The following is a 267,049-nucleotide window of genomic DNA, read 5'->3' as shown; positions in this document are numbered from 1 at the left end:
TTGCTGGGTCCTGGTTCTGATGTCAGCAAAGTGGGGCTCACCTGCCACCCAACCTGTGTATGGTTCCCTCCTGCCCCTCTGCTTCATCCAGGGCTGCCCCCAGGTGGACAGAGGGGCCACTGCAGTAGACAGAGCTCGTCCCAGATCTGCCTGGGAGCCCCTGGGCCTGGGCTGATGGTTCCACCGCACAAGTGGTTTCCTGGGCTGGACCAGGCCAGGCGGGGCACTCTGCTCAAATGTCCCTTGGAAGCAGATCCTGCAGCCGCTATTTGAGTCTCACCTCAGGCCCTGGAACACGGCTTCCTGCACTTGATGACCCCTCTTCCCCAGTACCTGTGCAGAGTCTGTGTGTCCTGCAGTCCTTCAGAGGTCTTCACAGGGGCCGCTCTGCCACCTGAGAGGTGCTTCCTAGCACCTGCTTTGCTGGAGGGAGGTGAGTGGTGGGTGTGTTTGCTCAGCTACCTACTGGGGCTCAGTGAGGGCATGTAGATTTGCTCTGTGGCCAGTCCCCAGTGGCTTCCAAGCTCCCCAGTAGCAGGTACAGCTGAGGCCCAGGGAGGATTGTGAGGCAGTTCTTGGCTAGAACCAGGAGTCCTGTGGCTCTGGGATGGCTGCCCAGCCCAGCCTAGCTCCTTCCAGGTGCTGGTCTTCCCTGGGTTTGTAAGAAGGAGGGAGCTACCTGGCATGGTAGTCACACCTATAATCCCAGCAGCTCCAGAGGCTGAGGCAGAAGGATCCCAAGTTCAAAGCCAGCCTCAGCAACTTAGTGAGGCCTTAAGCAACTCAATATGACCTTGTTTCTAAATTAAATGCAAAAAGGGCTGGGGACGTGGCTCAGTGGTTAAGCATCTTTGGGTTCAATCTCTGGCACCAAGAGAAGTGGGGAGCTGGGCAGCTGCTGGGCAGTTGCTGCTAGGCTTCTGCCCTCAGCCTCCACCCTGCTCCTGGCCTGTGCCCTGGGAGCCTCTGACAGAAACTGGCTGAGCATTGGAGGCTCCGCTTCACAGCAGCAGCCCCTGGGGTTGAGCCCCAGCTGCCCTCCCGAATCCTTTGTCCTGCCTACAGGGAGAGGAGTGCCACGTCAGCGGGACACACTGGCTTTGTCCCCAGCCCTTTGTGCTCCAGCACAAATGGTCAGGAGCCCATGGGGGGAGAGGAGCCCTGTGCAAGGGTGAGCAAAGGGTGCTCGGGACTGTGCTGACCTCCTCGTGCAGCTCCTCGGATTTCCAGGAAAGGCAGCTGCTTCCCTGGCAGGCGCAGCGGTGGCCGGCCTGCCAGCTGGGTGGAGCAGATGCATGCTGTGCTGGGAGGCAGAGCTTGACCGGTGGCCTAGGGCCACTCAGGTGTGTGGCTCTATCCTGTCTACCAGGTAAGGACAGAACCCACCTGGGGATGAGCCAGCCATGTTTCCACGTGGTTTCCTTGTGATTGGAAGGTTCCCAAATGTGTCCCCCTCAGCAGCAGGCCTGGCCCCGGGAGCTCCAGGCTGTCCCGCCCTGGCACCCACACTGACCCAACTTGCGTCCAGCCTGCAGCCCCCCACCTCCCTCAGCCTGCCTCCTGCAGTGCAAGCAGCGCTCGCAAGCCCCTCTCTAGGAAGCAGCCACAGACCCCAACTGGGAAGGGAGGTTGCAAGGCAGGGCCAAGAGGCCCTGTCTCTGGGCCTCTGACCTGAGCCTGCCCTCCCTTCCTCCACCTTGGAGACCTGAGTGACAGAGGCCCTGCCGCGTATGCAGCTTTCTCCGCAGACTGGGATCCCTGTGCCTTGATGGTGCCATTTTTCATCAGTAGAGCAGGCCCTCCCCTGGAGGCCCCTGTGACTCCCACCTGCGGGGCTGAGGGGCTGGACCTCCCTGGAGTTCAAGTCTGACTTGGTGCCTCTGAGCCGGTGAGAGGGACACGCGTCTCTCCACATGATTCCTGGCCCAGGGTGGCTCAGGGACTGGGACCCCAGCCTGGGATTGGTGTGTCCCTCTGGCAACAGCCAACACTTCAGGGGCTTCACATCCATTCCTCTTACTGGCCAAACCAGAGTGTGAAAGGCCACACCCCACCCTCACTACATGGGACTTCCCCCGTCCTCCCGCAAGACAGGAAGAACAAATGTCCTTGGGGAAACAGGGCACACAGAAGAGGCTCTTGGAGAATGGGGGCAGTGGTGGTGACATGAGCCAGTGCATCAGTCAGTCCCACCTCGGACACCCAGAAGACAGGTACCCGGAAGGCACCTGTCCCAGGCACCTGGAGCAGAAGCAGGCAGCCAGCCCCGCCCAGCCCGCTCCCTGAGCAGCCCCTGTACGAGGGGCCAGGTGCCGGCAGGGAGGGTCCTTGCCAGGGCTCTTCAGCAAACTGGCTCTGACCAGGCAGGTGGAGTTTTGCAGGATCAGGATCCCTTGAAAGCAGCTCAGGTGTGGCCCAGAAGAGCCGGAATGACAACGGCCAAGGGTGGCCCAGCCCCTGTGACCAGGGATGGCGGGTAAGCAGTGTGTGGCCCAGCCACCATGGGATTGGCCTGGAGCATCTGCTGCAGGGTGGCTGGGCCTGGAGGACATCATCACAGAGGACAGGTACCGAGAGATCCACCGCCACAGAGACAGGAAGTGGAAAGGAGGGTGCCGGGGCTGGGGAGGGGCTGGCAGTCAGTTTATGGGGACAGAGTTTCAGTTGGGGGGATGAGAGCACCTAATGCTGCTGAACTTGAAGAGGGTTAAAATTGAACACGTTATGTCCTGAATATTTGAGCAAAAACACGCAGCCACGAGTTGCTGAAAGACGGGGTGCGTTCTGAGAATGCGTCGCTGGCTGGTTCTGCCTGGTGGGAGCTCCAGAGTGCACTCAGCCCAGGTGACCTGCCTGTCACCAGGGGTGCCATCTCATGGGGCCTCGGGGCACAGGCATGTGGGCTAAGATGTGACTGCAGCATGACCACGTGGACACACCTGTAAAGACAGGGAGAGGGTGGACACCAACGCAGACCTGCTGCTGGAGTGGGCCAGGCCTTAGCCCCCAGGTGCCGTGGGCCAGCGTCCAGCCTCCAGCCTTGAGGTCTGTCCTGGGAGTGAGCCAAGCTCCTCTGACCTCGGAGAGGGGCTCCCCCAGCGTGTTCTGCGCTTCCCAGCAGTCCTCTGGCTTCACCCAGGGTCTGCACAGACAAAGAAGGACTCAACAGCCCAGGCCGCCCCACACCAGGGCGGGGAGTGTCCATCCAAGTTGGCCTGGTCCATGGGCCCGGAACGCCGGTTAGGAAGCAGAAGGAGCTCCCTGCTGGGGAGCAAGGGGCAGATGACCAGCGCAGTGGGCTCCTTGCTGAGCTCAGGAGAGCAAGGAGGCCTGAGCCCCTGCCCGGAGGCCTGTGTGTTGTGGGCACCCCCAAGCAGCCTGGGCGTGGAGCACACTGACCTTATGCCCCTGGATGGTGAGCCCCACATCCCTCCCAGCGCAGGCCCATGTTCTGTCTCCTGCTCTCCTGCCTGGCTGACACCCTTGGCATCCTGCCCCTCCCCCATGGAGCTTCACAGGTGCCCCTCCCTCAGGCTTTGCTCACCAAGAAGTCCAGTGCAGTGGGGGCATGCCCCAACACCGGAGCGTGCATCTCCATGCCCCAGTCTCCCCAAGTTCAGAAAGTCATGGACAGTACCCCTCATCTGCACCCCTACTGTGGACAGTACCCCTCATCTGCACCCCTTCTGTGGACAGTACCCCTCATCTGCACCCCTACTGTGGACAGTTCCCCTTATCTGCACCCCTACTGTGAACAGTACCTCTCATCTGCACCCCTACTGTGGACAGTACCCCTCATCTGCACCCTTACTGTGGACAGTACCCCTCATCTGCACCCCTACTGTGGACAGGCTCCTGCCCATTTTGTTAAAATGCAGATCTGGTTCTAGATGTGGCAAAGGACTTGTCACTGAAGTGGGTCCCAGAGGATACAGAGCTGGCCTGGGGGGTCACACTTTGCATACCACTGTAAGGGCTGTCCCTCTGTCCCAGAGAGGATGACCCACGTCCCCTGGTGGCTGGGCCTGTCTTTTTCCTTGCAGAGTGTAGGCTGTGGATAGCATCATCCACAAAGTGCATGTTCGCAGGTTGCTGGGCACCGGTGCCAGCCCCTCTGTGAGCTGTCTGTTTCTGGCCACCTGCCATCACGTCCACACTGTTGGCTCCTGAGCCCTGGCTTCCACTCGTATGACCACCATCTCTGCTTAGTTCTTTCTGCTGGGCTCCTAGGAGCTCCTGGGGGAAGGCTCTCCCTGCCCCCTGGAGTGGTGTCCACGGCCACCAGGCAGCCCAGGCTGTGCCTGTGGGGCAGAGGCCCAATGGCAGTGTCCCTGACCAGAGCCAGTGTCCTTGCTCGCTCTGACGGGGGCGCACAGGCTCCTGGAGCTGGAGGGACGCCCCAAGGACCACCCCTGTCCAGTCCCACAGAGCTCTGCCCGGTTCCCAAGGACTTCCCACTCTCCTGCTGCGCCCAGCTCGGGCCCCAGGGGTGCCGCAGGCAGGGTCCAAGGTTGGGGTGAGTGCAGGGGTGCCTGGCGGGGCCCCCCCTTCCCACCTAGAGGGTGGTGAGAGGCAAGCCCCTGTCAGCTTCAGCCCTGGTGGGCCCAGGCCAGGGAGCTAGACCTGGGGGCAGAAGCAAAGAATAATGCAGGACCTCCTGGGGAGGCCAAGGAGGGCCCTTGGGCTTGTGAAGTGGCCAAAGGGGTGCTAGTCCTGAGCAAAGGTGTCGGGGGGCCTTGCTCTCTGCATGCTCCAGGGGCTCGGGTGCTGGGTGATCAGCCCCAGGACCATCACTGAGCCTCAGGACCCATGGATTAGACAGACCCAGGACCAGCCCGGCCAGGGCCCAGGCTTAGGGCTTGCTGAGTGGGGACTCGAGGAGGGTCCCAGGCCCGGCCACAGGGGGGAGGATGGACAGATGGGCTAGGCCTCAGAAGAGGGGACACCTGGACACAGGTGTGGAAGGTAGCAACAGGCGGACGGCCTTGCAGGACAGGGCCAGGAAGTTATATCCCCTTGCCCCTCTGCAGAGGGTGCAGGGAGCCGGTGCGTGGCCCTCCCCAGGGGAATACATAAAGTATTCAGCCTAAAAGCTCAGGCCATTTAGCTTTTATTTGATTGGCAGAGGCCCACGGTGCCCTCTGCGTTTTGCCGTTTGATTATACGTCTGTACTGAGCACTGACTTCTCGAAATACCCTTCCTGGAACAGAGGCGGACAGCAGGACTCGTCGGAATGAAGACCGATTTGATTAGAGAGCAGGCAATTACCGCCAAGACCGGGGCTGTGATCTGGGCAGAAAACCAACTCCGCCAAATAGGTGAGACTTTCCGAAGAAGTGCTGACCCCAGAGGGGCCTGGGTGAGGGCGCCAGGCCTGTGGCCAGATTGTCCCCAGCCCTAACTCAAGGCCCTGCCTCATCAGGAGGCATGCAGGGGACCAGCCACTGTCCCTACTTGGCCTTGGCCGCTCTTCTCTGCCAAATGGGACCGCGTGATGCCCACCCCACAGGTCTGGGCTCCGAGTGGCAGTTTACCACGTGCACTCAGTAAAGTCCCAGGCTGAATTTCAGCTACCCCAACCCAGGTGCCCAGGGCCCCGGGGACTTCAGGGAGATTCCGTGCCCAGAGACAAGTGATGGCTGAGATGCCCGAGAGGCAGACGGAGGGGAGGGATCCTGGGCTTAGAGCTGTGCATGGGGGCCTGGCCACCCTGACCCCAGTCTCCTCCTCTGTGGAGCCATCACACAGGTGCTGGGGGGAGGGACACCGCCATGGACTGGTCCCGGGGCTTTCCTTCAGTCACTCCTATGCCAACAGCGGGGATGGAGGGCCTCTGGACAGTCAGCCCTCACTCTCCAGGGCTGACACCATCGCGGGCTGCGTCCCCTCCCCAGACTCCACCCTCGCCAGCCACAAAGACAAGTGGTGCCCTCGTTACAGCTGCGTGAGGTGGTGACAGCCCCACAGCTCCCGGGTGGGCCTGGCACAGTGTGGGCCTCACAAGCCCATTTGTGGCCTCTATAGGGGTCACAACAGGGTGCCCCTGGGCACAGCCAGAGGTGGGCACAGGATGGTGGGGCCCAGTGAGAATAGGTGCTGGATGTTTCTCCTTTTCTGCTCTTAAGCTTGGCTTGAGCAGTGAGCAACCTGCACACATGTGCACTGCAGCCTTGCACTCGGAAGCCAAATGGCCTGTGTTGGGGTCCCAACTCCATCTTCTGACTTGGGGGACTTTTGGGGTCACCTAAGCTATCTGAGATTTTGTGAATGAGGGGTAAACAGATGCTACCTTGCCAGTTGTCACGGACATAGGAATCATAGGTCAATCTAGCATTTGCCGACCACCTGCCGTGATGCCCCAGGCAGGAGCTTGGCCCCAAAGAACGAGTCACCAGGAGCATCAGACCAGAGGGTGCTACAGGAATGGTGGGGCTCAGGGCCAGAGGTCCTGCCCAGGGCTGTCCACACCTCGGGTGGCTCCAGGGCACCTCAGCCAGCCCTCCTGGCCCAGCGGGAACCCCCTTCCCTACCAGTTCCACAGCCACCTTCCTGGCATGCTCAGACCTAGGAATGGGCTTGGCCTCTCACGGTCTCTGAAGTCCCACGGCCAGGCGCAGGTGCCCTCTGCATGTGGGCACCACCCCTCCTGGCTCCTCCCTCACATTTCCCACCTGCCAGGGGGCTCTGTAACGGACAGGAAGTCATTCCCATTTAGCTGGTGGGAAAACAAACTTCATGAGCCTTGCTCAAGATCTCCAGGCCGGTCGGTCAGAAGGGAATCCGGCGAGGCTCGGAAGTCGGCCTGGGCATCCTGGAGGTGTGGAGTCACCCGGGGTGAGCAGTGACAGCCGATGGATGCCCATGCACCAGTGTTCACAGCAGCTCTGTCCACAAGCGTCTAGTGTCCATCAGTGGAGGGGGGACGCGCTGGCCACAGCCACACGTGGACATGAACCCCAGGGAGCAGGAGGAAGCACCACAGTCAGCATCACGCGCTCCGGGGGACCTCGGCGGACAAGAAGCCAGACACGGAGCTCGCGTCCATCTACAGGGAGTCCCAGGAGGGGCAGCTGCCCGGGGCTGGAGGAGAGAAGGGGGGTGGCTGCTGCGTGACTGTGGGAGAAAGTTCTGGAATGATGTGTGAGTTTCACACCATCCTTGGGAATATGCTTGAGGTCACCGAGTGTACCACTGACACTGGCTAAAATGGTAAATATTATGTTTTGAGTATTTTACTGCAAAAATTTTACACACACACACACACACACACACACACACACACACACACAGATAACAGAAACCGAGGCACTTCATGGCTAGTGAGTGGTGGGGCTGTGATAAGAACTGAGTCTGCCCCACCCAGCACGATCGGGGGGCCATGCTGGGCACCTGCAGGCCGGCCCCTCCCTAGGGCTGGCTGCTCTGCGCTGCACACTGGGATCCTGGCCTCCCCGCGCATCGACGGGCTGCAGCTCTGAGCTGGCCACGTTAGCCCTTCCCTGCCGGGGCTTCCACGTGGTAATGGGTGTGTTTAAGGGATGGCCCTGGGTGGCGGACAGCAACTAGGCTCACAATGAGGAGCTGAGGGGGGCCACCCACTCACTCCCACCATTTCAGTCATAAGGGGCCTCCCAGGGGAGGGGCAAGGCCACAGAGGTGGAGGGCAGGAGGAAGGGGCATGCAGCAGCAGGTACCCGCCGCCACCCGGCTCAGCACCCCTCCCAAGCTGGGAAATGGGGGCACTCTGTGGACCCCTCCTGCCCTTCCAGCCCCAGAGGTATCTTGTCCCCTTCCCAGGGAGGGAAGATGAGCTGGCCCAGGACACACAGGTGCTCAGAAGCCAATGCCTGACCAGGGCAGGTCTAGGTGACACCAGCTGAGGCAGCTGGATCCATAGGTGCCCAATATGAGCTCATGAGGAAGGGACTTCTGGGGTCACCCTGACATGCGTCCAAGCAGGGAGACATCAGAGGGCAATGTCCAGGGTCAGCTTCCCCTGGGTCTTCCAGACAGGCCCTGAGGGCTGTGGGGGCAGAGGGAGATGCGGGCAGGACTGGCAGAGGACACAGAACCAAGGTGGGACACAAGTAGCCTCACCCAGAGGTTCCTGGACAGGGCTGGGCGGCTCTGCTGCCTCAACGCAAACACCAGGCGCGGCAGGCGCCCCTCTCCTGCCGCCTCCCAGGCATCTGGGGCACTGCCAGCAGCCCCAGGTCAGGAGTGACCTTGGCATGCCGATCTGGGCGCCGTGGCTGAAGGAGCTGCTCCGAGTGGCACTCACGCGCTGCTTTTGTATTTAGAGAGCAGAGCTGCCGAGCAGATGGTGGGTGCAGGAGCACTTTAAATTAAGGATTCCAAATGCACATTAAATTTAGATTTAATAAGACAGTTACTGTATGGAAATCAAGGGCCCATCGATTATTCCTGAATACCGAGGTCCAGCAGCACCAAGCCCCGTGCCTCTGCATCAGCAGCGCAGGTTCGGGGTCCGCAGGAGCCGGGGTGCGCCTCCAGCTGTCCTCAGGGTGCCCCCTCCCCTCCTCCACCCTGTGGCGCACTCAGGGCCCAGGCAGGATGAGAAGGGCCCAGAGCAGCCGCCCTTGGCTGACCCAGGGGACAGGCTGCCTGCTGGGTGCAGGAGTCCCCAAGACAGTTCCTTCCTGGCCTATTTTGCAGGAAAGAAAACTGAGGCTCAGAGATAAGAAGGCCCTCGGCCTGGGTGTGGTGGGGCTCAGTGGGGAGCCCAGTCGGAGGGACTTGACTGCAAGAGAGGACGAGGACGCCCATCAGCAGGGAGCAGCCAGCCTGGGAAGGAAGCCTGGTGGGGAGGCCAGGGCTGGGCGGGCCCGGGAGCCTCAGAGACAATCTGTGGCCCTGTTAGTGCCCGCCCAGGAGAGAAGCTCGGCTGAGCAGGGACAGGGGGAGGGCACTTCCCGGCCTCTTCCCTCCCGCTGCCCGCTGTGGGGGAAGGGAAGGATTCCGGGAGCCCCTGCAGCTCTCCGGCAGGCCAGCCCACCTCAGCCCCCACCACCGCCCACTTCCCCTCATACCAGGCCGGGGAGCTGCTAAGTGCACTGATGATCTCTTGTGCCAGCCGTAAATCTGATCATGTTGTCCCTCCAGAAAAAGGAGGGGCCTCCAGTCTGCAGACTGCACCAAACTGCAGCCCCCGCAGAGGGCCAGCGCCGGCTCCAGTTCCTGTAACCAGCAGTTGTGTTCTTCTTCGTCCATCTGTGTGGGGGACACTTATCACCTGCTTCTGGGGGAGCTGAGTGGCCTCCACAGGCAGGCGGTAGCAGGGCACATCTGCACGGCCCGGAGCCCCAGACTGGATGGTCTCTGTGCATGGCCAGCAGGTGCAGCAGGGAGCCCCGCCCCGGCCTGGGTGTGTGGTGACCTGGGAGACACTGCAGGACAGGCCACCTCTACATGGGAGTCAGGCTGACGGAGGATGGGCCTCGGCTCCATGCTCCACAGAAAGCCTCTGCCCGGGGCTGGCTCAGCTCCTATCCACTCCTCGTTGTCATCCCCATGAAGGACACGGGACAAAGGCTGGAAAACCAGAAGAACTACCTTGGTGAGAGCACCCTGCCCACCAGGGCAGCAGTAGGTATGGACAGGGTCCAGCCTGCAGCCAGGGGGATGTCCTCAAGCATGTATCCCCACCACAGGCTGCGAGACCTAGCAAAGGAACTGCCGATCACGATACATGATACACATTTGAATTTCATCCTAACAAGAAGTGATTTTCAGAGTATAAGTATGGCCCATGCAATTTGGGGATATACTTCAGACTAATTTTTTTTTACGAGCTGGGCATGCCTACTGTCCAGCTACTTGGGAGGCTGAGGGGAAGGATCTCTTCAGAGCAGAATTTGAGGCCAGCCTGGGAAGCACAGTGAGACCCCATATCCAGGGGGAAAAAAAAATATTGCTTATTTGAAACTCAAGCTTAACTGGATGTGGAACTTCTCTGGCGCCCTCTCTCCTCTCTGGCCTCCTCACCGTCCCTGCCTCAGGACCTTGGCCTGTGCTGGTCCCTCTGCCAGAAACACCTTCCTTTGGCTCTGGCCACCCCAAGCGGCCTGCAGGGAAGTCGCAGCTGTCCCCGGGGCAGACTGTCTGGCTGGCCAGGCAGGGCACATCCTCACCCTGGCATCCAGACTGGTCGGAACTTGGACTTTCTCCTTGGCCTTTTGCACCTGTTCCAAGCTCATGAGCTCAGGACCTCACCCACCCCTGTCGTCCCCGGGGCTGGGCACAGAGCTCCTCCTGAGGTCCCCTGTGTACCACGACCCAGGATTGGACACCGCCAGCCTCTCTGAGCCCAAGTTTCCTTGTTTGTAAGGGGAGGACAGCGCTAGCCAGCAAGGCCAGAGCTGGGCTCAGCGGCAGAGGCTCCCTTTGCCTGCTCTCCTCAGGGGCCAGTGCAGGACCAGAGCCACAGGGAGGTTGAGAAGGGCCCGGAGAGTCCAGGTGGAGGGACCTGCCCCTCGAAGAACTGCCAGACACCTGCACAGGCCACCTACCTCTACCCCCAGGTGGAACTGGGCCTTTGGAGTTGAGAGCAACAGGCAGCCGTTCACGGGGTGGGGACCGGGGGTCCCAGGAGAGGGACCTGCCCTGCAGGTGCCTGCAGAGCCTAAGCCAGGGCAGGGCCCAGGACCCCTCCCTTCCTGTCCTCCTGGCCTCTCTGCCCCACCCACAGCAGAGCCACCCACCCTGCCTTCTCCATGGCCCTCCACAGGGTGCTGCCTGTGACTGCCCCAGTTCCGCAGGGCTCTGCCCAGGCCTGGCTCCCTGGCCCTGTGAGCCGGGGACAGCAAGCGCTCCGCAGCTGGGGGCAGCAGAGCGGGTGCACGCATCAGCTCCCCACGTGGGGTTGAGTCCCAGGCCCCCCCTTCTCAGGGTGGCACCCACCCACCTTGTGATGAAGGCTGGGGCTTCCTTAGAGGGTACCAGGTAGAGATGAGCAGGCGGAACCCGAGTCTACCCTAAAGGACCCAAAGCAGACCACAGGGGCCTTCCCCAGCCCTGGCAGCCCCCAGGGCTTGACAGGCTCAGAGGGTCTGCCCGTCCAGGGATCCCAGCCCTGTCCCCAAGACCCCTCTGCAGTCTCACCACAGCTGAGGGTGGTGAGGCCCAGAGCCAGAGGCGGGAGGCAGGATGCCCACTTGACACGGGAGACCCAGAGGGCCCAGTCACCCCCGAACACGGCTCCCTGCCTCCCGCCCTCCCGGCCGCTGTGGGCACCGCACACTGCTGTGTTTAACCGGGGCGGTTTCGGCTGCGAAGCTGTCGGCGGCAGTCTGCAAACACCCTCCCGCCACCGCCTGCCAAGCGCCGACAGCGCCAGCTTGCCTGGCAGGCGGTTCACACAAGCTGCCTGGCCTGGCACCCGGCCGCCGCCGGCCCCCTCAGAGCTGGCAACCTCCCCAGGGCTCCTGTCCCCACACGTCCTGTTCTGTCAAGAGCTGTGTCCCCCTAGCCACTTCTGCAGCCCCTGGGTCCCCCTAAAACCTAGGAGGAGACCGGCCCCTGGACTCACAGACACCTCCGGGGGGTCTAGGGAGGGAGGCCCTGGGGAACCTCGGGGAGGTGGCGAATCTGGACAAGCTGAGGACCCTGGAGGGCACATGAGGACCCCAGAGCCTGAGGCACGCCTCCCTGGGAGTGCAGACCGCCAGAGCCCAGCACCTGGTGAGCAGCCGGGCAAAAGCTGAAGGACTTGGAGTCTGCCCTGTGGATCCCCTGACTGCCCTGGGGTCCCCGCCACTGCTCCTGCAGCCAGGGCCACAAGGAACTCCCCTGGAATGTCCCCTCCTTGCCCAGCAGACACTGACACCTGTTCTTGGTAGAGGAGTGGCCACAGGCTGGGACCTTCTCAGGCTGAGCTCCCCAGGGCTGCCTCCCATGGGGGATGGGCTGGGAGGGCCCACCTGGGAAGCTCTTGGCACAGCAGGGACTCCTTCCAGTGGGTTCCGCTGACCCCCTCTCATGCACGGAAGGGGCTGGCCTAGACACACCCCCGGTCAGCCCCGTAGCAGACAGTCTCTGGGGGCACCAGGGCCCCGCCCCCCTGCCTCCCTGCCACCCACTGGCAGGTCCCCCTGGGGCCTCCAGAATCCCCCAAGCCTGGTCTCTGAGCGTGGCCACACTCTCCTGCCAGATTCCCTGGGGCTGAAGCTACCACTCCCCGTCCCAGTGAGCCCCAGGATGCCGCCAAGCACAGCCTCCAGCACAGCCTTCAGGACCGGGTCGGGTCGCAGCATTCAAGATTGATGGCCGTGCTGTCTTGTGGCTCGTAATGAAGCGTCTCTTCATCCCTGTTGCTGTCAGAAAGATTTGTTGTCCTCTGGGCAACAGAATCAACCTGTCCACAGCAGGGGCTGCCGGCGGCTGGGACCATGGGGAAGTGGGCAGCCCCTCTGCAGCACTGTCAGCTCCCCGCCCAGCTAGGAGATGCCCAACATCTCGCGACTTGTAGGTGGCCTCAGGGCTTCCTTGTTGCATTTGGGGGCTGCCAGAAAAGCAGGAGAGGGGAGAGCTGCAGAAGGCCTGGCCCCAGAGCTCTTGTCCAGCAGAATGGCAGGCTGCCTTGGACTCAGAGGCTCACGGGAGAATGTGGATAGATCTGAGGGTGCTGTGCCCCACTTGTCCCCTACAGGCATGCGCGCGTGCACACACACACACACACACACACACACACACACACACTCACACAGGAACACCTGGGCACAGCTCATTAAGACCCAGAGCTGCTGCTCTCCAGGGCTGGGTCTCTGGGCCTGGTCCCCACTCTTCCCTCTCGTGCCTCAGTTTCTCAAGGACCCCATGCCTTCTGCACATCCGAAGAGCAAGGGTCCACCGAGCTGGCGCTGGAATGGGTAGCCTGTCCCCAGCCTACCCACTGGACCTGTGGCATTCCCAGCCTCCAGGCCAGGCTCCAGGCCAGAGCTGCCTCTCCAATCCTGTGGCCCTGCCCACTCCCGGCAAGTATCCCATGGCATGGCCTCTTAGGATGCCCAGTCTGAGCCAGGTTCACAGGGAGCAGCCCCTGAGGCTCCAGATCTTAGAGGACAAGGGACACCACCTGTCTGCGGCCAAGGCCCTGTGCTCCACCTGGCCTGCAGACCAGAGGACAGGTGAGCAAGTGGGCAGGCAGCTGCCGCTTCAGTCCAGGGCCAAGGGAGAGGACTGATGGCTGCAGAGTTCACCCATGGTCATACCTCGCTATCCCCAGAGGCTCCAAGGGAGACCCAAACAGTAGGAGCATGTCTGTTGGACAGTACCAACGTTGGGAAGAGGGCACCCAGCTTCTACACCTGGGACCAGGGACAGTGCTGCCCACCTGCCACTCACAGAGTCCTGAGGTTATGGGGCCATCTTAGAACTCAGCTGGGCCCAGAAAACCCCCATGACACAGGGTGGTCCAAGGTCACCCCTGCGACCACATTGGCACGTGCAGACATAGTAACACAGGGTGAGCGAAGGACTGATTTACATTCCTCTGGGCATTTTTAAAATTATGACTAAAACATACATAAAGAGATTTTTTTCCAGAGGAGAAGAAAATGTGAAATCATGAACTAACAAAAGAAATTTGGTCAAACACAACCTCCTAACAAGAATTGACGTTAAAATTATGGTTATTAGCCATATTCCTTCCAGAAGTAGTAAAAGATGCTTTGGAAGGTGAGACAATTAATTTTTAAGTTTATATTACACATTATAACACAGTGGGCCATTAGCAAGATGGCGACATTAACCTTAATGTACTTGGCAACAGCAGCTGTGGACACTCTCTGGAAGGGCTCCCAGGCTGCGTGGGTGTGGCCCCGATGGCCAGGAGGGCCTGCACCCCAGCACCCCCAGCCAGGGGGCCAACAGGTGCCCAAGGTCACCAGGGGCTGGTGGTGGAGGTTGGTGACCACCCCAAGGGACAGAGCCGAGGTGGGCCCTGGGCCAGGCCCTTGGCAGGGATGGGCTGACAAGCCCTCCCATGACCTGGGGGCAGCTTGAGGGACCAGTGGAATGTGAGGCTCTGTGTGAGCTGAGGTCAGAGGCCTGGGCTCGGCCTGGAGCGGGGTCAGAGGTCAGGGACAAGGCTCTGGCCTTTGTCGAGCTGGGCCGATGGTAGGGCCCTCTAGCGAGCCCCTGGCTACTCTGGGGCAGGTGCTGGCTGCTAGAGGTTGATGACTGGCCCTGTCTGATGGCTCTACCGTTGGTCAAGGTCTGCTCTTCCCTGGCCACCCACTGTGTGACCCCCATGAGCTGGCCCTGTGTGCTTCCTTCTAGAAGCCCTCAGAGTGGGGGCTGCAGACACCCCCACCTCACAGGGGAACACGGCTCACCTGGGCAGGTCTGCATTCCTGCCCGCTCTCTGACCCTGAAGCCAGCCAGCTGGAGCTGTGGGTTGGGCGGGAGTTTCTAGAACCCTTCCCAGCCTCCCTGGCTCCTGCTGCTGGCTGGGACCCCCGCTCTCTGAGCTGCTGCAGCCACCGCTGAGGGCCCTGGGGCAGGAGGGGGGCCACATGGGGCTTCCTTGCCCCCGACATTCCCTCTACACCCAGCTGTACCCTCGAGACCCTTCCTGCAGGATCTGCAGGTCAGGGAGAAGGGGCACAGGGACTGTTGTGGCCAACTTTAAGTGCTCTGGAGCCTTACATGGTAACTTCCAGTTAGTAGGGAGCCCAAGATGGGCCAGGGTCACAAGTTCAAGGCCAGCCTGGGCAGCACGGTGAGAACCACGTCACAAAAAGAGAAGCACCGCACCCCAGAGGGAGTCAGCTGGGCTGGAGGGCAGGAGGAGGCCCTCGGGCTGCGTCCAGGCCACGCGGGATGGGGACCACCAGGGCTCATGGGCTGTCAGGGACGGGCATGCGCTGCTCCAGCCAGGCCTGGCAGGCTTCCAGACCACTCTATGGACTGGGAGGTAGAGAGGCCCTGTGTTCAGCGCCCGAGGTGAGCTGGGAGCCTTGGTGAGGGATGTGAGGCTCAGATCAGCTCTGGAGTAATGGGTGCAGACTGGGCAGGTGCCAAGGCAAGGGGCAGGCAGGAGGGAAGGCCTGTCCTGCAGGGCGGCTTGGGAGATGGTGACCGCCCTGTGAGTGCTCTCTCGCCCAGGTCCCAGTGAAGATGTACCAAGCCCCCCAGGGATCAGGAAGCATGGACAACCCCACCTGTGTCCAGCAGCCTGGGAGGGGACAGTGGTAGCAAAGCTTGGAAGACCTGAGACCCTGCAGGTTGAAGGCTTGAGGTCTGGTGGAGTGTGGACCAGAGGGACTGGGTAGGCTGGACACCACGGGCCAGTGACCAGCAGCTGGGAGAGGGGCTGAATGCCACCCCCAGTAAGCTCCCTACCTGGCCATCCCAAGGCCTGCCCAGGCCCTGGGGACAGAGGGAGCAGGAGGTGCCACTTATGGTACACCCACAGGGGAGGGCTGGTCCTGTCCTGGGATCAGGGCTGGGATTCACCCGGGTCTGGGAAGGCCTCATGACAGTATAGGGACCTCCTGCAACTCTAGAGACAGCAGCAGGGCCACAGCCCAGGACCCTACCTGGAGCAGCTCCCCAGACCTGAGGGCAGAACTCACTCCCTGCTCAGCCACCTGTGGGCTGGGCAGGCCCGGGCTCCTGGGGACCCTGGAGTAGAGGATAGAAGGAGCCCTCCCACACTCACACATCCACTTACTCACACACACACACTTACCACTCACACACTCACCCACTCATTCACTCACTCCTCATCCACCACTCATCTACTCACTAACCTATTCACTCACTCACTTGTCCACTCACACACTCACACACACACACTTACCACTCACACACTCACCCACTCGCACATCCACTCACACACACACTTACCACTCACACACTCACCCATTCATTCACTCACTCCTCATCCACCACTCATCTACTCACTAACCTATTCACTCACTCACTTGTCCACTCACACACTCACCCACTCACTCGTCCACTCACTCACTAACCTATCCACTCACACTCTCACCCACACACTCACACACACACACACTCACTCACCCATACACTTACTCACCCATACACTCACTCACCCATACACTCACCCACATACTCACATACTCACTCACTCACTCACGCACACACTCACACTCCCCCCCACACTCACACACCCACTCACCCACACACCCACACTCACACACTCACTCACACACTCACCCATACACTCAACCACACACTCACACACTCACCCATATTCACACACTCACACCCCCCACACTCACACACTCACTCACACACTCACCCATACACTCAACCACACACTCACACACTCACACACTCACTCACCCACACCCACTCACTCACACACTCACCCACACACTCAACCACACACTCACACATTCACTCACACACACACCCACTCACTCACACACTCACTCACCCACAACACTCACCCACATACTCACTCACTCACAAACTCACTCACACACTCACACACAGTCACCCACACACTCATTCACACACCCACACACACTCACACACACTCACCCACTCACTCACACAATCACTCACTCACCCACAACATTCACCCACATACTCACTCACCCACATACTCACACTCACACACTCACACACACTCACCCACATACTCACACACTCACACACACTCACTCACCCACACACACACTCACACACTCACTCACTCACACACTCACTGACTCTCTCACCCATCCATGTACTCACTCAGTCACTCACTCGACAACCGCGGCTTTCAATGGACTCCATGCCCAGAGGTGAGGTGTCCAGGAGGAGGGGCTCATGGTCCCGTCAAGGGCCCTTCCCGTGACCCTGCATTTTGCCTGGTGCTGCTGCCCCCAAGCACCACACACTGGGCTGTTCTCTCACTTTCAGAGGCCTGGAGGCCAAACATGTGGTGGCATCTGCTGCCCCTGCAGACCCCTTGCCTCTCAGGGTGGGCGCTGGAGCCTGGAGCCCACTCTGCCTGCCCTGTCGTCAGGCATTTCCCCTGCAGGGAGCTGGGGCCCCTCCTGCCCTAGCAGGGAGCCTGTCTTCCACCCTCTCCCCAGGTGGTGTCCAGCCCCCCGCCCTGTGGGGGATTCAGCACAGAGAATATCTGATTTGGCTCTGTCTCCACCACATCCTCTCTCAGGCAGGTGGGCAGGCTGCAGCAATGCAGGGGGTAGGGGTCCTGGGACAGCCGCCCCACTCCCCAGCCCCTGCCCAGGGCTGTAGGTCGGGGTGGTCTGCCAGGGGCCTCTGGCAGGGGCCTCTGCCAACGAGACTCAGATGGATCTGAGACAAGCCTGCACGCTCTCATACCTATAACTTTAAATTAAAAAAGCCATGTGCTGCTTATGGTCTCTCCCGGCAGCTCGCACAGCAGCCCCATAAAGATCATGTCGTAGCGCAAGCCATTACGCGCGGAGTTTACTGTATGTACATTTCTAAATGGTTCAGCAAACGGCAGCCTGCGTACGGGCAGGGAAGGAGAGCGGCTTCATTTGGGGGTAACAAATGATCCTTGATTTGATTTTAAATGCAATGACAGCCGAATTTATTTCTTATTTAATCACCTCCCCGCGCTGCAGAGAGCAGGGGGATATTAACTCCACAACGCAGAGCAGCTCTGGAGTCAGCCGAGAGGCAGGCGGATAGATTATGTTTATAGGGCAGAGAGAGATGGCGGAGCGAAGCACATAACCAGAATGGGTATTTTTGTCATTTATACAGTAGCTTATATCATTATTTCTTCCTGCTTCCAATTTTTCAGTAATAAAAATATAGGCAATGTGATTCTCTTTGCATTACAGATAAACCATCTTGATTCTTTATTAAATATTTTTATTAATCTGAAGTACTACAAAGCATCTGAGCAGATAAATCAGACAGGGCCAGTCATTTTCCCTCTGTTAGCGCTCCACGAACCGGCTTCATTTATGATTGTGCGACTCCAGGAAAGGCGGCTTCCAGATTCATCTCCAGGCTCCCTTCTGTCGGGCTTCACGGCCATGTGTACTCGGCAGAAGGGTGCTAACAGGGTATTTGTTCTTCAAGATCCAATCCGTGTGGGTAATCGCTCCACAATCCCCTGTTCTATTTAATTAGGAATTACTACTCGGGTGTCACTCTTGGTGCCAGCTGGGAAACGTGAGCCCTGTCACTGGGCTGGGCAGGGAGGGGTCCCTTGGGCCCTAGAGAGGCAGCAGCCCAAGCAATTCCCTGATGTATTTGGGGGGCCACGCCGAGCGTCAGCCTGTAGCGGGGGCCCTGGTCCTGGCCAAAGTAGGGGGGATGGTGACAGGGTGTCAGTTCTGGCTAGTTCCTTGTCCCTTGGTGGCCTGCCTTCCTCCTTCTCCTAGGGACACATGGTGGGGCACCTCAATGGGCACAGCTTCTATGGGAAAGGTCTCTCCAGCCCATGCTGTGGACGCACGTCAGAACTGCCACTCCCCGCCCCTGCCCAGGCTGTAGGGTGGTCTGCTTCTTCAGTAGCTGTGTCCCGCAGGGTCCTCCCCTCCAGCCGGCCGACTTGCTCCTTCCCTAGGGAGCTGGGAGCTGCTTCACTCTGAGATGAGAGCACTGTGGGCTGACCCCAGCCCGAGGGCCCGGGGCGTTTGCTCTTGGGCAAGGTGCAGAAGCCCCAGAGGGAGTCCACCACGGGTGGGAGGCTGCCCAGAACCCAGGAACATGGCTGGGCATGGGGCTGAGGGGGCCCCAGGCGTGGCCTGGACTCCAAGGGGGTCCGAGGCTCTGGAGGCATTGCAAGGCTGCCGATCCGGTGCCTAAGGGGGAAGGGCTCAGGCGTGGGCCCAGGCTGTTGAAGACGCCAGGGAAAAGCAGCTCCCCTTTGCCCAGGGCCGGGCAGCTCCAGCGCCAACCACCTGGCCTGCCTCAGTGGCCCGGCTCCTCCTCCCCCTTTCAGGATCTCTCCCCTGCTTCCTGAATCCTCCCTGCTGAGGGCAGGACACTGACCCCGTGGTCAGGCACTGTCAAGATGCTCTGGCTCTACCATTCTGGGTCTGTGGACCCCGGACAAGCCCTGGCCAGGTCCAATGCCCAGTGTCCTCCTTCAAAGAGCAGGGGCTCCATGCCCACCTTGCTGGCCTCGTGCCCTCAGGCTGGGCACTGCCTGGTATTGACCCTGCCCTGAAGACCAACTAGGTGCACCTCCCCAGGTGGTGCTGGGGGTGAGGGCTAGTGCCCTGGAGAAGAGTGTGTCCACCAGGGACCCATGAAGGACAGGCCAGGGAGGGACGGGCCAGGGTGGGTGGGGAGGACTATGCAGAGAGAGGAGGATGGGAAGGCCAGCCTGCAGCCCCACGGAGGAAGGGGCCTGCCTGCTGGCCCTGTGATGGGAGGAGTGGCCAGGAAACACCTCCAGAGGCTCCTGGGCGGGGCTACGTGCCCAGGCTCTGTGCTGGGTACTCAGGGTTGTGCGTCCCCATGACAACCTGGGGGATCATGTCCTGATTTTCCACTGCTAGGGCCAGGGGTCAGAGGTGGCCCTGCTCCACAGTGGGGCTCCTTCCCTCTTCAAGTCCATTTCCTGCATTGTTGGCCCTGCGGGGGTGTCCTTGGGGTGGTCCATGCCTGGGCCTCAGACCCTGCCCCTCCTGGACAGTTCTGCTGGAGAGTGGGAATGATTAATTTTCAGGAACCACCCCTGCAGGGATGGACTTGGTGAGGGGCACTGGGAGGGTCTCTGCTCCCTGCTTGGGGCTACCCCACTGTCCTGTGTCCAGGGCTCAGCTCATAGGCACCCCCTGGCTCCATGTTCCCTCTGGTAACTGGTGGCTGGATCTGCACCCTCGACCTGCCTGCTCTGATGGCCCAGCCTGGGATGGTCCTCACGTTTCACGCTGCCTGTGGAGCCCTGCCTACACGGGGTGTGTACGTCCTGACCCTCCAGAGGCCAAGCTGGCTTCCTGTAGGACCAGTAGGCTTGCCACCCCAGGACCCAAGGTGGGAGGGTTTCAGGGGCCCCTGCCATATATGGACTGGCCTTGTCCTCTCATACCTGCCAAGTTGCTGAGGGGCCCCCTCACATTTGGTGAGAGCACCTCATCATGCCCCTGGGCCTGCTGGCCAGGACATGTCTGGACACAGGACAGGTGGGGGTGGCACCAAGCAGGGAGCAAATTTGCTCTTACATCACCCACCCCATGTTCTCCTGAAGAAATGGATGGGCATCTTCCTCCCCAGGAGACCTGTCCATGCCCCTGGGAGGCAAGGCAAAGCCATTATTCCAAGTTTAAGGAAGGAAGAATCAGAGGAGCAGGCTGGCCCCGGGAGCTCAGTGATAGGAAGGAGAGCTGACTCCTGGCCAGGCTCAGGCCTGTGGCTCCTGCTCTACCCCTGCAGATGGGCCGCTGTCTGCACCACTCCAAGTGCATGCTGGACACCTGGAGATGCAGCATGGAGACTAGCTCCCAGGCCCTCACTTGGGTCCCAGAGTTCCTGGGAGGCAGAGGAGCTGGGCCCCTAACAGTGCTGAGAATTGTGTGTGCATCTGCACAGGTGTGTCTGGGATGGGAGGGTCAGAGACTGCACCAGACCCCAGGACAAAGGGTCACAGGTGATATGGGCTAAAAATGTCTTCTCAGGCGTGACCAGGCACATGCTTAGGGGCAACTGGATTCTTGGGACAAGTAAATCAGACACACAAGGGTGATGGCCACAGGGGTCTCAGCAGCCCTGCCAGGCTGTGGGTGAGTTCCAGGTATGCTGGGTCCTGGGCCCTCAGAAGCAATGTTCTGCACTAAGCCCTGGGGTCCCTGAACCTTGGGTCCTCCTCTGTCTGTGCCACCCTAGGTACATGCTTAGACCTGGCTCGAAGACTGGGATTTCTTCTCAACATCAGCAGAGACAGGCCTGCAGAGGTCAGGCAGGCCTTCCGGGTCTCAGCTGCTGAGGGTGGGCCTCGGCCAGGGTGTCACGGGAGAAGGGCCAGCCAGAGAACTCCTTCTGGAAGGTGCCCTTCATTCTGCACAAGAGATTTGCCTGCTGTAGTTCAAATCTCTCCAAAGGCACTTTTGCTCCATGCCTCTAAGCAGCTCTAGGCAGTTCTGGTCTCTGACTTTACAATCCACGTTATGGAATATCCCAGGTGTTCCAAGGCACCGTGGGGGCTGGGAGCCAACCTGGCAGAGTGAGGGTCCCAAGGCTGGGTGGAGCCCCAAGCCTGTGGACCAGGTAGAGGCTGCAGGATTCTCCCCTGGGCCCGTTCCCTTCCCCAGGCCCTGGCCTCAGCTCAGGAACCTGCACTGAACCCATGTCAGCTGTGTGTGAAGAACGCCCAGCCACAGAGGACCTCACTCACTTGGCCTTACTGGTGGCTGAGCAGAGCTGAGGATGGTGGCCAGGACAGCCCTCTGCTGGAGCCCCTCTAATGACACCTTCCTGGGAACCGGCCCGTGCTGGGGCGATTGGCAGGGTTGTTGGGAGTTCTCCCAGTGCCACACTCCTGCCTGCAATGTGCCTTTCCCAGCCCGCCTCCCGTCCTCCGTGGACGCCAGCTGGTGCTCAGCAGTTTGACTTAGTCCTGACACTAACTAGCAGGACTGATGCGGCCACAGGTGGAGGCTCAGTCTACATGACACCCCACTGCACACACTGTCACAGCTGGGGCCTCCTACACTCCTGGCCGGCCGGCCCGTACAAGACCCAGCTCATCAGACGGCGCACAGTGTGGGCTCCTGCCTCTGCTCCACGCTCCACCTCCCAGCCGCTGGCGAAGCCTACCAGACCTCCTCCTGCGGGTTTCCTACAGAGGTCCAGTTCGTCAGCTTGCTGGCCACTGGCCATGGCCTCCGTCTGCAGCCCTGTCCCCCTCTGAAGTCTGGGTGGCAGAGTCAAGTTTGAAGCAGCCCCTTTAACCCGTGGCTGGCCTTTCTGGAACTCTCCCTGAAGTTGTGGAGGCTCCGTGGTGGCTCCCCTCATCAGCCTCCCAAGGGCACGCCTGTCACTGAAGCACTTTAAAGCTTTAGGACTCTGCCGGGAACCAGGAACTAGACATTCCTCGCTCTCCCAGGATTTAAAAATCCCTGGGGTCATGCAACCTCAGGCTGTCACAGGAGGGGTCCTGAGGACGCCCTGTGGAGCCAAGGGGCCTGGCACAGGAGGCAGTGCCCTGCAACAGAGGCCCAGAGTCCTCGGGTCAGAGACACAGCAGAAAGGGAGGCCAGGCGTGGGGACAGAGTTAGGGTAGGAGGTGCACGCTCTGTGCATAGAAGGCCCAGACGCTGCACAGCAGCAGGGACGGTGCATACCCTTGCAAGCCTTGAAAACGCAAGATGGGAAGTTTAGTTCATGTCTTCTTTGCCACAGTTTAAAATTTAAATATGTATCTGGAAAATTCCTGGGGGAAACAGAGAGGGATATAAGATAGGTCGAAGGCCCATGGAGCCACCCGAAGGGCTAGCAGCAGCCAGGGCTGGAGCCAGCTGAGCCACAGAAGAGCTGTGTCGGTCACAGGGGACAGCAGCCTCCTGGTCCACACCGCCACAAAGGAGTGATTGAGAAGGGGGAGACAATGGGCCAGGTTCGCTCGCAGGAGGGACTTCCACGTAACTGAGCACACCCCTCTCCTCACTTGAGGGCCATGTGGTGGCCCCCCTCCAGGGAGGATGGGCTGGGAGTAGCTCAGAGCCCCCACGCCCTGGCATGGGCAGGGTCCCCACGGGCTGCACCTGACAGGACCCGACCTGGGGCTTCCCACTGTGGCCACCGCCCAGGCTAGCTGTGAGGAGCTAGCACACACCGCCCGGGGGGACCTCTGCAAACACCTGACCTGCCTGCCCAGCACAAGGCCACAGGCTACAGAGTCTCGGGAGCTTCACAGCCCCAAGGAGCCCAAGGGACACGGTGACACACAGTGGGGGGCCCTGGGATGGAAAAGGGACATCAGGCCCAGGTGGGGAGATGGGAGTGAGACATGAACTTCCGCTAATTAAAACCCACACTCCTGGGGGGTGTCAGGCGGTTCTCAGGTGAGGTGTGACCTGTGCAGGTCAGTCACAGCCTGGGTGCCTGGGCTAGGTCCCAGAAGGGTCCCTCCAGTCTTGGGTCCCAGGCCACCTCATGTGCTGGCTGATAAGGCAGCTCCTTGGCCCTAGCCCCCCCCCACTGCCTCTGTGAACAGACCCCCACAGCACAGACACGATGCCATCCCTGGGGAGGGAGCCTCAGGAAGATCCCAGCAGAGGGACAAGGGGGACAGGCACCCGGGAGAGGAGTACCATGGTGAGAGTGACCGGAACAACCACATTTTAACCCACCATAAGGTGGACAGTTTTGTTATGAAAAACACCAGAAAGCCATTAATGTAAATCATGAAATATTCAGCAAGGAAGTCACTTAGATGTCTGTTCCCAGCAGTGGTGCCGGGCGCTTCCTGCATCAGGGCGCCAAACGCCAGCACTCATCGGGTGAGCTGCGCCCTCCGGGCCCTTGGCGCTCAGGAAGGAAGCCTCAGCTCCCTGCCACAGACACAGCCCTGCTGTGGCCTTGCTGGCCGAGGGGAGAGAGCACTGCTGGGCCGTATCCACCACCTGCTCTCTCACACACACCCAGGAGGGTCAGTACCCATGCCAGCCAGTCCCTGCCTCGGTCCTGAGGTGGAGGTCCTGCCTTCCACAGTGATGACAAGAAAAGCAGCTGGCAACATCAACTCTGCTTTGCTTGGCTCCTGATGGACATTCCTTGACCACAGTCTGGGGTCATGTGGCCAGTGAGCCATGAGGCCAGGATTTGGGTGCAGGTCTCGTTCCAGAATCCCATTCTGAGCCACTGTCCTCTGCCCTAAATAACTCCCCACTGCAAAAGCACCAAGTGGAGAAAGACAAACAGCACAGAGAGGTGGGGACGCGCCTGTCACATGCAGTCAACACCCAGAAAACCACAGGGGCAGGTGAGACAGGGCGACGCCTCCCGGGGCAGGTGTTGTGTGAGCAGGTGCAGCCGGAGTGGAGACACTGCAGGCAGAACCACCATGTGACCCACACGTGGCCCAGCAGTCCCACCTCTGGGACACACCCAGAAGCAGTGACAGCAGTGACGTGAAGAGGTGCCTGCCAACCCAGGTTCCCAGCAGCACGACTTCATTGCCAAGAGGAGGAAGAAGCAACCTGCACGTCCACCAGCAGATACACCTGCAGTGGCCACCCCTACAGGGGACACCATGGACCTTAGGAAAGGGGAAACTCTGCACCTGCTAGGGCCCGGGGAACTTGAGGACATCGCGCTCGGCTAGTTTCAGCCAGACACAGAGGACTGGATGGCTGGGAGGGGCAGCGTCTGGGGGACCGAGTGTCAGGCTGGGAAGGTGCGAGAGCCGTGGGTGGACAGTGGTGAACGCTGCTGGACGGCGGGAAGGTGCTGCCACCTCTGAGTTCCACACTCAGAAAAGGTTGAAATGATAACTTTAGTGTCGTTCATATGGTGCTACGATTTAAAAAGGACAAGAGGAGGACGGTGGAGTGTTGGTGAGGGGTCTGTGCGTGTCTGGGGGCGTTGGAGAGGCAGGAGTCCACCACAGCCTGTGGTCAGGACAGCTCTGCCAGGAGGTGGCTGGGCCAGGGGGCTTTCAGCACCTTGGAGAGAGACACGGACAGCCTGGGTGCTGGGGAGGGACCTCTGGACTCAGGTCGGGAGCTTGAGGTCCTGGGTCTTTCAGGCCCCACCTGCTCCTGCCCCTCAGCTGAAGCAGGGAAGATGTTTGGTGAGACTTCTTATGATTTTGTTCCTCCCTGGACTTGCAGGTCACCCTGCTGAGGGGGCATGTTCCTGAGGCTGTACACAGAGGCGGGAGGGTTCTGGAAAGCCCTGGCAGGACAGGTAGAACCTACAGGAGCTGCTGGAGGCCGGGACCCTGCTCTGTACCTGCAGGACCTTGAGAGGACTCCTGCCCCTCTCTGAGCCTCTTGTCCCATCCATGTTCTGAAGGGCTTCCTGGATCCCGGCTTGCCCAGCTGGCCCAGGGAGGAGGGAGCGCTGCCTCCTCCTTCTGTGTGCACCTGGCCCAAGCCCTCCCGGCTGGGCACCCTCACCTGGGAGAGCGTGTTGCTCTTGTCACAGGGCAGGGGGTGCCATCACACCCAGTGCTGGGAGCCAGGGTGCTGGAGTTGATGCACGTGCGGGACAGCCCTGCCCCTCGGGACCTCCACCCACAAAGCCCTGTGACACGTGGTGCCAAGTTCCGCAAACACCATTTCAGAGAAGACGGAACAGCCGTCCAGGAGCCCAGCCTCAGGAGGCCTGGCCACTCAGACTCTCTGCCACATTCCCAGGGGTGGGCAGTCAGACTCGGGTCGGCTCCAGTAGTTCTCGTTCAGGGGACTGATGCCTCGTGCACAGCCTATCCACCATCCTGCTGAGGTTGACCACATCCCAGGGGTGCTGTGGGTCCCTGGGGTCCAAATCACATCTCTTTACTATTATGAAGATGAGGTGCGATGGCACAGTTCACCGTGGGCAATTCTCCACCCACAAAGCCCTGTGACACGTGGTGCCAGTGTCACCACCTCCCATGAGCGCCTGCCATTCTTCCAAACAACCAAGTACCGAAGCAGCTGGCCACCCCCTGCACAGGAGCCCACTGTGGGGCTGGGGCCTGGACACAAGACCTGGACAGGGGCAGGAGCAAACAGGACCCAGGGGGTCCAGGTGAGTCCAGAGGACCTGAGTCTGAGGGCAGAGAGGGACGCCCACGGGCCTCACTGGGGAGGCTGCGCGCAGTCTCGGGGGAAGAGCAAGGCGAGAAGCTCAGGGGTGCCAAGGGAGGGGGAGCAGCCAGTGTTCCAGGAGACAGAGCCGCCCAGAGCCTGCAGGGCCTGCAGGAGGAGACAGTGCCAGGTCTGGAGAGGAGGGACAGGGTCTGAGGACAGCCTTCCTCCTCTCCAGTGGCCCTCTCTGAAAGGAGGGTCTGAGGAAGAGCTCCTTCTTTGGGAATGCTCGTGACAGGCGTCGTAAAATCTTATTTTCCACTTGCATATGTATTGGGTGAGTTGCTCTCATGGGTCCTTGGACCAACCTATAACAGCTGGTGGAAATGGCCCTGGGAAGATGTCCCGGGAAGCCGTTGGAAGGTCTGTTCCTCGGTCCAGTCCTGGGGTGCGATGATTTCTGCCACATCAAAGTAGATGGCCTCAACATCAGGCCAGGCCCGGCCCCTCCCTTTCCAGGTCAGAGGCAGCAGAGGGGAGCACAGAGCACCAGCTCGGCCCTGGGTGGGCCTGGGTGCAGCCCGGTTCGCACTTCCAGGAACTGGGGGCCCACGGAGGCTCAGCATTTTGCCAAAAGCCTTGTCAGGTTTAAGCTCCGTGTCTGTCAGGCTCCACGGCCACACTTCCCGGCTCCTCGCCCCAATCACAGATAGCAAGGCTGTTGCTGCAGCCACCACACAGAAGGCTGCAAAGAAGCAGGGACCAGAGATGGACAGGAGGTGGATGGGAGTGGATCGAGGTGGACAGCTCAGTGTGGGGGGGGCGGGGACCCTGCTCTTGGATCCTCCAATGGCTGTTCCATAGTGGACTGCTTGTCAGGCTGGGGTGCAGGACAACCTGGCATCCCTGTCCCCACATGGCAAGGACAGGTCCTGCTATGTGCTCGAGGGCCTGGCTCCTGGCTGGCCAGAACGGCCATTGCCACTTCGTCATTTTAGGAGCTTGGAAATTACTATGCACGACAGCAACTTTAAAATGAAATAATAAGTCTGTCCTTTTAAAAAGCAAATTGCGATGCCAGAATATTCATGAGCTGTGACTTCATGGGACATGGCAGCAGCCGGGGGATTATCATTCGGTTAAGTCAGCAGCGGAGGAATTTAGGGAAATGTGCTTGTCAGTCTGAGGAAACGAGTGATTAATACTTTCCTGTTTGCGGGGCCCCTCAAAGGGTGCATTTTAATGTAATAATTAATTAACCTTGGGAGCGCTCGCAGTTCACAGCTCCTGGTGCCTTGGCAGCGGTGTGGGGGTGGGGCAGGGCCCTCTGCCTCCCACTCCCCATCGCAGGCCTCTGACCTCCCCCACCAGCTGAGGGGACGATGGGGCTGAGCCCGCACCTCAGGGGAGGCTTGTCTGGGGAGGATGCCGAGGGCCAGCTCTGGACACAGCAGGGACACGCTGCACTAAGAACCGCCCGCCCGTGACACCTAGGTTGGTGTGATGCGGAGAGGAGAGTCCCCCCAAACTCATGTTCACTTGAGACTCAGAGTGTAGCTTTGTTTGGAGACAGGGTCTTTGCAGATGTGATTGGTTACCGATCTTGAGGGCCCTGAATCCATGACTGTTGTCCTGTGTGGAGAGGACACAGAAACGGGGGAGGAGGCCCACAGAGATGGAGGCAGAGGCTGGAGACTGAGAAAAACTCCAAATCCTGAGAGCTGGGAGCAGCCTGGGCGGGTTCCCTCGGCCTCGCAGGGGCCTGCCTGCGGGACCCTGAGGGTGGAAGCTGCCCTCCTGGACCTCAGGGAGGACATTACGTTGTGTAAGCAACAGAGTCACTCGCCAAACCCCTCAGAGGATGGCCTTTGCAGGAGGTGCTGAGGCCAGCTGGGGAAGGCCCTGGGGACAGAATGTGGTCCCTCCCAGGACTGCAGTGGGTTGGACTAGAGATACGCTGCTCAAACAGGGACCCCAGAGGAATCTGGGGGTCAAAGAGTCTTGGTCCCCCCACTTCTTCCTTCTTGCCACCTAGAGAACTTGTCACTCCTGGGGCCCATCACCCACCTCTTGACGGGTGCTGGCTGGCACCAGCTCTCCCTCGGGTCTCTGCACCCAGCCTGAGGGCTACAGCTCTGGGCCCTGCAGTGTTCATGGCAATGCCAACCCTCAAGGTCTATGTGTGCACACACACACAACATGCAGCACTCACATGCACCCCACACCTACACAGACACACAAACATGCACACCTGCACCTTCTTACACATGCACACTGCTCGCACCCCTATCCGTAGGACGATGGCTCGCCTGCCCCCTCTAGCGGCTGAATCTTGGCACCGCAGCTGGCTCTCTCCAAAGGTTTCCAGCTTGGTTGAGGCCTCCTGGGTCCGTGGAGGTGGTGGTGCCCGGGAAACGGGCTGTAGAGACGTAGTCAGCAGCACTGGAGAGGAGCCCCCTTCCTCCTGTGTGATCAGCCCAGCAATGTGTCCAGTCTCCCTTGAAACCAACCCCAGAGTCTTTGTGGGGAACAGGCCGCCTATTCCTTTTCTTAGCCTTTCCGTACACTAGACATACAATCGTGTCAAGTGGGACATCTGATTTGAGTAGGACAGATAACAGAAATTAAGATCGGAATAAAGAACCCGTGATTGTCCAGCTCACGGTTACCAAGTGACCCGGGCGTCCTTGTGGAGTTGCAGCTGCTGGAAGGGGTGCAGCTTGTGAGCTTCTATCCCCATGTTCTGTCGTGTGGGCAGACAAGTGCTATGTTACAGTACCTCTTGCCCATGAACCTGTGGCAGGGCCCTGGTGCTCTCCTCAGCCACTTCCCAGAGAGGCCCAACTTCCTCACCAACCTCTGAGCTGGACAAAGAGGTGCTCTCCCGGCCCATCAGAGGCTTCCCCATGTCCCTGCCCTCAGCCCCTTCACGGTGACTTCACACCCAGCTGTGTGACATGGTCAAAAGGATGCCAATTGGAGGAGCACAAGCAGACACTCCAGGGAACAGGCCTCAGGAAGCTGGAGACGGGAGACCACGTGGCAATCCATCTGAGAGCCCCAGGGCCGCCCTTCCGCCAGCCTGAAGGCAGGTGACCAAGGAGCCCTGCTGGAATCAGAGCAGCTGCCCAGGTTGGCAGAACCGCTGGTCAGCTCCGGGCTCATGAGGGTCATGGACTTGTTCTGAGCCCTGAGCTTGAAGATGGTTTTGTCACACAGCATCACTGGGTTGTGGGTGACGTCTGTGGCCAGGCAGGATTGTGCCCTGACAGGCCCCTGAGGACACCCAGGTGGCAGGTGACATTTGGGGTTCTCCTGTGGGTTCTGTTCTCTCCTCCCCCTTTGTGTGTCACCGGCCGGGCGAGTAGAACCTTCCCAGGCTCCCTACTGCAGCCGGGTCATCCCCTCAGTGGCTCTCACGATGACATCATGTGCCCTGGAGAAGCTCCCCCAAGCTGACTCCACGTGCCCCCAGCCTCCCTGGCCCTGCTCACCATCTTTAAATGCCAGAAGTGCGGAGCGATTTGTCATTTTCTTCCCACCCCCTAACTCATGCCTGCCTTTGCTCATCCCTCTGTTCCAGCCTCTGTCTCCTCCCTCCATCTGCATCTTTCTCCTCCTGCCCTCGCCTGCCCTGACCCCAGGGTCTCGCATGGTCAGCACCGCTCCTTCCCAGGAGAGAACCCGGTTCTTGTCTTCATCCTGGCTGAATTTCAGGGACTAACAGGCTCCAGGTCCTGGAGGGCAGAAGGTAAGCTAGACTACACCACAGGGATTTGGACATGACTGGAACTGGTTCCCAGGGAAAGATGAGGACATGTGTGTAAAGTGGTTCAGAGAGGAATGGCCTGAACAGGGAGACCCTGGGCCTCTCCCCACAAAGAGCACCCACCTTGGAACCACAGCTCATCCTCCTGTGTCCACCAAGGCTTCTGAGTGAATCCTATGAGTGTGTGCGTGTCAGTCAAGGGCCTAGGTCTAGCCCAGACTGCGCCTCTTGTAGTGGCCACCCGTTAAACAAACGTTACTCAGAGACACCCATTAAGCATGAGAAAGACTTTATTCAGGAGACTGACAGGTACAAGGACCAGGACAACAGAGTCTAGTAGAGGAGGAGAGAGATCGGGCTCACCTCCAAACACGGCACAGCACAGCATGGAATTTATAGCCAAGGAGCAAATCAGGGGCAGCTGATGCAACATTAAGAGGACACTTCTGCCTGGGTGCAGTGGCCCACACCTGTAATTCCAGACTTGGGAGGCTGAGGCAGGAGGATCACAAGTTCGAAGCCAGACTGGCAACTTGGAGACTCTGTTTCAAAATTTAAAAAGGGCTGGGGGGTGTAGCTCAGCTGGGGATGTAGCTCAGCACTTGCCTAACATGTATGAGGCTTGGGTTGGACACCCGGTACCCAAGGGAGAAAGAAAAAGAGAAAACATCTGTGGTAAGAGAGGTTCTAGGGTTCTGGCTAAACTGTCCTAATAGGCCAGGGTGACCATGCTACAGAGCTGAGGCCTTTTGGGAAACTGAGACAGCATGAAGACCCTCTATTCAACCCCAATTCTTGCCATCAAGTCAGAAAGATTTCAGACTTATCACTCAGAGCAAGTGGGTGTGTTTATTGAAGGGACAGGGAAAGGGAAAAGGGACATTCTCAAGAGAGAGAGTGGTCCTCTCAGAGAGGAGAGGGACTGTGTGCTTCCTGTACTCCAGCTTTATTGCAGATCCCAGAGAAGTTTCCAGAGAGTCCAACCTAGGCCCACTTCTTGACTTTTGACTGACAGCAGGGTGACATCAGATTTTCAAGTCCACATGGCCATGACAAATCTAGGTCACCTTGGCCCATGTTGACCAGTTCTAATTGGATTCTTTTTTTTTTTTTTTTTAAAGATGGACACAATATCTTTATTTATTTATTTTTTATGTGGTGCTGAGGATCAAACCTGGTACATCACAAGGGTGAGGCAAGCCTTCTACTTCTGAGCATAACTCCAGCCCCTCTAATTGGATTATTATTTTTTTTTTACAATATCTTTATTTTATTTATTTATTTTTAGTGGTGTTGAGGATCAAACCCAGGGCCTCACACCTGCTAGGCAAGTTCTCTATCACTGAGCTACAATCCCAGCCCCTCTAATTGGATTCTTAACCATAAATTCTTACAGATTTTATGGTTAGGAAGAATTATCCTTATCTACTTGAGTTTCAGAATCTGGTTTGTGAAAAAGGTCACAAAAGTGTCTCCCTTCAGTGTAACTTGGGTCCTCATAGCAACGTTATTCCAGGCCTGCATTTTTCCTGCAGATAATAGATAGTTTGCCAAGAAATGTGACATGTCCTGTCCACTTAGGCCAGGCAGGGCTGCAGGTCAATTGCTCCTGGGAAAAGAAAGCATGTGGGGATCAGCACATTGGTGCAGTTTATAGAATTATTCTCAACCTCCTGTTCCCACCATTTGCACCTGTCTATCCTTTAACAATCAGAGGGCGCCTGGGGGAGGGGTATAAATTGACTCCGCAGGGTCCTTTAATCTGGATGGGCCTAAGAGAAGGTTCAGGAGCTGGATAAAGTTTGGCCAAGCACGGAATCTTTGTCACACCCCACAGAAGAGTCCCCAGGCTGCTGGTCTGGGGGTCCCATGCTGAGAACTCTGCTCTAGGGCCTTGCTGTCCCAAAGAAACATCACAGCAGCATATACAGGTTCGACTTCCTAGTCGCCATGGTATAAGGTAGGAGCTCGGGGCGCCCAGACGGTGGGGCAGGGTATAGAAGATGCTGCGGAGGGAGGCAGGGGGCAGTCATGTCCCTGTTTAGCATAAGTCCCATCACCAAGAAAACTCCTGCATAGGTTCAGTATTTTAAAATAACCAATGGGTCTCCTTCCCTCTTCTGTGCAATTCCCCCTCTCTCTCCCATTCCCTCCCACCTATCGTCCCTGTTTGATAATTTTCTTCTCATTCTCTTCCTCCTTGCTCTGTTTTGAGTTGCCCCCCCCTTATATCAAAGAAGACATTAGGCATTTGTTTTTAAGGGATTGGCTGACTTCACTTATCATAATCTGCTCTAATGCCATCCATTTCCTGCAAATGCCATGATTTTGTTGTTTTTTATTGCTGAGTAATATTCCAAGGGGAGGAAAAAAATAAATTAAAAAATTAGAGTGAGTGAGAGAAATGAGTTATGGTAGATGGGGTAGAGGGAGGGGAGGGGGGATAGGAAGGGGATAGGAAGGGCAGCAGAATACAACAGACACTTGTTTGGCAGTATGTATAAACGTGGCTGTATAATCAATGTGATTCTGCAATCTGTACACGGGGGAATAATAAGAATTCATACCGCATTTGAAACAAATGTATGGTTTGTGATATGTCAAGATCAATGTAAAGTTTTGAGCAACCAATAAATTTCTGATGCTTAAAAAAAAAATGACCAATGGGGGTAAAGTGGGCAGTATTTTAATTAGGTTTTCTAAAGTAACCAAAGGGGGACAGAAGTCAGTCAAGTATCATAAGGTGGCCAATGGGGACACATGGGGTAAGGTCGTCCGTCAGTCAGATCAGGCTAGAAAAGACCCGGCTGGCGGCTGGGCATGCAGGACACTGTGCAGACGGCCGGCGCCTCCCTCGGCCCTCTCTGCTCTGCCTGACAGAGGGCCACTCGCGCGGCCGCTTCAGGAAATCTGCACCTTGCCTGTTACTTGTGTGTCTTGCTCAGTTCCCTGCTCCGGACACCAAGGATCTGGACCCCAGCTGGACACAATACCTCCAAAACAGGTGATTTCATCAATATATTTTACTTAGCCCATGGATCCACATATCACTTCGACGCGCAACCTACAAACATGACCGAGGAGCTTCGTGTCCCTTCTAACTGCTGGAGACCCCGTGTAGGCTCACCTCCTGGCGCCCCAGCGAGGCTCCGCCCCCGAGGACCACGACTCCCGGCATGCACGTGGCGCTCCAGACACGCATTTCCGGAGCGCCTGCGGGAGGGGGCGCCAGCGGAGAACCACATCTCCCGGCAGGCCCCTGGGCGCCCGAACGCACTTCCGGCGCGGCGGCGACGGCGCGCCCCCGGCGGCTGCGGCGGCGGCAACCAGGCGACCGCTCGGGCGGCGGCGAGTGACGGGCGGCCGGGCCGACGGGAGCCGGGGCGGGGCGGCGGCGCGGCCCAGCGGAGGAGAGCCCGGCGGCTCGCCCCGCCCCCGCCCCGCCCGTGCGCCCCGGTGACCTTCACGGGCTCGGGCGGCGGGTGCAGGCCCGGGCGGCGGCGCGATGTTCGTGCAGGAGGAGAAGATCTTCGCGGGCAAGGTGCTGCGGCTGCACATCTGTGCCGCGGACGGCGCCGAGTGGCTGGAGGAGGCGACCGAGGACACCTCGGTGGAGAAGCTCAAGGAGCGCTGCCTCAAGCACGTAAGGCCCGGCCCCGCGGACCCCCGCCCCGGCCCGGACCCCGACCTCGGCGCCCGCGCTCCTGCCGTATCCGCCCGCGGCGGAGGCAGCGCCTCCAGTTCCTTAGCTCGGTACCCTCCTTCCCGACTCGGAAATCTCTGGGCGCTATTTCTGAGCCCAGCCTCCAGGCCTAGCACTTTACATGCCTCCTGCATTTAATTTCCACAGCTACTTGGGGAGGTAGGGCAGATGGGAAAACGGAGGCCGGCGAGGACAGCCTGACCCGAGCAGAGCTCGTGGTTTTCTGGCGTCCGTGCTTGCTTCCTTGCTGTTGGGTAAGGCTTTTGTTCTTCAGTGGCTCCCGCAAGAGCTGGGAGTTAGTGTGCGTTCCTTAATTAAGAGGACCCTTTCCTGTCCCTGCAGAGCCAGCTGCTTGGAGCGATTTCCTGTGGCCCGCCAGCCTGCCTGGGGTTGGCTCCTAGCTGGAGTCACTTAAAATAGTGCCACAGTGGGACAAGTCTCCGGGCTCTTGGTTTTCTGCCCGGTAAAATTGATTTAGTGGAAAGTTCCAGGACAAAGGGTTTCCTCACTGGGAGTACCACTTGCTGAAGTTTATTCACAGGGAATACTTCTTCAGTTGTTAGACCCTCTGGGTTGCTAATTTCTGGAACTAGTTCTTGAGGCCTTTGCCTCTCACTAAGTTCAGGTGAGACATCTAGCCACCTCTCAGGCCCTGGTGGCCTGTACTTTGTGATGTAGTTTTGCTTGGCAGAATTTAGCCACAGCTTTTTAGTGGGGACTCTAGGTGAAAAGTTACATAGTCTTCAGGTTGCTTGCATTAAAATATGGTTTGGCATTGTCTGTTAAGGTAAACTTTCAGTTATTATTGTGTTACTGCTTGCAAATAGTACTTTTTCACCCCTCCAGTGAGTATGATTTTGTGGAGCTGATCTGTAACTGCAGAGGTAGGAATGGTGAAACCCAGCCTTCAGCCCCCTCTGGAGCACAGTGGTTGTTGCCTGGAGGGATTTCTAAATCAAAGGCTGGGGATCCCAAAGGCCTCTAGGGTGTTAGTGTCAGGTTTGTTGCTTGTCTAGGCTTGTGTCTTTACTACCTCGCCCCCCTTGGTGCTATGTCCTCCCACCGAGGTTGGGCTCCTCAGGCCTAAGTTTGTATCCACAAGCCCAGGGCTAGTGCCACAAAACAAAGGTCAGGATTCATGAAACAAATGTAAACTTACTCTGAACTGCTTAGACATAGGTGTGGCATTTAGTCTAACTCAATAGTGGTATGGATTTGCATAACCATCATAGTAGTATTTTATGAAGGGAAATGGCAAATGATCCCTAGATACAGGAGCACTTGGGGTTAATTAGGCAAGTATTTTCAATATGCTGATTATTCATGATATTTCTTGTTCTAGTTGGTATTGCGATTATATCATTTGGGATTTTTTTTTTTTTCCATTCTTAACCTCCTTTCAGTTGAGATTTCATTCCACTCTGCAGTCTCCCCGGTAGTGGAGGATCTAAGCATCAGGGAATTCCACACCATGAGGATCCACATTGGCTACAGGACTGGTGGTCTGTGTTCTCAGAAAGTGTCCTCCCTTCATCCCACCATCCTGCAGGCAAAGTCAATGCGATAGTCAGAAAAGAGAATTCCCGAGTTTTGCACTTGAATATCACCTAGAAAACAGCTGCAGCTGTTGTATTGCTGGAGGCAATGAGATCTGGATGTCTTGGCTTTGCCTTCCTGCGCCTACTTTGCCTGTACACGCTTATGCTGGTGGAGATTTTCCTTCCTTTTTCCCCCCTTTGCCTTAAGAGGGATGATGTGGGCATAGCTCTCGCCTAGTACTTTTGCCAGATTTCTACTGTGTTAGAGAGGGATTGTCATAACTTTTTTTGGAGGGGAGGTACTGGGGAATGAACCCAGGGGCTACATCCCCTAACCCTTTTTATTTTGTAACAGTCTTGCTAAGTTGCTGAAGCTGTTCTGAAACTTGCAGTCCTCCTGCATCAGTCTCCTGCGTTGTTGGAATTACAGGCATGTGCCATTGTGCCCAGTTTGTCAGCTGTTAAGGAGATGGATAGCTATTGTTACCTTTCCCTTTTTTGTTTTATCCAAAGTGAGTTCACCCAGGCAATCTCTGGTTTCCATTGTGCATTACTGGGAGAAGGGGGACAGTAAGCTCTTGTCTAATAGGGGGTTAAAAGTGTTTAAAAAATGTTATATATGTGGCATGGTGGAGTTTTTCTGTGATAAGGTGTCAGAAAAGAGCACCATTCTTGCTAGTATAGCTGCTAAAACTTCCTAGGTCCTGTCCTTTTCACATGGCAGCATCAGGTATGAGAGAAGCCGAGAGGTGGCTCCTCTGGGGAGGCCATGGGATGCAGAGGGGATACAGACCTCTCTGCCCCAGTGGTGGCCTCCTTTGGGGCTTCGCTGCTGCATCCTGGCATGTGCAGCAGAGATGGAAGGAGATTGTCATGCCAGGCAGGGGTGATCCATGCTTATGTTTTGACCCCAGTGTGCTATTGACAACTGCAGAGTACAGTTTTTGTGGAACCAGGGTGAGGATTTTTTTTTAAACTCTGTTTCATAAACTGAACTTGACCAATTAACTAGAATTAGTTGTGAATTTTAGTACTACCCAGAGGCACATGCAATATTCTGGGAACAGAACCCTTGCCAAGTTCAAGGGAGTTGCGGCTTCTGACCTACGTCATCAGAGGAGAGAATGCAGACTGCTATGGCTGGGCTTCTCCTCCTCCACTCTCAGGCCAGTCTGAATCTGCATCGACCTCTTAAGCTTTCATGATGCTTTTTTTAAAGCTGTTTTCAGTCTTGGAGACTAACAGACGTTTTGGCTACTCTTACAATGCTGATGTTGAGTGAAGAATGTGCTTCTGTTTCTTCTTTTCTGGTTAACAGTTGTCTGTGTGGGGTATTTTGAATGTCTGATAGCTAGGGAGGTGGCAAGCAGGCCTCCAGTGGAGTCTGCCCGTGGCTTCCTGACGCGTCCTGGAAGACCTGGAGGACCCTGGTGCCCTGAGTGTTCTGGGGTGGGCATGTCTTGGAATGGCACACAGCCCCCTTGGAGGGCAGGCCACACCTGCAGCTCGATGCTGGGTGTTCAGAGGCAGCCATTGAGCTGTCTCACCTGGCTTCTTCCTTTCCTGTTCTTTAGATACTAATTCTGTCATCTAAGCCCAGAGGATCCATAGCAGTAGGAATATAGTTGGGGCCCCTGGCTCCATTCTGAATTTTGGGGGCCGCCAAACTGGGCTCTGGAAGCATTTGTGTGTTTTTTCCAAAATATAAGTGCCACCCCAGTTCCCTAGCCCAAAGCTCTGGCTCATGGGTGGGGCACACCTGAGAGGTGGGCACTGTGTGATGCGTGATGCTGATGAACAGGGAAGGGGTTGGGATGTTGGGTACAGACCCTGGTGAGCATGAGTGCCCCACCAACAGGCACCAAGAGCTCACATGGTCTTCCTGCGTGGTGCTGTCCGCATTGCAGGACCTACTGTGCATGGTGGCCAGGTGGGCGGGACTTCTGTGATCCAGTAGGTGTGTGGATCTGGAGGGTGGCCCACGGCTGTGCACAGAGAGAAGCCTCGTTCAATAAAGAAAATGTCTGCCTGGCCCCTGCCAGCTGTTTGTTGTGAAATATTTAGATGATATTTCAGGATTAGGAGAATCTGCTTGGGCTCCCTCCTGGCCTGTGGAGTCTGACCATGGAGGTGGTATTTGGAGGCACCCTGGAGTGTGGGTGGGGTAGCTGTGTGGTGTGCATGAGGACCATGCTCTTGTGCATGTGGCTGCCTTCCCTGGGTGGGTGAAGATATCAGGCCCTTTCTTCTGCTGCCCCATGCATGTAACTGGGTTTCTAGATGTCGTAGACATGACTGTGTGCTTGTTGATCCCCTGTGAGCTGCTCCAGGAGGGCCGGAAGCTGCGTGCACAGTGTGGCTGTCACTAGTGGGCTGGAGGCCAGTCTGAGGCCATTGTGCTCAGCGCTGTCCTGAGGACTTTGTGGGCTCTCTGGGCAGGTCCTGGTCCTTGCCTCTGGGAACAGTTCTTTTTCTTTGTGGTCCTCCACTCCCTTTTATAGAGGACGGTACCATGGAAGAAAGAAAAACAAGTGCATAGAGTGTACCTGGATCTCTAGGTTATCAGGAAACAACAGACTATTTTCACTCAAAATTTACTTTCCAAGGCTGGGGTTGTGGCTCAGTGGTAGAGTGCTTGCTTAGCACGTATGAGGCACTGGGTTCAATCCTCAGCACTACAAAAAATAAATAAATAAAAAATTACTTTCCAGACTAAGGAGTCGGTCTGGGTTGCACCACTTATCAGGAGGGTGCTGCGTGTCCAAGCTCAGGAGTCTGTGGTAGGTGGGTGCTGAGGTCAGAGGCTGGGATCATGGGTCCTGGCATTGCATCTGGCTTCTGTTGGTGATGGGATTCTTTGATTTCTTCTCAGCTTTAATGGCTTAGCTAGTAAGAAGCCAGTTGATTTCTGTGTGACCTCGGACATCAGGTCCTGTGTTATTGGCATTGTGACATATTTTCTGTTTAGATATGTGTCATTTGCTTCTCCCCTGCAGTGTGCTCATGGGAGCTTAGAGGATCCCAAAAGTGTGACCCATCATAAGTTAATCCACGCTGCTTCAGAGAGGGTGCTGAATGACACCAGGACAATCTTAGAGGAGAATGTCCAAGACAAAGGTAAGTGGCCTCCAGTGAGGTGGTGCCCAGAGGCTGCGGGGCATGGGACCTGGGAGCCATAAGCCCTTGCCAGCATGATGTCCAGTTCTGAGCTGGATATGAGTGGGGAAACTGGGCCTGCTCTGGTTTTATTTTCTTTTTACTGAAAAAAAAAGAAAAAGCATGTGTTATGATGGTGTATTTGTGAAAAATAGCAGAAACTGCTGGGCACGGTGGTGCACGCCTGTAATCCCAGTGGCTCAGGAGGCTGAGGCAGGAGGTTCTCGAGTTCAAAGCCAGCCTCAGCAAGGCCTTAAGTAACTCAGCAAGACCCTATCTCTAAAGAAAATATAAAAAAAGGGCTGGGGATGTGGCTCAGAGATTATGCACCCCTGAGGTTCACCTTTGAGGTTAAGCACCCTTGGGTTCAATCCAGAGTACCAAAAAAAAAAAAAAAAAAAAAAAAAAAGAAAAAAAAGCAGAACCCAGAGTTGAGCAAGCAACAGATACCTGAGAACCTAACATGGACTTTATTTTTAATTCTGTTTCAAAGCAAAATTGACTCTGGAGTGTCTGCAGGTTTTATTGATGGGCTGGAAGCCACCTTCATGGGGCTTCAGGCACCCGGGCCTGTGCTCATGCACAGATTCTCTGCATCACTTGGCTGTGCCTGGGGCATGTGGGGAGGAGACCCCAGCTTTCTGTGTGCCACTTCAAATAGTGACTTTAATTCTGGAAATACTGAATTATCAGCTCTGAGCTGCAAGAGTGAACTTTGCAGTCTCACAGAATTTTTGAAACTGAGTCCATGAAAATGAGAACATTTGAGAGAGTCCTATGAGTTCTTTGTGTGGTTGCCAGTGCTGCACTGTGCCTGTTTCCTGGGCCAATGGTCACCTGTGACCACCCTTCGTCTGCTGCTCTTCAGGCCCAGGAACTGCATGCCAGCCAGGGTTGTACACACATCATGGACACCGAGGGAGGATGAGCTTGCTGGGTTTAGGATGGGCCCAGGGGGAACCACGGCTGTTCTGTCCTTTCTGCCACTTACACTGCGAAATGTTCTTTCTCTCTAGATGTCCTATTATTGATAAAAAAGCGTGCTCCAGAGCCACTTCCCAAGATGGCTGATGTCTCCGTAGAAGAAAAGGTACATGCCATGGTGTGCAGCCAGAGTGCTCTTGGTGGGAGTCTCCTGTGCCTGAGATTGTTAGGAAACATTCTCTGTACTGATTATTCACCAGTTGGGCATAATCCCCAGTCACGGACCATGTGGCTACTAGGGATTCTCAGTCATGGCTGAGCCTGTTTAGCTGATCTTGGTCTGTCCCTCATGGGTGACAAGCCCCAGAAAAGCTGGCTATGTGGTTTTTGAGATGCAGAGGGGAGTAAGGGCAAGTTCTTCAGTTACAGCCCAAGCCTGTGCTGCTGTTCAGCTTAATCTCTGTCCTTTCCTTTTTCTCAAGCAGCCAGATTGGTCTCAATAGAACAGTGTAGCACAGTTGTTAATAGACCCCCCCAAGAGACAGCACAGGAACAGAGAGGGGGTGGAAGCTGTTCTGAGAAGCTGCATTTTGTCTGTCTTGCCTATTCATGTTCATAGAGTGGATTTATGATCTGCATCTTCCCCTTAACATAGGTGCCTTAGGAAAGCTATAGGTTATTATGGGCTAGTGGCTGTCCCAGAGTGTGACCCTTGGGAAGCTCCTGATGAGAGCTGTTCTGCAGATGGGTCTTTTTTTGCTCTTAACCCAGACTTCTCACCCATGTGCTAGCGCAAAGCAGTCCTATCTTAAAGGGCACCACCTTTGTTTAACAGCTCTTATCTCATGGGGGTAGAGCTTCTTACTCCTTCCTGGGACACCCAGAAACAGTGTTCGGCCCAGAGGATGAGCAGGCCAAACTCCTGGGGTTGGGCCCGTGACCTGATAGCAGATGAGCTATTTTGGGGTCTCCTCTGGGACCAGGGATGTAAGAGGAGTGTACCAGGCCTTGGGCCCTCCTTATCTTTAGCTGCTCCTGGCCAGGGTGTGGGCACAGGCGGGCACCCTTCTCCAGTGGATAGACCTGGGCCTGCCCCAGCTTGTCCTGAACTAGGCCTGCTTCCAAGAACTGCTCCAGGCCTGTTGTTCTCAGATTACAGGTTTGACTGTTGGTGTTTATAAATGGTGGTGGGGTTCTGACCTGCCCTACAGTCCTCTGGGCAGCTGGCTTGCAGGATGCAGTGGAGCTCCTGGACCTGCTCCTCCTCCTCCATATTTTGGCAGAATGACACACTGTAAGATGCCAACTTATAGTTTGTGGATTAATTTAAAAAAATTATTTTAGTTGTTAATAGATCTTTATTTTATTCATTTACTTATATGCAGTGCTGAGAATTGAACCCAGTGCCTCACACGTATGAGGCAAGCACTCTACCACTGAGCCACAACCCCAGCCCATGGGTTAATTTTTCTAAGACAAAATAACACATGTAGCTAAAAAGTCATATAGTTCTACTGGTCTTTTAATAAAAACCAGTAGCTGGCTGTCACACCAGAGTCATATTCCCCCAAGGTGACCACTCATGGTGCTTACAGCTGTTGTCTTTAGTAGTCCTCTTTCTTATTTCTGAGTAGCATACATGTGTTGCTGTTTCTTGAATTGCCAGTTTAGACTGCTGGCTCCTTAACAGCAGAATGGAGCCCCTGGGCTTCACCACTCTCCCGCCAGGTGTCAGAGCGGAGTGTTGATGGGGAGAGGGTGTCCGTGGCTCCATTACTGTTGTTACTGATGTGTAGTTCTCTGCCACATGCAAGGCACATGAAAATTATCTGTCTGGGGGTAGGGCGTTAGCCTAGCATGTGCAAGGCCCTGGGTGTATCCCCTGTACTCACCCCACGAGATTATCTTTTTACACAGTTGCTTGTCCTGGAGGTAATAATTGCCTTGTCATTTTGCTTTCTTGCTTAGCTTTTTATCATCACTTCATTTTCTTCAACAGAATTGGTAAACCCTCTGAAAACGTGCTTGTGTATATTAATTAGGTCATCAGCCAATTGCCTTTTCTTAGAAATTTCCCTCTAAGCGCCTGTGGCCTTCATCTGTCTGAATCGTCCACTCCTGCCTCCTGTGCTTCTTTCTCTCATTTTAGAGTTGAATGCAGGTTTCCTATTGCCACCTAACAAATGGCCACAGACTTACCTTCTTAAAACAACACTCATTTCTTGCTTGTGGTTCGTTTGGTCAGAAGGCTCTGCTGATTTCTGCACTCAAAGTCTTTGGAGTTGGAATCAAGGTGTCCAAGTGCTGGTTCCTTTCTAGGGGCCCTGGGGAGTGCATTGCTCTCAGGCTCTTATGGTCCCTGCAGTCATAGGGCTGAGGCCCCATTTTCTCACTGGCATGGGAGGGGCAGCCTTCAGCTCCTGGAGGCAGACTTCATTCCTTGGGTGGTGGCCCTCCATCTTCACAACCTGCAACAGGGTTTTTTAGGGGTTGAATCCCTCTTACCAGAGGAACCCTGTGCTTCGTAAGGGCCCTTCTGTTTAGACCAGGGTCACCTTAGATCATGTGCTTTTCCTGAAGTTGGCTATTCTTGGGCTGAAACCCAAACCCACAGTGGGATCTTCCATGCCAGTGCCCTGCAGCCATGCAGAGGCGACCCGGGAGGGAGCTTAGGGCCGGTGCACTTCTGCCTGCTGTGGAGTGGAGTGGAGTGGAGTGTGTCACTTGGTTCCCTGGTCTGCTGGAGCCTGGCTTCCTCTGGTGTCTGGGAAGGGAGGTCATTCTTTAGGCTTTGTGTTCCCATGTCCTGGCATAGATTTAGCACCAGCAAGGCACATTCCACCCTGTGTGATCTGGCTTCTCCCTGCTCCATGTGGCACCCCTTGGGCCCTCTGAGTGCTGCTGGTGTTGGGGCGTCACAGGTGCTCTGAGGTAGCTCTGTCCTTCACTGTGCCTGATGTTTGAGTTCCAGGCATCAAGTGCTGGGTCCCTTTTGCTGATTTTTGTCCTCGCTTTGTCTGCTGCTCTGGCTTGTTGGCTGGTGGGCCTGCTTCCTGCATGATCCCCTTCCCTTGTCTTCCACCCCCCGGCCTTCTGTCTGGCTGTGCAGCTCCTGTTGGGGTGCCCTGGTGCCCACAGAGGAGCGTGACTACTGGCCGCTGGTGCCCACATTCCCTCTTTGCTGCTCTTGTACCTTTCCTATTCTTATTTTGGCTTTTGTGATTTATCTTGGATGCTCTCCCTGCACCTGCCCACCTATTCTTGCCTGTCTCTTGCCTCTGAGAGGCCCTGGAAGCCTGTTGGTGTCTGTGCCCATGAGGCTGACTGTGGGGTACGAACGAGCCCAGCCATCTTGCCTGCTTCAGCCCACAGCTCTGCCTGTCCTGCTGGGTCACTGATGGGAGTAGTGCCAGGGCTGGGTCTCCTGACGGGGCGCAGGTGGGTGCTGCTCCCTCCCTTCTGGGTTGCTGTCCTTGAGTCCTGTCGCAGCTCTCAGGGTAGCTTTCTTCAGGGAGCAGCTTGCTGAGCAGAGTGCTGGAGGAGCGCCCCCTGTGGCTCCAGAGCTGGTGCCCTCTGTCACCTGCCTGGGGGATTGGGGGAGGGTGGCGTGGCCTTGCTCCCAGGGTTCTGCCTTGGGTCTCTCTGTTGCTGTCTCTCCCAGGCTTGTTGGCTTCACCCTGTGTTCTGTTTCTGCCTCTACGTTCTTCACGCTTACCAGGGAGGCTCTGGGAGGCTGCTCTGTTCTTCAGGCTCCTCTGAAGTTCTTGTGCCCTGCCTGCTGCAGCTGGGGGGTGGCTGCTCTGTGGCACTGCTGCGCCATAGAGGCCTGGTGTTCCTGAGTCCCACCTGCAGTCCGTCCTTGGGTTGCGCACAGGACTCCAGAACCTCAGCTTGCCAAGGTGTATGGCTGTGGCTTGGGCAGACAGGCCTGCTGTTGAGCTTGATGCCTTTATGCTCCTGTGCCCACCTGTGACTCGCCTCACTTTCTGTACAGAAGAAACAAGAACAAAAGGCTCCAGACAGAGACGCCATACTTCGGGCCACAGCCAACCTGCCTGCCTGTAGCACGGACCGGGCCGCAGTCCAGACCACCATGAGGGATGTGAGTGCTGTCCCACAGTGGGTGGGGGTCTGTACTGCACACCTGGGGTCTGTGAGAAGTTCTCCAGAAGTGCCTAGGGCTGGCGCTGTGTGCAGTCCCAGTATTTCTGGAGGCTGAGGCAGTAGGATTGCAAGGTCTGGGTCAATCTAGGAAAGCCCTGTCTCAATAGAGAAAAAAAACAAATGTTTGGGGAAGCCAGGAAGGGAATTTGGGAAATCTTTATTACTTTTGTAGCTTTCCCATCGTTTCAGATTATTTCAAAACCAGAAGTTTAAAGACACCTGGGGGCGGGGCTGAAAAGGTGTAAACCCTGGGGAGCGTCACGTCTTTTTTGAGAGTGGTGAACTGTTAGGATGGAGCCCGAATGCTTAAGTTACTTTGGACAGGAAAGTTCTAAGTTAAAAGACAATGTGTTTGCCATGCTAGAGTGGATGGTGCAGGCTGAGGGCATGCTCACATGTCAGCAGGGGGGACGGTGGCCAGCCTTTGACCTCATGCCATCAGCTCTGACCTGGGTACTTTGAGAACTTGTCTGCTTTGTTTTAGGAACACCTCTCCTGGGGTCTCTTCTGGAGAGTTCTGTGTTGCCCAGAACCCTTCCACAGCAGCGGGTGGGTGTCCTACCCCTGCCTCTGTGTGTCCAGCCTGGGACTCTCAAAGGCCTGGGCTTGTGTGGGAGGAGCTGTTGATCTGACCCCCAGGCCTGCCCTGACTAGAGCTGGTGTGCAGAGTCTCTGAGGGCACTGTGCCAGCCCCCTTGTTGTTAGGCTGTGGCCAGCCAGTCGGACAGGTGGAGCCATCAGAATATTCTCTCCTCAGCATAGCTGCTAACCCTGGCCAACAAGTGCTTTCTTCACTGGCCATAGGCTGAGCGGCACACTTTGCTCTCGGGGTTTGGCACCAATGTATGTGTGCTGGCCTTGAGCCCTGCCCTGTCCATGTACACAAAGCCCTTCCTTCCTGAGGGGGCCTCCTGAGGAGGTGCGGCTCCAAGCCCAACCCTCCTCTCTCAGGCAGCCTGGTTTGGACTCGGAATTGGCATATTAGAACAGGTGGGGCTGTAGGTGACATAGGCTTGTTGATGTCAGAGAAGTGATTTTTTTTCCCCACTGCAGTTCCAGACAGAGCTCCGGAAAATCTTGGTGTCTCTCATCGAGGTGGCACAGAAGTTGTTAGCACTGAACCCTGATGCAGTTGAATTGTTTAAGAAGGCAAATGGTATGAGCAGAACCCAGACTGATTGCATGACTCTCGTTCCCACCCGTCTACCCTCTGTCTCAGAGTACGTGCCGCAGTCCTTGGCATGAAGCTGGAGAGGTCAGCAGCTGTGCCTGCCTTCGCTGGTGTGGGCCGGCAGCCTGCTGATACTCTGTTCCTTGCACATAGGGCGAGAGCTGGTGCTAGAGCTTGGGTTCCCTGAGGTTTCAGAACGTGCTAGAATCGCTTGGTGTTGCAGATGTGCCTGACAAACTTGGGGGCCCTGATAATGCCCCCTGACATGGCTGGTCTCCTCTTTTCCCACAGCCATGTTGGACGAGGATGAGGACGAGCGAGTGGATGAGGCCGCCCTGCGGCAGCTCACAGAGATGGGCTTTCCTGAGAGCAGGGCTGCAAAGGCCCTTCGGCTGAACCAGTACGTCAGGCGCTCTCCTTCCTGAGATGCTGGGGCATGGTCTCGTGGGCCTGCTGGGGTCCCATCCTCTCTGCCAGTCAGGCACATGCTTCGCTCATTGGGTCATTCCCAATACATGTGTGTTTTTAAAGGGGACCCTATATGTGTGCCCCACAGGTAGCTTAATTCATCACCTCAAAGTGTATTTTGTTTTGTTTTTTTAAGTAGTGGGGATTCAACTCAGGAGTACTCTATACTGAGCTCCATCCGCAGCCCTTTTTTAAGAAAAATATTTTTAGTTGTAGTTGGACATAATAACTTTATTTTTTATTTATTTTTCTGTGTGGTGCTGAGATGGAACCCAAGGCCTCACACGTGCTAGGCAAGTGCCACACCACTGGGCCCCAGCCCCAGTCCTTTTTATCCCTTCATGAGTCAGGTTCCTACATTGCCCAGGCTGGCCTTGACTAGCAGTCCTCCTGCCTCACCTCATAAATACTTGGGGTTACAGGTGTGCACCATTGTGCTTAGCTCAAAGTGGTGTTGTGTTGTTCTGAGCCTCGGTCTTGCTGCGTTGCCCAGGCTGTCCTTGAACTCCTGGGCTCTAGCGTTTTCCTTCCTCAGCCTCCTGAGTAGCTGGGACTGCAGGTCTGTGCACCACTGCACATGGCTATCATGAGTTTTAAATTCTCTCCTCCTTTGGGGGAAATGTAAGCCAACTGGTGGACCTGTTGGTGCTCACCGTGCCCTTGTTATGAGAGCTCAGCGTCGAGCCTTCTCCCAGCAGGGACCGGGGCTCTATTTAGTACTTCTTGAGATTCGTGCTTTTAGTTGCTTGACACAAAGTCTTCATAGTCAGAGGCCGTGTCCCGTATTATGCACCTGGACTCATACACCCTGGGTGTTTGGTGCTCTTGGCTTAGAAAACGGGGTCTGCACGGGCAAGAACCTTGGTGATTGAGGCAAGGGCTGTGTGAAGGGTTCCAGTCCCAAGGGGCCACCTGATGCTACTGGTGAAGTTGCCTGAACAGTAGTGTCCCTTCTTTGGTGCACGTGGGACGGGAGCCCTGTTACTGGCTGGGAGAGTTTGAATAGAGTGTCTTGTCCCCTCTCAGCATGTCGGTGCCTCAAGCCATGGAGTGGCTGATAGAGCACGCCGAGGACCCGGCCATCGATGCGCCTCTTCCAGGCCAGTCCTCACCAGCAGCAGCAGGTGCTGCGGCCGCCACTCCAGAAGCTGCTGCTGGGACTAGCGAGGGAGACGAGGAGGTACGGGACGAGCTCACGGATATCTTCAAGAAGATTCGCAGGAAAAGGGAATTCCGGGCCGATGCTCGGGTACGTTTTGTGAGTGCTGGATGATTTGGCCTCTTGCTACAGCTGTGAGGAGGCTGTGGAAATCTGGAGGGCCTCCTGAAGGCCACTCTATGTTGTCTTCTTGGGGTCCAGGTGACCTCTTTCCTCTCAGTGGCCAGTTGACATGGGGTCTCTCCTGAGAAGGTGATGTGGAAGTTCCTGTCCAGTCACAGGTGTCAGCCAGCCTCTCCTGTTGCTGTGGCAACATGACAGGGCTGGGTGGTAGTGGCCAGAGAACTGGGGCATCATGTGGGCTGGCAGGCCTCTGAGCAGGGACTGAGGGTCTGGGACACCCGGCCCTGCATGGCCATGGGTACAGTGTGTGGACTGGCTCCCTGGTGCCTTGTGCTTGATGCCTCCCTATTCTGTGCCCCCTGCCCTCCTCTTTGATTAGGATCTTGATTCTTCCTTGGCCCTGTGCTTCTTGTCAGATCGTAGGCTTGTGTATCTGCGTTCTCATTCTGTTTTTGAGGTTGTTATTAATGGTACTGGGAATAGAACCCAGAGATGCTCTAACACTGTGCTGTGTTTCCTGTACTTTTTGTCTCCTATTTTTTATTTTAGGTAGGGTCTTGTTAAATTTTGAGGCTGGCCTCAAGTTTGCAACCCTCCTGCCTCCCAAGCTGTTGGGCTCACAGGCAAAACCACCGCACCTGGCTCCATGTTTTTGCATGTGGTGTATAGATTGTTCCTTCAGGATCTCACCAGTGGGGTTGTTTGTTCCATTGGAACCATATGTGGCCAGGTCTCAGATGTCCAGGCAGGATGATTCTGAGCAGGACCCCAACTAGGAGCCAACCCTTAGATCTTCAGTCCTGGTGGGACCATGGCCACATACTGACTTCTCAATGTAGTCCTGCAGAGACCAGGATGTCCGCCTCTCCTTCCTGGCTGAGCCAGGGTCTCAGTGCCCACTCCACCTGCGGTGGGCCCAGGTCTATCTGCTTTCTGCCTGATGGTGCATCCTGTTCCCCAGGGCAGCCCTGCCTCACGTGCCCTCTCACTGTTAGGCTTTCTGTTCTGTCTCTGTCTCTTGGGGATTCCCTGTCTTGAGACTTTGTGCATTTAACTCTTTTGTTTCTTTTTTTTTTTAATATATTTTTTTTAGACCTTTATTGTGTTTATTGATTTTTATGTGGTGCTGAGGATTGAACCCAGGGCCTTGCATGTGCTAGACGAGCGCTCTACTGCTGAGCCACAACCTCAGCCCCTTCTTTTGTTTCTTGATAGCATTCCTCATATTAGCAGAGCGTTTGTCTCCTGATTGTAGGCCTCCAGGGAGTCAGGTCCATTTCCCATGCTGGGACCCTTTGGGGACACAGTGTAGCTCTTGGGCTGGTCCTTGGCCTCTGTGGGCAGTGGGTGTGTGCTTCCCCTTGTCTGGGTCCTGCCTGGTCCTTGTGTGGTTACTGCTGGTCAGTGCACGTTCCTTCTTGTCTCAGCCTTTTCTAAGATGCAGGTCTCCGTAGTTGAGGGTGCTCATTTGCTCAGATGCTCTTCTCCTGCCATTCCTGCCCTTCACCTCTTATGCTGAAACCCTTCTCAGAAGGCCTTCTTGTGTGGCACTGTGAAGGCTGCAGCTCCAGTGCAGCTTGCCAGCCTGTCTCCTGCCCTCTGGTTCCTGCCCCAGGAGTCCGACAGGGCTCAGGTTTTGGTCACACACAGTGGCCTGTGCTGCTTGCTTCCCTCCCAGCTGGGCTGAGACAACCACTGCAGGAGGTGCAGGGTCCTCAGAGGCGTGAGCATGAGGACTCTGTCCTGCTGCTGCCATGGGAAAGTCCTTCCTTTTGGACTGGGCTGAAGGGCAGAAAGCTACCAAGTGTCATTTGGAAGTACTGGGGCATCATTTCATGGGCTAAGATAGACGTGAAGAGGGAAAATGGATTTTATTGACACTAAAAGAAAAGGTCCATCCTGTGCTTGAATTCAGCTCTAGACTGCAGGCCATCTGCTGGAGATGTGTGGCATGTTCTTGGCCCCTGAGCCACCTCAGCCCCATGTCTTGTGACTTTGACATCCAAATGCTGTTCAGTGAGTGCTTCTCCCAGCATTTGCTTTTAGACCTCGGAGTCAGGAAGGGTCCAGGAAAGCACTCGAGGTAGACCGTGAACAGAACGGGGGAGCTTCTGAGCCAACCACACACCACCTGGCTCCATCCAGCATCCTTCATGCTTCTCCTCTCCTCTGAAGTCCTCTTCTGTTGGTCCCCTTGAAACTCTGTGCAAACTGGACTGTGTGTGGACAGCACTTCCCTGGGGCAGCGTGTCATGGCTGTGGGGGCTGCTTAACACCGTGAGAACCTGAGCAAGAGGGGCCCGGGGCTGTGAGACTTGGGACTTGACCTTCAGAGGATCAAGAGAGACCCTTGAAAACTCAGTGCAACCTTTTTGTCTTTTGCAAAATTGACCCTTCAAACACTGCATTTCATAGAGTATAAAGGACATGATTATTATCTTGTCACACGGATATTGTGTGGAAAATCACCCTCCCCAAACACTGAAGATTAAGTCCTTGTTCACACCAAGAATGTTTACACTTAAGAGCCTGAGTTTGTATTAGGTGTAAGATTAATTTTTAGTTTCTTTTTTCCCTAAGATAATCTGAATAGAGCCCTCCCTCCCTTTTTGGTTTTGGTAGTGGAGATTGAACTCAGGAGTGCTCAACCACAGAGCCATATCCCCAGCCCTTTTTATTTTTTATTTTGAGACAGGCTCTTGCCAAGTTGCTGAGGCAGGCTTTGAATTTGTGAACCTCCTGACTCAGCCTCCTGAGTACCTGAAATCACAGGTGTGCACCACCGTACCTGGCTAAGGCCCCCTTTGTAACAAAATACTATGACCCTTCTGTCTCCATTAAGTTGGATTTATGAACTTGACCTTTTTCTGAGGCTACTTGTGGGATAGCAAAGCCTCTGGCGTGAGCTCCCTGAAGGTTGCTGAGAATGGCCTGAGCCACACACTCACAGGGACAAACCTAAAACATTTGATGCTGGCTGGCCTGCCTTGGGTCCATGTGAGTGCCCTCTGGAGGCCTGGCCACTTCTCCTCACCCCAGCTGGCTTCCCTCAATACCTCCTGGGCCCTGCTCACTGCATCACGCCTGGCAGCTCTTGGGCGAAGCTGCCCAGAGCCCGCGTGTTCTCCAGTAAAGCTGTGCATAGGAGCATTGGGCAGAAGGTCCTGGTGTGTTCAGGAGGCCCTGCTGAGGGGCTGGCTCCCTCATGGGTTGCTTAGCCTGGGCGGGGCGTGACCGGCTGTGTGGTTCCCTGCAGGCTGTCGTTTCCCTGATGGAGATGGGCTTTGATGAGAAGGAGGTGGTGGACGCCCTCAGAGTGAGCAACAACCAGCAGAATGCCGCCGTGAGTACCTGCAGGCGCCTGTGCCATGCCTGCACCGCAGTGCCCTTTGCCCATCGGCCCTGTGCTGTGCACTATGGCTCCCACGCGTGGTCAGTTACGCAGCTTTTTACGTGAAACGTTAGCGGGGACGGTTCAGGTGTTACACGTTTTTAAAATACTGAGAACATTCTGGGCCTTGGCTTTCTGAGAACGGTGCTTTTGTGAGCGTGCTCTGTGGAGGAGCGTGCAGCTTGTTAGTTTATCTGTTAAACAGACTCTTAACATTGATTTCCCCTCGTGGACTGCTGAGGGGAGCTCTGCCCCAGGTGGCCTAAGTGGTGACTTGGGGACAGAGTTGAGGCAAAGACCGCCAAGACAGAGGTGAGGAGTCTGTGTGTCCACACTCGCAGGCTTATTGGCTATGGAGAAGTGCAGGCAGGCTGGTCCTTCCCTAGAACAAAGTAGGTTGTTGGGGGCTCTGTTGGCACCCACGTTCAGTGGCCAGGGGCCTGGGGTGGGTGGTCAGACCACTAAGAAAGCCAGGCTGGGTCCTTCCTTCTCTTTCTGAGTTGCCTGGTGTGCAAACCCTGCATGTGTGCTGGGTTCATTGGCTCTAGGGCTCCTTGTGGCCAGAACAGCTGCAGGAGTCAGCAGGCACGCACAGAAGGGCAGGGCCGCCAGCCCCTTCACTCCATGTTGAAGGTATTTGAGGAGCTAACGGCTACTTTGCTGTTTTGGGTTTGCAGTGCGAGTGGCTGCTGGGGGACCGCAAGCCATCCCCTGAGGAGCTGGACCAGGGCATCGACCCCAACAGCCCTCTCTTTCAGGCTATTCTGGACAACCCGGTGGTGCAGCTGGGGCTTACCAACCCCAAAACGTTGCTCGGTACGTGTGTCTCCCACACTCGGCGCCTGTGCGCCCGCTGCCCAGTCCTGCATCCTGCAGGCACTGCTGTCTAGTCACTGGAGAGCTGGGAGTTAGGCTCTTAGGGGTGGGACCGGCTCCTGCAAGGGTGAGCCTGGGTGGGCAGTGGCTTCAGTAGGGACAGACATGAGGAGAAAGTGTGGTTTTGACTTTTGCTTTTTATTTACAAGGGACAACTTTGTAATTTGTTTCTTTTGTGATATGTAGATATGTGCGAAAGTGTATGTGTTTATAATTTTTTTGGGGGGGTGATACTGGGGATTGAACTCAGGGGCACTCACTACTGAGCCACATCCCCAGCCTTATTTTGCATTTTATTTAGAGACAAGGTCTAACTGAGTTGTTTAGTGCCTTGCTTTTGCTGAGGCTGACTTTGAACTTGGGATCTTCCTGTCTCAGCCTCCTGAGCTGCTGGGATTTTAGGTATGCGCCACCATACCCAGCAGTGGATTTATAATTTTAAAGAATAATAAATCCAGCTGGGCACAGTGTCATACACCTGTAATCCTAGGGACTCAGGAGGCTGAGATAGGAGAACTGCAAGTTTGAGGCCAGTCTCAGCAACTTAGCAAGACCCAGTCTCAAAAAATAAAAAGGACTGGGAATGTAGCTCAGTGGTTAAGTGCCCGGCTTCAATCCCCAGTGCCAAATAAAAATAAGTCTGATAGCCACATATCTGCCCTTCAGCTTAAAAACAGTGCAGGCCTCCCTGGGGATTAGTCCCAGACCCTCACAGACTGCAAAGTCCACAGGTGCTCAAATTCCTTACACACAATGGCACGTGACCTGTGGATATCTTCCCACACAGTTTGGTCTCTGGCTTACATGCAAGCCCTTGTGAGATGCCATGGTACGTAAACAGTTGTGTTTAGGGAATAAAGACGAGGAAGAAAGCCTGGGCATTTTAATACGCAGTTCTTTTTCCTCAAGTATTTTTGACCCTCATCTGGTTGATCCATGGATGCTGGACCCCTGGATTGGAGACCTAGCCATTGCAGTCCCCCTGAGCCGCTGGACACCATGCCTCACTGTCCTGTGCTGCAGAGTCTTGCCAGGCATGTCTCCAGCAGTCCAGCAGCTCTTCCTGCTTTCTGTGGTGAGCTTGTTGAGGTGCCTGGGTGACCTGCTGCTGCATCCTCTTGTGGCCAGGTGTGTCGCCCAGTGGCGGTTCTCTCTTCTACCATCTCTGCCACTGTTAAAAACAGAGATGTACTGGGTTGCTTTCTGTACACCATGCTGCTCTGAGCCCTCTTGTCCCTGTGCCTGAGGGCCCTGGGGCTCCCTGGAGGCCGAAGCCTGGCCTGCCGCTCCCTGGCCTGAGGTGGAGCTCCTCCAGCAGGGTTCGGCTGCAGGACCTCGGCTTGTTTGGCCCCTTTTCCTGTGGGATTGTTTTCTCCCCACACTGGTGTAGAAAGACCAGGTCGGCATGCTGGCCCTGTACCAGTTACTTGCTTCTTGGATTTTTTTTTTTTTTTTTTGGTACCAGGAATTGAGTCCAGAGGCATTTTAACCACTGAGCCACATCCCATCCCTTTTTTATTTTTTTAGGCAGTTCAGGCCTGAGTTGCTGAGGTTGGTTTGAACCTGCGATCCTCTTGCCTCAGCCTCCCTGGAATTAGAGGCATGGCCACTGTGCCTGGCCCAGTTTCCTGTGTTGGTTTTGGCTTCTTCCCACCAGCTGGCAAGTGCAGAGCTCATGTTGTGACAAACCAGAACCTGTTTTGTTTCTGTCAAAACCCTCTGAGAGAAAAGTTGAGAAAGGCACTCTCCAGCCCCTGCTGCATCCCAGAGCTCTGTGCTCCCCCTCTCTGGGCCAGTCCTGTGAGTGATGTGCCAGTGTGCGGCTATCTTCAGTGAGTGCGTTTCACCCTCAGTGCCCTTTCACACTGAACCTGGCTCACCACCTCTCCTGCTGTTTGTGACCCTTAGGAAACTGGGGGACTGCCCAGAGGCTTTTCCTTTTTCTCCATCACGTCCAGTGTCCTTTCAGTTGGGCGCTCATCTCGGAGTGCAAGTGCACCCTTCCTTCCCCTCACCTGGAGTGGGTGAGGCTTGCAGGGCCTTCAGGAGTCCTCAGGTGAACCCTGTCAGTTGGCTTCTCCTGTGTGACTACCCTTCTGCTCAGTACCTTGGTTCTTCTGGAGCTTGTTTTTCTGTTGTGGGGAGGCAGGGGGAAGTGGGGTTCCTTATTCTGTAGCGGGGAGGCAGAGGGAAGTGGGGTTCCTTATTCTGTAGCGGGGAGGCAGGGGGAAGTGGGGTTCCCTATTCTATAGCGGGGAGGCAGGGGGTAGTGGGGTTCCCTATTTTTCTGAAGCAGGGGGCTGGGAAGTGGGGTTCCCAGTCCTTGCTTCCTTTGTCAGATGCCACGCTCGCCTCGCCCTGTGTTCTCACAGCCCCACGTGCCTTTCTGCAGCCTGAGGTTTTCCCTGGTTTGCAGAGGTGTTAGGTACATCAGCAGGTGGCTGGGGCTGGGAGGTGGTTGTGTCATTCTTAGAACAGTCAGATCCACTCTGTGCTCTGAGCCTGGCCAGGGTCCTACTTGATGCAGATTTTGGAGCATTAAGGATGATTGTCTGGTGAAATCTCTGCAGATATTCCAAACCCAAGCCAGGTATGGTGGTATCCATGCCTGTAATCCCAGCAAAGGAGACTGAGGCAGGAGGATCTCAAGTTCAAGGCCAGTTTAGGACTTAAGGGTATGGCTTAGTGGCAAAGCTCCCCTGGGTTCAATTTGTACTATCCAAAAAAAAAAAAAAAAGTGTATATAAATAGATTATTAAATAAAGCTGACAACCTTGAATCTGAACCACTTCTGGTCTGAGTGCTCCAGACTCCTGCTTGGTGCTTTCGCTGGAACCTTGGACATGGGCGTGGGTCATCCTTGCTGAGGTGGCTAGGCCTGGCATAGGCCGTCTGGTGCTGGCGGAGTTGGGATTGCTGTCCTGCAGTATGGCTGGGTCATTGAGCTTTTTGCCATAAAGCGGACCTGGTTTTGGGAACGATTTTATAAAACTGTTGAGAAAGTCAAGAGTTTTGATTTTGAAGAAGTGCTGCGTTACAATTTGTCCTTATCTATTTGGGCTGCACTCGAGGTCTTCCACATGCTGTGTGAGTGCTCACCACCCCCCGCAGCCCAGCTCTTCCATTACCTTTTTGATGTGCTGTTTTTTGTTTTTTTTTTTTAAATGTGTGTGTGTGTTTTATCTGTTTATTTTTATGTGGTGCCAAGGATAGAACCCAGTGCCTCACACTACTAGGCAAGCACTATACCTGTAAGCTACAGCCCCAGCCCTGATGTGCTGTTTTTTCCTAAGATTGAAAGTTAGACTTTTAAACTCAGTGATATTAAATTTGCAGCAGGCCCTTTGTGTGTTGGTTGTGCCTGCATTATTTTCTCAGTGTGGGATTGCAGGTTGAGGTGAGTTTTGGGGTCCTGGTAGTTGCTGCCAGGTGGCTGTCCAGAGTCAGGTGCTTGAACACAGAGGCGAGCTGCACCCTGCCAGATAGAATAGCAGCCTCTGTTCTCAGATCTGCTATTTGGGGCACTGTTGGGTATTGTCTGGGGGATTTTAGGCTGGGACTTAGCATCAGCAGTGAAGTGTTGTTTTTTTTTTTGTTTGTTTGGTTTTGGTTCTGGGGATTGAACTCAGGGGCCCTTAACCACTGAAGCACATCCCCAGCCTTAATTTTTTTGAGACAGGGTCTCCCTAAGTTGTTGCTAAGTTGCTCAGGGTGGCCTTGAACTTGGGATTCTCCTGTCTCAGCCTCCGGAGCCACTGGGATTACAGGTGTGCACCACCCCTCCTGGCTTTTGGCAGAAGTTTTGAGTGACCCTTTCCTCTTTTATGAATCGAGAGGAGAGTCGCCCCTGGGCTTGTTGGTTTCTGCATGCTGGTACTCAGCCTCACTCATTGTATGTCCACAGCATTTGAAGACATGCTGGAGAACCCACTGAACAGCACCCAGTGGATGAATGACCCAGAAACCGGCCCAGTCATGCTGCAGATTTCTAGAATCTTCCAGACGCTGAACCGCACGTAGGTGGCGTTGCACCTCTTGGCTGTCTGGCTGTAGCAGCCTCCCCAGGCATGGAGCAGGAGGGCAGGGGCCCTTGCCCAGAAGCCGCCTTCAGCACCAGGCCTGGATTGCTTGGGCCACAGCTGCTTTTCCTCCCTGACCTTACTGCCTATGGACTCCTGGACGGTAAGCTGCGTTCTTAGCTCCTGACAGGTGTTCGCAGGAAGTGGAAGCGGAGCGATCGCCTTCTCTCCAGAGTGCTGCAGTGGCTCTGAAAGGCGCCCCCTGGCGAGTGTTGTGGGGTCCGCAGGTCATCTGAAAGAAGGCATGCTGCAGTCCAGTGCTTTCCCGTGGTCTGATCCTCCAGAGTGACTCTCAGATGGCTCCTTTAATAAATAAAGCTCTTTCCTATTTTCTGCCCTGGCTCCTGCAGTGCCCTCAGTGGCGCTGCATGTTGTCTGGATGTCCGCCTTCTCACACTCAGTGTGGGTACTGCCTGCACCTGAGGCAGTTGTCGGTGCCTGGGGTTCTCTGGGGCCCTTGTAGACACATTTTCTTGGCAGATCTGGGGACTGTGACATGGTGGGCTAGTTGGTGGAACCAGGGACCATGGCCACCTGTGTTGCCAGCTGTCTGTCATTCCTTCTTTTTCTTAAATACCATCTGTGTTTTAAAACAAGAACCCGAGTTTCCCTTTCTCTAAACTTGGCTCGTTGCTGCTCACAGCTGCTCATTCTCAGCTGGGTTTCAAACTTCCCTCCACAATTGTTCTGCCAAGGCCTGGGTAGGCACCGGGTAGGAGCCTCACCTGAGCTCCTGCTCCAATGCAGCTGAGTCAGGATGCTTTAAGAACCTGTTCCTATTCGCTGATCTGAAATCATCTCTTCCTTACCCTGCCACCAGCCCCGTGCCAACGGGGTTTGGCCCACCTCAAGTCCTCCCATGCCAGTCACACCCTTTAGTGGATATTTGGGCTGGAAGAGAATGTTCTCCTGTGGGTTAGTTGTGATTGAGAAGTCTGTGGGACCCAGTGTGGGGGATGTCTGCTGTGTGTTTTCCCCAGGATCTGTGTTGGGGCCATTTTCCTGCAAGAACATAACGCCATGAGATAGACATGTGGCTGAGCTGATGCCCACCCATGTGGTGACTTGCCCTGAGAACTTGTTGTGGCATCCTCTGGGGTGCTGGTCCCGACTGGTCTTGTGTGGCTTCTTACTTGGTTGGTGCATTCCCAGCCTACTCTTTGGGCCCCTTCAGAGGCCTGGGGCCATGGGACATGTATTTTTTCCCTTATCCCAACCTCTGGGGATTGTGGATCTGTGTTTTAATCTGGGTGGGGCTTTAATACACTGTGGAATTCTGGGAAGAGTCACCGTGGCAGCTAGTGGCTACCAGTGGCTTGGGCTTAGGGATATAATCCTGCTGTCCTCATGTGTGAGTCTACATGCCTGCCTTAGTTGCTAGGGGTATGCAGGGCGTCATCCTGGTGCCTGCACGTGGTACAGCCTCTGCCTAGCCTGGTATGGACATCTGTGTCCTGCAGGCCTTGTTGAGGGCCAGGGTGCATTTCAGGAGGCTAATGTGGGGGTGGGCAGACTGTGAAGGGCAGCATTTTGCACTTTGACTTGAACCGGGAGTTGAGTTCAGTGACCAGTGATGATGCTGTTTGATCCTGCTTATTGGGGTCATGGTGGCGCAGAGAGGAAGAACACGTAGCCAGGTGACCTCTCAACCAGTTGGGACAGGATGACTGGCTCTTGAGGTGTGGCTGTTGATGGTGAGTGTGGGCGTGGGCCTGGGGACCCAGATGCCTGTGCCTGCACAGATGATCTGGCATACACTTACCATTAAATAATATCCACCTGTGTCATTTGGAGCTCCTCCTCTGCCTTTGTCCTTTGGGGCTTGTGAAATGGGTGGTTCTTGCCTATGTAGGCCCAGGGCTCTGTCTCAGCTGCTGGGGGCATTCAGGAGCTCCAGGGAGGACTCCCCAGTTCTGGGACTGGCAGCCATGGTGGCAGTGGAAGCGCTCACAGAGCCGGTGGATAGAGGCAGGAAGGGCCAGGACACCTGGGTGCCACAGACTGCAGGGACCTGGCCTGTTGCCACTGTGGCCCATTTGGCTCCCCCAAGCCTGGTTATGGGTTTTTCTCCCATAGTTCACTTTCCCAGCTTCCACACTGGGCCCATAGTACGGTTACAGTGTGGTGGCTCATTTAAGAAACTGTGTGTTTCATTACGAAGTACTTACGTCTACAGAGACACATTTCTGATGGTGGTATTCTCAGAACATGAGGCAGGCACATCTGGTTTGGGTTCTGCACATTTAGACTTAGAAGAAGTTAGAGGCTGAGAGATGTTTATCATGGGGCAGAATAAGAGGGGCTAGGGTTGCAGGATCCCACACTGGCTCCAAGGGGTCTGTCGAAAATCAGTTATGCAGTTTGCTCCTGCAGGAGTGGGCAGCTGGCCACCATGTCCTCCACATCAGACTTCTGCCCCTAGGCCACGAGACCCTTAAGAAGCAGGGATTCCTATAGAATTCTGAAGTGCTGGGTGTGGTGGCACAGGCCTCTAATCCCAGTGGCTCAGGAGGCTGAGGCTAAGGGATCACAAGTTGCCAGCCTGGGCAACTTAGCAAGATCCTACTTCAAAATAAGAAAGAGAAGAGAAGAGTTAGGAGTGTAGCTCTGGTAGAACACCTCTAGTTTAATCCCCGTCACCCCTAAAAGGAAAGTCTAAAGGAGCCCAGATCCCTGGGAAGCATCCCCTGCTACATGGTGTCATTCTGATGTCCTGCTTCAGTTCATTAAGAAGCACAATGTCTTAAGATTGCCTTTTTCCATGGAGTGGCTGAGCCTCACCTATCTTTCCCAAAGGACCTGTTATTCATCTGCAGACTTGAGGACCAAGCACAGCCCTGGGTGTCCTGCATGGGAATGGTGTAGATGGGGAGAAGTCTCGGGCAGATTCAGTGCTCAGCACTCTTAGAGGGTGCAAGGCCTGATTTGGAGGGTCCAGTGGAAGGTTGGATGGTGGGACTAGTACTGAGGCTTGGTGTGACTTTTGCAGGAAGGGTCTGAGGATCCTTGGTGCCTAGTGTCCATACATACCTCTCCATGGGCTGGGTGTATAGACAGGTGGTGCCCCAACAGCTGCAGAGCCACCCAGAGGGAGGGAGGTGGCTCAAGAGACTCCTGCAGAGTCGTGAGGGGCAAAGTTGAGGTGGAGAGCGAAGTGGGAGGTGGAGGGCAGGAAGGTTGGAAGGGCAGGGGGAGCACCAAGAGTTTGTGCCTGAGATGGGGGGCCTGAGGGCCTCCAACAGCAGATCTGGGCCAGAGATGAGGTAAAACCATTCTCTGGCTGGGGTTCCTGAGCAAGGGACTGGCCTTGGGAGCAGTGTAGGCCGTCCCTACTCTGCACACTTTCTGGGCACAGTTGTCAGTGTGGCATTGCATGCGAGCACTAACTGTGGGCTTGCCTAGGATTCAGAGCCAGATGTGGAAGTGGAGTTGCAAAGGGACGTTTGTACACAGTGGTCACAGCAGGAGTGTTTGGTAACTCAGAGTTCTGTGGCACAGCCCACATGACCAGGGAGGATGATGGGTAAGCAGTGTGTGGCCAGCCACATGGATCCCTCAGCCTCAAGCACCTACTGCAGGATGGCTGAGCCTCAAGGACATCATCACATTACCATGGGATCCACTTATGTGAGGTTCCCCAGAGTCACCAAGCCACAGGAAATGGAAGGGGAGGGTACCAGGGGCTGGGGAGGGGCTGGGCAGCCAGTTGAGGGGAACAGAGCTTCTGTTTGGGAGGATGAAAGTTGACAAGCACGGTGGAGATAACTGTATGACAATGTGAATGGACACTTGAAAAGTCAATACTAGCTGGGAGTGATGGCGCACACCTGTAATCCCAGCGACTTGAGAGGCTGAGACAGAAGGATTGCAAGTTCAAGTCCAGCCTCAGCAATTTAGCAAGGCCCTAAGCAACTTAGTGAAACCTTGTCTCAAAAAAATAAAAATGGCTGGTGATATGGCTCAGTAGTTGACGGCCCCTGGGTTCAATCCCCAGTGCAAAAAAAAAAAAAGTCAACATCATACATTTTGTGTCATGTATATTCAGCCTCAGTAAGAGGCAGCACTGCTGTCTCCTCCATCCCTAAAGCTCCCTAAAGCTGGGCGCAGGAGGCATCTCCCTGTGTGTCCTTCGGTGACACTTGGCAGAGGAGCTGTGGAGGCCTGGCCTGCAGCAGGTGGACTAGAGAGGCCGGTCTGGGCTGTGGGTTCTGGGCTGGCTGCAAGGGAGAGCGCCACTGGCCACTGGCCTGTTCCTCTTGCCAGCTTCCTTCTGGCCAGGCTGGGTGACCCAGCAGTCTTCAGGCTGGCAGTGCTCCTAGGTGGCACAGGTGGTAGAGGCTTAGGTGAGGCTGGATGAGCTGACCACTGTGAGACATCTGGGCACAGCATGCAGCAGGGGAGGGGGTGCCCACCCTTGAGAGAGGTACCCACAAGGAAGTTCTACCTCTGTCTGTGTGGAGGGCTGAGCAAGTGCAGCTCAGGACAGAGGTGAGTGGAAGCTTCTCTGGGGCCGGGGAAGGAGCCTCTTCGGCCCCCATGGGCCTCTGGAAGGGTTAGTTTGGACCCTAGAGGCCCCTTCTGGCTGAGAGGCCGCTACCCCTGGTACTGACTTTCCTCTTGGCTTGCCAGGAGTATTCATGTTCCTTGTCCCTGGTGGCTAGTCTCTGACCAGATCCTGAGATGCAGGCCAGAGAGGCCAAGGCCAGGGAAGGTGTGCCTTCTGGAGGCCAGTCATAAGCAGCGTCCTGGCTGGGACCAGTGTCTCAGCTCTTTCTGGGTTCTGTGATGAGTACCTCTTTATGGCTGAGCTCTACCAAGTGGCTGTGTGCATGTGGTGCCTCAGCGTCAGTGGCTCTGCAGAGCCTGGCTTGCCCTGGCCTGGTCCCCGAGGTGCAGCTCTGTCTGGCATGTCCCAAACAGTATCCTAGGCCTGCAGGCTGACAACCACCTGCTGCTCTCTGTCCCTGGGGTAATTTTTCCCGATGGGATATGGGTAGGTGGATGCGATGACCCCCATGGTAAGCACTAGAGACCAAAGATGCCAGTTTCCTCCTGGGGCACAGGAAGCCTCAGGTGAAGAGCTGAGGGGGTGTTTCATGGTGGAGTCAGGTCTCCTAGGGGTCTTGCCAACTGCTCTTCTCAGGAAGGGGCTGCTGGACTGCATGAACTGGGCTCTGTGGCCTCATGTTGCCCACCTTTTGTAGTGATCACCATGTACTGAGCAAGGACTGTGCCCCAGGTAGCTGTGAGGGCTTTGTGTCCACTCTGGTGCATGCCACATGCCCTCCTGGGACCAGGAGACAGGCTCTGTGCAGAGAACTAAGTAGAGGTCCACCTAGGCAAACTGAGATCTGATGAGTCACTTATTAAAGTTTGAAAATTTAAAAACTGGTTCTGCACATCTAAGCCAAGAACACCTTAGTTCTTCCTGAATTTTCAGTTCAGCATATGCATTTTTAAAGTTGTGGTAAAACTGTCATAAAATTTATCACCTCTGCTGGCCCTAAGCTCCTGAGCCTCCTGCCTCAGCCTGCCGAGTGCTGGGACCGCAGGTGAGCAACACTGCTCAGCTCATCCTCATCCTGAAGTGTGTTCACATGGGCATGCAGGTGTCACCACCGTCCTTCTGTCCACAGGAACTTCATCTGACTCTGTCTTCACGAACTGGGGCTCAGCTTATGCACCAGAGCCAGTGCACCTGGCCTCCAGGATCCACTTGAAGGCTCTGTGAGGCCCTTTTGCAGCTGGGACCAAGGCAGGGGCATCAACTGGCCTGTCTTAGCTTCCCTGGCTCCCTCAGCTCTGCCTGGGAGGCCTGGGACCCATGCAGAGCATTTGGGAAGTATATGCTCTTTAAACTGCAATGGCTATGCACTGTACACAGTGCCACGCACATGGTGCTGCCTGGTGCACCTCTGGGGTGCCATCCTGGGGGCGTCCTTGGGGCCCAACATACACCTTCCACCCAGCACAGAGCACAGGAACAAGACGGGGGCGCTGCCTCCCTACTGGTGCTCCTGGTTCTCGCGTGCTTTGTTTAGGGAGAGATCATGTTTTGGGGTCTGTGTGTGAGTCTAGGGGAACCCTTTTCTCCCTGCTGCTCAGCTCTGGCCAGTTTGGGTGGAACTGAGCCCTGATTAGCCACCTTCAGGGGACCATGGGGCCTCCCCCAGGGGAAGTTCCCGTCTCACTCCAAAGCATGGGTGCTGCCAGAATCCTGAGAGAGCAGAGAGGACTCCAGAGAACACCCAGCTATGTGGGGGCAGGGTGCAAGCATGCTCAGCTGACACTGCACCCATGAGGGGCCTCAGTGCCGCAGGAGCGCCTGTCCTGTTTCCACACTTTGCAGCTGGGCTGACCCTTCTCAGCCACAGAACGGAGAGGAGCCCTGGCCTCAGGCCATCTGGAGGGGCACGCTGGGTTTGATGGCTAAGTGTCCACTGTAGGGATATCAGTCACACCTACCCCCTGCCACAGGCTCGGGTTTAGCGCTCCTGCTGCCCAATTCCTCCGGAGGTTGCTGCCATATCGCTAGGCCTGCACATCCCACAGCGCAGCCTCTGCTCTGATGGCGCCCCCACAGGCTCACATGTCATTTATTTTTCAGAAAGGATGAGGGGATGGTGTCATGCTCGTTATGGGATGACAGCTCTTTTTTCTCTTTTCTTCTGTGGTGCTGGGGATTGAACCCAAGGCCTTGTGCATGTGAGGCAAGCGCTCTGCCAGCTGAGCTGTATTTCCAGCCCGAGGGATGACAGCTCTTTAACAGAAGCTGTGGGGTCCTTGCCATCTTGAACCTCCTGTGAGCTGGTGCAGGTCTGGCGGGAGCTGCTTCCACTCCTGGTTCACGGAGAATGAGGGCAATAAGGAAGGTGTGGCCCAGTCTCTCTCGCTGGAGGCTGCTGTTTGCCAGCCTCACGTGGAGAGAGTCTCCATTCTGGTGGGGAAACTGGCTCCCTTATAGCTGAGGGAACCAGCATGTCAGCTCTCACAGCTGGTACCAGGCGGTAGGTCCTCCCCCCATCCTCTCTGATTCCCTTATTCAACTTCTCACATAAACATGCCAAGAGTGGCCCGAAATCTCTTCAGGGCCACAGCTAAGCAAAGGAAGCCGGTACTGACAGGTGCATGAGCACACAGGTGCACATATGCCCACACATTTCACAGCCCACCTTGAGGTCTGACTCCCACCACAGTGCCAGTCTGCAGGCCAGTTCTCTGCACGCAGGAGCATCTGGGTGTGAGGAACCTCTCCAGGTCACTCCCATGAGCAGCAGCATCCTGTCCCAGCCCTCTGCCTCTCCACATGCCAATGAGAGTCAAGGCCTTTCCTCTCCTCTCCTGAATCACTGACTAATGAAAAGCTCAAAGGAATTCAAAGTTGTGCCTGTTCCTCCAGGTCCCCCACCCCCCATGCCTTTCAGGTAAGGGTTTTTTGGGTGAAAATCATCCCATACCACCCTCCTACATGACCTTTCTGTGCCCACAAGGGACCAACTGGCATTTCCAGTTGGACAGATGGCTCTAACACTGGCCACACCAGGCTTTGGGGGCAGCCCTGTCTACCTCGAGGAACAGACTGCCCTGGTTATAAGGAAGGTGAAGTACACAGAAGGGCGCTCTCACATAATGCTGGATTTCAGTTAAGACCAAAATACATACCTCTCAAATCAGAACCAAAAATACAAATATGACACTTCTACTTTTGCAAATGAAAGACAGCTGCCAGGCTGATGCAGAGGTACATTAGAGTCTCCTGCAAGCTGTGTCTCTGGGGACAGGGTGCATCTCCACTGCAGGTGCTGGCCTGTGCCCTGGCCCTGGGCTAGAATTCCCCTGAGCTTGCTTGGCATCCTGGGTCAAGTGGGTGCCCAGAGGATCCTATAAATAAGGAAACTCCAAGGCAGCCTGAAGCTGGCCAGAGCATGAGGCAAGGGGCATGAATATTGGCAGAGGCTTGGAAGCTGGACCTCCTCCAGGTGCTTCTCTTCTCTGAGGGGCTGGAACAGGATTTGGGTCTCTTGAAATTTGATGTGATGGAAGGTGGAGCCTAGAACCAGAACTTTATAGGAAAGGGAACGTCAGGAGAGCCAGCCAAGCTCACCTATGCTGGAGAGAATGCTCTCTGCTGGGATATTTGAGTGGTGCAGGGGCTCCTCCTGCTCGGAGTTGCAGACTGGTGGGCTGGGACATCACTCTCCTGCTGGGCTGATGGCTTTGGTTCCATCCTGAAGATGTTTGGGGTTGCAGGCAGGGGCATTTCCTTGCATCCTCTCCGAGTCTTCATGGCACCTTTGGCAAACTGCCCCTTTGCTGCAGATAAACAAAACCAGTCCTGGGTTCTAGTAGCAAGTTTGTTTTGGATCATAGAGATAAATGCTGCTCCTATATTCAAAATTGAGCATGGTACAGAGGCCTGGCTGACAGCTTCCTAAAGGGTAACTCCTAAAACACACATGAGCCAGAACTGGCATCTAGAAAAAACGCTTGTCTTTCCAGTGCCAGAACAGGTGGAAACATGCAATTCTAGCAGCCCAGATGATTCCTCTGACCCAGAGCCCTCTGTTCCCACTCTTTGCAGTTCCTTAAGCCCACGGGATCTCTGGGCTGCCAGGTTCTCCACCTGCTCCCTGCCCCATGTGGCCCAGTGTCACGATTGACCCCTGCATATCCCTCCACATCCCTCGAGGGTTCTGCCCTGGCCAAGCCCTGTGACTCAGCCCTTCTCTGGTGGTCTCAGGGCACATGCCACATCAGCCTCCCTTCCATGTATGTCCACCTATGAGATGTCTCCTGGGAAGACAAAGAATGATGACGGCATCATAGTCTATCTCTGCAGCTTAGACAACTAACTGTCCCAGGCCTTCTCCTGTCCCCTGCCACCCATGGTACCCTGCTGTGCCCTTAAGCCAGTCTTGGGGCCACTAGGGCAGAATCAGCCAGGCTTCCCGCCCCAGCCCATCCTCCTGTCCCAGTGCCTTCTCTCATGCTGCTACTAGATGAAAAAGAGGGGCCTCCTCCCAGTTTCGTGTCTAGTCTTATGGCGCCAGCAACTCTCCGCCTCTGTCATCAGGTTTCCACTGGCATCTGGAATGTCCAGTTTGCACACACACCCCTCTCTCTGCACCCTGTCCTCCCCTTGGTTCAGCTCAGCTTCTCTGCTCTCCTCTACAGTGAAACTCCTGGAAGGAAGCTACACACTCATTGTGGAGATTCTATCCTCCTCTGTCCCCACCCTCCCACAGAATTGCTTTCCAGGGATGCTAGGTCATCCCCAAATCCAAAATCATGCTAAAAACTCTTGATTCTGCCCCACTTCCCTGCTCTGGCCTTTCCTATTTCAGTTAAGGATTACTCAGGTATCAGAATTGTTTAGGCCCAAAACCTGGGAACTAGATAAATTGGACACATTCCTAGAAAGACTTAACCACTGAAACTAACTCAAGGTGAAACAATCTGAACAGACCTATAGTGAATAATAATCAGTTACCCATTAACCCCTATTTCCATATGGCTGTGATGCTGAATTCTACCAAAGAATTAATGCCAGTTCTTCAAGAACTCTAACAGAAATATTTGAGAAACACTCTGAATCTGATTTATGAGGCCAGTAGTAACTGATATACCAAGACCAGATGAAGACTTCACAAGAACTTATAAACCGGTATTATTTTGAACATGGATGCAAAACAAAAAACAAAAACAAAAAAAAAACCTAACAAAATAGTACTAAACCAAACCTAGGAACATATCAAGAGGAATCTATGTCGTGACCAAGGGGAGTTTGTCCAGGAATGCAAGGGAGGGTCAATAACTGAAAATCAGGATGGTGGTGGGGAAATAGATACAAAAAGAATATTTTGGATTTTCTGGAGAAAATCCAACCATGTTTCAAGATAAAAGACATAACCTGGAGGTGCTGGGGATATAGCTCAGTTGGTAGAGTGCTTGCCTCGCACAAGGCCCTGGATTTGATCCCCAGCAACACACATACACATACACACACACTCCCCCCCCCCAAAAAAAAAACCAAACAAAACAACAACCTGGGAATAGAGAGGAACTTTTGTCTGATAAAGGGCATCCATCCATGAAAAACCTACAGCCAGCATCATAGTGATAAGTGGGATTCCTCCTCCAGATCAGGAATGGGATAAGGACATATGCTGTCACGCTCTCACTTGACCCTGAGCTGGAGCTTCTTTCAAGCCAGGTCTTAAGGCAAGAAGAAATAAAACACCCCCCTCCCTCGGTTGGGAAAAAGAGGTAAGCTCCCTTCACAGAAGACAAGCTCTGTGTTCAGAAAATGCTGGGAAATCCACTGAGAAACAATATGAACTATTCAATTGGTTCCCAACACTGAGCAAGCACCGCAGGTTCTCCTTGACCTCTTTCCTTCTCACCCTTTGTCCCACTATCAGTGATGCCTGCTTCACCCTTCAGAATCCTTCCTCCCTCTGCTCAAAATCCCTTGATGCACTCCACCTCACCTAGAGGAGGACAAGGTTCTGACCCTGTAGGATCTGCCGTTCCCCCTACTCCTCACCTCCTCCGCTGACTGAGAGTAAATGTCCCCTTGTAGGGCTTTCCTCGGTGGACGGGTTCTATCTAACTCTTGATGTGACATAGTGCCCATCACCGCCCAGTGTACTGCAGGTCACTCCTGCCTGGACTCTCAGCTCCTGAGCCCTACGTCATCTAGACAGCATCTGAAAGACGGGGTCCACTTCAGCACAGCCTTCTTTCTGATACAGGAGGGCTCTACCAAGTCCACAGAAGTTAAGAACCTCAGATCCAGGGAGGCAGGGGGCCAAGTGGCCACTCCAAGGCGTTGCGTGTCCTCTGATCTCCTGGGGCTGGTGCCCGTGGGCCAGCTCTTGTTCGAGATCAGCACTCATTTTACAAGGATACTGACTCCCGGATAATCCAGACCCTGCCTGGCTGAGAATGAAGCCACGCCCGCTGGGGAGGGAGACGCATGCCGTCTTCGCCTCTGGACCTGGAGATTACGTGGGATGCCACACAACTGCCCACCTGGGGGTAGGCTCACCCGGATTGTCCAGTTGGGGGGCTCGAAGTCTCCCCAAGCTTCAAGCACCGTTGGGGTCCCCACCCAGCTACGTCGGAGAATGGGCAGTGGAAGGCGCTGTCCAAGAGAGTTGGTGTCCGGCGAATTGGAGGAGCCGAGCCGGCCGTGGTGGAGGGTACCGAGCCTCAGGCCGTCCCACTGTACCTGGGGGCGGGGACGAATGTCCGGGCTTAGGGCCTTCCCATTGCGCCTGGGGGCGGGACTGTAGGCGGGGCCTCAGGCGTGCGCAATGTACTTGGGGCGGGGTGGAAGGGCGGGGCTTCAGGCGCGTGCCACGCGCTGGCGGACGGGGGCGGGGACATACGCGCTCCCACATCGGCTGGGGGCGGGGCTTCAGGTGTTTCCCTTGTGCTTGACGACGGGGGCGGGGCCTCAGGCGCGTCCTGTGCCCTTGCGGACGGGGGTGGGGCCGGGGCAGGCTTTCGGGCTGTCTACTGCGCCTGCGGACGCCAGGGGTGTCAGGGTTAGGCCGGGGGCGGGGCCGCGGGCGGCGCGCTCTGCGCCTGCGGAAAGGGGCGGGGCTGCTGCGGCTTTCAGTGCGCCTGCACCAGGCAGCGGCGGTGCGCTCGCTCCCGCCGGTTGGCCGCCGCCTCAGCCGCCGCCTCCCGGGGCCGCGCACGCGCCGCCGCCGCCCCCGGCCCGCGCCCGCCCCCGGCCCGCGCCCGCCCGCCGCATCCTCGCCGGCCCGCTCCGCGCCTCTTCGGCCTGGGCTCGGCGCCCGCATCATGCAACAACAGCTCGGGCGGCGGCGGCGGCGGCGGCCGTGAGGCGAGGGCCGTGCGCCCGGCGGGCCGGCGCGGGAGGGCGGCGGCGCCTTTGTTGCGGCCGGGCCGCCGCGGCCTTTGTCTGCAGATGGTGGACGCGGGAGGCCGCCCCGCCGCCGAGGGCTGGCGTAGGATGGAGGCCCCGCCGGACGGCGCTGACCTGGTGCCGCTGGACCGCTACGACGCTGCGCGGGCCAAGATCGCCGCCAACCTGCAGTGGATCTGCGCCAAGGCCTACGGGCTAGGTGCGCGGCGGGCGGCGGGGGGCGCGGGCGGAGGGCGCCTGGCGCGGGGGGCGCCGGCCGCCCGCTGGCCGCGGTCCCGAGCGGTGGCCGGAGCGCCTTCGGCGAGGGACGCCCTGGACGCCCAGGCGACCCGTTCGCCACCGGTTTTGGTGGTTGCAGATCATGGGCCGCTGACTCCCAGGCCTGCAGCTGGGCCTTGCACGGATTGCATGGATCTCAGCGATCCCTCCGGTAATTCTGGTCGCGGAGCTGGGTGACCCTGTGACGGAGTTCTTGGTGAGGCCTAAGGTGCTTAGTGGATTAAGGCGGTCTGGTTCCTGCTCCGGGAACTTTGCAGACCAGGTGGTGCGGCAGTGCCTTGATTCCTGGCTTCCTCTATTAACCTTAGGTGCTTTGTTTCAATCCAAAGTTAGGGGTTAATACTGGTGTAAGCCTCTTAATTTGAAGCACGAATTAATTGATTTTATTCTGGTGATAAATGACTGATTCTAGAGCAAGATTGAAGGGCAGAGGTAGCCCTTGGAGAAAAGGGTTAGTTGACCAGTTTTGAGAACTTGCTGAGCAGGCGTTCGGTGTGACAGTGGCCTGTGCCTCAGCCCGCCTCGGGTTAGTCATAAGCACAAACACGTTTTGTGAGTCTCAGATTAAATACACCGCTTTATTATTTTTTAAAAATATTGTTTAGTGTCAATGAACCTTTTTTTGTTTATTTATATGCGGTGCTTATAACCCAGTGCCTCACACATTAGGCAAGCTCTGTCCCACTGAGCCAGCCCACAGCTTTATTTTAAACTCGTTTTTGTGCTGTGTAAGTAGCAGTTGGAAAATAATTCTTTCCTTTCTTTTAGAATTTTCAGTTTTACGATCATTGTTCCCTGGTTGTGTTGAATTTCTCTCAGGTTCTGTATGGTGGTGGAAAAATGCTGCCACATACCTGACTTTAAGTGGAATTGATAAAATGTACATGGAACACCTTAGAAAATGACATTGGAGTGACGCTGGGTGTTGGGCACCATCCACACAGTGGCTGCAGGCACCCCTGCTGGCTGGCCCCTCCTGTGCCTTCCACAGTGATGTCTTCTGAGGCATCTGTATTCCACGATGTGTGCTTAGGTTCCTCCTTCATCCAGGCTCACTGAATTTTTTCCATGTTGTGTACTATTTCACCAAGGCTTGTCCACCATGTGCCACTCTGACGATTATGGGTGCTGCTTAGTTCCAGATTTTGTTGTTAAACCTGGTCAGTTCTTGGGCATGACTTACAGGCCTGTGTGCAGGGTTCACCTCTATGGTTTTGAGGTTGTGCCTGCTTAGGCTCTGCTGATATTTAACACAAATATTTAACAAAAGGGGCTTCCGTCATTTGCACTCTCAATTTGTTGGTAAGGCCAGTGTCTGTTTTATTGCGATCAGCCTTGGCATTCATCTTGGATCTTGTTAGCTATCCAGAGGTAAGTGTTGTCTCTGAAGGTTGTATCTGGTCGGTCTAGCTTATCAGTACCAGTTGCTCTTGGGTATTCTACCTCATTGGAGAGAGAATCAAAACCTGACACTGGGGGGCTGGGGATGTGGCTCAAGCAGTAGCGCACTTGCCTGGCATCTGTGCGGCCCGGGTTTGATCCTCAGCACCACATACAAACAAAGATGTTGTGTCTGCCGAAAACTGAAAAATAAATATTAAAAAAAATTCTCTCTTCCTCTCTTTCTCCTCTTGCTAAAAAAAAAAAAAAAAAAAAGTGAGATATTACCAACTCTTAACATTGACAATGATACAGAAAACCAAGATGTTAAAAAAAAAAAAAAAGAAAACCTGACACTGGGCTGTAAGTTGGAATTATTGGGAGGTGGGCATGTGAAGACTAGAGACACTGGTAGTAACTGAAGATCAGGTACTTTCTGTCCTGTGATCGAGCTGGGATGGCTGTGCCAGTTGGAGACAGGACTTTAGCTAACAGTGCATATCACTCTGGCTTTAGGAGATACGTATTCCATCCATTTTTGCTCAATGAGAAATTTTCTGTTCTGAAGGGGAGTAGACATACTTTAAAAAAAAATGGAAACTCTCTTTAAATTTACAAATTTGAAAGGTCCCAATTCAGATGACCAAGGAAACTCACCGTGGCTCAGTTGAAGGGATTTTATGTATGCTGTAGTCAAGGGGGTCCCAGCTGGGGTGTCATTTCGCTATAGCTGGTGTGGGGTTGTGTCTTCCATCAACCGGGTGGGGAGGTGATTTTAGCAGGATGTGTAGATTGTTTCCCCTCAAACTTTGATCCTAATACAGGGGTGAATCTTTGTTATCCTCCACTACCTCTGCAGCTTACGTGCTTTTCACTGGAAGCGACACTTCCAGTCAGGGCGCTTCAGTGGTTAGTCAGTGTGGGCAGGCTTGCTGGGAGAAGTGGCTTAGGTGTTTTATAGGTATACAGTTGTTTCTTAGGCTGTGAAGTGAAACCAGCTTTCCTTTTGTGTAGGAATTGAAAGCATGCCAAACTCTAGGGCTGGTTGTGAAGGCCACCTTCTTGGTTTGCCTCTGGGGTTCTGTGTCCCTGGGCATCCGGCTGCCATCTGTATAGTCAGTGGCAGGCTCCTGGTGCTCACCCTGCCAGGCCTCAGGCATTGGATTATGCCGAAATATTTCCTCCGGCTTAATCTGGCTCTGGTGCCACAGCCAAGACTCGTGGGCTGTCCTGTCCTGTGCTTTTATTTGTAGATCCACCTCCCTCTTTTTTGGTAACTCTCATGTTTCATTGTCAGTCTTTTAATATTTTTTAGAAGTAACTTATTGGATATGTTGAAAATTCTTCACTTAAACAAGTCTAAGAGGAGTCTGGTAACATTTAGGGTGAAAATTGTAATAAGTTAGTAACAAGTTTAAAGGGTGACTCCAAATGCTATTTACTTTACAGAATCAAGTGCTGGACTGGGGTTGTAGAATTCCAGTTCACTGTGCATTTCACATGTGCCCTACAGTGGGGGACATCAGATCTTGTTATCCCAAGGACAGTTCTGTATCTGATCTGACTCTCAGTCATTGCAAGGTTTCTGTGTAGCTCCTTGGAAACCCATGTGCTTTTGCCCTGGAGCTGAACTGCTGACACCTGGTACTGGGCAGCAGCTCAGCCTTCTGTCCTACCAACACCCACTGGGCTAGATAGTGGCTGCTACCTGCCCAGGGTCCCTGTGGTGGGGAATGCTGCACCCCGCTCCCTCCATCTTGCTCTCCCACTCTGGCTAGAGTCATTTAAACAGCTGATTTGACAGGCACGTGTGAAGTGAGAGATCACAGTCGCTTGTGTGTTTGTGGCTTGTGAAACTGGGCCCAGCTCATACGTATGTGGAGAGTGCTGGAGCCTGCTTCATCTTATAGGCATTAAGAGTAGCTTTGACCCTGGTTTGTTTAGTTGCAATTAGGGGCAGAACCCCTCCGTTATCAATTCCAGGCGGTTGCTTGCTGTTTTGTTGTAGTGGTATTGGTCAAAAGGAGCTCAGTGCCGGGAGCCCCTTTCTAGCTCCAGAGCTGATGTGGAATCTCTCTTGCTTGGTCCCTGGACTGGGGCGTGTCTTCCTGGGAGCAGCCTTCTCCTGACAGTTTCAGAAGCATATTGCCAAATTCTTCCAGGTGATTATTTGTTTAGGTTATGGGTTTATTACTTTAGATTGTGTTTTTAAATAGCCTTTGTTGTTCTTGGAAAGGAATTGAGTACTTCTGGGCTGGGTTTAAATGAGCGCTGTTAGGTGGAACTGAGGCTGCAGGGCCAGCGGCTGGTCCTCTGAGTGGCATCTGAGAACTGCCTGTCTGGTTATGTGTGCAGCTGTGCATGGCTGGAGTCCTGGTCTTGCCTGGAGCTCTGTGTCCACCTTGCTGAGTGCTTAGGTGCTTCTTGAATGGGGGAAGGGGAAGATGTGTTTTGTAGTTCTGTCCTGGTGGCCAGAAGTGGGTGGATTCATATTTTCAAAGTCAGTTTGTACATGGTCTCTTTCCTAGCCTGATGCCTAAGTGAAGTATTAGCCCAAGAACGTAAATCCATCTTTGAGTTTGGTCAGTTAACTCTTTAAGTTCAAGTGACTCTCTAGAGGGCTGGCCTCATGGTGCTTCAGGGTATAAGCTTTGGGCAGATGTCTCTGAAGGGCTGGCCTTTAGTTCTTATTGCTCATGGCCTTCTGCCATGGACTGTTCGTGTGGCCTAGTAGTGCTGTGTGCCAGCGCTCTTCCCCATCACCTGGCTGTACTGTGGAAAAGCATGGATTGCTGTCATTTTCATCGTTAGGGTGGCCAGAATCGAGCCAGTGTCAAGTCATAACCAATGACAAATGAATGGCCACCCTGTGCATTGTTTTTTATTATAGGAAATGCTTTGTTGATTAAAGTCCCCACAAAATATGGACAGACAGAGAGGAAACAGGAATAATGCAGGGGTTAGAAGATGACTGCATGATGAGACTGGGGGCTGCAAAAGAGGAGCCTCCAGGTGCATGGGATGGGAGGGTGCTGGGACAACAGGCTTTGAAGGATAGAGAAGGCTTGGGTAGCCCCCAGGGACACAGGGGAGGGTATCTGGTTGCATCCTTGCAGCGGCAGAGTGTTTTGGGGGCACTGAGTGGATTAATCTTGTTGAGGCAGACAAGTCCACAAAACTGGTGGATTGAAAGAGTAGGCGATTGGTTGGAAACAGTCTGGGGCCAGGTTGTTTATGGCATTCAGGCTGTCTGGGGATTGTTTGCTGTGTGCCTGGGAAGATGTTTTTAGCAGGTCATAGTGGGAGGAGGCCATGGACAGGTGGATCATCTGGGAACTAAGTCTCTGAGGCTGAAAAAGCCACAGCGAATTAGGGGGGTGGATTGAGCCAGGAGACACTATGAAAGCAGAGTCCAGGAGACTGGATTGTGACAGTTGTGTGGGAGATTGCGTTAGGGCCACTGGAACGGCAGTGTTGGCTGAACATGGGGACCATCATACCCTTGGCGGGAATGGTTACAGGCTTGCTCTTGGTTCGTTCATTCGTTCGTTCCTTCCTTCCCACTTCCCTTCCCTTCCATTCCATTTTATTTATTTTTGGTGCTGGAGGTCGACCCCAGGGCCTTCCTTGCATGTTAGCCAGCACTATACCACCTAGGTATACCCCCAGTACTAGTTAGAGTCTTTGTGTCATGGAGTTTTCTACTCTTATGGTTTCTCTTGACCTATACAGAAAGATGATGTTTGAGTTTTTATTACTGAGCTCCCACCTAGCCCCCCCCCTTTTTTTTAAAAGAGCTTAACCTTTATTTTAATTTGTTTTTTTTTGAGACATAAAAGCCAAATTTTATTTATTTATTTATTTATTTATTTTGATTTTATTTAAAAAAATTTTTTTTTATTGTTGGTTGTTCAAAACATTACATAATTCTTGATATATCATATTTCACCTTTTGATTCAAGTGGGTTATGAACTCCCATTTTACCCCGTATACAGCTTGCAGAATCACATCAGTTACACTTCCATTGATTTACATATTGACATACTCATGTCTGTTGTATTCTGCTGCCTTTCCTATCCTCTACTATCCCCCCTCCCCTCCCCTCCCCTCCCCTCCCCTCCCCTCCCCTCTTCTCTCTCTACCCCCTCTACTGTAATTCATTCCTCCCCCTTGTATTATTTTTCCCTTTCCCCTCACTTCCTCTTGTATGTAATTTTGTATAACCCTGAGGGTCTCCTTCCATTTCCATGCAATTTCCCTTCTCTCTCTCTTTCCCTCCCACCTCTCATTCTTGTTTAATGTTGGTCTTCTTCTAGTGCTCTTCTTCCCTAGTCTGTTCTTAGTTACTCTCCTTATATCAAAGAAGACATTTGGCATTTGTTTTTTAGGGCTTGGCTAGCTTCACTTAGCATAATCTGCTGTAATGCCATCCATTTCCCTCCAAATTCTATGATTTTGTCATTTTTTAATGCAGAGTAATACTCCATTGTGTATAAATGTTACCGCTGTTGACCAGTGACGAGTTCTTGCTTCCCCGAAGACTTCTCCCGGAGGAAGAAGGGGACCCAGGAGGTGGAATCCGTGGAAGTGCGGTTGTTTTCCCTTTTTATAGGTTTGGTGATGGAATGTAGGTTGGAAGGCCTGAGGGGTGGGACACCGGTGGGCCAAAAGGGCAGGAAGGACTTTTGGGATGGGCTTATCACTTCTCTGGGATGGGCTATCTCCTAATCTGTTGGGGGCTGTTCATTAACACTTCTTTGAGGTGGACTTTGGCCTAGGGCCTTTTCGGGACTTCACTAACATTCCATGAATTGTCCTGAGTTTTCCCTGAATCATTCCCAGCATGGCCTCCATTTTAGATTTCACTCGATATTAGACCCGATTTACCTAACTACACTGACTACCTAACTTTAAATCTGGCTTCATTAATGCCACATTTTTTTTTATCCATTCGTCTATTGAAGGGCATCTAGGTTGGTTCCACAGTCTTGCTATTGTGAATTGTGCGGCTATGAACATCGATGTAGCAGTGTACCTGTAGCATGCTCTTTTTAGGTCTTTAGGGAATAGACTGAGAAGGGCAATAGCTGGGTCAAATGGTGGTTCCATTCCCAGCTTTCCAAGAAATCTCCATACTGCTTTCCAAATTGGCTGCACCAATTTGCAGTCCCACCAGCAATGTACAAGTGTACCCTTTTCCCCACATCCTCTCCAGCACTTGTTGTTTGACTTCATAATGGCTGCCAATCTTACTGGAATGAGATGGTATCTTAGGGTGGTTTTGATTTGCATTTCTCTGACTGCTAGAGATGGTGAACATTTTTCCATGTACTTGTTGATTGATTGTATGTCCTCCTCTGAGAAGTGTCTGTTCAGGTCCTTGACCCATTTGTTGATTGGGTTATTTGTTATCTTATTGTCTAATTTTTTGAGTTCTTTATATACTCTGGATATTAGGGCTCTATCTGAGGTGTGAGGAGTAAAGATTTGTTCCCATGATGTAGGCTCCCTATTTACCTCTCTTATTGTTTCTTTTGCTGAGAAAAAACGTTTTAGTTTGAGTAAGTCCCATTTGTTGATTCTAGATGTTAACTCTTGTGCTATGGGTGTCCCATTGAGGAATTTGGAGCCCGACCCCACAGTATTTTAATTTGTATTTGGTGCTGAGGATCGAACCCACTGCCTCACCATGCCAGGCAAGTGCTCTGCTACTGCTGCACAACCCCAGCCCTGGCCCTCTTTTTAAAATGATGCTGGGGATGGAATGCAAGGCCTAGAGCATGCTAGGCCTCTTTTTCATGTACTTCTCACCTGTGGTGGTTTCGATCCACATGAAGCCCATCATAAATCAAAAATATCACGATGTCAGAAACACATTTAATACACCTAATCTCCTGATTGTCATAGTCTGCAACATAGCACACTGGAGTAGTGATTTCTGGTCCTTGTGGTCCCGAATCATGAGGGAATATGATTTGTCATTTTGCTAAGCCCCCAAAGAGATCAGAATTCAGAGTTCAGAGTGCAATTTCTGCTGAATGTATGCTGCTTTGTACCATCAGGAGGTTGAAAACAGTGGTTAACCTTGAACCATCACCAGTCAGACCATTAAGCTAGTGTGCTTGAGTATTCCCTGGGTGCTGCAGACTTGACCAGTCAAAATTAGACTTGGGTCTGTTCAGATGAGAAGCGTGTGCTGTGCTTCTCAGGCCTCAGGTAATGCTGGGCTAGCCATGTATGCAAAGACTTATAAGGAAAGTTCTGTGGTTCCCTGTCTAGTGAGGGGCAGATGCCACTGGGAGGGTATATGAAGAGTGAGAAGACCTCCCTGGAGGGCATCTGCAGTGTTCCCTTAAAGAAAGTGGAACCCAGTGAGTGGCCCGGTGGGTAAGAACCAGGGCACGGGCAGGGAAGGGGAATGGCGGTGGCTGTGGTGTTTTACTAAGGGAAAGGCTCGTGGCAGTTGGAGCGCACAATTAGACTGGATAAGATCTGGGCCAGACCTTGGAATGGCTCCAGTGGCTGATTGATCAATTGATGAGTCCTTGCCTGGGCCTTCCTGTGTGTGAAGTGGAGCCGTGGAAGTTTCTGAGGAGGGAACAGATGTCTCACTGTTTAGTCTTTGCTAGGGTACCGTGGATACTGCCCACTGTAGGTATAAGATGCAGATTTATTTTGTACCTTTGAGAAGACCACTTTTATAGAGTTGTAATTTACATGCACTAAGATTCACATTTTTGTACCTTTATCTATCTATCTATCTATTTTTATGTGGTGCTAAGGATCTAACCCAGTCCCTCACACATGCTAGATGAGTGCTCTACCACTGAACTACATCAAGCCTTAAGATGCACATTTTTGAGAATACAGTTAGATGGGTTTAAAGGAAGGCACACTGCTCTGACCCCTGCCACAATTGAGAGAAAGCATTTCTTTCTCTGCCTGAGGTTCCCCAAGAGTCCCCCAGGGCTTCCCTGACCTGCTTCCTTTTGCAGCACATCAGACCTGTTTTTCTGGAGTTTCCTGCCATCTAAGTACACAGTGAGGACCTGCTATTCCTTCACTGGGTGCAGGATATTTGAGATTCGAGCAAGCGAGCCCTAGTAGGCTTCCATCTGTGTCTTGCCCACATTGACCTCTCCGTTCACCTATAATGGTTACGTGGATGGTTTCCAGTTTAAGGCTCTGATGAGTAAAGTGGATGTGAACCTTCATTTTTGTGGACAGGTGTCTTCATTTGTCTTGCACAGGTAGACATCTCGCTCAGGCGATGAGTGTGTGTGTGAAGTCATAGGAAAGGGCCTGCTGTTTATAGAGGGGTGGCGTTGGTGCTTCCCGTTAGCAGGGCGCTGGGGCTCAGTGAGCTCCCTTCCCATCGGCGCTTGTCAGTCCTTCCCTGTCGTTGTCCAGGTGGGTAGATTGTGCTGTCTGTGCCTTTACTGTGCATTTCCCCCAAGACTAAACATAATGGTCATTTTAAAATGCGGATTTTAGGCCTTTCGAATATCTTTTCTATGAAATACCTTTTAAAATTATGGCCAGTTTTATTTTGAGATCATTGTATATTGACGTGGTTGTAAGAAACACTGCAGAGATCCTGGGTGCCCTTACCTGATTCCCTAGGGGTAACTTCTTGCAAAACTAGTGAACTATTATAACCAGCATGCTGATCTTAGAATGACCCAGGTGTGGAGCCTTCCCTTCCTCTGGCCTCTTCTCTGGCCCTTTTATGCCATACCTGCCTCTCTTCTGCTTCCTTGGTCTATTTCACTTGGTTTCTTCAGGCTTAGGGCTTAGTGTGGGTTTTTGTATGAGGGATTTAGCCAGGGATGCTCTACTCTGCCCTTTTTAAATTTTATTAATTTTTATTTTGAGACAGGGCATTGCTAATTTGCTGAGGCTGGACTTGAACTTGCAGTCCTCCTGTCTCTGTCTCCCGAGTTGCTGTAATTATAGCATGTGCCACCACACCCTGCTAGGAGCTTAGATATTGATTTGAGAGCAGGACCTTTTTCTGATGTAAGCAGTTACTGTCAGCATTACCACCTTTACTGTATCCCACATATATTGATAGATTATATTTGCATTTTCATTTGATTCTATCTATCTATCTTTAAATTTTTTCCTTTGATGCTTCCTCTTTGGCCCATTGTCTTAGTCCATTTTGGGCTGCTGTTACAAAATACCTCAGGGTAATTTGTACATGACAGAAATTTATTATTCACATTTCTGGGGGCTGGGAAGTCCAAGATCGGGCACCAGCAGACTCTGTGCCTGGCCCATTTCCTGTTCATAGACGGTGCCTTCTCTGTGTCCTCACCTGGCAGAGGGAAGACAGGTTCCTTCTCCTCTCTGCAGGATGTGCACCCCATTCATGAGGCAGGCTCATCACCTAATCACCTCTGGAGGGCCCCACCTCTTCCTACCATCATAACCACCAGGGCACAGACATTCAGACCGTAACACTTAGGAATCATTTATTAGTATAATTTCCAAAGGATTATAAAGATTTTCCTGTCTTTTTGCTTTTATTTCTAGTGTGATTTTACTTTTACAGTAAGATAACAAATTGATTTCTATTATTTTAAACTTGTTAGTGTTTGTTCCAGAATGTGCTCTGTTTTGGCAAATGATCCATTGGCATTTGGGATAAAAATGAGTATTCTGTGGTTGTTGGGTGGAGAGCTCTTTATAGCCAATGGGATGATATTTTGGTTGTGTTCATATTTATAACCTTGCAGATTTTTATGTCTAGTAATTCTGTCAGTTGCTGGCAGAGGGTATTCTTGGTCTTACTTGTGGGTTGATCTTTTTTACCATTATGTAATGACCTCTACGTCTTTAGTAGTTTTCTTTCTACTTTATCTCATAGCCGTGTTCAGTGGTCCCTACTTATCTGTGTATTTGCTTTGCAAAGTTTCAGTTACCCATGGTAAACTGTGCTCTGACACTATTAAATGAAAAATTTAGAAATAAATAATTCCTAAGTTTAAAATTGCCATTTTGAGTAACATGATGAAATCTTTCATGTCCTGCCTGGAACATGAGTCATCCTTTGTTCAGTGTGTCCATGCTGTATACACTACCCTCCCCTTAGTCACTTAGTAGTTGTCTAGGTCATTAGATCATGGTGTTGCAGTGCTTATATTTGACCCTCATTGTACATGATAATGGCTTCGAAGAGCAAGAATAACAATGATGGCAATTTCGTTATGGTAGTTATGATTTTTGTTTATTTATTTATTATTATTATTTTTTGTGCCAGAGATTGAACCCATAAGTGCTTACCCATTGAACCACATCCCCAACCCTTTTTTAATTTTTGAGACAGAGTTTTGCTAAATTGTTTAGGGCCTCACTAAGTTGCTGAGGCTGCCCTTGAACTTGTGATCCTCCTGCCTCAGTCTCCTGAGCCACTGGGATTACAGGCATGTGCCACCATACTCAGCATAATTGTTTTATTTTATTATTAGCTACTGTTGTTAACTTCTTATGGTGCTTAATTTATAAACTTGGTATCAGCCCGGTGCAGTGGTACACACCTGTAATCCCAGTGGCTTGGGAGGCTGAGACAGGAGGATCGAAAGTTTAAAGCCAGCCTTAGCAATGGTGAGGCACTAAGCAACTTGGTGAGACCCTGTCTCTAAATAAAATACAAAATAGGGGTGGGGATGTGGCTCAGTGGCCAAGTGCCCCTGAGTTCAATTCCCAGTGCCAAAACAAAACAAAACAAAAAAACCCCTTTATCGTAGGTCCATTTTTATAGGAAAAAACAGTATATATAGGGTTTGGTACTATCATGATATTATATCTCCCCTGGGGTTCTGGGACTATGTCCCTGAGGATGGGGGCGGAGGGGGGCACTGTAACTCTTTTTCTTTTCTTTTCTTTTTTTTTTGGGGGGGTGCTGGGGATCTAACCCAGGGCCTTCCTTCTGCATGCAAGGCAAGCACTCTACCAGTTGAGCTATATCCCCAGCCCCTTTTTGCTTTTTTAAAAATAATATTTGCATGGTGTATCTTTTCCTACTCTTTTACTTTAACTCACCTCATAGAATTTGTGAATAGCTTATAGTTGTGAGCTCTTTTTAAAATCCAGCCTGCCAGTTTCTATCTTTTAATTGTTGTGTTTGGATTTAATGTGATTGTTGTTATGTTAGGACTTGAGAGATGCTTTATAATTTATTATTCGTTCCATTTCCTGTTCCTCTTTGATCTGGGTTATACATTTCTGTTTAGTTTCTTTGTGGTTGCTCTGGGTGTTATGGGGGGGTATGTGTCTTAAGACAGTTAATGGTGGTGGTGTTTCACTATTATCAGTGAAACATGGAAACTTTTTTTTCCGTTTAGGTCCCTTTACCTTACCCACTTTTTTTTTGTACCCAGGATTGAACCATCCATGGTTCTTAACCACTGAGTCACATCCCCACCCCTTTTTATTTGTGATTTTGAGACTGGGTCTTACTAAGTCACTTAGGGCCTTACTGAGTTGCAGAGGCTAGCTTTGTACTTGCAGTTCTCCTGCCTTAGCTTCCTGAGTTGCTGGGATTACAGGTGTGGTAATCTCCTCCACTGCAGGGGATCAAACTCAAGGCCTCCTGCATGCCAGGCAAGTGCTGTACCCCTGAGCTACATCCCCAGCTCATTTATTTCTCAGATGTTCTCACAAGTTGCCCAGCTTGGCTTTGAACTTGAGATTCTCTTGCCTCGGCCTTCTGAGTAGCTGGAATTACAGGTGTGGCCATCATGCCTGGCTTATCTTTTAAGCTTTTTGGAGACACATTCTTTTATTTTCCTTCATATGAGAATATGTCTATTTCCCAGCTTTTCCTTAAGAATAGCTTTGCTGGATGTGGAGTTTTTGGTTGACAATTCTTTTCCTCCTGCATTTGAAAAAATGTGTGCCAGTTGCCCGTGGCTGCCATGGCTTCAGATGAGACCCTTTGCCATTGGAGTCTTTGGAGGGGGTGACCCTCTTTATGCAGTGTGCCTTCTCTGTGTGGCTGCTTCAAAATATTTGTAGTTTAGAAGTGTGAATACAATGTGTCTTGGCACATGTCTCTCTGGGTTCTTCCTACTTGGAGTTAATACTTTGTCTTGAAATTGGTGGGTTTATACCATCAGCTATGCGTGGGCAGGGCTCAGCCATCGTGCTGCCAGTGCTCTTCAGCTGTGTGCTTTCCCCTCTCCTGGGCTCAGGAAGCACACAGCTGGCCTTTGGTTGCTCCCCCCGAGGTCCCTCAGCTCTCCCCCGACTCTTCCAGTTTTCTGTCTGCTGATCAGGTGGGTGGATGCTGCTGACCTCAGGTTCAGTGATTGTGTCTTCTGTCATCACCGTCCTGCAGTTGAATCCTTCCAGTGAATTTTTGAATGTCTGTTACTATATTTTTTATTTCTATGCTTTTAAAAAATTTCTTTCTGTGTTGAAATTTTCTAATTTTGTTTCAGAATTTGTTATATCTTGTAGAATCATTATAGTTGCTTTAAAATTCTCGTCAGATAATTACTGCATTTGAATCATCTTGGGGTTTGGGTCAGTTGATCATCTTTTCTTACTAATATGGTTTTCAGTTATTTCCTGGAGACTTTGGCTGTTGTGTTAGAAGATTTTGGGTTCTTAGGTTTCTTTTATTTTAGCAGCAGTGCCCTGTTGAGGTTTGCTTGCAGCCGTGGCCTCCTTTTGTGGACTGTGGTCCAGCGTGGCACCGTCTCCAAGCCTTGTGTTATTTCAGTCTGCTCCCACTGGGCCCTTCTGGTGTGGCCAAGGGCAGGAGGAGCTTTGTGGGGCTCACTGTGGTTTTCGGTCCTGCCTCTAGTAATGGAGCATGTTTCCCAAGCATTGGTTATGGAGTGGTTTCCTTTGTGGTTCCCTTTGTGGGAGCATGGGGGGAGGCCCCTCATGACTGACAGGGAAAGAGAATATCTTCTTGACCACGTGTTTATGGTGGGACACCACTTGCCGGGTTCCCCTGGCACAGGTGACTCTGGCTTTGGGGAGGGGTGTTTTAGGCCTGATGGGGAGGAAGAGGAGGTCTGGCTGGTTTTCTATCGTGCCATCTTTTGCTAGGGTCCCCTGGCTGCTTATTTTTATAGGGGCCTTCTATTAATCCCCTGCCCCTTTGAGTCTGGGCCGGGATAAGCTGCCCGCTGCCAGGTTTGCTCTACCGGCAGTCAGCATACACCAGGACTGGCCCCTGCTGGCTGGGGGTGAGGTGTCCCTCTCTAGGCTTGGGCCCCAACCAGCATCCCCCTCTTGTCTTTGAACTATTCTGGGGTTTGTAGCTGTTCTCTCTGCAGAGGAGGAGGCAGAGATCAGCCTGCTCTCCTGGTCTGATCAGAAACCCCTTCTAGCTGCTTTAAAAAGCATCTGTCTTTGGGTCCATCAGCATCTCTGTGCTGTCTTTGATGTGTGGGTTTCTTTTTTTAGTCCTGCTGGCATTTTGTAGTGCTTCTTGAAGATGTGGTTTTGTGAATTTTACAAGTACCAGGACATTCTCATCCAGTATCTGATAAAGTGCTGCTTCTGCTCGTGACTTTCTTTTCCTGGCCTCCAGGTGCAGTTCCGCAGCACCGATGGGTCTGTCGTCCACCTCCTGGTCGTCTTTCTACTTCTTTGTCTCGTTGTTTTCCACTTACTTTATCTCAGTCTGACCTGTTCAACAATCCATTGCATAAACCCAAACCCCTGCTCTAGAATTTCTAGTTTGTCCTTTCTCTAACTTGTCAGGGTCTTTTTCCTTCTTTTTGAAAATAGCCTTTCCACTTTTCTGCTAAAATTCCTTCCTGTCTTTTCCACTCCACTGTCTTAAACACAGTACTTTAGATTTGTGGCTGATGGCTCACACTGTAGCTCCTGAGGCCCTGTTTCTTCCTTGTGAATTCTGTGTTGTTGTTGTTTTTTAAATTTTTTTAAAAGTTGTGGAATTTGAATTTGTTGCTCTTGTTTTTATTTCAATCTGCTCCCACTGGGCCCTTCTCTGCTGAGAACTTCAGTTTCCCACTGACTTTAAGAGTTTTACTTGTCGCTTCTAGAACTGGCCATGGTCTTAGATAGCCCCACCATCTGGGCCCTCTTGAAGCTGGAGCCTGTCAGTTGCCTTTTTCCTTGAGGACTTGTCATGTTTTCTCAGTTCTTTGTATGCTGGGTGGTTATGGGCTGTGTCCTGGATGTTTTGATCACCATGGGGTGAGGTTCTTTGCTGGGTACTGTTTATCTCCTGTGGTGAATGTGGATCTTCTTCCTTTGCAGCTGGGTAGTGGTAACCTGGCCACATGGGCAGACATTCAAGAATCAGTCCCCTCTCAAGGCCTTTGTGGTGCCTTTGGGTCCATCCTAGGCATACAGCTCAGGAGTCTGCCCATAATGGCCCAGCTCCTACACGTGGTTGGGACCCACCACACTCTGTGGCTCCCAGTAACCCCTGCACCTTACCCTCTGGCTAGAAAGGCAGTTTTGGCTACTGTGAGTAGGGTGACAGACACAGGGTGGGAGAGAAAAGGGAAACACCCCACTCTCCAGCTTTAGGGGTTCCTCTCCTGGGGAGGCCCAGAGGGCAAGGTTTCTCTTGGGATTCACTGGTCCCATCGCAGTCCTGTGGCTGGGCACCCTCAGGTCCACAGTGGCTGCCCTCCCCACTGTGCCTGCTGTTGCCCACTTTGCAGAGCCCTCAGAGGCTTTGGTTGTAGGCCATGGGGAGCTGCACTACTCAAGTCTGTCCACTGTGGGGCACTGCCTCTGTTGCCCCTTGATGCTGCTGCCTTTGCTCACCCTGTCTTGTCATTTTGCCCACCTGCTTATTTTTCTTTGGGCACCAAACATTGTATTTGGAAGTGTGGGAATAATCTGAGGCCCAAGGTGGCATCCTCCTGCAGGGGGCATTAAGGCCTGCTTGCAGCTGTCGCGCCCTCCTACCTCTGGAGGCTCCAGAGCTGGCCCGGGTCCTTGGCTCTGTTCCAAAGTGTGTGGTGGTTCCAACAGACAGGCCCGTGGGTCCCAGCTTTGTCCCTAGAAGCGAGCTAGGTGCTGGAAGTGTGGCTGCACTTTCCTGCCACCTCTTCTAGGAAAGAAGAGGGAAACCAGGAGAGAGCGCGAGTGTCTCAGGTGAAATGGCCTCTGCCTTGGCTCTCAGGACTCTGGTTTCCCTGGATGTGGCTGGGCTGACACAGCCTCGAGCAGGGGTTATAGTCACGCTGCTCTCTGCTTGCTGGCCAGAATCCTGCAAGTGGACCTCCCATGTGGTATAAGGGACTCCTGTGCTCGGATGCCACGGCTAGTTCTTACTTCCCTGTGTTCCGACGGGTTACTTGTCTGTGTCTCAGTCTCAGGGGTGACTGGGATACATGTAGGATGGCCCTGTCCTCCTGAAAGAGCTGTCTCTGCACTGTGGCCATGAGGCCTGATGAGGGTGGCAGGTGATTGTGCATGGTGAGCCCTCTGCTCAGGTTGGTCCCCTGTGTCGGGAGGATCTGGTGTCTGGGGATGCTGAGCTGGCCCCAAGGGGAAGCCAGGCCTTGCTGGGGAAGGTGGAAGGCTGTGCGAGTTCCTGTCCATCTTTCTGTTCCCGGCACTTGGCTTTTGGTTTCCCTCACAGGCTTCTCTGTCCCCAGAGTTTTGTGTTTTGTGTTACTGTTGTTTATCTCAGAGGTTGCCCTTACTGTGGGAAGCACATTCAGATGCTTTCTCTAAAGCCTTTGTAGGGCAGTTCCGCCGTCCGGCTTCTATTGATAGTGTTTCTTTTGGGGGCTTTGGGTTTCCCTGCTTGTTCTTTCTACCTTGCGTTATTGTGGGTGACGTGTGGATGTCTGAGAGATTCTGCTTTGCAGCTCTGGGCTTATTGGAAAGCTGGGAGAGGCTGGTCTTGCTGGCTTTAGCAGCTGGCCCACCAGGTTGTTGGCTGCAGCTCACCGTCTACCCTGTGGCCCTGCTGGGTGGTCGTGGAGTGCCAGTGTGAAACCCAGACTGTTGGTGTAGCTCTTGGAATTGCTGTATGGCTGCATTGGATTTCACTTGTGGCCACTTGGGGTGTCCAGGACCTCATATACAGATCCAAATGGTCTTTCATGCCCACTCTCTGAATGTGAGGAGTCCCCCAGGGCTCATGTGAGAGACAAAGTAAGAACATTGTGAGGTGAGATGATTGGGTTATGAGAGCCTTAACCCAGGAAGTGCATTAATACCCTGGCAGGGATTAACTGGGTGGAAACTGTAGGCAGGCAGGGGGTGTTGCTGGAGAAGGCGGGACCACAGCTGCCTCCTGGTGTCCAGCCCATCCTTCACTTTGCAGGGGGAAGACAAGCAGGTATTAAGTAACTCTTTTTCTTCCAGCTTCCCCAGCCCCTGACCCAACCTGACCTAGTCCATTCCCTTGCTGTGTGCCCTGAGTGCCTCAGCTTGCCCGTTCCCTGACAGCCCACAGAGAGGGCAGGCGTGTAGCAGGTGCTCAGTTAAGAATCTATGAACAGGGCTGGGGCTTAGCTTGGTGGGACAGCGCTCGCCTAGCACTTCTGAGGTCCTGGGCTTGATTCTCACCACCACATAGAAATAAACAAAATAAAGGCATTCAATCCAACAACAACAACAACAAAAGTCTATGAACAAGTTTGTGAAGCACTGAGTTTGAGTTCCCTAAACTTGCCAGGCAAGGGTCATTGGAACATTTTTCCTTTCGCCTGGAAGTTTGGCCACTGCACAGCTCACCGCCCCCCACCCCCCCCATTGCTGGGCTGTCTGCTGACCCCTCCCTGTGTCCTTCCTCTGCACCTGGGAAGTTGCCTGCTGACTTTGGCATCTTCTTCAGCATCAGCCCACGGCAGTGTCTCTTGCCCCCTCCTGGCTTCCTAGCATTTTTGTAGCTTCCTGGCTCACAGAGGTGCTTGCTAATTGTTGAGTGAATAAATAGTTCTGACAATCTGCATTACTGGATTGCAGAAGAAATGAAAAACAAATGAAAAATAGAAAGAGATTGAAGGCATCTATGAAGCTGTTTAAAATAGCTGCTCCCTGGTAAATGTCAAGGACATCAGGTCTGTGCACATCAGTTCTTGAGGGACCAACAGCTCAGCATGAAGGCAGTCACTGCCCCACTGGACCAGGGAGTGTGGCTCCTTACTGAGTGGGGCTGTAGTGGCCCTGTGGCACACACTGAGGAGTCCATGGGTCTGGAGCCATTATTCCAGCGTGAGCACCACTGTCCCCTGGCTCTCCCCTTGTGAACCTGAAGCATCTGGGGATGTCTTACAGTATTCATATCCATACTGGATTCGAAGAGCCGCTGGTGTGAACTCCTCCTTGCTGACTGTGGCCCAGCGAAGCTTCACTGTGGGGCCAATGGGCCAGGAGAGCCGCTGCCTTCCCGGTGGGCATCTTCACCAGGTTGGGGCTTTAGTTCAGTCTTTGCTTGCCCACCCATGCTTGCACAGGACCAGGACCCTGTAGGGTCCCCATGAGTTGTGACGGCTCCTGCCCTTCTAGAGAGAAGCCCATAGTTCAGGTCAGAGGGAGGATGGTGTTGGTCAGCTGATGGGGCTCAAGGGGCCCTAGGCCCCATGTGGAAACATCATATAGACAATCAAGGTGGTGGCCACAGCCAGAAGGTACATCTGAGGTCACCCCACAGCTGTGGCCTTTGAAGCTTTGAGGCTAAATGCGCTCTTCTTGGACATGAGGTAGGACATAGCCTTGCAGTCTTGGGCGACTGAGGCAGCAGTGAGGAAGAAGGAGAGCAGAGTGCAGGTGAGGTGACCTATAGCCTTCCCTGGCAGCATGAAATTCTGAAACTGTTGTCGAACCTGGGGCTCCTGCCTGGTGCCCTTCCCAGTTTCTGCTCTGCAGGCTGCCTGTCTCTGGGCACCACACTTTCCCCCCCGGACATATTGCTCCCATATGTGGGTGCCCCTTGCCTTCTTTTGTCCCTGCTCCCATCTCTGGGGCAGGGCTTTCCTGGACTGCTTAGTGAAGCACAGCAAGCCAAAGGCCCTCCTACGGTGCTGTGTGCTAGAGCCTGTCCTTCTGTCATTGATGTGGTCTGTTTTGTTCAGAGCTACAGGTGACTTCAAACTAGGTGGCTTTCCAGGGTAGTCGGTGAGTGTGAGGTTGGCCCTGGTGACACTCTCTGAGCTTAGCAGAACCACTGTAGCCTTCCAGAGTTGGAGCTGACTTGCCCTGTCCACCCTCAGGGCTGCTGTGGTCACTAAGCATCTCAGTGCTTTAAAACTAGAGTGCCATGTGAATGCTGGCTGGCCACATTCAGAAAGAAGAAACTGAGAGCCAGGAGTTGAGACTGGGGCTGCAATGAGGATCCATAGACCCATGTTAAGTGGCCTGGGGCTCAGAAAACAGTACCCATGGGAAACAAAAGGAGACAGGAACAGAGGGAGAGAGAGGCCTTTGAAAAAGGATCTGCTCTGCTCTGCTAAGGGGGGCCTGACTCAGGAAGCATGAGCCTCCCTGGTACATTCGTGATTTCAGCACTGGCCTTCCTCGGGAATGAATGGTGGCTCTTTCTAAACACTTGTGGAGGTGTGGACAGTTCAGAAGTGCTGCAGCCTGCACTGTCTCAGACTGAGTGGGTTAGGTTTGTGGGTCTCGGTGCTCTTAGATTGGCTGTAGAGACCTCCCTCTGTGGGACAGCTGCTGACCTCTTGCAGATGAGTCTGAGGAGCAAGCTGGGCGGTATATAGGGCAGAACTGTCGTGGCGGTGGTGCACTTACTTGGCACATGTGTGTTTGGCCCCCTGCCTCAGAGTTGGTTTTGGCCTCTGGTGACCTTGGGCATGTTGTTCCTCTCTGTGCCTGGGTTTTCTTAGCTGGATGCAGGGACAGGGCCATATTGGGTAGAGTCACAGTGGTGATTCTGTTGCGTGGTCTGCTAATCTACACATCTGAGAAGAGCCTGGCTGCCGCTGCCCCTTCGTGGCTCCAGTGGCTCAGGTGCCCCTGTGGTTGTGATGTCAGAAAGAGGACCTGCTGAACTGCCTCTCAGAGCCCTCCCTGGGCTCCAACCGGCTGATCCTGGTTTCCCCTGGCCCCACAGACACCTCCAGACGCATGCGCTGTGGTGTGCCGTGGATGCAGAGCAGCCCCATGGTGGCGGGCCATTGTGTAGGGCATGCGCTGCTGCGTTCCTCGCAGGGTGGAGCTGTGTACATGTTGACATGGAGAGGAGGAAACTGTTGAGCCTAGGTCTTGGCCTGGCTGCAGCCATCCAGAGTGCTGGCTTGGCAGCACCTCGCCCCCTGTGCACACTCGCCCTGCTGGCAGGCATGCCCTGTGTGCACCTCACTCACGGTGCTCTTTCTTTGCTCTAGACAACATCCCCGAGGACCTCAGAGACCCCTTCTACATTGACCAGTATGAGCAGGAACACATTAAGCCACCTGTTATCAAGCTGCTCCTGTCCAGTGAGCTGTACTGCCGTGTCTGCAGCCTCATCCTGAAGGGGGACCAGGCAGCCACCTTGCAAGGACACCAGTCTGTCATCCAGGCTCTGTCCCGAAAGGGCATCTATGTGATGGAGAGTGACGACACCCCTGTGACAGATGCAGACCTGGGCCACGCGCCCATAAAGATGGTGAGTGTCTGAGGTGGGCACACCCTGTCCTCTGCAGTTGGCTGCATGGGCGAGGCATAGTGCCCTGCAAACAGTCATACAAGAGGCGAGGCTGGCACATGGGCATTGGTGGCTCTTAGTGGCTTGTGTCTTTTCACATGTGTAGACTCTCTGGCAGCGAGAGGAAGCGGGCTTGTGAACAGAGGCACTGAGGCCACTGTAGTGGCCCACGTGTCCTTGTGGAGGCCTTCCTGTTAGGTGGCTATGTGTCTGTCCTGTGGGTCTTCTAGTGCCACTGAAGCTCTCCCCTGAGCAGGCCTTGTCCACGGCCCCCCGCTGCCTGTCCTGTTCCAGTGCCTTTTGGTACCCTACATTTCCCCTTTCGGGCACTTCATGGCATTCTGTATTCTGTGGTCTTTCTCGCTGGAAGGGTGCCTGTTGTAGATGAAGAGAAGGTTCTTGGTGCCCCGTGAGAAGGCGTGCTGTGTGCATGGGCTTGTGGTGGCAGCTGGAGGCATGTGTTGGCATGGGCCTGGGCAGCCTCTTCTCACAGCTTTCCCACATGGGCCTGCACTAGGTAGTACTCCACCTGCCAGGGAAGCTCATGGGCTGCTGGGGCTAAGAAGATGAGGGGCTGGAACCCACCCAGCCCAGGTGCTGGCCTTGCTTGAGAAGGGATGCTCTGCTTCCTGACCACCCTGAGGCTGGCGGGCCAGAGCCCAGGTGTGATGCAGTGAGGAGCATGTGCACTGGAGTGAGTGTCTCTTCCCACGGGGAGGGTGGAAAAGGGCTATCTGGGTGGGCTCCCATGCGGGACGTGGTGGAAGTGGAGTACTGACTGTGGCCTTTGCTCCAGAGCGCCCACATGGCCATGGTGGACGCCCTGATGATGGCCTACACCGTGGAGATGATCAGCATCGAGAAGGTGGTGGCCAGCGTCAAGCGCTTCTCTACATTCAGCGCCTCGAAAGAACTTCCCTACGACCTCGAGGATGCCATGGTGTTCTGGATCAACAAGGTGAGCGCCTGCTGGGCCCTCCTTCCCTGAGAGCACATACTGACTCTCAGGCAGGGACCTGGCTGCTGGGTCTTATCATTTGGGACTACTGGATGCTGTGACCAGCAAGTTGTCTGCAATAGTTTAAAAACAGAACAGGCCTTTCTCCTGGGCATCCAGAGTGAGCAAGATGATTGGTCTTTGAAAATGCAGTACATGGGTATGGTTGAAACAAATGAATGGATCCTCATTTTATCTTTGGCATCTGTGTGCAGCTCAGTTTTAGAAAAGATTGATTCTTAGGAGGCACATGGTGTCTTCTTGTTAAATATTGTTTTTCCCTTTTATATTTAAAAGCTTTTTTTTTTTTTTTTTGGTACCAGGGATTGAACCCAGGGGCACTTAACCACTGAGCTACATCCTCAGCCCTTTTTTGTTTTTTATTTTGAGACAGGGTCTCCCTAAGTTGCTGAGGATGGCTTTGAACTTATGATCCTTCTGCCTTAGCCTCCCAGGCCACTGGGATTACAGATGTGTGCCACCGTGTCCAGTTTACTCACATTTAGAAATTTACAGTGCAGTTTTTATACAATACACATGAAGAGCTTTCATCTTTAGTATGTGTACTTATTCATGAGTTTACCTTCCCAAAGTCTGTGGTTTGTAAGCATCCTTATTTGTAAACGGTGTTTGAGTGGGCATCAGGAGCCAAAGGAGACAAGATTGTGCAGCCCCATGTGAAGTTACCTCAGCGTGCTTAAAGATGTGACCCTGTGAGATCTTTTAAATTCTTTGCTTATAAAGTGTGTGCGTGTGCAAAAGCTGGACTAATGGCTCCCTTTGCCGGCTCCCCTCAAACTGCTATGACAAGCAGATTGGTGTCAGGAATTGGGAAAGGCTTGTGCTGGGACTTCTGCTCAGATAGTCACCTTGTTCTTGAATTGATTTGTGTTCCAGATGAGAGTTTGGGGGATCAGGTGGGTTGTCCGGCTCCCTTACACCTGTGATCTTGTGGCAGGGGAAGGTGAGTGCTGCTGTCTTTGCTGGGTCTCACTTTGGAGCCTCTGGGCCTAGTTTGGACCTGGATGCTGGTTAGCGCCATCTCTGCCTGTAAGGGCGCCTCTGGAGGTGGGCACCATGTCTCATATGAGGCCGGTGCCAGGGGGAGGTGCTGTAGGAACTTGGTTAAAAATGGGATTGGAAACTGAGCTTTAGGACATTTCTGAAACCCTAGTAGGATCTTCCTGTGGACAAATATTCAGTTTTTGACTTACTATAAAACAAATGATATGGTTTTTACAGAAAATTCAGAAACTATGAATGGGTAAAAGGTCAAACGTAACTGACTCATGATCTTACCATGTGAAAATGGTTGACATTCTGATGGTCCTTACAGTTTTTGTTTATGTGGGTTACATGTAGACTTAGAGACACAGTTGGACCTTATCTAAGCATATCCCAGGTAAGTCAAGGTTGGGTCGGTGAGGGCAGCGGGCGTCTTCCTGCTACCCGGCTGACCCCCGCTGATGGAGGCTGTCTCTCTTCTCTGCACTGCCTCTTGGACAGTCTCCAGCATTTCCTCAGACCATGTTTCAGCAAGGGAATGGTTGTGGTACAAGTGTTCATTTTTAATTGCTCTGCTTGTCTTGCCAGATCCGATCTTTGAAGGCTGTGTGTTTTTATCATGCTGTTAGCCTTTCTGGGTGCCCTGTTTCCCAATTCTTCCATAAATTGGATGTCATTAATAAATACTTGCCCCTTTGAAAGATGACTCTCCCCACATGATAAAGCCTGTGTTCCTTTGGGGAGGAGCACATTTCTCCCTCCCTGTTTGGTCAGGTTTCTCCAGTGTTTGCATGTGTTTATACACGGTTTTCTGAGGTTCCTGCCCGTTGCTCGTGGACATGGCAGATGTTTACAAGTTCATATCCATGTGTTCCAGAGGCCACATGGTCCCTGTGGGTTTTTCTGTCTTCTATATCCCATTTTTTGTTTTTTTGGTTTTGTGGTTGAACCAGGGGTGCTTAACTACTGAGCCACATCCCCAGCCCTTTTTATTTTTACTTTGCAACAGGGTCTCACCAAGTTGCTGAGGCTGGTCTTGAACTTGCCATCCTCCTACCTCAGCCTCTTGATTCACTGGGATTACAGGCATGTGCCACCACACCCAGCTTGGTTTTTTTGTTCTTAATACAGGATCTTGCCATATGGCTCAGGCTAGGTTTAAGCAGTCCTCCTGCCTCAGCTTCCTGAGTCGCTGAGGCCACTGGTGTACGCCCCATGCCTGGCTATGATGATGTATTTTTAAAAAAAATTTGCAGATGTCACACCATATGCATTTCTTATTTTCTTTGAGCTAGATTTTGGTATACTGCTCAGGCTGGGTTCAAGCAATCCTTCTGCCTCAGCCTCCTGAGCATCTGGGATCACAGGTACATACCATTGCATCTGGCTTCCCCCTGCCTTGTCCCCAGTGGACACAGCTACTGACCTGGATTGTGCTACGATGCTCGCAGCTCCTGTGGCCTCTGTCCCCGGCCCCTTCTCCTGGATCAGGCTTGAGGTTGAGTGGCGGGATGTTCCCTTCTTACCCCGAGTGCTGTTTCTTGTCTATTATCATGGCCTCTTCTTTCCCAGCCCGGTGTGGCTGGCTGCTTCCTTGGCATATCCAGAGGAGCTCAGGCTCACCTTGCCAGGCTTTGCCTGGGGTGGCTATGGTGCGCTGGGGGCCTTGTGTGCTCTCCCACTCTCGGTTCCTGGGCTTCCTGTCAACTGGGGTCCTCTGCTGCCACCAGTGTGCAGACTGCACACACCTCCCAGTGTTTTTAGGTGGGACTCCCTGGTCAGTAAGATGGAGCATCCTTCAGGCTTCCCCATGTGCACTGCCCTTCTGGGGGTCCTCTCCCAAGCGCACTTCCGAGGCCTCCCAGTCTTCAGCAGCTTCAAGGCCTGTCTAGTGAGCCGAGATCCTTTTCTTGTGGCATCCCTCTGGGACACCGTCCTGCCCCCACTGAGATGGTGGCAGCCTAGGCTGTCTGCATGTCTGCCATCTTGGACTTGCCTTTGCCTCCTCTTGGCCTGAACCTTGTCTGGGCTTTGTCTGTCCTTTGTCTGGGGCTGCAGCAGCCAAGCCGTCCTTGTGGGTTCCTGAAACATCTCTGTGGTGGTTAGGTATTTGGGTTCTCTTTTTTCCTGGGTTTTCCAAGGTTTCACCAAGGTCTGCCTTCCAGAGGTTCTTTTTAGTTTTTATTGATGGCCAGGCCATTGCTTTCTTTTTCTATTTTGAAAAAATGCCTTACTGAGATATAACTTGTATGTAACAAATGGATGTGATTCTTTGTGTTTTGACAAGTGACAGTAACCTTTTTTTTTTGATGGTGCTGGGGATAGAACTCTGCCTCACACATGCTAGACAAGCTCTACCACTGAACTAAATCCCCAGCCCTTTTAAAAAAATTTATTTTGAGACAGGGTCAGGCCAAGTTGCCCAGGCTGGCTTGAACATGTAATCCTCCTGCCTCAGCCTCCCAAGCATCTGGCATTGCAGTGTGGCCATCATGTTGGCTGACGGTTTAATAGCCACTAGGATGGAGGCTGTGTTTTGCCACCTGTGGAACCCTGCTTTGTGCTCCTGTGCAGCTGACCCCTAGGCACTGCCGATCTGCTTTGTTCATGGGGATTTGTTTTGATAAAGTGTTTTGTGCTGTGTGATCTTCCTGGGTCTAGCCTCTTTGATTGAGCATCCATCAGCAGTTTGCTGTATTTGTGCTTGGAATTCTGTTATATAAATGCACCATGATTTATCATCCCCTGCTGATGGGCACTTGGGTTGTTGCTGATGTTTATTTATTTTTTGGTACTGGGGATTGAACTCAGGGGCACTCAGCAACTGAGCCACATCCCCAGCCCTATTTTGTATTTTATTTAGAGACAGGGTCTCACTGAGCTGCTAAGCACTTCACCATTGCTGAGGCTGGCTTTGAACTTGTAATCCTCCTGTCTCAGCCTCCTGAGCTGCTGGGATTACAGACCTGCGCCACTGTGCCCAGCTGATGTTGTCTATTTTGATATAGGTTCTAGGAGTCTGTTTGGCGCACATCTCTGTGTGTTTTCATGAGTTCAAGTAAATGTTTAGATCACATGATACGTGTAAGTAACTTAAATATAGCAGTATATTTGAACCATAGTTTAGAAGCAGCTATCTGAACGCTTTCCAGAGTGGCTGTGTCCTTTAAATTCCACTGGCAAGGCAGAGTTTCAGTGGCCGTGCTGTTGAGCCCATGCTTGGTGCAGTCTTCACTTCATCTGTGGAGTGAGGTTCTCCTGAGGTGGGTTCTCCTGTGCTTTCCTGTGTGTGTACCTGGGAGAGATGTCTGTGCTTTTTTATCAGGTGCCTTTTCAGGTATTCTACCCTTATTTACTTTACCTTTACTTTATTTTTTCCAGTACTGGGGATTGGACCCAGGGCACTCTACCACTGAGCCACACCCTTACCCCTTTTTATTGTATTTTGAGACAGGGCCTCACTGTATTGCTCAGGCCAGGCTGGAACTGTGATCCTTCTGCCTTGGCCTCCTGAGTTGCTAGGATCACAGGTGTGCATCACTTGTTTTCACTCATTTTAACTGACTATTTGTCTTATTATCAAGTTGTGATAATTTGGAACACTGTATGTACTGGGAATCCAGTGCCTTCTCAGTCTGGTCTACTCCCAGTCTGGTCTCCTCCCTCCCTCCTCCCTCCCTCCTCCTGTGTGGTACTGGGGATCAAGCCTCGTCCTGCATTGCAGTATACCCCAGTCCTCCTCACCATTTTCTTAGTTGGTCTGTTGAAAAGCACAGGCTCCTGAGCCGTGGCAGCCCAATTGCAGTGCTTCTATCTTAGAAATCTCTGCCTATCCCCGCTGGCTGTGCCATGGTCTCAGTTCTTGTGCTTGCATTCCTGACCCCTTCTGAGTTCATTCACTGTGCATGAGGGTGTGAGGTTTCTGGCTCCTGTGCAGAGGCAGTTCTGAGGCCCTCTCTGGAGGGCATCCTCCATTCTCCTTTGCTTCACGATGGTGGCCGTGGGAAAACCAGCGAGTCTGTGTTGGATGCTTAACATCTTTTCCACGAATCTGTGTGACTTAATTTCCTGGGTGCGTCAGACAGTCTATGGTTGATCCAGACTGTGGTAGTACTTGTAAGTCTGTGGTGAGATAATGTAGGTCTTGAACTATGCCCTTTTGTTAAACAATAATCGTTCTAGCTGTTCTAGGTCTGCACATTCACATCAGCTTGGCATTTCCCGCTAAGGGCATTTGCTGGGATTTTGAGTGGGAATGTGTTAAATCTAGAGCAGTTATCAGTGTTGCCAGTGCTGAGGCTCACAGTCTGTCAGCATGCCCTATTTGAGCATGGCTGTAGATTTTCAGGGTGGCATCTTGTATAGAGTTTCTGAATTTGTCCCTGGACTTTTTAGTTGTGTCCTAAGCAGTGGTACACAATTTTATCTCCCTAATTTTATCTCCTAGTTAAATAGAAGAGCAAATTAAATATTTAAAGGTATTTAGGTTTTCTATTCAATTTGAATAGAAAAGGTTTAGATTTTGTTAAGAAATGTGTCAGTTTTAAGTAAGTAGTTGGATTTGTCTGCATAAAGTTCTTTTTTTCCCTCTAGTGCTGGCAACCAAAGCCAGGGCTGCAGGCATGCAGGGCACACACCCTACCTCTGAGCTTCCTTCCAGGCCCATACATTTCACTTTTTATCCTTTTAGTGTCTCTACAGTCTGTGGTGCTGTCCCCTCTTGGTTTCTTGATCCTGGTGATTTGTTCCTTCAGTTGTTCTGGTTTATCAGCATTATTAGTCTAAAATATCTGCTTGTCATTTTTATTGGGTTTCCCCTATCATTTTGTCCATTTTCTTTGTTAGTTTTTGTTTTTTCCATTTTTTCTTTAATTTGCTCTTTATTTTCCCTATTTCTTTTGTCTTAGTTTTGGGATGGCACATCAGAACAGTATGTATTTGTCGGGTGGGCTGGAGCTGTAGTCCAGGTGGCCGAGCGTGCCCCTCCTCACGTAGGCCCTCTGTGATGAGCGTGCACCTGTCTACCGGGACTTGGAAGCGGGCAGTGAAGTCCTGACGTGAGTGGTCAGCTGAAGCCAGTCATCCAGCCCTTCCTTCAAGCCCATGTGAGCGTTCAGAGCTGTTGACTCTTCCATGCAGCGCTTTTGCTGTGTCTTATGTGTTTTTATGTATTATATTATTTTTAGTTTCACTGGTGAATTCTTGTTTTATTGGTGGGTTATCTGGAAAGCTTTTGCCTAATCTTGAATATTTGGAGGGGGTTCCAGACATCTTTTTGTGTCTTTGATTTCTAGTTTAACCCTGTGGCCTGAGAATGTGCACTGTGTGTCTCACCCTGAATGGGGAGGCCTGTTCTGAGGCATGGGTGTCAGCCCCTGGATTGGTGTGAGGGTTGTGTCTGCTGCAGTCTTGGTGGCTGGCTGTTTCCTGAGCCTGTCATCTGGTCACTCAGAGAGGAGAGGAGTGTGAAGCCTCCCCCAGAGCCTGATTTGCTTTCTGCTTCAGTTCTGCCAGGTTTTGCTTTTTTTTTAGTATTTTCAGTCTGTTATTGGGTTCACGCATTTTAGTCTTTTTATTTGTATTTATTTATTTATTTTGGTACCAGGGATTGAACCCAGGGTGTTTTACCACTGAGCCACATCCCCAGCCCTTTTTTTAAATTTTGAGATAGGGCTTCACTAAGTTACTGAGCCTGGCTTTGAACATGCAATCCTCCTGCCTCAGCTTCCTGAGCTGCTGGAATTACAGGTGTGCGCCATCGTGCCCAGCTTCAAGAAATGTCCCTTTTATCACCAGTGATGTCTTTGTCCCAATAGTCTCCTTCGTGGCATGTCAGGTGGCCTTTTCCCTCTCCCTGGCTGGTCTCTTCCTGGATGTTCCTTGTATGCCCGTAGCTGGCCTTGCCCTCTCACCTGAGGATGTGCTTCCTCATGCAGTGTTCAGACCAGTCATATTGACCCTGATCAGTGCAGGCTTTCTGTCCTGTCTGGCTTCTTTGTCTCGCCTTGGGCTGAAGAGCTGTACCATCGAGCTGCTTCCCAGGGCTTGCCGGGTTGCCTCCACCTTGTGCTCCTCTGCCTCAGCCTCCTGGGAAGCTGGGATGGCAGTGGCCCATAGGGCCTGGCTGGGCTGAGTATTTTCAGCACTTCGTGACACCTCCTGTGTTTCTTCTTTGTGGCACTCTGCATTTTCAGATGGCCATGGCTGCTGCAAGCACCATCTACTTCAGGACACAGAAGGACGCTGTCCCTGGGGCTTTGGGGCTGCTGTCATCCTTCATTTCATGGCAGCCCTGATTGGTCATGCAGTTCTGCTCTAAGCGCCAGTTACCTTTTAAAGCAGTTAGCATTGAGAATAAAGGTCTTCAATGTTTGCTTATGTATTTTCCAGTTTTTGTTCTTTTTTGTACTGACCAAAATTTTCAAACTGGTGGATGGCCCCTTTACGCTCTTAATCCTTTAAGATTATTGCGGGCCTTAAAGAGCTTTTTAAGAAAAGTTTGATCTGATAGTATTTTCCATATTAGGAATTAAAAAAAGAAAAAATTTTTAAATAATTTTAAGTCCTTAATTTTTTTAAATTTATTTTTTAATTGTGGTTGGACACAATATCTTTATTTCTCTTATTTATTTTTATGTGGTGCTGAGAATCAAACCTAGGGTCTCGCATGTGCAAGGCAAGTGCTCTGCCGCTGAGCCCCAGCCTCAGCCCAGAAAATTTAAAACATTTAAAAATGGTAAACATAATTCTTTTTTTTTAAAGAGAGAGTGAGAGAGGAGAGAGAGAGAGAATTTTTTAAATATTTATATTTTTAGTTCTCGGCGGACACAACATCTTTGTTGGTATGTGGTGCTGAGGATTGAACCCGGGCCGCACACATGCCAGGCGAGCGTGCTACCGCTTGAGCCACATCCCCAGCCCACATAATTCATTTTATGTTAACATAAATGATGTTTTTTTTTAAAGTGAGAATAACTGTATTTTCCTAAGGAAAACATTTGAAAGTAGCGATATCTTATATCTTCAGTATGTGGCTTGCTAGGAGACAACTGGATTCTCCTATCCTCTTTTGCATTTAATTGATTATAATATGTTGTATTTCATTGAAGTTTATAAGGAGAACCTGGCTTCACATAGATGATGCAACAGAGAAGAGGGTATTTCTGTTATCTTCTTTGACGTGTGTGCACTTCTGCCTTCAATATCACACCAAAGATTGACAGCAGCAGCTTCCCAAAGATGAATCGTAATGGAGCCTTAGAAACCCATCAGCCAAAAGGACGCACATGCACTGAGCTCACCATTTTAGGGTGTATAGTCGAGTGTGTGGCACGTTTAGAGGTGTGGGGCCAGCCCACTGTCTCAGCAGCGGAGCACCTCACATGCCTGGAGGGAGCCCTGCCTGTCAGCATCACTGCCCAGACCTGGCAGCCCCTGGCTGCTTCTGCCTGGGCATGTGTAGAAGGAATCATGCAGTGAGTGGTCTCTTGAGTCTGCCTTCTGCCCCGTTCCTGTTTCCAAGGCTCACCTGTGCTGTGGCACGTGCCATTTCCCACTGGCCACCTCTGAAGGTTCTTGCTAGCACTTGTTATTTTCTTTTCTTTCTTTTTTTAAATTTTTTTTTGTAATTGTACCCAATAATTTTATTTTAGTTATTTATTTTTATGTGGTGCTGAGGATCAAACCCAGGGCCTTGCACATGCAAGGTGGGTGCTCTACCACTGAGCCATAACCATAGCCCCTTTTGTTTTTTAAATAGCTTTCCTAGAGGGCATGAGGCAGTCACTTTGTAATTAATGACATGGGGCCTCTTCAAGTCCTTACGGGCCTCTGATCTTCTGGTCTTTTGCGGCCTTCGGATCCTGGCCCAGTGGTGAGCTTTCTGCCCTGTTCATCCCCAGTCTTTGTCTTCCTTGCACTCTTCCTTGGTCTTGGAACCAACTCATCCGTGGTTTTGGAACACGGTGTCTGTCCTGTGGAGTGCTGTTTAACCCAAAGTAGATCTCCTAGATGTCACCTTTTGTGGGTGCCATCTAGCTTTGGGTTGTAGAAACAAATGTTCCAAAATTTTAGTTTTTGTTTGAGATTTGTTATTTTATCCAAGCAACAGACTCTGGCAAACGCTTTGATAACAGACATCCTCCATTTCACATCTAGCAGTTGGTGGCTTGACACCGTGTCTGACAGAATTGCAGGGCCTGGGTCACCAGGCACTTTGATTGCCACATAGCAGAGGAGCCGAGGGCCTGTTCCCCATGTGGTCACGTAGGATGTAAAGACATTACACTGAAGAGCGCATTGAGCTTTAGTAAACCCACCAGTGTTTGCTGCTCCCAAGAGGATTGCAGGTAAAATAGGGCAGTTAGTGGGATAGAGTCCAGTGACAGCCAGTGCCATTTCTCTGATTGTGTGGAGGGCTGGCAGTTCTCTTCCTTGGTTCTTCACCATCAGGTGCTTGGCATTTGGTGGGTGTAGTTCTGACCTTGTGCAGACCCTGGACGTGTTTGCCTCGTGTCAGCTGCCTGAGTGTCCGTGTTTCTGTGTCGCTTTCTCCCCCTATGCATAGGTCCTGTGGCACTCTTACTGGTGGTTCTCTCCTGTTCAGAGAGAACTGCTGTTGGATGTGGAATCCTAGGCCGGCATTCTTTCCCCAGGATGTGAGGTGGTTCCTGCTGCTGGAGTATACCTTGGTGTGGGTGAAACTGGGTGACCGTCCTTGCCCAGTTCTGCCTTTGGAAGGCAGTCTTCTGTTCACAGCTCCAGGCCCCAGGACAAGGATGGAGGCACTGACCTCTCATTCCCACCCTCCACCCCTCTGGCTCAGCTCCCAGGGCCCAGGTTGCCCATCACCCTTCTTTCTGAGCTTTCTTCTATCTCCTTTGCCCTGGGGGTTTCCAGCTTTTAAATTTTCCTGGTCTGTGTGGTTCAGAAATACAGGCAGATGTTTAAATTGCCAAATTTAGTCTCCTCCTTGGTGATTTTTTGTAAATAACAATTATATTTTCCTTTATATGACCATTTCTTTGGAATTTTGAAATTAATTTCCACTTTAAGTTGGAGGATATGCTTTTGTATTTGTTTCCTTTTTGCAGTACTGGGGATGTAACCCAGAGCTGTGCATGTGCTAGGCAAGTGTCTACCAAGAGCTGTGTCCCCAGCCACCCCTGCCTTTTACTTCACTTTGAGATAGGGCCTGGCTAAGCCACCCAGGCTGGCCTGGAGCCTGTGAGCTCCTGCCCCATGCCTGGCTGCTTGGTACTTTGTACAGTGGTTCTCTTTTTCAAAGATTGAGCATTTATTTCAGGTTTGTCTGTCTGGATTAGATATAATCCTGTTTATAAGACTGAGATTTGTCTTTTTTTCTGCTTTCTAATCCATGTTTTCTTTACATGTTATCGAGATTCCCTGTGTCCTTCCCTTGGCTCTCAGAGCAGCTTCTTTCTCATTGCTGTGATTTGCAGGAGTAGGGTGTGCTCCGGTCTGGGGATGACTAGCCCTGTGCCTTCTGCTTACAGCTTGGACCACACCCCTAGCGTGGATACACGATTTTCCCTTCTCATCTCATCTGTGCAGTTGGGGGAGGAGAGAGTACGCATGTCTCTAGTTTTTAATGGTGTATAGCTCAGCTTTTAGCGTGAAATTTGCTGAGAGTTGTTTCCTGGTGGTTAGGTCAAGTGGGACCTATGCCCAGTCAGGCCAGCCTGTCCTGAGCACACCTGCCGAAGGTGTTGGCTGTGTGTGCTGAAGGACAGCCTTGCGCTGGCACCAGGAGGCATGTGAGTCTCCTTGCCGAGGCTGGCTGACATTATTATCCATGGCCAGCCTTGGGTCACGTGAAACCCCTCCATCTCTGTGTCTGTGTCATGGGGCTCTCTGGGAGGGAAGATGGAGGTGCAAGTACCAGGGATGTAGAAGCCTCCTTCTTAACACATTCTTCTTCTACTTCAGGTAAATCTTAAAATGAGAGAAATAACAGAGAAGGAAGTTAAATTAAAACAGCAATTACTGGAAAGTCCAGCTCATCAAAAGGTAAAGAGCAAATTTAATTTCTCTGGAATGCACTGTTATTGTTAATCCTAGTTTTAAAGAATTTGACCTGCAGCTACTACTTGCTTATTCTTGTAACTCACCAAAAATGAAGCCTCTTGGATTCTCCCAGCAGCCTTGTTCTCAGTGCCTCGGTGAGGGCTGACCATGGGCGATTTGTCTCCCTTCCACCCATCCCTGGAAAGGGGTCGTTGTGCTTTGCCTGCAGGAGGGTGCAGGTGCACTGGGTGCGGGTGGGGGAGCTCTGAGTCAGGGGTGTAGGCTTTCCTGGGAGTTAGCTTCTGAATATCAGCAAAGGAGGAGAGACCGCCCAGTGCCAGCGGTGCCTCTGTAGATCCCCGAGGTGGCCCCTGGGGTATAGTGGGACTGGTGGCTGTCTGGGAAGCCTGGTACCAGGTATCAGGTGGCAATGTGTGTGTTGAAGAATGGTGCAGATGGGCATGTCACACGATCTGGGCATTAGTCTCTTACCCTGGCGTCATTTTCTCTTCTGCCAAGCACCTGTGTGGTGAGTCTGCCTTAGTTAGGTGTGTGCACGATGCCACCAGCCTGTGCCATCTCCCCCTGGAGAGCCAGGTCCTGCCTCCCCTCATGAGCTTTCTCTCCCCACGACCAGCATTACACACGGGCTGTGGCCAGGCGCCTCCCTGGTCTGGCTTGTGGGCACCGTGCCTCCTTGGCCCTCAGACGTGTGCATGTGTAGACACAGACCAGGTGCTCCCCATTTGGAGTGGACTTCTTGCCTTGGTGCCCAGCCCTTCCCAAGTGCCAAGGCATTCTTTGCAAAGGTAGCAGAGTGTGTCACCTTCCCCTTGAACCGCCTGGGTGATGTGGTGTGCTGAGGTCCTGTCCAGTGGAAAGCTTTGACTCACTGAGGCTGCCCCACCCCCTCTGCCGGGTGGGTGCCGTGTGAGCGCGCCTGCCGCCCATGGACCTGCTCTCCTGACGCTCCTCTCACCTTCCTTCCTGCTTCCTGAGCAGTCTCCCTCCAAGTGGTATTGGAAGTTAGTGCCCGTAAGTGCTCCAGCCTCAGCTGCCACTGAGAGCATCCTGTTGCCATCACGCGCTTCCATAGAGCTGCTCGCACCCAGAACTGTTCTGTTTTTGTTTGTTTGTTGATTTAAATGTCCACGGGGGGTGGTTCTACTCTGTAGTGAGCAGGGTGGCAGTGTGGCACTTTGGAGCCCAGCTATGCTTCTCCCAGTCTCAGTGGCTTCTGTAGGTGGACAGTGTAGTGTGACTGACACAATGTGTCCCTTCCTGATAGACACAGAGGTGGATGATGGCCCACTGGCCCTGTTGCTTTTCGTAGGTCACACGTCCTTCCCATGTTCCCTTGTCTGATGGGGCTCAAATGTGACACCTCAAGTGTGCCTGCGCTGGGTTGTCTGCTTGGGATGATGGCTCACTTGCAGGGTGCAGGTGGACAACAGAGAGGGCTTTCCCAGTATTTCTGTTTCTCTGTTGTCCTCCTTGTGGCCTTCTCCCTGGGAATACAGGCAGAGAGGTGTGCCTGTATTCCCAGGCAATGATCTGAGTTAGGTCAGCACAGATGCGGGCTCCTGGAGTTGGGTGACTTTTCATGTGAGAGGAAGAAGCCAGTCACCTTGTGGAGTAGGAGTCAGTGATCCAGCTGAGGGCCGCCTGGTGGCCTACTCTGCAGAGGAGCCAACCTGCTGCCTGCCCTTGTTGGTGCTGTGGCACTGGGTGGAGCCTGCCCCTGAACTTCTGGACACACAGCTTTCTTAGTTGGCCTCTCTGAGCCCCTTCGGCTGCCTGTGTGCTATAGCTTCATTATTTGGCCCCGATTATCTTGGGCCTCCCTAAGTGGGGGACCTTGCTGTTCTCTGGATGTGTTAAAGAGGAGGGAGAGGAAATCACCCTATGGAGGCCTGCATCTCTCTCAGCTTGATCCAGAAGTGGTTTAGGCATGGGCTCACATGGAGCTGTCCCACGAGGAGTGCCGCCTCTGATGAGTTTCATGGAAACAGAAACACATGACTAAGAGCAGTGACCCTGGAGGTTTCCCTTAGTGGAGAGCTTAGTACCATCCTCCCTGATGTTGGTGGGTGGCAGCAAGGAGAGGTTGGGTGAGGATGGGCAGGAGGAAGGTTTGCCTTAGTACGGGCAGCCTGAGGTTTGCAGAGCCGGGTCTGCACGGCTGCAGCGGGAGACAGTGCGCCGCCCGCTTTCACCCATGCCTCCATCTGTAATCGAGAATCCATCTGCTTTGCTGCATGCCGTGCCCACTGCGTGTGTGCTGCCTTGGAAGCCTGGCCTGGAGCATGCCATTGCACACTGCATGCTGGAACCCGCGGACTTTGCACGTGTGGTACAGTATGAGGCGGGTGCCTGTGGGAGCAAGTGCCGGGGGCTCCGAGAAACAAGTTAGAGTGTGTGCTGGCCGTTCCATGGACATAAAACAAGCCTTACCACTAAATTTAAAAGAATTCTTTAGCTCCCTAAAGAACATTGGGAGCTTGGGACATTTTATGCTTGGGACAAATACTGATTGATACTCTACACAATATACTTACCAAGATATCAACTCGAAATTTCTAGATTGCCGAAACAGTTCTCCAAGTTGGACTCATCTGCAGAACTCTCAGAAATCCACAGTCCTTATTGTAGACAGCTGGGTTTCTTCCTCTAGTTCTCCCTCTGGAGAAAATGTGGCCAGCTGGAAATGCTGTGCATTAACGCTGCACTGGGCTGCTGACACAGGAGACGTGAGTGCACTGCAGGCCCTTTTACTGACTGGCCATGCTCAGCAGATGGGGGCATAGAGCCGAGGGACTCGCCTGCTATGGATACCTGGCACGTGGTTCCTCTGAGTGCAGAAGTGTGGGAGCCTTGACCAAATGTTTGTTTTATGAACACCTTGCACGGATTTAGTTTCCTGATGCTTTGTTGTATTTCTTAGAGTGGTTGATGGTTGCATTATGAGAAATTTTGTCTAAACTGGTTTCTGGAATTTTTCTGACACTATAGTAATGCTGATTTTTGGTTTTAGTAATGACCACAGTTCACGCTGCTAACCTTAGGAAAGTGACGAGCTCGCTCTTCCAAGCATCAGGACATTCACCACTTAACTTGTTTCTCGTTGGTTTGTCGCTATTGGCTCCTGGTAGTGTAGACGTGCCTCCTGCCTCTGTCATGGTGTGCCTGGTGCAGCGGCAGTGTAGTTGGATTAGCCTTGGCAGCGCGAGCCTTCATCGTTGCCACCATGCACAGTCCTGGGTGGAGATGTGGACAGGTGTCTGATCGTGTGGGGTCCGGATACTGGGCTCTCACGGGGAGTACCACTGCTGTCCTGTCTCCAGTGCCCCGTGGGTCCTTGCTGCAGCAGCGTGCCTCCCGCGAAGACCCTTCTCCTTCTGTCAACTGCAGGTCCGCTATCGGCGAGAACACCTCTCGGCTCGGCAGGCGCCCTGCTTCCCGTTGCTGGAGGACTTGATGCGAGACGGCAGCGATGGGGCTGCTCTCTTGGCGGTTGTCCACTACTACTGCCCAGAACAGATGAAGCTGGACGGTGAGTGGAGCACTTCCTACAGGCCGAGGTGTGCACCTTGACACCAGCTGCTGCTCGCAGGCAGGGCTCCGGGGAGAGAGCACATGTGGACAGTGTCTGGGGACCGTTCCAGGCCTGGGTCTCACCTGAGTTGCGATGCAAGCTGGAGACCCTTCCTCTAGCTGACCTCAGACAGCTCCAACTTGGCTTGAGGACGCAGAGTTCCCTGCCAGGTTCAGCCTGTTTACCAGTCAGCTGGTGGCCTACGGCGGGTAGAGGAAGAAGCAGGTAGCGATGAGTGGCAGGGATGGTTGTCTATCAGGGTGCTCTGGGGACACAGATCCTAAACGATTGGGGTTTGCCAAGTGCCTTTCTTTCTGGAACAGACAAGCAGAAGGCCAGGGGCAAGCCCCAAGCAGCGCCCACAGGGAATATCTCAGTGTCAGCCCTGAGTGGCGTGGTGCCCTGTGGGAGTATGGGTGTGCCATGTAGTAGTCTTTTTTTTTTGATACTGGGGATTGAACCCAGGGTGCTTAGCCACTGAGTCACATCCCCAGCCCTTTATTTTTATTTTGAGAAAAGGTCTTGCTAAGTTGTTAGGAGCCTAAGTTGTTGAAGCTGACCTCACACTTAGGATCCTCTTGCCTCAGTCTCTCAAATCACTGTGCCATAGGCATGGGCATATGGCATAGCACCTGGCCATATAATATTCTTTTTACACACAGAATCACCTCATAGACACAGAGCTGCCTTTTTTTTTTTTTTTTTTTGAGATGGGGTCTTGCTGTGCTGTCCAGGCTGGTTTAGTCTCAGATTTGTAAGTTCAACTGCTCCTATTGCTATAGCCTCCTGAATAGCTGGACCACAGATGTGTGCTCTGGGCAAGATGGAGCTGCACTTGAAGGGCTGAGAGGCCCCTCTGCCTCCAGGGAGAGCCCACATGTGGGCCAGGGGGCAAGGGGGGTGCCTCAGGGAGAGGGCTAGAACAACCCTAGGATCACCCTCAAATTCCAGGAGGCTCCCCAGTGCCATCTGGGTCAGGAGGAAGTGGGTGGGAAAAAGGCTGAGGCACTTTGCTCTGTGGTGTGGGTGTCTGGGGAAAGGTGGGTGTCAGAAGTGGCCGGGACCAGGGGGAATTCTAGCATAGAGCTTCCCCTCTGAAGCCACACAAGGAGATGGTTGTCCCCAGGCTCAGCACCAAGACAGGTGGGAGAGAACAGAAGGTGTGGCTTGGTGACGGATACAAAGGGCAGAGCGGAGAGCCTAAGGAAGACACGGGGATGCTCAGCGGCCTTGCTGGGCCTCCTGTGCCTCGCCAGAGCACTTTCGCCCTCACTCTCCTACCCAGGGCAGTGCCTTCTTACCGCAGTCTAGCTGGGCACAAATCACTAAGCTGCCACAAAGCATTTGTATCTACAAACAGGAAACTTTATTACCTGAACTCCAACAGCATTCCATGCACACTCCCTGGGAACTCTCCCGAACGCCACCCACGCGGCTCCTTCAGGAACACACCACACACCAACCGGAACTCCCTCCACCGGAACTTCCCCAACCAACATGAACACTTCAGGAATCCCCATGAGAGCTCAACTGGAACTCAATGCGAACTCTGCGAGAACTCAAAAGTCATCATCTTAATGGCTCACTGGCGTCACCTCTCAACCACTACTTCTAGCAATAATGCCATGCGTCATCCCGACTTGGCTGTGGCCCTTAAAACCTTCTCAGCTCTATCTTCCAGACCGCTGACCCGGTTCTTCCTGAAGGACGTAGTGGGGATGGGGTTGTGGTTGGTGGTGAACAGCGCAGGGTGGCACAGCCGTGCTGAAGCCCAGAGCAGCTGGGAGCAGAGTGTCAAGATGGTGAAAGCAACAGCATTATAAGGAGTAGCCCACAGGTCCATTTTCGGCATGATAGACGCTGAAGAGACACCGTCAACAGCCATCGTGGAGTGCGCTTTTTAAAAATAAGCAGTTGAGGGCTGGGGCTGGGGCTCAGTGGTAGAGCACTTGCCTAGCCTGTGTGAGGCGCTGGGTTTGATTCTCGGCACCACTTACAAATAAAAATAAATGAATAAAATGAAGGTCCATCAACAACCAAAAAACAAAGCGGTTGAAGTGCATATGCAGGCACCTCTAGAAGATGACCTTGATGGAGCCCACTGAAGACATGGCTGCAGACCTAGTGACACCAGAATACCCCAGCAGAACATGGGAACCAGCCGCACAGGTGTGGCCTGCTCCCAGGCTCCTGTGATCCCAGTGGAGTGGCCAGCGTAGGCTCTCCATGGGCAGGTGTCCTCCTCTGCTGCTTTGGTCAGGCTCCAGCATTGATGTGGTGCCTGGGCAGATGGGTGTGGGGCAGATACTTGGAGTACGTCAGCACTCCACGACCTGTCAGACAGGAGGAGCTGTGCCCTCTGCTGCGCATTGTTAGAAGGAAGCAGCTGGGAATTCACGAGCTGGGTTCACCGTGGTGCACAAAACTTCCCAGAGAAAGTTGTAGAGAAAAAATGGAAGTTTTCCTAATCAAAAGTGACTTCAGAACAAGGAGAATGAGGAACTGAATCGCACCTTCCCTCTTGGATGAAGCCAGGGTGCATCCAGACTCCTAACAGCAAGTCACCGACCAAGAAGCAGAAGAGAAGGGCAAAGGAGCCCCAGCAGGGAAGAAGGGAGGTCACCAGAACCCTAGGGTGGCCAGTGAGAGCACCAGGGCTGCACAACAGAGGTGACTCTGCCGCCTCTGGCCTCTGACCCCAGTGCAGGGCAGGCACAGGTAAGGGGGGACACTGAATCAGACGTTTCTGTGACGTGCTCCCCACATCTCGCCTGCTCTGCCAAGTCTCCGTTCCTTGCCTGGCTCCACGGGACCAGTATGTGCAGTGGGGAGGAGTCTTCTCTGTAAAAGCTGGCGGGGGGTGACTACCACTAAGGACCTGCAGTTCTCTGCCAGGAGCTGGCGCCTGCCTGGCACCTGCAGCCAGGCCTTCTTCCTGATGCTCCTGATGCCTTCCTCTCCATCCTCCTGTGGCTGGTTACCACAGGTCCCCTGATGTTTGGGACAGGAGGAGATGCAGTGGCGAGGGACAGAGACCCAGGAGTGGAACAGATGCTGGAAGGAGGGTCTGAGTGTCACAGACTAAGACTAGAGCATGTCCAGAAGCAGACTCCAGAGAACTCTGGGAAGGGACATGCTTGGCTGCAGAAATGTCAGAGTTCACTAGTAAGCTGCATGACACACTTGAAAAACTCTCCCAGAAGTGGAGCCAAAGACAGCCATGAGGGCAGGGAGAGGAAGTTCACAGTAGGTGTAGGGAGAGGAGGAGAGGATACAGAGGAGCCAGCCGGGGAAAGCCCAGGGTGCACTGGCAGGGCTTAAGGACCCAGGACCTCGTGGTTATGAGGGCCACAGCACGCAGGCCGACACCCATGAGACGGGATGGGAAGACAGCAGTGGCAGTCCTAGAGTGAGACACCACAGTGCCCCAGAGCCAGAGGCTCTGATGGTTTGTTGTCAAGGGGAGGAGGGAGGTTGCAGGAGCACCAGCACAGGCTGGAGCGTCCCCCAGGGAGCGTGTAGACCCGGCCAGGCAGGACACCCCGGAGCAGTTGCAGCAGGACCCAAGCAGGTGCTGTGTAGCTAACCTGCGGGAAGGGAAGCTCCCTCTGGAGCTGACCACCACCCTGCAGGGAGCCTTAGAGATGCCCCTCCTCCTGGGCCTGGCACTCTCACCAGGACAGCACAGTGGATGTAGTCTGCTCCTCCATGCCAGGTTGGGAGGCAGAGTCACTTTTTAAGCTTAAAAAAATTCTCCGTGGTTTAAGACTTTGTGTACCATGTTAAAAGTGAAAAATTTTTAAATTAAAGCAAATTCAATAGCAAAATAATAAATTATTAAAAAAATTTTAAGTTCTAAAGAAAAATATGTAAACTAAAAGCTTGTTCTTTATTTTGATACTGGGGATTGAATTCAGGGGCACTCGGCCACTGAGCCACACCCCTTTGTGTTTTATTTAGAGACAGGGTCTCACTGAGTTGCTTAGTGCCTTGCTTTTGCTGAGGCTGGCTTTGAACTCATGATCCTCCTGCCTCAGCCTCCCAAGCTGCTGAGATTACAGGCGTGCGCCATTGCTTTTTTAAAAATGTGGTGGCAAGGATTGAACCCTGGGCCCTGTACATGAAAAGCAAGCACTCTACCAACGAAGCCATATCCCCTAAGGATTTCTTTTTTCTTTTTTTGTGCTGGGGATTGAACCCAGGGCCTTGTGCATGCAAGGCAAGCACTTTACCAACAGAGCTGTATCTCAGCACCCGCCCCCCGCCCCCCCCCCCCCCCCCCGCCATTGGCTGTTTTTAAGAGGAGCTTTTACCCTGACACTAGGGATAGAGTGGTCTCTTCTGTGTCCCTGAGGGGCATTTGAGCTGCTTTCCTGACTGACAGATGGGAAATCCTGCATAAGGTGCTAGACGGCAAGGATGCAGCAGCCAGGCGCGTTCACATGGCCTCCCGGAAGGAGCAGCTCTGGCCTGCTGGAGATGTGGCTTAACCTTCATGGTGCCTTCCCTGGGTGGCAGTGAACCCCGTCAGCATCTGCCCAGTATGAATGTCCTGTGTAAAACGCAGGGAGAACTGTTCAGAACCGGGAGTGAAGCCAACGAAAGGGATGTGAGAGAAAAGTGTGAAGTATTTTAAAAACTGGAAGAAAAAAACCACAGGCTTTTCTGTGGCGCTTGGAAGAAGACTTCGCTTTCTTGGGTGATGAGTCAAAGCCTGAAAAGTGTGATTTCTCCAGAGTGTTCTGCAGATTTATTGCCAATCCAATAAATACCTATATTTTCACAGACACTGGCAGGCAGTGGGACTTTCTGCAGTCCCTGGGGGGCCCAGGCAGAGCACTCGTTTTGTAGCACTTTGTTTTGGTGAGCTTGCTTCAGGCAGTGCTCAGGGTCTCTGTGCACTATGCTTCCAGCCTCCCCACTCATTGTGCTGTGTCACTGGGTAGCAGGGGCATTGTAGGCCTCTCCTGGCCCCCTGGGTCCTTGGTTTCCCTTGGCTCCCTTGAATCTGCAGGCTTCTGCCTTTAGCTTGTGTGACCTTGTTGTGGGGCAGGTCCCTCCAGCACAGCTGCCCCGTGGCCTTGGCAGTGCTGGCCTGGTGGGCTGCATTTCCCCACTTGACCATGTGACTTGGCTTCATAGTGACTGGCTTGTCTGTGGAAGAGGCGGGGGGGCCTTAACTCCAGTTCTTATCAGAGGTCTGGTCCAGTCTCGCCACGTGCCACTGTGTGGTGTTCACTAGCATCCCGCTCCTAGAAGCCCGCCCTTTGCCCGTAGGCTTATTTATTCATGTTTCAGAATACATCTGTATGCCCTTATAGATTTTTATTTAATTCAGTGAGTTTTAATTCATTTATTTTATTGCTTAAATTGTTCCAGATTTTAGCCAATTTTTTTTTTTTTTTTTGCAGTGCTAGGTGAAATCGAGCTCACAGTTGCTAGGCACACTCTCCCATTGAGCTGCACCTGGGCCCTAGCCAGGTTAACTTTGAAGAACAAGAACATGGGCACTTGTTCTGTGAATGCCAACTTTTGTTTAATTTTCTGTGAGCTAAGATGACATGGCCCTGCTCAGGGATAGTCACCTGTAACAAAAGACGTGCACACAGAATCCAGAAGAGAGACTGTAGGCTGCTGTTGCAGGGAGGGTCTTGCACTCTGCAGGGAGAGGGGAAGACTGATTAGTCTCATTGGTGACAGACAGCACCCATCCTTAGACTAAACACCTAGACCTCAGAAGTACCAGTTAAGGTCTTGAAAAACAATCTAATTTGTACATACTTGTAAACTTTTGAACATTTTTTTAAACTTAGAAATAAAGTTAATTTCAAATGAGTTAGCACCAGGCGTTGTGGTATATGCCTATAATCCCAGCAGGGTGGGAGGCTAAGGCAGGAAGATCTCAAGTTTGAGATCAGTCTAGGCAACCTGGCAAGTCCCTGTCTCAAGATAAAAAATAAAAAGGCTGCAGTTGTGGTTCCGTGGTAGAGTACCCCAGGATCCAATCCCCAGTACCCCACCCAGCCCCAAGGTGAGTACTCCAACTTCTTTGGGGCTTTTTTTTTTTTTAAATATTTATTTTTCACAAGTAGTTGGACACAATACCTTTATTTTGTGTATTTATTTTTATGTGGTGCTGAGGATTGAACCCAGGGCCTCACACGTCCTAGACAAGCTCTCTACTGCTGAGCCACAATCCCAGCCCCACCCTTTTTAATTGCTTTTATTTTTTATATACATGACAGAGGAATGTATCACAATTCTTATTACACATATAGAACACAGTTTTTCATATCTCTGTTTGTATCTGAAGTATGTTCACACTAATTCATGTCTTCATACATGTACTTTGGATAATGATGTCCATCACATTCCACCATCATTGCTAACTCCCTGCCCGCACCCTTCCCCTCCCACCCCTCTGCCCTATCTAGAGTTCGTCTATTCCTCCCATGTTTCCCCTTGATACCCCACTATGAGTCAATCACCTTATATCAGAGAAAACATTCGACATTTGTTTTTTGGGGATTGGCTAACTTCACTTAGCATTATTTTCTCTGACTGCATCCATGATTTTATTCTTATTTTATTCCTGCAAATGCCATGATTTTATTCTCTTTTATTGATGAGTAATATTCCATTGTGTATATATGCCACATTTTTTAATCCTTTCATCTACTGAAAGGCTTCTAGGTTGGCTCCACAGTTTAGCTATTGTGAACTGTGCTGCTATAAACATTGATGTGGCCGTGTCCCTGTAGTATGCTGTTTTTAAGTCTTTTGGATATAGTCCGAGGAGAGGGATAGCTGGGTCAAATGGTGGTTCCATTCCAAGTTTTCCAAGGAATCTCCATACTGCTTTCCATATTGGCTGCACTAATTTGCAGTTCCACCTGCAATGTATGAGTGTGCCTTTTTCCCCACATCCTTGCCCACAGTTATTGTTGTTTGTCTTCATAATAGCTGCCATTCTGACTGGAGTGGGATGGTCTCAGAGTAGTTTTGATTTGCATTTCTCTAATTGCTAGAGATGATGAACATTTTTTTCATATATTTATTTATTGATTGAATATTCTCTCTGAGAAATGTCTGTTCATGTTCTTGGCCCATTGGGTTCTTGTTTTTTTGGTGTTTAGCTTTTTCAGTTCTTTATATACCCTAGAGATTAGTGCTCTATCTGATGTATGAGGGGTATAGGAAAAGAACTTAAATTAGCACTATTTGCTGATGATATGATTCTATACCTAGAAGACCCAAAAAGCTCCACCAGAAAATTTTTAGAACTAGTAAAAGAATTCAGCAAAGTAGCAGGTTATAAAATCAACACCCTTGGGACTGGGGTTGTAGCTCAGCGGTAGAGCGCTCACCTAGTACAGGCGGGACCCAGGTTTGATCCTCAGCACCACATAAAAAAATAAATAAAGGCATTGTGTTGTGTCCATCTACACCTAAAAAATAAATATTAAAAAAATTAAAATCAACACTCATAAATCAAAGGCATTTCTGTATATCAGTGACAAATCCTCTGAGAAGGAAATGAGGAAAACTACCCCATTTACAATAGCCTAAAAAAAAAAAAATACTTGAGAATGAACTTAATCAAAGAGGTAAAAGATCTATAGAATGAAAACTATAGAACCCTAAAGAAAGAAATCAAAGAAGACCTTAGGAGATGGAAACATCTACCTTGCTGTTGGATAGGCAGAATTAATATTATCAAAATGACCATACTACCAAAATCTATACAGATTTAATGCAGTTCCAATCAAAATCTCAATGGCATTCCTCATAGAAATAGAAAAATCAATCATGAAATTCATCTGGAAAAATAAGAGACCCAGAATAGCGAAAGCAATCCTTAGCAGGAAGAGTGAAGCAGGTGGCATCAGTATACCAGGCCTTAAACTATACTTTAGAGCAATAGTAACAAAAACTGCTTGTACTGGCACCAAAACAGACTGGTGGACCAATGGTACAGAATAGAGGACACAGAGACTAACCCACATGATTACAGTTATCTCATATTAGACAAAGGCGCCAAAAACATGCATTGGAGAAAAGACAGCCTCTTCAACAAATGGTGCTGGGAAAACTGGAAATCCATATACAACAAAATTAAATTAAACTCCTATCTCTCACCATGCACAAAACTCAACTCAAAGTGGATCAAGGACCTAGGAATTAAACCAGAGACCCTATACCTAATAAAGAAAACGTAGACCCCAACTTCCTTAACAAGACTCCTGTAGCGCAAGAATTAAAACCAATTAAAATCAATAAATGGGATGGACTCAAATAAAAAGTTTCTTCTCAGCAAAAGAAACAATCTGTGAGATGAACAGAGAGCCTACATCCTAGAGCAAATTTTTACCCCCTTGGGGCTTTTTGTTTTTTGTGGTGCTGTGGATGAAGCCCAGGCCCTGGTGCACTCTGGGCATGTGCCCTGCCTCTGAGAGCCAGCCCAGCCCTTCCTCTGTTTTAACATGACTTTCATAGCAAAGCAGAGGCGGACGAGGAACAGTCTTGACAAGGGACACTGTCTCAGAGTCTCCTTTTCAGTGGCCTAGGGAATCCTTGCCTGTACTGCATTTACTGATCGAGGGCATGACATCCTGCATTGGCCTCCCCTGAGTGTGACAGCAAACATCTCTGTTTCATGGAAGAGACGTGTGCTGTGCAATCTTCTGGTCTGGGGACTCTGACCTTCCCTAATAGTTTGGATTTTCTGCTTTTCCCTGCCCACACCTTGCCATCTGGATATGACCGTGTGCACAGGGTTTCCATTGCCAAAGGAAACTGCTATTCTCTAACCACATGCAGCAAGGCTCTTTTGCAAACTCAAATACTCAAAGGGGAGAGTGCAGTGGAAGACCACCCTTGGAATCTCGGGGTTTCTGTGGGATGCGTAGGGTTAGCCATCTCATCGCTTTTCCTTGAGCATTTTCCTCCTGTATCTATTGTTGTGTATAAAGCTTACTAACAAGGTGGTTTTGTTCAGAGTCACACCTGTGTGCACCCCCTCGGGGCAGAGGCTAACACTGCCTCTCTGTGTCTGCTAGACATTTGTCTGAAGGAGGTGCCGTCGCTGGCCGACAGCCTGTACAACATCCGGCTGCTGAGGGAGTTCTCCAACCAGCACCTGAGCAAGTGCTTCTACCTCACCCTGGAAGATATGCTCTACGCGCCCCTGGTGCTCAAGGTGAGGTGGCCCCTCCCTGTCTCAAGGTCGAGAGTGCCGTGCTCACAGGGCTCTTGAGGGCTCACGGTGTGCCCCTCTTCCCTTCAGCCAAACCTCATGGTCTTCATTGCTGAGCTTTTCTGGTGGTTCGAGAATGTCAAGCCAGACTTCGTCCAGCCCAGGGATGTTCAGGAGCTGAAAGATGGTGAGTGACCACCTGCACCATCATGCCCAGGCTCAAATAGCCTACCCAGAACCCTGTGAAGGGCAGACGGGTTGGCCAGCTCCTACTTAGAGTAAGCTATTCTCCCTGAACATATAATATGTCAAAATACACTCTACTGTCATGTGTATCTAAAAAGAACAACAACAAAAAACTGCAGGTAGTTTTCTGTGCTTCTTGCTATGTTCTAAGTAACCATGAATAATATGAATATTTCTGTAAAATTGCTATTTTTGCAGCTAAAACGGCATTACAGCAGAAAAGTAGCCGGCCTCCTGTCCCCATCTCCAATGCAACCAAGCGCAGCTTCCTGGGCAGCCCTGCTGCACTGAGCCCCGCTGACCTGCCGCCACCTACTCAGCCACCAGCCGAAGGCGGACATAGGTACCACCTCCATCCCGAAGAAGCTGAGTGTCTGTAAGTCTACCTCTGTGCTTTCAGAATTAATTCACTACCTTGTTTCCCTTTTTATCGTCGCCCGAAGTTTTAATTAAAGTTATCTTTTTAATAGGTCATACATAAAGCACAGAAGAGTAGCCGTGGCAGCCTGTGCTCCTGCCCTGACCCTCTGGCTAGAGGCCAGCAATGGTGCCAGCCTCTTGTGGGCCCTGGTGCCTAGTTCTTTCAAGCCCGTGCTTCCAGTTCTGGTGCTGTCCACAGCATAGGTGTTTCTCCAGCTCTGTCCACAGTAAATCACATAGTTTAACATGGACTGAAGAGTAGAAGAATTAAATGACATTTTAAATTTGCTTTGTTGCAGAGTCTGATAGGATGTGTGTGTGTGTGTGTGTGTGTGTGTGTGTGTGTGTAGAATATATAAAGAATGAAATCCTCTTTGCATCTCAAGTACTGTGAATTGTTTTCTCAGAGATAGACCTACCCAGGAAGAATATTAGTTTGCTTTTTTAATTTCAGCAAGCAATTAACTTGGCTCTGGTGAGATAGTAAACAGAGCTGTTTCAAGTGTTTTTGGTCATCGGCACCTGACTGGACTGAGTGGATCTGGGGCAGATTGGCAGCTGCAGGGCAGGATGAGGGAGTCTGCCTGGCGTGTGAACATGTTAACACACCTGTCATTGTCTGTTATTGCTGTTACTATTACTCTGTGGTGCTGGGATGGAATCCAGGGCCTCCCTCAGGCTGAGCAAGCACTCTACCACTCAGCTACACCCCAGCCCAGAAGGTAGTTTTTAAACGTGGAGATTGAGCTAGGCTTTAAGAGTACAGCAGTACTTAGAGTGATTTTTGAGCAGAGCTTGTTGCTGAGTGATTCTGTGGGGCTGTGTGGCATGAAGACCTCTGTTGTCTTGGACTGCGGAGTTGAGTTAGGAGGAAGGAGTCCTTGGAGGCCAAGACAGTTCCCTGGTGCTCTTCAGGGCGGGGTTTGCCATGTTCTGTGTGGAGCTGTGAAGCCTGGGACGGACTCTTGGAGCATAGGTGGAGCGCTCTGGCTGACATCTGTGCTGAGGCATGGGTGTCCTTTCTCCATGCGCCTCTCCACATCCCAGTCCCACATTAGCAGTGTGTGTATGCACACAGATGTCATGGGTGCTGGGTGTCATGGGTGCACGCTGTGGGCCTGCTTTCTATCTCCCTGTGCACCCTGAGGTTTTTGCTCATTGAGATCTCTCCTGTAGCACACTCTAATAACTGTGTTTCTCTTTGCAACTGGGCTGGTGGCTAATAGCCATAGGAGCTGTGAGCAGCCCTGGGCAGGTGTTCCCCTGCCTGCCCAGTTCCTCAGGGACCCCTGCACCCCCAGCCATTCTGCTGGCAGCCACACTGCTCCTTAACTCTCTCCTACCCGATCCCGTTGTCCTCTCTCTCCCTCCCTCCTGCTCTCTCCTGCCTCTCTATCACCCCCGCCCCATTGTGTTTCTCTATTCTGACCCTGGATGACCCCCTGCCTTTGTGTCTGTAGGCTTCTTAGCTGTGGCCAGGGGACTCAGTCTGCTTTTACCTTTGTCACTTCTCCCTTGTCCAAGTTCTCCTGAGTGAAATAGCCAGAGTAGCTGCCCTGTGAGGCCAGTGTTCCGACTGCTGGGAGCCGTGCCCACTGACCAGTGCCCTTCCTGTACCTGCGGGGCTCTTCAGGGGCACACCTCACAGCACAGCTATACCCGCACCTTTCGCTGCCCCTCACCGCCCCTCGCCTTTCTGGACTGTAAGGCAGAAGTGGAAGTGCTGCGGGCAGCTCTGGAGCTCCTGGTGGACATGGCTCACACATCCTCAGCCACCAGGACTGGACAGCACCCCTGCTTCTCTGGGTGGGGGATCCCATCCCGTTCAGGTCATTCAGAGCCACCTGAGTTAGAGTTAGCTGGATATGGTGCGGTCATCTTTGTGGTCTTTCACTGAACCAAGAATGTGCAGTTTTGAAAGTCATCTTTTTCAGGCAATTGCTTTTTCTCTTTTTTGCTTGTCTTGAAAGATCACCTGGCTGTGTGCTTGAGTGTTGCTGGGGGCTTGGGAACTGGCTGTGTTACACACTGTAACCAAAAGTACCACATCCCTGTCTGTAGCTGTGGATTTTTATCTCAAGTTTGAAGTTCTTGGTATTCTTTCTTGGTTCAATTTTATAGAAATTAATTTTTGCCAGAGAACTTTTAAGTTGTTCACTCCTTAACATGAATTCATAATGGTCTGTTATTTTATGTGCATTTGATTTGGAACTTGAAGTTTGATTAACTAGTGATTTTTTTTTTTCTCAAATTCTTTTTCCATTTAGTGGGAAAGGAACTTCTGCCTTTAGCCCCTCCCATCCTTTATTGCCACTGAGGCAGAAGCAGCAGAAAGCAGTGCAGGCAGAGGACAGCCCTGGTGAGAGCACAGTCCCCTCCACAGCCCCTTCGCCACCTCTTCTTGCTACTGTTGAGTAAAATAATGTTCCTCGAAACTGAATCATCTAATTCTGGTGTAGTAATTTTAGTTAATGTTGGCAGAACAAGTTTTAATTTGTATTGATATGTCTTAGAATTTATCATCCTGTAGTTACAGTGCCAATAATCTAATAAATCCCATGTGGCACCCACGAATTGGTGTGCTGTGCCTAAGCAGGAGCTATTGACAGTCACCCAGTGTTGTCTTTGTCTGTGCTTTGGGCTGGTTGCTCCTCAGTCATACATGACTCATCAGTGGGACTGTTGAAAGTGGCACTGTTCGATGGTCTGCTTGCTTGAGCAGCTCTGGCCTGTGAGTTAGGTGTCATTTCCTGGAGAAGTGGCAACTGATTGAAAGAACTTCCACTGGTGCACAGTTAGTCACTGATGCTGAACTTGCTTGTTTCCTCCGAACGCAGACCAGCGACATCGATCTAACTCTTTAACCCGAGTCGATGGCCAGCCACGAGGTACGGCAGTAGCGTGGCCAGAAAAAAAAGCCAGGTGAATCACTTTGAAATGATACATTTCTATTTGGGGTGTTTATGGGACTGAAGCTGCAGTTCTCCAAATGCTTCCAGGCCCCTGAAGGGCCTCCAGGACTCTTGCAGAGAGCTCACAGGCCCAGACATCTCCATAGTGGTGCCAGGTGCTGACCGCCCTTTTTGTCTTGTTCTCTCATGGGGTGCATGTGGATGTTCCCGGTGGCCATGTAACGTGGTGCCACGACAGTCAGGTGTGAGGGTCCTTCCAGCCAGCAAATCTTCCAAGATCAAATCATGTCACTGATAAGATAACAGGGAATTTTCATGTCATAAGCTTGTGATAGGCTTGTCATAGTCATAGTAGTGACTGCTCATCAGCATTTGGAGCATACTGGAGTTTTAATTTCTACTATGATGAACAGAGTCATAGTGACAAGTATAATAAAAGCTCTTAGGAGTCTTCAGTAATTTTTAATGATTATTAAAGGGGTCTGGGACCAAAAGGTTTCAGAATCACTAAGCTACAGTTGTTTCTGGTTCTCCGTTCTCCGGGGAGGGGTTTACTTAGGTGCCCTATACTTGAGGTTTGTATTCTTTTCATAACTAGAGTTCTGCCCCAGACTGTCAATGGTCTCGGGGGTATGTGATGGCATGTCCAATGGGCTTCTCCTCTGCGTTTCAGGCCAGTATCCCAGCCAACACCCTTTGCTCTCCACCATGCTGCGAGCTGTGACGTGGACCTTGGCTCTGGTGACAGCGTCAGCCTGGCACGCTCTATCAGCAAGGACAGCTTGGCATCCAGCATTGTTCATCTGACCCCACAGAACCAGCCCTGCCCCATAGCTGGGAAGACCAATGGGAGGAGCCTCCTGAGCAATGTTAGTATTGAGGATGAGGATGAGGAGCTGGTGGCCATTATCAGGACAGATGTGTCTCCCCACTGTGTGGACCCGCAAGGCCCCAGGGCCTCGCCGCGGCCCCCAGGCCTGGTAGCAGGTGCCAGGTCTCCCCAAAGGCAGGTGGATGCCCTAGAGAATAAGCCTGACAGCTTTTTCTTGGAGCCCCTGCTGCCAGCAGTGCTGAGGCCGGCAAAAGAGAAGCAGACCACCACCAAGGAGGATGAGCGAGGGGAAGGGAGACCTCGGAGCATTGTGCCCAGGAGGCCCAGTGAGGGCCCTCAACCTGCTGCCCGGAAGAAGGCGACCGGCCGTCGTGACTTGAATAGCACTTTCACCCCAATTCCGTGCTCAGAGCTTGCTGCTAGCACTGACCCTGCAGAGCGGGGACTGCGGTCTGCAGAAGCTACAGAAGTGCATGGGGGCCCTCTGGCCATTGGCGGATTGGATCCGTTGTCTCAGGGACAGTCTGCCGATGGCTTTTTCCTTCACCTAGGCAGGGCTGATGGAGACACAGAGGGGAGGTTATGTGTTGGCCCAAGAAGCCCTGGCACCCCTGATGAGGAGCCCTGGGCTGTCCTGAGGCCAGATTCTGACTCTGACGTGGGTGACCTAGAGGAAGTGGAACAGGATTTCATTGGCGAGGACCCTGCCGTGGTAATTGCCAGGTATGCCGGTGAAGAGGAGTCAGCCAAGTTGCAGGAGGACATGAAGGTGAAGGAGCATGAGGACAAAGATGATGCTAGTGGCCGCTCGAGCCCATGTCTGAGCACTGCCTCTCAGCTCAGCAGCGTATCCATGGCCAGCGGAAGCGTGAAGATGACCAGCTTTGCTGAGAGGAAGCTCCAGAGACTCAACAGCTGTGAAACCAAGTCCAGTACTAGCAGCTCCCAGAAGACCACACCGGACGCATCGGAAAGCTGCCCAGCTCCTCTGACGACGTGGAGGCAGAAGAGAGAGCAGAGCCCAGGCAGGCACAGCCGGGACCCTGCCAGCCTCCTGGCGTCTGAACTGGTGCAGCTGCACATGCAGCTGGAGGAGAAGCGCAGGGCCATAGAGACCCAGAAGAAGAGGATGGAGGCCCTGTCTGCGCGGCAGCGCCTGAAGCTGGGCAAGGCCGCCTTCCTGCACGTGGTAAAGAAGGGGAAGGCTGATGGTGCCCCTCAGCCACTGAGGCCAGAGCATTTTGCAAAGGAGTACGCTCAGCACAATGGCGAGGACTTTGACAGTGGCATTTCTAAGTCAGAAGCCTTCCTCGCCAAGGAAGAGCAGAGGGAAGATCTCAGTGAGTCTCAGGACATAGACAGAGAAAGCCTGGCTTTTGTCCAGCTTCATAAGCCCAAAGACCTGACGGCTGTGCATGACGGGGAGAAGGGCAGAGCGCTTTCTGCTGCTCTCCTGGAGGACAGCATTGGCGAGGTGGGAGACCTGAGTGAATGCGACCTTTCCATCGAGAAGCTGAACGAGACCATCAGCACACTGCAACAGGCCATTCTGAAGATCTCCCAGCAGCAGGAGCAGCTCCTCATGAAGTCCCCCACGGTACCAACGCCAGGCCCTAAAAATAACTTTCAGGACCAAAAAGTAAAGACCTCAATCCACTTTGTTGAGCCGCTTTCTCCGACTGGGGTGTCTGGTCACCGCAAACCCCCCCGTCTGGGCCAGAGCCGGAGCTCCCGTTCAGGAAGACCAGCTGAGCTGAAGGTTCCAAAGGATAGGCAGCAGGGCTCTTCTCGGAGCAAGACCCCAACACCCAGCGTGGAGACCCTCCCACATCTGCGACCTTTCCCCTCTGGTGATCACCCACGGACACCTCCCGACCTGGGTGTGGATAGTGCTGCAGCCCCTGGTAGCAACCCTCCTGAGAAGTGTCTCTTGGACAGTTACAGGCTTCATGATGAAAGCAACCAGCGGACATTAGCTCTGTCCTCCTGCAAAGAGGCAAATGTTCTGTCAGAACAGATGAACTTCACAGAAGCCGTGGACATGAGCGGGAAAGAGGCAGGGCTGCGCTCCTCCGACCCCACAGGGAGCGACCACGTTCCTGGGGAAGAGCCACTGAGGAGCAAGGCCAGCCTCATCGAGGTGGACCTGTCCCACCTACAGGCCCCCGATGAGGACGGAGAGGGGGCTGGCCACACGGGCTCTGTGGACCTCCTCAGCGACAGTGACCAGAAGCCTGGGCTTGGCTTCTTCTTTAAGGTGAGTTGGTGGCCCTTGTGCTGTGTTGCAAGAATCAAGGCTCCAGGCAGGTGCATCAAGATCCCTGGGGGGAGCTTGTGGGCTCCGTGGGCTCATGGCTCTGAAAACAGCCACGGAGACGCTCGCAGATGAGCAGGGCTGCATGCAGAGACTTTCTGTGAACCTGATTTGACTCTCGTGTATCACAAAGTATGTTTTTTCAGCTATTTTTAACAGTTGGAGAAATGGTTGGCAGCCACAGGCTGGGTTGCCCACCCTGGCTGGGCAGCACCTGGGCAGCAGAGAGGCTCTGCAGCATGCCCATTACCTCCATCTGCTCTGCAGCATCTTCCCAGGGGTGAGGAGAGACACGCTGGGGCTACTTTTCCTGAGACCAGACAGTGCAGTCCTCGGGCAGCACCAGACACACACTTTATTTGGTGTTTGTGCTTTTAAAATGAAAACACAGTTAATTTGGGTGTTAGCTCAGTTTGGAAATTTACTAATAGTTTTCAAGGCTAGATGTACAAGGCATTTGGAAAGGTGGCCAATTGTGACTTCCTGTTGAACAGCATTTTTTGTTTTTAGTTGTGTCAGTAATCTATAAAGGACATTTATTTCTTAGTTCAAAAGTAAAAGTTTTATGGCAATGTTAAAATTTTTTAAGTGTATATTAAAATCTGCTGGGTTGCCAGGTGTGGCTCACGCCTGTAATCCCAGGGGCTCGGGAGGCTAAGACAGGAGGATTACAGGTTCAAGGCCAGCCTCAGCAACTCATTGAGGCCCTTAGTAAGTTAGTGAAAACCTATCTCAAAATTAAAAAAAAAAAAAACAAATGCTGCAGGATGTGGGAGCCTTGGGATGTGGCTCAGTGGTAGAGCACCTCCAGGTTAAATCTCCAGTATAAAATAAAAAACTATGTGTTGAGGTGCGCCTGGGCCAGGCAGTTCCGGGTGTTTCCTGTACTGTCACTGACCACTAGACGACGCCTATGCAGGACGAACAGAAAGCAGAAGATGAACTTGCCAAGAAGCGGGCGGCCTTCCTCTTGAAACAGCAGCGCAAGGCCGAGGAGGCTCGCGTGCGGAAACAGCAGCTGGAGGCGGAGGTGGAGCTCAAGCGGGATGAAGCCCGGTAACCTCCTCTCCTGGTGCCCCCTCCGTGCCTGGCAGGGCAGTTTGGGTCCCATGAGCCAGAGGGATGATCAGGGCTGGCAAGCCCCAGTCTTAGTAGTGCCCTGAAGCCGCCTCACTGCTCTCTGTGCTGTCCCTGCTCAAGGCACTGGCCCTGCTGCAGGTCTGTGAGGGACTGTGCCAGGCTCTCTCCCGGATGGTCTTCAGTCGTATCACAGCCCCATAGCTGTGTGCTCATCCCATTTTAATGTTGAGGCCACTAGCATGTGGTGCAGCAAATAAGTTGCCCGTGGCCCAGCGCTCTGGTGGGGCTGCGGTTTCACAACAGAGGCTTGGTCTAGGGCCCACCTTTTGACCACTGTGCCCCCTGTGGAAGCTGGCTTTCTCAGCTCCAGGGGCCCTAGAGATGCCCAGCCACAGAGCCTGGGTCCCCTGTGTGGGAGGCAGGTCCAGGAGGGGCGTGGTTTGGGACCCCTGTCACTCAGTTCTGTGGGGAACCACCTTGGCTCTCAGGCGTAAAGCTGAGGAGGACCGCATCCGGAAGGAGGAGGAGAAGGCACGGCGAGAGCTCATTAAGCAGGAGTACTTGCGGAGGAAGCAGCAGCAAATCCTAGAGGAGCAAGGGCTCGGCAAACCCAGGTCAAAGCCAAAAAAGCCGCGCCCAAAATCCGTGCACCGGGAAGAGTCTTGCAGTGACTCTGGGACCAAGTGCTCCTCCACCCGTAAGTAGCCTCTGCCATCTGCCACCTGCAACTGTGCTTGGCTTGGAGCGCATCCATCAGTGTGGAGGCAGCCAGGCATTCCCAGCCTGTGGTCGCTCCTGCACATTGCCCTGTGCTTCGTCTCTGCAGCGGATAACCTGAGCCAGACTCATTCCGGCTCCAGCCTGTCCTTGGCCTCTGCAGCGACCACGGAGCCCGAGAGCATTCACTCGGGGGGCACACCTTCGCAGCGGTAAGGAGCTGGGAGAGTGGAGCTTCTGGGTGGAAAATGGGTGAGAGTGGCTTTGTCGCTTTGATCTGGTAGAATTCCAAGTTCACAGCAAAGTGGCTGTGGTGGAGGAGCCACGCCTGCCTGGCACAGCTGTCTGCTCTGTGACTCAGCGTTGGCCTGCCTTGTCCCCAGCCCACGTGTGTGTCCACGTTCTCCAGTGTTCCAGGAGTGAGCCAGGGCGGCACCCTGTGTCTCGGCAAGCTTGACTGGTTGCCAGGACCGGATGTCTTTCTGCCACATGTAGTTGTCAAGCCAGCACTTAACTGACCCACGGGCTGCATCCAGTTGTCATCAGTGGGCCCAGTCTGCCTCTGTACCGATGCCATCGCTCTTCAGTGTCCTTTAACCTGGGACAGTTCCTTCACCTTTTCTGGCCATGATGTTCTGAGACTCTGAGCAGTTATGCTCCCATCTGCTTCCCGTGGCAGATGGGTCACAAGCGCCCACTCTGGGATGGAACAGCTCGTGTGAGGCCTTCCTCCAGCAGCAGGCCGGGCGGGTCCTGATCTCGTCAGTTTACTTGGATCATTAAAGTGGTGTCAGCTGTTTTCCCACTGGCAGTTAACATCTCCCCTTTGTGATTAGAGGGATTGTCCAGGCAACATGAGGCCCACCTAGACATCGCTGAACGTGTCTGCCCAGCCTTGGAGCCTCCCTCGCTCCCTCCCATGTGGTGCTGCTTCCTGTAGAGCCAGGGCCCTCCCTCCTCTCCTGGCGCCCCCTCCATGCCTGGCAGGGCAGCCGGGTCCCGTGAGCCACAGGGGTGACCTGTGGTGTTCCTGTGTTCATATGTGTGCCTGCTGTGTCTCCTGGCTTTGTGGAGGGTTCCTCTGATGGGCCCCAGGTCCTGCCTGGAGGTTTCTTCTGATGGTCAGCTGCCCAGCTAGACTCCACCCCAGCCCTCTCTGGTGCCCTTTGGAGAGCAGAAGCCTCATGTCTCAGAGCTCTGTCCAGCTCTGGCCTTGGCACCTGCCATGTTTGGTCGGGACACTTCTGCAAGCATAGCTCAGATCTGCCAGGAAGCAGAGTCACTGACACAGGGCTTTCAGACTGGGCCCAGTGGGCTTCCTTCCTGGGTTGCATCCCTGGCTGACAGCAGTACAGAGGGCCTGGGCCAGCAGCAGCCCTTGCACCCTGCTTCAGTGGACAGCAGCCCCAGGCTAAGCGTGAAGGCACACTTCCTCCTGCAGAGGGGCCATCCCAAGTATTTGCTGTGTCTCTTTGCCCGAGCGCGTGTGGGGTGGCAGTGTGCTTACCCACCCCCACCTTCCCCAGAAGTCCGCTGCTACAGGGTGCCCATACCCTGATGATGCGGATGGCGGTGTGGGCTGACAGGTGCAGTGGCCACATGCTGGGTGTGGGTGGGAGGAGGGAGGCCGAAGCTCTGCTGGCCTCACCCTGTGTGCTTTTCTGCCTGCAGAGTGGAGTCCTTGGAAGCCTTGCCCATTCTGAGCCGCAACCCAAGCAGGAGCACAGACCGGGACTGGGAAACGGCGTCGGCAGCTTCCTCCCTGGCCTCAGTGGCCGAGTACACAGGTGATGGTCACATACCTTGAGGTCACTGTGCATGCAGCCACATGGCTTTGGCTTGGCATTCTATAGAATACCAGTCTTCCTGTGTCTGAGGGTGTTTTCCTGTTACTGAGTAACAGCTGTGTGGCTCTCGGTGTCTTTGAAGTGCACCGTGGACTAGGGAAGCCCCTGGCCCAGCTCCCGTGGCCTGCCCTGCAGTGGCATAGTGCTGGCTCTAGCCGCCTTCAGAGTGGTGCTCAGGGCAAGTACCACACAGCCTGGCACCTGGGGCCTTAGGCCTTCAAATTACCTCCTGAGCTTGTCATTTTTATAGTAACAAACCCAAAGTTAGAAAGTGGATAGGTATTAATCATTTTAACCTTTCACCTACCATTTCAAACTCACAAATGGGACTTTTCAAATCGATTTGAAGCAGTCCTCACTGCCCGTTTTCTGAAATGCGTACATGTCCACGATGCTGCTGCTCTTTTCCGTGTTTTTGTGCCTCAGAATTTCAATTTTGCAAATCTTGGTCTGGTTTCTTAGGTCCCAAGCTCTTCAAGGAGCCCAGTAGCAAGTCCAACAAGCCCATCATCCATAACGCCATTTCCCATTGCTGTCTGGCCGGGAAGGTGAACGAGCCTCATAAGAACTCCATATTGGAGGTAAACGCCAGCCGCACGGTGGCTGTGAGCTGTTTGTGGGTTATGGGGCAGCCAGGGAGGGCGGGCATGTAGCTTTGTGAGCCCAGGTTGTGGTCGGGACCCTGAGAACTAGAGAGTTGGTTCTGGTAAAGTGCTGGTCGCTGTTGCCATGTTGACACACCTCCTAGAGTCTGCAGCTAGAGTGGGTCTGGCTTTGGTTCTTTTATTATTTATTTTTTGGTTGTAGGTATTGAGCCCAAGGATACTCTACCACTTGTGCTACTCCTCTCATCCTTTTTTATTTTGAGACGGGGTCTAAGTTGCTGAGAGTTTCACTGAGTTACTGAGGCTGGCCTCAAATTTGTAATCCTTCTGCCTCAGCCTCCTGAGTATGGCTTCCATCATCTCATAGGAGGTGATGGTGGCCTTCCCAAGTGGAAGTAGAGGTCTAGTTAGGATGTGGCTGGTGCTTCGCAGTGGGGAGCTTTCCGTTGGGGTGGAGGAAGCGGGAGGTGTGCTAGGATGGGCCGGCCCTGCCCAGTGCTGTTCTTGGCTCAGGCTGCACCCTGAGCAGTGACAGCAGTGGCCTGTGAGACAGGTGCATCAGGTGAGGTGCTGCCTGAGGAGGGGTCCTGTGGTGACTCTGGCCACACTGCCTATTCTGCAACAAACACCGTCACAGGCCATGTGTGGGCAAGTGGCTGTGCCTGGTCCCCACCAGGCTGATTGACAAAGCCAGGGCAGCCCCAGGTGGCTTGAGGGCTGTAGGTCAGAAACTGATAAGGACTTGAGGAAAAATAAGAAGCAGGCCGCCTCAGGGTGGGGTGCTGGGAGTTCCTGGGTCAGCCGCAGTGCCTGGTGGTTGAGAGAGAGGCCCTAGGTCTTAGCTGAGAGCTTGGGGCCCAGGAAGGTGGGTGCTACCTTGACTGGGCTGCCTGGAAGGCCTCCCTGCGTCCAGCTGTGTGCCCAGTGGGTGTTTGGGAACAGATCCCTGAAGCTCAGGATGAGCTCCGAATGGCTCCTCAGATGGCGGGAGTGGAATTCCAGGAAGACGCGGGTACCAAGAACCCCTGCCCCGCACCTCAGGCGCATTTGTGACGGTTGTTGGTGACTGACCTTGTGGAACAAGGGCTTCCGAAAGAAGCCTTTGCAAGCTGCCCGCCCGCCCTCAGAACTGGGCGCTTCAGTATCACGAGGGGGTGTGGGTTGGTGAGCCCAGGAGGGAGGCTCCTTTCTTAATAGCAGATCATCTGGGCTGGCGCATGCCACCCCCTGCCCCTTCAAGCCTTTCTCGTGGGAGTGGAGACAAGCGGCCTGTGACCGAGGCATTTCTCCCTGAGCCTGTTTCCATGCAAAAGAGGCACTCCAAATTCAGAGATGCTCCAGTAGGGTACTGGTGCCTCAGCTCCCGTCGCAGCCTGGGGTGGGGGAAGACACGGACAGGGTCCCAGCCTCCGAGTGCAGCTGGTGTGCCAGGCCTGCCTGCCCAGGGCACGCGGGACGCCCACCTCCTTGAAGTACAGTTGTAGTGCCTGAGGGTTGTGTGTCCGGCAGGGCAGAGAGCTTCTGTCCATAAGGACATAAGGCGCCCCCTCTGCCTTGAACACAACAGAGCCTCAGACTCCAAAAGGGAGGCAGAGCCAGCATGAAGACCTGCTGCTTAGGATTGGAAGCCCCCTCCAGCCAGTGTCAGGAGCCGCTGAGGGCTGCTGCGGGGTCTCACTGCCCTGCACAGGGCCACAGTCCCCCTCCTGGCCTGCCTTTTGGCATCCAACTCTGTTCCTGTTGAAACTCAGAGGTTGTGCAGTTGAAATCAGTTATTGTACATAGATTTAGATTTTGCTTTTTCTAAGAACATTCTAAGAACGTTTGTGAATTTATTTAGTAAACATGTTATATGTTGACTGAGACCCCATAGATTTAGAAAATACATTTCCTAAAGCAAAATAGGTAGACATAATAACAAGTCAGTGAAGCGTTGCTTTACACGTTCACCCGTATGCAGAGCAGGAATCTCAGCTCCTCTTCTCTCAAGCTGTTGCACCCGCACATGTCATGTGACGTTGGGCAGCCACCACTGTAACACACAGGAGCGAGTGGGCAGCAGGTGTACCAGGGAGCTGCCAGGAGGGCTCAGAGGCCCTGGGCCACGCCTTGGGAGCTGCTGAACAGTAGGCATGCTCGTGGCTCAGCAGGAAGAGGTCCTATTTCAAAGGTTGTCAAGCCCTGACCACTTGTCTGAACTCAGAAGGCCATAATGAGCACCCAGCAGGCCCCTGCGGTCTGTTGCGTTTGCCTTGGGATCTTTTTCTCAGTCACAGCTTCACTGAGATTCAGTTGGTGTGCACAGGGTGTGTAATCCACCTTTTAAAGTGTGTCCTCCACTGGGTGCAGCGACCACACCTGTGACTTCAGCAGCTCGGGAGGCCAAAGCGGGAGGATTGCAAATTTGAGGTCAGCTCTGGCATTGTAGCAAGATTCTGTCTCAAAATGAGGAATGTTTAAACAGGGCACGGGTGTGGCCTGGTGGTAGAGGCTGGCTCAAGGCCAGGCTCCTGCCCAGTGCAGTGGAGTATGATCCAGTGGTTTTTACTCATAGGCCAGCACAGCCGCCGATTGGCGCCCTGTCTCACAGTTTGCCTGTTCTGGAAAACTTCGGGTCTAGCTGCTTTCCCCTTGCACACTTTGGGGTGGTAGTTCATTCTTATTTAGTTATTTTTTACAGTACTGAGAATTGAACCCAGGGCCTCATGTGTGCCAGGCAAGTGCTCTGCCACTGAGCCACATCCCCATCCCTTTTTGTTTTTCATTTTGACACCAGGCCTCACTAAGTTGCCCAGGCTGGCCTTGACCTTGCTGCCCTCCTGCCTTGGCCTCCTGGGTCCCTGTGTCCAGCAGCGCGTGGGTTTGAGGTGTGCCGGTACTGTGGGCTGTTCAGAACAGTATTTCTTTCCATGACTGAGAAACACTGCATCTGTGGGGGGACCACGTTTGTCCATCGGCGTTGCAAGTTTATGTGGCTTCTGCCTCTGCTCTGGTGGACAGTGCGTGTGGACATTTACACACGGCTCTCTACATGGGCCTGTTCTTGTTCCTCTTGTGTGTGATGGGGTGGAGCACTGTCCGAGGGTGGCCTCTTCCACGGTGGCTTTGCCATGCTGTTCCTCCCAGCAGCAAGTGTGCCCTGCACGCCCCCTACCTCTCCCCCAGCCATCCTCCGTGCAAGGTGACACACTGGGTTTGGAGGGCATTTCCCTCTGGCCGCACTGCCAAGGTCATCTGGGCTGGTCGTCCCTCTGTCCTGGAAGCCCTTCTCCTTGCTCACCTGGACTTCCTCAGTGGGGTCTCCACTGGGTGGACAAGTATGACTCCACACAGGCAGCCTGGCCCCGGGTGAGGCCTCCTGGCCCCGGGTGTGGCGTGGCTGGGCTGCCCTCGCAGGGCTGAGGGCCGCCTGGGCCTGGTGCTGCAGCCAGCCGTGCTCAGTGCCTCTCCTTTCCTCTCACGGCAGGAGCTGGAGAAGTGTGACGCCAACCACTATATCATTCTGTTCCGTGACGCTGGCTGCCAGTTCAGGGCACTGTACTGCTACTACCCCGACACCGAGGAGATCTGCAAGCTCACCGGCACGGGGCCCAGGAGCATCACCAAGAAGATGATCGACAAGCTATACAAATACAGCTCGGACCGCAAACAGTTCAACCTGATCCCAGCCAAGACCATGTCCGTCAGCGTGGACGCACTTACCATCCATAACCACTTGTGGCAGCCCAAGCGGCCCGCAGTGCCAAAGAAGAACCAGACTCGTAAGTGACCCCAGTGAAGCCCGGGGTCTGAGGACGTGCCGACGGGATCCGTAGTTACTGTTCCGTCTACTGGGGTACGAAGCGTGCAGAGACACTGACCTTTTTTCAGAGGTGTTTAGACCACAACAGGAAGCCCTCTCTTGCCTCCTTGCACGCACAGGGCATGCCGGGAGGGCCAGAGGGGGGCGTATGTGCCCTGTTTTCAGTGGCAGCTGCTGTGGTCCCTGCTGACCAACGCGGCCCTCAGATGGGGACGTCGTGCGGCGAGGTCTCCAGTGTGCGTCCCCCTCACTTGCCCCTCCACACGCTGCCTGCTGCCCTCCAGTTGGCCAGCACAGGCGTGCTCTGCAGTCAGGTGTGTGAATGTCTTCCTGAGAGGAGCTCGTGTGGAGTCTTTATTTGAGAAGTTGTCTATTTATTGATTGTTCTACTGCCAACCTCTACATCCAGTCCTGAGATGTCTGAACAAGTCCTTGTTCCTTGCTGCTCAGAGAAGCTTACTGAGGTTCCCAGTCCACTAAAGGCACTGAAAGCAGCAGTCAGTCTCTGCGGCACCCCTTTACAGGCGTGGAGATGGCGACTGCGACAGGCGGCCGTGCGGATGGCCGGGTACTGCTGGCTGGTGTTGGCCTGCTGTGAGGTGGTGCTGGGCCAGCAGGGGCTGTGCCAGTGACGCTGGGTAGGGGCTGGTGGTCTGTTCACTTAATAAAAGCAGATTTTGGTACAGTTAGCCCATCTGTCCCTCTGAGCGGGTCTCTCCTGAGATGCTGCACAGGGCCGAGACTTTCTTTGTGGTGGTGTGATGTCTGTACCTGCCATCGTGCTCTGGCTTGAGGAGTAGCATGCTCTGCAGGGTGTACAGGCAGGTGAGGGTGGTAACTTTGTCTTGTTGCCTATTTAAAAGCAATTATGTGGTTATTTGCAGTTATTCCAGAACTCAAGTAAAGTGGAGTGGCTTTGGGTTCTTTCCACATGGGTCCCAGTGGCGGCTGATGCTTCTCCAGAGCAGACGTTCCTGGGGAGCAGGTGCATCCCAGCCCCAGCCACGGCTTGTGCCACGCGGCAGAGACACCTGTGTGACGGACCAGCTGCCGGAAGATCCTGGAGCCACTTACGTTAGTTTTGCACATATTTTCTTGGGAGTGTTACTTGAATCTATCTTGAACTGCAGAAAAAAATTGACGATAATAGAAGACGTTAGAGACAGGTATAACTGTCACACAGTGTTAGGTAGAAAGGTGATGGAGCCGTGTGCGGAGAAAGGAGGGGACATGGTACGGGACAAGAGAGGGAAGCCCAGGCCTCCTTCAGTTTCCTCATCCTTTGAAGAAGAACATGGCCTGCTCCGACTGTGTAAATATCGTGCCGGGCCCTGCGCTGCTGTTGAGTGACCGCAGCCCGTGCCGAGATTAAAGTCTGGACGTCTGTCAACATGCTTCTGCACGTGTGCTCTGTTCCCCACTATCCCCTTGGTTCATGTTGCTCTTTGTATTGGAAAGAGCCCTGGAATGTCATGAAGAGTGAGCCATATGCACCCTCCCCCCCCAACCCCCTCCCGGTGCAGGGTGGGCATTGGCTTCCTCTGGCCTCCTGCGGAGCTCCTGGGTGAACTGGCTTCCTGGAGGTGCTGCACCACGCACAGAGCGTCCTGTCTGCGGGCCAGCCCCGCTGCCGCGTCTGACATCTCTGGATGCCAGGGCTCAGGCCTCGTTGCTGGGGGGGGGGGGGGGACGAGTCCTTGGTACGCAGCCTCTGCGTTGTTGGGGGAGCTTCAGGCCCAAGGCGTGCCCAGTGGGTGATGCCAGGCCTTTCTGGCAGGGTGGTGATGCGCCCCTTGAATTAGCCCCAGCGGGGCTCCTGTCAAGCCTGTGCTTCCTGAGTGCCTGCGATGCTTCAGTGCCACGTGCAGGTCACCAAGAGTGTGTCCGTGTTTCAGCCTGCAGCCTAGTGGCGTGCTGGCACTGGTGGTGACAGAAGCCTGGGGACAGAGAGGCTGTAGAGTAGACAGAAGGAGCTTGACAAGGCCCATTGTCCACAGACCACATGGAAACGCCTGGGCGAGGGTGCGAGGGTGTGCAGGCACACGTAGGGGTGTGTGTGTGGGCATGGGGTGTGTGCGCGGGCATGGGTTGTGTGTGTGGGCATGGGGTGTGTGCGCATGTGTGAGGGCATGTGTGTATGTCTGTGGACATGGGGTGTGTGCAAGGGTGTATATACAGAGGTGTATGTACATGTGAGGGTGTGTGTGTGAGGACGTGCACGTGTGTGTGCATGTGTGTGTGCCGCAGACAGACCATCTCCCTTGTGTCCTCTGAGCCATTTCTGAGCGTGTTGCTGCCATGCAGCCTCAACAAGTTTCAGGCCCAACCTGAGTTCTGCACTCAGGTGGCTTTGAGAAGGGGAAGAGTACAAAAAGTCCTTCAAGATCCGACTTTCATTCCCTGAAGTGCTAGCTTGAGGGAATTAAGGGAAAGAATTCAGTAACACTGAAACACAGCTTTCTGTTCAATTCTGCTGGGTGCCCTTCACAGGCTGGCTTTTATCTACCCTGTGAAGATAGATAATGTGGTCTTGCCGCTGGCCGGGAAGCACAGGGTGACTCCATGCTGGCCTTGCCAGCTGACCAGGCGATACACACTGGTAATCTGCTGTCCTGCCCTAGAGAGAGGCACACCAGGATGAGGCGCACCTCCAGGGGCCTATCTGGTGCGAGCACCTGGGAAACACGAGCGAGGGCTCAGGGTGAATCTGTGTGTTCACTTAGGAAGATGAATCTGGAAGCCAAAGCCTGCGCCCTTCCCTCCCTCAGGCTGCACCTGGCCTGTCCCTGTGCCAAGTATTCGGCTGGCACTTCACAGCACAAAGCTTGCCTGGGGTGTCACAGCCCCCAGCCCACGTCTCCCAGCCTTGAGTCCGAGAAACTGCTGCCAGTCACACTGCCACCCTGTGGGTTCTGGAGTTCTGCTGTCGGAGATGTTGAAGTGTGGAGGGTGGGGGTGCAGCTCAAACCCCGGGAAGCACCTTGCCACCCAAGAGGCAGCAGGAGGGTGGTTGCCTGCCTGGGCTGGGCAGGGTGGCTCCAGACAGCCGTGGAAGCCCCAGCTCCTGAGCAGTGGCAGCCTGTTGGGGAGTTTTGCTGCAGGCAGAGCTGGTGACTGAAGGTTGAAGTCCCTGCCCCGGGGTATGCCAGGGCCCCCAAGACCCGAGAGCTCCAAGGTTCCTATAGATGTTGCAGGACATGAGGGTGGGTGTGCCCAGCACCGACCCATCTGAGGTTTCAAGTTCAGGCTGCCTCTGAGGCCTGGGACGCATAGGAGCTGGTCGGTGCCCCAGTCCCTTCCCTCAGGGCTCCAGACCCCCTAGAGCAAGGTGAGTGGCTCCCCCGGGCCTCAGGCTGCAGCCTCCGTCCAGCTGTTGCCCCGGGCCAGCCCCTCCTCAGTGGCCTGGCCAGTTCATCAGGAGGCACCAGTTGGTCAGGTTTTTCAGAAGATGCTAAAACTCTTCCTGGAAGACATGACCATCCGCTGCTCCGAGGGCACATCTAAAAACCCTGACCGAACTTGGTGCTTTTAGACAGGAGAAAAGCCCCTGAGGTCATGGGAAGGGCCAGGGCAGGGCTAAGATGAGGGCACAGAGTCAGGCAGAGGGGGCCTGGAGGCTCCTGAGGCCTGTGCCCGCTGCTATTTGTTGTGCCTGCCTGGCGTGAGAGGCTGGGACAAACTGAGTGGGGCTGGGCAAGGGTACCCCAGCCCGTTAGCTTTGGGGTTTGCTTTCTGTCCACTGTGGTCTATCACTGGGACACTCTGCACGTTCACTGGCTGATTGGTGTCACCGGACCAGTGGCCATCCACCCATTTTCTGTTGCTTGTCCTTGTTTGTGGTCCCTGCCTTGCCCTCCTTTGCTCTCCGGCTCAGCCGAGCCTCCCACCGTGCGCATCCTTTCCTCACAGGCCCACCTGGGTCTGCAGCGCTCCTGCTCCCCTCGGCCTTGCCGTTCCCATCATCCACCCCCAGGTGGCAGCACTCAGCTATGAGCCAAGTTTCCTGCGAGGTCAACCAGAAATAAGGAAAATAAAGGTCCTCTCCATAATTTTGTTTCAAATTTTATGCTGCAAAGCCTTTAAATTCTAGCTCATTTTGGGCAGCGGCAGCTGCTGATGTCAGTCTGGATCCCCCACTTAGCAGAATGGGTGTCTTCGGAGGGGTTCATCAGGGTTAGGACCCTGGAGTACCAGTGGTCAGTGAGGACGGAGGAGTAGGACTGACCTCCTTGGTGCCAGGACTACACAAGCCAGGAGTGTTGGCAAATGGACCCAGGACAATCAGAGACGTACCCACGTGTCCCCAGGCCTGGAGACAGATGGAGGTCGAGACAGAGTGCAGGAAGTTCTGGGTGTGCAGGCAGCTTTTATTGGTCTAGGAGCATCTCAGTACACAGACCCTCTTGACCCCACTGCTGGCCTGGTCCACAGCAGCCTCTGAACCTGGGCAGGGTGGAGCAGCCCTGGTCAAGGGCCCAGTGTCCTCAGTGGCTAGTAGAGTTCATGGATTGCCCTTCTCCTTGAATGTCTGGGGCTAGACCCAGAGTGACAGCCCTCCCTCCTGCTGTGAGATGCTTGTCACAGGATAAGTCCCAGGTACCCACTCTTTGCAGCACAAGGAGCTGCAGCCCTACCTAGTGGAAGCCAAGGTGGCTCTCCCACCCCTTGGCCCAGCAGCCGAATAGGTGACAGCAGGAAGCTGTGCCATGGCAGCAGGATAGGGGCTGGGGACACTGAGTATACATGGAGGTGGGCTCAGACCCCTTGCTGTCCACTGCGGCACCCCAGGAGCTGCTGACAGATCTAGTACAGCAGGGCTGAGCTCTGGCCACCTAGCCAACGTCAACCACCTGCCCTCCATCAAGCCCCAAGACTTCCCTGCTCCTGAGTCTGCACAGTCCCTCCCTGCCCACCTGCATCCTCTGTCCTTGTCAGCGCCTCACCCAGGCACTTTCTGAGCAGGCAGGCCCCTGGTGGTCCAGTGCGCAGGGTGGGGAGGCTGAGCCCCAGGTGTGTGGCACTCTGCCAGCCAGGCCTCCCACGCAGTTTTCTGTAGTCCCTGAGCTGCCTGCCCACCTCTGGGGAGCCATCTGTCCTGATGCTGGGGGGGGAGCTGTGCCTAGGCCCTTCCCCTTTATCTCAACCTCTGCAGTACATGGGCTCAGCTCTGGCCCCCAGTGGACGGGGTCCCCAGCAGCTATTGGTCTCAAATGAACTGTGTCCACCCCACAAGCCTGGGGTGCTCAGGGTCACTCCAGAGGCATTCTGGGATATAGGGGTGAGGCTGATGGACAGCTCACCAGGAAGCCTCCAGGACACTGGGGCTTCTACCAGCCAAACTTCCCATCTGTCCCAACCCAGCATTATGTAAGGGCATGCTGGCCAGGCTGGGGGACAGGCTTGCCTGTGAAGTCGGGGGTGGGGACCACAGCAGACATTTCTGACCCTTGTAACTAGCCCCAGGTGTCCTCCAGACCCAGACTCAGAGCCTGGAGTCTAGGGCAGGCTACCTGGTGACATGCTGCCTACAGAGTGCATCCTTGTGAGCAGTGAGGTCTAGCAGTAGGGACGGGGGCTGCCCAGATCTCTGCCCGAGGATTCCCTGGAGACCCTGGGGACAGCAGCCAGCAGCCCAGGGCTAATTGTGCTTCTCAGGTTGGGTGTTTAGAAACAAGACTTTGCTTTGAAATGTAAAATGGTCCATAGAGACACACTTGTCACAGTGTCCCCAAATGCCATGGCTGGAAAAACTCAGTGTAAAAATAGGAACTGGTGTCTTCTGACTTTCAGTTACTGGCAGTAGGTACCCCCACTTGCCAGATCTGCCAGCAAGGGCCCCCACAGCCTGGGGGCTGCACACCCCTGGCTCAGCCAAGACCCTCCTCTTTCTTTGCCCTCCTGGGGATAGCTCGGAATAGCAAATGGCAGAGAGCACCCCCGGGTTGCCCTTTATGAGGGCTGTGCCTCAGAGCCGTGCCGAAGTCAGGAGGGCCCTGAACGGGGTGGAGGCCACGAGATCACGCCGACTGTTCAGCACCGGGAGGGCTGTGTGGGACTCCCCCGCTCCAGGGTCCAGACACGAACTCCTCCCCACCCAATGCACCCCAGTCCCTCCAGCAATGCCTGAACATGGCCATGTAGAGCAGTGGGACCCAGGTGGTGTCCAGTCCCTCTGTCCCCTACTGGCCACCTGCCCTTCACCTTGACCAGGCCCCGTCACGAGTTGCGGTACATCTGTATAAGACATGGACAGTACAGGTTTGTAAAAATAGATTAAAAACGTTTCCCGCTAGCCTCTAGGGTGCCTGATATGGTTCTGCGCCTGGCCCTGGGTGAGGAGTTCTTTCTGGGGTCAAGTCCTGGAAGCCACCCTGAATGAAGTATAGCCTCCCTGGGCCAGGCCAGTAATGGTATCTGTGCTGCTCCCTCCTGAGTCCTTCCTTTGGATCCCAGGCAGGGCACAAGGTCCAAAGGATGCCCTGGTGTGGGTTCCTCAAGGTGGCTCAGAGCTGGGTCTCGTCTCGAGTCTCTGGGTTGCAGGAGGACAGCTTGTTGCTACAGCTGCTCTTCCGGCTCTGGGAGCTGCTGGCCACGTGGGCCAGAGGGTCGGAGCGAATGAGATACCTGTGAAGCATAGAGAGAGGGCCCTGAGGTACAGGACAGCCCGTTGGAGTGCTCAGGTCCCACCCACCCCACATACCCAAGAGGTCCCTGTCTGCCTGGGGAGGGGCAGGTCGCACTCACACAATGTCATTGGGCTCCAGCCTCGTGTCAGGCGGGGGGTTGATGAGGACGTAGGAGAGGGTGTTCTGCTGATCATTCATCTCGTCTGCAAAGGACAGCCAGGTGGCGTCACTGCCCTCTCCCCACCCTGGCTCTGCAGGGCTTGAAGGAGCCAGGGAGCTGAGCATCTTCTCAGCCGGGCCCAGTCCCCCTGGCACTGCTGGGCACTGGTCTCCAGCCCCTCCCTGCACTGAGCAGGGGTCAGCTAGCCGAGCAGCCAGCATCGGGTGGCATCTCAGCAATGCAGGGCCCTGAGCAGAGGCTCCAAGCGCATCTGCCACCTGCACAGACCACACACCTGGCATCTGTGCCTGATCATTCCCCCGTGTGCACCTGTACACACCTACTGTAGCTGCACGTGCCTGGACACGCCTGCACATACACACCTGCACACCCCTTGGTGTACCTCGTGGGACCACGCCCACTCCTGCACACAGATGTATACAGCACGTGCCTGACACACCTTCATACCCACCCACACCTGTACACACTTCACCCAACTCTCCCACCCTCCTTGAAGTGCCCTACAGATGCCACTGTCCCTGGGGACCCGGCAGGACCTCTCCCACTGGGGCTGTGCCATGCCCACACCAAAACCAGCATGATGTGCAGCTCACAGGGAAGCTGTGATTCCAGGAGCACCCGGTCATCTCACAGGTGTCTTGCACCAGGTCAGCAGGTGCCCTCACCAAATACAGCGACATTAAAGGCAGTGGCCCTGAATTCACTGGCTTCAGTTTACCCATCTGATGATGTTGGAAGGCACCCTGTGGCCTCCAAGGACAGAGGACAGTGACCTGGGACAGGGCACCTCTATCCAGGGCGCTTTCATTTCCTTCCTCTGCACCATCCCCTCCCCTAAAAAAAGCTGGGGGAGCTGCTGTGAGCAGCAGGCGGGGGGGGGGGGGGGCATGTCTGCTTGGAGCCTGCGGCCTCAGAGCCACAGCAGGCACTGGGGTCAGAGCCTCCCCAGCGGGGCACGAGCGGGTGAGCAGGAGGGTGCAGGCTGGAATCAGCTGGTGGGCAGCCTCAGCCAGGAGGCCAGCCATATAAGCCACACCCAGAGCCGTGTCAGCAGGAAGGATGGCCTGGTCACCCTGCACTAGCACAACATGGGGCCATCTGTCCCAGGAGCACAGCTATTTCTGCCCTTTTCCCAAAACCCATGGTTGGGTCCCCTTGGCCCTGGTTGGAGGTGCTGCCCTGACTGCTGTGGCTTGTGCTCAAGGCTGAGGGGAGGTGTGGTCTCCTGTGACCATATGCACAGCCATAGCTCTGAGGTAAGACAAGCACAGGGACAAGCTGTGTGGACAATGGGTGGAAGAGGTGGCTCTTACGGACCCTGTACTCAGACCACAGTCACTGGCAGGGCACCATGTTGTGATGTATGCCCAATTGTGACACTGGAATCAAGGGGCCACCAGTGCATTCACCCTGTAGGCCTCTGTGCCCAGCAGCTGCACCTTCAACGGTGAACCCCTGGGCCCTTCCTCTGTGAGCTTGGGCTCCTGGGCCCACTTTAGAGGGTGTTTCTGAAACTAGCAAAGCTCACGGAAGGCCAAGTCAGGCCTGGCTCAGTACTTCTTGGGGCCTGGCTCAGTACTTCTTGGCGGAGGTGGGTTATGCCAGGCTCCAGGCTGGACAGAGGGGCCCAGCTGGACAGAGGGGTCTGGCTGGACAGAGGGGCCCGACTGGCCTGAGTTCTTATTAGTTTTGTGGGAGGCAGGGAACTGGCACAGGTGTGGCTGGGCGAGGTAAGGGCCTTTGCTTCCAGCTTCCTCAGGAACAGCCAGGCACCCTGGGCCGCCTTCCATGTCAGGTCACCAAGGTGGCTCTACCTCCTTCCTCCTGTCTCCCCCAGCATGGGCGTCCACACACTCCTGCCCTCACTCCCCATGCCAGCCTGAGCTTATCCCCACCCTAGCCTCTGAATTGGGGGTTGCTTTTCTGCCTCCTTCCAAGGGAGGCTGTGGAGAGTGGGTAAGGTGAGGCTTGCTCCCTCATCTGTTCGCTGAGTGGCCTGGGGTGGATGCCCACCCTGCTGGCCAGGCTAACAGGGCCACCTTGCCTTCAACAGGAGATTCCCCTGGTTTTTCCCTGCAGCGCCCCAGCATCATCGCCCTGACCAGCACGCAGGTGGTGACACACGAACACCACAGTGGGCCTCTGACCGTGGGCAAGTCTGGGGCTGCCTGAGCCCATGCCCGCCACCTGGCCCAGGAGCCACGGCCACAGGCAGTTAGTGGTGTGGCCTGGGTCTGGGCTCACGGGGCCTGGCAGAGGCCACTCTTGTGTGGATGCTGGTGCGAGGCTGTGGGTAAGAGAAAGCACTGCCGGCAGCCTTGCAGACAGGCCCTGTGTGGAGGGGGCACCAGGGCAGGCCCAGAGGCTGCCAGATGGAGGGGTCCAGCAAGGTCACGGCCGGGACTCTGCCCTGAGCACTGAGCCCTCGGGGCCGGTGCAGGGCTGTGGGGAGTGGGGTGGCCCTCCGCACTGGAGGACCCAGACAAGAACTGAGGTGATCAACTTTGTCCCAACTAGGCGGGGGGAATTTCTCTCCTGGGGTCCCAGTAGGGGATGGAAGCCAGCTGTCCCCCTGGCTCGGGCGGTACACACTCTCACTCTCCTGTAGCTCAGAGCAGAGCAGCTCCAAAGCCCCCTGTGTACCGGGGCATTTTTCAGCCCAGGCTTCACCCAGCCTCTGTCCAGGGGGCTCAGGACCTTGGCTCAGGGGCCTCTGACATCTCATGGAACCAGCCAAAGAAGCCACCATGGCTGGGATGACCTTCCTGCCCAGTCAGGGCAAAGGCAATTGGCAGAGCTCATCCTACAGGGCAGGCCAGGGTGGAAGTCCTGGGGTGGTCCCTGAGAGCCAGGCAGGCCCAGTCCTCCTGGCCTTGAGTGGCACAGACCCACAGCTTCACCCGACCCACGAGGATGAAAGGTCCAACTGCAAGCTTGTGAGGCCCTGCCGGATATGGAGGAGCCTGGGGCCCTCTCTCATCTTTCCTGACCTCTGCCTAGCCTGGCCAGGGCAACAAAGGGTTGGCATGTCCCCTGTGTGGTGGTCAGTGTTCACTAGAGCAGAATTACCTTGCAAATATCCCAGGTTTACCCGATTCATGACATCACTGGCTGTTAGATTTGCTACGTCCTCTACAGAACACAGGGGAAAGGCACAGACAGAAACGGAGGGGAGGGGGAGAGAGAGAGAGAGAGAGAGGTCAGCAAGCAGTGGCGTGGCGGGCAGCACTGCAGGCAGCTGCACACAGGGGCCATCCACAGGGGGATGTGGTGGTCAGCACTGGCCACCTTGAAAGCGAGTTGATTGCCAAAAGGAAGCCAGCCCTTCTGTGCCAAGCTCTGGTGGGTGGCCAGGAGTATGTAGAGACCAAGGGGGACACAGGGCAGGCACCAGCTCTGGGGTTGGCCAGGCCAGGGCAGCCTGGACTCTCCACCTGCCAGTGCTTGGATGGGCCATGAGCATTGACCCCTCCATGACCCTGGTGGTCAGACCCCCAGAGGCAGTCACAGCAGGGACAGTGCATCCAGGGACGCCCTCTAGTGTCCAAAGGCTGGCCTCCGTCTCCTCGGACTCACCCCCCATGGAGTAGCTGGCAGTTGAGGCAGCTCAGTGTGCCCAGGGGTGCACAGCCAGCACCTGACCCAGCCCCAGTGGCCCTGGGCAGCCCCTCCACTGGGGGGGGCAGTGGGGCAGAGGAAGTAGATGGGCCTGGGCAACAGATGGGTCCCCGACGGAGCCTGAGGGAGGCTGCAGCAGCAGGAGCGGGGGCAGCAGTACAGCTGGAGCTGGGTCTCAGTATCCCAGGAAGAGAGGGTGCTCATGGTCAAAGTCACCAGTGTCACCCCCAAACATAGCATAGAGTAAGGGGGGTTAGCTGTGGGAACCTGCTCAGAGATGGATGCCTAGGGGTGACCTGAAGCAGCAGAAATGGCTGGCCACACCCTGGGAAGGACAGTGGGGCAGGTGGAAGGTGCCCTGGATGGGCTGTTCAGTGTCTCCCTGAAGACCACGTGCCCACGCCTCCTGCACGGAGACGGGCTTGGGGCTGGGCAGTGCGAGGTGCCCTGTGGTCTCTCTGCCTTGTTTCTTTTCCCCATGAGAATGGTCCCTGTGTTCCTGCTGCCCAGTAAGACTGGACTTAGTGTCCTGTCTGTCCCTAAAGGAGACTCTGGGGAGATCACCTGCCCCACCCTTTCCACCTCACAGCCTCCTCCTCCGGGCTACAGGCAGCCGAGTCCGGTCTCCTATTAATGGACAAACAGAGGCCCCCAGCCACTCAGTTCTTGGGGATCCTATACCCTCCCCACACCAGGAGAGCCCTGGCCACTGCATTCCCTGCTCTCTACTGAGCAGGGCTCTCATGGCCACAATGGAGCTGGAGCTGGCCCTGCAGTGAGGGACACGCAGAATGGCCAGGAAGGCAGCTGGACGGATGGATGGACAAGAGGTGCCACCACCCAACTCCGCCCGGCACCCTTACCATAGCCAGTGGTGGGCAGCCCCAGATGCTTCATGCGGTTCTTGACCAGTTCGGAGAGCTCCTGGCGCTCAGAGCGCCGGTAGAGGCTGAGCCGCTGCTGGTTGACCCACTCGGTGGCCGCGGGTACCTTCCCTGTGTGCTTGGTGCCCCTGCGGCTCAGCTTCCGGGCCCACTGTAGGCTCTTGCGCCGCAGAAGCGGGTGCTCGGCAGGATCGCCACTGCTCGTGTGGCAGCCGTGGCCACTACCAGGACCGGCCCGTGTGCCCCAGGGCCCCTTGACCTCCCGTGTGTCTTCACGGTCCTCCATGTTCACTGAGACCTGGGACTGGGGGTGGGCAGCAGGTGTGGGCTGGGGCAGGGGCCAGAGTGGAGCCGCAGGGAAGGGAGGATGGGCCCAGGCGGGGTGCCCCAGGTCCGCTCTGGGAGCTGGCACTGGACCATTGGGCTGGAACAAGGGGTGCATCCAATGTCCCAACCCATGGGCCACTCCCTCCAGCCTGCTCCCCAGGAGGAACGGTGACTGCCAAGAGCCCCTGAGCTGACCTGTGGCTGACACAGGCTCCAGCCCCACTCCCCACCATGCATTTCCCAAAGCCCCAAACCAGTGGGTCCAATAGGACCCTCTCCATGAAGCAGAGGGTTTTGAGGGTCAGCAGCACAACCAAGAGGCGCTCACCTGGGCTCTGAGGTCTTGGGGCTGCAAAGGAAACCAAGGGCCGGCTGGAGCCTCGGGTGCACCTGTCCCCCCCCATAGTGTGACTCAACCCCTCCCTGTCTGCACAGAAAGTGCTCAGTCAGGGTGGCCCACAGGGCTGCCCGCCTGTCCTGCGGCTCTCGGAGACTCCCCTGAGTTCCTGCTCCCACTCAGGCAGACGGCAGCCATGCTGCCTCGAAAGAGCAACTACATAGGCAGAGGCCACCACACCCCAGGCCCCCAGAACCAGAGATGGGACTGGGAGTCTCAGGGTGGGGGGAGGCGGGCAGGGGGGTGGCTGTGTGCACCTCGGAGGTGAAGACATGACACTCGGTCCTGTAGATGCCGATGGGGATCTCTGCGCTGGAGGAGCAGAGCTTCTGGAAGAGGCGGCCGTAGGTGCGGATCCACAGGTCGTCCTCTGTGATCTTCATCTGCAACATGCCGGAGTCCCACGCTGGGGCGGGACATGGGTGGTGCCCAGAGCCCCTTGCTGCGGGGCCCACGGGCAGGGCCTACCACTTGCTCCTAGGTGGCGCGGCAGCCCGGCCTGGCCCGGGACTTACAGCGCAGAGGTAGCCGGAGCCCGGGGTGGTGTCGAGGCCCAGCAGCAGCCTGGTGATGCTGATCATGTAGTCTTTCACGAAGGACTGTGAACCGAGCTGTGGTGAGGCAGGCGCCCGGCACAGGCCTGTGGTGCCCGTCCTCCGTGTACCTACAGGGGCCACCTCCTGGGGCCGGCAGAGAAGGCCGCCCCCAGGTTTGGTAACCCACGTGGTCAAACACGCTAAGTTGGAACAGGATCAGAACCCAAAGTGGAGCCCAGGGCAGCCCCCAGAGGAAGGGGCCTCAAGGATGCTGAGGTGAGGCCCACTGCCCTGGGGGACTGCGGGGGGTGACCTGGGAAGGCACTGAGTTCTGGCAGGGAGACGGGGCCTCTGCGGCGACCCAGCCCCCCTCCCTCCACACTGGCTGACCTGATACAGAAGCGTGTCCAACATGCTAATGCTGAAGACCCGTCCCGCAGCGAAGGGCAGGCGGAACATGAAGGCCAGGTTGGAGCCATTCTCCCGCTCCCGCTGCAGGAGAGAAGTGTCCTCAGACTGGCCACGCCCACGCCCCATGCGCAGGGGCAGCCAGGGGTCAAGATGGTGCATCTGCGTATGTGTACAGGCGCCAGTAATCACTGGCCAGTGGGCCTGGGCCCCAGTTCACACTCAGAGCCAGGGCCTGGGAGTGACCACTGGAGTCCTAAGGAGAGAGGCCCAGGGTAGGTGGACTTCCTGTACCAGCCACCCGGGACTCTTTTTGTCTGGGGATGGATCCTCGGCTTTCTTTGTACCAGGCCAGCTCTACCTCTGAGCTGCGGCCTCAGCCGAGCTTCTCAGTAATTTTCAATTGTAGACCGTATTTTGTGAATGACGGGACACTGGGGCACAGAAGCAAGGGTGCAGCGTGTACACCTGCTTGTCCCCTGGCACACAGTGTAGACGACACTTGTGGAGCATGGGGAGTTTGATGCAGCCACTGTGGGTGTCCCAGGGCTGTCAAGACAAGCCACCATGAGCTTAGTGGCTTAAAACAGCACACGTCACCTCTCCAGGTGCTACAGATCAGACTGAACCCAGCGTCAGCAAGGCCTTGCTCCCTCTGGAGGCTCCAGAGGTGCTTCCCCACCTTTACTGTGTCCTGGGGCACCACCTTCATTGGCTCGTGGACTCTCTGTCCATCTCCAAATCTGCAGTGCAACCTCCTCCACCTCTCTGACCTCCTCCCTCCTGCAAGGATCCTATGGTGACGTGGGCCAACATGGACCATCCAGGACCCTCGAACATCTCAAGGCCCTCAGTTAATCCCAGAGCTCCTTCTGCCCCAGAGGTGGACACTTGCAGGCTCTGGGGACAAGGGCGTGGACATCTTCAGAGCTGTTCTTCAGCTGGCTGCACCCCAGTGGGGGCTTAGGTGGCAGGACATCAGCAGCTGAGGATGCACTGCCCACTGCAGCCAGAAAAGCTTCAAATGCAAGACAGTGGGAAGCTTCCAGAGGTGCAGATACCCTGGCAGCCATTGCAGCCACTGGTGCCAGCCTCCTTCCCTCCAGGGAACCACAGAAGGGAGCAGAAAGCAGTGGCTACTTTCCCTTCTCACTCCTGCGACCCAGAAGAGGGGACTGTGGGCAGGAGGGCATGTGAGCCGTGAAACACAGGCGGGCGACCCCAGTGATTCATGATCTGTGTGTGCCCTTACGTCTAGGAGCAGACCGCACATGACGAAGGTGGACGGCAGGATCCCCATGATTAAAATGATCGTTTTGCTTAAATCAGAACAGAACAAAACGGAAGTTAAGAAGAACCCTGGCAGGTCCAGAGAGACAGAGAGAGGAAGGCAGCTCTGATGTGTTGGTTCCCTTCCAGAGCCTTCTCCATTGAGCCCTGCCACACTTCGCCCTAGAGGGACACCCCGTGAGCCATGAGAACAGCCAGCTGGGAAGTGGCCAGCCCAGGCCAGCAGTGTGGGGTCGGGTGTCCCTAGGTCAGCTGAGCCAGCCCAGCAAGGGCTGCAGAAGGGCAGCTGCACAGGCTAAGGCTGGGGGGACCCGAGAGCTGTGTGGGGCTGTGGGTGCAGGCGCCAGCCTCTGCTCCTCAGCCAGACCCCAAGGCCGTCCACCTGCACGGGTGCCTTCCCATCTCAACACACCAGGGAGTTCACCTGCAACCACCGCACCTCCCCGGGGCACCTCATCTCAGTGCCAGAAAGAGCTTCAATCTCTGCTTTTCTCGCGAGGGGTAAGGCGAGTTCAGGACACCGCCTCCCAGGTGCACGCCAGGGGAAGGTCGGGGGGCTGCTGAGGCCCCTCTTCTCCACACTTGCCAGCACCACTCGATGGGAACTCAGAGCAGCAGGAACATTTCTACCAAAATAGCCGTCATCGGCTTCTTTTAACCCAGGGTCTCGTGCTGCCCACGTGCCCAGCTGAAGTCTCCAGGAGCCCCGTGTCTGAGGTGGCAGAGTCCTGCCTGGGACCCAAGGCCAAACTTGTCCTGGCAGAGAAGACAGGGCCCTGGTGGACCCTGTAGACTGGCCTTCACCGGGGAGTGGGTGGGCAATGGATGGCCTCAGTGGTCTGCCCCACTCCTCCTCCTGGGCCTGAGCCCCCCAGGACCTCCATGCCTCATGGACGTCAACCTCATTCCAGCACAGAGGACCCAAGGTTGTTTCCTAAGAGCTTCACAGCCACCAAGGCCACACAGTGATGTCCTGGCCCCCAGCTGGTCCCTGCCACCCCTGTCGTCATAGAACCACAGGATGGGCCCATTCACTTTCCTGAATGAGGGGCTGACCTGGCCAGGCAGTGCTTGGGGAGGAGGAGGCACAGCACTGGTGACGTCTGCCACAGCAAGCAAGGCAGCATGATCAGCAAGACCTGACCTACTTCTGGCCTCCTTGAGGCACGGGGGAGGCACAAGGCCCAGGAGGAGCTGGGCTGAGACCGGGGAGGGTGGTGAGCAAAAGCAGCACTGAGGACTGGGCAGGCCTGCCCGACTCATACCCGGTGCTGCCCTCTGGCACTGGGTCTTCCTGGTGCTCAGAATCCTGGGCCTGGGGAAGCAGCCGGGCACCCGGATGCAGAATCCTGGGGCTCTGTGGCTTCTGAGGCAAGCCCTGACCTCCCAGTGTGGCCGCCCTCCGTGACCTCCTCCTGGGGAGAGCGTCTGAGCTGTCAGGGATGGGACTGAGGGACACAGAGACCCACCCATCAGGGTGTGGGGAAGCACTGGAGCGGGCAGAGGCCAGGGCCTGGGTGAGCCTCCTGCCGTAGGAGCTGCTCTGTTGGCCTGGGGGCCGTCCACTGCCCACCTGGTGTCCTCTCACTTCTCTGGTGCGGACAAAACCCAAGGTCTCCGTGGGCCTCCGGGTCTGTAGCTGGGTGCAGCCCACTTGCATTGTCCATCCAGGTTCAGGCAACAAAGCTGAGTCCACGTGCAACGAGCCCTTGTCCCTTCTGCCTGGTGCTGACAGCCAGGCCTGCTCCAGGGGGCTTCGGCTCACAGGTCTTTCTGAGTCGGCCACACAGCCCCTGCCGCTCTCCAGAGAGGACTCTGGCCCAGACTGAGCAGCGAGCATGCGTGGCTTTGGACATGGTGGCCGTGACCTCCAGATGCCTCCTTGCCCACTCCCTGGCCTCCAGCTGCCCACCCTAACACATGGTCAGTCCTTGTGAGGACAGGTGTGCTGCCACTAGCCTAAGCATGGTCACCAACAGTGACCATGTCTTCCCCACCCTGTGAATCTCACATTCTTGGTGGATTCCTGTGTCTTTGGTGCGTCCCCACACCCTGATGGGTGGGTCTCTGTGTCCCTCAGTCCCACACCTGACCACAGCTGATATCCTGCTTGAAGCCCCGAGGTGCAGATGGGAGGACACTGGGTCCAGCTCTGCCACCTGCTCTGTCCATCATGGGACCCGAGGCAGGTTTCCTCCTCTTTAGGTCCCCACCTGCCAGGCCCTAACCAGGGCCTGGGACCTCTATGCCACGTAGGCTCTGAACGCAGACCAGGGCAGAGAGACAGGGCTGCTTCCCGAGACTCAAGCCCTGAGGCCACACTCAGCAGTGTCCTGGCCTCCCTAACTGGACCACCAGAGGGACCCAGGCCCCATTCACTGTCCTGAGATGGGCCCATGGTCAGGTGTGGGGCTCAGGTGGTCCACCCACCTGGAGAGCTCCCTGTGGGGCTGGAGCTATACTGGCCAGCTGACCATCCCAGGACAGGCAGTCTGGATTCTGGGTGGCCAGGGCCTGCTAGTGCCCTGTGGGATCTCCCGGCTCCAGGATCAGGAGCCTTCAGCTGGGCTGTCCCTGGCCTCCTAAGCACCCACAGGAGGCTGCCAGCTCCCGTCTCTTCCTCTTGCTCTCTCCAGACTCCAGGGCTGAGTGGCTGGCACTCAGGGCGGGGGCTGCTCACCTTTTCGAGTTTGGAGAGAGCCAGAGAATAGCTGTCCTTGGCACGGAACTGCATGAACCGCATGTTGGAAGGGTGGGTGAGCTCCGTGGTGATGCTGAGGCTGGGGAAGAGCCTGGGGAGGAGGGAGGGTGGGCCCTGGTCAGCTGTGGGGCTCAGGGCGGGGCCTGGTCAGCCATGGGCTCAGGGGTTTGTGGTCAGGGCGTGGGGCTCAGAGCCTGTGGTCAGCCGTGGGGCTCAGGGGTCTGTGGTCAGCCATGAGGCTCAGGGGTCTGTGGTCAGGGTGTGGGGCTCAGGAGGCCCATGGTCAGCCATGGGGCTTGGGGCATCTGTGGTCTGCCTTGGTCAGCTGTGGGGCTCAGGAGGCCCGTGCTCAAGGCCTGGGGCGGGGCCTGAGGCCAGCCGCGGGCCTCACCGGAACATGGTCTGCACGTTGACGATGGTCTTGGCGTCGGCCATGTAGTCCTCCTCCGCGCTCATGGTGCTCTCCTTGTCCACCACCACCAGGTTGTCCGCGTAGATGATGCCGCACTGCAGCAGGCTGTCCAGGCTGGTGCGGGCAGGAGCCACATGGCCCAGGGACCCAGCCTACTTCCCCCCAGGTCCCTCTGGGGCCTCGGATGCCCTCCCCTGCCCCAGCCATCTGGGCCACCTGGCCGCGCCACCTCGGGAGAGTTCAGAGGGGACAGGGCTGCAGAGATGCCCACGCCCCATCCTCGGCTGCCCAGTGCCTTACTTGTCCACAGAGCCCTCCATGTAGTAGACCATGGGGAAGCAGCAGATGGCCTCCAGGAAGTGGTGGTCAGGCCTGAGGGGATAGCAGGGCCTACAGGTGCCATCTGCTCCATGGCCCACCCTGCCCACACCCGGGAGCAGGGGACCCGGAACTGCAGCCCATTGGACCTGGGAGTCTAGGGGAGATGGAGGCCAGTGGGGAGACCGAGGCCCAGGCAGGACCTGCTGAGGTTGGACAGCCAAGACCAACCCTGGGCCTGCCACCAGGCCCGTGGCGGAGACTGGCCCTGGGTAAAAGGAGCCACAGGGTGTGAGAGCCGCGGGCCCTACAGCGGGAGTCAGTCGTGGGGACAGGAGGGAAATGGACACAGACGGTGAGGGAGGAGACTAGGAAGGAGGGCGGGGGAGGAGGGGAGGCCCTCAGGGCTCACTTGTTGTCCAGTAGCAGCACGATGGGGTTGAGCTCTTTGCGTGAGCGGTAGTAGGCCCGCAGGGGCACGATGAAGTTGTAGAGCCCGTTGCCGGCGGTCTCGGCCGAGACGATGATGAGCTTGTTCTTGAACCCATAGGCCTTGGCGTCCTCGTAGCTGTTGTGCTTGCAGCCCTGGGGAGGGCCAGAGCCTGTCACCTCCCCACACCCACCGAGGTCAGCAGGAGCCCCCAGAGGCCACAGCTGTGCCCACTGGCGTGCCTCCAAGGGCAGCGCTGGGGCTCGGGCGAAGCCAGTCCCCGTGAGCGTGGGTTTAGCTACAGCTGCCGACGGGCACACCCACATCCTGGCCAAGGGCCAGAAGCCAGTGGCCTGGCCTGGGCACCCGGTGCTGTTCCCACCACACCCTTCCCTTAAGAGCCTTCAGGCCCTGGGCAGGACCGGCTGGGGCATCTCCCGGGAAAGCATAGCTCGCCGGGGGACGGTGGCATGGGGAGTTCCCAGTCATCTCATGCGTGAGGACAGATGGCCCATGAGGACTGCCTGGTGTCCCATGGGTGTCAGCCCTGGGAAAAAAGGAGTGCACACGCCTCAGACCCGTGGGCGAGTGGAACCCATGGTGGAGGGCGCCATCTTCTCTGCAGAACAACGGAAGCCGCGAGGCGTCTGGGGCCTGGAGAGCAGCAGTGGGGCCAGGAGCAGCGCAGGAGCCCACGGTCCTCCCGACGCTCCCCGCGGGGCTTCGACAGCCTCCCCAGAGCACTGTGGCCAGGGACACCCGGGGAAGGCTGAAGGCCTGAGTGCCAGGCTCCCCAGGGAGCCCTGCTCAGAGGTGACCTGGGCTCCAGGACCATGAGACCTCAGAACAGACACCGCGCCAGGCCAAGGTGCTGCCCAGCTCTGGCCACAGGCTACACCAGGAGAGACGGCCCTGGCGCTGCAGGAGCAGGGGTGGATGGGGAGGCGCCCACCCACCCTCAAGCAGTCCAGGAAAAGTGCCTCTTAGGAATCCAGAGGCCAAGAGCCAGGACGTGGGGGTGAAGGCCAGCACAGCCGGGAGCACTCTGTTCTCACCCTCGGGGCACCCCCCAAGTCGGCAGCTGCGTCCGGATGTGAAGGGGAGTGGGAGGCGGGGCTGCGCTGGCGTCTGGCCTGGCTGGCGGGTGGCCTTACCTTGTCAAGACGAAGACAGCAGAAGGGCGCTTTCACCGGCAGGAGGTGGCACAGGGTGGGGGAGCTGCCGATGTAGGGCGAGTTAGGGGGGTAGCCCTTCACGTACCTGGGTGGAGACGAGCCCTCAGCACGGCTCTGTGGCAGCCATCCCAAGGCCACCACTACCAGGGGACTCAAGGGTATCCACTCCATCCCCGGTCACCCTCTGCTGGCCAGGGGGCTGGCTCTGCTCTAGATCATCAGCATCTGGGACGCAGTCCTGGAGCCTGGCCTCTGGCCACCAGCAGGACCCAGCCAGCCCAGGCAGCCACATGGGGGACGAGACCTCAAAGACGAGCCATAAGGCCAGGGCCTCCACCAATGTCCTAGGGTGGCTCAAGGCAAAGGTGTGTGTGCAGGGGCCCTCACCGATGTGCCCTCTCCCAGGGTGCCAGCAGGCCTGTGGGAAGGGTCACTTCTTCAGGCAGCCCCAGGGCGCCCCAGTGGTCAGACCTCCAGGGTGGGGCAGGAGGTGGCCTCTGCCCTGAGACCCCTCTCTCCTCAATGCACACATTCACAGAGGAGCCTGGGCAAGACCCTGAAGCCAGGGTAGACCCAAGGGATCTGACCACCCTGTCGAGCTCCCTGACACCCCAGCACCCTGGCCAGCGGGCAGACATTGCGGCCTTGAGTCCTGCCTCAGTGGCTTCCCCTGGGCCAGGCTGGTCTCCCCTGCAGGCCACCGACCCCTCATCCCTGTCCAATAGCTCCCAGCCCACACCACACTGTGCCCTGGCTGCCCACCACATTCCCCTCAATCCACCTCCAGGGGCCTCCAGATGGCAGCCTCAGGGGCAGCCTGCCATGCCCTGCCCTGCGGGGCCTCGAAGTGGCTCACTGACAGCCACAGGCCATGGCCCTGGTGGTGGGCACCACCTGTCTCCTGACCCCCAGCAGGAGGCCCTGCCTTCCAGGGCAGTGAGGGCTGACCAGTTGCAAGGTGCACCTGGTGCTGTGGACGCTGCCTGAGTGCGCACCAGCTGGTGGGCAGGCGGGGGGCAGAGACTTCTGTGGCAGAGCTGCTGTGGGGCTGGTGCCTCGGGCAAGGACGGGTCTCATGCTGGGGTGGCCTTGCCCCAGTACTGGCCCCACTCCTGTGAGCCCCCCAGGAGGGGACCCACCCCACTCAGTGCTGACCTCCAACCCTGACTGAGGAGAAGGGGCACAGACCTGCAGACCCCTCAGCATGCCTCTGCTCAAAGAGCTGCCGGGACCAGGGCCTCAGGCACAGGAGAGAGGTCAGGCACCTGCTCTGCCGTTGGCCGAGCCAGAACTCCCAGGGAGCCAAGCGCCCCCCAGGGCCTTTAGCCCCCCAGCACACCCACCCACTGAAAGCTCAACCCCTGCAGCAGCACTCACTCGACCACGGAGAGCCCCTCGTCATCTGAGGGCGTCACCTCGTCCTCAGACTGGTCACTCAGCAGGTCACAGGGCAGCAGGGTCGAGCTGTCTGCCAGCTCCAGGACCGGGGCTATGCTGGGCCGACGGCTGCCTGAGCCGTTCTCCGTGGGCACCATCAGCTTGTTGCCCCCGCCGCCCCCACCACTCTGCGAGGGACGGCACTCTGTGTTCTGTAAGTCCATGGCCACTGTCCCTGGAGAGAGTGACTGAGCTAGGCTGGTGGCCCCTTCCCACCCTGCTGTTAAGGCTGAGGACATAGCCAGCCTCAGAGACCCCGGCTCATGTCCTGGCCCCTGTCCTACAGCTGCGTGGCCTTGGGATCTCAGCACCCTCTAACCCTGGGTTTCCCCCTTTGGACAAGCAGGACAGGGCCTCTGGGTATGGTAGCCCCAGAGCCCCCCACCTCTCAGTGGCACCACCCAGTCAGTTGCTGTAGTCTCGTTACTGATGGCCTGAGGGTGGGGGCTCTTGGGAGCTCAGGAGCCCGGCAGCTGGCCATTCTGCTCTGAGGACCAGCCCAGGTGGGGATGGCCATGCTGAGGATCAGAGGGGAGCTGCAGGACCACTTTGTACCTGCGGACTCTGCCTTCCCACTATAGCCAGGGACTGCCAGGTGGGGGTGGAGGATGCGGCCCAGGGTGCAGGGCTGCACAAGTCACCACGGCTTCCTGGGAGCCACCAGGGAATGACACACACACTCCAGGGGAGGTGAGGCTGGGCAGCAGCAGACCCGTCTCCCCTGCCCTTCAGCAGGCCTGGCCTCAAGGGCACACTGCCACCATCAGGAAGTATAACCTCCAGGTCTGGCTGCCAGCCCATGACATGTCATGAAGGATGTGTGCCACACTGACCCAAAGCACAAAGTTGGGACCATATGCCAACACTCCAGTAGGCACATACCAGTAGGGTATGCAGCAGGCACTCAACAATGTCAGCGTGTCGCCCGAGTCATTCTCAGGCCATCCTGTAGGAGAATGCAGTGCCCTGGCCGAGTCTAGGGGGCTGTGGCCTGGGTGGCTCCCTGGCCTATCCCTGCTCCCCAGTCTCCTGGGTGGGCCTGGCTGCCGAGGGCCTACACCCACCTCAGATACTCAAGCCCTGGGCCCACACCTGCGGGAGACAGCTGGACCTGGCCCCAGGCTCATGGAAGTTCCAGGGTACCTGAAGGCCAAAGGCCTTGCTAGTTTCACACTGTCCAGCTGGCTCCCAGCCCCAGAGGACACTGGGGCCTTGGTCTATTCAAGGGCCACGTGTGAAGGAAACCTTCTGGACTGATGGGACTGCCAGGGACCAGGATGGCCGGCTGGCTTGCACCCCAGAGACCCCTGACCAAGGCGGCCCACAAGGTGGGCGCTCAGACACCCTGCTCATGGCTGACAGGCCCTCACAGGTGGGGACACCTCCATTTGACAAATTCAAACACTGAAACCCAGACAGACTCACCTTGCCCAAGGTCAGTGCAGGCCAAGGAAGAGCGGGCCTGGGGGCTTACCCATGGAGGCGATGATGCTGTGCACCGGCAGGCGGGAGGGCCCCTCGTAGAGCCCCTGCCCCTTCTTCTGCTTCTCCTCCTGCTTGAAGATGAAGGCCGAGTTCTCCTCCTTGGTGATGTTGATGTAGAAGCAGGTGTCGGAGGCGGCCAGGATGTGCCGTGGCCCCGGGTTCAGCAGGATGCTCTTGTCGTCCTCTCGCTTCAGCCCCATGAGGCACACGCCGTACCTGGGCACAGGGGCTGCAGCTCCACGGGCTGCCCCGCACCTGCCGGCGCCTCCCCCTGCTCCTCCTGGGGGTCACCTGACTGCAGCTGCCTCCTGCGCTCCTGCCCCGCCTTCCTTGGGAAACCTCCCTTCGTGGGTCAGGGAACCAGTGACCCTGGGGTCAGCCTTAGGAGAGCCTAATGAGCAATCTTGAGGCCTCGGCTGGCTGTCCTTGTCAGGCAGCTCTGGCCAGGGTGCCCCAGCTCTGGGTCTCTAAGGCCCCCTGCCCCAGGGTCCCGCCCACCTGCCCTGGGCCCAGGTGTTGGAAGGGGGTGCGTACTTCTTGTGGGCGTGGAAAGCCGCGTACGTGAAGCTCTTGCCCTCGTACTCGCGGAAGAACTTGCTGTCGCCCATGCGGATATGGTAGACTTCGTTGCCGGAGCAGCGTCCGTACATGCGCTGCCACTGCTCCGGTGACTCCTGTCCTTCCCTGCCGGCCACAGCAGGGCAAGAGACCATCACCTTCGGCTAGGGCTGCCCTCCCGCTCAGCTGGGTCAGCATTCCCTGGGGCAGGCCCCTCCCCCAGACATGTGAGGCCTACACCCTTCTCCAGGAAGCCCGCCCCCAGAGTAGCCCCGCCCCAGGAGATTCCCGCCCACAAGAAGCCACACCCACGGAGGGGGCTCCGCCCACAAGGAGCAATGCTCACAGGGAGCCCCACCCCACAGGGCCCTGCCTTGTCTCCCTGGGCCAGCTGGGGCCTGGCAGTAGGCCCTGCGGGGCACTCACTGGCCGCGGGACGTGTGCACCAGCAGGGTGATGAGGGTGGAGGTGGCTGGGCAGATGCAGTTCAGGGCCAGCATGGCGTACTTGCACTCTTCCTCGCACACCACGTGGTCTGCAGGACAGCAGACAGGGTCCACCGTTCCTGAACTTGCTGCAGGAGCCCTGGCTGGGCCCCTAGACCTGACTGCACCGCAGACCCCTGCTCAGCTCTGATTCCATCCCTTCCCCAGAGCCTCTGCAAGCCCAGAACCGGAGCCTTGATAGAGGCTCTGCTTTGTGTCTCTCCTGTTCTGCCCAGAGCTCCAGGGCTGGGTGTGGCCCTCACCTGTCCCCTGGGGTGCTCATCTAGGCCCCTCACCTGTCCCCAGGGATTCCGGCAGGGTCCTGCCCATGGTGTGCTCATCAGAGGGTGCTGCTCCCAACCCCTGCTCCTGCCCTCCCTGACCCTGCACCCCAGCTGGATCATCTAAAAAAGCTGGAGCGCTATGGGCGCCCCTCCTGGGTTGTGAGGAAGGAGGGCTGCTGCCCTGCCGCACCTCCTTGCTCCTGAGGTGTTGCTCCAGCCCCCGCCCTCCCAGCTGCGCACTGCAGGCCCCAGACGCACCAGCAAACTTAACGTGAAACTTGTTCTCAGGCTTGAGGATCTGGACGTAGAGAGGGCAGTTGGGGGCGAAGTCCTTAACGGCCCAGGCCCTCAGAATGGTCTGGTGGTCCTGGGGGGTGTGTGTGTTCAGTGTTGGAGTGTCCCTGCAGTGAGGGGGTGGGCAGCTGCAGGCTGGAGGGGCTCCCCCCGCCCCCACCTGCCTTGGCCTCGGCCTCACTCACTGCGGCTGTGCGGTCCACCTCGTTCCTGCTGCTCAGGATGAAGCAGGCCTCCCCATTGTCCATCCTGCAAAGTGCCAACCGCTAGTGTGGCCAGAGGTCGGCAGACTCCTGCTCAGGTGGTCAGCCTGGTCCCAGCAGTGCCTCCAGTCCTGGGCCTCCTCACCTCCCTGGCCTCTCCCCAGCACATCCTGGGCCTGGTCAGGATTTCTGGACACCCTCAGGAGGGTTCAAGCTTGGACACTGGACATGTCTCAGAAGCCAGATGGCATGTCTGGAGACACCAGTGGACCAGCCGGGCACCTGGCTCTTCCAGGACATGGCCTGATGGGGCAGTAGAGAGCTCTGGCCTCAGCTCCAGCTGTCAGGGGCTGGAAGGGGGTCCCCCTTCACTGTGTGCTAGCAACCTGGGCCCTGGCCCAGCTGACCTGACCCAGGGTATTCAGCATCTGCAGCCCATCCCCATGCCCCATCAACCAGGGACGGACTGGGCCACAGAACAGAAACACTTGGGGGCAGGGACCCATCTCCTTCTCTTGGCCACACTGTGGTCCTGTATGACCATATCCAACCCCTGGTTCCCAAGGGCTCAGCTGCAGAAATAACCTAGCTGGCCTGAGATCCAGTGGACACACTGTCCTCTCCCACCCCAAAGCAGAAGAACACTGTGCCTCCTAAAACCTCTGCTGCCCCCCTGCCTCCCTGGCTCCTCCCTATTTGCCCAACACTCTCTCCCCCAGCTGCAGGCCTGGAGCCAGACACAGACATGTGTGAGGTATGGATGGGACCACAAGGGGCTGTGACCATCAGGGCCCTACCTCAGGGTACAGGGCTTGAGGGATGAGTGACCCTGGGCCAGGTGTCCTGCTTGCCCTCAGCCCTGTAGGCCCCACAGAGGGACATGGGAGGCTTCTGGAATGGGAAGGTGGCAGGAGGGGCTTTGGAGAGAATCCCAGGAAGTGCACTAGCACATTCTGGAAAGTTCCATGGCATGCCACATTTGTGTCACCTCAAGTCACTCTGCCAACTTATCTTTAAAGCAAGATCCACCCTCAGCCCTCGTGACTTCCCCCACTGACTCCAGCAGCCAGCTCCTCCGCCCCTGGTCTATTTTGAGCTCCTAGAACTTGACGTAGAGAATCCCCAGACTCCAAGTGGGGAGAATGGGGACTCCCAACGTTGGGTCTGCCCAGGAGGCCTGAGGTGGACTTGCTGTGCCCAGCGTGGGCAGGGTCCTGCTCACCTGGGTCAGGCGGTGGGCACTGAGCCAGAGCTGCCAAACACCCCATACCCCTTCTGCTGCTCCAGCTGCCAACCCACCTACCCCATGGCTCCCACACCCGCTGTGCCCACCCTGGCTGACACTCACTTGGCCCGCATGAGGTCTTGGTCCTTGAGGGCAGAGCCCTGGAGGTAGATGACCCGCTGAGACCACAAGGGGATCTGCAGAACCCTGCGTACCTGGACGTCCATTTCAGTGGGGCAAAGGATGACCACGTAGTAGTCCTGCTGGCCAGGCCGTGGGTCAGAGGCTCTGAGCAGGCTTCTGCCACTGCCAGACCACCTGTTTTCCTGGGTGCTGTCTCACCCAGCACTTCACAGGACCCCCAGAACTCCCAGAGTGTGGATGCCACCCCTCTAAACAGGGAAACTGAGGGCTAGTCCTCAGGGGGCGTGGAAAGGGGTGGCTGCTCTGGGGGCAGGAGGGTCCCGAGGCCTGGGGGCCTCACCTGGAGCCGGGGGTGGGCATAGAACTCATTCAGGAAGTCCATGAGGAGGTCGATCTTGAGGGAGCTGACACACAGCACCACGTGCTTCTCTGTCTGTGCGCGGTGGCGGCTGTAGTTGCCCCCAGACTTCTGCCGCTCCATCCAGAGATAGACGAGCTCTTCAAACTATGTGGGAGAGCAGTGGGCACTGGCTTAGCCTGGGCAGTGAGGGGCAGGGCGGGCAGGGGTGGGGCTGGGCTTGGACCTTTCCCATTTGGCAGGGGCAGGCCCTGAGCCCAGGGCCACAGCACAGAGCAGGACCAGGTGGCTGACAGGGTGTGCAGGGAGCAGACAGCCTGAGCAGAGGTCAGTGCAGGACCAGAGGACCAGAGGTCAATGTGGCCCAGGACAGAGCCACATTGGAAATGGCCACTGTCTTGGCACGGCCACTCGAGGAGGGGGAGTGAGCATCCCCACTTGCCCGTGCCTGGGGCAGCCTGAGATGCGAGCTCAGCTCCAGACCCCAAAGGCCGAGTGGCTGCCAAAGCCTGAGCTGTCAGCAGACCTGCGGCTCTTCCTGTCAGCCCCTGAGACTTATTGTGGGGAAAACTGACAGCGCCGGCAAATTCTCGGCCCACGGGGTGGGGAATTAAGTGCTCTCCTGACAGCTGCGGTGAACACATCGGGTAGAGCTGCAGCCTCAAGGCGCCCCAGGTTCACCCCAGGGCCCGCCACTTGGAGCTGTCCAGGGTGCTGACCCTGCTGGCTTCACACTTTCTGAGTGAAGGATGGTGGCGGCCCCCCTTGATGGTCCGCCTGCTCAGGGAGACGTGACTACCTTGCCCGAGATCAAGTCACTGAATGAACAGGGCTCTTGCTCAGTCCCAGTGACAAGACCCAATGGCCTTGAGGCACTGAACTGGCTCCACAACCAGGAGGTGCCCAAGACCCAGCGTGGTCCCAACAGAGACGCCTCCCTGCAGGTGGCACGGGCTGGGCTCTGCTGGGGGTCACCATGGGCCTGCGTCCCACCTCCCGCAGGCTGTTTCCTTGTCTGCCACGGATCAGAGCAGCACTGGCCTCCCAGGGAGGCCGTGAGGATGAAGCCGGCTGATGACCAGGTTTGACAGTGAACCCAACACGTGCGTCCACCTGAACCTCAGGACGTGACCCAATTTGAATACAGAGTCTTTGTGATATAATTTGTTGAAATGAGGTCATCGTGGATTTGGGTGACCCTGAGTCCAACACTGCTGTCCTCAGGAGAGGAAGACCCAAAGAAGAGGCCTGGATCAGGGGCAGAAGCTGCTGGATGTGGCCACAAGGGCACCAGGCCTGTGGGGGCCTCGGGCAGCAGGGGCACCAGCCCCGCCCACACCTGCGTGCAGATCCACCTCCAGGACAGTGACTTCCTGTTGTCCAGCTATCTGTCCAGCGGTTTGCTGTGGTGCCCATGAGCCTGACACTGACACCCGACAACACGGGACCTGAGCCTGCAGAGCAGCTCTGGCAGATGACAGCTGTCCCAAAGCTCTGGAGGGAGGCGTGTGATGGCTACCAGCAACACCACTGCCCCTCCCCAGGGCCTCCACCAGCAAGTCCTGTTCCAAAGGCACCAGGACCACCCTGTCCACTAACAGGACCCCTAGTCTTCCCAGGGGCAGCAGGAGGGGGCAGGAGGCTGTGCGGATGGCGAGGTCAGCAGCACCGTGGTCCTGGCCACCCTTAGCCCTGTGAGGAGCAGGGCATCCTGCTACACAGTCTGGGGCCTGAGTCCATCCTCCCTGCAGCCACAGGAGCAGCCTGCTGACCCCTTGGTTTGGACTGTGGCCTCCAGAACTGTGGAGCAGGCTTGTTGTTTTAAGCCTGTGGTGTGGCCATCTGTTGGAGCAGACCTGGAGACCCCAGGGTCTGGCCTGTCCATGGCAGCTCTGGCCTCTATGAGGCTCAGGTGGGCTGGGGGTACAGCCCTGTGGTGGAGGGCTTGCCTGGTCACACCAAGCCCTGGTTCCATCCCTGGTACCCCTGCCCCCCAGAAAAGAAGGCTCTGGGTGACTTCACAGCAGGGTCATTTACAGGACTGGGAAGAAGCATCGCTAAGCCCACTCTTGGCACTCGAGGACAAGGAGGGGAGGACACCTGACCACACCAGACACCAGGGGTGGCCCTGGGGACGGCTTGGAGTGCTTCACCAAGGTCGGCCCAGTGGGGCAGCCGCCCCTTCTCCAGCCGCACACTGTCCCGGGCCTGGCTGGCAGGGGCTGGGCTCCAAGGCAGCAGGGCTGGGCGGGAAGCCACCAGCGCTCCCTATTCAGGGACCATATTTTCTTCCATGTGAACCAGTGGCCAGTGACCTCTGTGAGCTCCCTGGAGACACTCCCTACGCTGGCAGTGAGAGCTAGGGACACGTTAGAGCTGGCAGAGGCGGCGTGGGTCTGCAGGAGCCATCCAAGCCCATCCCACGGGTCCTGGCAGAGACCCCAGATCAGGCGGGGTGGCAGACCTCAGGCATCAAAATAGAAATCTTACAAGGAGGAACAGTGAGCCCAGGGGCTGTGGGCAGGGTGGGGCGCCCTCCAGGAGAGCGGCCGTCCAGGTGCGTGGTGTGGAGGGATGAGCCTGAGGATGGGCTGGCACAGGCCTGCCCCTGCTCTCGCAGCAGCAAGACGCAACCTCCACCTCTCAGAAGGAAATATCCATGACTGAGGAGGGAAGTGGTCTTTTCAGACAAGAAAGGAAAACAGAAGCCATAAAAGAAAGATCAGGACATTTGACCACAGTAGAATCCAGACGGTCAGTACGAGGGGGGAGCTCCCAACCAAAAGAGGGCAGAGGTCATCGACAGCAGGGCTCTGTGCCTCCAGAAGGCAGACCAGGGAGTCTGCAGGGCAGCAGAGCCCCCTATGGAAAGTACAGGGTCAGCAGAAACCCAAGAGGTCAATGAGCAGATGAAGAGAGGCCACCTCAGTGGACATCAGTGGACGATAAAATGGCTATAGCTTAGGATGCAGCCTAGGCCCTGCATCGTCTCAGATGGAGGTGGGGAGGACCCAGCACTGCCTGGCCAGTAGGGACTCTGCCTCAGATGCCTGGAGGGGAAGGGTCACATGCCCAGGCTGCTGTAAGGGGCCTAGTGTGAGGTGTCCCCAGCACATAGTAGGCCTTCCTCATAGCCTACTGGGAAAAGCAGAGGGCTTCTGGCTGGGGATGGGGGCTCCAAACCGCAAGCAGAGAGCGGGCCAGGGCTGAGGGTCAAGCTCAGGGTCAGCAGTGGCCCTTCCAGGTGCCCCTCACGGTCCTGACCACTGCTGCCATGCAGGACTGTGGGTAGCCAACAGGTGACTGTCCACACTGACTGTCCACCTCTGCCTCTGTACTGGCCCCAGGGGGGTCACCCTAGCACCAAGAGATCCCCTGTCTTCCCAGAAGGAAGAGCCCACTCGGCTGCACTGCGGCTCACCACCACACTCCACAGGAGGCCCTGGCCAGGCCTGCCCTCCGCAGGTGCCACCCCCCTGGCCTTGTGGCCCTCCAAGGCTCGACCACCCTGGTGCCCGTGCCACAGCCCCGCGTCTCTGAGGCTGGGGACCAACCTGCAGTGGGAGCACGACCAGGGCCACCCCAATCATGATGACCACCAGGAACTGGGACGGCCAGATCTTGGGCGTCACATCGCCGTAGCCCACCGTGGAGAAGGTGACGATGCAGAAGTAGAAGGAAGTGAGCAGGTTCAGGTTCTCGCCAGCTCGCTCCAGGTGCTGGATGCCACAGGTCCTAGGGGATGGGCGCCGCTGGGCCACCAAAGGCTGGGCTCCAGCCTGGGCACCCTGGGCTCTGGTGGACCCCGTCTCCTGATGCTGAGTCCGAGTCTCAGTCTGGGGCACAGCTCAGCACTCTTGGGCTCCCACACCAACCATCTGTCCCCAGCCCTGCTGAAGCGTCCCCTCGCCTGACACTGGTGGGCACTCTTGATCCCTCTAGGCCCTGGATGGCCCCTGAACCAGCCCTGGCACCACCTTGGTTCAGATCTGACCCCTTTCCTGCCCAACAGCTCTTCCCAGGCCCAGGAGCCCACGGGGAGCAGGAATGTGGAGCTGGGGCCTCCTGTGTGGACTGGGGCTGGGTAGGACCCTCGACATGAAGGGCTGCTTCCTAGGCCCTTCCCTGCACAGAGCTGGACACCTCCTTCCTATGCTCAACTGGGGGTCGATCGGGCAGGGCCTGGGGTCACTCCCTGGTCCCACGATGTTGGCACAGCCGGTGCTCAGGGCCCCTGGGGTGGACAGCTGGGTGACACAGGGCTGCTGGGAGGAGACTCACCCTGAGTCACCCTAGACTCTAGCCTTGGACATCTGTTCCAGATCCTCTGAGGTCTGTGTGTTGTGGGTGGGGTGCAGGGGAGGGAGGGCAGAGAGCACAGGGCACCCTCTGCCCAGAGCCTGGGGGATAGGAAGTGGTAACAGGGCCTCTCCAGGATCCATAACAGGGCCAGAGCACAGGTGGGTGCAGCAAATCTACCCAAGTGGCTGGAGGCTTGATTCCAGGAGAACCCTCCAAGCCCCTGCCCTGGCCTGGCCTCTGCTCTCAGGGTGGCCTCAGGCCAAAGGCCGCATCCCACTTGAGGGCTAGTCCCAGCTTCAGAGCCCAAGGCATGGACCAGGAAGCCAGATCCCAGAGTCCTGGGCCTTGGGGGAGCTGGACTTAGGGGTTTGCTCATGGGGACATGGGCTCAGGGCCACTCCTGGACCTCTGTGCCAGCCAGCTAAGCCACCCCCTGCCCCAGACCTTGACCCCAGAGCCTGGCTCTGTGCCCTGAGCTGTCACTGCCTCTCTGCCCAGGAGCACACTGTCCCCGGCTGCTGGGTGGCCCTCAATGCCCAAGGCTCACCCCGTGAACACGAGGCACAGCAGGGTGCAGAAGAGGATCAGGACCTGGTTGAACATGGCCGACTGGGTCCTCAGGATGGCACGGTGGAAATCGTTCTGTGGAGGATGTGGCCATCAGTGGTCAGGGCTCGGTCCCCCACCAGAGCAGATAAACAAGAGGCAGGCTGCAAAGCCAGTGGCCTGGCACACCTCCCCTGGGCGAGGGCCACAGGGCAGCCTGGATTTGGGTAGGCCACTGACCTCGCTTCCTCTCTCAGGAGCACCCCGCCCCCCTGTGCCCCAGGAGGGCTGAGGCCCGTAGGAGACTCGATGGACCAGGCATTTCAACTTCACTGACCATTAACCCTCCTGGGGCTGTGAGTCTGGGGGCCTGGGGCGGGGGCAGGCTTGGGAGCACAGAGGCTGACCTCCCTAGATCTCAGCAGGCTGCCTGCAGCCCGGTTTTCTTGTGGGCCCAGAGCTCACGGTCTTGGTTCTCAGAGTCTTGGTTCTCGTGGTCCCAGTGCCCGTGACCCAGGATTGGTGACTGGTCTCCCGTAGGCCTGCTTGCTACTGCCCATGGCCCCATCTCCTCCCCAGCCCTTTCCCAGGTCAGGAGAAGCTCTCTTCCCAGACATTGACTGGGGCAGGTCACAGTGACAGACGTTCCTGTTGGTCACATGGCCTCCTGGCAGGCAGCCTGGTGGCCCTGGGGCTGGGTATGGCAAGTCGCCTCTGCAGGTGGGCAGGGGTCTGGCTCTTGCTTACGATCATATTCTCCAGTGCGTGCTTGGCCAGCCAGCAGTTGAGGAACACCGGGATGAACAGGTTCCGCAGCGGCGGCCAGAAGATCTGTGGGGAGATGGCGGGGCTGGGGAGGGAGAGGGCAGGACTGGAGGCCCTGGAGAGGGCAGGACTGGAGGCCCTGGAGAGGGCAGGACTGGAGGCCCTGGAGAGGGCAGGACTGGAGGCCCTTGGGGGGCAGGTCTGGAGGCCCCTGGGGGGGGGGAGGACTGGAGGCCCCTGGGGGAGGTGGGTGGGGGCTGGGACCACTGGGTGAGGGGTGGGATTGGGGCTCACCCACCGTGATGATGAAGGGCAGTGTGTTGACCATCTCTAGGATGAAGGACACTCGGATGATCTGCTCCCAGATGTTGCCCTGGGGGTCAAAGGGGGCTTCAGAGCTGGTGCAGGTAGGACAGAGGACAGGGACGGTGCAAGGGCAGCCTGGGAGGTCAGGGAGTGGTGCTGGGGGCAGGAGTGAGGAGGAGGCAGGATGGTGGGGACCTACTTTGTAGCTGAGGTAGATGAGGAGCATGGTCTCCAGGAAGCTTATTGTGGCCACGATGACCTAAGAGGAGAGAGGGACAAGGAGCAGACGTGGGTCTGGGGTCTGAGGCAGGGCCAGGCCACGTGTGTCTCTGGGTGAGCACCCTTTGTGTGTACGTGTGCACAAGGCTGTGGGCTTTGGACAGGTTCCTGACCAGGGGGCAGCCTGAGGGGCAGGGACCATGGAGAGCGGTCATGCTGCTGCCCCAGGAGGTGGAGGTGGGCCATGAGGGCCACATCGGGGGCTCTGAGATGGTGGGACAGGGCAGGGCTTGCTGGCAGTCTGCCAGGGAAGGGCTGGGCTGGGTGGAGCCTCTTCCAGACACAGCCTCTCTGAGCTGTGAAGTGGGGCCTGAGGCCCTCTCTGGGGGAGGCCAAGCATCCAGTCATGAGCCAGTGCCACCACCCAGAGACCTGAGCAATGGCAGGGCTGGGGAGACCCCCAAGAGCTGGCCTGGGCCACCTACCCTCCCTTGCATCCCCTAGGGAGACAGCAAGCTTGAGGGGTAGCAGGAGGGAGAGGTTCCAACAAGAAATGGAGGGGGGTGCGCCCCAGCAGTCCCTGGGTGTGTCCTAAGTGCCCCCTGAGCCCAGCTCCATCCTGGAGCTCATCAGGCCTGGGTCCCCTGCCCACTGGGCCTGGGTGTGTCCCAAGTGCTCCCTGAGCCCGGCTCCTGTCACGGCTGCCCTCTGCTGTGGGGAGAGGAGCAGGTGGGGCACTCTCACCTGAATCGCCCACAGAGCCATCTTCCTCTCCACCCACAGGATTGGGGCCCTGGGGAGAGAAGGCAGATGAGCCTTGGGCAGGGTGCAGCACCAGGGGCACGGCCATCAGTGTCTCCCTTGCCCCTGGGCCCAGCCCAGACAGGCTCAGGAAGAACATCTCAGAGGCAGTGGGGGCCCCACAGCCAGAGGCAGAGACTAGCTGGGGGACCCCGTTGTCCCCCTCTGAAGGGGACATCCCCATCACTGATCCCAGCCAGGGTCGAGAGGGCAGCTGAATGTGTCCACAGGGACCCTGGGCAGCATTCAGGCTGAGGCTGGCCATTGCCCTCAGAGGCTAGGCAGCGTGAACTCCATCCACACTCACCATGTCCACCCCATGTCCCCTGACCCTGGCAAACAGGAGCAGCAGGAACTCACCAGTTGATCTCAGAGGAGGAGCCATTGAAGGTGTACTTCTGCTTCACACAGCCCCAGCTGCGGACAGACAGAGAGCTGGCCTGGCCACGGGCCCTCCGGCCAACCCCAAGGCCCTCCTTGGGCTGCCATGGGCTCAGGGTACATGGGAAGGGGACCCGGCCCCAGGTACCGAGGGGTGCCAGAGCTCTAGAATTTTGTCAGAGACCCTGCAGGGATGACGTGTGGGCTCTGCTTGACAGACCACACCCTCACCTGGGATCTGGGTCGACAGTGAGACTCTGGCAGGAGATAGCCAGGGACTCTGCATGGTCACACACTCCCTGGAAGGTCCCACACAGCCAGAGGCAGAACCAGGGGCCCTCCAGGCCTCCTGAGGCCAAGCCACCTCAAACAAGGCTGGATGAGGCTTAGTGGGGACCAGGCTCCTGCCCCAAGGGGCTGGCTCAGCAGTGCAGGGCCCTAAGCCACTCTGGAGGACAAGTGTGTCCAAGCCGCCTGGGATCAGCTGGCTGGTGGGTGGCAGGGCCCAGTTGGCAGGCAGGGCACAAGCTTGCATGCCCGTTGGCTGCTTCTGAGCCTATGAGAGGGGACCCCCGCCTCTTTCCTGGCCTACTTCCCTCCAGAAACTCCCCAGGGTTGGTGCAGACTCAAGGCCATCCATGGTCCACCACTCCCCTACCTCCGGCCCTCTCTCCCAACATCTGCCCGCCTGTCTCTCGTCACCATCCATCCCTTTATCCACCCACTCACGTTCTCACCTGGGATCCACCCGTGCGTCTGCCCCAGCCACCCTCTTACCTCTGTCCACCCACCCACCTTCCATCTATCCAGCCATCTACCCCGCCATCATCTGCCCATCCATCCAGACCTCAACCCGTGACCTCCTCACCGTCTCTCTGCCTGCCCACCACCCTCTCACCCTCCTCCCACCTCCACCCACGTGCCAGGCGCTGTGCTAGGGATGGGTGATGAACACCACACACTGGGCCCTCTGGGAAGGGGACCAGAGGCCCAGGAGCTTCCAGGACTTGGGGAAGGTGAGATGGACCCAGAAAGGTGGTTGAGAGTCAGTCAGAACTGCTGTGGGGGGCTCTGCCGCCCCTGACCCGGACAACCACAGGGGTGTGTTCTCAGCTACGGGTGGGGGTCTCTGGCCTGGGGATGCCAACTCCTATTAAACAGTGGGTGGGTGGCAGACGAAAAGGAAGGTGAAGAGCAGGTCTGTACACAGACAGCCTCCAGGGCCAGCTCCTTCCCGGCTCAGCTTCCAAGACCCCCGCAGTTAGGGACGCCTACACTGAGGGGCCTGAGAGGACCCCGAGCCAGTGACCAAGGGGAGGCGGTCTCCAAGGACATTATTCAAGACAGTCCGGCCCTGAGGGCTGCTGGGCCAACCCAGAAATGAGAAGAGCCTGACCCAAGCATCCCTAAGCAGAGACCCAGCAGCTTCCAGGGAAGGATCGGGGCTGGGACTCAGCAGCAGCGGGGAGCAGGAGGACCACACAGAAACCTCCAGAGAAGTTCCCCCCATTCCTCGAAAGGCTCCTGCAGTCTGCAGGTGACTCTTCCTCAACATGGCCAGAATACGCCTGCCCTGACGGTGAAGGAGTGACCCAGGAAGAGGCCGCCGTGGGCCAGGAGGGTCAGGTGGAACCTCAGAGAGGGGCCAAAGCCCTAGCCAGTTTGCATCCTGCTGCAGGGGGCTCCCCCAGAGGCTGGGACCCTCTTGGAGTGAGTGTGAAGACCCTCTCTCATGCAGGGGACACCTGGACCCTCCAGGCTCCCTGGACCTTCTGGGTCTATGTGCAGCCACACATGTAGCTCCAGCAGGGGGGGTTCCTCTCCCCACGCTGAGCTTGGGCAGCATACTAGGCATGGCTTTGACTGGGCACGGGGCTTCCTAGAGGCCAGGCTGGGTGCTGGGTGCAGTCCCCCCAGGACCCAGGCAGTCAGGTGCAGCCCAGGGCCCAGGACCCCTTCTTCCTCCAGCCCTACGGGTCACACCCACCATCCGATGCCCAGGGCCGGGTTGTCCAGCAGGACCCGGATGATGTAGAGCAGGCAGGTGAGGAGCTTCAGGGAGAAGTTGAACAGCCGGATCCTCAGGCCTGGGGGAGGCAGACGTCAGGCAGGCCCGCAGCCCCCTCCAATAGCTCCACCCTGGAGGCCCCACCCGGGCCCCTTCAGGAGGCACCATGTGCCCACTGCACAGAAATGGAGTCAGGACCCAGGGGGTTTCCTGAGGCTGCCCCTCCATGGCTGGGGGGCCTGGAGCCCACACACGTAACCTCCGAGCCCCTCTCTGACTCCCTGGGAGGTCCAGGGTGGCCAGTCTTGAAGCTGGGAAGGAGTGAGCAGGGGCCTGCGTGGAGGAGGCCTTGCCCAGCCCCATCTGGTGTCCAGCAGATGGGGCAGTGTCCCCACAAATCCCACACGGCTCCCAAGAGATGTGCGACTCTCAGGCAGAGGGAATGCCCCGGGCGCCCACGGCTCAGCGACACAGCCCCAGCCACACTGGCTTCCTCTGGGGCCCCTCCCCTCCTGCCTGGGAGCGCCCAGCCCCCACTCACTGGATCTTTGGTTTTTGATGAAGAACAGTTTGAGCCGCTCCTTGAATGTGTTCTCATTCACGTAGAACTCCACCTGGACCCTGGGGCAGGAGAGGGGACGGGTGGCAGCCAGCGGGAGCCTGGCGGGGAGGCAGTCCCAAGCCCCACTGACTTGTCCCAAGCTGCAGGACTGAGAGGCATGCCCACCTTGGACCCAGGAAGCCACCTATTACAGCCTTCCCCGTGCCTCCCCCAGCACACGAGGGCCACAAGCCACTGCCTGCTCAGCGTCCAGGGCCTGTGGGCCCCAAGGAGGCTCAGGCTATGGCACTCACTGGGCTTTGGGCACACAGAGCTCAAAACACACCCCAGGACCTATACGGAGTCCCCAGAAGCTGACGGTCATTCATGGTCTGGTGGCTTCTGGTGGCTGGGTTCTAAGACTACCGCTCAAAGCAGCGTGAAACTCAGGCAGTCGGGCCAGGAGGGCTACAGGCAGCAGTCAGCCTGAGCTGCCCTGCAGGCCAGCAGTGGAACTCCCTAGCACAGGCCCCTTCCCTTGAGCTCCCCTGCAGCCCCTGGCCATTGGTCCCAGGCCCCCGTCACTTACACACATGACTGCCTACAGGCCGTCTCCAAGCCCTCTGCCCAGCATGGGCTCTCTGCAGTCCTGAGAACAGACCACAGTGGAGCCAGTGGGAGTGGCCTGAGGGTGCCAGAGGGCGCCAGCACATGGCCCACCCACTGCTGGCCCCATCTGGTCTCTGGGAGTAACATGGAGTCTGATGGCGACAGCTACTGCCCGGCTCTCTGTGCCCAGCTCTGCTGGAGTTCGCGCCCCGTTGGGGCTCCATGTCCCACCGAGGTGAACCGCCAACAGTCATTCCAAGGATGACGAGTGGGGCTAGAGCCGGGCTTCCTGCAGCTGGGGTGGGGATGGCCTGTCCCCCAGGGCCATGCTGGGCACCGACCTCAGCATGACCTTGGGCGTCCTCTATCACAGGCTGAGTCCCTCCCTGCTCCAGAGCAGGGTCAGGTGGGGCGACTGCGTGTGGGTAGGATGACGGTGTATGTGGGGCACACAGTCCCCACCTCGGCACAGAGCAGGGTCATGACCTGGGAGGGCAGCGGGGCAGAGGGCCCACGGGCAGAGTCCTGCTGTGTGGAGGAGATCACCAGTGGAGGCGAGGCCAGCGCAGGCCCAGGTCCCTGTGCCCACCTCTCCCCACTCCCCATCATCAACCACGGGCAGGGGCCTCTCCCAGTGGCTGGGCCATGAAAGCTCTCCTCTGCATGGGTGTGGGCTCTGTGGAGGCAGCTGGAGAGTCTGAGGTCACTGCCTGGCCCGGGCATGCTGCCCCCACGTCCTGAGAGGCATTTGAGACAGGTGAAAGGACGGGGGGCTGAAACACTATAGTATTCAGAGGTGGGCTCTGGGACGCAGTCAGTAGCCTGGAGCCCAGGAGGGAGTCCTGGTGGCCTCACAGGAGGAAGAGACAGACAGCAGGAGTCATACACGTGGGTGCACCCGCGCCAGGCCCTGCTTTGACTGCAGGCTCTGCCAGCAAGAAGCCATCACCAGATGTGGCCCCAGGACCTTGGAGCAGACCACGAGCCAAATAAGCCCCTTTCCTTTACTATGCATCAGTCTGCAGTCCGTAGCTGGCAATAGAGACCGACTGCACCCTCCCGACGTGGACCTGACCCTGTTCGCTCTGACCCCCTCCCCTCCCCCAGATGGGCTGGGACCCAGGTACTTCCTACCTCCTCCAAAGCTGCCCCCCACCCTCTGTGCAGCTAAGAGCCCCCAGCTCCAGGTCTACCCTGTGCCCTCTGCCTGGTCTCACTGGACAGTTGGACACCATTTCATGGGACATTACTGCTTGTCCACCTGCCCTGCCTGCTTCCCTAAGGCTCACCTCTGACCTCCCACCATCAGGCCCAAGAGGCCCACCCAGCCTCCCCTCCTTGGGTGGACGCCTTGCCCACCACAGCTCAGGGTCCTCTATCTCTGGGCACCCCCCCCCCCACTCCTGGCTCCCTGTCTTCTGCCCTCCAGGCTCTTTCTCTGCCTCTCTGGCTCGTCCTGGCCCCTGGGGCTGGCTCTGCTCCGGCTCCTGCCTTCGGCTCCCCCAGGCTCTGAGCTCCCCAAACGCAGCTGCCTGCAAAGACCACGAAGCCACTGCTCCGCCCCACAGTCAGGGAATGGAGAAGCCCACCCGTGCTCCTGCTGGCCTGCCTGCGGCTTCCAGGTAGCAGTGTCCCTGCTTGGGCACCGGGGCGGGGGTCAGGCCTGCTGACCATAGCTGGTCACACCCTGGCCTCTGGTTCCAACACCCCATGAATAGAACACAGGGCCACCACTCAGGGAGTGAGTGCCCGGTCAGCTGTGGACATCCGTCTAGGCAGCCCCCAGGGCTCCGGGTGGGCAGCACCCACCTATGGGGGAAAGGGGTTCTCCATGAGGAGCCAGAGAAACCCGCGGGACCTGGCAGCAGAACTGGAGCCCTGCAGTGCCAGAGAAATTAATGATGCTTGGCTTTTGATTTGTGATGAGCTGTGGCCGCCACTCCTGACCCCAGCACGAACAGTAGACCACACTGTCTTCTTCCCCAAAGCATGCTGACTATGCAGCGGCCCTGAGGACCCTCCAAGGGCCAAGGGCAGCCCTGGGGAGGGAGCCTGGCTGGGGTTGTGGGCCACCTCCTCCTGCAACGGGCACTCGCTGGCTTGTTCTGAGCTCCTAGGGTCACAGCCTGCAGTCGGGGGCCCAGGCTGCTGGAAAGCCAGACCTGGCCACTCCTCACCTGCCCTCCTGGCTTCCTCTCCTCCTCCCCAGGGAGTGGGAACAATGGCAGGAACTGCCTCCCACACTGTGTGGGGGCGCCTGGCAGCCAAGGTGCCGTGTCAGTGAAGTGAAAATCAGCCCCTGCACGTGTCCCCGCTTCTTCTGGATGTGCGCCCAGAGGAGGTGCACCCAGGGGAGGTGCTCCCAGGGGGGGGCTCCCAGAGGGGGGTGCGCCCAGAGGGGGCTGAGCCCAGAGGGGGGTGCGCCCAGAGGGGGGGTGCGCCCAGAGGGAGGTGCTCCCAGAGGGAGGTGCGCCCAGAGGGGGCTGAGCCCAGAGGGAGGTGAGCCCAGAGGGAGGTGCGCCCAGAGGGGGCTGAGCCCAGAGGGGGGTGCGCCCAGAGGGGGGGGTGCACCCAGAGGGAGGTGCTCCCAGAGGGAGGTGCGCCCAGAGGGAGGTGCGCCCAGAGGGAGGTGCGCCCAGAGGGAGGTGAGCCCAGAGGGGGCTGAGCCCAGAGGGAGGTGAGCCCAGAGGGAGGTGAGCCCAGAGGGGGCTGAGCCCAGAGGGGGCTGAGCCCAGAGGGGGGTGCGCCCAGAGGAGGTGCACCCAGGGGAGGTGCTCCCAGGGGAGGTGCTCCCAGGGGGGGGCTCCCAGAGGGGGCTGAGCCCAGAGGGGGGTGAGCCCAGAGGGAAGTGAGCCCAGAGGGGGGTGCGCCCAGAGTGAGGTGCGTCCAGAAGGGGGTGCGCCCAGGCCTGTGCGGTCACTCTGACAGTGCCCACATAGGCAACTGGGAAACCCAGCGCCATCTGAGACTCCTCAGGCTCCAGGCTGCCCATTTGTGGGCTTGGCTCCATATAGCACTGGCCATGCCCACTGACCTGTGTGGGACCCAGGCCCAGCTTGGCCTTGAGCCTGGAAGAGCAGCACACCACCAGCCCAGCCCTGGGGAGGGCAGTGTGGCCCTGGCCCTGTGGAGTGGACAGCTGTGTGGGAGCTGGCAGGCAGGCTGCCTGGGGTCAGGTTCGTCCTGCGCAGTGCCCCACAGCAGCACAGAGGGCTGGCCAGGGTGGGAAGAGACACCCAGGTGCCCCCATGCCTGATACCAGTGGGGGCCTCAGCAGCAGCCCTGTGACATGCCGCCCACCCCTCCTGGAAACTCCCGGCAACCCTGGGTCTGGCCAGCAGGATGGGGTAGGCACCTAAGCTCCCCTAGTTCCTCACCCACGGTCCCAGGCTAGCTCCACAGGTCCGCCTGCTGTCCCAGGTTAGTTCACTGCCGGGCCCTGTCACACCCCAGCCCCACAGAGCCTGAGGAGGGGTGGGGGCCTCAGGGTCATCCTTCCTCAGTGCTCAGAGGGGCCCCTGCCTACCCTGGCCTGGGCCCTGCAAGCCCAAGCTGGGAGACAGGGTTGGGGTTGGAGGAGAGTCCAAAATGGCCAGGGAGGGTGGTCGGGGCTTCCTAAACTAACAGATGACCTGGCCCGTTCCTCCAACCACTCTGCTGCCCTGGAGTCTGCAGGGTCTTTGTTCTGGCCTTGGGCCTCCCAGGGCCTAGGGACACTGCTCTGACCAAGGCCAGCTGGACAGTGGTGTGGACCACAGCCTCGGGCAGCTGCACAGGGTCATACCCTACAGGGCTGAGGCCCAGCTCCCAGGGCCTCCACTAGCCTGTGGGGGCGTGGGAGAGCCCGGGGCAGCAGGCCAGCCTCCATCTCACGCCTGTTATCTGTGGTTGGTGCACGGGGTGCAAGGCTGCAAGGCTGGGGAACAGGCCAGGGTCAAAGCTGTAGCCCTCAATCCCACGGGAGGTACCAGGCGAGAGCCACAGCAGCAGGTGGTTACTACTGCCAGTGACGCTGGTTAATGGAACTGTTAATGACAGGCCCCACTGGGAGGCCGACCCGGTGGAGGAGGGAGGGCTTTCCCAGGGGCTGCGCTGACTCCTACCTTGGGATCTCCTACCATGGGACCTCAGCCTGAGCTGGAGCCACAAGTGCAGCCGCGGAGCCCCTGGCCCCAGCCTGGGCTGTGGCAGGAAGGGCACCCCTTCTGCAAGCCACCTGGCTCCTGGGGACCTCGACCTGCACAGGCAGCTAAGGGGGCTAAGACCAGGCACGGGGTCATCCTCACGCCTGCCCTGTAGGGCACCGTGGCAGGTCCCATCCTGGCACCAGGGTGCCCCTGAGAGCCTGGCCTCCTCAGCAAGGCACCACCCCCACCCCTGTGCTGGCTAGACATGGCCCTGCCCAGCTGCAGGGCCAGGGGCCTGGCAGAGTGTATTTTCCCATGGGGACTGGTCTGCCAGGGTGTGAGGACACATCTGTCCCCAAAAGCCCCCTCCCCTACAAAGCACTTACTGAGAGAGGGAGGACTCCAGGCTGAAATCCTCCACGTGGGGCCTGGGGACACAGCAGACTCATCAGCACAGAAGGCAGGTAGACAGAGGGCTGGGCTCCAGGTAAGGTCCGGGGGCGGCAGGGCATGCCCATGCCACACACCCTGCCTGCAGAGCCCCAGCACACGGCCAGGTGCCAGGGCAGGCGGCCCAGCATGCAGGGTGGGGCAGGGTGGCAGCCAGGCCACCTTGGTCCGCTCACCTCTGTACCAGGAAGCAGCACAGCCCACCAGGGAAGCCAGAACATGCAACCCCCTGCACTGGGCCCATTGGGGTGCCAACCATGAGGACAGTGTGGCCTGCCTTCAGCCGACACACACCTGGGAGCCACTGCTGTACCCTGCCCAGCGCTAAGCATGCCCAGGCCCAGCAGCACCAGGAACAGCCCTGTCAGAAGCACTTCACCCCAGGAAGCTGAGGGTAGCAGCAGCAGCCGGCCCCAGGGTGGTGCAGGGGCCTGCGGGGCTTGCTGCCAGGTGCCCACTCCTCTTCCACTCCCTGCCACCCAGAGACCTGGGGCTTGGCCGGCCAGCGCTGCCCCTTGGCTTCCCTGACTGGGCTGGCTGGGACTGGGGGTCGACGGCTTCTTGGGGGTCAAGGAGTCCCTGCACAGGGCCAACCTGGGCAGCCTGGCCAGGGTTTTCCCAGACTGGCCGGTGGGAGCTGCCACCAAATTGTGTGGTTCATACTGGACAGGAGCTCAGGGCAAAGGCTGGAGGGAGTAGAACTCTACCTTCATGTGGACTGGGCAGTGTGGGGTGCAGGGGTTCTCAGTCTCCCCAGAAAGGACTTCAGGGGAGCCTCTTTTAAACTTCAAAGCAACCACTTTCCCGAAAAGGAAACCAAGGTTCAGAGCAGTCTGCTGCCTTCCCAAGGCCTCCCAGAGGAGGAGCGGGGAGCCAGGCTGCCCAGCTGTCAGCACCTCTGCCGTGGCCTGGGCTGTACCCTCTGGTGGGCAGGCTCCCTCCTGGTGCGCCAGCCCTACAACCTTCTGCTCTCTTGTCCTGGCAAAGTGGAGACTGGACCCTCCCCTGGGAGGGCCAAGGTCCTGGCTGAAGTGGCTGTGGGTTGACAGCTCCACACAGTACAGGGGAGCCCAGACTTAACTGGTCCGAAGGCTCCGAGTGACCAGGAGTGCCAACAGGTTCTGTGCTGCATTGGCTGGGGACCCTCTCACTGGCTCCAGCACAGCCCAAAGTCTTGAGCTGGGGCCAGGCTGCACCAGGGTCTTCAGGAGGCCAGCTGTGACTGGTCATAGGAGGACCAGGAGTGGGTGCTGCCCAGCTGGGTCCCCTCCGTGTGTGGCTCCTTTAGGCTCCTCTCCTCACCCAGCCCTGCCCGGCTGCCTCCTCCTCCTGGCTATAACCTGGATAGAGGTCTGCTGCCCGCTGCCCACAGGGGCCCTGTGCTCTGCCTGAGAGCCTGGTCCTGAGTGTCCAGGGCAGGCCCTACCCACATAATGTCCCCTGGCCTGCCAAGCAAACAGGTAACGGAGCCCAGTCCCATAGGAGGGACAAGGGCCTGTGAGCAAAGGGACAGGGGCTGTTTGGGCCCAGGCAGAGCTGGCTGAGGATGGAGCCTGGTGACGTTGAGGTGGGTCATCTAGGCTGACCCCACCAGGCTGCATGGGGAGGGAGGGAGGAAGAGGCAGGGAAGGGAATCTGGATTCCCATCCAGAACACCTAAGCCCAAGATGGCCCAGCAGGACCTGTCCCAGCAACTAGCGACCTTGGCCCCACCCAGCGCCTGTCAGCCACCCAAGCCTATTGCTCTCAGAGCTGCACAGGCCTCCCTGGAGCCCTCCCTCTGCTCACAGTGGGTCAACACACCTCGCAACAGGGACTGAGGAGGGATCTGCCCACCTAGGAGCAGCCTGAAGGCTCCCTCCCACCCGGAGCCCAGTGGGGTCCAGGGAAAAGCCCCTATGAGGAGGGGCCAGGCCTAGAAGGGGCAGGCTCAGGGCCCAGGCCAGTGAGGCAGCTTCTCCAGGAGCCCCGCTGCATTGGTGGGGCAGGTGTCTGGGTGTCCTCTACCCTCTGCCCTGAGTTCCAATGGGTGCTTCAAGGGAGAGGGGTTCCCTGATCAACTGAGTGCACATGGGACCACTGAAGTCTCAGGTCTCAGTAGGGTTTGGCAAGGGAAACCACTTACTCTGGACTAAGTTTTGTTTCCCCCAAATTTACATGTTGAGCCCTGACCCCCACAAGGCAGCAGGGTACTCTCTTTGGAGACAAGGTCACAAAGGTTGAAACGGGTCACATGGTAGGCCCTAATCCAGGAGGACTAGCACCCTGCAGAGAGATCAGGACAGACACACACAGAGAGATGGCCCTGGGGCCTGTGAGCCCGCAGGGCCTCAGGAACCAGCCTGCCCACATCCTGATCATGTACACAGCCTCTAAAACTATGAGAAAACTCACTTCTGTGGCTTAAGCCCCCCAGTCAGTGGCCGTCCCACCCAGTCATGCACCAGTTAAGGCGGGAAGCCGCATCTATGAGGGACCCCTCCCCCAATGTTTGGCTATGGTCAACGATAAACCAGCCCAGCCCCGGTCAGCAGATCAGCACGCTCTAGGGGAGAGGAAGTAACAGGGTAGGGGTGGGCGGATATAGTGTGGGGGCTCCTGAAGAGGAGCTGTTCTGACAGCGGCCACCACAGGGGCCCTGCGGAGGGGTGAGCACCAGAGAGGGGCTCTAGGCGGAGGCTTGGTGTGTGCAGAGCTGGAGTGCTCAAAGACCATAGGGAGGACCAGCATGGTGGGCAGCAGGACACACAGAGCTGAGAGGGACAGGGTGCTGCGTAGGATGGGGCAGAACTAGGCTCGTGGAGGGGTGTTGGCTGCTGTGAGCATCTGGACCTGCAGGGCAGGAGGAGCTGGGCAGGGCAGGGGCTCTGTCCACTGTGGCCAGGCTTTGACAGACTGGGCACCACAAACCCTGGAGTTCTGGACTACAGAGTACAGGGCCACGTTGGAGCCTGAGGACCTGCCCTGTGGAGGTGCTAGCCGCTGACAGCCAGGGACAGAGGACAGGGGCTGGGGAGGACCAGAGGAGGAGTGGAGGTGTTGGACCTGAAAGGGCTAGCTGAAGGCAGACACAGAGGTGTCCCTGGTGAGACCGTGGACGGAAAGTGAGTGCTCGGCTTCCCAAGGGATCAAAGTGGGGCTGGGGAGGGCTCCTGAGGGTGCTGGCTGGTGGGAAGGTGGTGGGCAGGCAGGGCCCAGGGCTGTCCTGGGGAGTCACCAAGCCATGGGGAGGCCAAGCTGTGTCCTACTGTGGGGCAGACTTAGCCAGGAGCAGTGGCTGGTTGATCCTAAACAGCCCAGCGGGAAGCCGGCTGAGAGGCTGGAGTGCTGCCTGCCTCGGCCCTCCTGTGCACAGGGGTGGCCACCTCCCAGGGCCTGTCCTCTGTAGGAAGAGCTGCTCTCCAGCTAGGCTCAGAGGGCCTGCCCTCAGGGAAGGTCCCATGGGGACAGGAAGGGGTGGGCAGTGGCAGGGACCACTCTGCAGCCCCGTGAGCCTGTCCCTAGCCTGGTCCCTGAGCCAGGGCCTTTGCACGGCACCAGCCCCCAGCCCCCACCCTCACCCACACTAGGCCCCACCACTGGGCTTTGCACGGAGCCCTGGTGTGGAAGTCTGCGGGTCTCTGCAGCCTGCCCTCGAGTCTGCCCCTGTGGGCACCGACAACCAGCTCTCAGCCTCTCCTTGGCCCTCAGCCCAGCCGCTCCCCCTCTACCTAGGACCTTTCTCACACCTGTCCCTGGGACACCCCATCTTTTCCAGGGCTCCTCTCCCTGGCCCCTCCTCCAGGGGTCCTCCCCTTGGCAGTGCTCCAGGCCCCTAAGACTCCTTCTGGGAGCTCAAGACCACTAGGGCCCAGCTCCCCAAACGTCTCAGGCCCAGACTCTCAGTCTGCCCTACTCCTAGGACCCCACAGGGCCTTCCAGGACACTGCCCCCTCAGACCCTGTGCCTGCTCTCTGCTGCCACCTATGACTAGTCACCTGTGGCCACAGCTTCTGGGCATCCCACCATTGGCCTGAGGGAGGGGGCCATCTCCCATGGCCTCCCCTCCACGCCCCCTTTCCTGCTGGGTCCACATGGGCACAGCTGAGGTGTGGCCAGCCTGCCTGCCCATGGCTGTCCCCACCTGAGCCCAGCAACCTTGGTGCTTGGACATGTCCCTCCTGAACCCTGCTGCCTTGGTCCTGAGGACTCAGAGGGGCTGAGGGAGACGGGGGGTGGGGTAGGGGGGACAGTGGGACTCCATAGGGGCTTCAGGACAGGAGTGAGGCTGGGAGCCCGCACCTGGGTCCAGGGAGTGGGGTGGGGGATAGAAGGAGCCCTCCTTCATTGGGGCCCTAGGAAAGTGCCAGAAGGAGGGAGGGGCCTCTCACCCCAAAAACCCGGGCAGCTCCTTCTAACCCCCCACCCCTCCCAGATGAGGAAGAGAAGCAGCAGACTGAGTTCCAGGGACAGCCATCTACGAGAGGGCAGTGCATCAGGGGCACCTTGGACGTGGGGGCAGACACCTCAGCCCTCTGTGGCCAAGTCCCTGGGGACAGTGGAGACCTCCTTCTGCCTCACTGCCTTCCAGGCAGTGGGGAGGACCGAGGCTCCATGGCCCTGGAGATGGCCCAGGCATGCAGGATGGGGCAGCCGCAAGAGCTTCAGCCGACAGCTCACTCTGGCAGGCACCCTCCTCCCTGTTCTGGGCTCGCCTGAAATCTACACCAAACTTCCTAAAGCACAAATCTGTCAAGTCCTCCTCTGCTCAGGAGCCTGCCTTAGCTCCCTACTGCCCATCTCCAGAGCAGGCAAGCAACCTGTGACCAGCACTCAGGGAAGGAGGCTGCAGAGCTGCCAGTGGGGTGCTGGCCTGTCCCAGAGGTGTGACCCCTCCCTTCTCCTGCCCTACAGAAAGAGCCTGACAAGGACCTGTACCTGAGGTCTTCTGGGAGATAGAGAGGCCAGTGTAAAAGGGCCAGCATTGATGGTCCACTGGTTCGTGGGAGGCCAAGCACAGGAGTGGGAAAGAGGGAGGTCTTCCTGGGGGAGGTGGCCTGCGGCCCCAGCTCCCATGCTGCGCGATGGGCTCAGAGGCAGCCTGGGCAGAACCTGCCAACCCTGCGGTCCACCCCTGGCTGGGGCCAGGCTGGCTGTGAGTAGAACTCCTGAGATCACTGGCCCCCACAGCATCCAGGAAGAGGAGGAAGAGGAACCGGCCCCTGGGGCCTTGGCCGGCACTCACACCCTTCCGCCCAAGAGCTACCCATTAGCAGCCCAAGAGCCTCGGCTGCACACTTAACCTCAACAGTTTCTTCTGGCAAATGGGAATACTGAGGGGCTGCCGAGAAGCAGGCAATGGGTATGTGGGCGGGCAGGCCAGACAGCCTGTGGCCAGGGCCCCTTGGCCTAGCCATCTGTCAGGCCCAGCCTCTGCCAAGCCCCCGCCAGCCATGATATGCACTCCCAGGCTCTGGCCCTCACTTTCCCTCTGCCTGGAGGACCCCGCCAACTCCTCCTGCTCCTCCCAGAAGGACCAGCACCCCAGGGAGCCCACTCTGCAGCCACGGCCTGGCCTGCACCCCTCTGCCCAGCTCAGGCTCTGTGCCCACGATGTGTGCCCACAGCAGGCCAGGTCTGATTCATCTTCATCCCCCGCAGCACCAGGCATGGCTCTTGGCACAGGCAAGGTGCTGGCCAAGAATCATTGCTGCAGATGACACCTCAGTGTCCTCATCCATGAAATGGGGTGCCATGTCCCACCCTAGCATGCAGAAGGGATGGGGAGGAACTGGCAATACCCCAGGGAGGGCCTCCACCACCCTGGCTGCCCCAGGAACCAGGCCAGCAGCTGGCCCTGGGGATGCTCCCAGGGGGCTGAGGGCAGGGGCCTGAGCCCCAGCTGCATCTCAGCCTTCAGAGAACTACAGACCTGCCTGGACTGTCCCTGCTCACCTCCAAACCGGGGACCAACCTCAGGTGGGACAGGGCAGGGACCGCCTGTCACCTGGCACAGAGCCTAAGTCCACGTCCACCCCTGCCTTACCCGTAGGCCCACTGTACTCAGCCTCTAAGCGGGGTGTCTGGGGTCCGGAGGGGGGCACCTGGGTGGAGCTTCGAAGGGCAGCCCCGCGCCGAACCCTCCCAGGGCTGCGGACAGCGCGGCAGGTGCAGCGGGCTGGCCCCTGCGATGCGAGCGAGATGCAAAGCCCCTCCCGGCGGCGCGCAGCGGGGACCCAGGCCCGCGCCCGCCCCTACCTCTGGCCCACGTCGCTGCCCACGGAGCCCCCGCCGCGGGCCGGCAGCAGCGGGCTGAGCCCGTGCGGCTCCTCAGGGGCCGCGGCGCCGGCCGGGGCGCCCCCCGGGCCCGCCTTGCCCTCGGACGGCGAGCGAGGCAGCTTGGCCCGCGCCATCCTGCGGGAGCGCTCGGCGCGGGAGGCGGCGGCGGGGGCGGCGCCGGGCGCAACCATCGCGCTCCGCACCCGTCCCCCCGCGCGCCACAGTGGAACGGTCCGCGGGGGGGGGGCAGGGCGGGGAGGGCTCCCAGGCTCCGTCCCCACCAGCACGCCCCCAAGGAAGACCCAGTCCCGGGGCTCAGCCTTCCCCAGAAGTGGTGGTGGTGACTGTCCGTGCTGGGAAGGAGGAACCGTGCAGCTGAGACCTGGGCCCTTGGCCAGGTACCTGGGGAACAGGAGTACTGGAGAGGGGAGCTAGGCATCCTGGTTGGTCCTGTGCCCACATCTCGGCCCTCCAGGGGTCCTGAAACCTCAGTCTAATGCCCAGATCGGCCAGCCCAGAGCTGTACCCATCCTTCAGCTCCTGGCCTGCCCAGGTGAGGTGGCTCCAGCTCCCTCACCAGGTGGGAAACTGCTGGTGTCTCCCGTGGGCACTCAGCGTCCTCCTTCCCCTTCTTTCCACCTCCAGAGCTGTCAGGGCACATCTCAGGGGCACTCAGCTGTTGGCCCCCGCCACAGTGGGTGCTGGACACGGGATCCATGGGGCATGAGGCAGCTACCCACATGGAGCTCTTGACGCCCTTCTGGGGCGTGTGAGGCCCACCTCACCAAACACAAGGACGACCTGCCAGGGACATAGATTCTTATCCATTTTTTGATGTGGAAAGACTGAAGGAGGAAGTGACTTCCCCAGGAGCAGGAAGGAGCGCAGCAAAGATCCGGACCCAGGACCAGCTGATCAGAGCAGCTCTGTGTGGCCATGCTGTGTGGCTTTTCTAGCTCCTCTGTCTCACAGACAGGGCTCCAGATGACTTGCCCAGGCAGGTAACTCTGTAGGTATTGGTGCTGGGAGGTCCGGCTTGGCGTGGGAGCTCTCAGAGTCACACCTGCCCAACCCAGGTGGAGGGGCTCTCCTGGGCTCCCGGGCCCTCCTGAGCAGCCCACACCCCAGGCCAGGAGCTCCTGCTTGCTGGGCCCGACTGTGAGTGCCAGCAATCAGGGAGCATACAGGAGATTTATGGTAGAGAAGTGGGCTTCAGTTCTTCAGGTAGTACCAACCTGAATGGGGGTGGCCTGGCCCACCCACACTCACCAGGAGCCCTCATGAAATGGCCTGCACCACCCCCTCACCCCCAGAATCCCCTTGGCTGACCATCTGTCCCCGATTTCATGAGTCTCCATGCACATACTCTGCAAAAACACAAGAACCCCAGGACTCACGTCACAAGGAAGGAGCACCCAGAGAGGAAGGGTGGGTGAAGTGCCAGCCTCGGCCTGGCAGGCAGCAGCCTGTTTCTTAACATGCCATCGGGGTCAGGTGGGCTGGGCCCTGTAGGGAAGCTGAGGCACGGGCTACTACCACAGGGGACCCGCATCCTGGCTCTCCAACACCTGCCCAGGCCCAGATCACATGGAAACCACTGCTTGGTTTCCCAGCAAAGGCTCAAACCTGGGCTCCGTCAGCCTGAGGGGAACAAGCAGGGGGAGCTCCCCACCGCCCTGGGAGGCACTCACAAACGGAGGTGCCCCTTCCTGAGGAGCCCCTTTCTGAGGAGCCGAGCAGCTATGAGGAAGGAGGCCAGAGGTCTCCCCAGGGCATGCTGTTGAATGAGACCGCTGATGTGCACAAACAGATCATGCAGGCCACGGCGCCTGCACAACCCGGGGCCATGCACACAGCACTGCAGTGAGAGAAAGTGCCTGCGGACATCAGGGGTGCTCACAAGGCACCCCAGGAGCCAGGGGAGGGCGCAAGAGAGGGCTCAGGGCTTTGGGGTGTTGTTTTCACCCTGCATCCCTGAGCAATGGCAGTGAGCCACATCTGGGAGGCTCACGCAAGCCACGTCTGCAGAGCGTGGCAGTGGAGATGCGTGGCAGCCTGTCCCCAAGGGCCAGCCTGTTCTGCCCACACAGACAGCTGACCTTTCCACTCTTGTTTTCTGAGTGCAGGGGTCTGCCTATGCTGTTGGCATCCGAATCCCAGGGCTAGAGAGAGGTGACAGTTGGGAGGAGGACACCAATATTTTGTGGTGTCAACCAGTGACAGGGGTGGAGGAGCCTGTGTCCCAGGTGGCAGGGGGACCTCTCAACTTGTTCCTGCACCATGTGGGTGGGTAAAGTGGGTTTATTTTGGAAATGACAGTCCTCTCTTGGCAGGGTCCAGTGGCTGTTTCCTGTGTGGAGAGGGCAGACAGTCCTTTACACATGCAGTGCTGATTCCTGGCTCCTTGGCCTCTGGATACAGTTGAGTGACCCACAGGCAAGACGCACAGCCCCGAGCAAGTGAGGTGGGAGGGCGGGCACTGGGCTCCCAGGCTTTGGGTCCTTGGAGCGTGGACAATCTTGAGCCCTCAGAGTGTCTGCAGAGCATGGGAGTGGAGATGGGGCAGATGTCCTGGAAGCCCCAGAACAGATGACAATTGCCCCTTTATGAGTGTTAAAGACAGACAGGTGCTGTGAGCTCCCCGCATGAGGGCTGGGGGGCACTGGAGCTGGTGGAGGACACAGCCTCTGGAAGTGGCACTGCCGTTCTTCCCACAAGACTGGGTGGGGAGGGTCGAGCTCAGGTAGGGAGAGGAAGGAGGGGCACCTGGGATGGGGAGGACAGGAGCAGCACAGAGGTGGATCAGGATGTCCATGCTGAACCCTCACAGGGTACCTGCCAGAGGCCTATCCTGGGGCTGCCAGGCTGCAGAGAAACTGTCTGGTTACCTGCTCAGTATGGGAGCTGAAGCTCTGGGACAGATGGGCTGCCTTGTGGTCCAGAGGAAGTGAGGAGGCCGGGTCCCTGTGTGGCACATCTTCAGGTGGGAGGTAGGTGTGTGGGCAGGTGTGGTATCTACAGTGGGGCAGGGGTGACCGCTGCCTCAGGAGCCTCCCAAACCCAAGCTGATAAACAGACAGTGAAAGCAGTGATCAAGACTCAGAAGCCATAAGGGCAAGCCAGTGTCACAGATGTCCCCAAATACTGTTGGGAGCCATGTTGGGAAGTGTGGGCAGTGACCCCCCTTCCTGGATCCTGTCCTCAAGGTCAACCTGAGACAGCCACAGCATCCTGAGAATTCTCTCCCTGGGGAGAGGCAGCCAGAGGCTGTTCTGGCCTTCCCTGTCTTCTGGCTGGGGAGCTGTCTAGGCCAACCCCCAGAACAAGGCGACACCCTCAGGCTGCCCTCTGGGGAAAGAGCATGGAGCCCTAGGACATCTCCAGCTGTGTGGCGTGGTTCTTGGGCAAGGACATTTCACAAGATCCTAGGAAACGGGGCAGATGGACACTCAGACACACAGCCCTTGCCCATGCTCTGGAGCTGTGGGAAGTGGTGAGGTCACACACAGGCTGGGGCACAGGAAAGGGAACAGGAAGAGGACACAGGGGCTGGGAGGTGGAAGAACCCACTTGACCATGGGGGATGACCATGGGCATGTGTGGCCCAGCCACATGGGGATCCCTTGGCCTTAAGCAGGAAGGAGCGTCCGACAGCTGCGCAATGTGGGTGAGCCTTGAGGACATGGCGCTGAGAATGGGGCCTGGCACAGGACAGTGCTGCAGGGTTCCACCTGTGTGACGACTCCGAATCACCAGGCCAGAGACAGGAAGTGGAGTGGAGGGTGCCGGGGATGCGGAGTCAGTGTCTATAAAACAGAGTTTTGGTGACTTGGAAAGTGGGAGAGTCCTGGGGATGGATGGTGGAGGCGGCCGCGGCACCGTGCGGACAGGCTTCACACACGGAATGTCCTCTCGGAATCGGTTTGCATGGTATATTTTATGCCACGTGTATTTATCACACTTAAAACAGATACGTTTTTAAAAAAGAGAGAAGGAAGGAGGAACAGGAAGAGTGGGTGAAGGAAGGAAGGAGAGAAAAAAGAGAGGAAAGGACTAAGTGGACTTCAAGGACAGAGAACCTGGTCATCGGTAAAGCCCACGACCAGGGCAGAGGGAAAGTCTCCTCCAGGCTTCCGGCCCAGGTCGGCTTATGAGGGCGAGTTTCAGTAAAAAGCAGAGACAGAGAAGTCTGTCATCTCTGCAGACTGAGGAAGGAAGGGAGACTGCAGGACCCGGAGGCCTTTGGAGAGCCAGGCGCCCTCCAATTACTACTAAGTGAGTCAAGACTAGCAAGAACCTTAATCAAATTAAGGACCTTAGTAGATGACTCTGCACAGCAGAGGCAGACATAGAACCCGGGACTTGAGAGACGGTGGAGGACTCTATCTCAAGGGTCCTTGTGCCCCAGGGCAGAGGCTCCAACAGGCTTTAAGTATTTAAAATCAATTTAGAAAACATTTAGAAACATAATGATGTAGCAGACAAAGAACTGTGTACTGAGTTCCAGGAAAACACCACCCAGATATTGACCCTCCTACATCTACTGAGATTGAAGGGCAAAGAAAGAGCTCTTAAGGATATAAGATGGGAAAACGGGTCACCCGGGAGGGGCAGAGCCATCTGGCTTTGGGTTTCCTGGGGGGCTCTAAACACGAGGGTCCAGGCAGACCAAACGCTGAGGACGAAGACAGTGAGATGAGGAGTATTGTACCCAGCCAAGATATCATCCAGGTCCACAGACACAGGACTGTTATACCCAGCCAAGCTGTCACCCACGTCCACAGACAGGGGAGATGCCGCAAGTGTGGAGCAACGCACGACATATGGCACCAGCACAGATGCCCTGTTTGAAGGAAAAACAACCTTGAAGGTGAAATGCACTCACCTCAAAGAAATACCCAAGTAAGGAACTCCATAGTGAAAAATAACAGTGATTGTGTGTGTGGTCAGCAGGAACCTATGTAAGTGGATTTACAGCAAATGTTAGATAATTATGCAAAGTCTGGTTACAGAACAGATTGTAACAATTTAAAACCTTGGTGGAGTAAAAAGAACAATATAATTAGCAAACATTGGGGGTGTGTAGGGTGTTGTCGTCCAAAATGAGGATGCTCTAAGCTGGGAGTGAACCACACACTATCCCCATTGGACGGACAGTCCTTGGAGACGTCTCAGCAGGGAAGGTGCCAGGGCACAGAGAATCCCGTTTTGCTAGAGGGAAGGAAGTTACAGAAAGGAATGGGGTCATGTCAAGGGCCAGCAAAAAGCCCCCTCTGGCCAAGGAAGGACAGCTGAGCATCAGAGGGAACACTAGACAGGGTGGATATATCTCCTCTGGCTGCTATAACCAGTTGGTTCATTGCCACAAAATTAGTGGCTTAAAACAACACACACTGGGGCTGGGGATGTGGCTCAAGCGGCAGCGCGCTCGCCTGGCATGTGTGCTGCCTGGGTTCAGTCCTCAGCACCACATATAAACAAAGATGTTGTGTCCGCTGCCGAAAACTAAAAAATAAATATTAAAATTCTCTCTCTCTCTCTTTAAAAAAAAACAAAACACCACATTTCTCATCCGATCCTGGAGGTCAAAAATCCTGACATCTGCGTCAGCAGGACTGAGGCTTCAGTAGAGACAGGCGTCTGCCCCTTCCAGAGTCAGGTGTCCACCTGTGCTCACCCTCCTGGGCCCCTTTCCCTTCTGTCCTCGCTGGCCTCTGCTTCTGTCCTCATGTCTCCCCTCCAATTCTGCTCTGACCCTCCTGCCTCCCTGGGAGGGCATGAGGCCTGACTGCCCAGAGAATCGCGGGTCACACCTCGTCAAGGCCCTCCACCTAGTCACATCAGCAGAGTCCCTTCTGCCACGTTCAGACTCCCGGGCTTCCAGGATTAGCTCGTGGTCATCTTAGGGTGCACTTTTCAGCCACCACAGATAGCAAGTCTGTGTAACTCTGTGGGTCAGTACGTGATGCTCCGGGAGACAAATCCAGAAAAACCCGCTGCTGTCCCAGGAGAAGCTGCCGCGAGCTTGGCCTCCCGTTGAAGAGAAAGGGTGGGGTGTGGCCGGAATTGGGCTGTGGGTGTGCGCCTGGCCCTCTGATGAAGGCGAGGGAGAAACAGAACCAGGCAGGCACACCCTGGGCCCAGGAGCAAGGCGGGTCAGGCAGTGGTCAGACAGGGCTGAACCCTCAGTAGCAGTGTCCTCAGACCCAGGTCGGGGAGGCCTGGATGTCTGGGTAGCACCTGCTCACCCTGAGGTGAGAAGGCACATGTGTTGCTGCCCAGGGGACCCACTGGCCACCTCTAATGGGGACACATGGGCAATACATGGGTCACAATGACATCTGCAAGGTTCTCACACCTACATCAGGCAGACCAGGCCAGCTGGGCCTCAGGACCAGCGTCCACTCCAGAGGGACAGTGAAGTCAGAGGAACAGGCTCTGGAGAAAATAGCCTGGTCAGGGTTCTCCAGAGGACAGAACAATAGGCTATACGTGGCCCTCGGGCGTCCAGGGGGAGTTGGGTAAGCGAAGCAGCTCCTGCGATTATGGAGACTGACACCCTGACCGGCTGGAGGCCCGGTGTGCTGGTCAGGGCTCTGTGCAGGTCCAGAGCCTCCCCTCTGGTGGCTGTGTCTGCTCTTCTGCCTATTAAACCGGCCCCACCTTCCCCGAGGTCCCCTTATGATGTCATCTGGAAAAGTCTGCCCAGTGCACCCTGGTGACCATCTCTGCCTGCCTCTCTTCCACCACGGCGCCACCCCAGCCCTCTTGTAAGGAGACCTTGACTGCATCTCAGGCCCATCTCAACCTCAAGAGGCTTCACTAAATCACACCTTCAAGGTCATACAAGGTCACAGCATCAGGTTCTAGGGGTCAGGACATGGGCAATGTGAGAGTTAAATCCAGTGGCCTGCGGGGAGTCCCAGGCAGACCCCACATCCACTCCAGAGGGCCCAGCTGGATGTGAGGGGCTGGGTGTGGGGTAGCACCCACATTGTAGGGCTGGGTATGAGGAGAGAGGGTGCTGCCTGAGCCTGATGCTGCACCTCCCTCCAGGGGCATTACTTCACTGCCCGGCACGGTAGGGTCCTCTTGAGGGGACACAGGACTGGGCTTCCTCCCCACAGCTGGGCCCCTCTGGGTCCTGGTCAATCTTGCTGGAAGAGGCCCCTGCAGAACAGCCAGAAAACTCCTGGGGAGGGGGAGAATTAGTTCCAGCAGTGAGGCGGGGGCCAGGCCTCTGGAGGCTGACCAGGGTCCTGAAGGGTCCAGCATGCAGGAGAGCTCTGCCTTCTGGGGTGACATCACTTTGTCTTCCAACAGTCCCTGAGGGTGGCACTCACTGAGGGGCCCATGGAGGATGGGGTGGAAGTGTGGATAGGGACAGAGAGGTGGAGCTGGGACAGAGCCTCCACCGGCCTGGGGTTTGGGGTGTGGCCCTGCCCACATCTGGAGCAATGGAGCCTGGGTAGGGGGAGCTCCGGGGCTCAGACCCTCACCCCACAGCCTTCCCAGGGCCAGCCAGCTCTGCTTCTATGGGGACTCCTGTCCCAGGTGTCTAGAGGGACCTGAGACCCAGGGAGGGCTCCTGGGGCCCTGCCAGGTTGGGGCCTGCTCTGGAGGGGCTGGTCAGCCTGTCCTGCGCAGCACAGAGCTGTGGAAGGAAGCTGGGGTCCCACATCTGTCCTCAGCCTCTCTGCAGCTCCTTCCACTCCTTCTCCCCACCCTTCCTGTCCCCTCCCCCAAACCCACGCCTCTCCTCAGCCCCTTGCAGGCCCTGGGGTCGGGGTGCTCAAGGTTATGGGCCCTCCCCTTGGCTGCAGAGTGGCCTCCCTCCTGGGCTCTCATGGGGGTCAGTGTCAGGGAGGAGGTAGGGTCCCTCCCACCCTGTGTCCTCCCCATGCTTCAGGCTGCTCCTGAGGTGGTGGCCCTCGGCCATCGCTCCTGTGAGGGGAGCCTCCTGCTGACGGCTGCTCTGTCCCCTCCTCCAGCATGGAATGTCCCTTCTCCTTGTCCAGCTCCAGGGCTGCTGGGAGGGTGGGCCTCTGGAGCTTCCACTTCCCAGCAGGTCTCCAGTCAATTTAGGGCCACCCAGGAAAACAGCCCACCCAAGGATCGGGCATATTATTAGCAGACCCCCCCCCAGAGCTGGCTGAGAACCCCAACCCAACAAGAGCTGTGAGACCCTGCACAGGGCACGGCACAGCCGGCTCCCCAGCCCTGTGCTGGGACCTCACTGGTAACCTGAGCAGGGGCAGGTGCTGGACCTCCAGGTCCCCCCACACACCTGTGCACTCTGACAGGAGGTGTGGTGCCTGTTGCCTAGACAACAAAGCACCATGCTTAAGTGCCTTCAAACAACAGGGATCTGTTCTCTCCTATTCTCGGGGCTGGAAGTCCAAAATTGAGGGACCAGCTGGTGCTCGCCAGTCCAGCTCAGCAGCTCCTGGCCGTGTGGCTTGAGCAAGGTCCACCTGAGTGTCTGCCTGTTATCCTCCCAAGTGGCTGCTGTCTGAAGAAGTCTTGGAGTCCTGTCTTTGTATGTATAGCTAATTAAAGGCCAGCATGTGGGGTGGGGGGCTCCTGATGACTGCTGGGGGTGCTGCGCACAAGAGGTTCTCTCCAGGATCCAGTGGAAACCCAAGTTCAAGTCGTTGTGGCGTGGCAAGCAAGGTGATGGGGTTAGAATGGGGTTAGATGTGGTCCTGAGGTGGGCCTCGGATGGGACCAGCACCCTGGGAAGGAGATCAGTCTGCCCTGCCCCCCGCCCCCATGAACACTGGGAGGAGAGATCTCTGGACTGCTGGCACCTGCTCTGGACTCCCTGCCTTCAGGGCTGTGCCCAATAAATATTTGCAGCGGAACCCGCTCCCCGTAATCTGTGGAGGAGGCCTGAGCAGAAGAAGCCCTAACGTGACCCTCCCTGTTCCTGTGCTGCATGCACCAGCCTGGAACGTGTGGTCACACCAGAGGAAGCTCATGGAAATCACCTTCTGACAGCCAGATGACCATGGTCTCTGTGCCTTGGGGGATGCTGGCTCCCCCTGGCTGGGCATCTGGGTTCTGCTTTATAATGAATTTGGGAAGAATCTGATTTTGAGTCATGCCTGTGAGTCTCTGGGGTGTGGGCTAGGGGAGGAAGCCATGTGCCTGGCTGTGCTGGCCCAGGGGGCCTGAGGAGCAGCACACACAGGGAGAAACACCTACCTTGCCCTCTCAGCGTTTCAGGGTGCCCTAGGGCCTGGGTGTGGGGAGCCAGAGCTGTTTCTCATTTCTTGTGGTGGAGACACTAACATGGGATCACGTGGAGGCCAACATCCTACCTCAGTGAAGACAGCCCCCAGGAGATGCCCAGTGCCCACTTCCTCCTGCTGTCTCTGTGACCTTGGCCCTTGTCCTTCTGCTCACTCCTGGCCTCCTGGGGAGGAGCAGTGGCCCAAGCCTTGGAGTTCTTGTGAGGCAGGAGGAAGGTGTGAACTGCTCTGGAGGCCACACCTCCACAGGAAGGCCACCTGGCCTTCTGTTGTCCACCCTGACTCAGGGCCCACCTCTGAGGCTCTGCTTCCTGCTAAGGACCCCAGGGGGAGTCCCAGCCCCACACCCAGCTGATGGGGAGGGCATATCAGGCTGGATCCAGGCAGTGGCTGGGACAGGCGCCACGTGTCTCACTCAGGACACCTGAGAGCACACAGAACAGTCCAGATCTGTCCTTTTCTGGTTCCATTATGCAGACAAAGGGTATCCAGGAGAGCACATATGACACCCTGGACCAGTTCCCGGAGTCCACACAGGTGGACCCTCCCCTGAGAGCTCACCCCAACCTCCCCTGGGCCCACTGGCCAGGTCAAGACCACCTCCCTAGCAGGCTGCATCCTCTAAGGCCTACGGGCTTGCACTGGTCAGGCCCCACCCCAGGCAGGGCGAAGGGAAGGGCTGAGGTGACCTGTGGCAGAACCACCAGCTCAGCCTGGCCTGGAAGTTAGGCCTGTGCAGGGGGAAGGAGGGCCCCAGGCAGAGTTTCAACATAACCTGGGGAGACCACACCAGCTGGCATCTCCCTGAGCTAAGCAGCCCTGGGGTGGACACATGCCAGGGAGGCACTGCCAGCGAGAGGACTAGGGTCAGGGACACTCGGCCTGCTCCAGGGCTACCTGGGACTGCTGATCCTGCCCTGGAGTCTGGCTGGCACAGGTGGGTCACCATCACACATGTGGCTGTCCTCTGCTGCGACAGCTCCTGTCTCTCGTCCACTGGTCCATGTGAAATCCCCTCACTGCACATGTGAGTTCCAGACAGCTCAGCCCAGGGTGCTGTGGGGGTGGATGTCCAGTCCCCGTGGGGTCCCTAGTCCAGGAGGAAATGCCTCCCAATCTGCCTGTCCTTACCTCCCTCTGCCCTCGCCCCCAGAAGATCCCGGCCTTCTCCTCGGGCTTCTAAACCCACCACAGTCCTCCTGGATGCTCAGCTGGCCCCACCCCCACCCCAGCCAGGCCTGGCTGTGTCCTCTCCATCAGGCTCCTCGGTTTCCAAGCCCTGGCCATGCCTGACACAGGTACTTCTCTTGTGGGAACCCAGGGACCAGCTGGCTCACCAGGCACCCCCAGAAGGGGCATGGGGTACAGGTACAGCCCAGCCCACCCCCAGCATCCCAGAGCACCCTCAAAAGACAGTCGATGTGACCCAGATCTACCACACAGCTGCCGGGGCCTTCAGGGCTGGGGGTGTGGCTCAGCGGCAGAGCGCTTGCCCAGCACAGGTGAGGCCCTGGGTTCGATCCTCAGCTCCGTGTAAAAATAAATAAATAATAAAATAAAGGTAAAAAAATATATAACATTAGAAAAAATTAAAAAAAATAACAACAGCAAACTTGAGCTGGTGACCTCTGGGGAGCCTAGGGCCCATTCTGAGGTCCGGATAGCTGGCTGCTGTCCTTAAGGGGCCGCCCAGGGGAGGCAGCCTGAACGGAGCTCTTTCTAGGGAGGCCCTGGGGCCCTGCTCTGGTGGAAGATGGGCTGGGCCTCAGGGCGGATGCTGGTAGGCGTCAGGAAGGGGGGGCAGGAAGGGGGTCCTGGGGGAGGGCAGGCTGATGGCCCAGAGGGGCAGGCAGGCAGGCAGGGATGGGTGGGGAGGGCACTTAAGGGACAGGCCTCCTGCCTCACTTGGCAGGCACTTGGCAGGCAGCCGGGCTAATTCTCCCCACTCACCTGGGCCTCCCTGGATGGTTCTTCCCCGCCCTGCTCCTAACTGCTCAGTCATTAGCAACCAGAGGTGAGTGGTTCTGAGGGCCTGCTGTCCCTAGGGACCCTCACTTAAGTCCTGCTTGGAGCCCTGGTAGGGCCTCAGCCCTGGGGAGGGGCCTGGCTCTGTCCCATGGGGCGGCCTGACCCACTGTGGTGCTGTTGGCCTGGGAGGGCCTAGACCCTGGAGGACTGACTGTGGCTCCCTACGCTGGGTCCCTGCCTGCTGGTCTGTCCACAGCTGCCTCCTGCAGGGCTCTGTCCTGACAATGCTGGATCCTGCCTGCCTTCCCATTTCTCATCCGTGTGAGAATATTTCACTTCTCCTCCAGAGAAGCCAGTCCAGATGCTCAGCTGTCAGAGGACCACGGGATGCCAGGCTGGGGCCCTGTTGGGGCCACGTCCACCCTCAGGCCTGCTCGGGCATCACCCTGCAGCAGGCTGCTCCACTCCAGGACCCTTGGAGATGGGGTGGGGATCTCTCCTGGGGTTTGGCCTGGGGCAGCACACAGGCCAACCCAGCCAGCCCAGGGCAAGCCCCCTTCCCTGCATGGAGTCTGTTCAATGGGTTGGGGGGGTGCGTGCGGGTGCTTCTCTCTGCTGGCCTGGCCTGCATTCAGAGGGGGACCTAACCTGGCTTCCACTGGGGCTTGGGTGACACTATGGGCTGGGCCCATCCACCCCTGGCTCTTCTACTCCATTTTTTTGACATTTTGGAAGAAGGGCCAGTGGTGCAACAGCCCCTGTCTGCCTCCTGTGGAAAGCCCGTCCCCTCTCTTCTGGAGACCAAGTGGGCAGGGCAGAGCTAAAGCCTCATGTCCACACTACAGAGCAGGAGTCCAGGCTCTCAGAGCCCACCTGCAGCCACACCTGTAGCCACCAAGGCCTTTTTACAGCCCTGCCCCACTGCCCCCTCAAGCTGCCCCTTCCGGGGCTGTTAACCCACTCTGCAGGAGAAGGAGCCCAAGTGCCACCAAGGACTGTGGCGCTCACTTACGTCTCCAGGGCATACAGGAGGATTGCTTCTAGACAGGGAGCGGGCCTGGGTCTCCTAACACTGCCTCTTGGGTCCTGGGAAGGGGCAGAGGCTCCACAGCATCCAGTCAGCTTCCACTGAGTGCCGCTCCCCAGGAAGCCCCAGAACGTGGCCTGGTGGGTGAGTCTACCGGGGCCACGTCAGTCCCTTGTAGGGGAAGCTCTCGATCCTGCCCCTCACCGAGCTGTGTAGAGCCCTCAGTCACCTGGGGAGAGTGGCCTGGCGGCTCTGCCTTGTCCACGTGTGGTGGCTGTGCTCCCACCCCCCACCCGCAAGGCCAGCCTCAGCAGTGGTGACTCACTGCACATGGCTTTACTCCGCTGTTGGAGAGGAAGCCCACAGCCCTACCCGCCTGCCCACAGCCTGCTAGGACTCGGGCCTCTCCCCACAGAGCCTGCCCGGCCCACAGCGGGGAAGCCGGGGGCAGGCAGAGAGAGCTTGCGCAGCTCACAGCTTCCCCAGACCCTCCTGGTGGAGACCACCACCCTGGTTGGTCCCCAATTTCCTGGCTGCTCCATCTCTGCATATCACCCTATGGCCTGCAGCCCCAGAACTCGGCCCCAGGAATCCTACCTGCTAAAGCCCTGGAGAGCTCCTGAGAGTCCCTGCACACCTGTGCTCTTACAGGTAGGGCAAGTGGGTACCTCTGGGCACCCAGGCCCCTCAGACTCGAGTCAGCACTCCCTTCCCATCCTGAGAAGCAGCCTTTCTGTCTCCTTTCCTCACTGTGGCCTGGCTGTCACTATACCTGTGGGTCCCTGGTAGGCTAGCACATGTGCTCCCCAGCTCCATCCCTTGTTTTAGGAATCAGTGACAGTGCATGAGGTGGGGGAACAGCTCTGGGGATGCCAAAGGCAGATGAGGAGAGGAGGACTGAGGCACTTCAAGTGCAGTGGCCATCAGGGCTACCAGGCCCACTTCAGGGACCTCCAAGCAGACACCCTACCCTTTGGCCTGGGATTTGTGCTCAGAGCTGGGTGGGGAGGGTGTTGCTGCAGATGGGGGCTCAGGTGACCACGGGACCCCCATCAGGGCAGGTCTTGACCCCCTCGCCATGCTGGTTTCCTGCCTCAGGGACCTCTAGCTAAATGGGGACCATTTCAGAGTCTGGGGGTCATGAGAATGGGCAAGGCCATACACCCGCCCTGTAGCTGTTGCCAAACTAGCCCCATGGGACAGAGACAGCTTTAGAAAAACGGGAAGTGGTTCCAAGGGGTGGCTTCCATTGAGGGAGCTGGTGCTCTGGCCTCAGTGAGGGCCACATCATGCAGTGGACATGCTGAACTGCACTCGGGGCAGACCTCATGCTCCACGCAGTTAGCCATGATTAAAGAGTCGTACACAGGTCTAGGACTTGGGGATGGGTTCAGTGGCAGCTCCCTTTGCCTGGGCCAGGAGGGGAACCTCTGTCACCTCCTGCAAAGACAGAGGGGCACAGCAACACCAACCATAGTCACTGACATCCATCTGATGGTCAGGAGGCCCGTGCACCATGTGGGGAGCCAGAGCCATTTCCTATCTGACGTTGGAGGTCCCCCAAGTCTCCCATTTTCCAGAGCAGGCACCCAGCGGGATGGGGCTGACTTAGCAAGATGTCCAGTGCACAGATTGGGCCTGGGGAAGCCCCGACTCTCCCCACATGGGTCCCAGGAGGGCAGGAGTCCCCAGTCAGGAACACCAGAACCAGCACCTGCCCATCCCTCCTGCCCAAAAAGGAAGTTAAAACTAATCTCTTGTTCAAGGCATTTATTCTAGGTGGGTTCATTATGTGCTGCAGCACTTAGTTCAAGAAGGCAGGAAAACACTGACTTTCAAAAGCACCTCTGCAGGACTCAACCCCTTGCTGCTAAGTGGCCGAAGACTTTGGGATCGATGTCTCCTCTGGCTCTAGGTGTTCAATGCAACCCAGCACCACTGGAGATCCAGGGGATGGTCTGGCAGGACATCCCTGCAGCAGGCCATGTGATTTTTAGTCACTTTCCCCAAGTACTGGGGGCTCCTGACACACAGCGCCTGCACACTGACCCTGCTCATGAAAGCAATTTCCTCCTTTGCTGCAGTCTCAGCAGCTTATTCTGACAGCTCAGTTTGTGCCCTGATAATCTGCAGCCCTGAGCACTTCATGTGCTAACTTAACAATTGCACTGTTCAGGGACCACAGCCGTGTCCAGGCTGGTGAGTGAGCCCTGAGGAGAGTGCGGAGCCGCCCAGCGCACACTGGAAGGAGAGGCTTCCAGTCCTCTGCTCGCAGGCTGACAGCACCTCCCTTGAGGCTGGCAGAGCTGGAGTGCTGGGTGTTTACCAAAGACAGCTATTTGGGGAACAGGGGAGGGAAAAGCAGCATTCTTCAGCTCCCTGCCAGCCCCTCAGCTGCCGCTCCTATGGACCCATCCGGACCGTCCTCTCCTCAAAGACACAAGTTCATTTTGCTTTTTCACACGGAAGAGAATCTAAGGTGAGGGAACATTGTCACTTTGAATGTGTGACTGCGAAATTGCACTCTGTCCCCCAGTGAATAATTAATAATTAATAAGTGAGCACAGCCTGAGTCTGGAGGACACTAGTTCTCAGCCAGACTGCCGCCTAGGCCCTGGCTGGACTCCGGCTTCCGCGGAGCAGCTCTGCTGGAGCTGGGGGCAGGCACCAGGAAGCCAGGGACCCCCGACCGAGCTCTAGGCCGACCCCCAGCACCGAGCATCCCGCGTCCTGCTCCAGGGGCCCTCCCCGGACCTACTCCCCCTCTCCGGCGCCCCGAAACTTCCCGGTCCCGGAACCTGGAAAGTTGCAGGGCGCCACGGCTGCGGGGGCGCTCCGGATCAGCACCGCGGACAGCTCCGCGCGGCCGGCTGCCCCCGGCCTACCTGTCGTCGTTCTGGAAGGACTGGTCGCCCAGGAGCAGGTCCCGAAAGCGGTACCGCGGCGGCAAGGGCAGCACCTCCGTGTCCAGGTCGCTCATCTTGGGTCTGGCGGTGTCCAGGAGCACGTCCCCGCAGCCGCCGTCCTCGGCGCAGGGCCGCCTGCGGGCACACGCCAGCGCCCCCTCAGTCGCAGGGCGCCCTCGCGGACGCGCGCAGCCCCCGGCCCCGCGCAGCCCGGACGCCGCGACAGCGACCGACCAGGGTGGGGGCGGGGCGGGGCGGCACCTGCAGGGGGCGCGCGGAGGAGGGGGCGCGGCCGGGCTGGGGAAGTTTGGAAGGTGGGACAGATCACAGCCAAGTCAGGGCAGGCTCTCACAGCTGCCCCTGGTCCCCCTGGGGCTGGCGTGGGAACCCTTCCCTTCCCTGGACCCGGGCCAGGCCGGCCCTCCCCCGCCACAGCCTGTTCCAAAGCAGGCTGCTCAGCCTTCCTTCATGGTCCTAGCTGGCCTCTGGCCCGCAGGTCTTCTCTGGACCCTCAAGCTGTGCAGGGCTGGGTTGGTGAACCATCAGGAGGCTCAAAGGGCTCTAGTCTGCAGCCCCCTGGAGTCAAGCAGATCAGGTCAGGCCCTCTGAGTCCCAGGCTGCCCTGCCAGTGTTGTCATACTCTGGGCTCAAAGAGACCCTGCCCAATCACCCGAGTGACAGACACCTGCCAGTAGCAGACAGGGGTGTTTGGGGCAACCCAGGTACATAGGAGGGTCCCTGGTGGTCTGCAGTCACTGGAGCCCTGGCAGATTTCCTGCCTCAGTCTCTACATCCAGGAAGGTTTTGCTGCAGTTACCACACGCAGCCCCTGGGGCAGAGGCCAGCAGAGCCACCCTGGTTCCTAGTTCCCAGCTTCCTGGGACAGCAGCCCCCTGGATATTAACACCAAGACCTCTCTGCCCCCCAAGCCAGAGGGTCACCAGCCACCTGCAGCATCCAGCAGGCAGGCATGTGTGACAGCCAAGGGGCCCGGTGCAGGGGCATGAGGGGAGATTCAGCTTTGCCCCTGGGCTCCTCGTCCTCTGGCATGAGCTGAGCTCTCAGGGGATCAGACCCAGGTCATCCTTGGCACTGTCCCTCCGCAGTGGGCTGCAGCATGCAGGAATTCTCCCCTTTCCCTGCAGCCTCCACCTGCCAGGCTGAGCAGTGCTCCCACTCCCTGGCTGCTCCTAGAGCAAGGGCCCCAGGAAGGGCAGCCTGGTTCTTTAGATGGCCTGTTCCATAGGTTGCAGGCCACGTGACTGGCAGGAGGGCAGAGTACCTGGAGAGTGCTTTGCCTGAGGCAGGTGCAGGGAGATCTGCATGGGCTCCGTTCTGGCTCCCTGGGCAGTGCTGGGAGGCTGGGCTCCAAGGAGGCTCACCTGGGCACAAGGTCCAGAGCACCTGCCCAAGCTCCCCACCCCCAAGAAAGCAGGCAGGTGGGCCCCCCGTCCTCTGGTGGCTGGGGGTGCTCAGTGACCATTCCAGGCACGGCTACAAGTTGTAGGCACCAGCCTGACACCCTCTCCTTGTTTCTCAGGTCACAGGTCAACCTCAGGGATCTGGCAGCATTTGAAAAATAACATTTTCCTAATTGCATCAGCGTGGCTGCCTGTTTTCCTTAGCCACAAGCGGGCTGGGCTGCAGGAAGTAGCCGCAGGTGGGGAAACACGTGGCTGAGGGGTGGGGACTATATGCTCTCTGTTTTGCCCCTTTCTTACTGAAAACCGTTTTCAATGGCAAAACCCCAAAAGACCATCGACTCCTCAGGAACTGCTGCCTGTACCACCCTACCTCTTGGGTACGTTGGGTTTTCCCTCCTGGCCTCAGGTCCAGCCTTGGAAGTGCCAGGAAAGGGCACAAGGGAGGGCCTGTTTGCTCCAGGGGCATAGGCAGGTGGGGCAAGGAAGTGCACTGGGAGGCCCCGCCCCCAGACATGGCTTGGGAGAGCCAAGGGTGAGCTGCCCTTGTTCCCTTGGAATGCTGTTTCACACCGGAGTGAGCATCGGCCCTGGAGGCGACCCACGGACTCCCTGGCATCCTGCCTTGTCCCCTCAGCAGAGCCAAAACTCCACATGAACATGATTGTTTGCCATGCAGGCTGCGGGCCAGGGTCCCCAGGGCCTCTTGGAAAGTCGCCCTTGTGGGAGGACATAGCTCCCCAAGTACCGGGGCATAGAGGAGACAGCTCACTGAGCACCAGGTCCTGGGTCACATCAGAGAGTTTTGGGGCACATGGGGGTCGCAACCCCCATGTAGAGCTAGTCCAGGTACAGCAAGAAAACAGCTGTGGCACAGCTGCCAGGACTCTGGGACCTATGCCTCCTGTTCCCCTTCCTGCTCCTTCCCTGTGTGACCCAAAGGGACCTGGAGGATGTTTGGGCCCTGAAATCACACTGCTATCCTTCTGTCCTTAAGATGGCTGTGCCAGCAAATTGCCAATGTCCACAAGAATTCTGTGCTTTGGTGGCTTTGGGAGAAGCCCACTTCCCCCACCTTCTCTCTATTCTCTGAACAAGGTGTGGAGTTCAGCCGTAGGACTGGCTGGCTCCCGGAGACACAGTGGAGCCAGCAGGACAGCACCCACTTCCAGGCAAGCTGGGGCAGCCAGAAACCGCAGGTAAAGAATTCCCAGCCCCTCTCAGGGACTCTCCGGGACCCAGGGGGAGCCAAGGGCTCTGATGGCATGAGTGTGACTCAGTCCTGGTCCATGAATATCCCTCCCTGGGGATTGTGGAGCAGAGGAAAGGCAGCAGCAGGAGGTGCTCCCCCAGTGCCTGGCACAGTGGTGCTTCATCTACAGCAATTCTCAGTTTGAGGCTGAGTTCTGGTGGGCCAAGTCTGGAACCCAAGAGAATCAGGTCCCTAGGATGTCTGTCCAGGTCAGGGGGAGGCACCTCTGGGGAGCTCAGTCTCAGGATCCAGCCTATGGAATGCACCCAGAGGCCAAGGGTGAGCAGGGCAGCCCACAGCCCACTGTCTGCAATGGAAGCCCTCTGGTGCCCACAAAATCCTGGGCTCTGACCATCTAGCCCATTTGGCAGTTGTGTCCAGTGCGGGGCACTTCGATGAGCCAAGTGGCAGCACAGAACCTGAGGCCCCTCCCTGGCCAGGGCTGCTGCCTCCCTCACACAGGGTGAGGACACTTGGAGTCACAGAGCCTAGGGGCTTCTGGAGGTCTCTCTGGTGGGATCCCAGTTGGCCTGGCTGCAGCTATACTCCTGCCTCACTGCACGGCCTTCAGGCACCCGAAGGGGACTCTCCTAGGGCCAGGACTGCCTCTTCTCTATCCCTTCCCCTCTCTCCCCTTGGTGGTCAGGGAAGCAGCAGCAGGGCTGAGGAAAAGGTGGTCAGAGACACCTTCCCTCCTAACGGCAGCAGGCACTCCTCACCTTAGATGGGGAGCTCGGCTGCCCGCTGCCTGTGAAGGACCCTTTGCCTGAGGACTGAAGGAACAGATCACTGAGCCCAGGAGGGAAGGAGCGGGGGCTGTGTTCTCGGCTGTCATGATCATTTACTTGGAAACCCAGGAGGATCAGATGAGAAATGACTAGAACAAATAAAGGCCTCTGATTCAGCAGCCCAAACCAGGGCACCCACAAACCAAGAGCAGGAGCATCCAGGAGCCAGAGACACTGCTGGGGAAAGGTTCTGCCACCAGGCGGCAAGGTGCAAGAACCCAGGACCTGCCTGGTTCTGCCAGGACTGTGCGATTCCCTGACGGCTGGACTGGGAGCTGTTGGGAGGGGCGGGAGCCATCATGTTCCCGTGGGCCCAGTGGTCATCCTCCAAATGGGCAGTTAATCGACTCCCATCAAGAGCATATCATCATTTCCCCAGAATCTAACAAATGTTTCAGAAACTCATGCTGAAGAGTGAAAGTGCAGCAGCAGCTGAGAGGATCCTGAGAGAACAGAGTGGGCTCCTCCCGCCAGCCATGTGCACCATGGCACGCACGGACATCCTGGCGGGGCTCTTGGGGGGGTGGGCTGGCGTAGGAAATGACAGACAGCAGTGGAGCACAGCTGAGTGCCCTTGGCCACCCCATCTGCATGGGGATGCGGGTGGAGAAGGGGGCATGGTGGACAATCCTATCCTAGGGGTGAAAGCCGTGGGACCAGTCCTGGTCTGACTTCGGTAGTGGCCACGGGTCCCACGGGGTGGGAGAACTCTCTTGCTATGGAGGAGCCGGCAGAGAGCCTCTGCAGTGGGCTCAACCTTGCTGTTTTTCAGCTTGGGGCTGGTCCCCTTGGCCTCAGCAGTTCAGTGCACAGACCCAGGAACAGGCTCTGGAGCCTGGGCCCCTGAGAGATCTGCTCTGCCGTGCGCCTTCCACTAGATCAAAGTAAGTAGAACTGGAGCCACCTCAGGGCCTCACGCCCAGGAAGAAACCAAGGAAATGTTGGAATTGCCTAACATGCTAGATCCCGCAAGGCATAGAGGAAGGGGTCTGTGACCTTCTGCACCGGAGTAAAACTCGCCGGTTGAACCAGAGGTGCTGCTTGAAAAGAACCTGGAGACAACCAAGGAGTGCAGCAGGAAGTCAGGACCAGCCAGGTGGCCCACAGAAAGCAGCGCAGGGGCAGCAGTCCAAAGAGGAGGACAGGGACAGAACAGCACTCAGGCGGGCAGAGCTGGCCATGCACTGGCAGGTGGACCCAGTTTGAGAGTGTGGAGTGCGGGGATATTGGAACCTGGGGCTCCTGTACCCACTCAGCCATATGGAGGGTGTCTACTGACTATGACCCAGCAGCAGGTCCTTCCACCTTGGAGACCTCCCAGGGACACCCTTGCCCTGTGCCCAAGGAGGCTGGGGTGCAGCTGTCCATCATAAAGGCAAACACTGAAGACCTGGGTGTCCACAACTCAGGAAAGACCAACAGTTACCTGCAGGCCACTCCTGAGCACACAGATCTCAGCGTGAGCCTGGGTGGGCACCATACTGCAAAGACCCAGGACTTTTAACAGGGTTCTGCAAACCTAGACATGGAATCTTCCAGAGGCTCCCAAGCCAGAAGGAGGTTTCTCTGGGTGACTGCTCACAGAGCAGACACAGAGGCCTTCCCCAGCCACTGGCAAGCCCGGCTCTAGGCCAGGGAGGGGTATGGCGGCAGCACCTCATCTTCTGACTAATGATCGCAGCTTCACCAGATCAGAGCTGGGTGGGCTTGGAGAAGGGCGGGGCCTGCTCGTCAGGACTGGTGCGTGGATGTTCTTCCCAGGCTCTCAGGGGTTCCCGTGAGAGCCGGAGTGCTTTTAGTGCTGACCCTGACCACCCAGGCTCGGGTGTGACCAGCCTCCACTGAGAGGCAGTTCCTCTGCAGAGATACATTCTCCAGCTGCTCACCCTGGGGTCCAAGGTCTCAGGGAGCCTGCAGATGCTTACAGAGGGGTGGGGAGGGGGCGGTACAGTCCAAGCATGGCGTGGCGTGTGTGCACAGGCACCCGTACGAACACGTGCGTGCACAGACTGTACGCCACACCTGCACACACTCCAGCACACAGGGATGTGTGAGCATGTGTGCACATACATATGTATGTACACGAGTGTGTGTGTTCAGGCCTGCAGGCTGGAGTGCCCCCGCAGGTCAAGGAGACCAGGTCTAGGAGGTAAACAGCAGTGCAGTGTCACTGTGGCGTGGGACAGCAGAGTGCTGGGCTTGGTGCCTGGCAAGTGGGGCAGGCTGGGCTCTCTGCTGACCTAGACAGAAAGACTCATAGTTTCCTGTGCGCAGCAGTTAAAAGCCAGAGCTGTGCTAGCTGCCCAGGCAGCTGGGTGGGCCAGCGTGTCTGGGTGACATCCCTCTCCCTCTCCACACCACACGGAGGGTGGCTGCAGCCCACCATCTCCTATGACACACAGGTCATGGCCCACAGTGAAAGCTCTGGGCTCATGTTGAGCAGAATCCAAACTGGGGAGCATCTATACTGACACCCGGCAGCTCTCCCTGGGCACAACCCACCTGGGAGGAAGAGAGGAAGCCTGGCACACAGAGGCCTGGCCTTGGCTGGGGCATCACCACCAGGCCCTGCCCCCAAGAATGAGGGACTGCAGTCCCTATCCCTGGCACATCCTGGGCTTGGTCAGCCGCTCAGAGAGCCCTCTGCTAACTCCCTGTCAGTGGACAGCAGCCCACTCTGGGTCATGTCCATGTCCGTATCTCAGGGCCAAGTGCTCACCCTCAAGTGCCTGGGGCTCTTGGCCAGTCCCACCCATAGGCCATATCTTTTCTTTTCCTTTGAAGCTGCCTGGTACCTGGCCGTGGGCCTGACCCCACGGCTGCTCCGGGTGTCTGGTGACAGGCACACATGGGTTCTCAGTCCCCCACCTGGACTGTGCCAGCCTGGAGCTAGTGCAAGACCCTCCAAAGCCCACCTGGACTTGGCTGAGGGTCCTGTCACCTGAGCAGGTCCTGTCACCTTGCCCTGTCCCCACGGCCTCCAGTGCCCTCTGGGCCTTCAGAAGCTGGTGCCTGACAAAGACCACAGGGGCATGCTTTGCTGCAGTGCCACCCTGGCCTGTCCTGTGCCACTCCTCAGATGCTACAGGCAGGCTGAGCCCCACGTGCCTGCTGCCACCACAGCAGGAGAAATGACTGGAAGGCAGACAGCTCGATGGTTGGCAGAGACAAAGCTGCCAGGAAGGAAGGACTAGGGCCACTAGGGAGTGTCTCTGTGACACCCACACCCCTGCCTGGAACCCACGCGCATCCCTGAGCCTCACAGCTTACGTTCCTGCTGTCCAGAGCCTCACCACAAGGACGGTGCTGGCCTGAGGTCCCAGCAGGAAGTGCCCGGTCTTACCACTAACTAGACTGGAGGGCTGGCAGCACGTCCCCAGGCTGCAGTGCCCCGTGCAGGAGACGGCACCAGTGCTGCTGAGGCTTAGAGGCAAGGGAGCCACGGAAGAGCAGGCCCAGTCCAGGGTCCCCAGAACACATCTCCCACTGTGCTGGGCACTGCAGCGGGGGCAGCCGGTCTCACTGGTGACATGAAGTCTTCTGGCCTGGCAGCTCCTCTCAGGGAAGTGCACTGAGACAATGGGCGGACATCGGCCCCAGCTCCCAGCAGCACTGGCCTGGGCACAGAGGTGTCTGCACAGCTCTGAGGGCCCCGTCTCTTCTGGCCACCATCAAGCCTCAGCTCATCACTCCAGGCAGAGGCTGTTCGCTCCCGTCTTACAGATGGGGACACCAAGGCCCTGAGAGGGCTGTGACTTGTCCAGCTCACACAGCCACTGACTTGGATCAGGATGGGCCAGTCTTGAAGTCAAAGCCCCCCAGCCCTCCTGTGGATTCCTGAGGGGTCCTACCCAACCCGGGCCGGACCCCAGCCGCCCTCAGCACCCGCCCATCTCTACTGCTGTGAGGCTGGCCTCCTAGTCGGCCTCCTCCTGGCCCCTTTTCTAGGGCAGCTCTCGGCCCCTTCTTGAGAAAGCCTCGTCCAGGGCTGCACCTCAGTGGCCCCTTGTCTGTCTTCTTCTTTGATGCCCAGAGTCGAGTGCCAGCGTCATCTCCCTGAGTCAGACCCAGCATAGCCTCACCCAGCCCAGGCCTTGCCCACACACTGGCCTGGAGAGCGCCCATTTGGCCAGGTCTAGCACTGGGCAGGCCCCTCCTCCCCGACTCCTTGTGGGTGACCCCTCTGTTACACAGGTCACTGGCAGCCCTTCCCACCACCCTCGAGTTCTCACACTCTGCCCAGCAGCTACGTGGCACGTGACTGCAGGCATGTGTGCTTGCTGAGCATGCCTTTGAGGCTGGGGGGGCACACATCACTCGCTGGCATCCTTCACCCACATGGACTTCCCTGTTCCAGGGAAACCTGAGTTGTCTGTGGGGTACAGAAGAGCCACCCTTCCCTGGGGGGCAGTACCTGGAGCCTCAGCAACTTCCAGGGCTGGTCACGATGGGACTGCAGACACGTGGAGACTGCTGTGGTGGGTGGCTGAGACCAGTGTGTGCAGAGCAGCACCCTTGGCTGGCGGCAGAATCCCAAGGCCCTATTGCCTCTGCTCACTCACTCTGTCCTCCTGAGCTGCCGTGGAAATCCAGGCCCGGGGCAGAGCCCCAAGCTCCTTCCACCCCTGTCCGTCCTGCTGGCTTGGGCTGGGCTGCATCAAGGCCTCAAGCCTCTCCCAAGGGGCCTGGGCTGTGTTCTGTTGCCCTGCAGGGCTCCCTAATACGGGCCTGGAGGGCTGGCCAGGCATGTACCCTGGCAGGGCGCCAGGGTTGAGCTCTGTGTCCTGGCCATCTGGGCCCAGGCTAGGGTCCCATGACCTATGGGAGCAGGGCCACTGGGAACTAGTAGTTCCAGGGAAGCTAGTGGCTGGGGTCTCTGATGGGAAGTGCATTAGGGGGTGGGGAAGGGACTCCTGACTCTGGGTCAGCCTAGCTCCAGCAGCTGTCACCTCCAGGGCAGGAGCAACCAGACTCAAGAATGATGGCAGAGGAAGGGGTGCCCTGGCCCCTGGCCTCATAGCAGGGGCTTTGGGGTGTGGAGTAGGAGGGGTCGGGGGGCTTGGGTGGAGACTTCTGCAACCTGGAAGGCTGACAGCTCCTCTCTGGATCCCCACTGCTCAGTCAGGCAGCCTGGGGGCCTGGGAGGACCCCTGGGATGGGGCTGGGGTGTGAGCACTGTGGCGCACACACTAGTGGCCTAGCATGACGCTCATGTTACCCAAGACTCTGGAGGGAGAAGAGCCAGGCATCAGGGCCGCTGGACTCCAGGTCCAGATTCTGACCATGCCGCACCCCCACCTCACCAGGAGGTCCTGTACCAGGAGGTCCCTGCCTAGGAGGAGCCCCCTCTCTTGCCTGGAAGTTCTCCCGAGAGTTCCTCACTTTCCGTGCTGAGGATCACCTCTCTGAGCTGCCAACCTGGGCCTCATCCAGGGCTCATCTCTCCATGCCAGGCTGTCCTTTTCCCACAGGGTCTTCACCCAGTGTGCCCGATACCCCTGCCCCCAGCCCTAGCAGCAATGCCATCTGCAGAGTGATGGTATACTCTGCAGGAATAGAGACCAACTCAGACAAGCAGGGAGGAGGGGCAGCCCCCAGAGGAGACTTGGGTGGAGACTTCTGCAACCTGGAAGCTGACAGCCCAGTGGGTAGACTGTGCTAGGCAGAAGGTGCCACCAGGCCGGGAGCTGAAACTCAGACCCTGGGGACAGGGTGCTCTGGCCTGGTCTGCAGCAGGCAGATGGCACAGGTAATGAACCTGGAAAGAATGGCCAGGGAGGGTGACACCCAGGCCATAGAGGGAGATGGCAGAGGATGCCGAGACTGGGAGGGGCGACAGAAATCAAAGAGCCTCCTGGGGTCACTTACTGTGCCGGAAAGACATCACCTGGCTGACCCCCCAAAGTGGCCATGGGAGGTCCAGGCAACACCCACTTCCCAAGGATACTGTCCATGGCACTCACTCTTAGACATGTGATCCGGGTCCCAAATTGTCCCTACCCTGCACCTCCTGGTGTGTCCCTCCAGGGTGGCTCCAGCTAGGAACCTGCCCCATGAGCCTGGCCCCACACCACAAGGACCCTTTGCCCATCTGCTCCAGCCCTCCTGTTCCACACAGGGGAAGGGTCCCCTGAGGAAACACGTCTCCTGTCTCAGAACAGCCAAGACCAACCACACTGGAGGTAAGGGCCCGGCTGGGAAAGGGTTCTGGCAGGAGGGTGGACAGGCTATGTCCAGGGTCCTGGAGTCTGGCTCCTGGCACAGGGTGAGGGGCAGCAGTACCTGTGCTCGGGGGCTGACCGCTAGGGCCAAGCAGGACCTGGGTGGCTCTGCCCTCCTGGGTTCCTCCACCTGCACTGCTGCCCTGTCCCCTGTATGGCCAGTGGGGTGGGCAGGAGCTGTGTGGTAGCCCAGGCCACTGCACTGAGAACACTGGTTCCCAGCCACTTGGAAACCCTTCTTAGCAGATGTGCCATCACTGGGGTGGGCAATTGGGACCTCAGAAGAAGTGACCCATGAAAATCACCAAGTGACTGGAACCCAGGACTCCTGTCCACCTCTGACAGCTCACTCACACACCCTTCCCAAAGGGGGCTTTTCTGGAGTTGCCCAGCACTGCCCTGTCATGTGGGAACACCCCATGGGCCCCTCTCCAGGGAGGGGGGTCCAGGCAGGGGGCTAGCAGGCATCCCCCCGCTGCTGGGGGCCTCCTCTGCAGGAAGGAGGGGGCTCTGCACATGGGCGGGCTCTGGACACCACCTCCTTTGCCCATTGGAGAGGCTCAGAGCCCCACATGGACAGACGCACTAGGACATGCAAGGACACCTGCCAGGCTCTGCTGGAGGGGCATCCCTGTCCCCAAGGCAGCTTGGGTCCTGGGGATGAAGGCCTTGGACATGGGGGCCCGGATTCTCACAAGGATGGTATTAGCCCAGACTGGGATCTGCCTGGGCGTGGGGGTGGGGGAGGGCCCAGCTCCTACCTGGGGTAGCATTGGCCGTCCTCACGGAACTCAAAAGTCCTGTTGGCGTAGCCCCTAGTCCCCCAGGAGCCGCCACCAGGCTGTGCCCCACCCCCCAGCACCAGGCATGGCGCTTGGACTAGGCCACGGAGCGGAGCGCAGAGGCAGAAGCGAGTCAGCAGCCCCCTCCGCCTCTTGGCGCTCTTGGCCCCAGAACACTTAACATTTTCTTCACTCAGATTGAGGGAAAACCAGCAGGTTCCAGGGTCCAGGTTCAGGCGCCTGGCTGTGCGCGCCCCCTGCCGGCCACGCTGTGACCACTGCAGCATCGCGGGTTGTCTATCTGCACTCCTTCGGGGGACCCGCGCCTTGGCAGGCCGAAAATAGGAAGGGGCTCGCTAATGGCTACAAAGACACAAGCGTGCTCCGGGTTCCACCGTGGGAGCGGCCCCATCCCGCAGGGGCCTCTGTGCAGCGCGGGTGCAGGGGCACTCTGGTCTTTCTTCCGCGTTTAAAGTGTCCAAGCTACCCACAAGTATTGGTGCGCCACAGCGTCCTGCCCTGACCCCTGCCAGGCACTGTCCACTCTTGTAGCAGCCTGCACCAAGACCCTTGCTGGTCCCACACTGTCCACTGCTAGGAACCCACTGGGCTGGGACTGGGGGCCATCTAGACCCTAGGTAGCAGTGACTGCCCATCTGTCCCTTGTCCTGCTCTTTCAGCCACGTGGGCACATACAGAACACCTTTCACACAGATAGTGTGTTTGTGTGTGTTGGGGGGGGAACATACAGGACACCCAGACAGCCTGGCTCAGGTTGGGGAACTTTGAGTTCTTTGACTCTTTGTTGTCCAGTGCCATCCAGAACCTTCTCTAAAGCAGGGCAGCTGCAATAAGAGGAAGCGGGTGGAAGAGAGATTAAGATAGAAAGAGACACAGAGATGGAGAGAGAACAAAGGGGGGCTGGGGAATCAGGGGTATAGGGCTGAGCCAACATCAATTCCCCAGTTTTTCCCCAGGCTGGGGATACCCACTGGGGGCCATGGTCAGTATGAGGGGATCCCCAAGGCAGAGCTGGGCCAGGAACAATTGGGAGGGTGCACCATGAGATGGTCCCCAACCGCCATCTCTATTGAGGTCCCTTCTCTGCCTGCAGGACACAGCAGGCTGAGCTCAGGAACTCTGTGGGCAAGGGCTGGGGCACTCAGCAGAAGTCTGGGATGTTCTGCAGTCCCCATGGGTGCAGCCCATGTCCCTCCCCAGGTCACCAGCATTCCTGCATCATGTGGGCTTTCCCATCTTGGTCCTGAGAGGTGGATACTGCTCCCCTGGCTGGGCACTGTTCCCAGCAGGACCCTCACCGACCAGTGGCTGAATGTCCCTCTTGAAAGTCCCAGCAGCTTGGGGAACTCAGAGATGGTCACTCAGGGGGCATCTTGCCTATCACTATTCAACAAGAGCCCTGCAGGGAGGTGCTGCTCTGGCCAATCAGAGATGATTACTCAGGGAGTCAGCCATGGGAGACCCTGACAGGAATGGTGACATTTCTAAGGGCTTTGGGGAAACCAAAACTTGGCCCCAATGTGCCATGGAGAAGCCAGGCCCCAGAAGGCCAGCCTGCATCCCACTTCCCAGCCAGGAGCAGGAAGGTACTGTGCCAAGGTCCAAGACCCTGCCTTCAGCCCCTTCCTCCAAAGGGCAGGCAGGTTGGCACGTCCCCACCCACTGGGACGCAGCACCTGGTGGTCTGCTCTGCTGGGTGTATCCGGGCACTTTCCTTGGGGCACTGCATATCCTCCAAGGCCAGGAGCTGCCAACTCCTCTCCTCCCACGGGAATGCCAGGGCCCCACACGTGCTGGCAGAAGTGAATACATCCAAGCATTTCTGGCTCCGTTTCACACCCTCTTAAGAAACACAAGCTGCCTGGTGAATCCTGGGGCTGTCCCCTCAATCCTGAGGGCTGGCCTGGCCCCGAGCCTTGGGTGGAAACAGGAACTGATCCAGCCTCAGGCCCCCTCCTCATGTTCCACCCATCAGTCCCCTGCCTGACACCCTCCCTCAGTCCCAAGATGTGGCCCTTTTGGCTTCTGCCCCTCCTTTCCTAGGTGGCCTGACCATGTCATCACCCCAATGCCTGGGGCAAGGATGAAGAGGGCCCCTGACTGTGGGCCTTACCCTCCACACCCAAGGAACGCTTTCTCTGTCTCTGTCCGACACAGGTCCCAGCACCCAAAGCTCCACCTGGAACCCCAATCTCAGCCCCACTGGAGGCAGGGCAGGAGCTCTGGCCAGTCTCAGGCCCAGCATCCCAGGGGACACCCCACTTCAGTTCACCTGGAGAGGTGCTGTGTCCCCTGGCCCAGTGACTTCCTTCAGGAACTGCTCCCAGCAAGTCCAGGAAAATCTAACAAAAATGCAGTGCTTCCCGGGCCCCTAACCGCAAGGGGCCTCCGCTGGAAAGAGGAAGGCTCCCTTTCCCGCTTCCTCCCGCCATTCACCATAGAACTTCCCTGGAGCAAGCCAGGCGGCTCCTCGGGATCAGCAGCGACGCAAGCAGAGGCCAGCGGAGCGCTGGTGAGGATCTGCAGCTTCCACCGCACACCCAGAGGCCTGCTGTCGACTGGGGTCGGGTGGAGCAGACCAGGCAGTCGGAGGGCACCTGGCGGGGCAGGGGACGCACGCTAAGTGTCCGCGAGCTGGGCCGAACACGTGGGCTGTGGCGTGACCTGGGGAGGGCTGGCAGGCGCCCCTAGGCTTTGGTGCTCGGCGGGGTTGGGGGGTGGTAGTGCAGAGAAAAAGGTGCAGGGGATGGCGCGCCTCGGGAAGAGAGGGACTCGGCTCGTCCTGCGACACTGTTCGCAGACCAGCCTCAGCTCCCAGCTAGGCTGAGTTCCCCGAAGACAGGGAGCGCCCCGAAACCCGGGGCATCCAAGGACGGCAGGGACCCAGCCCGAGCGGCAACCGAGCGGACCCTCCGCAAGGCGAGCGCTGGCCTTTCCCTGGGCGTCCCGCGGGGGCCTGGGGAGGGTGGAGCCGCCCGCCACTTCCCGGCAACCTCTGCCTGGGGGAACTTTCCCGTAGGTGGCCGAGCGGGCCGGGGGCGGGGCGCGCAGGGCGGGGCGGGGCCGCGGGGGCCGGGGCCAGGTGTCCGCGGCGTGCGGAGCACGTGGGCAGGGCGGGCGTCCGGGAGGGGGCGGGGCCGCGGGCTGAGCGTGCGGTCGCTGCCCGGTCCCGTTTGTTTCTCCCGCGCCACACCTGGTTCCCATGGCGTCTCGCGGCGGCCCTGAGCTCCGGGCTGGGGTCCCCAGAGTCCCTGGCTTTGGGGGTTGCAGGTAAAGAATTGCGAGAGGAGTGTGAGGGTGTCAGGTCCCGAGGCCTCTGCCAAGGGACTACCATGTTTACCCTACCTGGAGCACCCGTGGCAGAGGCCCCACCCTGCTCCTGGGGAAGGCGGGGGAGGGTCCCTTGCCGACCAGGGCCTGCCATGTGTTCTCGCTGTGACCCTGGCTTGTGCTCCACTTTTCCCCAGCCACCCCCTATAGACACCTGTTACTACTCGGAGCTCCCTGATGGTCTTTTTTGGGGCTCACAACCTGGGGGGGGGGGGTCCTGGCTTCTTCTCTCTAGCGGCTCTTCCTTGTCTGGGACCCTGGTCAGCTTCCAGGACCCAACCCAGGTACCTGCCCGGGTCAAGGAGCCTGCAGTGACCGAGGGCCTCAGCTCCAGTCTCCCTAGGAACGTGCTCAGTGAGAGGGAGCGCAGGTGAGTGGCTAATTTGTGGAGGAGCCCTCCTCGCCCCGCCTGGTTTTAAGGGATGGGGGCTGTGACTGCCTCCTGGCCTCAGGCAGCCAGGGCCAACTGACCAAGGTAAATCCACGTGGGGGGGTCCAGCAGCACCCTGTGGCCTGAAGCCCAGGCATCTGGAGGTTGTACGTTTGTGATCCTTTAGACCTGTACACTGTGTCACCGCTGTCCACACCCTGGTCCTTCTGGGATGGCGAGGCTGACCCCTGGAAACCCTCCCCTCAGACAGCTGGAGAGTTAATTAGTGGCCTTGGCCTCTGCTGGTTCCCGGGGAGAGATCCTTTTGGTGCCAGCAGCTGCTGCCCCTTCTGGTGGAGGCTGGATGGGTTTGTGGACTTTTTTTATTTTTCTGGGCACAGGAGGCGGATCTCTGTGAGCTGTGAGCGCCTGCGGGCCCTGCTGCCCCAGTTTGATGGCCGGCGGGAGGACATGGCCTCCGTCCTGGAGATGGCTGTGCAGTTTCTTCAGCTCACCCACACCCTGGTTCCTGGTGGGGAGCAGCATGCTGTAAGTTGTGGGTATATGGACTTGGTCTGGCGAGGATGGCCCAGCGTTGCTCAGGGGCAGTGTCCTCTCCAGCTTCATGCCTCCCTCCACAGCCTGGGCTGGCTGTGGCTTCTGCAGGGCACTTTGTTCAAACTGTTCCTGTTGCTATTCTTCCCCTGGAAGGGGACCTGCTTCCCCAGTCCTGTTGAGTGAGCAGTTGCCCCATGCTTGATGCCAATACTGGGGAGAATCAGGGTGTCCTCATGCTGCCCTGGCGGAGCACCACATAGACCCTTTCCCTGCAGCTTTGCCTGAGAGAAGGCATGGGTCTGTGAGCCGTGAGGGCTTCACCAAGTCTCCGTAGCCCCTACAGTGAGGGGGGTGTCCACATGTGTGGGGACGGGGGGCCAGATGGGGATAGGGTGAGGCCTGGGTGTCACCCTGTGCCTGCAGCCTTGTCCTGAGTGCAGGGTGAGCTGTATGTGAGGCTCTGGCTTGCTGGTCACCTGTGGGACAGCTGCTCTGACCAGAGCCCTGACAGCCTCCCAGCTGACCTTGTGATTGGTGTGTTTGTTGAATTAACTCTTTGAGGTATTGGGGATCAAACGCAGGGATTGTGCATGCAGGCAAGTGCTCCAACACTGACCACATCTTGAGCGCTATCTTCGTTGGTTTTTTAATTAAAATCAAAACTGAGGGCTGGGGCTGAGTTGTAGAGCGCTCACCTAGCATGTGTGAGGCCCTGGGTTTGATCCTCAGCATCACTTAAAAATAAAAGTTGGACTTGTGTCCAGCTACAACTAAAAAAAAAAAAAATTGTGATAGAGTCTCACTGAGGTGCCCAGGCTGGCTTTGAGCCTGTGATCATCCTGCCTCAGCCTGCCAGCAGGACATCACCACGCCTGGCCCATGTGTGTATGTGTGTGTGTGTGTGTGTGTGTGTATGTGTGTGTGTGTTTGAATTCCAGGTTCCTGCTTCCTCCAGGGAGGCTTGGCACAGGTGGAGCGAGGAAGTTCTGCAGTTGACCTTGGCGAGCCAGATTCCAGCCGGTGGGCCTGACCCTGGGACGGCAGCATCCACTGTGACTCCGTTAGTGTCCACTGGGGCCCATCCTTAGGGTTAGGGGATGTCCAGGGACAGCAGAGTCACCTGTGATCTCGAGAACTAGAAACTTGCTTAGGCCCCGACTCATACCAGTGGCGTCACTGTCACTTGGTTAGGATCTAGTGTTTCCAAAGGTGTCATGTTTAACAGATGTGGGGGACTGGACTGGTGTGGGGGAGGGGTGCTCAGTACTTGGCTCAGTATTCCCCACCCCCCTCTGTACACTGTCCAGGCAGCAGGACCCCCTGGCTGTGGACAAGAGTGAGGTGCTGGACGGGCCACCCTCCCTCCCAGGTAAGTGACCACGTCCAGGGCAAGTCAGGAGACCTCCAGCCCTAAGAGTGGGGAGCGCTTTTCCTGGGGGCAGGTCCAGTTTCCACACTGTCTGTGTGCGGGGGACCCGTGCTGATGGTTTTCTTTTCAGGTAGCCCTGTACTCCCTGCCCTGGCCCTAACCACCTCCACTCCCCAAGGACACGCCCCACTTCCTCCTGTCTTCCTCCAGGGGCCTTGGGGGTGCACCAAGGCCCTCGGCCCATCTTGGGCACCCAGCTGACCTATTCCATGTCTAGTTCTAGCAGCCACCGTTGGCTGTTCGGGGCGTCCCCTGGCTGTCTATGGTGGTCTTGTGGCTAGATGGGCCACCGCTGTGCCCACTCTCTGCCTCTGCTGCAGGGGTGCTCTTGTGGGGACCCACCTCGGGCCTGCAGCCTTCCAGCCACCTTCCCCTGTGCCACCTTCCTTCCTTGAGGCTACTATAGCCAAGCTCTCTCAGGTGGCTTTGGGGTCACCCTGAGGGGCACCTGTGATGACCCTGACCCTGATGGCACTGGTGCTCCTGACTGTTCGTCCCCTCTCAGATGTGTTTGCCACTTCTGGAAATGGTTCTGCCGCCGGGTGATACCTCGTGACCCTACAGATGTACTGCTGCCGTGGGTGGGGCTTGCTGTGGGCAGAGCTGGCATGGCCAGCTGCAGCGGTCCTGTGGCAGGCCACAGGGGCTCAGTGGAAGGGATCCCAGACCCGAGGCTTCCTGCTCCCCAGGTGTTAGGCCCCTGCTTCTGGGCAGCCCTCTGCCTGGTCACCTGTCTGTAGCCCACTTCTGGGGCCTCTTCCATGAGTCCTTGTTGTGGGGCTGGACTTGGTCAGATCAAGAGGGCATGGGGGCAGCAGACAGGTGACCTGCTGACTGTGTCCCCCTCCTCAGAGCCCTTCAGCCTGGTGCCCCGGCCCCCATGCTGGCCGCCCTACTCACAGTGGCCGAGCTCCCCCAAGGTGAGCCAGGAGGCTCCTGATGGTCTGGGCCAGGCGGGGCCCCCAGCCAGAGTCCCCACATCCCCAGGTGGGCTGGCTGAGGAGGCAGCCCTGACACCTGTGGCAGATGCCAGGTGGGTGCCCATGGGCGTGCATGTGCGTGTGTGGGGAGTGTGTGCGTGAGCGTGCTTACTGGGCCAGCTACCGCAGGCCGCCCTCCAGCCGCACCCTGGGCCTTTCCCTTCACCTGGAAGCTTCCACTCTGGTGCCCAGCAGGTCTGCGAGGGGGGCTCAGGCGGTCAGGCCGGGACCAGCTGCCTGGCTGCGTGGCTTTCTAATGTTGTTTCTGAAAACACTTTTGTCTCCTAATTGTCTCTTGTTTTGGCTGACGGCAAATGAGTTTGTGTTTTGGGAGCGCACACCAGCTGGGCGTGGGAGGGAGCAAGGCTGCGCTGGAGAGGAACCAGCAGGGGTGCTGGGTACAGGCCTGGGCTTGGGCTCCGCCTGCACCCCTTGGTGCAGCAGTGGGTGGTTTCTGCACGAGCTCCCGTGGGGGCTGGAGCCCCTTTGGATATGAAGTGGCTTCTTGGGCCTAGGTCCATCGGTGGTCTCTTGGGGTTTTTTCACTTTCAGGTCTGTGTCAGGATCCAGTGTGGAGGATGGGACGTCCTTCCTGCTGACGGCCAGTCCTGACTGGTGGCTGGGTGAGTGGGGGCCGAGGTCCAGGCTGCCTTCACCCTCGCCAGCCCCGGCACTGGGGCCTCAGCCCTTTCCACGGAGCTAGGGTGGTCGTGCCGGGGCCCAGCTGGCTGTGCATAGTGCAGTTTCCAGAGTGTGTCTGGGTCTCCACCTCCCTCTGGCTGGTGGTTGTCAGGGCGACAGGCAGGGAGAGTCAGAGGTAAAGCATGTGTGTGAGCGTCTGTGTGCATGCACATGTGATGAGGTGTAAGAATGAGCACACTTGAGTGTGAACATACATGCGAGTGAGCATGCACGTGCCTGTGAGCTTGCATGTGACCGCTGTGAGCAAGAGTACGTGGGCGTGTGTGTGAGGAGCATGCCTGTGAGCCTGAGACGTGTGTGGACATCTGACCTGTGGAGTGGGCTGTGTGGGGTCCTGGGCCTTCTCTCAACCCCACATCGTCACAGAGGCCCCTGGAGGTGTCTGGATGGTCACGTGTTGGGTGTTGGTCTTCCCCTTTAGGTCCTAGAGCTGGGATACCCTCACGATCTGGCTGGGAGCAGGGTCTCTGCACTGGAGGACTGGGAACCACGGGGAGGCAGGGCTTACCCTCCCAGAGGAATAGAGAGTGGTGGAGGGAGCCCCACTGTATGCCCTGCCCCTGCCCGCCTGCCCCAGTGTCCAGGGCACCCTCCTCCTCTGCTGATGTGCCTTTTGCTCCTAGGGTCCCTGGAGGGAAGAGGAAGCACTGTCCCACCCTGGGCCCCAGCCCGGAGCAGCCCAGCACAGCGGGCAGAGCCAGCCTTCCTGGGCGACCCTGAGCTTGGCTCCCCGGAGCTCCAGGATGGTCCCCTGGAGCTGTGGGGCTCTGACCTGGGCAGCTGGGGCCTGGAACTGCGGGAGGAGGTGGACGGCATCCTCCCTGATTTCCTTGCCTGCTAGCCACTGCCGGAGGGGCAGGACGGCCAGGCCCGGAGCCTGGGCAGCCTGTGTGTCCCTCACGTGCCGGTGCCTTACTTTGGGCTGGGTTGCAGCTGTGCCCTAATCTGAGCGAGCCTGGCAGGGCTGTGCGCCCGGAGGCTGGATATTAAAAAGGGAAAGCGATTTTCCTGGAGGAGAACAAACCCTGTGGCTTTTGTGTGATGAATCGGATTCATCAGGCAGATGCGCCACCTCCATTCAGAGCACAGGCAGCGGCCCCCCACGCTGACGTCCCTGAGTGACCCAGGTGGGGGTGCTGCAGCTCTGGGTCCCGCTCCCAGGGAGGGTGGTCTGAGGGCTGCCGTCCTCTTCAGCGTTCCTCAGGGCTGTGGGCCGGGTGTTTGGACTGTGTGGGGTCCTTTCAGGATGACCCTCGTGTCCCTCTCTCAGCCCAGGGTGCCCCAGGGAGGGGCTGGCTAACTTCTCGCCATTGCCACGGCTGCCCTTGCCACGATGAGGTTGTTGGGGACCCTGGGCCAAGGCCACCTGCCCCCCACATCTGTGGAGGGACTCGGTTCCTGCCAGCAGGGGAAGCAAGCCCCAGGTCTTGTCCTCCCTCCCCCCAGGGGACTGCAGGCTTGCCCTTCTGTCTCCATCTGGACTCCAGGCCCAGGTCCTGTGACCCCACCCCCACAAATGAATGCTGGGGCCAGAGCAGCCTCAGGTCTCCCAGAAGATGGGGTTCTGAGTGTAGGCTCAGCCTCCCGGGTTCCTCGCCCCCACAGCCGGCGGAAGGTTCCATTCATTCTCTGAGTCACTCTGACGAGGCCTGGAGCTGCTGGTGTGGGAGGGAGGCGCTGGCTGGCTGCGTGGAGCCAGGTCGTCACAGACCCTGGGTGTAGGAGGACGAGCCCCTCAGCCCGGAGCAGGGCAGGGCTGTCCAGGAGCCCATCTGTGTGCCCGCTGGGGTCCTTTGGCAGGGGCTGGGTCCAGGTGGACACCAGAGGTGTGGCTCTCACCTGTGGACCAGCATCCTCCTGGCCCTCTTGTCCCCTCTTGGCCTAAGGATCATGATAAGAGCCTGGCACAGAGGTCCAGTGGTGGTCGGGGGTCCCGGCTGCTGCATCCCAGAAACATGCAGATCCTCAGAGTTCCAGGACGAGGCCTCCGGGCACCCTGTGCACCTCTGGGCTTTTCAGTCAGATCCCCCACTGGTGGCCATAGGAAGCTTTGGCTCTGGCCAAGCTGAGGTGCCAGAGCCAGGCCTAAGAGGCCCACCTGAGGCCGGCCTCACCTGTAGCCCGGTGAGGGAGGACTCAGGCTTGTGGACAGACCTGACGGGTGCCCTAGGGCTTGGACAGGCAGGACACTGGCCTGGCCCCTGACTTCCCCAGAAGGTGAGGGACAGACTCCATTCCAGGAGGCTCCAGGCGGAATGGACCCTGCCTCTCTGAGGGTCTTGGCAGACGTGCATTCAGGGCTGGAGGTGGGGAGGGTCTGTGGGCAGGCTCTGCCATGCTCGTGTCCACCAGCAGGACAGGGGCTGGGGTCTCTGGAAGAGCATCTCAGGGGCCCGTGGCATGTGTGGTGGTCCTTGGGTCTTGATTACCTTCTGTTGGAGGTGGCTGCTCAGGGGTCTCTGTCCCTCCTGCTCTCGAGGTTGTGGTGGGGGTACAGCTTCCTCTTTGTCACCTTCCCCACCTGCTACAGGGTTGAGTTCCTGGACACTGGTGGCCCAGGATTCTGTGCAAATGGCTGGTGCCAGGCCTTGGCTGAGGCCCTGCCTGTTGGGTGCAGGAAGAGTGCTGAGGTCCCTGGGCTGGGAGTCCCCCACCCCAGAGTGGCCAGGTTCCTGCAGGCAGAGTCCACACCCAGGACTGGCCCTTCCTGCCACACTGGTGGGCTCACAGGGTGTTCCCTTTCCCTGCTGCAGTGGCCCCCAGAATCCACATCTTCCTGGAACCTCAGATTATGACTTTATTTGGAAACAGGGTCTTTGCAGGTGTCATTAGTTGAGGATCATGAGACCCTCCTGCATCAAGGGTGGGCCCCCAGTCCAACAGCGGGTGTTCTTACAGGATCCTGCGGGGTGTTGCAGTGCAGTGCTGAGCACACACGGGTCCAGTCCCAGCACTGAGGGGGAAGGAAGAGGGGAGTGTGGAACAGCCGCAGGGAGAGGCCTGGGACCACGCAGCCTGTGGTCAGTGACAGCAGGGCCTGGGGACAGTCACGGCCACAGTGTCACTTCTTGGAGTTGGAATTGGCTGGTTGGCCCTTTCTGTTGCCCCAGGTGTTAAACTAGGTGCTGCAGGTACCCCAGGGTCAGTGGTCAATGAAAGGTTGATCCTCTTTCAAAGGTGGCAAGTTGGGGGCCCATATCCCCACCCATGGTCCATCTGTGCTGCCCCAGACTATGCCCTGCTACACAGCCCCTGGCTCAGCTCCCCTCACCATGGGAAGCATGGTCCCTGCAGATGGGCAGTGATGTGGCTGCCCCAAGTGTCCCTGGGCTCAGCTGGTCACTCTGTGCTAGTGCTCTCTGGGCTGTGACTTGGCACGCACGCGCCTGAGAGGAGGTGCTGGTGGCCCTGCCTGCACAGTGATGAGCTCTCCTTGGCATCATCTCAAAGCTCAGTGGCCATCACTCACCCAGGACGACAGAAGCCAGCACCTTGGTACTGCCAAGGTGCCAGAGCATGGCTGGCCTGCAGCAACTGCATACCAAAGCCAGCAATTCGTGAGGCCCTGGCCTGAGCCTTAAGGCCAGCACCCAGGGCTGTGGAAATTGGCACGTTTGCCCTCATCCCAGGAACCCAAGGTGCTTGGGCAACTAGGGGTGCTTGGTGTGCCTTGGAAGAGGCAGAGACTTCTGGGAGGTGACATGACCCCTGAACTACTGTCCTGGGCCACCTGCCGGGCACCCCCTTTCACCTTCCACTGCCAGGTGGAGACCGTGGGTGCTGGGGCCGGGGTGGGAACACCTGGCAAGTCGTGGCAGTTAAGGACTGCCCGAAGTCCACCCCCCGGGACCCCCAAGGTGCGTCCCTGGGGCTCTCCCTCCCTCCATGTTCCAGGTTAGACCGTGTCCCACACCACGGCCCTGTGGCAGGGACAGGAGTGCCGGCTCCCCGCCCTGCCTGTGGGATGGACCTCACTGGCCTATATCAGTTGGAGTAGTTCAGGGGTCACCTGAACTACTGGCTGCCTCCTGAAGTGGCCCTGTGCTGGGGACAGCTCTGCTTCTGTTCTCAGCCTGCAGGTGTGTCCACTTGCACCATGGCTGCCAGCACAAAGGCCCGGGGACTTTACCTCTGCCAAGGCCCTCACCGCAGGTGTAGGATATGGCCCCAGTCCATCAGCATCTGAGTGGCCCAGTTGGATCTGTCCCGGGCCACCACCAGGCCTCCGTGTCCATCGATGTGTTTTTACTGCTGGATTGGGTTCCTGGCCCTGACCTCCGCTCGCCTGCCTTTGGGATTTGTAGAATGGAACAGCACAGAGCAGTCTTCTAGACTGGCACTGCATGGCTGGTTGCAATGTCTGTGACAATCACCTGGGAGTCACCCTGCTTCTTTCAAGATGGCTTTTTGGGGTCTGTCCTTTGTGACTCCATGTACATCTCCAGGCTTCGTCTGTGTTGTGGAGGGGTCGGAACTCCTCCTGCTGAGGCTGAGAGCTGTGGTGTGTGTGACGTGTGGGTCATCCCTCCTCTGTTTGTGATGGTGGCTCTTGGGACTGCTGCTGCCCGGAGCACCAGGGTGCGTGTGCAGACGCAGTTGAGACCTGGCCTTTGTCTTCAAGCGTCCACATGTGCAGAAGAAGGATTGCTGGGTGGACGGTGGTCATTCTCAGTCTATAGAACGGCTGATCTTTGTTGATTTTGCAGAATGTGCTGGTGGTCCTGCTGGTTCTGGTGGCTCTTCTGTGGCAGCTTGTGGGCCATGTGTGGTCGTGGGGACTCCCTTGCACCTCTGGGGATGCTCCTGGGACCACCCTCCGGGCCTATTCCTCTGCTCACCTCTGTTCTTCTGGTTTTGCTGCCTGTGCGCGTCCTTTGGAGATGTGCAGCTGCCCCTGTAGCTCAGTGTAGGATGGTACTGCCAAGTCACAGGACGTCTTGTCTTTTTCCCCCGCAGGGTGGCCAGGCCATTCTGCATTGTGACTGACGACATATGCATTTTGGTTCTGTGTCCTTGCAAGCAAGCCCAGTGACTCTGTCTTCAGTTAGCTGCTCCAGTGGGTGGGGAGTGACGCAGCCTCTCGGCTGGGATTTCGTCTGTGCCAGCTGAGGGTGCCAGTGTACTCATTCAGCAGGAAGTCAGCATAAGTCACGCGCTTGAGCCATCAGCTCCCAAGATACCTCAGGTCCTGAAACCCACCACATCTACAAACTCCCGCCCCGGAGGGACGAGGACCCTCTGAGGATGTGGTGAGCCATGGTTTCTCACAGGGCAGCCGTGTGCACTGCTGCCCAGACACCCCTGTGGGGACCTGTGAGTAGCTGTTAGGAGCAGGGGGCTGCCCTGTGTGTTCAGGTCTTTGGCCTCCTCACTGATTCTCACCCTGTGTCCCCACCATTCCCCACCATTAGGCTAAGTCACCGTGCCCAGAGAGCCCAGCCCCAGCCCTTGGGCCCTGTGGACGTGACCTTGAGCAGGGCCTGGATTGCCCCATTACCTGGGGTTCCCAGGTCAACCACAAGGAAGAAACAAGGAGATCGTGTGCATCTGTGTGCACGTGTGCATCTGAGTGCGTCTGTGTGCATGTGTGTCTGTGTGCACGTGCATGTGCATGAGCAGGCATGCAGCTCCTGGTGTCTGCAGCAGGTGCTCAGCGGCACACACCCACTTCCATGAGCAGCCTGCCTGCTGGGCTGTGGACTCTTAGGTTTTGCAGGAAGCAAGGAGCCTTTGGGTCTGGAAATGCCCCCAGTGGAGTCCTGGGGGTGCCCGGCAGGCTCCTGGGTCTCAGCCCAGCGTGCCGACTTCAGGGTGGTCAACCCAAAGGAGACAAGGCCCCAGATGCTGCGGAGATTCTCTAGCAGCTGGGCAGGCAGGCGTGAGGGGGCAGTGTCAGACATGGGGACGTTTCTGGGTGGGCTGAGCACTTGTCAGGAATGCAGCTGCAGAGGGAGCTGGAGCTGCTGTGGCCCTGGGTTGACTGTTCTCCAAGTCTCTAGGAGGCCATGTTACCTGCTCCAGTCTAGGAGGCTTTCCAGCCCAGGGATACTGTCCCCGGCTGCCGGCTGGGGTGAGTTAGTCTGAGCCGGGTTGCCATGGGCAGTCCTTTGCCCACTGCTGGGTTCTCTGTTTATTGGGGTCCCTCCTGCCTGACTCTCAAGCTGGGGCAGAGCCTCTCGGCCCCCCTTTATCCATCCCAGCGGGGCGCTGAGAGCGCCTTGTGTGAAAGGTGGGGGCTGTCCCAGCACTCCTCCCCTACTGCCCCCAGCAGGTGCTCAGGGGTCTGGCTTCTCTCCCAAGTCACCCAAGCTGCACTGGTGCCCGAGGGTGGCCCCCTTCCTGACCTGCTGGGGGTGCCTGGGTCCTGCCGGATGAGGCTCCCTTCCTGTTTCTGGCTTGCTCTTTGGTCTGCAGCAGGGAGGAGGGTCAGAGGTGCTCCTGGCTGGCCTCATCCCCACACCCTTGGTCCTTCCCTGGACAGTGCTCCTAGAGCTCAGGGTGCAAGTCCACCGGTGGCCGGCTGTCAGGCCTCCAGCCTTCGCCTGCGGCAGGTCCTCCCCTCTCAGCCTCAGCTGCTCTGCATGGCTGGGCTGACCGTCGCTGGAGGGGACAAGGACCATGACCAGGGCATGGTGAGTGTCCTTTTGTGTGTGCTGTAGTCTGTGTCTTGTGGTAGATGGCCACTGTTTGTTATCCCGCCTGGTGTGATCTACTTAGTTTGTCTCCCAGTTTTTAAAAATTATGGTAAAATACGTGTAGCATAAAAATTAGTCTGAACTTTTTCCCCTCTCCCGACACGGGCTCATGTGCTGCCCCAGCTGGCCCTGAACTCCTGGGTCTAGTGACCCTCCCAGCTCGGGCTCCTGAGCAGCCGGGACTGCAGGACGCACCTCCACACTGGTTCCTTAGCCTTTGTAGGGGCATAGCCATTCACACTGGTGTGGGCACCCTCACGCCGTCTCCGTAAAGTCCCTGAGGTCCCAATCTGCCCTGTCCAGCATGGTTCCAACCCCTCCCATTTCCTCCAGTGCTATCCTCTACTCTGCTTCGTCCCGTGTCTCCCTGTGGGCTTCCTGGTGCTAGAATCTGCTGTGGACCTGTGAGTGTCGCCCAGCCGAGGCGGGCTGGGGACAGCTGCGTCCCCCAGGCCTGCCCGTCCTTTCTCTCATGTCCCCTGTTTTGGATTTCACTTACTTTGATCTGTCGACAGAAGACAATTACAAGTGTCATTTAGAGGTCTTAGTTGGTCTTTGCCATTCTAGAACCAGGCTGCTCCTCATTGCAAAAGGGGCACAGGAGGTGGCTTCAAGGACAGGGAAGGGACAAGGGCCGGTGCTGGCCTGTGGGGGCCTTGGGCTGCTGCCCCTCTGCCCTGGTTCCTTGGGAGGGAGGTCACTCATCTGTGCCTGCTGGGTGGCACTGTGGTCGGTGACCCCGTTCTGCCTGGGTCTGCTGGGTCCCGAGTCCTGGCCAACTGTGGTGCCTGCCGTCTCCTCTGTCGCCACAGAAGGGGCAATTCCACAGGACAGTTTGTCGGAAGAGGTGTGTGTGACCAACTCAATAGCTGTCATGTGGTCAGTGGTCTGAGGACGGGAAGGCGGTTGGATATCCCCAGTGCGGCCAGTCGGGTGGGTGAGATTTGGCTTGCCGCTGCTGCGTTAATTAGCCTCCTCTGCATGCCCGGGAGCCTGTGTGTCTGTTGGCCCTTCAGGCTCTCCCCTGGTGAGTTGCTGGTTGGTAACGGGGCCAGTTGCTCACCTTGGCCTTCTCTGCCACAGCCTCCCAGGTGGCTTTGAGGACAGTGGTGTGGGGGACTGTCCGCCAGGCTGGACAGAGCCCTGGCTCCCTGTGAGTGGGTGCCATCTACCTAGATCTTCCAGAAGCATCTCCAGGTGCGGCCCCACAGGAAGGTCGCTGCCCTCTGCCCTCTGCCCTCTGCCCTCTGGTCCTCCCCACAGGGCTGTCCGGGGGGCGGGGCAGACAGCGTTCTGACCTGGCTGCAGTTCCCTCTGCCGGGCTCTGTTCAGCCCCAGTGCGGCAGGGCCACAGCACCCAGCCCTGTGACCTGGGCTCTGGGTCGGCCCCCTGGAGGGCTGGGTGTCTGGGGGGAGGAGGCCTTGGTGAAGGGGTTGTGGCCTGGAAGGGTCCAGAGCCCAAGGTGTCCTGGAGGGAACACAGTCCCTCGTGTACCCAGTCACCCCTCAGTTCACGGACCTGATTCTCTTGAGAGCCACCCTCTGTCCCTCTTAGCTGCCTCCCCTTGGCTCCAGGAAGGACATGGGATACAGGCCAGGCCACTGAGTGGCGCAAGAGCTTCAGCTCCTGGGTGGAGCTGGTGTTGGGAGGGCCTGACCCAGCGAGTTCACCACCGTCAGCAAAGCCCAAGAATGTTGGCTGCACCGTGGAGGAGAGAGGCCGTGACCTGCAGAGACGTGGCTGGGATGAGATCTACCTGTGCCTGGATCCACCTGGGCCCGCAGGCGGTCACCGCAGCACCTTTCAGACGTGAGAGCCAATAAATCGCATCTGTTGTGTGTCTGTGTGAGGTTTTCTGTATTTTGAGCTGAAGAGTCCTAGTTGATGCGAGTCTGCGTGTGAAGCGGAGACTCGTCACTGTGCACTCATCACTTGGTGAAGGCTAACAGCTCTGGGGAGGGCCCAGCTGCTCCGTCAGGTGCCTGGACTGGGGAAGACGCTCCCTCTTTTTCTCTACCTGTTTCTGCAGATGAGAAGAAATGTCCCCTGCAGTCTGACATATTCAGAGTCACCTTGGATGAAGTCCTTTATTGAGCAAGGAAGGGCCAGGGCCGAGAAGCAGGGACGGGGTGGGGCTGAACCCTACAGGCTGGTGCGGAGGGACCGTCTGCAGACGTGGGCCCCTGGGCGCCTGGCGGCCCACTGCAGGCCCCTCTGGGGGCAGGGGGCTGCGCAGGAGAGGTGTTCGTGGTGGGCTTCCTGGAGGGTCAGAAGAGGTGGGCTAGCAGATGTCCCCGCCAGCCCCATGCCTGCCCCGGTGCCCAGCCTTGGCTCCCTCCCACTCCAGGGACAGGATGCCTGGTCCTCTGGAGGGGAAGGCGTCACCCACCATCGCTGGTGTGGCAGTCCTGGAGTCTGAGCTCTGGCAGTGGTCTGAGGGGACAGAGGGGCCCGGATCAGCCCAGGCCTGGCCCTACCCCAGCTGCCCCTGGCTATCAGGCAGGCCACTGGAGGGCAGAGAGCCAAGCAGGGCCGGGAGGGTGCGGCCTTGCCTGAGAGTTGCAGTGGCTGAATCTGCTGCCCGAGGCGGCCGAGGTCCTCGAGACGCTCCCAAGGTTGTTCTGGATCCCCCACTTTGCAGGGAGCCCCTGCACTGGGAGGGGAGGGACTGTGGGAGTCTCCCCTGTTGGCCACTGGGGCAGCTATGGCAGGACAGAACATGGAGGGAGCCCCCCAATGGCTCCTCTGACAGGTCTGGGGCAGGGGCCACGGGGGAGGCTGGGCCACAGGGAGGCTGGGCCACAGGGAGGGCTCAGGCATTGTGCTCTCAGACCAGGGGAGGGCGCCCATCTAGGTGGGCAGTTTCCAACTGCGGTGAGGAAAGGAGAGAGCTGTGTCTGCCCCTGGGAGGGGAGGGAGAGGCCCAGAGGGGAGGAGAACATCTACTGCGGAATCCAAAATACTGACTGGCCCCGTGGGGGAGTTTGCCACCCGCTGTCTGCCGCAGTCCAGCTGCAGCGAAATAACGGGGGTGGGGGGGTGGGTGAGGGGTGACGAGCAACTTGTGTAGATTGATTCAGCAGGAGTGGGAGCCGTTTATTGTAGGACAGGAGAGGTATATATACATTCCACACAGCTCATCTTAATTAACATAAACTAGATACAGCAGTCAACCAATCAGGAATCTCCACACTTAATGGCTCGCTGGCCTTACTTCACAAACCACTCCCCCTGGCTAAATGCCAGGTGCCATCCAGACTTGTTTACAGACTCTAACATTTCCCCCTTTTGTTTAATTTAAATAACAACATAGAGGTTTTTACACAAACACCATAAATAATCTGCTACAAGCAGAAGTGGAGGATACAAAATGCCATAATACCAAGCCAATTGATGGCTCCATGCAAGAAGCCCTTGGAAAAATTATACCAGCAATGACACCGTTAGCAAAAATACCGAGTTACAATTTGTTGTAGATTACAGTTTGTTGTCTCAGTCCAGGTAAAGCAGTGTCTCAATAGATTAACTCACAGTCCAGGTAAATCATAGTCCAGGTAAGTTCTGCAGGCAGCTAGCTTGATCTGAAGTCTTGTCCGGTTCTCAGCCGAAGTTTCATCCGGTTTTCAGCAACACTGGAAATTCTTTCACCCTCGTTTTCACCGGCACTGGGATGAAGGCAGGAACTCCAGCAATGATGCTAAAGAAAATCCTGTAGCATTCCACTAAGAAAACAACCTTCTGAACAATTTAGTACATTAACTCAAGGTTTTTTTACATTTGAAATATACCTTAATGGTGCTCATTATTCATCAGCTTCCAGGTGTGGGAGAACCATTGTAGCTTAGTTATTGGCATTGAAAATGATGAAACATCAGGGACCCCAGTAGCCTCTTCTGCTGGCTGTAGCATCCCGGGAAGCCCCAGATGGCCCTGGGGAGAGTCCCGGTCTCAAACTTCTTCCGGGCACAGGGAGCAAGAGCCTGCGAGACTGTGCCTCCAGGTCAGGTCTAGATTTGGGCTCGAGACAGTGGAAGAGCCGGGCCACTTGGAAAGTCCTTGCTGCGCTGTTACCAGCACGAGCACATGGCAGCCGCTGCACCGATTCATGCACCCTCCTGTAATGAAAAGTATTCAGTAATAGCCTTTTGCTGCAACTTTTTTCCTGATAATCCTTCTTCTTCTGAACTTTCTTTTTCTTTCTGACTAGAGTTCCTGGGCTTCCATCAACACATGCCCTAACTGCTCTTGGTTCCACTGGGGTGCCTTCTTTCCTTAGTAATTTACTTCTCACCCCTTCCATATTTTCGTCACAAAGACAGTACAATACACTGAGACAAAACAAGACACAAACATACTGTATCAGTTTTCTCCATTTTCTCAAAATTGCCATTTTTCCTCTCGCCCTATCTAGGGACGAGCAGATTTTTTTTTTTCGTCACTTACCCCTGAGTGTCCCGGGGCTCCCCAAAATGGGCCACCATCTGCCGCAGTCCGGCTGCAGCAAAATAACCCGGGGGTGGGGGGCTGGGGGAGTGGTGACGAGTAACTTGTGTAGATTGATTCAGCAGGAGTGGGAGCCGTTTATTGTAGGACAGGAGGGGTATATATACATTCCACACAGCCATCTTAATTAACATAAACTAGATACAGCAGTCAACCAATCAGGAATCTCCACACTTAATGGCTCGCTGGCGCCACCTTACAAACCACTCCCCCTGGCAAAATACCAGGCGCCATCCTGACTTGTTTACAGACTCTACAGCCGTCTAGGAGAAAACAAACCTGAGTTGATTGGCCCTGGAAGCAGAGACCCTTGGGCCTGCTCACTGGGAGGGGACCAGTCCCCTGCTCGCCGGCCTGCCTCCTCCCTCAGGAGGCCCTTCCTGGGCTGGCCGCCAGGCTGCACTGGCCCTCTGTGCTCATTGATTAGGAAGAGGATCAGATAGTCCTGGGGCTTCACCTTCACCAGGTAAAGTGTGTTGTGTCCCCAGTCTGTGGAGGCCAGGACTCACACAGGTCTGGGGCCATGGGCCCTGGGAGGTACACCTGTCCACCCCTGAGGCTGAGCCCCCACCGCCTCTGCTTAGGGCTAGCGCCAGGCCCTGTGGGGCCCCAGAGGCAGGAGGTGTGGTGGGGCCAGGCACAGGGACCTCCTCTGCCCTCTGAGAGTGGCTGCCAGTGCCCAGTGGGCATTGGCCCAGAGCTGCCTGCCCAGGGATGCCTAGTGCAAGCCACACCTGCAAGCCCAAGCCCCACGTCTCCAGGCCATGCCGCAGGCGAACACTCACACTCACACTCGAGGCAGAACTGGTTCTCCACGTGGGTCTTACCAGGGTCATGAGCTGGCACTGCTGCTCCTCCCTGCAGTTGGGCGGGGGCACCCCCAGGCTTCCCACTGTGGGACCACGCTGTCGTGGTGCCTGTCCCCACTTGGCCTCCAGTCCCCTGGCCTTGGGACCATGTCGGCTTTCAATGTAGGCTCCTGCCTCCCCTGGAAACTGGGTGCTGTGGTCACCCTAACAGGTCACCCTAGGGAGGGGCGGTGACAGATACACTTGGTCCTGCACACACCTTGAGTGCCCAGCCTTACGGGAAGCTCTGAGGTGACCTGAGCCCATGGACAGCCTACAGTGACTGTGGCAAGTGTCAGGGGACAGCAGCTGAGAGAGGGCAGGTCAGTCCCCCCACCCCCCAGGTGTCCACGCTGGACTCATGGCACAAGGAGAACTGCATGAAGGTTGCTGTCTGTTGTGTCCAGAGCCTTGACGAAACCCTGAAGGGCCTGCGGGGCTGGATAAGGGCCATGTTGTTGGAGGCCAGGGCTGCCATGTGCCAGGGCCCAGAGACCTGAGGGCGGCAAGCGGGGAGGACTGAGGGGCGGGGCCTCCTTCCTCCCCGGAAGCTACCCCCTTATCCACGGTCAGCACTGGGCCAGACCTGTCCAGGAGCCCCCTGAGGCACTGACCATGCTGGTGGGTCTCAGGCCCTCAGGACAACCAGGGGACATGGTGCACGGAGTACGTCAGGCCCAGGGCAGAGATTCCGTCTTAGGGTTCTGCAGCCTGAAGGTGTTCAGAAGGGGCAGCCTGAGGGTGCTCTCCAGGGCTCTGTGCTGCCTCCACTCTGTCCAGATGCTCCCTGTGACACTGTCCTCCAGCCCTGTCCTGCTGTGCCTCCTAGGAGCCCTGCCTGCCCTCTACCCCTTACCTCTGAGGGGTCTGCCTCCTTCTCCTCGGAGGCCTGGGCCTGGGCCTGTGATAAGCAAGAGGGGCTGCATCCTTACTGCGTGCTCTGTCTGGGTTTGGTGGCAGTTGGGGACTTTCCCCAGGGTGCCACCTCTATAGCTTGTGGTCAGGGTGCCTGGTAAGGTCACCAGGAAGGCTTTCCTCCGGGTGGGGACACTAATCCTTCAAAATGTCAGCCAGCCATTGTCTCTGGGCTTCTCTGTTGCTTTGGATGCCAGCACTGGCTTGTCCCCACAGAGCCCATTTCCAGAATCAACAGCCGCTGGGACCCGGCCAGCTCGGGGCCTGAGTGGTATCAGGGTCACATTGGGGCACCCTCTGCATTGCACAATTATTGGAACATAATTAGGTGGACACAAGCAGTGGACAGAGGGGTCCTGGGATTGGTCCTGGCGTCCCTCAGGTGTTATGAGCCCTGTGTGCCCAGGAAGCTGCCCTCCTGGTTGGCACAGGACTGAAGTCTGCTAGGGTTGCCCACATAACCGAGGTGAACGTGGCGGACATGCCAACCCCAGAACCTCAGGATGGGGCCTTGTTTGGAAACAGCGTCCTCTCGGCTATGGATGGTAGGATGCGCTCATGCCGCAGCGGGTGGCCATCCTCCAGGTAGAAAGTCAGAAAGGGGCATATGGGCCCAGGAGGGATGTCGGGGTGCAGCAGAGGTTGAAGCGATGCTCTCATGGCCCGCATCCTGGGGCTGTTGCTGAGTCTGGCCAGACCCAGGCCTTGCCCCCAGGACGCCGTCCAGGCCTCCACCCACCCACAGGTGTCGGGGTGCTGGACACAGGGGCCTTGCCACGTGATGTGCCCACAGCTGTCAGCCTGGCCTTCCTTGCAGTCCCAGCTCTGCACCTTACATCTGATCCTCACTCCTGTGACCTCAGGGCCTGTCCCCTCTGCCAGACCCTCCAGGGACAGTGCTGCAGCATTCCCAAGGCCCAGGCAAAAAGCCCACTGTGACCCCCAGAGGAGGCACTGGGCTGGTACTGAGGAGGAGCTCAGAGGCTGTGCTGTCGGGGGCAGGGTGGGCGCAGAGTCAATGCCTCTCCCCAGTCCGTCCCGTCTGCCCGGCTGCAGTCCCTCACAGACCCCGCAGTGGGGCCACCTCCTGGGAGCCCTCCCCTGTGGGCTTCTCCTGGACTCTGCCCTTGCCCAGCTGAATGGAGGGAGCAAGTGGAAGAAGGCTGGGGCCAGAGCCCAGGGCTCTGCTATGCTGCCAAGCTACTCTGGCACCTGCGGGGTTCTCTGGGGTCACCTGCCCAGGTGAGTCCCTCAGGCCTTCTGGGATCAGAGAGCAGGTCATTTGAGAGCCTCATCCTTGGCTTCCTTGGCCCCAGGTTTGACGCTCCCCACCTAGATTTGCAGGTGAGGGGTGCTGGGCCCTGGTCCTCAGGAGGGGCAGAGCTGCAGGAGGCCATGACAGTACATGCCCTCCATGCCCTGCGTCCTGGTCCTGTATGTGGGGCCCAGCGGCTCTGCCCATGCTCTGGGTGGCTAGCCCAGGGCTCCTCCCACTGCCAACATAGAAGCCTCTGCTCCCACTCTGTCCCCTGCTCTTTCTGAGAGGGGCCTGGGTTCCTGTGAACTTGGCTGACCAGGACCCTCCCAGTGCAGCTTCCTGGTCTCCTATGCCCATGTCCCTTCCCCCAGGACAATGGCAAGGTCACCTCCATCCACAGTCCACACACGGCCCTGTCAGGTGCTTTCTGGTTTTGAATTTTAATCTTTAAGGACAACACAGAGGGCTCTGATAGGTCAGCATCCGGATTCAGAGCAGAGCCCTGACCTGGTCCTCACTCCTGAGGACCCTCCTTATGGATTATTTAATTGGGAGCATTTGTGCAGCAGTCTCTTGGGGCTGTGGAGAGCACAGTGATGGCCAGGGAGACACCTGCCCTGTGAACCCATGTGTACTGGAGTGACGTGACTGCCCCCCCCACCAGCATGGCAGTGCCAATCCTAAGCCAGTGCTCCCTGGGCACAAGCACTCGCCCACAGGCCCTGGCCGGGTCCTCGCAGCGACATCCTCAGGAGCAGAGGCTTGGGTCTCCCAGGCCTCGTGGGTGAGGAACAGGCATGGAGGTGGCCAGGTCACAGAGCTGGTGAGTGGCTGGGAGTCCAGGGAGGGGTAGTGTCAGGCTGCCTGCAGGGTGGCACAGGAAAGGTGCAGCCAGCCCTGGAGCCAGGACTTCCCCAACAGGCACAAACAGCCCGGGTGGGTAGGAACTTAGATTAGGTTTCCTGTGACAGACAGGGTAACCAGGCGGAAGGCCGGAGCCGAGGGGCGGACGGCTGGTGCTCTTGGGCGGGCAAAAGTGGGTTGATGGCCAATACAGCTCAAAGTCAACAAGAAGAAGACAAATGCAAAATGGCAAGGGATGGGGACAGGCGGTGAGGGGTGGGCACAGAGCCTGGGACTCAGGGCCGTGATCTCCTCTTACAGTGAGGTTAGGTCTCCTTCTGAAGTGGGAGGCAGGGCCTAGGGCAGGGCCAGGGGGAGTCATTTGGAAGTTTCTGGCAACACTCTCAGGCCTGAAAGTGGGATGTTGGTTGGGGGGATCTGGGCATCCCAAATGCCCACCCTAGAGGAATGGCCAGAGGTGTGGCAGGTGAGACCGGGTGCTGCAGAGCCGTGGGCAGGACACCCAGAGTGCACCCCTGACCTGGGCGCTGCTGTCCACCCAGGAGTGCTGGAGCCTGGGGGGGCCCTGGCTCCATGTTGGCACTGCAATCAGTGGAGGAGCACCTGCTGGAGCACCTGTGGCCAGGTCAGGAAGGCAGAAGCTGGAAGAGCTGTGCGGGCAACACAGGTGTGACCACGAGGGACAGGTGCTAGTATCTGTATGCGCCTCTGGGTGTCCGAGCTGTCTCCAGAAGAGCAAAGGGAGGTAGGAAGACAGTGGCAGAACCCGAAGTCCCTGTTGGAGGCTGAGCACGGCGTGGCTGCAGGCAGTGGACACACGGGCACACCTGCTGGTGTTGGGACAGGTGACTCTCCGTGGCCGACAACCCCTTAAGCAGGCGCTGTGTCTGCCGCTGGGCCAGGGGTCTGGTCAGTGGTGGCCCCGTCCCCTAGCACCTGTCCTGTGCCTCTTCAGGGCTGTTTCTGTCTCATCTTGGTGCGTCCTGCTGGGCGCTGCTCCCCAGTGCCAACTTTGCCCACCACAGGTGCTGGGCATGTGGGCAGCTTCCTGTGTGTCCCTTGTGTGGCTCAGTGGGCTGGACCAGGAATGGGTGGGAAGCTGGAAACCCGAGAGGCCTGTGGGACAGCCAGTCCCCTTCCACCCTGCCCACCTGGCAGGTTGCTTTGAGGATGAGCTCTGCCAGCCTCTGACCCCGCAGTGCCTAAGGGAAGGGGGGGCAGGCGCCTGGTCCTGAAGCACCCACACCTGGCTCCTTCACCAGCAGGTGCTGGTGCTGGGTGTGTTGGGCAGTGTGGGTACTGAGTGACCCCTGCGTCCACCATAGAACCCTGGGCCTGACCACCCAGGTGGTCCAACCCCCTGACTCCCTCCAAAGGGACTTGGGGTGGGGCCAGCTGCTCCTCATACTGGGGTGCTCTGGTCAGGGAGCCACTCCTTGCCCTCCAGGCTGCCCCACTGTCCACCACCCAGTAGGGGCCTAGGGATCTGGGGGGACCCTGACTTCCAGGTGGGCTGCAGAGATGGGGGACTGCCCAGGGCCAAGGGACAGAGGCTGGCAGGCTTCCGTGGGCCTCTTCTGGGCTCAGAAGCCAAGATCTTTCATTTCAGCTTTTATTTGGAGAGGACTGAGATACTCATGCAGTAGCGAGGAAGACCACAGCCAAGTCCAGGGCCCACGCTGGCCTCCCAGGTCACTGGCCGTGTGCCCAGCTAAGGACACCACTCTTGTGTGACATGGACGCTGCCTGCATGGACAGGGTGCTGTTGCCTGTGCACTGCTGGGTGAGAGTGAGTGTGAGAGTGGGCAGGGTGTGAGAAAGTGAGTGTGAGTGAGTATGAGAGTTGGCAGGGTGTGTGAGAGGAGTGTGAGAGTGGGCAGGGTGTGTGACAATGAGTGTGAGAATGTGAGAGTGTGAGAGTGGGCAAGGCTGTGTGAGAGTGAGTGTGAGAGTGGGCAGGGTGTGAGAGTGTGAGAGTGAGTGTGAGATGAGTGTGAGAGTGGGCAAGGCTGTGTGAGAGTGAGTATGAGAGTGAGTGTGATAGTGAGTGTGAGAGTGGTCAGGGTGTGTGAGAGTGAGTGTGAGAGTGAGTGTGAAAGTGTGAGCATGAGCAAAGCTGTGAGTGTAGGAGTGGGTAGGGTGTGAGAGTGAGTGTGAGAGTGGGAAAGGGTGTGTAAAAGTGAGTGTGAGAGTAGGCCAGGCTGTGATTTTTTTGTATGCTCCTGAGTGTATGTGCACGTGTGTGTCAGCATGAATGTGAACATGCATGTGTGAGGGACTCCACCTGACTGTGAATATGTATGTGCATGTGTGTGTGAGTGGAGGTGTTTGTATGTGCACCTGAGAGAATATGTGTGAATACTTGTGATGTTAGTGTGTGTTTCTCTGAGTTTCTGCACAAGTTGGTGAGTCTTGTACATGTCAGCATGTATGAGTGTGTGTGAGGTAGAGAGAGGTGTGAGGCTGTGGGAGCAAGTGTATGCCTGTAAATGTGACGGTCTGCCTGTGAGTGTGAAAGTGTGAGAACATTGTCTTTGAGTGTGTGTGACTATAGAGTGGTTATGTGCGTGACTACTCCTGCACGAGTGTGAGCCTGTGTGCGTGGGTGCGTGTGAGTGTGCCTGGCTGTGGGGTGTGTGGGAGTAGGTGTATGTGTGTGTTGGTGTGAGTGTGGGGTTGTGTTTTTGAGTGTATGTTTCTGTGTGCTTGGGTGTAGTTCTGTGCCCTGTCCCATGTGCAGGTGTGCAGCCACCGTGGGCACAGAGCGCACAGCCACCTGGTGCCCGCGGGCACCCCTTTGCACACTTAGCATCCTGGGCAGCTCTGCCGCTGAAGGCTGGAAACCTGATCCGCCCCTGCCTCCCCACGGGATCCCCAGACGCGTGTGCATTGATCCTCCCCGTGGCTAAGGACGGTGCAGATGGACAGTTTGCTCAGCTGCACCTGTTGAGGGACCTCAGGCCACGTCCCATGATTGGTGCCTGTGAATGGAGCTGCGGGGACAGTGGTGGGTGAGTAGGGGACAGTGTTCACTCCCAGCAGGGCCAACAGACAATCACCTGGGATCCACAGGACAGCGGTTGGGCTGCTGCCTCTTTATTCACCACCACGCAGCGGGGAGGGCCTCGTGCCTACGTGGGTCAGCCCTCTCGCTGGGCTGCCAGCCCCACTCCTCCTGACTGCGAGGCCCTGCAGGACAGCGTCCTTGAAACCTCAAGGACTCGCAGGCTGAGCTGATGTGGGGTCCAATGGGGGTGGCCTCTGGGAAGGGAAGGAAGACTTGGAGGGTGATCTTGTGGGACCACGGCTCGTTCCTGAGAAGGGACTCGGGAGGCTGAATGGTGGCCTCCAGGAGAGATGCCCAGACCCCAGCTGGGACTCATCTGGAAAGGGGCTCCGTGCAGCAGTCCATTTGGGTCTGAAGATGAGACTTGCCTTAATTACTGGGTGGGCCCTAAACCTAGCAGGTGCTGATGAGAGGGAAGAAGGGACACAGACAAGGAGGCTGGAGCAATGCTGCCACAGCCGAGGGACACGGAGCCATCAGCAGCTGGAGGAGGTGGAAGGGTCCCGTGGAGCCCCAGGGGAGCGTGGCCCTGGGAGTCCTGGACCCCCGAGTTCCTGGCTGCAGAGCTGTGAGAGAGTAATCCCCACTGTTCTGCCCCCAGAAGCCCAGGACACTCCTACAACATGGGGTTCTGTTCTGCCCAGTCCCACGTCCCACGAGCCCGCCGAGGCCCTGGCTCCAGTAGTGATTTGCCCCTGCACCAGGCGCTCTACGCTCCCTTACTTCTGCAGGAGACCCCAGCAGGTGGCTGAGGACGGGCCTCAAGGGGTGGTGCTGGCGGTCCTTCTGGGCTGGGACCCTGCCCTCTGACATCAGCCCCAAGGCAACCCCATCCGCTTCCACCTGCCACCCTGAGCTGCCCGTCCTGCACCCAGGAAGCTCACGCACCGAGGGCCTGGCTGGGTGCTCTACCTCTTGGAGTAGCAGTGATCTGGGAAGACAAAGGCCCCCGGTTGGCTCATTGGGCCTCCCCCCAGACCCCGAGCCCTTGGGCCGCTGGGCCAGGCAGCCTGCACTGGCCTGAAGCAGGAGCCCTACCTTCTTGGGTCAGGTCCAAGATGTTTTTGGAACTCAGTCTGTACTTTCTGCAGACTCTATGAAATCTGTGTTGGAAGTTCTGGCTCAGCTTTGGGATCCGTCCTGAAGACAGGTTTGGGACCATGTCTGGGGAGGGCCTGGAGGGCCTGGGCAGGGCTGCATTGCTGACCAGCAAGAGGGGCTTGTGCCAGCAGGTGGGTGAGGAATACTGAAGCCCCCACTCACCCACCTCTCAGACTTGGGGTTCTTGGAAGACCCCCACCCGCCCAGGGTGGCGCCTGTCTCAGAGCAGGACAGCTGGGACAGCTGGGGCTGGGGTACCGTAGAGCGCCAGCACGCGGGTCTCGGTCCCATTGCGGACGTTCTGCATGTCGAAGATGACGTACATCCTGTAGTCCGTCTCCGAGACCAGCACCTTGTTCTCCCCCTCGTCTGTGTGGAGATGCCACTCAGCACAGCCCACCGCCACGCCCCATGCCCCCCAGGTCCTGGACCAATGCCGGGCCACTGTGTGTGGTGGCCCTCAACCACCAGGAGGGAGGGGGAGTGGGAGCACAGGAGCGGCTCAGATGGGTCCCCTGTGTGGCAGTGTGGGCAGCAGGGCGCCTCGGCCCCCTCTCCATCCACCCCAGCCCCACCCCCCGGTGGGCCTGAGCCCGTGGCTTCCCAAGAGGAGCTGGTCTGGGAGCCCCTGGGTTGGAGCCAGGCTAGGTCCTCTTGCTTTGGGGTCAGGGTATCAGGGGTCTCATAAAGTGCCTTAAGTCAGGGAAGGCCGGGCAGAAGGACCCCTGGCTGTCAGACCAGGAAGAACCCTGCCCACACTCACAGGAGATGGAGTACTCTCCGTTCTTGTTCGTCTTCTGGCAGACCATGCTCACGCCCACACACTCACCCTGCACCCTGGAAAGGAGCCGGGTGGCGCTTGGAGTGGGGCCCAGCCCCAGGGTCTGTGGCAGGAAGTATCTGCCCTGAGGCACAGGCTTCACGCCCCAGTCCCGCCGGGGGTCTCAGCCGGGTCCACAGAGAGGGCCATCACCAGGCACCGCTCCTCTCTCGGTGTCCCCCCCCGAGGGTGGGGCTCAGAGCGTGAGTGTGCGAGTCCCCCCGTCCAGCAACACTCACATGAAGCGGAAATCGAACTTGAGGCTGCCGTTTTTTAAGTGTTCGATATTCCGAATGAAGATCCTCAGGTCTCCGTCTTCTTTAATCCGCGACAGGTTGTTTGAGGCCATGGAAATAGAGTACCAGACCCCTGAAATCTGGAGGGAAGGTGTGACGATGGGGAGCCCTGGATGCCACGGGGCTCCTCGGTGCCAGTTATAGGTGTCAGCTGCAGCCAGGGGTCCTCTCCCTCCCCAGGCCCCCTCTGACCTCCCAGGCCCCTCTGTCCTTCCAGGGTTCCCTCTGACCTCCCAAGTCTCCTCTGCCCCCCAGGGTCCCCTTTAACCTCCCAGGTCCCCTCTGACCTCCCAGGTCCCCCCTGGCCCTTTGGCTTCTGTCACAGCTGGGGGAGGAGAGGGCCTCCCATGGCAGAACCCCTCTGGCCTAGGTCAAAGACCCCAAGTTGAGGGGAGCAAATGCCCCAGAAGCCTGGCCTGTCCCCACCCTGGCCATGTTGTAGTTCTTATCCACGACAGCCAGGGGGTTGAACTTCTGCGCCCCAGCAGCACTCAGCCCCAGGACCAGCAAGAGCAGGGCCATCCTTCCTGGTGGGTGCCTCGGCTGTGCCTGCCCTTTATGCCTGCTTCTGCCCTGTGGTTTCCAGACCCTGTGGGATGACCTGGTCTCTGCCTGTCCACAACATCCTGTGCCCATGGGAATGCAGTTTAAGGTCCCTGTGGCTGCTGCCCTTGACTGCTCATGACCTGACCTGAGCTGACGTTGGAATCTGCTGGAACTGGTGTCCAGCTGGGTCAGAAAGGAAGTGACAGAGGCAGTCAGGAGCAGGCCAGGCCATGGAGACTGGGTGCGAGGGTCAAGGGCCCAGATGGGGCTTGGCCTCCAGCCTGTGCCCTTCCTGGCAGGGGGTGACTAGAGGTGGAGATAAGCATCTCCTGGCATGTCTGCAGCATCTGCTCAGCCTGCGGGTGTCTGGAGCATCCGGGCACAAGGTGTGCTGGTGGCAGGTAGTGGGGGAGGTCCCGGCTCCCACAGGAGATCAAAGCTGGGCCAGGCAGCGAAGGACCGGGAAGAGCCGACCGTCCAGAGACACAGAGGGAGCTGCCCACAGGCTGCCACTCACATAAAGCTAGGTCTGCCACCTGGGCATGGGCCCATATGGGTCCTGGGGCCTGTATGAGCTGCTGGCCCGACCCTGGCCCTGCTTTTCAAGGTTGTGGCAACTCTGGGGACTGCAGACCCCTTCCCTCCCAGGTGGGCAACGGGGGTCGGCCGGCCAGGGGCTGGAGGGGAATCACTTTCCCCAGACAGGCAGGCCCTGGGCTTTCTACCTAGGAAAGAGCTTCCAGGAGGCCACGCTCTTCTCCACAACTTCCTAGCACTTTTTAAAAGAAGAGATTTAAGAAACGCTGTTCAGCCGGGCAGAGAATCTCTGCTGACAATGAGTGGCAGAAGTGTCTCTCCCCACCTGGGCCAGGTGGTGGGCAGCTCCTCCTCCCTGTGGCTTCTGGGTCTTGGGGGAAGTCAGACAGCTCCAGACAGACTGGAGAGGCCACCACAGAGGGTCGAGGTGGCTGTGGGTTGGCACCTGGGGTCTCTGTGATGGGGGCTTGGCCAGGAACATGGCGTCCAGGGGCCCTTCCCCTTGTAGGGTTGTGCTGGCTCCTTTGAGGCCTTCTGCCAGGCCACCTGTCATGCCCAGCTGCTCTGACCCCTCGCATGGGCATCCCTGAGTCTGCCTCGGTCCAGAAGCAGAGGTGGAGGCAGCTCAGGATTGGGTTCCAACCCTGCAAGACTTGGAACATTCCCCTCCTTCTGGGAAGTCTCTGGTGACCTTCTCCAGGCTGGCACAGTTCTGATTCCTATCCTTAGGAAATCTGAGGAGTCTCTGGGACCGGGAGGTCTGGGTGGCCTGTCCCGACCAGGGAGTGGCGACACCCAGCACCAAGTGGGATTCCCACCTGGCGTGAGGACACCCAACCCTGGAAGGCACCCCCATGTAATGCCTGGCTAGCAGTTGAAGAAGGGGGCCTGCACTTCTCTCCAAGACACCACGCGCACACCCAGGGCTGCCCAGTGTCATGCTGGTCTTCACTTGGTGAAGGCCAGTGAAGGCCAGTCCCTGCTGGAGACACTGGCCGAGCCCTGAGTCAGGGACAGGCGGAAGGGTGCAGCTGCTGCCTTCTCTGGCATGTTCTAGGGAGCTGCTGAGATACAGAGATGCGAGGGACGCGGACTGAAAAGGGGGGCCATGCTGACTGCAGAGTGCTTCGCTGCCTGCGAGGGATCGGCCCACTAAGGTGGCTGCGGGGGCCGCTGCCTGCAAAGAGAACACGTGGAATCAGAATCCTTTGGATGGGCCAGCCCGAGCTGCTGGAAAGGCAAGAACAAGATCTGACCTGTAGTGGGTCAGGAGCTGCCCACAGGAACCAAGCGCCCTAAGCCTGAGTGCTGAGAGTGTGGAGATGTGGCCAGCCAGCCCTGGGCTGTGTGTGGGTGAACTGTGAGCACTGAGCGCACAGGGTGGACAGACCCAGTGTTGTCCCTCTGTTTGGGCGGGCTCTGAATGCCTCTCTTTGCTCACTCTGCCTATGATCCCACATAGCACACGAGATGGGTGTGGCCTTCATAGGTGTCAGTCAACCTGCTGACAGCAAGACATCCTGAAGTTAGACTCAACCCCCTGAAACCTGACCCCTTGCCTCATTTGAATGGCTTTTCCCCAATAAAAGGATTCAGCATGTGCTCCTTGCTGTCTTGCCTGCCTTGCCCCCCTTGTGGGAGCTGTGGCTGAGGAGTGGTCACTGAAAAGTACCCAAGAAAAGGTACTTTCTGTGTTTTTATTTAGTCCCAAAATTCACTTGGAGTGACCCTGACTGGTTCAGACGTGTGATACAATTGGCGCCTGAACTCCAATGTGAATTTTGAGAATTGGTGGTTTGTTTTTTTTTCTCTCCAGTAGTGATAGTGTGCATAGATTTTAAAATTATTGTGGATTCATTTGTAAAAGGGTGATAATTAGACAAAAGAAAGTCAGTGACCTTGAACTTATAATATCTGGAAATTTTTGTTTTTAGAGACAGCAAGAATTTTATTTTTTTGCAATTCTGGGGACAATAGACATAAAAATGAGAAATTAGAAAATTGTAAGTACCACAGAAATTAAGATGATTGATAAAGGATATGTTGCTAAGTTCAGTCCTCTCCCATGGGAAAAGCGCTTTGTGGATTTTTTCTGATTGTTTTTGTGAATTTTTATATTTTGAAATTTAGGTAATTTTTTTTTTTTTTAGTTATATGTTAGGAATCTGCACTTGGAGAGCGAGAAAGCAAAGGTGATTTCTTATGGTAAGATTGATATGGGGGATTTTTTCTACTTCTAGAGAAGCAAATTTTGTTTTTCTGCTGTTTTGGGGTGGATGCAGGGTTTGGCTGCTGTCCCTTGTGGAACCGCCAGCTAATTCTGCCCCTTGGAAACCTTGGTAACCATACCCTGGAGCCAGCGTCTGCTGAGGGGCCCATTTTTCATATTCGAGATGCTGCAGGAGGGCGCGCACTGCGGGAGGAGGGTGCAGGGAGCCAGTCCTTTCCCTGACAGAGTGCTGCCCACTGACCCTGGCTCCGGAGCTCACGGAGCAGGAGGTGGAAACACGGGTAGCAGCAGCTTGCAGCAGCACAGGCAGGGCCACCGCCCTGGACGCGCCGGGCTCCAGCAGGGCACCCCGGGAGCACCTGCATGACGCTGCCCCTGAGGGTTTCCAAGTGAGAACAACAACCAGATGGCGCAGAATCCCGCACCTGGGGACGTTCTGGGAGCGAGCATCTGCCCCAGAAACTTCCAAGCCGCCACCGTTCAGAGGTGCCAGCGGCTGACGGGGACTCGCAGGGTCACGAGCCTGGCCATTACATCCCCCGCAATCCCAAGCAATAAGGGCACCTGCGAGAACGGCCATTTACAGAGGCAGGGGCGCTGCTGTCACCCCGGGACCACGGCGGAGTGCCCACGCTAGCGCGGAGGACGGCGGACCGCTGGCCTGGCCATCCGCTCAGCCCCACCGCGGCTCCCGTGGAGATGCTGACAGGGAAAGGACAAATTGCTGGTTTGCGACCCCACCTGGACAGCCCAGCGGGCAACGCCCGGCCCCGAAAAACTGGCGGGACACCCACCCAGTGCAGCTGCTCGGTGTCCTATGCCCCCGGGGGAGCCCGAGCTGCGGGGCCACCAGCGCCACTCTTGTTTGCTCTCCGTCGTAACCGCCAAGCCTGGCTTCAGGTTCCCTCTGTGAACCTCCACCTCTGCGACCCGGGGCACCGGCGAGGTGCCCGGCCACGTGGTCGCACGGAGAGTGGAGTGGACATGCAGAGGGACGGCCAACATCGGGGTTCTCCCCGAGGCTCTCCAGCTACACCTCGGAGTTCTCCAGGCACGCGGCGGGGACGAAATGGCAGAAAAGTCCCGCCTCCCGCGTTTTCCCTTTCCCTGTCACTCAAACGGGGCTTTTGGCCCCGCCCCCGCGTGGCTGGCCCCTGGGCTGCGGCCCGCGTCTGGCCCGAGATGCCCACTGCCAGTACTAGCCCAAGATCCCTTCGGCAGGCGCCTGCGGGCAGCCTGAGCCCACTCTTGTCAAGCTGGGCAGCCTGATCTTGTCTCCACAGCTGCAGTGTCACAACCGCCAGGGGGACAGGCTCCTCCTGTCTTCCTTTTGGAGCTTATGAGGATGCATTTTGCTCCTCACAGGAACAAAAGCCTGAGACAATTTTCTCACAATGTTCCCGTGATGACCGAAAAAATCCTTGTTTTCATTTGTAACTATACAAATACAATAAATAAATAAATAAATAAATGTATACGCTGTGTTCTTATTTTATCTAAATTAAGGGTACACCCATAGTTAAAATAAGTTGAAATGGATCCAAATAGTTTAAGAACCATGTAGTTTCATAAGGTTGACATAATTATAGCTATACCTTTATTCTTAATACATATTTTTCCAGTTACTTAAATAATCTATAATCAGTAATTCATAAAATAATTAACACATATGTCTATTTGTTTAATTAATATATGTCTATTTGCTTCTAATTGTTTTCCTTCAACAGAAAACACAAGATTTATATTTCTTATACATGCATTTATCTGATGCTCTGCCTTTTATAGTTTAAAACATTTAAGATAGGGCTGGGGCTGGGGCTCAGCAGTAGAGCACTTGCCAAGCACCTCATAAAAATAAATAAAATAAAGGTATTGTGTCCATCTACAACTAAAATACAAATATTAAAAAAATTAAGATAAATGTATTTTACTATAAGAATTTTGCTTTCAAGAAAATACAACCATCAAGTAATCTCTAATTCTCAAATTATTGTATAAACTTTACTAGATGATAAACAGATAAGATTCTGTCTACAGAAATGTCCGAGGGCTTTAATGATATTTTCATTGAGATATTTCTTCTTATTAAGGTACAATAATTTGTTTAGATTCTAATATTTACAGAAATTGTTCCAAAGTATAACCAAAAGAAATTCTAAAAGGAGAGGAAAATACTTCCACAGAGAGCAAGCACACATTGGAGGTCTAAGAAGATCAAAGAAATCATCTTTGGGTAAAACAAGGTCTTTATTGTCTGGATTTTAATGATAAAAAAATTTTCCTAAATAAAGAAATCCTTATATCATTATCTAGACTGATGATATAGAAAGTTAAAATAATTGAAAAACAAATGTATGTATAACTGGACTGACTATAACAATCTGAACTGGTTAATCCTAGGATATTTCAGACCCCCCCCCCAATTTTATCATACTAATATAGACCAAGATTGTGTCCATATTTCAACATGATAAAGACCTATTAAAATGTTAAGTTTATTTCCATCAAGTAAGGTCTTTATTTACCTAGTGATTCTTAATGTTTAAGAAAAGTATTAATTTTAGTGAATTAATTTACTTTTTTGATTAAATAATAAATATTTTGAAATGCTGACTTAAATTTCAATTTGACACTTCTTCTTGGAACTAAATTTGATTGATTCAAAGATGCCAGTAGTGATTCCTTTTAATTCTTACATATTACTTCTGTTGTTGGATATTTGTAGGATTTGGGAGAGCATTTTATTAGAACTTGAGCTCTCCAAATTAAAATCATACATTAGTTTTGAACAATAAAAGCTGCAAACGTTTTTGGAAATTCTTTGTATTATCTAAGTTCTCTGACTGGACATATTATCCTTTAAAAAATATGATAAGGTTTATATACCACTCCCTACACTGGGAAGTGGCCTTAATCATATTTTTTAAAAAGACAAGAGATACCTATTTAAAGGATAATATTCTGAGGTATAGAGATATTTTGAGAACTTCTCTCAGGAAGGGATTAAATTGACAATTTGCAGGTAACATCAAAATGGATCGGCTAGTCTATGTACTAGAAAATCACAACGATTAATAAAAAAATCTCAATTTTATATCTAGCCTCATTTACTATTAACAGAGAAGGCCTTAAAAATTACCTACTGGAAACAGAGTTCAAAGGGGACCTCTCAAACTTAATACAGATCAGAACAAACTCAGGGAGGTTTTTGAGAGATCCAAATTCATATATTGTAATATTTCAAAATTTATGCCAGATGTCTAACCTTATCTAGAGACATATGCTGTTACTTAGCTAAACCTTAAAATAGAAGGCCATCTTAAAAACAGTTTTAGAGGAGATTTATCTTAACCATGTCCTGACTTTCTGTCTGGAGCACAGACAACTTCCCCAAACAGATATCCAACACATAAACAAAATGCCTAAAAAGGAATTTTAGTAAGCCTTTAAAAAATCCTATTTTCATAGAGAGACTCAAAAAGACAGTACATCAATCACTTTAAGCTTCTAGGGGGCCACCCATTTTCAAAGTTGGGTTTATCATCCAGTTAGCCCTAGACATTCCCTGGGACTGGCAAAGGTCAACACAGTCCTAGGCAAGTTTAAATGTCACACCACAGTTGACTGGAGACCAAAGGAAGGAAAGACAGACAGACAGAAAGAGATTGAAATGCTAATCTCACCCCAAGAAAAATAAACTTCCTCATTAACAAGTTTACTCCTTTTCTAAATTATCATCAGGTTTTGAAAGCCTCTAAACATTAACACAGGGTCTTACTTTGAACCCTTGTCATTGAGAAAAATGACTCCAAAAATAGTTATCCCTAAAATACTAGACAGACAGCCATAAATAAATCAGCTCAACAGCTGATAACTTATTTCAATAAAAAATTTAACATGATAGACCTTTTCTCAACTTTTAATAATATAAGGTGATGCCCCACATACATTGATATTTTTAAAATTAGTAAAGTCATGGATTATGCATGGTGCCGGAGCTAATTTTGCTACATTGAGTAGAGTTGTTAAGGATGTTTGTGCAGCTGTTTCTTTATACACAAAATTATTTTGACATAAACCCCTCAAAATGTCATTGTAGCTCGATGTCCTATAAAATTTTAAATTAGATCACTGTCTTAAACCACACTGTTGACTTGTCTTTGCCCATTAATATTTGAGATAGTAACTCTCCCTACTTAGGTCAACACTAAGTTTGATAACAATAATGACAGTTTTTCATGAATTTGTAGATAAAAGACTATTCACTTCTCTAGTTCATTCTTTATTAATGGTAAAAAACCAAAACATCTTCTCTAGGCTTATTTAACATACGTACTTCCTATTTTGGACAGATGTCTATATGTTTCTCATGCCCCTACCAAAGACCACCGCTCCCAAGTTATAAACTCTTTCTCTCACTTCATTCCAAATTAAGATAATCCTTTAAGTTAATCTAGAGCTAATTTCAAAATATAAATTTTTATATACAACTTATTGTATTCTTCATTTTTGGTAATTGTGTTAAAGTCAAAATCAAGCCAAGCATTCAGTAAAGGCTAAGTTTCTGTTTACCATGGTCCTTTTAAATAACTTCTGTCAAAATTCAGGACCAACTAAAGACGGTAAATCTTTTCTTATTATTCAAATACGTGTACTATTATCTATAACTTATGCTTATGCTTACGCCAGGCCTTTACTCAATTTTATTAAATAAAAAGTGGGGGGGAACAGGAGCCCACAGGCACATAGTAGGTCTTACAAAATAACATTTTTTTCCTAATGGTGATACTGAGAGTCTTACTGCTGCTGAACATGATCTAGTAAGTTAAGTCAAATTTCAGCTGGTCATCGTGGGGAGGTGGATTTCCCGCTGCAGAGTTTACAGCCATGCAGCTTCATGGGCTTGACAGGTCACCAAAAATCACCAACAAACGTCAAGGGACATTTCTCAGGTCCACCTTTAAAGTGCCTTGCAGTGAGGACTGGAGAGTCCACCCATGAAACTGGACTAATTGTACTGGTTGTAGTGGTCAGCTGCACCTTGATGTGGGTCCTGTGGTGGACCGGCTGTCGGGGAGTATCTTCTGAGAAACCTCAACCAGCCGGTCATGCTGGTCCTTAGAGATTAAGACTATGTATCTGGACAATTGTCAAAACAGAGAGATTGCTGAAATAGAATTTCCCGCAGGCCAGTATTTACCTGAACCATCCACCAGTGTATTACAGCCCTGACCCTTCTACAACAGAAGGCGACACCTTTTCTGAGTGGTGGGTTGTGCGTATGCCCTGCCATAAATGGTCTAGTGGGTAGATCTTAGGCTGGTCTCCTAGAATCACGAGGACGCCGTCACTCCTAGAAACCTTGATCCTCAGCGAGATGGCACCCAAAGGATGTTCTCATGTTTGACTTCTGCCTTTTTACCTTCCTGACAGACCTAAAAGACTCCTTAAATGTGAGAATTGAGAGGAAGGATGGGTACATATCCGGTAACCTATAAAAGGTACGACTTGCCTCATCTTATCACTAGTCATGGTGGAGGAAAAGGACACTGACCCTGCGTCCTGTGGCCAGCCGGCCTGCCGAGGCTAACAGTCAGGCCTTGAAACAGGCGCTTGCCATTAACCAGACCTGGGCCAGCTCTTGGTCTCGGGATCCTTGAAGTGACTACTTAAAGTATTATTCATGGTTTCTACAATACAGCCTTTGTGGCTATTTTTTAAAACTTATAACATATGGATTTTTCAATAATTTGACTTAAATTACTTCTAAGCCCCCTCACCATCAGATAGGTGCCGAGGGAAAGATTGGAACTACGTTTAAATCTCTAGAAACCCCTGGGATGATACTGCGAAGGAGCCTCTGCTCTGTGGTTTGTGGAAAGGCTTAAATGCCAAGTAAAAATGCTGTGTTTCAATGGCCAAGCACAACACTTGCCAATAAAAACTGGGAAAAGATCAAGAATCTTCTAATGAGTGTTTGGCAGAGGAATACTGATAACCTGGATCTTCCAAAGTTATTTGAATGACCCTGACCCTGAATCTGCGGAAACATTCGATGGGTATGTTATTGAAATGATAGGTCCTTCGGTTTCAATAGTAGGTCAAGACAACCTCGGACCAAGAATCCAGTGATGGAAGATAGAATTCCCCAATTGCCTTCATTTAGTGGTAGTGATCACGCTAAAGTGAGACAGGCCTGTACAAAGAAAACAATGATCTTTCTAAAGACCCCAAAAGAAAATTTAAAAAAATTGAATAAAAGGGGAAACACCCACCTTCTTGGATGGAGGGCTCCGTGGAATGGAATTATTGACGTTCCCTAAGCACATCTGTGTTCTCTCCTGCCGCAACCTGCACCACAGGTTATTCAGGGCTATGGACGGGCTGTGAGGGGAGCAAGGAAAGACAAACAGAGGAAGAGCCAGACTCGGGGGTTCAGTAGCCTCTGATGAGGGGACTGGCAGCTCTGCACACTTATTCTGGGGGTTCAGACATCAAAAGGATTCATTGTGATAAAGTTTCTTCAAAGCACTCAGAGTGAAGGATAAAAGTCTCTGCAGCCCAATTAGCAGTTTGAGCCCATAACTCCCTACCCCCCGGGTAAGTGGCATTTGAACTCGAGGTTAAGAACTGATAAAACTCTGAGGCTGGCACAGAATCTCCCCTTGAACAGGGCATCACCATAGCAACTGGGCTATCTCCATCAAAGCCTTTCTTGGAGAATTCTCCAGAGGGGCATGGCCTATGTCACAGAATAATTTGAGACCCATAATTCAAGTGCTGCTCCTGACACTTGACATAAGCACAAACACATGCTAATACGGCAGTGAGGCCATGGCAGCCTTGAACTTGAACTTGAACTCCTGGGCTCAAGCAATTCTCCTGCCTCAGTTTCCTGAATGGCGTGGATACACCACCACACCTGGTTTCAGGGGCATTCACTGAGAAACAGGGCAGATAATGTATTAGTCAGTTGTTGTTACTATAACAAAATGTCCAGGGTAGCTCACTTTATAAGGAAATGAGGTTTATTCTGGCACATTTTGTGGAGGTGCAAAATCTAGGGGCTGCAGCTGGTGATGGTCTTCTTGCTGTCAGTCCCAAAGCAGCACAGACATGAGACAGGGAGTGTGTGTGTGTGTGTGTGTGTGTGTGTATGTGTGTGTGTGTGTCTTGTGGTCTCTTCCTTTCTAATAAAGGCACCAGGAACCAGGCATGGTGACATGTCCTAAGCCATTCAGGAAACTGAGGCAGGAGAATTGCTTGAGCCAAGGAATTCAAGTTCAAGGCCAGCCTGGGCAGTGTAGTGAGGCCCCATTTAAAAAAAAAAAAAAACCCAGGATTCAGTGTTGGGGCTCCACCCTAATGACCCCAGATCTAATCCCCACTTCTCAATACGGCAGCAGGATTACGTGCCCACCCGGTGATACCATTAACGGAGGACTCTGGGGTAAGTTCTTGTCCGAGTGGGGAGCACCTTCCAAACCACAGCGGAAAACAGAGGCAAGAGCTCCGCTGGCCGGAAGGTGCTGCCCCTGCCCCGCTGTGCAGTGGGGCCTGGGGGCGCCCTTGTGCCTGGCCTCCATAGGAAGGAGGGGCTCCCAGACCCTCAGGAAGAGGCCCAGGCTGGGCACAGAGAGGGGCAGAGGCAGTGAGGGGGTGTGTGGCCCAAGTGGGAGCCAGGATCCGGCAGCAGGTGCTGAGACGGAGACACGTCGGTGGCTCCTGCACCAGCAGACGCGAGGTCGGCAGCACTGGAGAGCAGAGCTGCTCCCAGCAGCACTCCAGCCGGCGCTCAGCTGGAGAGACTGGCTCACCCCACGCCGGATTCTCAGGAGCCCGTCCCCTGGGGGATCCTCCTCTTAGATCACCGAGTGCTGAGCCGCAAGGGAATTGGCGAGTTGGCCTGAGCCCTGCGTTGGAGGCAGCTGCTCCGCCTCTGATGGGTCTGTGTGGTGGTCACAAGTCAGGACGTCCTCTGGAGAAGGCAGCCCCACACACACCCTGTCTTCGTGCTGTAGCGTGTAGGTGTGTGTCCTGTCGGGGAAATAAATGAGCACCAGCAGGCTCCCAGGAAGAGACGGGCACCCTGGGCGGACGCAGGGAGACCAGGACTCGGCTTCCTCTGCCCACCAGGAAATGCCCACGCCCACTGCTGGATGTGCCCTCTAGGAGGGGGTGGGCCACGCACCTGCACAGGGGCACGGCAAGGCAAGAAGAGCATTTCCAGGTACCCTGGGACTCCTCCAGTGGCCAGGCCAGGGATGCCCGCATCACAAAGGAGAACAGCGGCATCACCACCTTCAGAAGGCGAGAGAGCCACAGCTGGGTGGGTGTGACTCTTGACTGGACAGAGGCCGCAGGACAGTACCTGTGCCCGGGGGACGACTTTGACTGCCTCCTTACCCACCGTGACCCGAGGTAAAGGCAGCCCAGGGGCGTTTGGAGGTGGGGGGGATGGTGTCAGTGGTGGCTGTGACCACTCCTGACCTGACCTCAGAGGGCTGTCGGCTGCACCAGCAGGGGCGGGTGGCTGCTGGGAACGGGAGCAGGGCAGTGGCTAGGGGGACCACACTGGCCCCTCCGCATGCTGGTTCCAATAACCTTGAATTTAAAAGATGGACAGCTTCAAACTACAAAGGCCTGAGAAGGTGCCCAGGGGTTGTGCAGAGTGGCCAGGGGAAACAGGATGGGAGCCATGTCTCGTGCAGTTTCCCAGTAGCCCTGTGACAAAGTGCTCGTCTTGCTTACCTTGGCAAGTGCAGGTGCCGTGCATGCTGTCCCCACGGCAGTGTGTCACCAACATAGAGTGTCACCAATATCAAAACCTGTGAAGAGCTATTTCAGATCTTTGCTCTCAGGCTGGGTGTCTTCAAAGGCCAGTGTGCTCCTGCCCAGAGGCCCCATCAGCTCAGAGCAGTCGCGTTTCAGGGGGTTATCAAATGAGTGTTCAGTGATGAAACCGAGAGACTCCCCTTGGCCTTGACACCCCCTCTCCGCACGACCCCCAGGGGGCTTTTCTGCAACACAAACCTGCAACACAAGCTGGGCCCCAGCCAGAACCCGGGCTCCATTTTGGGGGCTGGTGCCTTTGATTTAGATACCAGTCCCCACTACAGTCCTGTCTCGGACCACCATGGCCTCGGAGGCACCAGATTACTGTCCCTGGGAGGACAAGGGAGTACAGGCCACTGGGGAAGGCACCTGCAGCTGAGGTCCCCGGCTCCGTCCCTGGGGTCTGCATTCCTCACGCCAGCCAGGGGGACATGTGGAGCACCCGCTCCTGGAGATGGGCAGGCGCTGTCCGTAGAACTGGGGTGTCCCAGCTCCAGGCTCCCTCCCCGAGGCCGCACCTCTGAAAGCGAGGCCCTGGGTGGTGTCCAGATGTCTGCCCGTTGATCTGGTGCTGGAGGTGACAGGGTGTGCTTCCTCGTGGGTTAAACCTTCCGTCCCTTTCCTTAGGAGGCAATGAATTCTAAGCGGAGAATGCTGTTCCTGGTTTTGGTTCTTTTATCCCTGATGACGGCCAAGCACTACTTCAGGTAAAACCTGACGCCAAGTCTCCAAGAGCCCAGGGATGGGGGGACTGCCCTGCCCTGTCAGAGGAGGCGGCAGCACTGCCGCAGGCACAGGAACATCAGGGGCCCATGGGGGGCAGGGTCCCTTAGGGTCAGGGATCAAAGCCTTGTGGGGTTGGCGGATGCAGAAGGCCCGGAGTCCTCGAGGCCGTGGGCTCCTCTGACGCACCTGGAGGCGGAGGCTGGGAGTCAGCTCGGCTGAGACCACGTGGGCAGCAGAAGACCGCGAAGCCACACGGCCCGAGACGAAGTCCCCAAAGTCAGACGCACCGAGACAGGACCCTGGTCTGCCCTGTTCTGGGAGGATGCCAGGGCTTTCCCAGGTGACGAGGACCAGCTCCCGGGCAAGGGCCAAACGTGTGTGGGAGCCACTGAAGTGGCCCGTGACCGTCACCTCATGGCATAGCAAACCACACCCCGAGGCACAGACCTGAGGTGGTGACGAGGCCTGTGGCACGTGAGAGGAGGCAGGTGCCCCAGAGCCCCCCCTGCATGCGAGGACCTCAGGACCCGGCCCTGCCAGCCCCGGAGGTGCCAGGAAAGAGGCACAACCCTGTTCCCTGTGAGGCGCCCACACCTGGGCCAGTGCTGACCCCCTCCTGGGGCGCAGAAGCCCCGACGAGGCCTGGCCTGGGTTTGCATTCTTCTTCCTCCTCCCGACTCCTTCCTTTTGGTGCTGGGGCTGAACCCAGGGGGGCTGCACCACTGAGCCACCCCCAGCCTTTCCAGGTTTTGAGACAGGGTCTCCCTATGTTGCTGAGGCTGACCCTAACTCACCATCCTCCTCCTGAGTTGCTGGGATTGCAGTGTGACCACTGTGCCCAGCTGGGCTGCCACTCACCCAGAGCCATGTCCCCTGTGGTCCTGGCAGAAGCCCCCAGTAAAGAGCAGGTTCCCACTGCCCTGGGCCCTGCTGGCTGCTCGGCCAGGCAGCACCAGGACCTGCAGCCCGCACAGTGAGGAGGAGCCAGCGTTGGCTCCCTGTGGACGCCTGCGGCTGTTGATTGGGTGCCAGTTCACACGCCGGGCTCCAGCCCGGGAAGCGGGAGACCACAGTGTGTGCCTGCAGGGGTTTGCCAGACCGAGAACTCCAGACATGTCGTGGGCCAGTGCAGCCAGCTGAGAGGCCAGGAGGGTCACAAGCCATCTCCAGTTCCCACCACGTGTCTGTGAAAACAGCACCTATGTGTCCCAGGGGCACCTCTGCCAGCTGCCCTCGCTCCCTCTTGGAAATCTGAACCCCAGTCACCCCGTGCCATTCCCCACGTCCTCGTTAGGAGCAACACGGTGTTTCTGAGCACCTGTGGAGAGGGGAGTCGGGGGGACGCCGAGACAGATAGGGACAGACATAGGGAGGGAGAGAGAAGAGAGAGGGAGAGAGAGAGAGGAGAAAGAGACGAAAGAGAGGGAGAGAGGGGGACAGAGATAGAGAGGGAGGGGGAGAGAGAGACAGAGAGAGAGAGAGGGAGAGAGGGAGAGAGGGAGAGGGAGGGAGACGGGCTGGGGCGGGGGGAGAAAGCCTTTGCCAACCCGTGGAGGGCCCTCATCTGAGCTTGCAAAGGAGGGAGCCAGACATCTGAAGAATGGGCATGAGAGCCGTCCAGAGCTCACCCGACGGGACATGCAGACAGAACACAGAGTACAAAGACGCCCAGCGTCGTTTGTCATTGAAACCATGAGCTGCCACTGCACGCCAGGCTCATTTCTAAAACCCTGAGGTCTGCACAGCGGCGGCAGGGGAGAGGACGGAGGCTCACAGTGGAAGAGGGGGCCAGGGACTCGACCATCCGCCCGGGAACTGGGCATTACGCCCGAATACGTGAGATGCTCAGGCATTAATCCGGTTAAGAAATGAATAAGTACATGGAACTTCATTCTAGAAATTTAAAACTTCAAATTGCAAAACGTCTTTGTTCAAATTCAAAGCTTGACAGTCTCCCGCCCCTGAAGAAGGAGGGATCCTGTGCTGGTTGATGGATTTGGGAACTAGAAGACGAGGGTGCCCAGTGGAGCTGAGGGGCTGGACCCTGTTAGCAGGAGCACCCTCGGTGTGCTGGGGGCGGGGTCCCAGGGGCCAGTCAGTGCTGAGGTGTGTTCCCAAGGACAGGAGCCAGGGGCTGCAGATGTGGGTAGAGCTAGCTCCAGAGAGCATCTGCCCCGGGGGCTCAGCACGTAGGTGTTCCTTGAGCAAACTGATTCTGTGATGACCTGCTTTCCCCCTTGTCCCCAGGAACTATGGCGTAGAAGAACCTCAGCTGTCAACCTGGTTTAAACCCAAGTAAGAACAAACATGTCCCTTTATGAAAACAGCATGTCTCACTTGAAGGGACGGGTTCCTTCCTCCAATCCCCACGACATAGCACCCTGGGGTCCAGAGTGGTGCCCTGGTCTTTGAGGTTCTGGTGGGTGCCCAGGTTCTGTTCACCAAGCCCCAGCATCACCAGTGAGGAGAGAGTGGACGCACTCTGTCCACTGGGCTCCGAGGTCCTGGCTTATCCAGGGGTGGCCAAGCTAGGTGCAGCCAACCCAGGCCCCTTCACTCACGGACACTAGCGCTGCAGAAGAGAAGAGTGGACTCCCAGGCGGCCATGTGTGCCCACGGGTGCAACTGTGGTCCAGCGGTCTCTGTCAGTTCAGATGGACGGCAGGGCCCAGCCCGCTGTCCCAGCACAGGGTTTGCTCCTGGAGATCAGGAAGTAGTTGGCTTCAACAGTCCCCACCATGTCCCCGTGACAGAGGTGTGTCTGGTCCTTTAATATCAGTGACTTTTAGGTCAGAAGAGCGACTAGGGGTGGGGGACAGGCTGTCTCGAGGGTCTGTTCAGGTTTCCCTGCTCACACACGGAGGCACCATGCCAATGGTGGTGCTGCCTCGGGGGACCCCCTGGGGCCTTGTCCTGGTGGCTGCTGTGCCCCCTCTGGGGCTGGCCGATTGAGCCCGTCCCTGGGGCTCTGGGTAGCTCACAGGTCGGGGAGGTCCTCATAGTGGGTCAGTGGCTGACCAGTTCTTCCTTTTTGTTCATGATGATGTGTATTATTTGTGGGATAAATTTCTGAAATGGGGTTCTTAGACCCAAGGTCATAACATCAGAACATTTGATGTAAAGTTAAAATTGCTAGATGTCCCTTTAATAATTGTCCCCTTTCATCTTCTTATTCACAGTGGATAAACTCACGTCTCATGAGAACGTTCTCATTGAGGGGTTCAATAAGCAGTGGCAGAACTGCTTATTGAACCCCTCAACTCAGTCTGCGCTCCCAGGACTGTCTCGGGGTTTGGGGGCATCTTTGTGTTTGGCTGGTCTCTTGTGCGTCCCTCTCTCACCTGGATCTTTTAGGGGACCCCGGGTGGGCAGAGTGGGTTCAGGACAGCCCATGCCGGTGTCTTGCCAGAGCCCACTCAGGCTGCCTGTCGCTCTGCTGGCTCTTTGAGACAGGGCTGCAGCCTTTCACGCCCATGCCTGGGTGTCTGTCCTTCCCCACTCTGCCTCTCTGTCAGTGCCCACCTCTGCAACACTCACTGGCCCGGCTCCCGTCGCTGACCGTGTGGTCCTGGCGGGTTGACCTCCACTCTCCTCCTATCATTTTATCTCACCTGTATGTGTTCTGAAACATCCACATTTGAACCTTGGTCATAGCTTTTCAAAGGGGACCGTGCGTATTGGTGGTCTTCTGGGTCTACCCCTTCCTTGGTGCCACGGGGCCAGGATTCACCCAAATTTTGCACATTGTTGCAGTTCTTTTTGACATCTGTGTAGTACTCTGGCGTGGAAATGCCCCAGCAGATCCACCCTCTGCCCTGCTCCTGGGGGCTTGAATTGCTTTGCTCTTGGGATCTGTGCTGCCGTGAGCATTCGCATGCAGTGCCTCCTGGTGGAGAGCCTGGTGCGTTGCGACACTGTGGTAACAGATGTGAATGTCCCACCTAGGGCGCAGGGCGTGGTACCTGTTGTACTCTGGCTGCTTTAACAGAGTACCATTGACTAGGTGGCTTTAACAATAGCAAGTTGTCACAGTTCTGCAGGCTGAGTCCTGGGGAGCAGCACGGTCAGGTTCTGGTGAGGGCCCTCCCCTGAGCATGCCCAACCCAGAACTTTTCAAAACCCCTCTGAGAACTCTTTCCACAGCTTTTCCTCTTAAACTCTTTGCTTTGTCTGTGCTGATTGCTACGGGCACGGGGTTGGTCTTGGGCTTTTGATGTGGGGTTTACATTGATTTTCAAATTTTGAGCCAGCCTGGCGCATCTGAAATCCTGTTGTCATTTCTTCATTATGGAAATCTAACCCTCTCCCCCGTTTCTGACTAGTCTTCCGACCTCGCTGGCCCCTCGGCTGGCTTGGAGCAGGCATGAGGATGTCCACTGGGCACGGGGGTGGGGCGGGGGCAGAGGCACGGTGCAGGAGGCCGTGGGCCCACTGTGAGCTGGCTTCGGTCTGTAATGGAGGGTGCTTGGTCGGGCTGCTTTTCCCTCCAACTGCCCTTCTGCCACCAGGGCTGGAGGAAGTGGCCTCTGGACCTGGGAGGAGAGCTCGAGGCAGACACCAGTCCAGCAGTGTGAGCCTCTGTTGACCGTCACCCTGGGGTGACGCACTTGACCTCTGTGGGCTCTGCACATGCTGGCAGGCAGGACACCCGTGCACACCTCAGAGGGTCCTGCCAGGGCCAGGCCCTGTCTAGTGCCCAGGAGGGGCTGTGTCAGCACACTGGTGCCAGTGGCCACAGCCAGCATGGTGGCCCTGCCTAACTGTTCTGTGTACTGCCCAGGAAACGCTTGGACGTCACCACCACCACTGACTGGCTGGCCCCCATCTTGTGGGAAGGCACGTTCAGCACACAGGCCCTGGAGAAGTTCTACAGGAAGCGGAACCTCACTGTGGGCCTGGCTGTCTTTGCTAGAGGCAGGTAGGTGCCACCAACATGTGCCCTTCTTGGGAAAAAACAAGGACACGCATCATGGACGTTCTGCCCCAGAGGGCAGCTTGTCCTTGCCGTGGCTGCTGCTTCCAGCCGACCTGTATAAGAACTTTGCTGTGGTCACTTTTCCACCTTGGCTGGGTCCGAGGGTCCACTTGGGAGGCCTTTGGCCAGCGTCCACTTAGCTCTGGCTCAGTGGTTCCAAAATTCCAAGGCACGTCAGGCCCCGGGGCTCACTGTGTCCTGGCCCCCTGACTGACCCAGTGGAGGTGCGGCCTCGCCTTCTCTCCTGGAGGATGTTGGGCTCTTTGGCATCAGGCGGCCTTTGGTGGCCTCTGTTCCCCAGAGAACACGTAGGGACACAGGCTTCTTGCTCCGTGTGTCCCAGGTTTGCTGATGAGTACCTGGAGGTGTTCTTGCAGTCGGCCAACAAGTACTTCATGCCCGGCCACAGGGTGGTCTTGTACATCATGACCGACGACTACGTCAAGCGGCCCAGCATGGAGCTCCGCCCACTCTGCACCGTCCAGTTGCTTCTGATGGAGGAGGAGCAGTGGTGGTCGGACACCGACCTCATTCGCATGAAGGTCCTGGGGGAGCACATCGTGGCGCACATCCTGGAGGAGGCCGACTTCCTCTTCAGCATGACGGCCGACCTGGTCTTCCAGGACGACTTTGGGGTGGAGACGCTGGGCACCTCCGTGGCGCAGCTCCACGCCTGGTGGTACTTCAGGAACACCCGGAATTACCCTTACGAGAGGCGGCCTCAGTCCTCGGCCTACATCCCGTTCGGACAGGGAGACTTCTTCTACGGCGGCTCCATCATTGGGGGCACACCCCAGAGGGTCCTGGACTTCATCAGGGACTACATGGAGGGCGTCATCCACGACCTGAAAATCGGGCTCAACAGCACCTTCGAAAGGCACCTCAACAAGTTCTTCTTCCTCCACAAGCCCACCAAGCTGCTGTCCCCCGAATACGGCTGGGACCCCACCTTCAACGCCCCGCCCCAGGTCCACTACGTCAAGGTGGCACTGCACCCCGAGAGGAGCTGAGGGGGCTCCGCGCCCTCAGGACACACTCGCAGGACGCCAAACCTCCCCATTTATAGATCCAAACGCACCCCTCCAGAGGGCTCTTCCTCCTCACGATGGCGGCTCCTCTGGCTCGGTTGACCTGGGATGAAGAATGAGGGTGTGCTGAGTGCTCGTTCACGCAGGCTGCCGTCTGGTGGTGCAGACAACGTGAACAGGCTTTTGACACAGGGAAGGGAACACTCCAGTTCAGAAAAAAGTCTGTTTGCAAAACAGAAAAGTGTTGTTAAATAAACGTAAAAAAAAAAAATCTGTTTTTATTCTCCCAGCATGTGGCATGGGCTTGGTGTTGGATGCAGGAAGGTCGTGGCCAGTCTGTCCTGCAGGTGACAGGTCCTAGGTGGCTGGAGGCGGGCTCTCTGGCGACACACAGAGAGGTGGTAAGTCGAGGGTTTAAAGCTGGCCCTTTTGCCTCTGTTCCTGAGGAGCTGTTTGCTGACTACCTGCTGAAGCCTCTCTGTCAGAGGTGGCCAGGATGGTAGTGTCCTCGGCAGCCTGGGGGCTGTCAGGAGATGAGCCCTGCAGGCTCAGGGGGCCACTGCTCTCTGGCAGGCTTTGGGCCCCTACGCAGGGGTGCACCCTGAGTGCTACAGACTGAGGAGTGGTCCCCCTGCCTCTCATTTTGGAAGCCTGAGCCCTGGTTTCTGAGAACGTGACAGGGCATTTACAGAGGTCATTAGGTCAAGATGAAGCCCGTAGAGTGGACCCAACTCCAGTGCAACAGGAGTGAGCTCATCAGAAGAGGAAATCAGGACTGGGACCCATGCAGACAGATGACCAGTGAGGCCCAGCCCAGGAGAGGCCTTGGAGGAGCCCACCTGCGGCTCCAGGCCCTGGACTTGAGCCTCCAGTGCTGGGAGGGGGCCTCCTGCCCACCTCTGCCCAGGTGCCGGGCAGCCTAGTGAACTGGGGGAGTGTTCTGGAGCTGGCGGCGACCCTGCTGCTGACACCGCAGGGCAGATGGGGGCCGAGCGCTGTGGCTGGAGGAGCTGCTGCCTTCAGGGTCAGACCCGGGGCCGTCACCCGCGGTCACTCCTGTGGCCTCCCTGCCCGGCCCTCTGGCACTCCGGGCCAGGCTCGGCTCCGCTCAGCCGTCTGTCTGAGTGATTTCCCCCCTTGCATTCAGTGTCTCCACAGATGCCAGGAGTGAGGAGGGGGAAGGACCCTAGCCACAGCCCTGTCCAGGGCCGTCTGTCGCTGCCCTGGGTCTGACCTGGCAGGCAGGGGGACTGCCCTGAGCAGGGGCTCTGCCAAGGTGGTGTGGAGGCAGGGAGGGTTGTGGAGAGGAGCTCAAAATGCCCACGTACAAGCAGCGGAGCCAGCATCAAGGCAGAGCAGGCCCTTGGTTCACCTGGGGACAGAGGTCAGCTGGCCAGTGGGTGGGCTCCCGGGGCCACCCTCAGGCCTGCTGAGGAGTCCAGGGAGGCCTGCCAAGCCCTGTCCTTACTCGAGGGCCGCCCTTCCCGCACAGTGGGCATCACTGAATCTGTCTAGAAATGTCCCTGTCTTATTTGGTGGACAATGCGGTGCCTCCTGCTGGGTGCCCGGGAGCCCGGCCCGGCCCCATCTCTTCCCTTTGCACTCGGCAGTTCTGGGTTCGGCGAGTGTGCAGACAGCCCCGTTTGGGGTCTTCTGCTCATTTTTCTAACTCCCATTTGAATTAGGGAGTAGCTTTGATATATATTTATCTGTGTGATGGGAATTCATTGTCAATTTCGTGGCAAATATCAGTGACACTTTTTTTGTATTTTAGTTCTGCAGGTGATAACTGATGTGCGGGGATCCAAAGGCTCCGTGGGCCCCTCTTTTCCCTTGGGGTTTCTGTCCTACCTGTGGGCACCTCGGTCCCCAAGTATAGGGAGGACAGAAATTTCTAGGTTTCTTCTTTTCTAGAATGGGTCAGGAGTTAACGAGTGGCCACCTCTGCCCTTCCTGTGCCCCAGAGGTCTCCCCGTTGCCGTCAGCTCCTTTATTCAATGCAGGTGCTGTCAGGGTGGGCCATTTTGTCACCCGTGCTGTAGGGACGCGTGTTTGTCTGCTGACCCCGGGCCTCGCTGTCTTTCTTCCTGCCCTTGCTCGTGCCCCGTGACTTCCCCGCTGTGGTTACGTCCCAGAGACAGACCGTTTCAATGCTTTTCTTTTTAAACTTTCCTAAACTTGTAGTCTTTCATGTAAATTTTAGATTTGGGTTTTTTTCGGGCAAACGTCCCTCTGGAGCGCGGCCTCGGGGGCTGGCATGTGGAGGCCAACTTGAGCTGGGGACCTGTGGGACCCTGAGGAGCGCGGGCATTTATTCTGTTGGCCCTGTGGGCAGTGTGCCTGCTGAGTACGCCTCTGTCACCCAGCTGCACCCCAGCCCCGGGCGTCTCTCTGAGTCCAGAATAAGGGTATCTTTATTTCACAGGAAGTCTGCACCTTCTTGGGTTATCACATTTCCAGAGCTGCTGGTTATGGGGAAGCGGCTCTGTTCTGTCTATTTTGTCACCGTGTCACCAGCTTTTGAGTCACCCCTGGCAAAACCCTCCTGGTGGCGGTTCAGTGTTTTAGGTCATGCTTGTTTCACTCTGGCAGAGCGTGGGGACAGCTGGCCAGGCGGGGCTCCTGGTAGGCTTGGCAGAGGTGTCTTCTGGGCTGGGCACCTGCCAGGCCTGTCTAGGTGGGTGTCAAGGACTCTGACCTGGTTTCCCCGGAGCCTGCCCAGCTGGAGCAGAGGTGGGCACGCACTGTAGGGCCCTTGGCTCTGAGCCGGGCGTCCACCGGCCTCAGTGCCCCAGTCCACGCATCCCTGGCAGCCCCAGTTGGCTCCCAGGGGGGGAGTGTGGTTAGAGTCGTGGCCACTCTCCATAGTGGCCCAGAGCAGACCCACGGGGGCAAGGTCAGGGGCAGGAGCTCCTGAGATAAACCTCCTGGGGTTGCCTTGTGACACACACCATGGGGTGACACTGTCAGCCTGGGCCGGCGTGAGGACCTTGGCAATCTGCTCCTGCAGGTGTTTCTGCGGAGGTGGGGACGTGGGGCCACACGCCCCTCCCACTAGTCTCTTTCAGGTGCAGGCCGGGCTGGGAGATGCTTGGGTCCCTATGTGGTCAGTTGGCAGGTGGCCCTGTGACCCACAGGGAGGGGGGAGAGGACAGACTGCAGGGGCTTCAGGCTCCTGGGCAAGTCCCTGGCCAGAAGGCAGGGGAGCTGGGGTCAGTGCAGAGGGATGGAGGCCCAGGCAGGAAGGCTCAGGGAGTGGACTTCCCTGGGCCTGGGCTGGGGCACTGTCCTGTGGAGGGACAGAGAAAAAGGCCTTGATTTGGTCACTCTGAAATTGCTCAGGTAATGAACCAATCACAGGACCGGCCTCTTGTCCCCCACCCCCACCCCCACTGGCCGTGCTCGCCTCCCGCGTGGCCCATGGACTGAGTGAGACCCCACAGGTGAAGCAGCTGCCCGGCCTGAGTGTGCTGTGGATGCTGCCCGCGTCAGCTGTGGTCTTCAGCTGTCGTGGTGAGGGGGCTGCGGCCAGGCGGCGGCTGGGAGGAGCTGATGCAGCTTACCAGGCACATTGAAGACCGGGGCGCTCTGCAGGCGGAATTTCTCCACGTACTCCCAGTACTTCCCCAGCCACGCGGGGTCCTCGAGCATTCTTCTCGCTGAAATCACAGGGCTGTGGTAAGGGCCAAGGCCCAGGGCCACATCTTCTCCACGCCCTCCTCTGGGGTGAACAACAGGGAGGCTGAGCCTGGGCGGCCGGTGCCAGCCCTGGGCCTCAGCCCTCTGATGCTGCAGCTGAGATGCAGGGCACACACTGGGGCTGGCCCACTGTGGGGCCTCCTGCCCTGCTGCCACCAGGCCCAGCCTGTCCTCTTCCCTGGACTGTTGCAGTGGCCCCTGCCCTGAATCCCCTGAATGCAGCCCAGGGCACAGCCGCCCAGGGCTCCTTGAAGGAGTGGGCCCGATGCAGACCCCAGAGGGCCTCCCGCTTCCCCTCTGGTGATCTGGGCGACATGCTGGCCAGCACTGGAGAGAGCTGGCCACTTACCCAGCAGTGCCCATAGGCTGGTGACCTCGACGTCCTCAAAGCGTACGTACAGAATGAGGTTGCTGTAGTCGGAGCTGACGAAGCAGACATGCACGCTGCCCCCCGCGACTGGGGACCCCAGGCAGCTGAGGCACCACACCTCTCCTCCTCCCGGGCCCCCGGCCCCTCCCACGGGCAGCACAGAGCCGTCTACGGAGGACGCCCGCTTCCCCATCCCCCGAAGCCCACAGCCTCCTGGTGTCAGGACAGAATGGAGCATCTGGGGCCCGGCTCACCCCTCCCCACTCAGCGAGGGCCAGACCCCAGGCTGGGTACTCACAGGAACCTTGGTACTGGCCTGGCAGCCCAGCTGGGTGGATGGTGACGTTCATTCCTCTACACACCCCTTCTCCTCTGGGAAAAAACGTCACCCTCTTATGGCTCCCAGTTACCTGTCTCAGGGGGACATTGGGGAGCCCTGTGCTGGGAGCGCTGGTGTCCCCATGCTCTTGGCCCCTGGGGCTTGGGGCAGTCTGGCACTTGTACCTGCATCAGGGTCAGGCATCTGGGGGAGGAGGATGGGGCCACGGTGCCCAGGGTGGAGCTGAGGGGCCCTGGGCAAGAGTGAGGGAGTGGGGTGGCCTGTTGCTGGGCGGACCCACGTTTCCTGAAGGGGATGGACTCATTCACCCCAGGTTCTGAGCTCTGGGTCTTGGGGTCAGGGACCTGTCTGTGCTGTTCCTGTTTGTCCAGCTCCATGTGTGGACAAGCCCCACCCCCTCGGCCCTTGCCCCAGGGGCTCCAGATCCGCTGGCAGGGTCAGGGCATGTGCTTATGGACCCGTGTCCCCGGGGCCACCGTGCGTCTGTGTCAAGAACAGGCCACCAGCTAGGCAGTGGTCTTTTCTCCTAGGCTGGGTGCAGGCTGGCACAGTCCTTCCTCGTGGGGTTAGTGCTGAGCAGAAGTGGCCCTGGGCAGTGCTCCTTCGTGAGGCTTCTTGGGAATAAATTAGCCACTTTACTTATTCATTGATAATTCATATTTGAGACAATCTCAGCTGGTTCAGGCTGACCTTGGACTGCCAGCTCCTGCCTCAGCCTCTGCAGTGGCAGGGATTCCAGGCTTGTGCCAGGTGCCGGGCAAGTTGGCTGCTTCAGATTGCTGGAGACGGACGTCTGCCCCCTGGGCTAGCGCGGTCTCCAGGCTCGAGCTGAACATCACAGCCGGCTATGCCCTGGGCCCAACTGCTGGGCCTGGCCATGTCCTAGGCCTACAGGTTTAGGGGTCTGTCCCTCCTGCTGGCCCCTCTCTTGGAGTGTGAGGGCTTGTCCCTCTCAGGGAAGGGCCCCCAGCCCAGCTCACTGTCATGTGCCTCCCTGGTTTGGGCCTCTGGTGCTGTCCTTGGGGGCCTGGGTCTGAGAAGGAAGAGGTAGGGCCCACGCTCACATCCAGAACAGCACCAATGCCAGGTCCCCACCCTCTCTGGTCCAGATGGAGTGGAGAGCAAGCCTCAGCGGGTCAGTTGGCAAGACCAGGTCTGTGTGGCTGGTGGCCAGCTGCATGGTGAACCAGCGTCCCTCCATCTGCAGGAATGTGGGCACAGGGACAGGCAAGGCTGGCTAGTCCCCTGTCCAGGATCCGCTGAGCCTGTCCAGCAGGTGGCCACGGTTCCACTGGGGGCATATTGGTGGACTTCCTTGGGGTCGAGTGGCTTCCCTTCTTGAAAACATTTAGGCCTGCTCTTGACTCTCAGGCTCTCTGCCTCTCTGACCTGATTCCTGACTCTTGCTGCCCCCTTCCACGTCCACTTCCCAGTCTGACCCAAGCTGTCTCCCCTGCGAGTCCAGGGAGGGCGGCAGGAGAAGGCCTGTCCTGCAGCTGCTCTGGCTGCCCCTCCTAGCCTGGACCCTTAGTTCCACACCTGACTGTGGGTGCTGAGACCCCAGAATGGGTGGGCAGGGACGGACAAGGACTCTCTCTGCTCCCTGGTGTCACCCAGTGGGGGACTCCTCAACCCAGCCCTGGCTTTGCTTGTGCAGTCGAGGCCCTGCAGGCTGCGGGGACCTCTCTTGGCTTCTGTCTCTTGGGAGAAGACAGGAAGACCTTGAGGTTCATGCTCCTGGGTCCACCAGAGCTCCTGCAGCACAGGCTGGGCCGAACCCCAACCCCTGCCTCTGGCCTGAGCACCTCCTCCATGTGACGCTGTCCAGTCCCTGTCCTGGTACCATCTGAGGGCTGGGCCCACGATACCTACCTTTTGTGCGTCAAAGCCGGGCTGCACTGGCACCTCTTCCAGAGTCCCCTGGGTGCTGGCCAGGCCCAGGCCGAGAGCCAGCAGCAGCAGCCCTCTCTCCAGCATACTGGTGCCAGGTCCTGGGAGCCGCTCTGGCAAACTCCCCTGCTCTGCGAACGTCCTCCAGCAGCCACTTGTCCCCAGCAGCTGCCTAACCAGCTCTGGGTCCTCCCAGCCCTGAGCATCCCAGTCCTCCCCCAGGACTGACGCAGCCTCCTGGCCCCCACCCGCCTGTGTCTGGGATGTGAGGATGTGGCCTGGTTGTCAGGCCAGCCTAGCCACCTGCGGACCTGCCCTGGGAACCTGGGGGTGGGCCTCCTGCCCAGGGAGGCCCAGGAGGACACGGGAGGATACAGACGTGTCTGCCTCACCCACAGGCCCAGCTCCTCCTCCCAGGCCTGTGAGCAGGAAGGCAAGGACCACTCGTGTCCCCACTCACCTGCACCCACTTAGCTCCTGCCTGTGGGGGGATTGAAGGGGGTGGCACAGAAGGCCCTCAGATGGCACTGGGCCTGGGCACCAAGCCAGGGCTGGTGCTGATTTGTTCTGTTATGAATGTTATGAATCAGCTGCCTCTCTCCACCCCACAGCCACCCCCAACCATGTGTCCAGGATGGTGTGGGCTGCCCACTTTTGGGGGTCCACCTTTGCCTTAAGGATTCCATGCCTACCCCACAGCCCAGCCCTCCCCACCTTGTGCAACTGCAGAGATGCCAGCTGGTCTCCGAATGTGATGCCTGCCTCTGCACCCCACCTTCTGCCGGCCCTTCTCACCTCGTCTCCAAGCCCTGCCCTTCTACAGGCCTGGCCTGGCCAGGAGCTGAGCTCAGAACTCACCCCACCCCCCGCACCCTAGCCTGGAGAGCTGCCCCAACAGGATCCAGTTCCACATTCTGGAATCTGGTGCAGAAGTGACCAGAGGCCCAGGCTTCCCTGTGGCAGACAGTTGGCTCTGGGAGTGACCGACCCTGTGTGGGGCTGGAGGGTAGAGTTGGCTGACCTGTGCTAGGCACTTGCCCAGCACCTGTCCTGGGAGTTTGGGGTAAAGAGAACTTCCCACCAGCTTTGGTGTGGCATGAAGGGGTCACCAGTCAGAGCAGGCCTGGTCTGACCAGCAGGGCCCTCCTGGGGCTTTCTGTGAGGCAGAAACTGGGCCCTCTGGGGTGGGGACAGCCCCCCGAGGTCATCCTTGGCTTGGGGCTGGGCTGGCAGGTGGGGTGGCCTCCCACTCCCGGCCACAGACACCGTTGGCTCAGGCCTTGGGAGCTGGACGAGGACACGGCAGGGCCTGCCTCCCACAGCTGGAGACAGCGCCTGAGTGGCACACTCCCACCTGCCCTGTGGGCTGAGCGCGCTGTGCTCGAGGGCCCCTGGAGAGTGGCCCGCAGCTCTCTGCATCCTGACCATGCTTCCCAGGCCCAGGGAGCGTCCCCCTGTACTGGCCACTCTGGGAGGCCCTGGAGGGACTTGGTGGGGTGGAGCAATCTGGCCCCTCCCTCCCTCCTCTGGCCACAGCAACACTCAGCCTAAGTTATGGGCTCAGGAGGATGGATGCAGACGGGGTGGGGGTGGGGGACTCCTTTGGGTCTGAATGGGATCACCAGGGCCTGGGGGGCCTGGCACACCCTGTGGCCCCTCCAAAACCCAGCTGCTGCCCTTGGTGTGGGATTCTGCCTCTGGGAACCCTGCCTGTGCCCCAGGGGCTGTTTCCAGGGATGAAGAAGCTCTGCTCTCCACCACACCTCCCTCTGCCCAGGGAGGTCCCTCCTCTGAGCAGAAAAGAGCCCGGCTGGCCTCTGGACACAAGAAGCCCCAGACAGATGCAGGACTGGTTTATTGTAGGGGGGGGGGGAAGGGCGCAGGTCAGGAGGCATCCAGAAACGGGGCCACAGGAACGCTGGCTCTGGGCTGCACACAAGGAGCCCTGGAAAGCCAGATGCTTTGCTGCTGATCTCCGGCCCAGCAGGACACCCCCCCACCCCGCCCACGGTCTAGGGGAGCACTTGGCTCCTGGGTCAGGATAGGGGGGGTTCCCTGGGTCTGTCCCCTCTCTGCATGGCCCTGTAGCCTCGTTCCCCAGGCCCTGCATACCCCACGGCTGAGCAAGAAGCCAAGCTCCTACACCCCTGGAGCCTCACGGGCCTCTGCCTCGAACCCCCTACACTAGGCCAGGCCTCCAGGTCACAGGCGCTGAGCCTCCGGTCCCTGGTCTTGAGTGGCGATTCCTGGGTATCCCCCCACATCCTCAAGCCACTGAGACAGCCTCAACCCTGGCCTGGGAGCCTGCCTAACGAGCCAGAAGGCAGGGTGTGGGGAGGCATCCTGCCCTGGGTGCAGGGGAGGACCCAGCGGGGCCCTGGAGGGATGAGGGGCTGACTGTGCTCGGCAGAGCTATAAGGGGCACCAGGATGCAGGGAGCACTGGGCCAAGCACAGGATGAGCCAGGGAGTGGCCGGGAGTGTGTGTGTGTGCACGCTCACTGTGGTGTGTGTGCACCGTGGTGTGTGTGTACAGGGGTGGGCAGGAAAGGGGTGACTGCAGATGAGGAACAGGGAGGCTGAGGCCAGGGGCGAACCTCCCTTCTCCTGGGTGGCTGGAAGCTTGGCCCATCCTGAGATCCCAAGCTGGGCTTCTGAAGAGGGGCCCAGCTCCTCTGGACTGGCCTAGGTCCACCCTATGTTCTGACTCAGTCTGGGTCCCAGAACACAGCCTCTTAGCAAGCATAGCCCAGTGGACTAGGGGCTGCACTGGGCAGGGTGGTCCCCAGAGAAAGCCACCTGCCAGAACTGGTGGCAGTAAAGACAGGGGACAGGCAGGTGTCTACTCACCTAGGACCCCAGGGAGGTGCATCTTGCTGCAGACCAAAGAGGGAGCAGAGGTTACTGACCCCAGATGAGGCTATCCCAGCCCATGCGGACCCCTCCTCCTGCCCACTGCCCTCTCTGGCCCCAGGGAGGACTTCCTACGGGGGGGTTTACCCTGGCCAGCGTGTTCCAGTCCCTGTGAGAAGTGGCACCTGCCGAGGTGGCTTACCGTGAGCAGACAGTTCCACAATGTTGTCTGGCTGGATACCTCTCCTGAGCGTGTGCTTCCTGTACGCCTCCTGCCCCACCTCGTTCACCAGGAAGGTCCTGCCTGCAGCCCCCGGAGTCAAACACCCAGTCACAGGGGACTGCAACCTCTTGGAACCCGCTGGAGGCCAGCAAGGAGGGCCCTGGGGCAGCCCCTGGGGGAGCCTCCAGCCCTGAGCCCCGCTGCCCTCTGCGGCCTGCCGTCCAGCCAGGACCCCAGGTCTCCCCGCCCTGTCCTGAGACATGCGCTTCTTCCGCTGTCCGGGTGGGATGGGGCTGGCACCTACCGTGGAGCTCCACCACGATGAGAGCACCCGCTTCACGGCGCTTCTCCAGGTCCATGATGAGGAAGCCATCGCCTACAGCCACGAAGGTGAGGAAGTTTTTACCTTGGTCTGCAACAGAAACCAGGATGGCACAAGGCCTGCTGGGTCTAGGCACCCTGCCGCCAGCACCCGCGCCTCCCCCAAGGGCTCAGCCTGCCCATCGCTCAGCATTGACTGGCTGGCCACAGCCCAGGACCCTGCCACCCAGACCACGGACTCCGTCAAGCTCTGTGTCTCTGTGTCATTGTCTCAGTCTCTCTCTGGGGCAGGAGGCAGGGAGGGCAGCGCAGGGGGAAGGGGGGCCAGGACTCCCCAGTCTTGACAGAGCTGTCTATGCCTCCTGCCAGGCTCCAGCTCGGCAAATGCTAGATGCAGCCTGTCCATCAGGCACCGCTCAGCTCCGCGCCCTCCCCTCCAGGGCTCAGGCTAGTACCCTCTGTCCCTAGATGACCTGCCCCCGCCTCACAAACGTTCCTTTGTGCTTTGGGACCTACGTTCACGGGGGGAAGTGTTAGCCGCACCCCAGGGCCTGGGCAAGGAAGCGCCAGAGCCGTTCTCTCCATCTCCTCCCTCCAGCTGGAGCCTGGGGGAGGGCCCAGAAGGGCCGGCAGTCCATGAGGAACCATGGCACAAGGGAAGAGTAGGGGCTGCCGCTCTGCAATTTTGAAACTCAGAGGGGTGGCTACTGGGCTGTGGGGGCACCTCCCCCTTCACCCACTCCCCACCTCTTCCAGAATATTCCTGCCAGTTGCCTTTGTACCTGCTCATGGCCAACCCCTGGCAAGCCGTGGGGCACTTTGACTCACACTCAAAAGTGTAGCGGCCGGGTGTGTTGGTCTTCTTCCCAATGTAGAATTCCTGCACGCACTTTCCATCTTTCCTAAAAGAGAGCAACGTCCTCCCTCCTTCCCCCTCTCTCCCTCTCTCTCCCTCCCTCCCTCCCTCCCTCCCTCCTGTGTTCAAGGGATGGAGCCCAGGGCCCCTGCACACCAGGCAAGCTCTACCGCTGAGCCACACCCAGTCTTACACAGCAGGTTTCCTGAGACATGCCAGCTGGACCTGGGTCCCCCCAAGGGCACCTGGAGCAGGAGCCAGTTGCTGGCCTGGGTTTTCCCAGATGGAGCTATGGACACCATATACCCTCCAGGAGAGTGGCCCAGAGGACCAGCAGTGTTTGGGGGTCCTCCTGGGTGGGGTGTCGGGGGCGGGAGGTTGAGCTGTGAGCAGCTGGGAAGCCCTGGGGAGAGGGGTTGGGATGTGGCCGGGCGGAGCCAGGATGGGAGAAGGGGTCATGCCAAGGACAAGCCCCAGCCCCTCGCCTGTGGAAGTAGGTGATGTTCAGGTCTCCGTCCTCCAGGAGTTTGATGCCAGACATGGAACACAGGTAGGAGCCTCCTTCCTCAATAACAGACGGGTCGGTGGCGCCGAGCTTGACGGTGTGCCAGGGCCCCTCCACCTGCAGGCAGCAAGGCCCTGTCCTCACCCTGGTGGTCCTGGGGAGCCTTCTTCCCTGGCGCCTGGTTGCAGCAGTGGGCAGGGGCAGGGTTGCCCCGGAGGGGGGCAGGGTGCAGACCCACCTTATCTCAGACCTCATGCTGATAGGGCTTGAGGGCTGCGACTCTGCCCCCAACCCAGCCAGGCTGGCCAGTGTAGTGTTGGCCATGGCGATGCTGACGGGCAGGCGTGGTGCCTGCACCCCAGCCCCTGGCAGAGTGGGGAGTCCTCTCACACAGAGGCCGTGGGGCCGTGTGCAATGGGACACGTGGTGGAGAGCTCTGGCCTAAGGGTCCCGTCCTTCTTGTTCAGGCCCCAGGCTTGCAGCCCTCCTGGGGGCTGGACACTGTGATGGGCTCCCAGGTGGCCACACACCCTGAGGGAACCCAGAGCAGTGAGGGGTCACTGTCCCAGAGCTCCCGGCCTCTGGAAGGACACTACTGTCCCTGTGGGTTCTCAATGCTGAGGCTGGCTCAGACCCACTGGTCTGCTGCCTCCCAGCTGTGGGGGGCATGGAGCTTGGTGTCTTCCTGTGTGACACGGGTGATCACTGGCTGTGCTGAGGAGTGTCAGGGTGTGCAAGAGGCTGTGATCATTGGGGTGTACACTGGGGGTATTGGGGTACAAGGGGCCCAGGAGCAGCCTCAGGGATGGGGGTGCCCTCCACCCCTCCCTCCGGCCCCCAAGAGCACCTGTTCAGGGTGGAAGCCGGGTTGCACAGGTACCAGGCTTTGGTCCTGCTGGGCCCAGGCGAGGCCCAGCCAGAGGCTGAGCAGCAGCAGCGTCATGGCCCTGTGTGGCTGTTCCGTTCGGGACACAGATTGCTGGATGCGGTGTGGACAGCCCTGCTCTGTTGCATATATACTGCTCCAGGGCCAGGGCCAGGGCCAGGGCCAGAGGGAACAGCCCCCTGCTGCCTCGCCCCCTCCTTGCACCATCCACCGGAACCAGCGTGTTTGCACAACGGGAGTTTGGAGACGGTCGCTGCCAGCCCTGGGCCATGAGCTGCTTCCTCTGAAAAGGTCTTGACAGGGGCTCTGGGCCAGGCCTCCAGGGCCACTTGGCTCCTGGACTGAGAGGCCTTTGTGGTGGCCTGGGCACATCCGGGGCTCCAGTGGGCTCACAGGGCTGAGGGCCCTGCAGCCTCAGCACCACAGGCCGTTGGTAGGAGTGGGGGTGGCACCCCTCTTCTGGAGATGCCCCGCTTCCCCTGGGGGCTGGGATCCCCAAGTTGAGGGCTGTAGAGCTTCCTGGGGGGCCTCGGGCCCTCAGTCCCAACCCCCACCCTGAGTGACTGCGTTGCTTTATGGGTCTCTGTGTGGAGGTGGGCTCTGGGGCAACCCGGGCCTCTGGGGCACTTTGGGGCACAGCAGCTGGACATGGGACAGCTGAGGCTGGCCTTGCCCTGCTTTGGGCTGGCTACTCTGTGTGGCTGGCCCTGGTGCTGGCCTCATGCTGGTGCCCACTCCCAATGCCAGGACTCCAGGCTCCATGTGACCTGCGAGGGGCTGGGAGAGGCCAGGACCTGACCGGGGTTGTGCTGAGCCAGGGAGAGGACATGCTTCAAGGGTCGGTCCTCTGAGCCCTGCCCTCTGTGGCCACGGGAGCCCATGAAAGCCCTGCGGAACAGAGGCCACGTATCCGGCTTGGCCCAGCTCCTTACCAACGTAAGGAGGCCGAGCTGCTTAGCTGGCGAGACAAAAAGGATTACGCTGGCCGAGAACTCGGAGTCATCTCAGGTGCAGGCCGCCGGTGGGAGAAGCACGTGGCTGCTCATGGGGCAGCTGGAGGATGGTCTGCTGGTCATGGGATCATACGCCCAGATGATGGACAGGCCAGGGGGGGCTGGGGGCAGCGGGGACCGGGTGCAATGGCTTGCTGTGCCATGAGCCCCCGGGGACTCCTTCTGGCTCTCACTGCTGGCCCTTGGGCTTCCTGTCCCATGTGGGGTGGGGAGGCCAGCTGCAGCCGCTGCTGGATCACGTGGCGTGTGTGTGCATAAGCGTGCCTGTGAGCGCCTGTGCCCGAGTGTGCACACATGTGAGAGTGAGCGTGAGTGTGCCCGTGCATGCACATAGTTCCGTTTGTGTGAGTGTGTACTGTCACGCCTGTAGCCGGGTTGTGCCGGGGCAGAGGGTAGGTTGCCAGGAGAGGAACAGGATGCGGGGCCCCAGGACACCGTCTTTACCGTCCCCCGTCAAGGACTTGTATCCCTCGTGCACTCATCTGCCTCTGCACAGGAGGGAGCTAAAGATGCTTGGAAGGCTGTAGAAATGGCCACAGGCACCTGGAAGTCCAGAAATGTCCTCAACAGCATCCCCCAAGGTGTGAGCAAGGCTGGCAGAGCTGCCCCTGGACACCCGGGGACAGCATCAGCCTGAGGCCAGCAGAGGAAGCGTGAGCTGGTAGAGTCCTCACTGTTGTACATCTGGTTTTAGTTGCTAACTCTCTGGGGAGGAGAGCAGGTGGCCACATGTGCTGCAGGTGGGCTGTGAAAGTGCCCGTGGTCCTGCAGGTGGACTCGGGCCCCTGCCAGCCACAGCTCTCCTGGCCACCACGACAGATGACAGCAGCCGACGAAACGCCCACCAGTATTTCTGTAAAATTCCGACCAAATTTTCCCAGGGCACTTTGATGTAATAAGAGGCCTTGGGCTCCACCAAGTGGCCATCCTGGGGCATGGCGTGCTGTGTCCATCCTCATGAGCGCCAGCACATACCTGCTAGGAGTGGGCTTCTGCATTGGATTCAGTCCTCTGGATCCAGAGCACCAAGGCTCAGGAAAGCTGCCCCCTGGCCTTCTCCTTGCCGGGGCTGTGAGCGCCGGGGACCCCTCTCCCCTGAGGTGCCGGGTGGTGGCTTTTCAGAAGCCACACTGGTCCCTCTGAGGAGCATCATCAAGAGAGCTAGAAAAACCCGTCTACTTACACAGGGAGATGATGACACTGTGAACTTCCAGCTATTCCGATAGCTTCTGGTGGCCTCTCGGTGGTTTTGATCTGCATTCCTCAGGGTTCTGAGCTTCCTTCACCTGCTTGTCATTTGCCTCTCACCTGGTGAAGTTCCTGTTCAAATATCTTGCCCATGTGAGAAACAAAAAAAAAAAAAAGACTTTATTTTGAGATGATTTAAAGACTCAGAGAAGAACTGCAAACACAGAACAGAACTCCGCCGTACCGTTTATCCTACTGGCCCCAGGATTAACATCCCACCCCAGGGGAGGACCGCAGAAGCCACATTAACGAAGTTACACAGGATTCTCTGCCAACAGGCGCTGTCTGCCCTGCACAGCCTGATACAGAGTCAGTTGTGTCCTCCAATCTGTGACAGGGTGGATCTGCATCTTTTAGGATCCTTCCGCTGCTTAAAAACATCCAAGTTTTGTCTTAAAGAAGTCGTAGACTCGCATGCACTTGTAAGAAGTGGTACAGAGGCATCCTGCCGACCTCCTCAGCTGGCCTGCGGTGACCTCCCCCACACACCGTGCAGCTTCAGCACCGAGTTACAGTTACGGATGGACGCTGGGGAGGGATGCTAGAAGAACACGTCTACGCAAGCGCCCCCTGCTGCCCGCCAGCGGCCACGCCGCTCCCTCCTGGCTCTGTTCCTGTCTGTACTGTGTCACTCAACAATGTTCTGTAGATGGAATCACACAGTGCGGAACCTTTGGGAATGGTCCCTCGACCACTGCTATTCCCTAGAGAGCCAGTGGATTTGTGCACGTAGGAAGTGTCTTCTCCTCATTGCTGAGTAGCCCCCCATGGTGTGCATGCACCCCCCCCCATCCGTCCAACGGACCACCTGCTGGAAGACCTCAGCCTTGCCTCCAGCGTCAGCTCCAGGAAGAGCTGATGTCCACCCCTGTGCATGGGGTTCTGGTGAACACAGATTCTGCTCTCTCTGGAAGAAGCGTAAGGAGGGCCCTGCTGGGGGCGTGGCCGAGCATGCTGCGCTGGGGAAAACCCGCCAAGCTCTGTCCCCAGTGGCTGTGCTGCCTCCCACCGGACGGGCGTCTACAGCACCAGGCGAGCCACTCTTCCTGGCCCTTGTCGTCCTGACGGATGTCGATGACATTTAATTTTCCTAATGGCTGATAATGTTGAGCACTTTTTCCTGTGCTAATCTGCTGTCTGAATAGTCTTTTGGGAAATGTCTCTTCAAATCTGTTGTCCATTTCCTAATTGGTTCTTCATTTTTTCTATTGTTGAATTCAAGTACTTTATATATCCTAGACACGCCTTTGGCCAGGTGTGTCACCTGTAGGCATCTTACCTCCATCTGATCCCCACCCTTGACCAGGTGTGTCACCTGCAAGCATCTCACCCCCATCTGTGTCTTTTCGTCCTCTTCACAGAGTCTTTTGCTGAGCAATTTTTAAAAATTTTGTTCAAATATGATTTTTCAACTTTTTGACTTTATGAATTGTGTGTTTGGTGCCAAATAAAAGCTCTTTACCAACTGTAGATTCTGGTGGTGTTTTCCTGTCTTCTTATTAAAATCATAAGCCTCATGTTTCGCATTTAGCCTTAGGCCCAGTCTTCACTAGACCTTTACAAGGTGGGAGACTTGGATTCAAGTCCTTTTCTTTCCTTTCCTCCCCCCTCCGCTCCCCCTCCCTCTGTTCCTTCTTTTGCCTGGGGTTGTGAAATCACACTATTTCTTGAGAAAGCCATCTGTCCTGAATTGAATTGCTTTTGTGCCTTTGTCAAAAACTGGCTGGCAGATTTGTGTGGACTTGGTTCTGGGCTCTCTATGCCACTCCCGGATCGTGTGCCTATGTCTCTGCTTATATCACCCAATCTGGATAACCAGATTTATAACTCTTCAAATTTGATAAGTTGACTCCTCCCTTTTTGTTCTTTTTCAAAATTATTTTAGTAAATCTAGTTTTTTGCTTTTCCACATGAATCTTAGAATAATTTTTATCGATGTCTCCGAAAATCTTGCTAGGTATTTGACAATAATTTAATTGAACCTGTATGTCAATTTTGGGAGAATGGACATCTTTACTAGATCTTTCTTTATTGTGTCAGGATTGTGTACCCTTCAGCAGATAAAGCCTGTGCAATCTAATCTACATTTAATTTACACTCATTTTTTCTAAGTGTAAGTGGTATTGTGTTTTAAATTTCAGTGTCCACATGCCCATTGCTAGTGGTAGAAAAGCAATTGAGTTTTGTATCTTTATCTTATATCCTGCCAACTTGGTGCATTCATTTATTAGTTCTGGTAGTTTTTAAAAAGTCTTCTTTTTCTGCACATTCAATCATCTCATCTGCAAATACACATAGTTTTATTCTTCCTTTCAGACCCACAGGCTTTTTATTTTATTTTCTTGTTATTGCCCTGGCAGGAACTTTCTGCCCTATGATGAATGAGAGGATGTCCTTGAGGTCCCTGTCCTTAGCAGCAGCTGTGGACCGACTGGTCTGTGTCTCCCTAAAATTAACATGTTGAAGTCGTAATGTGATGTGGAGCATTTGGAGGTGGGCCTCTGGGAGACATTAGGGTTTAGATCCTGTATGGGGAGCCTTGTGCTTCTCCAGCCAATCAGAGTGATCAAGACCAGCGGACGGGCTTCAGGCTGCCCTGCACGTCCTTTCCCATACCTGACGGCCAAAACTAAAACTTAAAGACAAGTTTCTCCACAGTGTCTGCCTCCACGAAAGCCACCCAACAAGTGTCTTGTCCCCATATATGTGAGCCTAATACACAGAAGCCATGACCCGAAGCCCCGGCTCTGCCCACGTCCATCGGCAGGAAAGGCAAAGGCAAGTCTCACTGCTTTACTGATTGGCTCAGAGCAGGGGCCCCAGGGTAACCCTGGGAGGGTCCTGGGCCCAGGAAGAGGGGTTCAGCCAGCTGCAGCCTGGGACATCAGGCCTCCTACTCTCTGACAGGGGTGATGCTGTCTCTCCACACTGAGGCCAAGATCCTGGACTTGAGGCGATCATGGGGTCCCCATGATGCTGAGAATCTGCAGACTCTGGCCAGTGCCTCCTGGCTAGGGCGAGGGGCCCTCCCTGTGCCAGAGGGCCTCTCAGCCCCAGGTTTAAGGTCTGTCCCTCCCAGGCCAGCCCTGCCCAGCCCTCCACCCTAACCCAGGTCCATGCCCAGAGGAGCGGCCTGACTCAGCAAGAGCCCAGGACCATGAGGTGAGGTCTTGGAAAAGGGCAGTACAAAGGACAATGGTGCTTCTCCAGCACCCAAGATCCCGCCCATCCTGCAGGGACACCTGCCTGAGGACCGAGGGGCGTCTGGGGACCCAGGTGGGCATGCCAGGCCCTGGGGGCAGGACCCACAGGAGCTCCCCAGACGCAGCACTGCTCTGTAGAGGAAGGGCAACAGGCGGTCAGGGGACAAGAGATGTGGTGGGGGCTCAGCAGCCCGGGGGAGGGTCTGGGGCTCAGGGGAGGGAGGCGGCACCCCTGGGGGAGTCCTGCACCCACCCACCCCACCTGGGAGGCCGGCAGAACTGGGAGAGCCCGCAGGACAGAGGGTGCTGCCCTGCTCCTGGGGGACCAGCAGTGGATTCGGATGCCCTGGCTTCCTGCTGAGGGGCAGAGGGCTGCACCCAGAGCTGGGGTGGCCTGGGTCTACCTCCCCCTGGGACAGTCCAGGAAGACCCCACGGGCTGGGACAGCTCTGGAGCACTCTGTGGAACTTCTCCACGACCTTGGGCCTTCGTGGTCCTGTCTGTGGGGCGGGGTCCGGGCTGGGCCTGGGCCTGCGGGGAGCGGGCTCTGGGGCTGCAGGGATGCTGGGCAGCACTCTGGAGAAGGAGGCTGGGCGCTCAGGGTGGCAGGTCAGTGAGGTGCAGGCTCACAGGTGCTCTGTGCCCGCTGCTCACCCTCAGCCCCTGCCTGGACAGTGAGTGGGTGGTCCACATGGGGACCTGGGAACCCCTGTGGCCCGGCCACGGTGACGAGGAGCAGGCCACCTTGCCTGGCTCTCTGCAGCCTGAGGGCCCTTGCACACATACCAGCTTCTCACGGGGTGAGAAGGCCAGCAGTCCCACAAGGAAGGTCACTGGCCTGTGGTGGCCTGTGATGCGTCCTCAGCCGGCCCCATGCACACCTGCCTCACCCCCAGGAGCGTGTCTTCCCCCTGCCCAGGCCTCACAGACCCCTGTCACCACCGTCGCCTCTCCCATGGCTTCTGCTGCGACACCCAGCCCCCCCAGGTGACAGTGGCTGCCCCTCAGCCCAGCTCTGTCCTCCACAGGACTCCTGGTCTCCTGGGGAAGGGACTCCTGGGCCCAGGACAGAGTGGGCATTGACCATGCACACACCCACCCACAGTGCATGGGGAGGACCCCCAGCCATGACCCCTTGGGTGCCATTTCCTGCAAGGACCAGGGACTTGGGACACACCCAGGTACTGGCAGGTCAGGCTCCGCTTGGGGTGATGGTGTTTTCTAGGCAGAGGGATAGGGAGCTTCCAGTCAGTGTGCAGCAGGAAAGCCTTGTCCTGTCCATTTCTAGAGAGGAAGACAGGGCCCAGGGATCCCAGACCCTTCCCTCCTGCAGGAGGCTGGGTGCTGGCCAGACCTCACAGAGCAGTGGGCCCCCCGCCCCATGGCCAGCGACCGCCCGGGTCTGAGGGCTCCTGGCCCCGGTTCCTCGCCTGGCCAAGCGTTTCCGCCCCTCATATTCTGGGCCGTGCGGCAGTCACGCCCGCCTGGGGTGGGGAGTTCTTCCCAGCACCCTCGTGGGGGGCACAGTGGAACTAGGGCTCTAGGGGTGGAGAGACCAGCTGCAGGAGGTGGGGCTCTGGCCTAGGCCAGGGGTGCTGAGCCACACCCTCATGGCAGGTGACGCTGGGGCCTGACATGGTGGCAACCGTGTCTCCAGGTGTCTCCGTGTGGCAGTGTGTGCCAGGAGGGGTTGCATGAGGTAGGCTGGGGCAGGGCAGGCACAGAAAGTCCCTGGGTGGGGAGGAGAGGACCTGATAGAGGGGAAGCACCCTCCTCCCAGCTGGAGGGAGGGAGGGACCAGGAGAAGGAGGCCCAGGGTTCCTGGATGGGCTGATGAGTCCCAGAGTCAGAAAGAGATCTGGTGGGTTAGGGGAGCCCGGCTGGAGTGGGCAGGCCTCTCCCAGGGAAAGCCAGAGATGGGGACAGTGGTGGGAGGGCAGAGCGGCTGGTGGCTGAGAGCCACGGACACCTGCAGAGCTCAGCTGAGGGTGCTACCCAGGGGTCAGGGAGCAGCTGGGCCCTGGCTGTGGGAGTTAGATCCACCCACAAGGAGCCCAGTGGAGGCAGGTCACAATGACAAGGTTAGCATTGCCCTGTGCCTTAGCACTGCGGGGCTGGACACAGGCTCTAGTCCCCATCCCGTGAGTGCTCAGATGGGCCTGAGCCGCCCGACCCCATGCACAGCTGATGTTGAACTCAGCAAGGTTCTTGGTTCTCTCGGCCATGAGTCCCTTCTCAACGCGCCTGTCACCCTCCCTAGAAAGAGGCCAGGTCTGTGAGTTTCACGTGCAGACACCATGTGAAGGAAACTAAAGCCACAGGAGGGTATCCCAGGGAGCAGACTCCAGGACAGCCGCTGGGCACCTAAGGCCTGGTAGGTGGCCAGGCTGGACAGAGCCATGGAGAGATCAGGATGAGCCAGTGCAAACCTGCCCCAGGTCAGTGTAGTGGCCACGGGCAGCAGCTCTCCTGGGGTTCACATTCTCTTCTCCCAGTTGGCCCCTGGCTTCAGGCAGGCAGGGTTCTCCAGAGCTGTCCAGCCTCAGGAGAACTGCTGCCCACAGAAGCACAACTGGCCTCCAAGGGACTTCTCCATACACTGACCTAGTTTCCCAGAGCTTTGGGGCCAGGGCTGCCAGGGGCCAGGGAACTTCCGCAGTCCAGTCCCCACCCCCGGGGCGTGGGAGAGCACCCACGGTCAATCAACACAGGTCAGAGCACAGCCCTGCCCTCTGCCCCGTCCAGGACCAGGCCCGAGGCTGAGCCGCTCAGGGTCCCCGAGCCTCACTGGCACACCCACCTTTGCTCAGGACCATCTCCAGGTGGCCCCCGGGGGTGGGCTGCAGACTCTTGACATGTATTTTCAGGATGTTCTCAGTCGAAGGGTCGCTGGCTGCCACGGCATGGAGTGCCACTTCCCTGCCAACGGAGGGGTCATGAGCTGCCTGTCCCTCCCCAGAGAGAGCCCTCCATCCCTCCCATGATGGCCACACAGAGCCCCACAGTTTTCAAGCCTTCAGGCTGCTGCAGAGGGGTGGACAGGCATTCACTGACCATCTCTTAGGACAGAGGCCCACTAGGATCTTGTACAGCCCGACCCACTTCCTCTACTGCCCCAAGGAGCATTCTAGTCCACTCACCCTGAGCCCGAGAAGCTCCAGGTAGCCCACGACACATGTGAGGGTAAGGTCAGAGGCTGGGGAAGGGCTGGCAGCACCTGGGCTCTGTGATGGGGTGTGCCCAGGAGGAGACCGCCCTGAACATCAGCTAAAGGGTAGGAAGACCCCACACCAGCCCCGGGCCCCGTGGACCTCCTGCAGTGTGTGGGCATTGTCCCCGAATGCTCCTCCTGCCGGCACCCCAGCTCTCTCTGGGACTGTGCTCTGCTGTGGGGGCGTGTTCCAGAGGCCACACCCCCACCCAACCTCCCTCCACCCTGTGCCACTCTTCAGGCAGGGCTGGATGCCTCCTGTGTGAGCTCGCCTGACCAGCTGTGGGCTGGGGCAGTGATGCCAGGTGCAGGCTCTGAGTGGGAGACACAAGGATGAAGGCCGTGCCCAGCCCACGTCAGCTCCAGGGTGGAGGCTCAGAGCCTCCCAGAGGTCCTCACCCAGGCCCTGCTCCTCACGGGGCTAGTCACAGCCTCAGGGGGATGCCACCCTGGCTGAAAGCTCATGGACGGGCACCTTCCAGGAATGCTGGCTGGTGGAGCGTGGTTACTGGGCAAGGGGGGAGGGACAGGAAATGAAGGACTTGGTGTCCCCCTGGAGAAGAGCCGACCCCAGGAGGCTTTCACCAACTGCGCCTCCAGCCGCGGCCCTTCCTGGAGTTGCCGTCTGCCTGAGCCCCGTGCGGTTCCCGCGGCAATCGTCTGTTCGCAGCTGAGGGGAGTAGCTTGCAGAACCGTCAGCTGTCACCCTGGATCCACGTCTACCCGGATCCTCGGAAGGTGGCTGGTTTGGATGTAGGGTCTTTGCACCTTCATTAGTAGGACAAGGTCACCCTGGAATCGGTGGCCCGGTGACTCTATAGAACAGGACAGGGCACACACACCCAGGGAGTTGGCCATGTGGCAACAGAGCGTGAGATGGGAGTCCTGGGTCACCAGCCACACGGCTGGAAGAGGCAGCAGGACACTGCCCTGAGCCTGGGGGAGGGGGGCCCTGTGGACCCCTTGCTGCAGACGGTGGCTTCCCAACCGTGGGACAGGACATTCTGTGCCAGAAGACCACGTGTGGTGCTTTGTTAGGGTGGCCCAAGGACCTGGCACAGGACAGGTGTCTGCAGCAGCCCAGATGTGAAACGTGCCCAGCAGGCCCCACTCCAGCTCTGGTGCTCCTGACTCCTGCCC

The 267,049-nt window shown here is 56.7% G+C and overlaps 8 protein-coding genes and 1 long non-coding RNA gene across 33 annotated transcripts; 4 read left to right on the top strand and 5 right to left on the bottom strand.

Moving 5' to 3' along the window:
- Positions 1–32,747: 32,747 nt before the first annotated feature.
- On the top strand, positions 32,748–54,522 carry Ubac1 (UBA domain containing 1). 5 transcript variants are annotated; one of them, XR_013438416.1, is made up of 11 exons: positions 32,748–33,080; positions 37,675–37,795; positions 38,851–38,924; positions 42,753–42,860; positions 43,976–44,078; positions 44,385–44,493; positions 45,588–45,810; positions 49,100–49,186; positions 49,912–50,050; positions 51,020–51,185; positions 54,015–54,522. XR_013438416.1 is itself a non-coding variant. In XM_078048672.1 (10 exons), exons 1-10 carry the CDS (start codon positions 32,943–32,945, stop codon positions 54,128–54,130), a joined length of 1,215 nt encoding a protein of 404 aa, XP_077904798.1. In that variant the 5' UTR covers positions 32,749–32,942; the 3' UTR covers positions 54,131–54,522. The 5 variants fall into 5 exon arrangements, 3 of the variants coding, with proteins under 3 accessions (XP_077904799.1, XP_077904798.1, XP_077904797.1); XR_013438417.1 differs by having other exon boundaries at positions 51,020–51,238; XM_078048672.1 differs by lacking the exon at positions 51,020–51,185 and having other exon boundaries at positions 32,749–33,080; positions 42,756–42,860.
- Positions 54,523–58,209: 3,687 nt separating this feature from the next.
- Positions 58,210–65,670, bottom strand: LOC106145248 (uncharacterized). Of its 3 annotated transcripts, none has more exons than XR_013438420.1 (3): positions 65,240–65,495; positions 61,852–62,502; positions 58,210–61,029 (listed from the first exon to the last, which is right to left on the bottom strand). It is a non-coding gene; the product is annotated as an uncharacterized LOC106145248 (long non-coding RNA). The 3 variants fall into 3 exon arrangements; XR_013438419.1 differs by adding an exon at positions 65,583–65,670 and having other exon boundaries at positions 60,754–62,502; positions 65,240–65,422; XR_013438418.1 differs by having other exon boundaries at positions 60,754–62,502; positions 65,240–65,569.
- Positions 65,671–65,931: 261 nt separating this feature from the next.
- On the top strand, positions 65,932–127,339 carry Camsap1 (calmodulin regulated spectrin associated protein 1). 11 transcript variants are annotated; one of them, XM_078048662.1, is made up of 20 exons: positions 65,933–66,287; positions 86,054–86,316; positions 87,152–87,313; positions 98,306–98,386; positions 99,386–99,418; positions 100,677–100,736; positions 101,795–101,936; positions 111,038–111,177; positions 111,265–111,361; positions 111,619–111,796; positions 114,108–114,199; positions 114,678–114,762; positions 115,426–117,841; positions 118,818–118,954; positions 119,467–119,675; positions 119,805–119,907; positions 121,367–121,482; positions 122,005–122,123; positions 125,614–125,908; positions 126,834–127,339. In XM_078048662.1, exons 1-20 carry the CDS (start codon positions 66,131–66,133, stop codon positions 126,851–126,853), a joined length of 4,905 nt encoding a protein of 1,634 aa, XP_077904788.1. In that variant the 5' UTR covers positions 65,933–66,130; the 3' UTR covers positions 126,854–127,339. The 11 variants fall into 11 exon arrangements, with proteins under 11 accessions (XP_077904793.1, XP_077904788.1, XP_077904786.1 ...); XM_078048660.1 differs by having other exon boundaries at positions 100,677–100,748; XM_078048664.1 differs by lacking the exon at positions 99,386–99,418.
- Positions 127,340–130,295: 2,956 nt separating this feature from the next.
- On the bottom strand, positions 130,296–188,385 carry Kcnt1 (potassium sodium-activated channel subfamily T member 1). 8 transcript variants are annotated; one of them, XM_078048658.1, is made up of 32 exons: positions 188,173–188,361; positions 166,717–166,758; positions 161,595–161,674; positions 161,033–161,132; positions 159,025–159,081; positions 158,608–158,656; positions 157,844–157,903; positions 157,637–157,711; positions 157,321–157,404; positions 156,575–156,669; positions 155,280–155,460; positions 151,708–151,872; positions 151,347–151,483; positions 149,981–150,044; positions 149,760–149,868; positions 149,159–149,267; positions 148,709–148,858; positions 148,164–148,390; positions 146,630–146,864; positions 145,232–145,337; positions 144,060–144,232; positions 143,630–143,701; positions 143,309–143,443; positions 142,897–143,008; positions 138,909–139,010; positions 138,498–138,581; positions 138,240–138,365; positions 137,914–137,934; positions 137,238–137,562; positions 135,826–135,888; positions 132,694–132,778; positions 130,296–132,573 (listed from the first exon to the last, which is right to left on the bottom strand). In XM_078048658.1, exons 1-32 carry the CDS (start codon positions 188,265–188,267, stop codon positions 132,453–132,455), a joined length of 3,639 nt encoding a protein of 1,212 aa, XP_077904784.1. In that variant the 5' UTR covers positions 188,268–188,361; the 3' UTR covers positions 130,296–132,452. The 8 variants fall into 8 exon arrangements, with proteins under 8 accessions (XP_077904784.1, XP_077904777.1, XP_077904779.1 ...); XM_078048651.1 differs by lacking the exon at positions 188,173–188,361 and adding an exon at positions 173,018–173,187 and having other exon boundaries at positions 138,498–138,662; XM_078048653.1 differs by lacking the exon at positions 188,173–188,361 and adding an exon at positions 173,018–173,187.
- Positions 188,386–201,807: 13,422 nt separating this feature from the next.
- Sohlh1 (spermatogenesis and oogenesis specific basic helix-loop-helix 1) lies at positions 201,808–207,070 on the top strand. Of its 2 annotated transcripts, none has more exons than XM_078048659.1 (8): positions 201,808–201,948; positions 202,274–202,378; positions 202,780–202,927; positions 203,875–203,996; positions 204,244–204,305; positions 205,218–205,398; positions 205,898–205,968; positions 206,671–207,070. In XM_078048659.1, the coding sequence occupies exons 1-8, from the start codon at positions 201,881–201,883 to the stop codon at positions 206,886–206,888; spliced, it is 975 nt and encodes a 324-aa protein (XP_077904785.1). In that variant the 5' UTR covers positions 201,808–201,880; the 3' UTR covers positions 206,889–207,070. The 2 variants fall into 2 exon arrangements, with proteins under 2 accessions (XP_077904785.1, XP_040139775.2); XM_040283841.2 differs by having other exon boundaries at positions 202,244–202,378.
- Positions 207,071–225,106: 18,036 nt separating this feature from the next.
- On the bottom strand, positions 225,107–226,937 carry Lcn9 (lipocalin 9). Its single transcript, XM_005336994.1, has 6 exons — positions 226,842–226,937; positions 226,359–226,495; positions 226,063–226,136; positions 225,558–225,668; positions 225,237–225,338; positions 225,107–225,129 (listed from the first exon to the last, which is right to left on the bottom strand). Exons 1-6 carry the CDS (start codon positions 226,935–226,937, stop codon positions 225,107–225,109), a joined length of 543 nt encoding a protein of 180 aa, XP_005337051.1.
- A 12,259-nt stretch (positions 226,938–239,196) lies between these two features.
- On the top strand, positions 239,197–245,530 carry Glt6d1 (glycosyltransferase 6 domain containing 1). Its single transcript, XM_078048650.1, has 3 exons — positions 239,197–239,270; positions 244,070–244,207; positions 244,608–245,530. Exons 1-3 carry the CDS (start codon positions 239,197–239,199, stop codon positions 245,272–245,274), a joined length of 879 nt encoding a protein of 292 aa, XP_077904776.1. The 3' UTR covers positions 245,275–245,530.
- A 3,224-nt stretch (positions 245,531–248,754) lies between these two features.
- LOC120889941 (lipocalin 1-like) lies at positions 248,755–252,431 on the bottom strand. Its single transcript, XM_040286596.2, has 5 exons — positions 251,574–252,431; positions 250,766–250,902; positions 249,660–249,733; positions 249,341–249,448; positions 248,755–248,951 (listed from the first exon to the last, which is right to left on the bottom strand). The coding sequence occupies exons 1-5, from the start codon at positions 251,676–251,678 to the stop codon at positions 248,794–248,796; spliced, it is 582 nt and encodes a 193-aa protein (XP_040142530.2). The 5' UTR covers positions 251,679–252,431; the 3' UTR covers positions 248,755–248,793.
- A 997-nt stretch (positions 252,432–253,428) lies between these two features.
- On the bottom strand, positions 253,429–257,361 carry LOC101956987 (allergen Fel d 4). Its single transcript, XM_021734272.3, has 7 exons — positions 257,196–257,361; positions 256,329–256,465; positions 255,816–255,889; positions 254,971–255,078; positions 254,646–254,747; positions 254,441–254,466; positions 253,429–253,536 (listed from the first exon to the last, which is right to left on the bottom strand). The coding sequence occupies exons 1-6, from the start codon at positions 257,289–257,291 to the stop codon at positions 254,441–254,443; spliced, it is 543 nt and encodes a 180-aa protein (XP_021589947.3). The 5' UTR covers positions 257,292–257,361; the 3' UTR covers positions 253,429–253,536.
- Positions 257,362–267,049: the final 9,688 nt, after the last annotated feature.

Source organism: Ictidomys tridecemlineatus, chromosome 4 (assembly GCF_052094955.1).
Source record: "Ictidomys tridecemlineatus isolate mIctTri1 chromosome 4, mIctTri1.hap1, whole genome shotgun sequence".
NCBI classification, from domain to species: domain Eukaryota; kingdom Metazoa; phylum Chordata; class Mammalia; order Rodentia; family Sciuridae; genus Ictidomys; species Ictidomys tridecemlineatus.
This window is presented reverse-complemented; position numbering and strand designations above follow the sequence as displayed.

Coding starts and splice junctions, on each gene's coding strand:
- Ubac1 (XM_078048671.1), top strand. CDS start 32,943: ATGTTCGTGCAGGAGGAGAAGATCTTCGCGGGCAAGGTGCTGCGGCTG. Junction 33,081..37,674: donor AGGAGCGCTGCCTCAAGCAC/GTAAGGCCCGGC, acceptor TCTCCCCTGCAG/TGTGCTCATGGGAGCTTAGA. Junction 45,811..49,099: donor AATTCCGGGCCGATGCTCGG/GTACGTTTTGTG, acceptor GGTTCCCTGCAG/GCTGTCGTTTCCCTGATGGA.
- Camsap1 (XM_078048660.1), top strand. CDS start 66,131: ATGGTGGACGCGGGAGGCCGCCCCGCCGCCGAGGGCTGGCGTAGGATG. Junction 99,419..100,676: donor GGTATTGGAAGTTAGTGCCC/GTAAGTGCTCCA, acceptor CTGCCTTGGAAG/CCTGGCCTGGAGCATGCCAT. Junction 119,908..121,366: donor GGGGGCACACCTTCGCAGCG/GTAAGGAGCTGG, acceptor TTCTGCCTGCAG/AGTGGAGTCCTTGGAAGCCT.
- Kcnt1 (XM_078048651.1), bottom strand. CDS start 173,172: ATGGCGCGGGCCAAGCTGCCTCGCTCGCCGTCCGAGGGCAAGGCGGGC. Junction 149,268..149,759: donor GTTTCACGTTAAGTTTGCTG/GTGCGTCTGGGG, acceptor GCTGTCCTGCAG/ACCACGTGGTGTGCGAGGAA. Junction 146,865..148,163: donor CAGCATCATCGCCTCCATGG/GTAAGCCCCCAG, acceptor CACTCTCTCCAG/GGACAGTGGCCATGGACTTA.
- Sohlh1 (XM_040283841.2), top strand. CDS start 201,881: ATGGCGTCTCGCGGCGGCCCTGAGCTCCGGGCTGGGGTCCCCAGAGTC. Junction 201,949..202,243: donor CCTGGCTTTGGGGGTTGCAG/GTAAAGAATTGC, acceptor TCTTCTCTCTAG/CGGCTCTTCCTTGTCTGGGA. Junction 202,379..202,779: donor CTCAGTGAGAGGGAGCGCAG/GTGAGTGGCTAA, acceptor TTCTGGGCACAG/GAGGCGGATCTCTGTGAGCT.
- Lcn9 (XM_005336994.1), bottom strand. CDS start 226,937: ATGGCCCTGCTCTTGCTGGTCCTGGGGCTGAGTGCTGCTGGGGCGCAG. Junction 226,496..226,841: donor AGAACTACAACATGGCCAGG/GTGGGGACAGGC, acceptor CCTTCCCTCCAG/ATTTCAGGGGTCTGGTACTC. Junction 225,130..225,236: donor CTTGGACCTGACCCAAGAAG/GTAGGGCTCCTG, acceptor TTGTCTTCCCAG/ATCACTGCTACTCCAAGAGG.
- Glt6d1 (XM_078048650.1), top strand. CDS start 239,197: ATGAATTCTAAGCGGAGAATGCTGTTCCTGGTTTTGGTTCTTTTATCC. Junction 239,271..244,069: donor ACGGCCAAGCACTACTTCAG/GTAAAACCTGAC, acceptor TGTACTGCCCAG/GAAACGCTTGGACGTCACCA. Junction 244,208..244,607: donor GCTGTCTTTGCTAGAGGCAG/GTAGGTGCCACC, acceptor CGTGTGTCCCAG/GTTTGCTGATGAGTACCTGG.
- LOC120889941 (XM_040286596.2), bottom strand. CDS start 251,678: ATGCTGGAGAGAGGGCTGCTGCTGCTGGCTCTCGGCCTGGGCCTGGCC. Junction 249,734..250,765: donor GCATTGGTGCTGTTCTGGAT/GTGAGCGTGGGC, acceptor GTTTTTTCCCAG/AGGAGAAGGGGTGTGTAGAG. Junction 248,952..249,340: donor CAGCCTATGGGCACTGCTGG/GTAAGTGGCCAG, acceptor CTGTGATTTCAG/CGAGAAGAATGCTCGAGGAC.
- LOC101956987 (XM_021734272.3), bottom strand. CDS start 257,291: ATGACGCTGCTGCTGCTCAGCCTCTGGCTGGGCCTCGCCTGGGCCCAG. Junction 256,466..257,195: donor CCGGCTTCCACCCTGAACAG/GTGCTCTTGGGG, acceptor TGCTGCCTGCAG/GTGGAGGGGCCCTGGCACAC. Junction 255,079..255,815: donor CGGCCGCTACACTTTTGAGT/GTGAGTCAAAGT, acceptor TTTCTGTTGCAG/ACCAAGGTAAAAACTTCCTC.